This window comes from Neodiprion virginianus, chromosome 6 (assembly GCF_021901495.1).
Source record: "Neodiprion virginianus isolate iyNeoVirg1 chromosome 6, iyNeoVirg1.1, whole genome shotgun sequence".
Classification (NCBI taxonomy): domain Eukaryota; kingdom Metazoa; phylum Arthropoda; class Insecta; order Hymenoptera; family Diprionidae; genus Neodiprion; species Neodiprion virginianus.
Genome location: NC_060882.1, coordinates 28,823,678 through 29,112,035, shown reverse-complemented (window position 1 = coordinate 29,112,035; position 288,358 = coordinate 28,823,678). Strand labels below are relative to the sequence as shown.

At 41.2% G+C, this 288,358-nt stretch overlaps 11 protein-coding genes and 4 long non-coding RNA genes across 29 annotated transcripts in view; 7 read left to right on the top strand and 8 right to left on the bottom strand.

The window, feature by feature from the left end:
- Positions 1 to 74,554, top strand: part of LOC124308093 (uncharacterized) — a 181,355-nt gene extending 106,801 nt beyond the window's left edge. The window contains exon 3 of the long non-coding RNA XR_006908917.1: positions 74,246 to 74,554. This is a non-coding gene — a long non-coding RNA (uncharacterized LOC124308093). The remainder of the gene's footprint in view (positions 1 to 74,245) is intronic.
- LOC124308085 (leishmanolysin-like peptidase) overlaps positions 1 to 98,257 on the bottom strand; it is a 213,388-nt gene extending 115,131 nt beyond the window's left edge. For both annotated transcript variants that reach the window (XM_046770432.1, XM_046770433.1), the window contains exon 1: positions 98,034 to 98,257. In XM_046770432.1, coding sequence (XP_046626388.1) covers positions 98,034 to 98,201 — 168 coding nt within the window. In that variant the 5' untranslated portion in view covers positions 98,202 to 98,257. The remainder of the gene's footprint in view (positions 1 to 98,033) is intronic.
- Positions 98,258 to 100,067: 1,810 nt separating this feature from the next.
- Positions 100,068 to 102,332, bottom strand: LOC124308089 (ferrochelatase, mitochondrial). 2 transcript variants are annotated; one of them, XM_046770438.1, is made up of 8 exons: positions 102,161 to 102,332; positions 101,772 to 101,970; positions 101,484 to 101,705; positions 101,320 to 101,421; positions 101,066 to 101,231; positions 100,882 to 100,989; positions 100,649 to 100,813; positions 100,068 to 100,436 (listed from the first exon to the last, which is right to left on the bottom strand). In XM_046770438.1, the coding sequence occupies exons 1-8, from the start codon at positions 102,201 to 102,203 to the stop codon at positions 100,239 to 100,241; spliced, it is 1,203 nt and encodes a 400-aa protein (XP_046626394.1). In that variant the 5' UTR covers positions 102,204 to 102,332; the 3' UTR covers positions 100,068 to 100,238. The 2 variants fall into 2 exon arrangements, with proteins under 2 accessions (XP_046626394.1, XP_046626395.1); XM_046770439.1 differs by lacking the exon at positions 102,161 to 102,332 and having other exon boundaries at positions 101,484 to 101,724; positions 101,772 to 101,900.
- A 13-nt stretch (positions 102,333 to 102,345) lies between these two features.
- Positions 102,346 to 105,551, top strand: LOC124308090 (EEF1A lysine methyltransferase 2). 2 transcript variants are annotated; one of them, XM_046770442.1, is made up of 5 exons: positions 102,346 to 102,482; positions 103,159 to 103,224; positions 103,314 to 103,412; positions 103,488 to 103,906; positions 103,989 to 105,551. In XM_046770442.1, exons 2-5 carry the CDS (start codon positions 103,172 to 103,174, stop codon positions 104,081 to 104,083), a joined length of 666 nt encoding a protein of 221 aa, XP_046626398.1. In that variant the 5' UTR covers positions 102,346 to 102,482; positions 103,159 to 103,171; the 3' UTR covers positions 104,084 to 105,551. The 2 variants fall into 2 exon arrangements, with proteins under 2 accessions (XP_046626398.1, XP_046626397.1); XM_046770441.1 differs by lacking the exon at positions 102,346 to 102,482 and having other exon boundaries at positions 103,055 to 103,224.
- Positions 104,842 to 125,496, bottom strand: LOC124308091 (uncharacterized). Its single transcript, XM_046770443.1, has 5 exons — positions 125,404 to 125,496; positions 111,396 to 111,581; positions 107,502 to 107,651; positions 106,702 to 106,836; positions 104,842 to 106,159 (listed from the first exon to the last, which is right to left on the bottom strand). The coding sequence occupies exons 2-5, from the start codon at positions 111,538 to 111,540 to the stop codon at positions 106,080 to 106,082; spliced, it is 510 nt and encodes a 169-aa protein (XP_046626399.1). The 5' UTR covers positions 111,541 to 111,581; positions 125,404 to 125,496; the 3' UTR covers positions 104,842 to 106,079.
- Positions 114,999 to 120,656, bottom strand: LOC124308088 (uncharacterized). 2 transcript variants are annotated; one of them, XM_046770436.1, is made up of 6 exons: positions 120,432 to 120,656; positions 119,037 to 120,318; positions 118,066 to 118,195; positions 116,248 to 117,513; positions 115,793 to 115,939; positions 114,999 to 115,675 (listed from the first exon to the last, which is right to left on the bottom strand). In XM_046770436.1, the coding sequence occupies exons 3-6, from the start codon at positions 118,088 to 118,090 to the stop codon at positions 115,377 to 115,379; spliced, it is 1,737 nt and encodes a 578-aa protein (XP_046626392.1). In that variant the 5' UTR covers positions 118,091 to 118,195; positions 119,037 to 120,318; positions 120,432 to 120,656; the 3' UTR covers positions 114,999 to 115,376. The 2 variants fall into 2 exon arrangements, with proteins under 2 accessions (XP_046626392.1, XP_046626393.1); XM_046770437.1 differs by lacking the exons at positions 119,037 to 120,318; positions 120,432 to 120,656 and having other exon boundaries at positions 115,793 to 115,941; positions 116,338 to 116,344; positions 116,377 to 117,513; positions 118,066 to 118,339.
- Positions 118,879 to 128,559, top strand: LOC124308086 (prion-like-(Q/N-rich) domain-bearing protein 25). Of its 2 annotated transcripts, none has more exons than XM_046770435.1 (13): positions 118,879 to 119,020; positions 124,173 to 124,352; positions 124,412 to 124,552; positions 124,626 to 124,766; positions 124,848 to 125,012; positions 125,132 to 125,260; positions 125,424 to 125,546; positions 125,645 to 125,932; positions 126,545 to 126,661; positions 126,736 to 126,858; positions 127,000 to 127,170; positions 127,252 to 127,389; positions 128,373 to 128,559. In XM_046770435.1, exons 1-13 carry the CDS (start codon positions 119,017 to 119,019, stop codon positions 128,444 to 128,446), a joined length of 1,794 nt encoding a protein of 597 aa, XP_046626391.1. In that variant the 5' UTR covers positions 118,879 to 119,016; the 3' UTR covers positions 128,447 to 128,559. The 2 variants fall into 2 exon arrangements, with proteins under 2 accessions (XP_046626391.1, XP_046626390.1); XM_046770434.1 differs by lacking the exon at positions 118,879 to 119,020 and adding an exon at positions 122,573 to 122,840.
- Positions 128,560 to 136,202: 7,643 nt separating this feature from the next.
- Positions 136,203 to 137,840, bottom strand: LOC124306708 (uncharacterized). The gene is made up of 2 exons (XR_006908663.1): positions 137,178 to 137,840; positions 136,203 to 136,528 (listed from the first exon to the last, which is right to left on the bottom strand). It is a non-coding gene; the product is annotated as an uncharacterized LOC124306708 (long non-coding RNA).
- A 1,590-nt stretch (positions 137,841 to 139,430) lies between these two features.
- On the bottom strand, positions 139,431 to 140,571 carry LOC124306681 (high affinity copper uptake protein 1-like). Its single transcript, XM_046767561.1, has 4 exons — positions 140,451 to 140,571; positions 140,147 to 140,280; positions 139,994 to 140,056; positions 139,431 to 139,910 (listed from the first exon to the last, which is right to left on the bottom strand). Exons 1-4 carry the CDS (start codon positions 140,457 to 140,459, stop codon positions 139,712 to 139,714), a joined length of 405 nt encoding a protein of 134 aa, XP_046623517.1. The 5' UTR covers positions 140,460 to 140,571; the 3' UTR covers positions 139,431 to 139,711.
- A 415-nt stretch (positions 140,572 to 140,986) lies between these two features.
- On the top strand, positions 140,987 to 143,841 carry LOC124307998 (sodium- and chloride-dependent glycine transporter 2-like). The gene is made up of 11 exons (XM_046770251.1): positions 140,987 to 141,151; positions 141,221 to 141,332; positions 141,587 to 141,848; positions 141,911 to 142,043; positions 142,105 to 142,242; positions 142,323 to 142,554; positions 142,621 to 142,733; positions 142,842 to 142,970; positions 143,039 to 143,239; positions 143,302 to 143,445; positions 143,639 to 143,841. The coding sequence occupies exons 1-11, from the start codon at positions 140,987 to 140,989 to the stop codon at positions 143,804 to 143,806; spliced, it is 1,797 nt and encodes a 598-aa protein (XP_046626207.1). The 3' UTR covers positions 143,807 to 143,841.
- A 5,689-nt stretch (positions 143,842 to 149,530) lies between these two features.
- Positions 149,531 to 163,265, top strand: LOC124306931 (endoplasmic reticulum aminopeptidase 2-like). Of its 3 annotated transcripts, none has more exons than XM_046768101.1 (14): positions 149,531 to 150,172; positions 156,375 to 156,527; positions 156,739 to 156,824; positions 156,893 to 156,989; positions 157,144 to 157,226; positions 157,300 to 157,505; positions 157,590 to 157,770; positions 158,107 to 158,332; positions 158,425 to 158,987; positions 159,094 to 159,325; positions 159,406 to 159,811; positions 159,892 to 160,034; positions 160,119 to 160,471; positions 160,591 to 163,265. In XM_046768101.1, the coding sequence occupies exons 1-14, from the start codon at positions 150,046 to 150,048 to the stop codon at positions 160,744 to 160,746; spliced, it is 3,012 nt and encodes a 1,003-aa protein (XP_046624057.1). In that variant the 5' UTR covers positions 149,531 to 150,045; the 3' UTR covers positions 160,747 to 163,265. The 3 variants fall into 3 exon arrangements, with proteins under 3 accessions (XP_046624057.1, XP_046624056.1, XP_046624058.1); XM_046768100.1 differs by having other exon boundaries at positions 158,089 to 158,332; XM_046768102.1 differs by lacking the exon at positions 149,531 to 150,172 and adding an exon at positions 153,418 to 154,334 and having other exon boundaries at positions 158,089 to 158,332.
- Positions 163,266 to 164,820: 1,555 nt separating this feature from the next.
- On the top strand, positions 164,821 to 287,838 carry LOC124307929 (segmentation protein cap'n'collar). 8 transcript variants are annotated; one of them, XM_046770124.1, is made up of 13 exons: positions 164,821 to 165,189; positions 227,804 to 227,986; positions 233,161 to 233,248; positions 252,050 to 252,360; positions 252,468 to 252,674; positions 262,477 to 262,717; positions 262,981 to 263,208; positions 284,149 to 284,437; positions 284,540 to 284,688; positions 284,825 to 285,004; positions 285,155 to 285,253; positions 285,355 to 285,719; positions 285,889 to 287,838. In XM_046770124.1, the coding sequence occupies exons 1-13, from the start codon at positions 165,079 to 165,081 to the stop codon at positions 286,054 to 286,056; spliced, it is 2,619 nt and encodes an 872-aa protein (XP_046626080.1). In that variant the 5' UTR covers positions 164,821 to 165,078; the 3' UTR covers positions 286,057 to 287,838. The 8 variants fall into 8 exon arrangements, with proteins under 8 accessions (XP_046626080.1, XP_046626078.1, XP_046626077.1 ...); XM_046770122.1 differs by lacking the exon at positions 164,821 to 165,189 and adding an exon at positions 166,325 to 167,844 and having other exon boundaries at positions 263,008 to 263,208; XM_046770121.1 differs by lacking the exon at positions 164,821 to 165,189 and adding an exon at positions 166,325 to 167,844 and having other exon boundaries at positions 263,005 to 263,208.
- LOC124307931 (ATP-dependent RNA helicase vasa) lies at positions 263,638 to 267,733 on the bottom strand. Its single transcript, XM_046770128.1, has 4 exons — positions 267,595 to 267,733; positions 266,652 to 266,707; positions 264,407 to 266,224; positions 263,638 to 264,231 (listed from the first exon to the last, which is right to left on the bottom strand). The coding sequence occupies exons 2-4, from the start codon at positions 266,697 to 266,699 to the stop codon at positions 264,148 to 264,150; spliced, it is 1,950 nt and encodes a 649-aa protein (XP_046626084.1). The 5' UTR covers positions 266,700 to 266,707; positions 267,595 to 267,733; the 3' UTR covers positions 263,638 to 264,147.
- On the top strand, positions 266,434 to 268,597 carry LOC124307932 (uncharacterized). The gene is made up of 3 exons (XR_006908891.1): positions 266,434 to 267,597; positions 267,683 to 268,032; positions 268,276 to 268,597. It is a non-coding gene; the product is annotated as an uncharacterized LOC124307932 (long non-coding RNA).
- LOC124307933 (uncharacterized) lies at positions 268,609 to 271,324 on the bottom strand. Its single transcript, XR_006908892.1, has 3 exons — positions 271,197 to 271,324; positions 270,642 to 270,782; positions 268,609 to 270,545 (listed from the first exon to the last, which is right to left on the bottom strand). It is a non-coding gene; the product is annotated as an uncharacterized LOC124307933 (long non-coding RNA).
- Positions 287,839 to 288,358: the final 520 nt, after the last annotated feature.

The window sequence follows — 288,358 nt, the reverse complement described above, 5'->3', positions numbered from 1 at the left end:
GTATACGTAACTTTATCCCCATCGATCATTTTCGCTCCAGTGTCCTTCTCTACTTATTACGCGTAAACGATCACAGCACGACGACACGTGCATACAATTTTTATCCAATTTATGCATGCGCGTACGATAAAAAGCATAAACAAAACGGAACCCTGAAAAAGAGGTACAGAGTAATGTTATAGAATTACCGCCTCGCTAACCGCAAACAAATATTCTTCGCGCCATTAAGCCCGGCAGTGTCATTCCGTCTGGCGTGGGCGTGATATGCGACACAGGCGAGTATCGGAATGTTTACACGGTATATGCGATAAATAACGGCTGAACGATTTTCCTCGATCCACCGGCCGAATCGTCACCCGTGTACAGGAATTTGATCCCATCGTCATTCCCGTTCCCACTGGGAGATGAACAGCAACGATATTTCCAGTCACATTGCCCGATTCTCGTGCCGAAATCGCGTTCTCGATTATTTTATTCTTCTTCTCCCCATTCTTTTTATCACCGCAGCATGACGCGATTGAATCGTCTGATCGCACGACGAACAGTAGGTACGTTTTAATCGAGCTAATCAGCGCCACTGAGTTTATTTCTAATCGGTTGTAACGGATGACTCGAAGGACCGTCGACAAAAATGGGGATGAAACGACGGTGTAAATCGCAGCGGCCCCGCAAGTGTTGATTGGTTGAAAGAGGGTGAGTTTGAAATGACGACGCGCGCATGCAGAAACCGCAATACAGAAGCTGCGTGAAATGCCGCAAAGTTATTTGTGCAGAGCATGATTTCCTATACGTTCACTCCCCTTTCGGCCTGTCATAGAGCCCGGTATTCCAATATCCCGTCAATAGAAACGTTTGACGACGGTGTACCGTGTGCAAGCTCTTCTATCCAGAGTGAGGCTCCTGCAGTAGTTTATTTCCACCGTTGATCAAATATCCGCAGAGCACGGCATGCCCGTATTTCGAATGGGTCGGGTGGTTAGTTTTTATTTTATTTTCACCCATCACCGTCATTCCGCATTTTATATAAACACTTATAGTGTGTACCCACGTTCAACATCGTGCAACGATGAAAGCACACACCTCGTTATCAATCCCGTTCCGGTGAAATTTTATTTACGCAATCCTTAATACAGAGGCAAAGAGTACACGCGGTATAACTCCGTTGGTTCAACGGACGGATTGGAAAACAGGTAACGATCGTTAATGACGGAGATGAGGAATCGTACCGTCGAACGGCGAAGAGTGCCTCACGACAAATGATCCGCGTTCGTACTTCGAAACCGTGGAGTTGGCTAATCAAGAGCATCAACAGCGGTCAGTGGAAACTGCTAACGAGACTCGAGAGTAGACTTCGCAACTTGTACCGTCCAGTGCAGGACTCCTGGAAACTGTGACGCGTATAATAAGTTGATATTGCTGATTTCCTCGCGGCAGCACATTTCAGACCATATATGTGCAAGCAAGTTTAATGCAACTCGGTGCACATGAAGCGATACAAAGAAGTTACTATATCGTTATTAGCGAGAAAAACTCGCAGAGAGACGAATTACGAATATTTTTGGTTAATTTTTCAAAACACCAAAAATATTCCAATTTCATTCACTCTGTTGTTACATCGTCGTTGCGTTCTCCAGATTTAACTCGTGGTTCGTAACGGATCCATCGAACACGGGTTCGAAAGCAAGTATCCGTATATTGATTCGCACAACGTCAGCGAAGCGTCCTCGATCTCCGCCTCTTCGCTTCTATATCCTCTGCCTAACCTCAAATCCAACCCCTGTCGAATGCATAGAATTATGTAATACTCGTATGTACAATTTACCTGCATATATTTCATGTATATACATAGATAGACATACACAACATTCACGCCGGTTTGTTCGAGGATTCCCTGCGTGTGTCGTTCCGTACGTGTGGCCGCATGGATATGGAGAAGGCGGTATGCGCCAACTGTTAATATCCATAAATGCATATGCAGTGGATCATACACGTTTATACGGAAGTACAATGCAGCGTCCGATATTCTCCCCATTGCAGTCGCGGGTTCCGACCGCTGTGCAGCAGTGATCCTGAAGTGGTCTTCATCCATCCCCAAATTTCCGCATGGAAATTTTTACGCGATCTGCATTTTGACATTTGACCGGAGATGAAGAAGATCGCTCCGATCGAAACGCTAACGCGACGGTTTAAGCCCCGACTCGTGTTTTCTAAGATCGGTATAATTTTGATCTTCAGCTCCGGTCGGTCGAAACTTCGCTAATCGCCGGGTTTAACTTGGCTGAGAAGTTATTCCCGGTGACTCTGCAGTCGGTACGGAATCTCAAGTTTCCAGTCGCCGCCATTCTCTCCGTTCCGTGCAGCCGGTGGTTGGGAAACGATGCGACGGAACGCCGGCCAACAAACGGATTCAAAGCCACAGAAACTATTTTCCGATAATGACGACATTTGCCGACGACTACGGGGTCGCCCGACTTCGGATTGCTCGGGAAATTCCAGCGTTATACCGGCGGTGCATCAGTTTCTCAACTAACATTCGTTAGAGAAGGAGGCAAAAAGCCCTTTTTGCACGCTCCGACTAGGAAGGAGGAGATATCCAACCCCAGCCAGCCTCGTACTTCGTCTTTAGTTTAGAAAGGAGGAGGAACACCTTATCTTATGTGCAGTTATATACATATACATATATACCTGTATATACGTGCAGCGAAGTTGAACTGTTCGAGATAAAAACTTGAGCCTGAATCCAACGGGAAAAGTGTAAAGCCTCTCGGAGATAGTGATGGAGTGAGTGCAGCGAGGAGAAGGATAAAGATAGAGATAGAAGAGAAGAAATCGAGGAGAGGATCAAAAGTTGTAGTACCTGGAAGAAAAGTAAGAAAAAGGAGTAAAGATCGGCGGGGTGATGAACGTTGACTAGCAACGACATCTTGCCGGTCGAGAAGATTCGATACCTATAATAAATATCGAAAAGTTGGCTCGGAACTGGCCATCATTTTTTTACAACCGTTCGCGTCTCGTGCTCGCGGAATTGACGATTCGAGAAAAGAGAAAAAGCTTCGGGTACTGCAGAAACTTGTAGTTACCGGGTGGCCGCAAGGGTAGAAGCAGTATACTTCTTATCTCTTGCTTGGCAGCCTGGGAAAATGGGGTCGAGGTTAAAGGACGAACCGAGGAGGACGTCGGGAGACGAGACGAAACTGTACGCAGGTCTACACCGAGTATTAATCACCGTGATTTACCAAACCTACGAATCGTGGATCGGCAGGCTTGCGTACCGGTTCGGTCCGACCTGGAGGTAAGACCGAAAGCTCAGCTTCAACGATCTCGTCTTACCTGAAACACAAAGAAATAACAAGATACGTGAGATACGATTGATCGAGTATTTCGCTGCACCGTAGTTGCTGTTCACGAATCAGGATAAATTATTTCATTAACATCGTTTCAAAGGACGATAGGTATGCTGTGATGTGAGCTGTAACGCATTGCGAACGTTTGCTTATAACGAGGAGGAGATGGGTTTGAATTTGAGCTTCGATTCGGAGGGTGAATATCAAGCGGGATAAGAAATCCTCGGCAATTGACGAGCGAGTCGATTGAATGTACCATCATCACCGTCTCTGCGATACCCGGGGATCCTAACACTTGAACAGATTCAGAGAAAATGAAACGATGGAAGAACACTTCGTTGGATTTATATAGCTTCATGCGCTTGTTACAAGAACGATGCCTTCAAGGAATACGAATAATCAATAAAAGAAAAAAAAAAATTAGAGTAGAGAAGATTTTATTCGATGACAGTATACTGAAGCAAACATTTTACACGATGCGTGTATAAATTTATTACATACACGCGTGCTCGATTGTATTTCAATCTGATAAAAGGAATGAGATGAAGAGAAGCAAAAAACAAAAAAAAAAATGTAAAACATCCCCCATCGACGTTTGCTAAAACTGTGTGACGTGAACCAGCAGCTAATTATGGATAACCGAGTGTTGAAAAACGGCATTCCTCGACTATGACAAACATAATTCACCCCTGGTACAAGTCAAGCTCGTACGTATAGGGTATATTTCACCCATTCATCCCCCTTCTCTTGCAGTTTCATCCCTCAGCAGCAGCAGCAGTAGCAAGATGCGAATGGCGTGCCAAGAAAATTGTGTGAGAGAGCGAAGGGTGGCGGGAGAGAGGAGAATAAGGATGTGGTTCTTTCGCTTCGGCCAGCGAAGCGTGAAGAACCATTTTGTTTCGCGGGTTAGATTCGCCCCACGGCTTACAAGTGACCGATGGAAGGGAAACAGGCCAAACTTATTTACTCCGAACAGCTGTTTGCTCAGCTGTGTTGCAACTTCGATTTGCTCCACGAATACAATCTAAGTAAGGATAATCTGTAGACCTGTTCTACTTCGATCCGCGAAATGAGTTCAATATTTTACCGTTTCTGATTCTTAGTCCCAAGTGAGAAAAATCGACAACCCATTTCTGTTCTTTCCTATCTAAGTGTATTTCTGTTTTTGTGCATAATCCATCGTCCACCGAATCCGCAACGAGATGAGAGAAAAAAAAAAAAAAAAACCCAATAAACTGGAAACGATTCGCGGTTTTATTACCTCTTTCTGCAACACACGTATCGTGTATATATGATAGAGAAGGAGGCGGGGAGTTGGTAGATATGAACAATCAGTCACGTTGATTGTCAGGTTTCAGGTGTGTATTACTAGGCGATACGCATGTTATTCCCCTAAATTTTCACCCCCTTTCGCAGGAAATCCCGACGGGATTCTGATGGGACGTGTTTCGGTGTGCGGGATGAATACGGGTGGAGGTGAAGGCGGAGGGGGCGGGGGAGGGAAAAATTGCGTTCATCCAAGGGTGCAGCGAGGGTGTGTGAACACGGTCTTACCTTCGGCCGAATTAATCTCGCAGCTCATTCGCTCCCTTCTCTCTCTCTCTCTCTCTCTCTCTCTCTCGGTGTCTTTCTTAGCCTTTCTCTCTTTCACCCTCCCCGAGTAAGAAAAGGGAAATGAAAAGGGACGAGTGAAGCGAGTTTCGGCGCCGGCCGCACGGCGAGGATTACGGAGGAGATTTTGCGGGCGAATCTGATCGCCGGCGGATAGTCGAAGCGCGAGAAGAATTAACCGAGCAAAGAATGATTTACCGTCGGGACGTTGATTGTGTGCCGGAGCTATAGGTATAACTGCGGGCAAACGGAGCCGGAAGTTGTGGAAAACAAAAAGGGGTTCCCACGAACGATTTGAGGCGAGAAACTCCCGGGGATCGAGCTTAAGCCCGTAATTAACTGGACGGATTAATTAGCTCAGCGCATTACCCTGTCTGGCTACTCTACTGCACCGTTTTCAACGGCATCGGAAAATTCAATTATCCACATTTATTTATTTCTTCAGCTTTTGGACAGGAAGCCGATGGTCGGCGGGGGACAATTTGTTTTTTTCTATCGTCTTAGAATAAGAAACAACGACAACGACAACGGCATCCCTGTGAAATTTTATTTCCCTATTAGAGCTTATAAAAAGATGTTGCGTCAACGGATAAAACGGAACAATAATGTGCTGATGAGAAGGAGAGAGAAAAAAAATCTGATTAACCCTATTCGTATGAGAAGCGAAAAAATTACTAGCTGCACTGTTTATGCATTCATTAACGATATTGTACACGCGGATACGTACATGAATATGTAATTCGTATGAAATGATATCCCGGAGTGTTTTGTGCTCGGTAAATTAGTACCTGCATAGCATCGCAAACAGGCGCAGCTGCCGCTGCTAGATCGATTGTTTGACACCAACGACGATATTATTATACGAACAGTGTTGTCGTTGTTTTCCTTTTCCGCTCTGTTTACCCTTTGTGCGTTGGGCCAAAATTTCCGTGTTGCTTTGAATTGTTCGTTCGCCTACTTATATCGTTAAACGTGTACAATTATCGTTTTGACCAGCGAATAGTATTCAGCTATTCAACTTCCGGCAAAGTTTCAACTCGTATCTAACCAGCAATAAATTTCCTTCCAACAATTTCATTTCAAAAGTTGCCGAAAGTTTTACGCGACAGCTTTGTTCAGGTACGTAACAACTCGACGAATCCCACGCGTCAAATATCTGTGACCAATTTATCACTGTCTCTGTAAAAAGAAAGTATACAACGAGACTGGAATAACCGTATCGCTGAAATATATGAAATAATTTTCTGATTCAAGCCTGTGTTTCGATTGGCATATAACGCGGTTATAAGGATCTACGGATTTTTCGTGCGATTCAAATACAACGTCAAGATCAGCACGTCACGTTTTTTTACCCTCCCCCCCCCCACCCTCGACTTTCACTCCGCACTGTGTGATTAACCTTAAAAGTTTGTGCCTGCAACAGCGTTATTAATTATCCAGAAGAGAAAAATACGAGGCGTTGGGTATTTTTGAGGAATAAAAAAGTAAAAATAAAAAACCACCAACAGGCTGCAGGTAATTATTCTTACAACAATGAGGGGAAAAAGAGGAAAAAAGGAAGAAAGAAAGAAAAAAAAAAAAATAACTCCGCCGAACGTGAATAAATTTATTGCCGGATGTTGCCGGCTCGTGCAAGGGTCTACTCACGGGACCCTTCATCAAACGCGAACAGTTTCATTTTTCTGATATCTCACACAGCTACGTTATATCACATTATACACACGGTGCCCCATACGTCTCAACAGAACCGTGCAATGGGTATAATAATAATAATAATAAACGAATCGTTATTTCCTCCCGTAAGCGATAGACCTTCGTATTTGAATTCACATAAACGATCTATGCGTGATATAAAAAAGAAACCAACATAAGTTAGACACGAATGATTGTATTACCTATATTGATAATTTAAAAATTCTATCTGACTTTTCATTTTACTCCCCCCCTTTTGTTTTCTACACCATTTCACAGAGTAAGCCGTCCTTTTTTCGAATGAGAATTTCAAATCCACTTGAAGGAATAATAACGCATATATGTGTATAGCGTGTAACGACGGTTGAAAATAGGTGAAATTTGGCGAAAAGGAAACTGAAAGCCCCAAAATTAAAAAATATCGAACAAACATTTTCACACGACGCTGTCTCACTTTTTTTTTCCGTGTATTTCGCCGTATTTCGCGAATCGAAAAATATGTTCACCGATCTGTTTCACAGATTGGGTTTAAACCGGAAAACGATGCGGAGGTACCGCGATAGGGTTAGACTGCAGATATTATCAATTTCTACTGTATCGGCTACGCGCAATTACGATCGCGTTCGATTTATCGATCGACAGGCGGATACACCCGCGATCCAAATCCGAATCCCGTCCGACTACCTCCCGTCACGTAGAGCCTCGACGAAACCTTAATCCCGACTCACGCAGCCCGCGTCGCTTTAATCCTCGAACTAAACCGAACACGAGGATACACCTAACATGATACAGTGGCGTACACACGACCCACCCTTCCACCTGCATTATGCATTTGCATTCTGAACGATTCGGATTTTGCATACCAAGTCCAGCGCACAAGGTATACATATGAATATGATTTTCATAAGCCCTGAGGAAGACCTGCAGAGAATTATGGGTAATTTGTAAATCGAGTTGCCGAAATGATCTTTGAGTCGAGAACAAATAGAAAAAGAAAAAATTTGAAAGGTAATGCATGCCGCAAATGATAATACGTGATATCCCCTTAATTTATACGGGTATAGGACGTAATTTTTTCCTTCGCCAAAAGAGAGAAAAGAGAGAGGTGAAAAATAAGGATAATAAAGAGGGAGGAGAAAAAGGGTATGCGATGATTAATTCGAAGCCGCGCAACGCGGTTACGGCCTAACTTTTCGTCAGTATGAGCTTATTACACGTACGCGCAGCGAGAAAACCGCGACCGAAATGAAAAAAAAAAATCACGTTAAACAGAAAAAGGACCTTAATAAATCTCAAATTAGACCGTCGTCAAGCCGGCGAGCGTCAGACGGTGACGTGAATATCATTGTCAAAGGTGAGGAAAATGTAAAACCCACGCAAATAAGTCCGACGAATTTTCATCGTACGTGTGTAAAAGTGGAAAGGACGAGATATAGATATAGATGGATGTTTAACGAGAGAGAGAGAGAGAGAAAGGGAAAGGAAAGTACAAAAACGAACGCGCACCGAGGGATGAAACAAGATTTTAAAAATTCGTCGACGCTTAATTTTCCCCGCGTAGAAAATCCCCAAACTCGTCAACGACGTCCGCTCTGATCGTTCTAAATTTACAAAGGGGATTACAATTTTTTCTCGTCATAAACCGAGGTAAGACGGTGCGAAATTATTTTAGATAAAAACGAAAGTGAGAACGTAGTCTTCCCCATTTAAATCAAATTTCTGTTCTGAAACAGTTTAATATCAATCAATCTAAAACATTACACACGGCTGACAGACCGAAAAAAAAGATACATTTATTTACAATAAAATTACTGTTTAATCTTGACCCTGATTTTGAAAATGAGGAAAAAAAACACTTTCTTGTTATTTAAAAAGCAATTTCTCTACAGCACGAGTCTCGTCACAAATACCTGATACTTTACAGCTATCTATATTAAACACATACTCGAAGAGTCTCTCTTGAAGCATCTCGCGTTTAAAATTTTCTACTATTCACCGCAACACGCGATCCGGAAGACGACCATCTTTGAAATAAGAAAGAGAAACAATTCATACATATTTCAAGAATGCAAAAGTGAAATCGTAGAAAATGCGAGGATCAATCTTGAGATAGTCGCGAAAACGACGGTTTAGAAATTCCCCGGTGTGACTGCAGTGTCGGAGTTTGCACACTACGGACATTTGTTGAACCGTTAAAACTTTTGCGACGGTGAACCTGCATGTTCTATTCCGCATACTCTGTATAACCCGCCTCCTTTCCTCCTTTCGCGCTCCGTACGGATCTACTGGCCGGCGTTACCGGAACGTTATAACAGTTTGTGAATAGTTTAACCGTTGGTTGAATGTGAATGTGCCATGTAGCTGCGCAGCTATGTGAAAACAGCAGAGAGTGAACCGGAGCCCATTTTCAAGTTCACGACCGCGTTTCGTTTCGCTTTTTATTTTTCGATTCCTCCCCGACTTTTCGATCGCTTCGCTATTCTTCAAAAAAGAGAAAAAAAAAAAAAATGGAAAAAGAAGCTTGACTCGTGTCTTCAACGAGCTTTGATTTCCTCGCCTAGCACAAATTAGCGACACAATAAACTGATCGTCATCTCGTAACGAGGCGTAATTTACGTTGCGTATATTATTATAAACCGTTTACACGTGGACGAATATTTAACATAAGCCATTACTTACATAGTGGATGAATTTGAAAGGTCTTTACCCAGGTGCAAATCTTTCGACCGAATTGTGAAAGAAAAAAATCGAAAAATCATTGGGCAGCCTAAACTTAAAGATCTTCTGAGAGCTTGATTGGTAATTAGCAAATTTTTTCTCAATATTTCGTTACGTTAACGTGACTAACTTGAACTTGGTCGTTTGCAGACTTGTTCGTGGTTACAATTGTAGAACGTGACCAGGTACAGTAAAGTTCGCATTTACAGATTCATGGGAAAGAAAAACGATGTGCCCGTAAAAACGAACAATTTTCTAGCGTAAACATGCGAGTCTACAGCTGGGTGAAAAAGGGAAGTTGAGACTCAGCTGTAGGTAAAACATTGTAAAATCTTGAAGTGCGTAGAAACGCGCCGGTTTTCTCAACCCCCGTAGATTCTGCAACCACCTTTTCCTTCCCTCGTGAAACCCTAACGTTCAGCCTGGGTATATTTGCATATGCCCTAGGAGGTTGTTGGGTCCCTCGACTAGGTTTCATCGACAAACGGCTCGGAAAGCCGCAAGACACGTGAAGAGAGTGTGCAGGTATCGGTGTTATTAAAACTTTTGACAGCCGAGGAGTGCTTTTCTCTTTCCCTCCGAACTTGCGAAAACAAGGAGAATATCGGATGCGCGGTATAAAAGAAAAAAAAGAAAGATTCACTTCAGCCGAAGCCATGAGTTTCTTTTATAGAAAAGAAACCGAATTGGTGAATTCATGATTTTCCATTAAAACGTATGATTTACAATCGAACGATGTCAGGCATCCCTAAAAAAATTAAATTCAACAGCGTATTGTAACAAAGAGAGAGTGAAATATCACTGGAATCCTTAGGATATCGAATTTTTTCGATAGCACTTTTTTCGTCGTCGTCTGCGTCGTTTTCACAGACGATATGTGGGAGAATTGCGAAACAGACTAGGCAGACTCTATTTTACGTGCGACTTTGACGAGAGGATAAATGAAAAACATCGTTCAAAAAAAAAAAAGAAAAAAGGTAAGGATAACAGGGCAAAAATGGAAAGCCGAGTCGCTGCAGAAGACATCGAAGAAAATAACCTGGCGGCTTATTTTTTCTATTTTTATTTTATAGAGCAAAAACCGGAGGCGAAATTCTCTGTACTTGCCCATTAAGCTACCTGTACTTTACGACGTTGAGAGATTGGTGATCAATCTTTTCATTCATATATATATATATATATATATATACGGCTAGAGAAGGAGGGGCGCCATATTCAAAATAATTGCAGAACTTAATTATACGCATACCACCGATTTTTTCCTAGTTTTGTTTTTTGGTTTGCCCAGCTTAATTCTTGAAAATTCAGCTCGTTGCATGTGGGTACGTTATACGTTATTTATACACTGTGCCTGTCTCAATGCTGATTACTTGCTAGTTGATGCGAGATTCGGTTCACGGTGTTATGTATATTTCTATCAAATGGGAATTTCTGCCGACCCGACGGGATTTTACACAGATGATTAATGGCGCAAGACGCAATTCAGTTTTGATTGAGAAAACGGTTCGAGATCAAGATAGGAGACAACGATGTTCTTGACTTTTTGCAAACTTAACGCAAAGTGTCAGGTACCGTATCGTTATATACCGGCGTGAATAAATTGACGAGGAGATTTAAGAATGACCGATGAGCTTTTCCACATCGCCTCATGTAGCGCAAAAATTCCGGTCTATAATTAGCGACGCGACGTGAGCATGAGGCATAGCCCCATAATGTTGTGATACGAAAAAAATTGGAAGGTATTTCCGCAGAGCCGTTGTCGAGTCGCAATTCCCTTTTATACAGCTTCGTAGAATAAATTATCGAACCTGCGCCGCTGTACGCTACGATCATCGTGACGTTTGACGTATATTAAAAACGAAATTAATCGTACACGCGTGAAAATACGTTCGTTTCGAGGCGTTTAATATACGAACGTATATTCGGTCGTATCGTCGTCATTTTTCACCAGACGTCGATAAACATCGCGTAATATATTTGCAGATGACTGACTGCATGTCCGCGAATAACGGAACCGAAATTCAATACCCGCTGCTTGATATCACCGATCACCGTATTTCGCAGGAACAATTTCAGCCCAGAGCATGACGGAACAAAAGTTTCGCGCTTACCAATGTATTGATGAAAAATGAAAATTTAATAGACAAGAAAGAAAAAACCCTTCATCACGTGTATCTTCACTTACCAAAATGACTTGCTACGTTATTCGCGGCCGGGATTTCGTAAGTATTTGTATAAAATATCTCTCCTGATAATCAAGATGACTGTATGTATAGGTATATACGCTGCCAAACTTTTGAAAGACTTCCTTGATTTTCTCTTTAGCAAAAGCAACGAAATCGATGAAGCGATCAAAAAACGAAAGCAATATACGGAGGAAAGGGGAGAGAAAAAAGTAAAAGAAAAGAAAAGGAAAAAAAAAAAAAAACTACTCGCTCGGAGCCGCGGTTTTCGTGGTGGTGTATAATTTTCTTCGTATATAAAAGGCATGCACGCGATTTATAAATATTGCTAGTGCCACGAGGTATAGAGAGAGGGCTGGTTTACTTCCCGGGTTCAGTTGAGTTGGGTTAGGTTGACAAATTAACGCGTGATACGACGCTTTCGGAAAAGTGTTTCACGATAATAGCGAAGAGCTGGCAAAAAGCAAGGCAAAATCCCCACCGACTAGAGAATATCGCTGCCGGTGTACGAAATGTGTGTAAAATGAATTACGGCAACGCGCGTTAATAACTTTATTAAAACTCGCGTGCCGCTCGAGGAGTCGACCGGGTCTTGACAGTAAAACCAGAGAGGAAGTGATTCCGGGGGTGTTGCGGCACTCGCGCCTCGACTTCCAGGCTCGAATATTCAACCCGACATGCGAATTCTCCTCCTCGCCCAATGACGCAATTTCGCGTGACCGATTTTTCACCGTCTCTTCGCCGTCCCTTCGCATGATTTCATTCCCGGTAATGCGAACGTGTTTCGCGATGTGTAAAAGCGAGGGAATAAAAGGCATCCTCGAAACATGTGTATACAATGAGACGCAGAGTACAATACGTTACCGTCTACAAACATGAGAACATACCCTGCGCGATGTAATTTTATCACGATGAACGAAACGAATGAAAAAAGTTTACGGAACGTATAAACGTGACAGCTGTAGACAAGCGGGTAAAACTAAAGTTTGAACTCACCTGAATATCATCGCACTAATTTTCGGCAAAGATATTAAGAGAAAAAAAATCATCGCGAAATTTTATTTCGCTATGTGTTAAAATCGTCGCATTTATTGCTGTACAATAAACTTTACTGTTGTATATCTGGAAATACGTAGAATACCAGTGAAAATTACCACTACCAATAATAAACATAACAATCTTTGTTTATCACAATTACGTTTGCAAAAGTTAAGGAGGAAGGAAGAAATTAGGTAAATCGTTGAACGTCGTATACAAGTATGCAGATTTACATTGAATTAATAACCTGGCGTGAGAAGGGATTAATCGTGATTTATTCGTATATGATTATTCATGCCTTACTCAGAATTGTGAAGATAAAAAAAAAAAAAAAAAAATGAAAAGAAAGAAAAGGGCGCAGTTGAAACTGTTTTACTGGAGCTTCCCTTTATTTCCCGCGGTAACGCTGCGAAAGTTTTAAATTTATAAAAAAGCTATTTACAACGATAGCGTAACAAGTAATAAGAATAAGTGAAAAATATTTAGATAAAGAATAGTAATAAATGTTCGTGTATTACCGTTATCTTGATACAAAGTACGACGTATCTGCAACAACGACTTTTACGGTGTTAATGAAAGTGAAAAAAAACAAAACAAACAACACAAGCTGATCGTGCCTCGAGATTGCGTTTAATGTATTAAGAACGCGTCTTTCATTTATAATATACGTTCGCGCTACTGCGTGGAGTAAAAGTCGTACAAGGCAGGTAAGATAAGCTTCATTCATCCTGATTTATTATCATCGAATTATAATGAACGAGTAATTAAAACGGAGAAGTAAAAGGAACGCGAGAAAAGAAGCGCGTTAAAAGAAAAAAGGCGAGGAATAGGAGAACGATTCATCATTTTCCGAGAAAATTTAAAGCCCTCAAGGTGTGGGAGAAAGGCAGAGATGGAAGAGAAAGAGAGAGAAAAGTTTGGTGGGGGGGGGGGGGGCATCCAATCCACTTTCATCTTGAAATTTATTTAAACCAAGGCTTTGAGAATGGCGTAATCAAATAATCTGTGTCTGAAAGTCAGTTATTCTCAGTCAATATGATCTGAGAATTCGTTTATCCAATATACGTGAAAGTAGGTTAAGCTCGTTTCTTTTCCCGAAATACAAAAGCAATACCTACTCATTTTTATCAACTGCAGTTAAGAAAAAAAAAGTTGCGTGAAAGAAGAAAAAGAAATTAAAAATAAATCTCTCGGCTAAATAACACAGTGGCTAAGATAAAAATAGCTCTGGGGAATTCGGGGCTTTTCCTAAACTAGAACGGTGAGGAAAAAAAAAAAGAATCAATGAAAATACGAGAGGAAAAACATGTATAATGTATACAGGTATATACAATGTACTTTGTTTCAAGTTCCTTCTAATCGAACAAGAAGTTGGACAAATTTTGAATTGCTCTATCCTGAAAAAGAAGAAGAAAAGTACGTACATAATTAGCCGTTGATTCGCTTTGTGAGTATTTTTCATCCCGATTTAGACGATACACGATTTAATTTTTCGTTACTCTTCTCTACGAACAAGGTCGAGAGCCTTCTTATCGTAAGACGAGCGGCGCTAATTCCCCATGAATCGTTATGGTTTGTGTAAAATCGAAAACCGTATTTGTTGTATCGATTACGGGGTTGAGTGAAAACAGAACTCGGATTGAAATCCCCTCGTTTGCTCGCCTCCGTTTCTCCGTTTTTATTGTTATTTTCGTTGTTGTTGTCGTTGCTATTACCGTTTCATTCGACATTCTTGTTGTTATTAATGTAAAAGGCGTAGCCTAGCTTGTAACTCCTTCCCGTGTACCACCAGCTACGTTGGTCTCGAATTCATTCAACTGAAATACAATAGGATTTCGACGAAAGCTTTCACAGTCTTGCTTGCGGCGGGAGGAACGGCAAGAGGAGGGCTCAAGGCGCGGGACTACATAGTTTACTTGGATATATACATACATATATATATATAATATGTATATATTCGGGGGTGTTAGCATTTGAGATAGGTCTGACGTAGACGATACATAAGATCGTGGCGTGGATTTTCACGTCGTGTGTCCCGTGCAACGTACACAACGTTCAACGTAACAACAACAACAACAACAGCAACAACAACAACAACAACAACAACAACAACAACAACAGCCGTGATAAACAACCAGAGAAAGCGATTATACCGCACGCAGACGAGTAGAGTGCGTGCAGACGAATGATCAAACAAAGGATAGCCAGCTGAGGTTACATTACACTAATTCACTCCTGGAGGAAACCCGAGGGAATACATTCTACATATGTAGGTATCCATGCCGGCTTCAACGATTACGAAACTGTCACGGAAATTTCGGACATAGCTATAATATGGTATATTCCACGATACTCGGGGGATTCGCCGCTTGTACAAGGCCTCTCGTTACAACACCGCTCCTTGTATATCCGCGCTATTTTCTCGTCACCGTCGAATTTCAGTGTCTCAAGTTTTACACCGAAAGAAGCTTACCGTATAATTTGAGAATTTTGGCTTTTATCGAAAAATAAAATGTTGATCGATTGTACGAGAAGACAGTGAAGAAACATTTCGTTTCAACGATCAACCTGAAATTGAAAATCCACACGTGTTTTCATATTTCATTTTTCAACACATCAAGCGACGATATGACGATTTTGTTCTTTCTTACTTTACAATAAAGGTACAAGTCAAGAGTGAAAAGTTTGTCAAAAGCCACCAAGAATTTTCATATTGTACGTCGTGAAACCACCGTGAGGTGTATTATGGATATGTTACGAAGGCGCTGCGCGGACAGGGTAGATTTCACTACGCGGTGCTTCAATCTGGGGTGGGGGGGGAGGAGGAGAATTGACGGAGCATCAGGTGTCTGTCCCACAGTGCGCAATAAATCATAGAATCGCGAACAGGGATGACGATGCCTGGCCTTTTTCCAGAACGCGACGCGAACCTAGGGAGGAGATAGAACTCACAGTCGATACTCGATAACTGATCGGAGCTTTCACTGCCCTCGTTTTCCATCCACGATCTCGATCCTGCCCCCCCGCAGTGAAACGCTCTTCGCGCTCTTCGCTCCGACGAGCTGATCACTATAAACGAGATACAACGGACGGTGGTCAAATTTTAAAAGCATCGAGGGGCTGCAGCTGCGTCTATAACGAGCGGGCAGAGGGTAAAATTCTACGTACGTATCAGCGATGTGAAAGCTGATTCACGTCGGAACTACGGATATAAAAATCTTATACGACCGTAGAGTCAGGTGCCGATATTATTCAGCATCCCTTTTTTTTTATTTTTACTTTATTTTTAATGAACCGTTCAACATTTTTCATTTCAATTTTTATGCTCCTCCGAACCTGAGATGACGTTAATGGTCTGATTAAATATCCCGCAAATATTTTACAGAATAAAGATAGGTCGAAGTACTTGATTCTTGTTTCACCCGATGCCTGTATTCACGGGTATATTTACATGTGGAAGAAAAATCACATTGTAAACGTTTAATACGTGTATTATTATTATACCTTACGGAGGGATAACGGAATGAGAAGTAATTAACGAATAATAAAAGAAATCGTCGAATTAAATATGGATAAAACAATTGGTTACGTGAGAAAATTAAATCGAGAATACCTAATTCTATTCGAGACTTTGCAGGAATGCAAGAAAAATTGTAAATCTTCTCAACTTAGTGAAAGAATTTTATTTGATTTACAATCGAACTTGAAGTAGTACAAGTGGGAAGGAAGAAAAAAGAATATCTTGTCAAAAAATTCACACACACACTGCAGGAATAAAGTTAAGAATTAAGCGTGCTTAGCGATTACGGCTGACCATAGCAGGCGACTACTACTTGCGCTTGAACGACGCGATGGCAACCGAGTCTGACTAAACGTTGCGCTTACTACTTACGGTAGAAAGTAAGAATGACGAAAAATAATCGATTAATCGTCCGACTCGATTATTCTTCCTCACAATCGGTTTTTGTTTCATTACTAATTTGTTGTATCTGTCTGTTAAAAACAGCATATAATTAACGATGAATTCTAAAACGAGTTTCAGGTTTTCGGATGTTTTTCCAAAATTCGTCACGCATCACGTGAAAGTAACTAAAGTTTGACAAGAACATTTTACACAAACAACCGTTCACATTGATTATACTTGTGAATACTAAATTTTACGATTCCTGCAACATTAAACAGTTCGCTTGATTCAACAATTTTTTTCAACGCAATAAGCTCAAATAATAACATCATTCTAGCACCAACATCAAACCTCAAGTAACTTAACACGTAATAATAATAGCTTTCACGTCACAGCCATAGAACCGACACTCGCGACTTTTTGCTCGCAATAAGAAATGCAAGCGTTTATAATCGTCCCATCTACGAATATCCTTCTGCACAATGCAAACTCACGTATACCCGAAGGTGATTCCAACGCTTTGTTTCCTTCCGATCTACCAGCTGCAATTTCACAACCGTATTCCAGGGTAAATAGACACGTATTACACACGCGGAGTAATGCAAATTCGAGTAGTGTATACGTATACGTATACACGTACATAAACACCCGCACGCATCGCTGCTACGCGAGTTGCTGCATCGGGGAGCTTTTGACGTTATCTCTGTGCGCATTTGTAGGCTGCAGTTTGCTAATACAGGCAGACGTGTGTACGTACAGGTATGTTTATTAGATGCAAGAGGGTGAGTAACCAACCCTGAATTCCGAAAGTCCATTACATACGTGATACGTACACGCGTAGACTATCTACGTATCTACGTATCTACACACACAGAGGCATGCAGACTACACCTTCGGAGGTTCGCCTTCCACCGTTGCAAGCTTCTCCGCCCTTCTCGACTACATTGGCAGTCGTATTCTCCGGGGGCCCGGCGTCATGATAATTCGTTTCAATGAACCTACCTACCTACCCTGCACCTACTTCCACCTTCACCTCCAGCACCACCTATTCCGCCCTGCTCCCTCGGCGTAGCTTTATGCAAATGTATTCCCTGAATGAATCCCACTTAATTACAAAATTACACTTCCACGCAGTTTCACCCCCTTTCACATCTCTATTTCTCCCCCACTCGCCATCGGCTCTCTGAATTCAAGTGAAAATCGCACGTTTTTTTTTTTTTTTTTTTTTTCATTTCAATCCATAAAAGGAATATATATATATGTATGTATGTACACATATCGTTTGGTGTTTGTGAAAATAGAACAGAAAAGCTCCAAGAACCAAAGATAAAGAGGTTCAAGTACGAGAGTTACGACCGTATAATGACTTCAAATATTGTTAAAGAGTTGTTAATTTTTTTCTTCAATCTGATTTAATTTCGTATCACTTTTTGTTATCGCCTCTTCGAATTATCATGAATTATAAAGTGACGGAGGAAAATTTTCAACTCCTTTTAACGCACGCGCTGCGCGGCAGCTCGTTGCTCGGGTGCTTGTGTCAAGGTCGAGCAGAGCTGGCGTCTAATTCTAAAGTTGATTTTATCCTTGTTCCCTTATAAAAACACAAAAACTTTTTTTCACCACAGCTAATATACGTGTGTATATACGTACAGTGTACATATTACATTAAGTTCGTTGAAAAACTTCTGAATTATTCAGTTAACATGCGAGGAATATTGAAACAAATGTTTTAAAATCGGATCATCTAGCAGCACAATTCAGCGGAGCACTAATTTCAATCAAATATTAACACACAATAATCCCGCCATATTATATGTGTAACGTAAATCCTGCTGACACAGAATATTATCATTTAATGATAATTTATTCACACTTCAATCATCGCACGAAATAAACGGTTCGTTAAAAAATATCCACGCAGCTTAAGAATGGACGATGCGAATATATTGTACGAAATATACGTACCTACGTGTGTAGAAACAAATGGAGACCTGCAAAAGATCGATTGGAGTAAAAGGAAAGGGAGCAGCAATCCCTCGCGAGCAGGGTGCTAATTAAGTAAGCGCAATGAAAGAGAGAGAGAGAGAGAGAGAGAGAATTAGAGGAAGAGAGAGTAAGGGAGAGGCTTTAGGCTCGTTTGTTAAACGCAAAGGAATTATTGCGGTTCGACTACAAAGGGCCGAGGCTGCAAACCCGTGGAGAATCGTTGGCTTTCCGAGTATGTACAAGAAAGAGGAAAGATCTACAGTCACGCGCTCGGGAGATCTAAAATCCAAACTGTAATGCGCGAAAATGTTCGTAGAAATTAAATCGACGTTTGTTTAAGAATAAACATAATTTTATGTTGTTTTTATTGAAATTTTTTTATTTTTTTTGTTTTTGCAGTAAAAAAAAATATATTCAGGTATAGAGTTAGTATTTTGAATAAACGGACGTCGAATTTAAGGGAGGAATTAATATACGAACAATCAAAACCAGGAATAGCTTAAATTTCATGTTGAAGCTTGGCAAGTGACGGCTGCGTGGTCGATTTTATTGGTTGGTGGATTTGAGCGTAATTCATTTTTTTTTTTTTTTTTTTGTTACGTCAATGATAGGTAAAAGAGAAGAAAAAACAACTTTCAAACTTTCTGCACTCAACGATCTTAACGGATGTATTGTACGTGTAGGCGTGCGTTTTATCAAAAAGTTTCGAGAGTATGAGGTGTAAAAATGTTTTAATTCAATTGTCGAGTCAATTTGACCGATAGAAAAAGATAAAAAATGTGAAATCGACCAACTTTTTCAATTACAATTTTTATATTTCAAAGTAGCATTTATACACCCACGTACGTACGCATATGTACCTATACATACATGTACCTAATATGTACAATACATGTGTATCCAATCGATCAATTGTACGCAAAACAAATTTGCATCGTTTGAGAATAAAACAGTTTTCGTATGATTTTTTTCAAAGAAAAGAAAAGGAAAGTGAAATTTATCTTACGATATACAAGTGATTGAAAAATTTGTGAAAAATCTTCATTGAGAAGAAAAAAGAGAAAAGAACAGTATATTATGTGTATGTATGGATACTTCGGTTCATCTTTTAGATATAAATTAATTCAACTTCCTGCAGCCGATGGGAATATATATACATAGGTATATATAGGTGTGTATATATATATATATATACCCGTCTCCGTCCCAACAGCTGCAGGAAGTTGAATTAAAAAGGAATCTAAAGAATAAAATAAGTGGCGGCGGGAAGGGCGGGCGGGAGGGAGGGAGGAAGGGTGAAAAAGCACCCAGAGACCTGTGAAATTTCAAGCCATTGCGAATTACTTCCGTAGTGAAAAGTTCCGGTTTAAATAAAGCGAAATTTTTCCCTCCGATTCACGCCATCGGCTATACATACATACATACGTACATACATACATAGATACGCGAGTATATGTATATATATATATACATGCGCACACATATACCTTTATATACAGCGACCCAATTTTCCTTAACACAACCCACCTTTCGATAACTTTATCGGCCTGCAGATTGCTCTTGCCTGCCGCTTTTAGGCACATAGGCCAACGATTCTCACCTCAATGAGAGTCGGGCCTGTAGAAAATTCGCAATGCGAAAATGATAAGAGCTAGGAAAAAAAAAGGTTGTCTCTTTTTTATTCGTTTACTTTTTTTTTTTTTTTATTTTTTCTACCAACCTTCAAGTCTGCAAGAGCGATTGTATTTGCAAAGATAACCGCGCGAGCCTTCTGGTCCGTTTGTTTAACCCAAAATTTTAGAGGGAAAACAAGTTGGGGGAAAAAAAAAAAATTTCATTTCCCCCTTTATCTCTTTCGCATTACTTTCGCTTCGCGAAATTTCTCTCTCCATCCCTCCCTCTCTCCCTCTCTTTCCGTCAGTTCTTCGGAATACGCCAAATTCAATCTCGCCTACCCATCAACCGATAAAACGTTCAAACACACGCGTGGCTTGACTCACCGAGCGAAACTAAACGTCGCGAGTCACCCGAGGAAGCCTGATCAAAAATCTTCCCTCGCGTCAATATTCCGATGTCAATATTCGTCATTATACTACCATATTAGATCATCGTCACGGTTTCGATCACCGCGTAATTTCCAACTCCGTTCAATAAAAAACATCCGACAATGCAACGTCTTTTTTCCTAACTCTACTTGCCACCTCAAAACTAACAGCACGCAGCTACATTTTTCTACAAACTTGACAAGGCAAAGTTTACAATTATTGTAATCATGCATTTTTGAAGAGAGGTCGCTATTTCGCAACTTTAGGATTACTTCAATTTTGTTAAACTATCAATACGGATGCCGGTGACAAACTCGTATTTTTTAAATTCAACTTCTTCGAGTATTCCAGAGGTAGGAAATAGTAATTTTTGTTTCAACCTTTCGATACATCGAAATCACCAACTTCAGCCTCGTTAAAGTTGCGCGTAAGCATCTATCTTTGGTCTTCGGTACAATGCTTGATAACCGCGAGACGATGACATAACAGCTGTGCACGTACGATGATTGATGGAGGAGCCAAGATTATTCTACTAATTGTCACCCGCATGCGTGCATGCGTGCACGGAGATCCCAGCCGCGAGGCTGCAGCATCGATTCAGAGGCGGTTAATTCATATCTCTGCCCTCAACACGAGGCTCTGCTTAGAGTAATCTCGCCGCGCGTGCATTGTTCGGAGTACAGAGAATTACGACGACGCGACGCGAGCCGCAGTGCTGAACCAGCTCATCGACGACCCCTGGGAGATGAGAATCGTTACACGCACCGAGCGGTAGAGGAAATTGCCTCAAGTCGTAGGTACGATGTCATTCTGACGCATTAATCTATCGCGACACGATGCGGTCGTTGGTAATGGACATCGAAATCATCGAGAGACGCGAGATCAGGATCGTCCTGTCTCGAGGATTTACAGGCTCGTCACACGCCTGGGAAATCTGAAAAACCTGGATTTTTCAGGGCATTTTTAATATCAATGATTTTTTGATGTAACAAGTTTACTTTTTTTTTTTTGTCGAGAAAACAAATTGGCTTAATCCGACTTCTTTTATACATTGGAATTGACATACACCGAATATAGAGTTAATAAGTCGAACGATTTAGGTTTCAGTAACTTGCTAGAATTGGGAAAATGTCAGAAAAAAAACCAGATTTCAGATACTGGAAAATTTGAAAATTTCATGGAAATTGTTTTTTTCAAAAAAATGTCGGTCACCCTGACTTAACAATTTGAAAACCTATGAAAGTATATCAGACGTGTATCGCAAATTTGCCGACGATCCTGCGATTTCGAGGCACAAGGTGTATACTTCCAAGAGACCGAGACAAGAGAATAACGTGAGATATACGCGAAGAGATCTTACGCGTCATAAGAGGATCAGGCTTGACGGTGAAGTGCGAACGAGAGGAGAGAGTCGAGGGAATAGGGGACAAAGAACTGAGGGACTAGGAAAAAGAAGGAAAAAAAAAAGGTAACGCAATTCCGTTCGATCGGTCCCTGAGTGAGTCTGTCTGCCTATCTGTAAGAGTCTAAAACGACGGTACGCTACCGAAAGTTCTCTACAAATATTAGATTCCGATCAAAGAGCGAGAAGCTTCGCGCGGGCGACAACGAGGGTGGTTAAATTCAAGGGAGGTGAAACTTTATCGACTTGACACCTCCTGCGTTCCCCCAATTTCGTCCCCTACAATTCCGCCTGTATCGTAACTTTAAACGGAGTCAGATTAGAAACATGAGATGCGCGAGAACATTTGCAGGGGATCCTCGCGGGCGTCACGCGCGCGACAATTCCTCATCCAATTTGGAAAAAAGGTCGGGTCAGGTTATTTGCAATGAATGCGAGTAAAACCGATTACGGAGGTTCGCGACGTGTTTTTTCTCCCTTTTTTCACCTCCCCCTAATTTCAGTTTACACACGTAGGTGGAAGCGGAATTTCTTATTGGTTCGTCGATTCGGCTTTGAGGAACAAGCTAATTTTCAGTCTTTTCGCAAAAAGCTTCTCGCCCTTCGAGAGCGTGTATTCCAAAACGGATGACCGAAAGGATCGTACGCCTTGTACGCAAAGAAGGAATATCTCGTATGTATGAATCGAGGGGAGAGACTTTGAGAAATAAAAAATTGAGCATCGCTTCAACCTTCATCTCTGAGCCACTGAGCTTTAAAAAAGTAGCAGTAAAAAGAAAAGGGGAAAAGGATTATTTATCTCTGGCAAATGGAACGAGAAATTTGAAGTAGACTTTCCCTTGGTAAAAAAATAATCATCTCCGAGTATCAAATGCTTGCGTACACATTAGGGTGTTTCGGAAAAAAATAATTCACGAATTTTCCACCGTGTCACCACCTACAAAGTTCGTTTAGATTAAAGGATAGATTCTGTAAAAATATCAGCGTTCCACGTTACGTGGAAAATCGCGCTCGTTTGATTTTTCACTTTGTTCACAATTTTTCCAAGTTTGTAAAAAAACACGTTACAGCATTGCAATTATTATTTCTTTGCTGATATTTATGTTCGACCCAAAGATCACGATCCGTAACGCAACGATATATCAACCGGAAATTTTATTCACCTAAATTAAAAGTTGAAATTAAATTACAACTATTTCATGATATTGAATTAATAATGAAAAAGTCGTCAGACACATTTTTCAAACATCAACCGGATACTTGATATTACAAGTGCGAATCTACCTCGTGACGTAAATTGATATTACAATCGAAGCGGGCAATAGAAACAAATTTTTGTTCGCTATGCTTTATGAATTCAAAAAACGTGTAAAATGTGAAAAATCAATGGCGTTGCATAAGTGCAACACCTAGATGTGCATGTACCACGACATCCACTGCACGGCCCTTCCGTTAGAAAACTTTATACACCGGAGTTCTTTCGGCTTTGCGCAAAACGACGAGCGCTAATTGGTGCCGATTAGAGCGCAGTTCTCGTTGCAAGCTTCTGGCTGTCCGTCTGTCAACGAGTATGCGTTACGCATACGTGATACAGGCACGCGTGCGTGCATGTATGTACGTATATATGTATGCCTGTAACGTGGGTCTATGTATATGCACGCCCGCTCAACGTCCGAGGAAAATTGCACCGGGTGTGTTAAAAGGGTGCGGACGTGACCTTTAAGAGGAAGAATCGTGACGGGAAATATTATACCCATCCCCTATACCTATATATATATATATATATATAGGATACGTACGTGGGTTCGAATTATTAACGATGATATTTTTTTTTCTTATTTTTCCACTCCTTTTCTTCTATTTATATCAATCTCTTTCCCGGTTTCATACTTTTTTCACGTGTGACTTGCAAGTAAATATCTGTTCGATGGAATACGTTTTCGCTGAACATTTTCTTTTCTTTTCTATTTTTTTTTTTTTCTTTTTTTCTTACAATATATACTTTATATTCACCAACAGGGTTGCAAATTTTTTAATGAAAAAGTAATGCATCAACCGTTACTTTTTCAATTCATAATGGAAATAATTTCCATTACAACGTTAAATTATTTCCATTATGAATTGAAAAAGTAACGGTTAATGCGCGTTACTTTTTCATTAAAAAATTCGCAACCCTGTTCACCAATCATGCGAAATGATAAAATCGATAACGGCGACCGATATGTGGCATAAATTCGAAAACTGTGATTTCATAGTACGTTACAAATTACGTGTTGCGCGTAAACTCTTGAGGAATAACCGAGTCACGGAACTTGGATCGGATCGTAATTACGCTTTGTGAGAGGAACGACGCACATCGGCGATGTTGCAAAGGGTAAAAACAAGGCAGCTTCAAAGTATCAACTATTTTCTGACTTCCCATTCACCGCATTGAGGTAAGCATCGTCGTGCAGCTTGTACAACGTTTGTTCGAGATATGAAAGCGCAAAGTGTGTAAGGAAGGTGCCGTGCGGTACAACCGCAGTATGCACTTCACGTTTCACCATTTTCTATACTTTTACCACCTACGTTAATTAACTTTTTCAGCCACAGAAGCCACTACGGTGGCATCCTTTTTTCTATCTTTTCTTTCTTTATCGTGTCTTTTTTTTTTTTTTTTTTTAATATTCCATGCAAAGTCCTGCATGTTTTTTATCATTTTCAGATAACTGATTTGCGTTACCGAAAGGATTAATACTACATACGGCATGAATTTCACTACTCAATATAACGCGTCGTACTGTGTAAAATGTTTTATATATGTATATATATATATACATATATCATATAATTACACCATCGCAAACTGTTATGACGCAGCATGCCTGAAACGGACAGTTAAAACCCACCTTATAATATACAACAACGGAAACAGTGCTCGCGACCAGCGCGGAGAATAGTTAGGGGACATGAGAAAAAAAATATACGATGCGATAAACGTCAAGCTTTGGCCCTCTGACGTTTTTTCGCCACATTTCGCACGCGTTGCCGAGAGACAGCTAAGAGCGCGAAAAGTCGGATAAAATGGAGCAACGGAGTGGATTAAAAAAGTTTAAAAAAAAAAAAAATAAAATTAGTAAAATTGTACGATAAGAATAATAATAATATAATCTATAGAGGGTGAGTAGGTGAGAGTTCGTCGCTAGAAATTTACGGTAATATCTTTGAAGAAAATATGTATTAATACCGGAATAAAAAGGGTTGAAGAGGGGGACAGAAATTCGGTGTACGTGCGTTACAAATAGAGTGAAATGAAAAATATGGGAAACAGATGGACTGGGCGTAGCCATTTTTTTACGATCGAAAATATCCGTCCATAATGTACAAGAAGGTGTAGATGTGAAGGTATGCGAGACAGTAAGAGGAAGATGCTTCATTTCCTGAACGACGTTCACGCCGCGTGGGCGACGAGGATTTGCAGCAGTGAAGAGTAGGACCCGATCCAATTTGACGGAACAGTGAACGACCGAGGATGGCAACCTGCGGGTCGAGTGAAAGTGCCGCCCGCGCCGTCGTCGAGGAGGAGGAAGAGGAGGATACGGAAAAGCGAAGGGCGAAAAGAAGAAAGGGTAGGTATTACAGGGATGATCCTGAAGGACTGAAGGACGAGAAGAGAAATGAGGAAAGAAAGTGAGACGAGAGGCGCGATAAGACGAAGAAAGGACAGGGAGGGGGGGGGGGGGTGATGGAAGAAAGAACGAAAAAAAATAAGACAGACAAATCCCGAACGCAAGGGATAGGAGGAAGAGGGATAGAAAGAAAAAATTGGCCGGGTATAGAAATAAAAGATAAATTTAAAAAAAAAAACAAAAAAAAAAATAGAAATAAAAAAGGTGCAAGGTGTGCTCGGCGATCTATAATAGCAGCGGCAGCAGCAGCAGTTCAGAGGGTGGGAAATGGATCTTCCTTTATTTCACGGTTGCTGCAGAGAGAGAGAGAGAGAGAGAGAGAGAGAGTCAAGTCCATCCTGTCTGCCTGCATCGCCGCAGCACCTTCGGGGAGCTTTAAAAGCTTTCCGCTCACGTCAATCCTGGAGAAACCATCTCGGCGAGAAGAGACCGAGAGTGAAACAGCCTAAGCAAAAATAAAAAACTGGACAAGTGCGAGTAGGACTCGAGCCCTGAGGATTCCGTACAAACTTCATTGTTTTTATATATATACAAATGGCCGTATCTTACGATCGCGTTTACTTGGAAGCTTGAATTCTTTACAGCTCCAAGGGACCGTAGACTTTGATAATTAATATTAATTTCAACTCGATACATCTACCCGTTCCTGAGAAAAAGGGTCTTCACAAGCGGACAACAAAGTGAACCTGTAAGGGTTGATTTTTTTTTTTTTTCTTCTATCGATGTACGAAACCGTAAAAATGAATAGAGAGAGGGGAGAAAAAGCCCGAGTAAAGCTCGCGGTCGTCGATTAGAAAATTCGCGTTACTACCCGGGTATTGAGAGAGGGGTGAAAACCCTTTGAGAAACATGCGGGAATTTCATGTTCAACCTGCGACCCGCGATGCATAATCGACGAAGTGGAAATATGCCGGCGCTTTTCTCTCTCCTGCAATTCCACGCCATCGACAACCGACCCCGCATTGCACGTTCTGATCAACAGTAAAAGAAAGCCGAGCAGCGGAGGATATAAAAGTCAATTTTATTTTCAGTTTTACGGCCAAAAGCGCAAAAACTTCTTCCTGTCTCTTTCGGTTAGCTTATGTATAACCTTATTATATACATATATATATATATGCGTTATACCAACTTTCTTCGGGATCTGCACAGTTACATGAGTTTGAGAAGCGTGTCTGGGAGGCTGTTTAGGAATATTACACCTACGCTACAGCCTCGAGGGCCCTCGAAAATAACCTTAGCGAAAATTCCTGCCCTTTCGAATGGTCCATCAATTCCACCCCCAAAGCCGTCCTCCCCATCTATGGCGATATTATGATATAGCGCGCGAATCTGTCGGCGAATTAAAAATTAAGGGAATAAAATCCTCGTCTGCGTTCCTCCCTTGATTTTAGAATCTTTGAGACGGTTAGTTGTCCGACTGAAAGAAACGACGCGAAAGGATAGGGAAAAGAATAAATAAATAAATAAATAACCAACGAAGCGAAGCCCACGGCGTTCTGGATGAGAATTAATCCGATTAACGATCCTGAATGTATTTTTTACCGTCGAACAAAGGCGCCGAGTATTCTGTGAACGGAGAATTGTCCTTGCTGTTTTTGTACCTACAAGAACGGGAGAAAAGAAGCTATATACCGTCGTTTGCTTTAGTTTCAGGCTTACTTTTTTCATCGTCTCTTGCCTCTCTTGGCAGTTTCTTTTTGTCTCCAGCCTCTTTTTTTTTCTTCTTCTTCTTCTACTCGTTCTTCTTCTTGAAAATGCGAAAGAGTTTCGTCCTTATTTTTATTACCTCGAATACCTAACTCGTCCGACTGTGTAACCGTGGAAAGACGGCGAGGCTGAGAAAAAGAAAGAAACTGCAACGAACGGCGGTAATCCGCGTAGGAAATCTAAACTCCAATAGCATCCAGAGGTTTAACTGCGCCCTCAAGATAAAAGAAACGATACGTGTATACCTATCAGCTGCCTCTGTGTCCGTGCAAACGGCGATCCGAGAGAAGAACCGGAAGCGTGCACTCGGGTTTCCGTCCCGGTTTGCTGCAAGATAAAGGGACATCTAAGGACGAACGGAAATCCGAACTGAACCAAAGCTCTTGGGAGGGATAAAAGCATGAAAATAAGTCCAGAAGCTAGAAATCAAGTGTCTATAATATCAATTTCCGATATCAAAGTCGTACGGTTTTCTCCCTGCTGCATCGCAGCAAAGGGTATATAAATACAGTAATAATAATAAAGTGCAGACATTTGATTCCATTTATTTAGCGATATTTTAGAGAGGAATCGAACCTGTGCAGGAGAGGGGTCAAGAAGATCGATACTATTATTTTCGCAGGCAACGTTACGACTTGAAAATTTTCTAAAGATTCTTCATATTCGACTTTTCTTTTTTCTTAAACTTCACCGGAAGCCAAACACTACCTTTATAACTAAATTTAATGTCATAAACAGTATGTATACCGATAAAAAAAAATTGTTGCAACGGAATTAAGTACCTGCAGACTGTAAAATTATGTAGTGGAAACAAGATTTCAAACGGTATTGTGTACACCTGACTGTAATGTTACTGCAGAACGAATTAACGCGCGCTTCGAATAGCGCATCATGTAACAAGATAATAAAGTCGAAGATTGTTCGAGGGAAGCGAGGGCAGTAATCACCCGAGGGAATAATCGACTTTAATCCCCGCGTTACATACGGGACTTTATTTCCGAGTCAACTCTAGCCACATGATTGACTCGAAGAAACACGTGGCCTCACATTTCCCGCAAATGCGTTGAGAGGAAATAACATGCTGCTCTCCTCTTAATGAAACATTATAATTGAGTTGTGAATAAACAAATGAAAAGCAGAAGAAGAAGAAGAAGGAGGAAACAATTGCAGTTCGAAACAGTGGTTGGGATTTTCGAGGGTGGATTTTGCATGTCGCGGATTTGGCGTTCCTGCAATTCCGGTTCGCGTCGAGGGGCGAGAAAATCCCATCAGACACAGTCTGACGGGGAATGGAAGAAGCGATCTGCCGTTGGAGAAGATCGCGGCAAGGCAAAGCCGTAGGTGAGGTGAGGAGGTGGGGGGGTGCGAGAGGGTGCGGCAGCCGCAAGGGGCTCGGCGTAGAAGTGGGTAGTAAATGTTTAACGGACTACATAGGGGTTTCCCACTCAATCGGGACGATCAATCCCATGGGAACAGTATAGCGGCAATACCACCAGGCACCGCTACGAGTTCCGAGGAGAGGAGCGAGAATAGAACGTTTGCCTCGACGTTTGCCGATTGTCAGACCGAGTGCTCCCTCCCTCCCTCCTTTCCTCCAGCAAAACCGGAAGTGCAGATCTCTCTTATCTCGCGCGTAGGTGGGTATATCGAAATTGGAATTCAAGAGCCGGTCGTCGTTCGTCCGCAGGGAGGATTTCCAACGAGCCGGTTAAAACAAACGCGAGAAAATCTCGTTCGGTTCATGCCTTACATTTCTCATCGTTCTCTCTCTCTCTCTCTCTCTCTTTCTTTCCCTCTTTGCCTATTTATTTTTCTCGTACATGTATGTATAAATCGATCCGCGGTATAGCTGCCCGTTCCTCGTATTTCCCTGTACAATTCTTACCTTTATATCGGAGATGAAATTTTTCTACTAGCAGCAGCAGCAGCAGCAGCTTCTGGTATAAACCACGTGTATGATCCATCGTTCGGAATCGATCGATGTTATTTATATCCTTCACCGATATACGATGTACATGTATACAATTTTATACCTCTAAACGGAACCCAGAGAGAAACACACATCGGTCTTAAATCGCCTCGAGACAACGGGCAAGATTTATACCGCGGTGTCAAAACGGGTATCATCTGAAATGGATGTCCCAGCTGTACCTACTGCTAACATTCGGTAATTCGGGCTATGCGCATCGTTTTGTTATACGAAATTCTCAACCGTCCCACCACTTTCCTGTTTTATACAGACGTAGAAATGATTCTGCAAAAATTTTCTTGATAAATTAAATTACGTTTTTTTTTTTTTTCTTGATGATGAACTTTTTTCAAGGAAATAACTCGAAATAAAATACAATTTCTATTCGTGCATACCGATGCGTGTGTATAGTACAGTATTTCTCCCAGCAGCTTACCTATTCACACGCTTAATTTCAGCGCACGATACGTGTGACGTAACGCGATGACGAGCGAGTGCGTGTTTTAATATAATACATGAACATCCTACGTTCAGATTGACGTTGGAAGACAGAATTAGGCCAAGAGGTAAAGTGGATTGTGACGAGGATCGTGTATGAACGTCGAGGAATTCGGTAACGACACAACAGCGGCATCGCCCACGTGTGACAATATTAAGTAACGATTTCACTGGCGCAAAAAGTGTTGAACAAAACAAATGAATAAAAAAATAACAACATCGAGGATAACAAAATTCTCGCCTATGCGTATAATTTGAATAACTGGAAACCTGAACCGCCAATTATGAGCGACGGATCGAAAGCGTCTATTTATAAAGCACACGGTCACGTCGAGAGAAATACTGGAATGGGAGGGAAAAAAAAAAAAAAAATTAAAAAATAATAAAATCGAATGAAAAACAAGGACGAAGAATAGAAACGACAAAAAGTAATAAAAAAATCGTAATGAAAATAGTTTCACGTGTGTGCGTATAGGTACACACATGTGTACATATCGCATATCGTGATTGAAAAAAAAAGAGAAAGAAAATGGATAAAATCCAATTATTAAAATCGCGCATGGCGCAGGCTGTACGCGGCAATCGATTGGAATAAACCTTTTGACAATTTCGCGGCGAGAAGAAGAATTGAATTGGCTCTGTGCTGCAGGAGGTGCGTGCGCAAGTTTATACAGGTGTGTGCGCGCGTGTATAAAATATTATTTAAACAGTGGAAGGAAGTGAAAATTCGTGCCGATTAACAATTGCAGTGTTCGCACGAATAATTCGCAAATCGACGTATATTACCTATATACATAAAGATATGGCGAAGCACGAATTGGTCGGAATTTAATTCGTTCGAGTAACAACGAGTAAAAAAAAAAAAAGATAACGAAACATAAATGTTGTCTTTTTTTAAATCGATGTGACAACGTTGATAAAAATAAAAAAAAAAAAACCTCCACCTCCCTCACCTCCGAAAATCGTGTAACGAATATTCTGCCGACTCTTTGGTCCGGCGGTGAGAAATAAAGGCGAAAAATAAAGTAGGCGGGGAGAAACGCGAGGAAAAGTGACGTTAAACAATGCGCACGTGGGTCCGACGTACGTCCCTACCTGACAGAATTCGCATTTCCTGGGCCTGAAATTCGTGACCGAAATACAAGTGAGGAGGAATCCCCTTTCCGGCTACCTTTTTTCGTCCAGCACGGGTCATAAACAGAGATGCGCAATTTTTCCTCATCCCCTTTTTGCCTGCGTTGATAACTTTTTTCCCCCTTTCTTTATCGCTCGGTTTTGTCTGCAGCATGCTTATTTATTTGTTCAAAGTTCAAATTGGAAACCTCGTCTCATCTCTCCGCCGGTTTTTCAATCGCAGCCCTTTGACCACTGTACAGAAATTCTTAAAACTTCATTCGGTTATAATAAAGTACTGTATAATCTATACAAGCTTTCCTAAATTATCCAATATTTTTATCTCGAAGTACCGACGATGAGAAAAGATTGCTACGAATATTTTGGCAAAAACTAATCAATCGTTTCAAAAGCAGGAAAAAAAATGCAAAACATTTGTTCATTTTTATGTGTATATCTTGATCATAAAAAATATTATCGTCACAAAACTAAAACGGTAATTGATAAGCTACGGATATTTTAGTTCAAGAACGTACCCTTTACATGATAGACGTAATTCGAATCTGAAATAACGTTACGCGTGTTTTGTTCTACCCTTCGTCCGAAATCGTCAGCGTGTTAATTCGCAAAGCGAGAAATCAAGTGTCATTCGTATAACTCGACGACGTTTCGTACCGCGATTTATACAAACTAATGAAAAAATGTATAACAATACATGTATGCGTGTTACGTCATACCTTTATACATAACCGAATTTTGACACTGGGATCGAAAAACAAAATAAAAAAGGTATTGAATGTTATTATTTCGCTCTCTGTGTTTGTTTGTTGCTTGTTTTTTTTTTTTTTTTTTTTTTTTTTACACGTCGTTTTCAACATTCTCGTCGCGTGAAACAACGCTTAAAATTCCAGACAGGTGTGAAAGATGTGAGAGACGTATGTACGTGGAACAACAAAGTTTGTATATATGCCGTTATAATAAAAGGGTGAGCATGCATCTTTAGGGGAATGAATTTCATTTCACGCAGGTCGAGAGAGAGAGAGAGAGAGAGAGAGAGCTTCGCCACAACAGCTGGGACGAAAATAAATAATTCTATTAGATTTTGTAACGAGCTATCTTCTACATGCAATTCATTCATTTTCGATTCGCGTTGCGGATTAAACTCGTAAAAAATCGTTGGATAATTTGTTTTTTTTCAATTCACAGGAAAAAAAAAGAAAAACTAACGTTTGCGCTTTCATATTTTCGCAGTTGTTTATTTGTTTATCCCATCCGCGATCACTCGAATCAACATTAAACCAAGCGGCGTGCAAAACTCAAAGCCAACTGCAGTTGCATATTTCAACTTACATACACGCGTGTTACATACACATATACGCGCATGCATATAACGTAATGTAGCGGTTATACACGGCGTGGTAATAACCGGTAAATTTTCCAACCCAAGGGAACAAATTTGGCTCCAGGTTTCTCTCGCATCGCTGGGATTTGCAGCAGGATATTTTATCACTTGCATATACGTATATTCTGCATAAAACATACGTGGATACATAGGCATGTATAAGTATGTATATAAACGTATAAAAATATATACATATACATATATATAATTAAAAAAAAAAACTCTGAAAGTTCTGCATGTATAATAATAAATTCAGCGTCGACAAACAAGCTGCTTTTTAGGCAGATAGAACTACAGCAATAACGAAAGTCTCCAAAAAAAAAAACGAGGAGGTGGCTTGAAAAAAAAAGTGGTCAAAACTATGAAAAGGAGTTATTGCGTGTGCATATATACACGTGTACACAAATACATATCCGGAGGGTGTCTTACATTATTTTCACCATTATTACAAAAAAGAAAAATACATGGCGACGTACGCGAGAAAAGAAACTTGGCAATGCGTTAATGCCACCCCCCCGCGTCCGCTGTTAAATAAACAGAAGAATATTTTTGCAAAAGTTAAATCGTCCGCTAAATAAACCCCACCTGCACTCTTTCCCACTCAGCACGCGTTTGCATATCGACTATATAATCTCACTTAGAATAACATCGGTTTTACACAATTTACATCGGAGTACATACCTATATATGTATATACAACACACACATATATATATATACATGTACCAGCAGGTATATAATTAGAAAAAAAGTTGAAAAATCACGAACGCTGCTGTGTAAAAAAACCGTTCGCTCGTTTGGTGGAAAATATATATATATGTATATATATTATACATAAGCGAATTTTAGAATCTCGTTTGGGGAATAAAGTTCAACCCATGAATCAAAGCGGTGAACGTTTACTTTTAAACATTATTCGTTTTTATTTTTTTTCTCATCCCTCCCTTCATCGCGTACCCTTACTTTTGATTTATTTATTTATCTATTTATCTCTCTCTTTTTTTTCTCGCGTAACTTTTAAGCAACGATTTCGCAGCGCAGCGGGACGTTCGCAGATTTTTTTTTTTTCACTTTTTTTCCTCTTGATTCCCGGGCATTAATTACGCACGGGTTCATTCGTCTTCGTTAAAAATATCCGACAGTTATCCCCGTGTGTATACAACTGAAATGCGGAGCTCTGCGGACATTTGAAAAATTAAGAAAAATCACCCATTCGTTACATACGTTTTATATGAAAGAAATGAACACGCGCGGGTGCTGACGCTGTACGTCTGATTGTGAGATTGAAATTGAACACCGATAAAGAGGAGGAGAGAGAAAAAACGAACTTTCAACCTCTCCGTGCATTCGCCGACGACCCGCGAGCGTGAAATCCAATTTCTTCGGCTACGAAGCGGAGCAAAAGCTGTTCACCCAAAAAATAACGAAACGCGAAATAACTGAAACAATATTTCCGAACCCTTTTTTTCTAATTTTTCGTTCCTTTCACTCCTTTCCACTTTCTCTCTGTTCGTTTTTCTTTTCTATACTTCCTCAGCTCTCGCTGATATTTGACAACTGTGACGATTTAAGTATCTCCGCCTCGGACCGAAACAAGTAGCCACGATCAGTTGAAATTTATCCTACTTGTATATCACGTTGTGTCCGTCTTCGTAAATGTACGACACCTCTCTTCTAGGAGATGGGCTCTCTCACTGCGAAACCATCGTCAGAGCACCGCGTGTAAAATTGCTTTTCCTAATACGTGTCTTTTATTTTCCTTTTCTTCGTTAAGAATTCAAGTTCGATAACGAATAAAATAATTTAATAATCCGAAGATTCCGTTCAATTCGAGAATATAATTACCCGAATATACGCTTCAACCAACCTGTCGACGTCATTGATAACATCGATTGATCGGCTCTGCTGTTAATAAAAGCAAAGCTTCGATGAAACAAGTATAAATTAAAGTAGGTAGTACGTAATAGATACCTACTGTTCGAAAATGAATGAATGATGAAAAAGAGGGTACTTAAAAAGGAATAAAGAAAAGTTCGAGAAAGAATTTTAATGAAAGAGAGAGGATTGATATTTAAAATTTTAATCTTTTTTACCTGTTGATCGATAATTTATGTACTTTGTGAGCGAATGATCGAATGGATGAATTAATGAATATATAATTTCGTTTTTCGGCTATTGTTATAAATTTATATGAGAAAAATAAAAGGAATATTTCCAATTTTCCCATTCTGCGACAGAAAATCTTTTTCCATGCTATTTTCAAGATTCAAATCTATATTTACACTGGCAGCACGTCACGATTGCCACCGCATAGAAAATATTCTATCTAATTGCAGAGCAATTATCCCGGGTTATCGGTATTCCATTCTAGCAGCATTCGTGTAAAATTCAACTATCTCTTTGTCAATCTGCCATCCATACCTGCGAAGATATATAATTTTCAGCCGTTATTTCAATCCATTTACATCGTCGTCGAGTCACACTAATATTACAGGTTATATTCGAGGATTAGCCCGATTGACCCTTAATTGTTCCGACAAACCCGCAGCGACTGTTATATCGTTTGTACCTACATTCACCCTTTGCACGGAGGACAGCGGCCCATTATCCTTTACAACGGTGTGTAATTTGTTGCAAAACGTATGATTACGTGTAACAGGTATTACACAAATAGTGTAGAATTGCTTTTTCAAGTAGTTTCTGTCATGCATGCGTACGCACACGCACACATGTGTATTCCATGTAATTACACACGGCATTCGGCTACCGAATAACTGTTCATTTTTAGACGATAAAAATTCGGAAAGAAAATTCCTGTCGCGATTAATTGTTAAGTACAGCTACCAAACGATTACATCCCTGCCGTCCGTAAAAAGAGTTTAATTAATTTTTCAACGTTTTATAATTATTTTACCCGTAACGCGTCGCGAATTCGTGTCATTAGTGCGAAAAGAAGTCGTGGAAGAGTAACGAGACGTAATAAAGTAATTATACATAAAAATTTATACACCGGTCCGAAAAGTTTTTCATTCGGCATGCGAATCTCGTATTAGTAAGAGTTTCAATGTCGATCAACGAACAGTTACAGCCAACGTCGTTAGGTCGAACATTCATCTGAATAGAAAAAGATGTGCGAGTAAAAACGAAAGAAGTAGGAAAAAGAATTAAAAATATAGGAAAGTCAAAAGGTAGGGAAAGAAAAGAAAGAGTAGGAAAAACTATCGCGATCCACGCAACATCGAGTGCTCATTTTCAGGGGTAAAACTGGTGGTGAGAAATTGTTAAGCCATTGACTCGCCGAGTTTCAACCCCCCAAAGAGCAGCGGCAGCATCCTCAAGCCCTAAATCAGGGTATACAAAGAGAGTCGGAGCCATTTTATAACTCCGAATGAAAAGTTGCCTTCTTTACATACGGATATCTATATTTTTTTCACATCTACTTTCTTCAAAGTATATGACAAATCGATGAATAATATAACGAGCATCGTTTTTAATTTATTCATGCGCTTACCCGATCTGCCGTTAAATTCTTCGAACAACTAAACGGCATCGTTAGCATTTCCTACGCGAAATTACGTAGCCAATAACTATTTGAAATTGCTTACCCGGAAGTACCGATGAGATTTTTACCGCGGTATCCAAGGACCCGTAACAGCCTTTTTATTACACCACTTAGGCATGTAAGTTCAAACGGTCGACAAAGGACCTTAAATAACTTTTGAAAGAGTCGACTTATCATAAAATGACAAGAGACCTTTTTTTTGTAGCGCGTCCAATTCCCTACAAAAATACGTTCCGGTTCAATCAACAGACTAATGCGTTGGCGAGTTGTAAAATGGGAAATAGAAAATCGCGATGAGGCATCTCTAAATATTAATACCAAACGTTGAAACTTGGACAGCATTTTTTTTTCGTCATTGTAAAAAATATTTTCGACTTGAGTTTTGAAAAAAAAAAGTATTCGATTCTTTTTTAAAGTCTAATACACGGTAATAAATTTCACTTTGTTTTAGTACTTTTAACCGGCGAAAGAAAAACAGTGAACATATACATACATATATATTGTGGAAACACTTGAGGGAATTCGGGCAATTATGCAATCAAGCGATGAGATCACTCCGAAATTCGTCCAAGCTTCGTTAAGGCGAAAATCCAATTAGTAATCTCGAAAATTTGGATCGAGAACAGGATCAGCTGTCAAAGAACTCGAAGAAAAAAGCAAATAGAATATCGAGCGTTAATTAGCGTTATATAATTAGAAGCAAGGATCGTTTGTCGAGAGTAAAAAATTTATCGTTTCAGCAGGCACTGAAGAGAGATCGGGTAAAAAAGAAGGAACGAGAAAAAATATCAAACTGGTGACACAGGTGGGATTTTTGTTATTCGCAAGCGTAAAATTCTACCTAGGTTTTAATATTCTTCCCTTGTCTTGTCTCGTCGTTTTTCGACGCGACGCAGCAGTTCCTCTTGATTATCGTGCACACCCACACACAGACGAGTGTGCCGATATTTTTCGCTTCAATTTTTATCCGGCAGAAATTTTTTTAATATTCATGCGAGACCCGAGGCGCGTTGTTCGGAAAATGGTGACAAGGGACGAGGAAAGAAAGAAGAAAGTCCGAGGTCCGAAAGGACGAAAGAAAGAGAAAACAGAAGCAAAGTCGAGCGATACGTTTTGCACTTTTTATCAGACTGTCTCGAACGTAAGGGTCTTTTGAGACCGGGTTGGTTCAGGGGTGTCGGGTGTTCTCGAGAGCGTAACGCTGGAGGCAAAAAGCAAACGACGAGGACGACGACGACAACCCGAACGTAAAGAAGCGCGATACCGTGAACAAGAATAATTACACATCCATAGAGAAACGGGTGGCGGTTATAATTTCGCGGGAATAATAAAAAAGTAATTGCAAAAAAACGCGAAGGAAATAACACAAGTTTCGCAAAATTAATGTTGAAATCGATGTCGGGGTTTGTATTTTCGGTGCGACATGGCGGAATGTATAAATCGGGTTTTCGACGCGGACGATGAGGGGTACGAAGAGGATCTCGGATATTCGAGAGCGAGGGCGAAGTCGAGTGTTGGTTGCAAATTTCATTAACCTAATGAATATTCTTCGAGAAGATATAAATTTCTCTCCTCCCCCCTCTCTGGGCGCGGAAATCCTTCAAGAAAATCAGAAATAAGCCTCGTCCCTCGTCTCTCTTCGAGTGGATGTTCTTTCGGGGGACTCGTATACGTTTCATCGTCTCTCTTGTCCCGCCGCCTCTCCGGATCTCTTTTAACATAATTCAACCTCGATCCTGCAACCTCGGCACGAGCTAACTCACGCGATATATGTAGGTACATCACTAGTTTACGAAATATAGGCGAGAGGCGGACAAAATGGGCCCTAACCTGCAAAACGGGGCCCCTGTACAATAAAATGAGATATGAAAAGATGTCGATAACGCTTGAAATGTATTTCTAGGCCAAAGGCAAAAAATGGCGTCATCGAAATGGGTTCAACGTTATTCCTCCCTTAATGGGCCCATTTTGTCCGCCTCTCCCCTGTACAACAAACGTACGAAGGTTAAGAACCGAGACTCGCACCTATTCTCGTCACCGTAACAGAGAATTGAGAATTTCGTCTCACAATTAGAACGGATATTGCAATATCTGTGCGAAGCGAAATTTACTTTATCAGTGCTCGTTTAATCCAGCAGAAAGATGGAGACCTCGTAATCTTTGACCTGAAACACTGCACCGAAGTCGATTAACGAATGTTTAAATTTATTAGCCATGCGATCGGTCGACTTTCTACTAATACCTGAATAGTCCATAATCGATATAAGCGCGTATTCTTCACTAGGACTGCGACCCGAGCTTTTATGGTCAAATTTTCTTTACTTTTCTATTTATACCGTGCGAGAATCAAGACCGCGTGAGGATGCAAAGGCAAAGCTTTGCCGGTGAGAATGAAGAACGAGAAAGAGAGAGATACGGAGAGAGCGAGATAAGGGGGAAAATGAGAGCAGGGAATATCGGTCCGGAGCCCGCAGGCTCTTTCCACCTGATATATAGCTCTGGCCCCGTCCCGTAATTGCTATAACTCGGAAATCAGAGATAAGTGTGTTATAAGGATTTTCTCGGGTCATCCGCGTCCCTACCTTCCTGCGGAACAAGATCGTGGAACGTGTATAATAAGCCCGGGCGAGGTATCGGAGCGAGGAAAGGAACAAGGTTGATTTTCGTTACGTCTTAACCAGTAGAAACCAAGAAGAGATAATCGAGTTGACCGCGTTTCTGTTTCGTGAATTCGCACGATAGGGATCATAGATGGATAAGTTGCATATTCCGACACGTCTCTAAATCGGACAGATATGTCAAATTGCTTGAACAAATTTTCATGACAGTGAAAAGCGTAATGTTCGCAACGATAATATACACACACATATATATATATCCGATTTCATTCGGTAAATTTGACAAAGGTTGAACGTACGTCATCCTGATACAACTCAGATACCAAACCTGACCTGCGATTCCTAATTTTCAAGTAGGCAGGTAATTTTGGTACAGGACACGAGGCCGCACACGTCACTCCATTCCGTTTCCTGAAAAATTCCTCTCCATCGCGTAACGAAATCATCCGAGGGTTATTTCCGGGAAGAGGAAAGGAATTCACGGTATCGTTGGCCCGAGCGATCCGGGATTACATATCTCGTATATAATGGAATACTTCGTTAGATCTTGAAGAAGTTTGGAAGTAAGTATCCGACGCGGTGGAACGCGGAAGGCACTCCCGACGGATTCCCCTCGGGGTATGACGTACGCGTAGGTTCAGGGCATCGTCGTGACGCATGACGTGCGTAATATGTACGCGATATTAAGCTCCGCGAGTAATTAATCATCGGGTATCATCCAGCCACTCGACGTTCCGAGCTTTTCGCGGTTCGAGTCCTCGCCCGTCAACTTACGTTATAAGGGTTAACCGCTGATTTTCGTTTCACGCAATCTCTCTCTCTCTCTCTCTCTCTCTCTCTCTCGAATTCTAATCCATTGCACAGTGCTTTGTATGGAAGTTAACTGAACCGAGTAATTTTATATCCGAAAATTATTCCAACTTTTACAAGTTTCAGTTTATAGCTACGTGACAATCTAGTATTACTAGATCACTAGTTATTGTGTATCGCTACTTTATCGTTACCATTATTACTAATTATCGCTTCTACTGCATATTTCTAGCAATACAATATGTTTAGATGAAGTCCCGATTTTGCATGGGTATCAATACATCAATATCGTATCCCTTTCTCTATATTTTTGTTTTTACTTTACTCTCTCTTCTACTTTCTTTGTCACTAACCTTATGGCTCACTGCCCTGGTATAACAAAAATTGGTCTATTCTATTCTCTCCTTCTATCTCTTTGAACTTCTCCCAATTTTTCGTCGTCCGGTTGCAGATTTTGCGGACAAGGCAGGCGTAATACGTCTACGTACCGTACAATGTACATGTGCATATGCATTTACATTACAGGTACACTCAATGGCTCGCAGAGATATGGAAACGATTTCGCTAATTTCCTTGGAGACTCGAAGCCACGGTTGCAACAACAAGAATTACAGCCAACCATTTTGCGTCGCGATGATTACCGGCAATTGTTCTCTTTACGCATTTACGGTGTATGTTTTCACCTCCTTGCGCAAACTCCGCACGTGTTTATAATATTCTTGCACATACGCGCAAAAAAAAAAAAAAAAAAAATACGAAGAGACGCTCGCGAAACGTCGATCAGTACGTAAACGAACGAACCACACGCTCCCCAAAGGGATTTCCCGCTTGGTTGAAGTTTGAAATAAAACGTCGTTGCCAATGTATAACTAACCGTACTTTTAGCTTTTTATTTGAGAAAAGAAAATTCAGACACAAAACAATTTCTATTCTCGAAATAAAAATCTTTCACGATGTGTGTATTGAGATAACTGTGGATTTTTAGTATCGATAAAATCGATAATAGTGCATACATTCTATTGTAAATTGCAGTTTACCGTGATTAAAATTTCAAGAATTGTTTTAATACGGTTCCGGCCGAGATAATCGAGACTTAGAATTACAAAACTGCACTGCAACACCTTAATCGCGTGATGATAGAGCTCCACGGTTGACCACCATGCTGTACCGCATCTGAATAATATTTTAACCGATAAAAAATTGTGTCGCAATGTTACGAAAATAGAAAAAAAAATAAAAAAAAAATACGCGTCATCGCAGAAATATTAACTACGTACGACTGGGATCAAAAAAGGAAATGAATAAATTTCGTAACTTCACAAATTTTATAAACAATACCGGAGAGAGCTTAAACAAGGCCTCCGTGCAGCCGTGGAATTTAATTATCACGAACTCGATAAGGTGAGTTTCATTTTTCTGTTGTTAATTAAACAGTATAGTACATATTAAATGCACAAAGAGAAATTCTTTCGCGATTTCCTATATTCGAAGATAAATAAAGCTGTAGGTAGCTTAGTTTTCAATTATAGGTAAAGAGAAAAGGAAACAAGGTTTTAAATTAAAATTTTACAAGCATGTTTACTTACCAACTTCGATTATACAAGTTAAACATTTCGTTTTACTTTTTCGTTAACTCTGCAATCTCGGGAATTATATAATATATATATATAAATACACATATAATCATACTGAAAAGCTGCAGCTTTTTCCATCGGAAAGCATTGGAAGAGGAAAAGAAATAAATCAACAAAAATACTTGAAAAATAAAACTTTGAACGGAACAAAAATGGCATAAAGAAATACCATTGAATTGTTGAGAGCTACTTCGGAACGAGACCGCGAGTTTCAAAGGCTATACGTATTATACCTACATACATACCAACTTATAAGTAAAGCCGCACACATGGATGTACATTGTACGCAGTGCCGTTGGCGGTAGAGACGAAGAGAGGCACATACACAATAGAAGTTTATACGGCTTATAATTTTTATTGCTCTTCAGATAGAAACGAATCGTGCAGCTGCTGAAGCCGATGAAATGTGGTAACGTTAAATTTATGATATTAAGTTTGAGATTTTTGATGAGCGTTTCAGAGAAAATTTTTTTTTTTTGTCACATCCTAACACATACGCGTATATATATACAATATACATGTAGGTATATGGCAGTAATCGGGAAAAATTCTATACCTTCGTATAACAACGAGCGGCGAACGTTTCAGGTGGTTTTAGAAATGTTATTTTCGTTTATGGCGGATTCGTGGAATTGAATTATTATTCCAGAGTAAATTAATTTTTTTGTTCTTACATGTCGTACGTCGCTGAATCAGGTTGGAAAATTGATTTAAAATTTTTTTTCCTAATTCTATTCAAAACTTTCTTTCCAGCATTCTGTGAAGCTTCGCTTGTTACTCAATGATTCAGACTAATAAAAAATTGAAGATCAAAAGGAATTATTATTCTGCTCAAGTTCAGTGAAGGTATATCAGTATCAAAAGTCTAGAGAAATAATTTCTATGAAAAACGCACGAAGAGTGCGAAGAATTAGAGACTGTGAAAAATAAAAATATATTCTCCGATTTTTTTCTTTATTTTCTTAAGCCTGCAGTAAAGAAATTTATGCGATATTAAATTCAGGGTCAAATATTATTTATATCAAAAAAATTCAATAAATATTTACCACATACGGCTACGTGTTTATATCTGTAAAATACCGTAGAATTTATAAATTATCGGTGTTGCATAATTATACGCGTTGCAGTATTTCTATACATAGAATGCATGCAAAGTTAATTTCAGTTTATTTCTACACGTTTTGATATTGCATTGAAACAAACGTGTCAAGGCGATTGACGCGGAGTCGTACAGATTGCCGATAATAATCATTATTATACATGCGGTTCTATAACTTTGTATAACGTGCCTCCTACAACAGTTAATTACTCTAATCATTTCTGCATTTTGGTATAGACCGGTATGCAACGCGCAAAACAAAAAATAAAAACTGCATCAAACAACGAATATCATTCTAATTCACTCTCCGAGCTGCGGAAGATAATTCCGAAAAAATACGACAGATTGTACATATGTACGTACGTAATATACTATACGTACAACTGTATACGTACAAATATAAGACGAAGGCTGAAAAGTAATTAAGAAATATTTTCTTTGATGAAAAAAAAAAAAAAGCAAGAAACTCGAAAGAACTTCAATTTCGGCAAACTTAATACGCGCGACAAAGAGCGTGATTAAAAAAAAAAAAGATGTAATTTCCCAAACAAATACCGTGAAAATAGCCATTAGAAAGATCAAATAACAATTAATTTGGGGCTGAAAGCAAGAAGGAAGTGAAAAGAAAAAAGAAACAAGGTAACAAAAATTCAGGCATATTATAAATGAGGAGGTAGTTCCGCGTCGTAAAAGTAACTCGCGAGATATGAAGTGTAAACGTAGATGAATAGGTTCGAGAAGAGGAGAATAAGAAATGATGGTGAGGGAAAAAGAAGCAAGAAGAAATTCCGGATATTACACGAAGAAAGAGAGAAGCTGGAAATTTTTCACTATCAAACCGGCCATTTTCGCTAGCATTATTTATAATTCAATCTCACGTCGGTAATGCCTATATATATATATACGTACACATACGGATGATATTCGAGGCCAATCTTATTATCACACACCTACGCACTTTCACTTTTATAGTCGTTCCTTCGTGCCGTTAGATTTTATTACGATTATTTGGTTACTCGTTTTCCCTTATGTTGTTTGTTTTATTTTCTTATTTGCTATTTTTTTTTTTTTTCTTTTACTATCCAACGATATTCAATAATTACATGTAGACAAAAAGAAAAACAATTTTTTTACTCACTGTAAGGCGTTGAAACAGAAGAGATAAATAATTACAACGACAAACCTGTACAGTGTTACAGGTATGTAATTTCCTCTTTACATAATACATTGCGTTGCTTATTACATACTTAATAGCATCGTCGAGAGTGAAAAAGAGTGAAAAAAAAAAGAAGGCCAGCTCATTTATTACAAAATCGACGATAAAACGAGCGACTGTATCGCGCCTATATAGCCATAAAATTTCAACGAAAGATAAAGGCGTTAAAACTTTTTATTACGCGCGATTCGCGCCTTGTAAATACAATTTTCAGTAACGATAGAAAATCACGCGTTTGTTCTAATGGCTTAATGTTCGTTCCTCTCTCCTTCTCTATCTCTCTCTCTCTCCCCCTCTCTTGATGAATGAAAATTACAGCCGTAATTCTGCAGTTTGTATTGCAAGTTAAATTACGCAACGTGTAAGTTACCGGCATTCGCGGTTACACGATAATCCAGGAATTTCCGGAGCACATACCTGACCACGTACGTATGGTACATGCACCCATTTATGGAATAGACGAGATATTGCGCGGGGACAGCCCGTATGCTATAACTTGTATAAGTACCGATGAATCAATTCGGGAAGTGAATTGAGGAATGCCTCGACTAAAACTGACGAGCTTACGGAAATTATCCTGATAAATTGCCGTGTTCGAGTTAGTAACGTTGGTAACGTAACGATTCGTGCTGAGAAAAAACCTGATCGCGTTACTCCGCGATTTTTGAAATTTAGTAAGCCGTAATGAAACAAAAGATACTCATATTTTGAAATCTTTGTTCCGTTATTGTAGCGTTTTTAATTTCCATCCCGTGATAAATTCTTGTTATAAACCAATTGGCCTGAATGCAAATATTCCTTAGGACAATGCGAGAAATTTTTAATTTTTTTTTTTTTTTACAAATCTTAATCAAAGATGGAGAAACAAACGTTATACTCACTTCGAGATAGTATTATCCTGTAGTCAATTAGGAAAAATTCTTCACCAAAATATTACAACGAGTAGAATATTCGTTTCCTCCGAACCAAGTGATTAGCTGAACTTACCTGAAAAATAAGAATGAAAAAAAAGGATTTTTAATCTGATCGTGAGAATATACGTAAATATTTCAGTTGTCCGATTTTAACGAGAAAAATAATTTCGTACCATTAACGAATCACAGTGATAGCCAAAATCCCGATCGGTCTTCACAGTGCCAATGATTAGGTATTGGCTAACTTTTTCAACCTCTACGTAATTCGTAAAGAATAGTCCAGGGTGTAATAATTTGTAATTCTATGACAGTTCCTCATCGCAATAAGTACAGCAGCAACGTAAAGATCGTGCAGGTCGTATGAGAAATTCATAACAGTTGGCTACGTATGAAAACTTGCAAAACTTTGAAACCGAGTTTTACCTTTTGAATAACTCATGCGACGCCGATGATCGTCTACGTGAGTTCAATTCCATTGTTAAGCCACACGTATGCGTAAACATATATCAACTTTTCGCAATTGTTATACTTTCGACGGTATAATTATATCAATGATTGTTTTACAGAGACGTATGAGGAGACGTGTAGAACTCGCGTTGATAATCATCAGCAACGAAAAATTCACACGAAACCTGTTCTAGAGAAAGTATAATAAAACATCTCGCTCTTTCACGTTGCACGCTTGAACCTAATTTTTCTTTCGCAATTATCATTGCGCAGACGGTGCGTTATATTGTAAAAATTATCTACCGAATTGTAACGGTGAAAAGCTATGCGAAAATACACCATTCGTGAATTATTTTTTTTCTTATTATACATAATAAATACATACACAGTTATAATTCGAATATCGATGTGCATTTAATTATCGCAAATGAATTTGCAAGTCTGTGAATTAATTATACCGCCACGAACGCGAATAAATTATAATGCGTCTCGTTAGTCTTGATTTTCAACTATTGTTTTCACATCAGTATTATACAATAGTTCATTCCGCATGACGATCGCGTATTTTCACCAACGGCGATCGTTAATTTGTAATAAATAATTCTACAAACACAGAGGGCGTGTGAATGAATGCAAAGAAAACTAGTAACGAAATCACAGGAAAATAAAGATTACATAAACAATTGAAAAACACGGAGTGTTCCGCAAAAGCGATATGTATGTATGTACGCAAGAAAACAAGAAAACAGAGGCACCCTAAGGGAGGTAAAAATGCAAAGACGACAACGAAGGAAAGAAAAAAAGGAACTAAAATATTCAAGTCACGGACCTGCAGTGCCAAGAGATAGAAAAATAAGAAGAAGAAGAAGAAAAAACTGCACGACACCGTTTGAAGATGAGAATATTTTCTCGGCAATATATGTAGAAAGAAGAGGAGAAGAGAAGAAACAAAACGTGATGAAGAATGAAAGAGGAGGGAATTATAAAAGGGAAGAAGAGGAACAAAAAAGAAGACAGATAATAAACTAACATTAAACCTCCAGGAATTCGTTACCAGTTCAAATATTAACTCAGACGTGACAATGCATGAGGCCGTGTGCTTTTTGCACCTTCCTTTTTTTGGGGGGGATACTTTTCTGGCATTTGCGAGATTACTTAGCGAAAATATTTTCGCAAGCTTTTCACCTCTCGCTCTCGAGGGCTATCTGACTGGTCAGCCTCTCGTCCATTGTTGACCGAAGGAATCGTAAAAACGACCGTAGCCAAAAAAGCGAAAAATAAAACCCGAAGTCAAACCTCGGCTCATTGCCCGAACGAAAGTGTAATGTAAGATAAAAGCGAGAGTAAGAAATATTCGGGAGAATTAATTATCCCGTTTATAATTATTTTAAACCATCAAATTTTACCATAAATAAAATCGTAAGTATAACTAAATATTCGAGCGTTGATGAAATTTTCCTCAAGTTTTCAAAATTTATACATCTTTTGAATAATGCACGTTGTTCTTCAAATTTACGAACTCATATCCGCAGTGTACTGCAGTGCCTGGCCAATGCAGCACTGAAAAATGTCTCTTTCAAGATTATTTGACAACGCGCAGCAGCAGAAGCAGCAAAGAACAAACTTTCATTAGCTAGGTGTAAGGCACATGTATACGTATAGATATAAGTACATTATGTTAGATATACACGGATTATTAACGACTATCCCTCCCCTCCGTCCTTACTACCTTCCTTTCGCAAGTCAAATGACGTGACGAGGAAGCTTTTCTTAACGTATTTACGAAAAGCTTGCAACATCGCGTCTCCGAAAGACGAGTCAAAGTAAAAGCTGACAAGGCACTTTCCTCTATACCCTATTCATACGCTTCGTTGTACGTCAGAGCGTACGAAAAAAGCTCAATCATAAAATTCCGGTTCAATAAATTTGGCCGAAAAAAAAATTGCACGGGCAATTACAGCCTGCAACTTCACACAAAGTTCTGCAGGATTAAAAAAAAAAAAAAACGTGATATTAAATCAAATCGTACACAAGGAATAAGTAAGCGTCGAATAAATTTCACCGTATAACGGTGTGAAAAAAATTATGATTCAGGAAAGTGTTCCCATTTATTCTTTAATTCGCTCTGACCGATTGGCAAATATTCGTGCAGGTATAGCTCGGTTTTTTTGCGGAAGTTTTCACGCGTGCCGAGCAAATCTGGAGAATCCTAATCCCCAACCTAACTTGGATTAATGAACTTTTAACGCGCTGATAGAAATGGAGCGACGGCGATATAAGTATAGAGGATAGTTGACGGTGCCCAAGTTTTTCGCGAAATCCCGCAGCCTGGATTTGAGCTCCGGTAAAAATAAACGTTGCGGCGTTACACCGGGAGGGTGGAAACCCGGAGCGACTAGATAAGATCGCGGAATCATCGTCGACGTCGCAACGACCAGCCCTCGACTCGCCTTTGTCCAGTCCTGAGGGTCATCTGGAAACACGTGCCGGGCTTTGATATCGTCGAAACAATGGAATACAGAAGACAGTTTCGTTGGGGAAAAAATGAATCGAGAAAAAAAAACATGACACAGATTTTTAGTGTATCAATCCGAAAATTGAATTGGATTTTTATTTGTTGTATGAATTTTTCAAAAGTTCACGCGTATTCGGAAAAATCAACGAATTCGTTTCACATGCCGAATAAAAAATGTTCCCCAAAAATTTGTTTAACAATATTTTATTTGAACAATTTAACGATAGCTTTTGGGCATTATTATTATTAGAATTTAATTTTCATGTCGTCTTTGTTGCGGTTGATTTTATTCCGATTTTTATCTCATCACAAAGTGCTCAATATCGTCGACGAGACTCACTTTTGGTCGAGCATGTATACCCGGTACATCTTCAAGTAATCCCATTTCATTGGTTCGATCGGTTTCTTTTCCTCCATGCGAAAGTCGAATAGCGTGAAATGAGGATCGATTTGCAGTTCCAGGTCGCCAAAGTCGTTTGCGGGTAGATGCACGGAAATACATGGATAACGGGCATGCCGTCAAGCTGCGTCCTGATTGTTCTCAACACCCGACACCGAAGCCGCGCACCACCAGGGATACCAATCCAACCCGACCTCACCCCGTCTCTCGCCCAAAGCTGTGAGCTCGCAGGGTTTGCCACGTGGTGGAAAATCGGGGGTTGTAATTTAGCACACGTGCTACCGCGACGACGACATTAACGTCCTAAGCCCCGTCGAACGTCTGGCCTGTCGTCTGTTATACGTGGTGTTCGGCCTGCACGTACAAAACTAATCCAAGCTGATGCCTGATCGAAATTTGAATGGTACGATGCAGCGTGCCGACGTTCTCCGAAAGAAAATAATTCAAAGTATGTAGCAGTTGAGGTCTTGAGTCCTCCCACCCTCAACTTTTTCACTCAAAATATCATACCTCTGGCATGAAAGTATCCAGTCGATGACCGTGACACGATTAAAATTACTCGCCGAAGGAGTTAACGTTTGTCAATTTTACACAGAAAAACTTTGTCACACGGCTAATTCAATATATTAAAAGTTATAGTCCCGCTTTCGACAATTCGGATGCCAAACGAAAGTCATAAGCCTTGGGAAGTCTCAAGAGGGAAAAGTCGTGACCGTCATAAAGATTGAGTAATGGATCTCGGAGTAGGTTTATCCTTTTTTTTTTTGGTAGTAAAAAAACGTTACGAGTCTTCGTTGGAGTAAATAAATGACCCGCAACTAGACGTTCAATCATAGATCGAACGTCCGATTCTGAGTTTAAAATACCACCCGGTACACGGACGGATTGTTGCATTCCAAGGGTTAGTCGGCGGGTGGCAGATCAGGTGGCCAAGCCGTTACTCCGGTTAGGATAGGTGGGCAACGCTTTGGGTGCCCGGCATAAACGTTCCTCCGTTAATGACGTTGATTGTGAGTGATTGGCTTCAGTGCTCGTTAGCCGGTGGCGATACGAATTCCAGCAATGCGGCAGCTTGCTCTGCGCAACGTTTGCGGTTCCTCGACACGACGTTGCAATTGTGCCGCTGCATCGAACCCCAAAAGCCTTCGTCGAAGCCCTTGAAATCCGCCTCGTCAGGCCCTGCACGACCCTCGTGTACATGCGGGGTGGGACGTTCTTTTTCGAGAGACGGAATCGCCACTTTTTCACGGGAGTCCTGCGGCAGGACGTGAGGATTTGCCAAGTCTTGATCTCTTCCGTTTCACCCTCGCGACGTTCCAAGCCAGCCTCGTTAGCATCGGGTTTCAATTTGTAAGATGAATCGCTCAAGACGATCAACCCGAGCATCTGATGTCAAACTTTGATGCCACGTCACGATGTCGTCGTCCCGAATGAAACTCATCCGCGACTATAATTATCGATTTACAACCTTCCTCTGCTATCCATAAAGGCGAATATAACACCAACAATTACCGAACCGTACTATATAGATACCTACATGAGCATGAGACGAAATTAATTCTACATCAACACGATTTCTGGCTCCACAAATATATAACGCGCATGGATCTGGTCCCCTCGTTACATCGCAGAGCCAGTGTTGGACGCCTCGGTTATATTCGGCCGTGGTTTCTGGGGTTTCACACAACGGGACGAGGTGAGAAAATTCCAACAATTCGTTATCCGGACTTGCATGCCGCTGCACCGCAACACTATCTTATGTAAATACAACTGGCTGCGGTTACGACGACGTGGGCTAGGAGGAGCTGCAGAGTGGTTAGGGAATGGTGTCGCGGCATCCCTCCATATTTCCATTTGGTTTGATCCCCCAGTTGCTCCCTCGATTTCCTCATCCACTACCACTTGTTTTTCCATTTTTTTTTTCTCCTCCTCTTCGTCTTACATTCCCTCCGGCAGCAACGAGTCCTGCATTATAGTCGGTGTGTATTCTCGTATCGCGATCTATGTTAAACAACGCGGATGCACACCATATGCTCCCCGATGTGCAGGATCGTATTGGTGATACATTGCACTGGCTGCGCGGTGGCATATGCAATGCGAACAACAATTGCTTATCCCTGCATCTCGTAATGCGAACTTCACCCTCTAGCGTTGAGATACCCTCTGTCTTTTCTCCGGTAGGTATCATAACCATATTTTCTGTCCTAGGATACCCATTCGTATACCAAGGGTGGAGACATTTTTTCAACATAACTTCTACTTGTACGTATGAAAAGAGAAGTTTTTAGATATTTTTCTGTGCAGTGTCATATTTAAAATAAAAAAACCACAACGAAGAAGAATTCTTTTTCCAATCATAAATTTGCCGTTTCAAGGCTTTCAAAAATATAAGTACACGTGTCGGAAGAAACGTTCCGATTCACCGAATAACATCCTGAGAATCCATCAAGTTGATCAAGTTTTTTCAATATCTCCAATGTTTTTAATAAAAGTCTTGGACAGTACACCGTACACGTAACACATGCAGATATATACAGGTAGAATTCCGAATCGTGGGCACGAATTCATTTTCACCCAGAACAAGATAAAGGTTGGAACCCTCCCACTGTTTACAAAGGGAAATAGATACGAGCCGACGTTTTGCAAGCAAGTGAAAACCACCCCTATAGTGTAGATATACATTATCTACTCATGCTCAAGGTGGCGATTGCGTGTAGCAGCAGTTCAGAACAACGTGAGTGCCCATATCCAGTAGTTCATGCTGCAGTATACACGGACATAGAAACTTTGTCGATGTATAACGATGAAGGACCACGGTGGTTGTATAATGGTATGGGCTGAGGTCGCTTATCTTTATATTAACTACCCCTTGTTGTAAGTTAGTTGCTTCGGCGTGTTCGGGTAATGAAAATAACCGCAAGTCGTTGGTTCTCACCAGTCGGTGAAACGCAAAGAGCTACGAACCTGGCAGACGACTTGTGCACACGGTATATTACATACACACGCACACACGCTTAACGTATAAGATGCGACACCGACTCCCGAAGGAGAACTTCTCAGTCAATGGTATCGGGCGTTTCTCTCTCCCTCTCGGCAGGATTCTTTACACTGTTGCGCTGGACTTTGAGAGGTAATTTACAACCACACATCTGGTTCACAAATGTTTTCTGCTCCGCTAGACTTGACTGGATTCTTCAATTTTCCATCCGTTTTTTCCATGTCCAATCCGTCGAGTATCTAGCTGCATTTTGTCCCCCACCTCCGAATCCTACAAATTTATTATCCGTGTCCTGTATTTTCTCTACCTTTTCCCGCAACTTTAAGTTGATTGAAAAAAAAAAATGTACCTTACTTCAGAACGGACAACAGTGTTCACTCCGTGAATTGTTCTTAACAAACTTCAATCTGTACTCGTGTGAAAATCTATCAATGTGACCTTCACGTTGACAGCCAATCACATCGATCTACCACCACATAAGCTCGTCAAGTATATTTATTGTTATTTTAATCACAATAAAATCTTACTCAAACCTAAATGTCTACCTGTAGTCCTTTAATTAGTATTACAAGGAACTCACGTGATATCCGAAGCTGAAGCAACGCAAAGGTGAACGTGAATACGCACATAGGTATGCGTATTATATGTATATGAGAATAATTAATTTCACCCACCTCATTAAGCGAAATACACCGGAATATTTTTCATCCCCTAACTCCCGTGGCAGACAGGCAACCCTGACGCGAAGCTTTGAAGTCGGAGAGCTTTTGGGCTGATTGAAATTTCGTGAAACAATCAAAGTCGTTCTTTTGTAGGTAGATAAAAGGTCGGAAAATAAGCCCTCGAGGCGTTTTTTTTTTTTTATATATAAAACTGAACGGGGAGGGACAAAATCCTCAAATACTTTTTATTTACTCTTAACGAATAAATTGGTTTCATCGTTCAATAAGGTAATTAAATCAGTGATTCGTGATCAAGAAATTCTATACTTTGTCAAATAATTATAATGTATAATAAATGATATAGAGTAAAACAGTTTCTCCTTTATTTTTTGATTAATTTCACTAAATGAGTGAAAAAACTATGATAACGATAATAAATTTTCCTTTTAAATTGACCTATTTGAAAAATATAATACACAATATATTTCATAATTGCATCTCTCCCATGCATCGCGAAAATTGCGACAGCAATATTTCCGGCTGGCAAAAAATCGTATAAATTTAAATTTCAATTAAAAATTCCGTGGTGCGAGAAAAATCTTTGAAATCGCCAAAAGCATCCCGCTGTTGCAGTAATTCGCAAGCTGGCTGGAATCCAGATGATATGATTATTAAGAGAAGCTGCGAGCCGGGTGGCAAACGTTATATGCGCATCGCTCGACAGCGTGACAGCCAATATTTTTCAAACCATCGAACCATGTCTCCTCCTCTTCGTTATTTCATTTTTTTTTATTTTTATCTTCGACTTGTGTGATTCAGTAGCAGTCAGACAGCCTAATGGCATCATTTTTTATACAATCTGCGTGTACATTCACTCTCTCTGTCTCTCTCCCTCTCGCTCTATATCTTCCCCAAGTTTTTACGTCAAAGAAAAAGTTGTCACGAGTATAATGTCTCCATGATAAAAGAAAAACTGTATATATATATATATATATAATGTATAATACAGGTATAATATTCTCGTGTTCGCGGTATCGCGTATTCGAAGAACCGCACGCTTCTAACACGAACGAGTCAGTTTTGAGAAGACAAAGAGCTAATGTTGCCTGTTATTAGATAAAGAACAAATGCATGAAAGCGCGACGACACAGAAAGACAAGAGAATAAAAGGAAGAATAAAAAAAAAATACCTGGGAAGAAAAAAATTAGATTCGTTAAACGAAATACAAGACGAAGAGAGTAAAACTCGGGCGTACACCTTACACCCTACCATGTTATGGCTGCAGGGTGAAAAGAAAGTGTCTCAAAGTAAAAGAGAGAAAAACCAGCGAGGTAGAGAGGAGGGCGGGGGGGAGGGAGATCTGGTACTAAAAATGGGAAAGAAAGGAAAAAAGGATAAATGATAAAGAGAAAGACGTAGTGGGAAATAAAGATAAGGGTAACGGTAATGAGACCGAGCAGCGCGGCAAAAAAGAAATATATACGTATGCAAGTATACACGTATATATGTCTCAAAGAAAAAAGAATAGAAGAAGAAGAGCAAAGCTTCAAGATAAACTACAGAGAGAGAGAAAGAGTGGGAGAGAAATAAAGAAAGAGAAAGAGAAAGAGAAAAGTGAAAAAATAACCCTCGACGCCCACGCTTGTGGGATTATTAGCGAATATTTCAGTGTATGTCTGTGTGTGTGTACATGCATATAAATTAAACGTGTAGAAGGGACGATATAAAATATTTCGTGTAATTTCTGCCCGTTTAATTAACGCGACTGACGGCTACACGTCGTCGTTAAAAAGCAAAAAGTTCGCGGCTTGCAATTTGTTAGGAAAAACTTTCGGTCTGGTAATAAATAACATTTAAAAATCCTGTGAATAAAAATTCACATTTCGCCTAATTTTTTCTAAACAGTATACGTGAAATGAAATAATTTCACAAACTATCGTTACTTTATATGTATAATTAATATAAAGCCCTGGTAACTTTTTTTTTCCTGTAAAGCAAGACAATTAATATGAAAATGATCCGTTTGTAAGAAGATTATACATATAATAAAGGATCGGCCAACAACCGAGTAAAATTCATTCATACAGGGTCTGACGCCGGGCAGTTTGCATGAAAATTAAACGTACATCCACACCGCCGTGGTCTCGTTGACGAGCGATGATTTTACACACCGCATAAAGACCACAGAGAGTGAGCGAGGATGGAGTTGTGTACCTTGGTAACTAACAACGTTGAGAGGACGGATACACAACGTAGTTACTACATTTCTCGACCATTTAGGAACCGCAGTGGCGGATAGATACGGTAAAGCGGTGGTGGTGGTACAGCAGCCGTAGGTTTATGGTGTAAACAAGGGACACAGATGTGCATCAGCGTTAACACGCGTGTGCAAGCTCTGCAGGTACGTAGGGGTGGTATACGCACGTTACGAGGGACGCGGTTCAAATCGACGAATCAGAAACGCACCTGACATTTGGGCAACCAACCAACCAGCCAACCAACCAGCCAACCAACCAACCAACCAACCAACCAACCAACCAACCAGCCAACCAAACCAACGGTTGCTGCTGCTGTAAATATTGACGCACGTCGTAGCGCTAATTGAACCCTTGGCTCAATTACACGCTCTGGGGGTAAGTTTGTTCATGGAGTCGAATGGTTGCCTCCTCCACCTCCTCCTCCTCCTCGCATCTACGGGACGAGATGCGATACGAAGTTTTATAACCTCTACCCTGACAACACTGCAAACGTCATCGAAATTTCACGTCATTCAGGACTGAAATAAAACTGCGCATTGAAGTTTGCAATTCGAAATTTTCACTAACGATGCGAGAACATTTCCCAAACTACAACATAAGACGAGACTCGGTGCTTCTTAAGATACCGATTCACATTCGACGTGTAACGACAAATTATACACCGAAGGTTGTTTATTCACTGAAGAAATCCTCTGTACTTTGATAAATGCCAAGCCTTTGGAAGTCTTTGGACAGCTTTGGAAATTGACGTAAACCGTTAGTAATATGCGATATTGAGGTCTTTGATAATTTCTGAAAGTTGGCATTGACTTGTGCGCCTAAACTTAAAGCGAGTAACCCCTCGCTATTCAGTACTTGGTCGTAACGATTCTGAGACGATTAACTTTTTTGACAAATGGTTTACGCTTGTAATCCGGAATCAATCCAGAAAATGTCCAATCTTCGTAGACACAACATGACCCATGACCGTTGAAAAAATTAACCGTCTCAGAATCGTTGCGGCCGAGCATACATTACAATTACACGGTGTGTTTGAAACTGTACAGCGTAGAAATCGACGGAGAAAAGGAATTTATATAATAGAAGGAAATAAACTTAATTAAAAAAGCTTACTACCGAACCGCGCGAAATTTAAATGCATTGATTAAGTAAACAGCACCGTTGAGAACAAAATAGGTTACACGTATACTCCACTCGCACTGCGTGCCGTTTCAAAGAGAATAATAAAAACAACGACAACAATAATAACAATAGTGATGATAAATGGAAGAATACTGGTGTGAAAAAAAAAAAACTCGAGTCCGCGGTAAAATTCGAGAAGAAGAAAAAATCGAAATCGAGGTAAAAAGAGACGAATAATAAAATTTGCCAACCATCTCGAAGGGGTTGATGATCTGACCATACGTCGCTGGAATTTCCATTACGCGTCACCCCCGAATCTCGCGGTGGTCGTAATTTCACTCTATATGCAAATTGTACGCGAGAATTCTCGTGACGATCGTCGCGTAATCCTAACACTGTTCTCAATGGCAAGCGTGCCTGTTTCCGTTTATGCGATTGAGGGGTTTAAGCCTGTAGCGATAGAGGGATGATGCGCGTGGAAAGTATACGGATAATATCACAAGCCCGCGGTAAACACGCGAAATTAGCATATCGAGGATGGAGAATTTGAATATCTAATCACTGCCGAGCATCCCAAGGTTTAGCAAAATTGATTGGTACTGATCGACTGGAAAATTTTTTGTGTTTTTGTAAGAAATATCAATTCTCCATCAATCGGGGGTAGCAAATTTTTACATCGAAATTACGGTTGTTCGATTAAAGTGAAAAAATTTCTAAAAACATTGAAAGAAAGTTGGATTTTATTGGTATTTCTTCTCCACTCGAAATCACGGATCTTCATCTACCCGTGTAGCGATTCGCAGTGATCGAGCGAAAGATCGAACCTCGGATTCGGGTAATGGGATTGGTATAATTTCGTCAGCGCGCCTAATTAATCCCGAGTGAAATTAATAGCAAGAAAAGTCACCCACGCTTCGCTGAGAAATGGAAGGGGAGATAATTTTGCATCTGCGAGAATCTGCGAGAATTTGCGAGGAAAGCAGAGAAGACAAGAAAAAAGAGAAATAAAAAAACACTGCACACCCAGACTTTATACAGCGACGAAATTCGGGTCAGATGGTTGATTCCGGAAGCTTTCACGCAGCACTTGACGGCTTAGAAATAGATTAGGAATCTTTCAGTCATGCATGTTTGCTTATACATGCATGCCCCTTGAGCCCTGATCGCTGGAGAGGAACGTACAAAAAAAAAGGGATGCTTTATTCTAGAAGCGGATAATTGATAATTAATTTTAATTGCTACTCTCACCGCGCCTGCGCGTGGATAGGCATACTTCTGCCTATGTTCTACGGCGGCAAAGCCGAGATTTTTTATTCCCAGGGACCCCGTAACAGCAACCCTTGTCGTACACACAAGGCAGACATGCAAAACCCTAGGAGCGCGACGATATCAGATATACGTCTAATTAAAAACGGCTGACGAAGCGTCTTTGATGATTCAAATAGGCTTAATAACGTGAAGAAAAAAAAACAAAAAAACAAATAGAGAGTGAAAGGGCGAAGCGATAAATTATCCCTACAAATGAAAGTGCATATTTAATCATCGTCAAAAAAACGTTTTCAATAAGCTGCTATTTAGAGTAAAAAGCTATATATATAATTTCACTTGCATACGTACTTTCGAGTCCCTGATTTTACAAAAAAATAACATCGATTTTAAAAACGTCCATTTTCGCGTCCGGGATACTTCAGGTCGCCACACATTTAGAAAACGGCGGAAATATTTCGAAAAATTAGAGGCATCAGAATCCCAGGAACGCCCCATATACATACATATGTATATATATATATAAATATATATATATTTATTCCCTGAGGGATTCCCCTGCTCAAGAGAATTGCAGAATATTCCGTATATTAATCGTCTAGCCGTCTTGCGGTTAATTAAGACGCCTTTGTCAAACACGGCACGTCACGGCATCCATCCACCCTTCCTCGGCGATATACCTACACGCAGGACGCGGACGCAGGCATGTATGCGAAATGTATATACATATCACACGCATACTTGTGATTACACACAAATACGATGACGCCGCTCCATTTATCCTCCAAAGCCTCCAATTACACCCGTCGGTGATTCCTGTGCACATGCATAACCGTACTGCCTCGGATTTCCGAGTAAACTATTCGGCCTGAATGCACCCTGTAAGTTAAGGGTTGAGAATGCAAGTGATGCCAGACAGTTTGAACTAATTTTTTTAGAACAAAGGAATTCGGGCAATAGGAATAGGCAATGCTCCTTTGATTAGGATTATTCAATGATCAGGATCTTCTACAGGAATAGCACAAAAACATCTCGTTCAAGACTGATCAAAACTCGTCGTCATCGATGATTTATGCGTTCCGAAATAATATTAAAAAAAAAAAAAAAAAAAAAAAAAAACGTAGGATAGAAAGTATATGCATACAAATTATAGGTAAGAAAGAAATTTTAATTTTAATCGATCATTATTACATGACGCGTTGTTTGCAAAAATAGGGAAAGTGGAATTACACAGACTCGTACGCATCGAACCTTTGATTGGAAATACGATTCAATCAGAGTTTCGAATTTTCCGTGTACGAGTTCAGCGAGCACCAATTTTCGTTGCTGTTAGCAGCAAACCTATAGTTTACACCAGCATACATCTACATGTGTATGAGGCATTCCACCCCAAATCTACCTACGCTGGACCCTCACCACCGATATTTTTTTTTTCTCATCGCCAAGCATGGTGTAGAGTGTAGAAACAAAAAAAAACATCATTCACCGAGTTTTAGATTTTTGGACCACGCCTCTGACGATTACTGCTTTCAAAAACACGAAAACTCAATTTTCGAATGAATAGCCTCAATCGATTGGCTTTCACAAATTCTTTGTTAAGGAATCGAAAATTTTGAGATCAAGGTGGAGGTGGGCTTTGGTTTAGAAGCTACAGGTGAAACGAGTAATTAAAAAGTGAGTAAAAACAAACAGATAACATATAAATATAAATCTTACCCACTTCCCTCTAGGTCAAAAAATTTTCGATTGTTGTCAAAAAAAAAATCAACGAGAAAAATTTGAGAAAATTGGGTTTTCATGTTCTTAGGAGCAATAAATATCAAACCAATAATCCAAAAAATGTTAAACCCGGTGAAAGATGTTTTTTTTTTATACAGTCTAGACCATTCGTGGAAATAAAAAAAAAATCGCCAATGGTTCGAGGGTCAGTCGTACGTCGATTTGAGGCGGAATGTCTCATATATACCGTTACGCAGCAACAAACAATAGCAGCAGCAGCAGCAGCTGGTGCAGCATCGAGTGATTAGAGTGTGCAGTGAACTATACAAAGGATCAATGAATTCGATTACACGAACAGCGCTGCGGTGCAGCTTGTAATCGAGCTAATCGCACGATACCCAATGCGGAGAAAAACCAGGAACAATGGAAAAAAAAAGAAACAAATCCGTCGCGTATTAAGTTACTATCGTATAGCGGGACTACGACCGGCAATCTGCATTACTTTTCCACAAGTCAGCTGCTTGATTGTCAAAAGAGGGCGAATGACGACGATTGCTGATCAAACTACGACGTAACAAGAGTAAGAAGTATCGAATTTTTGGAAAATAAAATAACAGAAAAGCTGCATACCCGCGATAAAAAAATATACGTCATCGTCGTCATCGTCGTCATGATCACTCTTGAAATAATTAAACCACGAATTACAACGTACCGCATTGTTTTCCTCCGCAGAGCTTCTATTTTCTGAAAACGAAGGACGGACACAAAAAAAAAAAAAAAAGGGAAGGTGACGCAATTATCGGAAATTCAACGTCGCCTTACATCCCCCCAGGTTGTACAGGTATACCCGCTGATGGTTAAGGGTATCTGTGTCTGTCTCTCGATCTGTTTTTGGCTCAAGATCAATTACCCGACGATCGGACGTGAGATCCTTGCCACAAAAACAATATTGTTTAGCGAATAAGAGAACCCGACTACCCACGCTTATTGTTGATGCCGCCGCTGGTGTTTCTCCTGATGTTGTTGCTCTTACTGTAATACAGAGAGACGGTAAACTTTTCGTTAAAGACGTAGCTTGTTAACCCGTCAGTTGCCACCTGTGCGTGACTTGCCTACAGATATTAGAAACAGCACAAGTTTCAAAGTCAATCGGCTGACACGTGTATAATAATATGCTAAAGAAAAAAAAAAATAATGTGTTTTACTAATTACGGTGAAAGATTAATCGAAGAAAATACCAGGTGGAATTCTAGAGAGGACGCCGCTGTGTAAATCACGATCTACGTAATAATAAAGAAGAGAAGAAAAAGAGAGAAGAAAAAACAAAAAACATTACCAAGAAGCAAAAAGTGACGATCAAAATAAAAATAACGAGATTCAAGTAATAAAGCTGAGTTAACTCTTTCATCGACGTCAAATGGCCCAGAATTTGTAATTTAAGATGAGCGACGAGAGAAAGAACGAGACGAAAAGGCGAGACGATTAATTCTGATTACACGGTTCAATTTTAACACAAAACAGTCGCTATCCAGGCTCAATCTTTCGACTCATTTTTCTTCACTATCTCGTGTCAAACGGTTTGTTTTAATTCTAATTTTCAAGTCAGACTCGGGTTTAATTCAGCACATCTCTGTACAATTCGAAATTCCGATACGTTCGGAAGCTTCTAAATGATAAATTATTCTCTAACTCAGTGTCTGTCGAACGATGCTTATAATATATTCAATGCCTCGTTCGTAGAACGCGCTATAAAGGCAATACGATTGCAAATCAATCAAGCTATCAACGACGCGATCAAATTTTCACACGTATTGTAAATGCCCAAGGAAATTACACGTACATGTAATACCGAATAAGTCAAGAGCATAGGTATGGAGTACATTAAACCTATCATACCGTAACTACACGGTAATAGATATGTATAATTTATGGTGATCCTTAAAAAGGTAGTTTTAAAATTTCGACCGGTTCACCCCCAAAATCGATTTCGAATAATTCAAAAATAATTCCCAAATTTTTTCCGAGAAAATCGTAAAAAAAAAATCCGGATCGAAAGTCATTTTACTATGGATGAATGCTGAAACATTTTCATACGTCACTTTGTACGTCTGAAGATTCTTCAGATTTTTAAATAGTGTCGATCGGTAACGCGGTTTTGAAAAATTCTAGAAAATTGAAACCAAGTCGAAAAAATGTAAAAAAAAAAATCGGGTGCTTTTCAAAGTGTAAAAAAATCATACAAAGAGTCACGGGCCAAATCCGAGAGGTCAAGGGTCAGGCCCAGGTCGAAACGGCATGGACCGGCCCGTACAAATCTCGCAACAGAAATGTGAAAATGCGACGACGATTAGTCCAGCCTTCGTCAAGGAACTCATCCGAGAGTTTTGAATGAGAAGTAATCGCGTGGTATTCATCTTTGCAAAGCTCGCGTGTATCGTGTAACTACCTGTCTCAATGCTCCGCGACGGTGCAAAAGTAAACTGGGTCATGAACGTGCGAAAGTCGTTGTTCGTTGCATGGGAAACGTGGGTGCGGGATGAAGCACGGCGATCTTGAATATATGTAGTTAGTTTCCGCATCTCTACGAAATATAATCTCGTCCTCTCGACTCCTGGCGTTATACACGCGAGTATAACGTAAACGGGTATCGTACGTATTATACAACATACGCTTGCAGCTCGCCTGCAGGGAACTTGAGCATAATTAATTAACTCAATAACGATACTATGCTAGGCGTTTATATATACGGTATATGTAGATTGTATATAATATGTGTGTACATCACAATCCCACCGGGAATTTCTGCTTCTACTCTTGGAGAACCCGGAAGTACCGTTGCATGGGGTGTACCGATATACAGGCCTTGCCCAAAATCCCGGCAAAATCTATATGCAAATTGTAGGTATGTGTATATATTAGCCTGTGATGACGTAACTTATTGCGATTGCCTCATAGATCCGATATCTTTGATCAACGACGAGATTCTTGTATATAAGAAAGAAAATCGAGCGAAACGACGACGTAGAGAAATCTGCTGCACCGTTTTTCGATAAGAATGGTATAGTTTAATTTTTGAAAATTGAAAACCGTGAACAAAAGAACCTCTTCGAACGACTGTCCATCTCAATTCCATCGCGTTTCCCCTCCGTGCAGACTTTCGAAACCTTGATGTAAAGTAAAACGCGCAAAGAAGTGTGACATAAAATGACCCCGAAATAAGTCGTTCTCATACATTTACACCGGATTATTCGCGGCGCTCCATTACGCGGTGAATGCAAATGAGCTTTCCCTCTCTGCGGCAGCAGGATCACGATTCTCTTCCTACTAACGTGCCTACGAGCAGCCGGTTTCCCTCTCTATATTCAACTCCGTGAAAGATCGTCAAGTTGGCCGAAACGGAGCCGGAGACGAGGACGAGGATAAATATACGAGAAGAGGTTGAGGAGGAGGAGGAGGAGGAGGAAAGAGGTGTAAGAGAACATGGACGAAGAAGCGAAGGACGAGCTACGCGGAATTAATTAATACCCGACAGCACCGGGCCCGGTAATTGACTCGGGAGGTGTTCAGGATTTAATCCTGCAGTTGCAGGATGGCAGCTGAATACTCGGCTCGACGTCGCGCATGCATGTGTGCACCTTGAAGCAGGCAGCCACAGCGCTGCCAACATAAACGGAACAAACAAAGCCTGTTACTCTTATGAGGCGCCACCGCCTCGTCGTCGTCGCCAGGACGACTATAATATCCTGAAGCCTCGCGCTCTCGCAAATTTCCACACCGCGGTCTCTGGAGCTGGCAGGTCAGACGGTGTCGTTTACCAACCGAATTGAACTTCCCCCCCCTTCGCCAAAGTTTTGATTTACGCGCAATAGCTGTACAGAGAACCAAGAGCGTGGCAGAAGCATCGACCCCTGTAAGCAATTCTTCTCGTCTCGCGAACGAAATTAATATCGTCCGTTATCCGGCAGAAGCTTCGTCAACGATTCAATCGTCAACGTTTTTCAGGACTGATCTGATTCGTCGCGGAGAATAGCGTCTCGGAATAATCGCGGGCACGTGAAACGTTGGCATTTTTTAAATCAAGATTCCGAAAAAAAAAAATCATTCACTTTCATTTAGTGGGAAAATGTTTGAAGTAATTACTTTATTACTCAAAGAAGCGAGGTTGAAAGGAGTCGATTCAATGACTTTTCCGCGTAATTATTTCATACGGCGATCTCGTGTCGGAAAGATTACAAACCATGAATAATTTCTTATCCGCATAAAATATAATTTTGCAAGAGGAGAACGAAAATTTTATAAACTGTGAAAGTTTCATCACGATTTAGCAAGAGTGATGAGACATTTCGTCGAGTCAAATGCGAAGTATTTTACCGAATAAATTGAGACTAGGTGCATCATTTTTTTTTGAACAACGAAAGAATATAACGGCGAGTAACGAATTTATTGAATTTTTGTTACTTTCTCTAAAGTTAATAACAAGGAGAAAAATTATAGGTACGTGAAGCGTAAGCGCAATGAATTATGACGGACATATCGTGCAAAATGTAGTTCAGGTTTATACCAGAACCCATGTATATACACAATATATAATACGTATAACGGGAGCTGTACAACTTGTCTGGAAAAATATAGCTTCCAATATAACCGAGGGCGCATTACTTTATACGGTAGCATCTGCCTGCTTCGACAAAACGGATTAATAAGTTATTTATCGATCATAATTTCAATATTCTTTTTTTTTCTTCCCCCCTCCTTTCTTTCTTCTCCATTTTTCAACTCCTCATTTTTTCATCCCCGCGGCATAATGCCACGTATCGTACAGTGTAATTTGTTCGGATTAAAAACCCGTGATTGTTTCTTCGTTTTTTTATCGAGCTTCTCAAAGCGGCATAGATCTAGCAGATTACGAAATACATACACAAATTGTAGCGTGATACGAAAATGTTTCAGCTCGGTAAATTCAAACGCGTGAATCTGTACAGAGAGACACGCCGTCCGGTTATCCAAGTCGGATTAACCAAATTGGCTACCGTAATTTGAACACCCCGTTATACAAATCGTTAACATTAATGCCACACTAATTAACATTCGATTAATCGCTGCGGTACAGCCGGTACACACCGGTATATCGGTAATTGTCTACGCAAAGTAAATCCAAGCATCGGTGAGTCGATTTTTCCTAAACCTAAAATTACGAGAGGCAGTTTTCAAAATACGAATAAAAAGAACTGTTAAAAAATAGGGAAAAAAATTCATATTCTGGAATAGTCAGTAAGATTCATCTTCTTTTCGGTGAAAAATAAAAAACCATAAATGGGGTATTCCATGAGAAACATGTAAAAAAAAATAACCTTAATATTTGCATGTCATCGACTGTGATATTACGTAGTGTCGATATGTGGTTTATTACACAACAGTGCTGACTAAATGAATGCTAGTGTTTTGTTTCAATTCTTTATTCAATCTGAAAACATGATGAATCTCACTGAATATTCGAGATTGTGGATTTTTTTTTGGTTACTTATAACTTTGAAATAAAATTCAGTACAAAATATAGTGAATGAGCATAATTTGAAGTAATTTGAAACTTCCCGCTCAAACGGGGAGACTAGGGAAATGAAATAAAAATCTGCGAAAATTGAGGAATTTTTTTTGACCCACCATTTGAGACCGAATTTTTTTTTTTTTTTTTTACCCATACCAGGATCATTCTAATTCTATACCTGTACATATTACGCAAGTAGCGACGAAGAACTTGTTATTACTTTTTTCACAGATTAGATTGTCGCCGGGTTTGCGGTTTGCCACAATCGCCGTTCCGGTATGCTTTCAGCATATCGTGTACAACGCCACGGGGTGTTACAGCGGCGTTTAATCGATAACCTTTAGTATCGAAGGCCGGAAACAGGCCCCGGGACCGGAGGAAAACCCGCGAGCCGTAAACGTATTCGGCATCGTCCCTGTACGTTCCGAGGACCGCGAACCCTATACTCCTGCAGCTTCGCTCCCACACCGCGTGCTGTAATCTCGAATCTCACACGGACGTGCATCAGTTACGTTCCTCATTAATTATCAGATGCGATAAATCAGAAACCGCAGACAAGCGAAATCCCATCCGGAGCACGTGTAAACCAAATTTGGGAATTGCTCGTCGTAGGTACTCCATGACTAGGAACGCCGAGGAGCGTTCGAATGATCGAGTAACGAATCAGAGGGAGGGTCTGGAAATCGAACGATCCCTGCTCCTATGGAGTGTGTGTGTGTGTGTGTGTGTACAGAAGGAGAGCAGTCTAATGGACGACGCGTTCAAAATCTGGTCAAATTATGCAAGACAAACAAGGGTACATAGATCAAAAATTTAATGATGAAGTTGGTTGAACGGTTACGCTTACGGGCATCTTACGTTCTGCAGAGCCACCCTTACTTGCATCCAAAGTCAGCTCGCTTTTTATAACCCTGACAGTGAGATGTCCCTACTTCTCCGCACTCCGTCAAAACCTGCTCCGGTGACGCGGATTATCCAATCCTCCGAGTACCAACACCAGAAATTTCAACATCAAGATCAAAGACAGTGAAAGAGACTGCGCTACATAGGTAGGAAAGTCCTACTAGCACTTCGATGACTGTGAATTAATAAAGCCTGACTTCCCGGCACGAATTTGACCTACCTTTCCGATTTCGTGTGAGTCGAGTAATTCGCAAGATGAAACATGAGGAAACGTCGGATAGCTGAGACAGGTTAATTTAAACCGCGCACACACTGCTACAGCATGGGTCGTAGAATAAGAGAGTAAACACAGCAAACGACGACGACGACGACGACATCTCGGTATCTCCGGTCAGCCCTGCTCTCGTCCTACTCGAAGTTGATGTGCACAGGACAGACAATGGCTTGGGTGGCGTTACGAGGCTAAGCTTAAGTGCAGAATCGAGTCGCTTCATGCCCTCGACTGGATCTGTGCGGGATCACATCGCGAAATGTAGATACGTATACCCACGACTACTCGCCGGCGTTGTTCTACCAATGTAGATATAATTATCGTTGCAAGGCTGGTTCTGTCGCCAGAGGGATGGATGGATGGACACATTTTATCCGTACCTATACTAGGTACCTAAGGAATAGCGCGATAGTTCGACTAATGGATGCGGACAGTGTAGAAAATGAATGGGTATAAATCGTTGGTAACAGTAGTACCTGAACTCGACGTTGTAACGAATGGATGGATGGAATTATAAATGGTTTTATTCGCCGATAACGACTTGACGATCCTCTTTTCCGAATAGAAACTCTACTCTGATCGATGTAACGTAACCAGCAACTAGCAACATCGAAAGTCAAGAGTAGGTATAATGTTTCACGCGTTGTATGACTTTCATCGCGACGAATATCCATCCGCGTTAATTATACACAAATTTTATCGAGAGAAGAGATACTTTCGCAGAAATGACAGACAAGGATGAACAAATCGTGTCTAAAGATGTTTCAACACAATACCCAACACCGGGTTTAACATGAGTAGTAACCGTGAATGCTTGCCTGAGAGAGAAATTTCCGGTTGACTGGAAGTGAAATTTGATCGGAACAGTAGTACATTTCCTTATTCATCAGTACTAGTAGATATCCAACAAGATGACCTTCGTCAAACTTGAGTTCCGAGGACACGATGTAAAAGAAAATGAATGACCTCTGTCCCGAAGGAAACAAACGTACTGTACCTCCATAAGACAGCTGATCACGGCTGACGTGGAGAGTAAATTTGATCGTACCTCACCTGTTCCACGCCTTATTCGGATCAACTGCACAGCCTTGTTCCAACAAACCAAAAACCTAACGTACGATTTCGGAAACTAAAAAGATCCACACGCAACGATCGTCGATCGAAGCGTTTACCGCGATCAGACACCCTGTGAATGCAATTACCAGCCATTTTCTAACCAACGTTAGATGAGGAATTGACGCGTCTGCCGACCCGATTACAATATGAAAGGAGGAAGGTCAGGTGGTAGACCAAAGGAGCGGGAGAGAGCGATTGAGTTAATAGAAATTGAAAGCGGAATCGGAAGAAAGTTCGCAATTGAAATTGATCTTGAACGGAAGAATCTCGGAACAGGAGGAACTAGAGGGGACAAAGCACTTCGTACATGCCGGAGAGGAGACGACGGAACGCGATGCTATTATCGACTCTTGTCTTCCTCGAACACGGGCGTTGAATTCAAACGAGTAAATATTTGTGCACGTGAATACCTACATCCGACATTCTCACGCCACGTATCCGCAGAGACGGAATGATCGGTATAAAGGGGATATGAAAATTGGGACATGGAATTCGCCGATGAAAAAAGGGGGAAAGAGTGAATTATGCGGTGGTTCCTTACATGCGGGATGAACAATATCGGTCGATGAATAATAAAGACGAGAGGGGCGAGTCCTCCACTTATCTATACGAGCAATCTATAGCTGGTATATATAAGCGGCCTGGTTACCGTCGTGGGCGATACCGGAAGCAGCTGCTTCCATGTGTATCGGCGAATCCTCGTCCGCTTCGCACACTCTGCAGGCTTCTTCAATACGGCGGAAAACCCTTTAGGAAATAACCCAACACCGACCCCGCCCGAGGAAAGGAACTAGGGGTGATCAACCCTGCCTAGAAAGGGTCTGGTATCCGACTCTTCGAAAATGCGTGTATTTTTTCAAATAACCCGCCGTGGCCGGCAAATTTTGCCAAGTCGGAATGTAAATTCGATAATTCTCTTAACCTCGTGGAGAATTTATTGAATTCGAAGGATTCTTGATATCTTAGGTCATGTGCAAGAAAAACACAGATATCATCTCTTAACGACTCGACCCTTTTGAGAAACTGTAAGTTTACTTCAGAGTGTAAGTCTTTGTTACGAATACGTAGTCAAAAGAACAAATTGGTATAATCTTGAGAAGTGGAATAGTTACAAGAGATTACAGAGAATAACGCATCAACAACTTACGTCGAATCATGTTAAAAAATAAAAAAATATCCTACGTCGGAATCTGGAACAAATTGACTAAACAATAAGTTGGGAAATTTTCTTCTTCCTTCGTTATTTATCCTCGTTTACAAACACAAAAACAAAAGGAAAAAATTCCGGACTTACAAACTAGAGCGAAAAATGCTGCTGTTATGACATCCAAGTTTTTCTTTACACTGATTTAAGATTTCAAAAGTCGTTAAAATTCGATAATTGGAATCATTCGGTCATCCAATATTACGTTCAAAAAAACCGAGCGAGCATCGACAGAGGATGATTTTTCAATATTTATATTTATTTTCCCTGCACAAGTTACGGTTCTTGATCACGAATATCCTTGGAATAAAAATGGATAAATTTTCCCGTCGCTGTTTGGCCGGCGGGAATTTTTTAAATAAAAAGTAACAGATCCTCTCAGACTTTGGTAAGCAAAGGCCAGTCTATCGCATTATCTTTTCTGTTCCACCTTTCGTTTGTCCATGTTTCGCAATATTTCTTTTTTCCTTTTCCTCTCCGATCGTAATTTTTTTTTTTTTTTTTTTTTGCGGCCAAGGGCAGGGCCGCGACATTACAGGGCTTTACAACGAGAGTACCGCGAGCATATCACCGCTGGGAATAAAGAGGCAAGGCGCGACATTATCATAAAGCAACAGCATGCTATTTACATATTATTTGCCACATAACGGCGTCAAGTTCGCTATAAGGCAAGTCTTCGTGCGCAATGCTCCATTATTCACATACCTCTACCTGTGAACGAAATGGCTAACGGCTAATCATTTATAGTGGCTAATTATCGCAGGAAATTTCACCAGACAGCGGCAACGAATAGAGATAAAGGATGAAATCGGGAACCAACGATTTTTGTAAAGCGAACAAATTTTTACACCCCACTTACAGAGACACTTTCAACGCCAAAGCGAATTATGCCGGTAAGACGAAGGTTTCTAAAGACAAAGATTTACGTTGTGTATTATAATCACGAGGAAAATTGGAGAATAGATGAATTTTCCTAAGAAAGTAAGAGTACGCGGTCTTGCGCAAAATGCGCGAGACTAAACAAACCGGAATTCTAACCCACCTTAACTTTCCTCTGCTCTTGACTGCTTTGTCTACTCCCACGTAGTTTCGCCCTGTACTTTTGTCTGATTTTATTTTTACTTTACTGCACTTTGCTTTACTTTACTTTACTTCACTTTGCACAACTTTACCATCAGCTATGCCCGTGGACCGCGCCACAGGAGAGCTCAATCTTACCAAGAAACTTTTCCACCCGTTAGACGAAAATATTTTACACAAATAGATGCAGAGGCAACACTTACGAAAGAATTGTTACGTCTCCCATTCCTCGCGATTTTTGTATCTTCATCGTTGTTTGTTTCCAACTAAAGGTTCAAAGTCTCATATTATTATACGTACGAAAAGACGTGTGGCAAAAGATAGAATCGTACTGTTTCTTTTTCTTTTTTTTAATTTTTACTCAAGTTACAAGCCTGTCAACTTTCAGACACGTTTCCATCGAGATCAAACTTGAAAAGAATAGCTTTGAATAGTTACGTAAAATTTACGTACATAACAATCTGTCGGTATATCCTACACGCAAACTTTGAAGGTGGTAAAGAAACAAGAGAAGTTAGGACAAAGAAACAACGGACAAAACAAATTGCAGAATTACCCGATTGCAAAGAAAGACATCTGCAGTACAGCTGCGCAAAAGTTTTGTTTAATTTTATCGTAAGACTTAAAATACGTATAACTGAGTTATACTTGGAGCACAAAATTTATAATAGAGAATAGAAGCAGCAATAAGTTTCTCCCGGCAAACCTAATTATTCAATGATGAAGAATTATAAGCGGCTACCTGCATTGTTGTTTCGGTAATAGTAGTTATATATTATATATACATACAACTACAAGAAATTCCCGGGAAATAAGAGAGATCGTATTCAATAATCGTCCGAAGAATTTATTCCCAAAGTATTTCTAACTATCTGCAAATTCTGTTCTTTTTTTTTTTTTTTTTTTTTTTCAGAACAAATGCGAAAAAGTTTCCGTTGATAAAAAAAAAAAAATATACCAAAAATAAAATAAATTCAAAACTATCTACGGCTACGAATTAAATCCATCGAATCCAGCGCTGAATATTGAGAAGGAGGAAATGGAATTCGTCATCTTTACCAGGTCTGAAACCGAAAGACCTTTTTTTATTTCGAAAAATTATAGCTCGATCACGCTCCTGAATAAATAAAGTTTCCAAAATATGACGGCGTTATTTTACCTTCTACTGCTAAAGATTTTGATCATGTTTACCAGAATATCAAGCCACGCGGGATCCCTTCGAATTTTCAGAAAGGTCGCAATTTTTTCGCATACGTTAAAAGTTGAGTAGGAAGAAAAGAGAAGAGCAGAATTCCACTCACTGACAGGCCTGTAGAGGATGCATGTAATAGATACATACGTGTACAAAAGCGAAGACGGCAGACTATGAAGAGATATTGCTGCAGCAGGTAGGAAGGTAGGTGGGTTGAAGGTACTTGGTATTCTCACGAACCGCATGGCGAGAAAGTCTCCGACTCGTGGCTTATGGCTGCTAACGACACGGTCTTTGGCCCCATTCAACCGCGTGGCCGCTAATACTATTTCGCATGTTTCGTACACGGACGATACTCGATTATACGTGTGTTAACAATCCGGTTATGCACAATCGAAAGAAGCAGCAGCAGCGACGATCTGCAAATCTCCTCACAGAGGTTCGAAGCGATATGGTGTTTCATAGATGTCTGAACGGCGTAAAAAAAAAAACATTGCTCATTTCTACCGACGATTTTTGGATTAGCAGAAACGATAATGACATAGTGTTGAACCGGATCCTTTATGTATCCGTCGTTTGAAACAAAAACGAGGAGTAAACTGATCAAAATGGTATTTTTTGATTTTTACCAAGTACCAAAACCTTATGCCAAAAACTCACAATCAACGATCAAATATACTTTTGCCTCTGACGTTTCATCAAATCTTACGCGAGGAAGACTGAAATAATAAATAGGTATAATACCGACTAAATAATTACGATTTGAAATCCGTTATCCGAAACAACACTGCGCAACTGCAGTTAAAACTTTTGTAACTTCGTGAAAAAGCAATTACGTACAGTTTAATGAACCGATCGATGAGGAATCTTATACAATCCTAGATGATCGTGACGTTCCAAAGTATTTTCTTACCAGCCTCGTGAATCGACACAGATATTATGACACGTCATGTATGTACTTACCCACCTCTTGCGACACATCTCGATTCACAGTAGCAGAAAAAAAGTAACTCAAAGCATTCGCAAGGAGCGTTAGAAATCGTTGCCAAACGAATTCGAGATGAAAAACGAAAAAATCTCATCTCAAGGTTTAACCTTGAACCCTGCGTCTACTGCATCGGTAGCGGCAAAAAGTGCTTGCGCGTCACGTTGAATCTTGCTGCCCGATACCTTTCCCATCATTTTCCTTATTTTACTTCTTTACATCTATTTTCACCCAGTCGAAGCTTTGCCACGGCTTGAAAGCACTCGAAATATGAAGAGGGAAAGAAAAGTAAAGAAGAAAGAAAAGAAAAAGAAAACGATGAATAAAAAACAAACAAAAGTAAACTCCGGCCGGCTCCAAGAGGACATCATTCGAAGCGATGGTACCACTTTGAAAGTACCGAGAATATACAGGTAAATACTTGCGTACATAGATGCGCTATATATATTATGCTCTATCACCTTCTTGTATACCGGCCCGTATAACAACAACAACAATAACAACAACAATAATAATAATAATAATAATAATAATAATAATATGCTGTACAAGGTCTCAGCTAGGATGAACGAAGAGAGGTATGCACGATGTTGTATAGGATTATTTATAAATCTTTATAAAATGTACACGTTGAGGCTGCTGACGCGTATCCGTCTGTATGATTTATAAATTAAGATAATAATAACTGAAGCAGTTGAATTTGAACAAAGTACAAGTACAATTTTGCCAATTATATAGTATTTTACGACCGAATTCCACTGTCTGCAGGGACAATTCGACCAATATATATGTAATAGAAAATGAGGAAAAAGAACAGTGGCGCCCAAAGTGTATAGAGTTTAGGAAACAAAGAAGAAGAAGAAGAAGAAGAAGAAGAAGAAGAAGAGGATGAAGGAATCGATCGTCTTCGACACCAAGGGCACATCCACATGAAGGCCTAGCTTGTTAATCTTCTCGTTCAAGTTCTCTCTTCTTTTTTTTTCTGGGTGGGTATGTAATAACGCGATATCGCCTGCATATACGCCAAGACTGGTAGAACGAGAGAGTCACGAACTCCTTGGGTATACATATAGTAGCGTAGTACAGTATACCTTGCCTACCTTGAAGCGAATAACCGCGGGGTTGTAATCCGCTTCATCAGTTCGAAGTGCATAAGATTATGCTAAAACAGGGTAGCTAAGCTCCTCGTGCACTGAATAAACGATGTCCTGGATCCTATACGCGATATCGGTATGATACCTAGGATAGAAAGTACGTATGAGACTTACGTAGGTCTACGTATAGGATCGCTTCTTCTCCCTACATACCATATATACATACATATATATATAGCTGAATCATAACGCAGTTTACGATCTCCGATATGCGATATTCTCCTCCTCCCTGCCTCTTGATCCTCGGCTACCATTCGACCCTTTCTATATACCACCGTCCTAAGCTCCCGGAAAACGTGGGGTTGGAAAGTATGGGGTAATGGGGTATGTGGGTGTGTGTGTGTGCTTGCGAGTGAGCGCGTACCTACGCGAAGAGGGAATCAAGGGCGGGATACACCGACAGTGAAGCGGTGGAACGGTCAAGCTAATTAATTAAGGTCTTGGGTATAAAATCACACCACCGTCCCCTCGTGATCAGGGTTGCGCGGCGTTACATCCCTAACCCGAATAAAGAGAGGGAAAAAAAAAAATAAAAAATAAAAAAACTTTCGATAATATTCCAGGATGAAAAAAATAATATCAGTGAAATTACGCGGGTTGTTATCGTACGTCACATTTGTAAAGTAAAACTTGGAATTAGAGAAAAGTTCAGTTTTTTTAATATTATTCACCCATACTTTTAAACTCCTGTAGTTTTATATATATTAAGCTCGCAGCGTATGTAATAACTTATTCTATACCCATAACGATGACTTACGCGTGCGTCACGTATGTTACACAAAGCGCCATACGCGGTGTTTCTTTGCAGCAAGAGTAGAATCCTATAACATTGCTGCGAGGAGAAAGTAGTGTCTTTTGAATAGTTTATACAGCAGCAGCAGTAGCTGTAGCGTGTTGTACACCTTGTACTCATACATAACAGCAGTGAGAAGGTGTGAGCCAACCTGGACGCAGCTTCGAGGGTGAAAAAAAAACAGACTAATCAACAGTACGACCATTAAACTGCGAGAGTTGGTAGCGAGTGAGATGGATGGTAATTCAGGCGGATGAATTGACGCGGCATGGTTCGAGGAATAAATGATTGTCAGAGGAGCTTGCGCTGCCGCAGAGGTGTATAATCAAATGAGGCAACGAATGAGCGAGCGAACGAACGAACGAATGAATGATGAATGAACGAATGAACGAATGAATGTTGAATAAATAGGCGAATACCTACGCGGACGGCATGAGAAGTCAGGGACGAGGAGTAAATGGGTGTAAATCTGTACGCCTAACACATTACATCTCCGTATCGTTACGCTTCCGGAAACGCCTTTTCAGGCAAACATCCTTCTTGCATAAATCAAGAAAATAAACGACGACCACGACGATGAGAGTGGGTACATTTACCTTGCCGTAATACCTCTACATGCAAGCGGACACAAATATGCAACGTAACGTACATCGTTTTGCTCTGATACGAATTACCCAACTACCCGCTGATGTTTTTCACGCTCCTCTTTACTCGCCGAGGGTGAAATGTATCATCTCAATACAGCGATATGTTAAAAATAAACGTTTATCGTGATAATGATTATGTGAATATATGTATGATGCAGCGTTATGAATATTGGAAAATTAAAAGAACCAGTCACCTATCGCGATAACGTTACAGTCGACTCTCTCTCTCAATAGGGCCGGTCATGGGAGTGTAGGGGAGGATATTTCTAAGAATTAGCACACCCCCACCAACGAGCTTGACGTGTATTTATCGCGTTTATTTCCAACATTTCACTTTTGTTACCGGCCCGATTTCGAGAGTATTTGACAAAGTCGCTACTGAGCTATCTTGAGGGAATGCGGCCCTATCGAGAGAGTCGACTGTATACCGTGGTTGGTCAAAAAATAAATGACCATTTTCATTATCATATTTGCTGTAAACGAAAAACTTGTGTTTCAAAATTCGACGAATACTGCACACGTCTGCTCGTGATGAAAAAGCATAGGGAGGGCAAAAAAAAAAAAAAAATGAGGGTTGAAAAGCAAACGAAGAACTGGAATAACAGAGAGACACAAAAAACTAACATGCCGAATCCGAACCCGGTATCAGAATTGCTCCGTCGCTAGCAAATTTTTACTCGAATATGGGGTATTCCTATACTCCTGAAGCAAGCAAAAAATTGATGCGATTAGAAAACCGCATGCAACATGTGAGGGTACAATAAGGGGAAGGTGCGGGCAAAGCAGACGCGTAAGCGAACGTGAAAATACGGCTAGTTTTTCGAAAAGATTAGATCGTGGATGGACCAGGGGGCGAGAAGCTGAGTGGAATTGAATGGTTCCACGTCTGGGTAAAAATCCGAATTTATAGCCGAGCCGTGATCGCGGCGAATCGCCGCTGCCCCGAGAAATCCTTGGAATTTCAAGACGAATGGCCGCCTGCCCGCCACGAGTTTTCTGTCCCTTTGCCCTTTTCTTTCCACTTAGCCCTTGCGCCGTCTGACTTATTCGCCTCCTCTCATCCCCCGTGAAAATCGACGACGTTTCGTGCGAAGCGTGCTCGACGTTGTTATTATTACGTAACGATTATTTACATGTACGTACTTGTGAAAAATTATTCGACGACATGAAATCACGGAAGGTTGTTCATTTTTTTTTTTTTTTCCAGTGACAAATAGCTGTGATCGACTTTGCTTGCCCGTTGCTTAATTAATTTCATTTTTATTTCTTTCGCGGCTTGAACTAAATTCGAAGCAGAAAATAACTGGCCAAATACATTTTTTTTCAATAATTATAATGTACAAGAGGAATAAATGTTGAAAAGTTGATCAAAATCTCGTGAGAAAATCTGGAAACTGATGCGCCTGCACTTTGCCTTTGTCACAAGTTTATCAAGTCACGCATCACGCGTCGTACAAATTGTAGGAAAAAAAATTATCTGCGGAGAGAAACAAAAACCTTGATGATAAGGAAGCGTGAACAAATAAATCGAAAACCGATAGAACTAAATTCAGGATGTCTACTGCAATGAAGAATTTAGATTCCAAGACCATTCCAGGATTTTCTGGGACAATTAATTAAAGAATTCCAGGATCTTGATAATATACTAAATGAATTTCGAACTAATTTATAATCCGTCGTCTGCTTAGATTTGACTCATTCAAGGCATCGTATAACAAGTAAAATATGGCAATTTTCAAAAAACAAAAAAAAATGTATCGTGTCAACATTTCCAGGATAAATCGAAGTATTCCAGTAATTTTCCAAAACTTAAAGATCAACTTTTGTGCTCCAGGATAATTCCAGGATCTAAGGACATTTGAGGGAGCAGCCCGAGTCGACCTTATAAATTTTGTCACTATTCAAATTATGTCCAAGCAGCTTTTTGCATCGAGATTATAAATAAAAATTACCTCGACATTGTAACAATGTATGTAAAATACAAACAGAGAGAATACGATGCAAAATCCGCGGAAACCGCTATATGGAATAATGTGTAGACACACATTGTATTTATACGACACAGAGTTTCCCGACGTCAGATTGTGTGCTGAGGGAAAAGATTTTCATTACAGATAGTCTCACCGCGTACACCGAACACCATTTTCACCCTGTTTGCATTTCCGTTTTGCCTTTTTGGTTTTGCTTCAGCGTGTATTACGTGTGTAATATGTATACATATAGAGTGTATGGTGCTTGCGAAGAAACCATTCGCATTATTCACCTACATTTCATTACGCGACTGATCCCATGCAAAAACCGGAAGTCATAGCTGTGCGGATATTGTTTCAAAATTTTTTATCGAGATTTTATTTGAACTTTTAATACTTGTTATACCGTGAGTGGTAAATTTCTTCTTCAATTTTCCAAAGAGAAATTATGTCGATTAAGAATAGCAATCATATTATAGGAATAAATATGGCTCACCGCTAGCCGGTTTGAGAAATCAGACAAACTTTCGACATTGCGCGTCGTTCCCTTTTGTCGTATCTATGAAACACACGATGACTGAATTCGGATGATTCTTACCTGAAATCAGAAGAAAAAAGAACAAACTTTTAATCGTGAGAAATAAGAATATGCACGATGGATTCGATCAATAATTTATGGACTCGATGGAAAAGGAAGAAAAGAAAAAACAATTTCACGGATGTACAATTAAGTATGAAAAAATGTTCACAAATACATTCGCATTATCCAAATAATGAGAAGACTCTTTGCCAGACATAGTCAGAGTTGTGAAAATATTCGATTAAATCTGTTGGAGCTTGAACCATGAAATATTGAATCGGACGTATGAATTAAATTATTGGAAAAGAATCCGGGGGGAATGGGAAAATAACGATAATTGATTGGTTTACATACGTGATAGAAAATGATATGGTATTTTACGATATCGCGTTACAGAAATTTAATACGGTATAACACAGCGTAGGTGGAAACTGCGCGACGCGAAGCGTTAACAATTTCAACGATTGGTTCATCCATTTCGAACAACTATATCGTTACACTATACATTATTGGTTCCGCAACTGGTGCTGCAGCAGCGGGTGCAGCTATTAGGGTAATCGGTATTAAATATACCTGCCTGCTAATGAACGAGGGGTGAGAGAGTAACAGACGTGGGAATGTATTGCTACATATAGAAGGTGAAAACCGCAGCAGCGGTGAGCGCCACTTTTCATTACCAAAAGTTGTTTTTTCTTCCGTTGTTTTTCCAATTTTTCATTTTCTTTTTAACCTATTGTTGCTAGATGAAGAAAAAAATAAGATAGAAACCACCCTTATCAGTAGCATTATAAACCATCGAATTCGACGACAGGCATGTGACAGTTGAAACGGAAAACGAAAGAAATGTGTAAGTCATCGATAGTTTTTTACTTCCCACTGATCGATCTTATTTTCATGATCGAAATCAGACGAATTCATGTCAAATTTCATGACGGGGTTAATAAAACTAAGGGTTTTTGAAATTTATAATCCTAATAAAAAAACAAATAAAAACGATATGGAAACGAGAATAAAAGTGGCAGGAGGTAAAAAATCGTCAGAATCGATCGAACGAAACACCCTGAATTCACCGCAACGGCGCAGACTGAACAATCAAAATTCTACAGGGTCATTTCTACATGAGATATATATGCATATGTTCGGACATTTATCGATGTTCATTGGCGCAATTATCCCTTTCAAATTGAGAGGCACTCACTCGCACGTTATGCATTATGAGGCATATACACCGTTTGCTCGACAAACACACACACATAGGCAGGAGCGCCATAAATCGCAAGGTTTATTTTTTATTTGTTTATTTTTATCTGTCTTCGGAAAAGTTTGGAGAGAACAAAAAAAAAAGAAAAGTAATGAAAATATCGATCCTACAGTAATTTATTAGTTTCGAATGAGTTGTACGAGTTATAGGAATACGCAATTAAATCGTAATTTTCGTAGAACTGACTGGGTTTGAAGAACAAAGGAGGACAAAGTAAAAGTTTTTATATTCTGTACGTCATGCATATACGATGCTTATGATATTGCCGAGTCTGCGTATCAACTACGGCTTTGCGGTTGAACGAATGATGGCCTGAGTGCAATTTGATTTTTAAATTATTCATTCCGGGTGCTGGTAGCATTGACCCGTTACGTAAGATTATAAAAATCACGATTGTCTTTTTTTCTTTATTTGTTTTTTTGTTTTGTTTTCGAAAATACAACAACCTATCATGTCGAATCGCAGAAATATGTACGCGGTGACTTCAGCGAGCTATATAAGACCATCGAAAGAACGAAATCGTGTAAGAAACTGACGATAAATTTAACCATGGGCTAGACATTCAAGGCGAGGCTTAATCGACACGTTTAAGCATTCCAAAGACCGCGCAAAAGGCGTGTGATAAATTAATATAAGCATGAACTATGACCTTGCAAATACACGTTGTACATGTGCAAAACAATTATAGACACGGATAACGTGTACCTGATTCCTGCGTCAATGTAACGATATACAACAACACTGGCAAATAATGTAAAACTATGTCTTATTTCAATGGACAGCATGGATGAATAAATTTTGAATCGGAATGCTATCGACAACTGCTACTGTTCTACTACATGTTTTTATAAATTATGTATCCGATCACTGCTACGGATGTTCGTCGCCTAGATTTACGCATATACTAGACGAGATATCTGAAATTTTTTTATCAGAAACCGCAAGACCGTGATCGAGGGAAGAAATATTTTTCAATGCAGAATTCTGAAGCAACGATTCCAAATGAGATTCATGGACCGAACCGAAGGGCAACAGACAAAACTTCGTCGCGTCACCGCGCTTATTCGCTTCCCTCTCGTTCCAGCGAACTTTTATACAGTGTTTGAAAATTGGACGGTACGAGAACTCGTGCGTGACTGATTGTAAAAAAGGTCCAAGCCCCATTGCATGCTCCATTATCATCGCGGTACAATTATTAGAGGTATAGACATAGCATCGAGTTGTAACCGCAATATCACTTCTTGTACATTTGACTACACGCGAATAAATAAGTTTGTTGTTTGATTCATTTTTAATAGAGTATTCGGTACATACGCAATAAGCAAAAAGAAAAAAAAGAAATCGGAGCGAAAACAGGATGAAAAAAAAATTTTGCAGAAATAGTGCAACTGATCTTGAAAAAATGAAACAAGATCCCGTGTTAAGATTCTCCAAAATTTCAGCCAAGACAAGTGCAGATAGATATTCAGAACAAATGTTTCTCCGCAGTTTAACATCACGTTGAAGTTAGTGACGTTATTGCAACGGTTCATGCTTAGGAAAAACGGTAATTTCGCAATATCGGAATTGTTTGAAATTCAGTAGGCTTTGATTAAACAAAACATACTCGTATTTTTAAATCTTACTTCCTTTAAAGTCAATACAAAAGTAAGAATACAGTGATTTTTCCACGATGTTTCCTCACGATAACGTTACCAACTTCAATCTGGTAGTTTAACCCTCGCGATCTTTCGTGCAGCGCCTGGATGTTATTTTTCTTTTTAGTTTCTTCCTCCTATTTTTCTATTTTTGTCAAAAAAAAAAAAAAGAAAAAACAAAGCCCTAATTCGTTTCTCCGATAAAACCGCGGGTGTCAAGACGCGAGAGCGTCGCGTCTGGTTCTCGGACGCTTCTGTCAACGCCAGAAAAAAAAGCAGCAGCAGCAGCGACATCAGGGGTGGTTGTAACGGGGTCGAGACGGTTTCCCATCCCTCCCCCCCATCATCCGTCCATCGTCGCCGAGTGGAATTTCAAGTTTTTACGCGGAACTCGTCAAGTGCCAAGAAACCGCGACCCGAGGCCCGGTCGAGCGAAAGAGAGAGGGATCCCATCACCGCTCCTCTCCTCTCCTCTCCTCTCCTTTCCTCTCATCGTCAGGATATTGTCGTCAAGAAGAACCGCGCCTCTGTTGCACAAGCGACTTGCAGCTTGCGACAAGCCAGGAGCTCGGCGACCATCGATCATCGCTAAATGCGGTCTGCTTGCTCCCCTGCATCCTTCATTCCTCTCCCACACCACAATTTCTGCATCAGGGTTCACTCGTCCTTGTATTTTCTCTCTTCTCGGAGACTGACAAATTTCGGTAAAAAGAACGATAACGAACAAATGTCTCTCTGACAACGATTACAAAGATAAAAATTTTTTTACTTCGAATTGCTTGGTTCGAAAACACGTATATCATCCTGACCTAATTTCCGACAAAGAAGGATGACGGAAACAAACCGGTGCATCACTAATTGTCGGCGTAGTTTCGCCGAACCACGAATCGAGTGCCAAATGAGAGGAAGAAACGAGATCTAGAAAAAACCGAGAGATAAAAAGTAAACCAGTCGTTTCTTTGCACGTTACACACTGCACATGTCGGTGATATAAAAATCGGATGCTATAATGAATAATAATAATAAATTGACGAACGGTTGCGCGATAAAAATTCGACGATTATACGCGAACACCACCCGGCACACAATGCGATGATGGAGGGTTTGATTTCGCCGAGATAAATAAATAACGAGGATAGGTTATACCTGGTGCAAAGTATAATGATGATGACAGTAGGTCGTAACAGTGGAGGGTTATTAAAGTCATTCAGGAAAGTCGTAAAATAAGTTCCACGAAGTATATTATACACAGGATGTAACACACAGCCCCATATTTGAAAGCGTGCACACCCCTGCATAATGTGTATGTGTTTATGTATGTATGTATGTATGTATGTATGTACCTAGTTTGGTAAACCTAAGTGCAGACTTAAGCTGCCTGCGGTGGGAATAAACGGGAGAATAAATAAATAAATTAGGCACTTTTTGCCCGAAGAGAAAGACAGAAAGAGAGAAAGTGAGAGAGGGAGGAAGAGAGAGAGAGGGGGGGGGGAGGGGATACGTATACTTGATCTTACTACGTATTATACCATTACGTGGCGTTACGGCGATGTCGTCTTTTATAATGTTATACTTGTTTTTTTATGCATGCATGCATGCATTTTGCATTATATGTATCCATATAATACCGTGCTCCCAACGATAAGGTTCAGTCGCGTGCCTTGTGGGGGGTTGTAACTTACACCAGACGCGTTACAGTTGCAACGACATCGTACAATCTGATCGCATCGTGCCTTTTCAAGGATCTGCGAATAAGCTTTGCTTAAACTTGCAAACGTGCGGGATACTTTGTAATTTATTACACCCTCGACACGACTGTTCGATTTCAGTCTTTACCGTATCAAGTTAATGTGAAAATCGACAAAATTAAACGGAGGGATTTCAATCAGTCGGTACAAGGAAACAATGAGAAAAAAAACGAGAGAATGAATGCGAAAAAAAACGTATTTTGGATTTGTATTTTGGAAGATACTGGCCACTTCCTAAAATATATCTTGCACAAGCTCTTGAAGATGTTGCAAATGTACAGTCCAGTCAAAGAGCTGTAAGGTCAGAAATGTCATACAACGAAGAATCGAATGTACAACTAAAGTTCACTGACTTCAATTTAGTTGGGACAATATTTCCTTGAGATAGAAAATTATTTATGACTATGAAGAGATCCCAGGATCAAATCATTTCTACAGTGAAAAAATCGCGTCGTTCGAACGATTTTATCGAACTAAGGCTGATTTTGATCGTAAATGAATTCGTTAGAAGTCAATGAATTCATATTTTCTGTTCCGAGTTCTCAGTTGATCCGAAAATAACACAATTAATGAAATCATTATAAGAGGTGAACCAATTCCTCAATAAAAAATATTCCATCATCATCCAGAATCTGATTTTATAGATTTGTAAAGAATTCATTTACGAACAAAATAAGCCATTTTTCATTACAGTCGGTCAGACGACGCAATTTTTTCATTGTAGAAATAATTTGATGATACGATCTATAAAATACTCCATATTTGTGCTATTGTAGTTACAATTCACATTGTCTTCTTTTTTTCGGTGTCAAGGGACTATTGTTTCAACTAAATTTAACTCGGCTAACTTCAGTTGCACTTTCAAACTTTCCTCAAATCATATTTCTGTCTCTAAAGCCTTTTGGCCGGACTGTACCTTTGATACATCCTTAATTACGGTACTCTGAAGGCAGAAACAGTTTCAGCCCTTTCTACCCTTCTTCTTCTTCTTTGTAATTGGCCGAGTGAAGTTGTTACGTCGTTAGCGCAAGATTTTCTTTTCGAAATTTTACGAGGTAGAATTAACGGTTCAAACAAACGAAACTAAACTAAGCTAAACTAAGCTAAACTAGACTAAACTCTAAAGTTTCGCGGATAAGCCAACCAGCGGACCCTGAATAACACGTGGCTTGATTTTATCGGTGAGAAAGCGGGAACTGTTATCAAAATTGCCCTGCTGCTGAGGGAGAAGACTTGCACAAGTAATGAGATGAAAACTTTCCCGAATATTTATTGTTTAGGACCAACATTGTTCCAAGGACCTTTATTACCGCGAGAAATGGAAAGAAATAAAAAGCTGTTAAGGTAAGAAGAAGGTTAGAAGCTGAAAAAAAGCACGGCAAAGATACATACAATTTAAGACTTACGGTGTTTTATACGTGGGAACGTGCGGAGAAAACTCGTAACAACACCTTCGCTATTTACTGTACAAAAGTATGATTAATTACGCAAATTCATTACAAAGATACTCGCGGTATAATTGCGAAAGAATTCATAATAGCTCCGAGACTGCGAAATATGAAGAGGGATGCGAGGGTTTGTTAAAACGGAGTATAGAAATTTTCATTGGTAATATTTCTTTCACGACACGTATGCGATAGAGTAAAAATCTCCCTTTCGCAATATCCGCAAAATACAGCCAAAAATCCTACGAACACGTCGTAGGTGGTACAAGGGATTTATGAAACCTCGTACAATTACAACATTAAGCGATAAAGTTGAAGAGAAGAGAGTAGAAAAGAAAAAGAGATAAAAAAGACAATTTTTACCACGCGGAATGATAATCAGTCGGCGCTTTGTAATAATCCGGTTGCGGTCCACGCAGACAGCAACAGCTACCATTTTTGCCGTTCTAATCAGGGATTTACCTCAGCAGATAAACAAGCAGTCCGATATAATGATATAACCAGGGGCGTGATTCCGAGAATTTGAAAAGCTCCGAGATAACCTCTGCTTTGCACTAATTGGCATTAAAAGGTTTGAAATAAATGTACGTATACATATTCAGCTGAAACGTGATTTTTCCAGTATAATTCGACCTCTCCGAACGCCGAGCATGAAAAAATAAAAAATCACTACGGTTGCCCCATTTATATCCGGCGCGTGTGCTTTGAATAATGCTTCTAATCTCTTCGCTATAAAACGTTTGAAACATTTTGCCACCGTTTCGATCCTCCTCCTTAGATCCTTGATCGATTCTGTTCGAAATGATTTTTTCACAACTCGATATTATAATATAACACGATGTACTACAAGCATAAATAATCGGCCGATTACATGTCTCCTCGTAAAAAAAAACAAAAAATTCCATCCACCTCAAAAGCCTCGATGTAAGTATGGAACCTATGCAGTAGATTTTATACGTTAGGCGCGTTATCGATCAAAGAGAAATTGCCCACTTCCTCTTACGTTATGCGATGAAGGAGTAGCAAGAGTGGCGGGAGGAGGAGGAGGGGGAGGACGGCCGAGGAACCCCCATGAATAAAACACGTAGAAATGAATGGGTCGATGGCGAATGGTCACTTTCTATCGAGATTCCACTATGAGTACAAACGTTTCGCATACTCTCTCTCTCTCTCTCTCGCTCCCTATCTATCTCCCTCTTTCTTTTTCTTCCTTGTCTCCTTTTTTCTCCCCCACTTACATTTTTACCGCAATTGATCAGAACCCGACCTTATAATAAAAGTTATGGAAACGATCGCATACCATTTTCATCGCCATCGACCTTCCAATATTATTATACCTTGCATCCGTCTCTGCTATATGCAAAATTGACCACAAGTATGTAAGTAACAAAGATACGTATGTATATTGTATATTGTATATACATTAGAATCTATCAATTCGGTTTATGCATATAAGCCTTGACCGATTTTTGTTAATTTTTTTCATTTAGTTGCGTATCTGAATCTCTATCTCTATCTTTCTCTCTCTCTCTCTCTCTCGCTCTCTTTCACCAATTTTTAAGATAGCCTTAGAGAAACGAGCTGCAGGCGTCATATTATCACCTATATTATACATACGAAATGGGCGATATACATAATAATATACGAACCAACGGAGAGATTAACAAACACACGTAACGATAATTATTTTGCGTCATAATTATACGCCGGTATCGTAATTAATGTAACGAAAGAGAATTAGAAAATATTTAAACGAGTCTCGTTAAACTATTCGGTCTCTTTATTTCCGCAACACACGCCATATTTTTTTTGTTTGTTGTTTTTTTAACACCTAGCGCATGGAGACGCCTGAGTGCAGACGGTTTACAGCGCTAACAATATATTTACTCGGGTGTTTAGATTTAATTACGCAGGTTAAAATGAGTCGTTGAACCTTATTTCAGAGGCTCGTTCGCTCTCTCTCTTTCTTTCTTTCTTTCCTTCCTACTGGCTCGCTTGTTCCCAGACGTTTACACAATACATAAAATCACTTCGATACATCCATAAGCTGCAATGATTTTACTCAAGATGATGCAGGCAATGAAACACTGTAATTAGAAACCGAAGTTTACGATGTCGATTTCTCACTCAAAAGTGAAATATTTGACGATACCAAAATGACGAAGAAAAAAATTTTCGAATTGTCTTCAGAATAATAAATGAATAATCGCAGAGTGAAATTGAACGAATTTACTAGATTACATACGAAATATGTTCAAGCGATTTAAAAACGGAAAATCAAGTAACCATCAATAAGCTCGCTTCCACATAATTTCAGCATCTTGATCTTTTTCCTGTGCATCCAGGTCAAAATTTTCGTAGCTTGAGATGGAACTTGCCATTAGTAACGATCGCAATAATTAACTCTCGCATATTTTCGTAAGTCTAATCATTTATAAACGTTTTCCATTTCTTCTCCGATCACGCACGTTCTATTCTACCCGCTACAGCATTCAATTTACAATCTTTTCCGCGTTCCTTTCCTTTCTTCCTGTGCGTTTTCGCTGACGAATCGCGAGTCGAAACGCAAGCCAGTGAGTTTCCACAGTACCAACGTATAAATACATCGGTAAGCCCGATAAGTAGGGAAATAATCAAAATTCTCGTCACGCGCGGGCGAAAAGGCTCTCGTTCGGCCACCGCAACAACATGATAACGCACAAGAGGACACATCCTTATCCCTCTTTCTTTCTTTCCTTCTTTCTTCCCTCCCCGTCATATATGGGTATGTCCTCGTAACATAGTAGAAAACGGAAAACGTGCAATATGAACTGAGACCTTCTATAACGCGACCTTCTTTTATCCTACCGCCTCGTCCCATTCTTCCTCCGAATAATGGAAAAAAAGATAAAGGTAGAAAAATAAGAAGATGAAATTCGGACCCGACTCAAACGGGAATTACGCCTCGTTGGTGACGTGTTAATATCCGTTCTCCAGCTGCTTCGTTTTGCCCCACGTGACAATTCGACCGCCTCAATCAGGCACGCGACGCGTTTATATGCTATACATACATACATACATACATACATATATATATACATATAAATATACATATACATATGTATATATATACACAGATATCTGCCAGGTTGGTTACAGGTGCATATCGATAATCCGATTATACATATGCGAACCTTGACCGCCATTCTCGTGCCGTCGCGGAGGCAGAGGTTATAATACGTATATGTATACGTACACCGTTGCGGGCGTGATCAAACGGCCGGCCAAAAACGCGGTCGAATAACTTTCGAATGACATTTCCTTGCGGAAGTATTACACAAGGTGAAGCGACTGTCGCGACGAGTGTATGGGAGAAAAAACCGGATACCTGCTGCGTTCTTCACTTGTCACCGTACAGCGTTGAAATGATTCAGTCCGCAGGATGAAAAAAAGCGTTAGAAGCCAACAAGATTCGGCTATACGGTATAACTGGACAAAACATTTTTTGTTTTCTCACTCTACAAAGTTTTCTAAATTCGTTTACCCTGCAATCGCGAGCACAAAGCACTCTCGAAATCTACCAAAATTATACGTGTAATACGTAGGTAAATAAAATATATACGATTCATTCCATATCACTAATATTATATATACTGAAACTATAAATCGTCGTGTATCGATGTAGGGTCTTGAAATTTTTAGATTAGAAAAGTAGATTGCAGAATCACATTATTTTCATGATTCCGTGATCTATTTAGATTGGGCGGGGGCGAGGAAAAAAAAAAGCAAAAGCCTTCGATTCCGACGTGACAAAAATAGTGGGTGAAAAAATCTGAAAAAAAATGTCGAGATCCTTTCGGGTCGGTTGCAACGTCGTATTAAAAAATTATCAAAATCGAAGGGAGATGAGATACATGGGTTGAAAATTTGACGTGGAACGCCTCATACATATACTTATACACGTACAACGTATAAAGAGAAAGCAAGGCAACGAAGAAGTTTCAAAGTTTCAAAGTATCGTTAAGACGAAGATTTCGAGCAATGAAAGAACGATCAGAGAACTCCCATTATGCCCTGCTGAATTTTTTACTTCACTTTTGGCACGCAAGCTCAACGTTATAAGACAGCGAACCGAGTATACGTAACACGCATGTACATGTATAAATGTTTGTACGCGTAGGTGTGTCGGTACATCGGATACAGATGATATTATAGATTATATACTGCGGCATAAGTTGTTGGGGCAAGCTGATTAATTAACGGGAAAACATCATCAGAGGGTTCGTATTCATCTCGGGGCGGTCGACCTTCTTCTTCTCGTATCTCGAAGGCAGCGCCTTAGACATTTCCTTTTCCCCCCTCGTCCCCCATCCTCATCAACGTTTGCTTCGACGAAGGAACGCTAAGATGAGGCAAACCTCAAGGAATAACAAGGGTCGCCCCGCCCAGCTTCTCTTATCGCAAAGGACTTGGCTTGACGCGTGTCGAAATTATCTGATCACGACTCGACCTACGCGAAGGTTTTTTCGAAACTCTGCCAAGTTGGAAGACGAACCACCGTCTAACCTTGCCTTTCGTCATTTTCGTCGCGATAGTTCACCGTCATCGAGATCGTACGAAGACTCGGATTCGATTGGAATTCGTAGGAACGGGGAAATGAGAAATCGAGAAGCCTTGATCGAAATCAGAAACTGTCATGTTTCAGTTTTCAAACAAATCATCACGTCGTACGATGGAAAATATAAAGGGAGCTTCATTGCTCAGCTGTGTTTGAAATAACCATGAGCTAGTTTCCATTCGAGAAGTTCTTAGAGAGAGGAGCCGTCGTGGAGAAATCGACGGAGAGGAGCATGAATGGTTTAAAAACGCCGAACAAAGTCTCTTACAGTCGATTTTTCTACTTCGTACTTTCCTCTTTGATAAATCCTCCAACAAGGATGGACCGTGGGTATAAACCAGCCAGCGCTGGAAGCGCATCCATCGCTGGTAGTTCAAAGACCGTTTCTTCTTCCTCCAACATTTACGAGCTTCCCAACATATCCACTATAGGTCATAAGCCACGTTAACATTGCACCATTCCCATGATCCACTGCATCCGGAATTATTGACCGCGAAGATTTCATCGGCAAAAAGTCTTTCGTACCTACATCGTCCCATGATCTTTTCCAACTCTCGAGATCCGTGCTTCCTCTCCCGAACAGTCGCCTGTGACGTTTATAAAGAAACACGACGTTATCTGTCCTCCAGCGAGTACACGTATCATCGATTTTATCGACCAGAGAAAGTACGTAGGTAGGTAGGTACGTACACACAGAGACCGACTACACATCACGCGAGTGTATACCTTGTACAAGAACCAACGGAAAAGTTCATCCGGGTTAAGTTGGTCGGAGAAAATACTATTTGCACCGGTAGGCAAGTTTAAGTTCCTTCCGTTCGTTGCTGCGGAAGGATCTCGTGGCATTTCAGGGTATGCGCGGGTACAAGTTTTGAGGGTGAAGCGAAGTTCATCCATCCAGCTTAACACGGCTCAATTTCCCACCAAAATACCGCATAAACTCTACCACACATCGTTTCGTTTCTCGCATCTATGTTTCTTTTCAACTTCACGATCGTCTCGCAATTTCTCTCTCTTTGGTGGTAGGTGTTGGTTTCTCCTTGTCTTAACATCGGCTCGACGAGTCCATCGTCTTCATCCATCACGTTCTGGTTATAATCCGGCATGCTGTTGCTGGTTCGCCTTATTATTGCCCGGTGTTACAGATAGATTTATATATATGTATATATATGTATACAGGCAGGTAGTCTTGGGTTATAACTACACCGACTATTCCCCAGAGGCCGCTAAACTTGCCCATTCCCTTTCCCTCTTCACCTCTGTTCGCGAAACCTCAACGATATAACTGCCGCAGTTTCAATATGGATGGATACAATTGGAGAACGAGGTTCACGTCTCATCGTTTGTTCCTCGTCGTGACATTATGAGTATATTTTCTCAACGGTTTACCAACAACAATAACGTGCTGTTTCAGAGTGAAAGGATACTTTGTACAGTCTGCGAACGACGTTGATTAGGTACGCGAATGAAATACAAGAATAAATGACGGCAGAAGAAACGCGGTGCAATTTATTTAATCAGTTGATATGTAATCGATGATCTCAAGGACGGAGAAAATTAATGAATTGTGAAGAAGGTGATAGTAGCGAGAGTTGGATTTTTTGTTACATACAACGACATGATTTCATTTTTCACTTTCATATTCACTCGCCTCTGGTTGTAATTATCAACTATATCACCGCGGGCCGTTTTACCCTCTCCGTTGAATTGTAATTAATATAGTTGGAAGTAATTTCACTTTTTCCCGAGACATCGCGCGGGCTGGAGGTGGTCGTAGATATAATAATACCAGCGAACCCGTGGCTATCGTGCAAACAAATCTACATCTGCACGTGATATTGTACTTTTGCATAAATTCTTAGCAACACGCATTGAATCGCAATTTAGTGGCAAATTAAAACTTGTCATCCGAGTGATTTATAATTGAAATACCTGTGAGTTAGAGAAACGACTTACCAACGAGTGATAAATTTCGTGGCACAGTTTCTGTTACCGCGGGGACTTTTCGCGATCCGTTATGGAATTCTGGAATACCTCGTGGATAGGTTGCCGTTTTCTTTCTACGCTCTCGACGAAAACGACGGATAACTTTTCAACATTGTCACTTTCCTGTATTCAAAGAGAGGCAACGAAAGCGAATCAGCGAGAGTATAGCGTGAGATAATTGCGCACGACCGATTCCAGTGAAATAAAAATCTCGTCATTCTCTTCGCTTTAAAGCGAAGTGCGATATTCATGGACTGGCAAAATTGTACGCCTGAAATTACGTTACTGCGCGACCTGATTTAACCCGGAACGACGTTTACTGCCGGCAGGCTTTCATAATTGTCATAATTGAATTACCGTACTCGATTGAATTGAAACAGACCTTTTTACCGTCAACGAATATAAACAGGGTGGTCACAAATTTTTGTAAAAAAAATTCCATGTCATTTCGAGCTTTTTCAGGACCTGAAATCCAGTTTTCCCTGACATTTTGCCAGTTCTAGTAAGTTACTACTACCTAAATCGCTCAGCTTATTAACTCTATATTCGGTTAAAGTTCAATTCGAATCGGAGAAAAATATAATTTACAAAAAAAAAAAAATGTCGGTTTAAGCCAATTGCTTTTCTCGGCGATAAAAAGTAAGCTTGTCACCTCGAAAAGTCATTTCTAATTCCCACGACAGAAAACTGATATTTTCAGCTTTTTCCGCTTCCAAATTAAAAATCCCCTGACAATCCCAGGTTTTTCAGTTTTTCCAGATGTGTGGCCACCCTGCATAAGAAACAGTTCCAATATCTTTCAAGATCGCAGATCGATGTGCGGACTTTGGATCGTAAAGAGCATAATATAAGGTTGCACGAAAGCGCGCAGATCTCGGAAAGAGATCCAAGGTATAACGAGCCAAGTATTCGGACGGCTGATTGTTATCAGTCACCGATTAGACAGCCGGTAGGCGAGCATGTTGCGAGATTCCGCGAAAAGACGTTGAAGGATCGGCTGTCGGAAGAGTTTAAATTCAGCTTTTGATAAATGCAACCCTATAAGGTTGGATCGTGATTAAAGCGAAGGCTGCACATGCGCGACGTTAAAAATCATATCGGACCAATCCATAACGGAACACAATCATGTTTCACAAATTATCCCGCTCGGTGCACAAGTACAAGTAACAACTATGTGATAAATATTTTACACATGTTTAATTCTCATTCTTTTTCCGACTAGTTTCACCTCTTCTGAATCTTTTTTACAGAAAAATTTGGGGGTCGACACGAGTGGACGGAAAGAAAATGTGATTGAAATTAGTAACGTTACTGTAACGATGCATGTTCAGAAAGAAGTCTTACCTTCGCGTTATTACAAATGTCTGAAATTGGGTAAATTATGGTGAAATGCCAACTATTTGAAAGTTATTCTAAGATTACAAAATAATCAATATCTTACTGATGGTTTCGCGACGTTAACGTTACTTAAATCAATCTTGCGAAAGAAAGAGAATGTCGGTAATCCAACCGCTCCTGAACTGTGGACTTTTCTTCGACCGGCAGGTTTTCTCCTCAAATAGATGAAAGCCAATAAAAATCTGATCGATTACTTCGGTTCGATTGGTTTACTCCCTCGTTCGCGAAGCGTCGCGACGCCGATTCGAGGCGGTTGTGAATCCACTTGAAATTCCCCCCTTTCCTTATGTAACTTTTCCGCAAGCCCCTCAAGACTCTCTCTCTCTCTCTCTCTTCGCTCTTCCAGCATCTTTACCGCGAATATATCCCCCCCCCCCCCCCTCCCCCGCCCTTCTATCACCACCGAGAGATCACCGAAGGCTGAGATGTATGTATAGATACAAAGCTTCTATAGTTACCGAGGTGTACCTGCGTCTAGTAATTTTTTCCCTCTGTCTTCTCTCGCCCTCGTTCTTCCTCCTGATAACCCATTCCCGTAAGCAGATGCAGCCCTCATCGTTACACGAATAAAACTTTTATTTCCAAAGAAAAGAAAACAATCCGAAAGTATTTTTTCGTTAGTTTAATTGTTTTGGATGTGGATCATCGATGTCTTTCAAACGAGATGCAGATAATGCAGAGCGTTTTACGGCATATCCGGTCGGAAATTGTCGCGTAAAATTAAAAATTTTGCTCCGAAATTAATTCCCACACACAAATACGTTACATAATATACGGCCTGTACAATTATACATGTGCAAATAACTCGGCAATTCGTGAATGATGAAAACAGCCCGCAGGAACGGCAATTCGGTCATTTCAATTAGAGAGAAATGCCGAGCGTTGCCGACGAATTTGATTCCCAAGCGGGTCGGTCGGTCGGTGTTACATAATACATGTACAGAGCTATACAGAAAATACATGCATCAAGTCTGGCTCTTTTGTTTCGTCATATGATCGTTCCTTCATCATTCGTTGTAGGTATGGATACGAAAGCCACGCAGAGTAATACGTATATTGTAAAAAGCAGTAATTCCCTATTCAGTGCGTTCGGCGAGAGCCTTTGTCCCTTCCTGACCGTAGAGAAAAAATCAATCCCGTAGCAGTAGCAGCAGCAGCAGCTGTAATCGTTACTTCGTTGTTGCGTACAGTATATACATACATATACATATATACCGTGTCTATATATGGGTGAAATTTAGCGGCGGAAGCTTTATCGTAGGAAGGGAAACGAGGAGAAGGTGGTCGAAGGGTTACCTAATACGCAACAGTCGTACACATACACACATATACATATGTACAATATACGCACACATGCAAGGAAACAAACGGATTATACACCCACTTCGGGAGTGGATGAAAAAAGGTTTGGAGGATCGGTGAGAAAGCCAGAGGGGATTGAAAGAATAAGACTGCAAGACAGCAGCGTGTCTAATAACGCGACAGACGAGTGATAACATCGAGGAACAGAGAGCTCGGAATCGGATATCAAACAATCGTTCGTCGCGAATGATGAGAGTGAAGTTGAGATTGAATTAAAAAAAAAATGAAAGTAGATACAACACAAGCCTTAAAATAATTAGCTAATCTATAAACTTCTTTCGACAAGCTCTATTGGCTGCATCAGCGCCTCGACGCCGTAATAGATACGAATTGCAAAAAGCATCAAAGCCCCGCAGCGATAGCTCGAAATCAATATCGCGCATACATCGGAATTCGTAGAGGTAAATAATAATCGCTGAATCTATCCAGCTGTGTATAAAAATGTTCGCAATATTATAAAAAATATTCCCAAGCTGCATATAATAGTCTGCGCGAGGAGGTGGTAGAATTAAATTGAGAGAAACCGGTACAGGGAAGAATATAAACCTGCAAGTTCGGTTTGTTCGAGATCTGGCTGCAGCCTGCATGGCTTTTATCCTGCGACCGTTGCAATCTCGGTAGAGACATTTTAGCGATCTTGACAAATTCGGCACGGCAAACGAAAGATAAGAAACGTTGAACGCAAAACTGCCTTCTGTACCTGCTGCAAAAATCTTAATCTCCTTATCCGTAAGCTATAATACGCGGGCAATACATGATTTATTAATTCTTGACGGAAATCAAATTTTTTTTTAATTCGTCATAGATAAAATTTTTATGAGGAATCCGCACTGAAAAATCCAATTTTTGTTTGTTTGTTTTTTTTTGGCGAACCACTCCAATATACGGTGCATACCTACGCAAAGCAGTGAATACGGATCGTTCGAGAAACACGCGTAGGAGCGTAAAATAATGAAAGCTTCGATGAATTGAAAGCCCCCGATTCATCGGCCGACTCGCAATTGGACTGTTTAGTTCGTAGATAATAAAAGTGGGGGGAAAGGTTGAATTGCACGGGCGATAAAAAGAGGCGCCTTGCATGAAACTCGACACTCGACTGCACGTATGTGTATGTGTATACGTATACATATACTCATACGTTAACCGATTTCACCGCATACACGCGGTGCGGATGCTGTAATGAGAAGCGGCTTTAGGCTGGCCATGAGCCAGCCCTCGAACTCCCGTTCTCACGCTGCAGGTTCTAGGTTGACGGAAAAAAAAGTAATAATATGTCCAATTCGAATTTCGAGCTGCGATTCAAGGGCCCTCAATTAGCGTGTTACATGAAAATATAACGATTTTTTCTATCCACAACCGCTGCAATGGATCCAACATTAAAAATTTTGCAAGTTTGACCTTGGATACGTTATCAATTACCGAAACGCGGGTCGCGCCTATCTCCGCATTTTTTTCCTTGACTTTGACGTCGTATTTCACGTTTCATACATTCGCGACTTTTATTAGTTACTTCCCTATTTTCTGTACTTTCTTCAATATTTACCTACCTGACAACATTATAATTAGACACGTGTCATGCATATGTATGCAATACGACTTATACGTGTACTGGAATTCCTTATATTACACTGGCAGTGAAATGACCGAATCGATACGGTACGTGTAGCACAAGTATAATGTACATTTGCATCGTGTACGCGTGAGTTTCACGTGGATATGATGAATTCGTGATAATTGAAAGAGATGAAAAAGAAATTTGAGAGAAAAAAAAAACCGAGAAATTTGTAATTAACTTTGTGTCCATCGTCACGGTTGACGACCCCGAAAAAGGGTGGATTATAAACCTGCAAATATAGGAAAAATAAATTTGACATCAGACCAGCCACGTATATTGGTACAAAATCGAGCGGAAATTTGAAATTCGCGTTCATTTCGCAAATGGAAACAGATATCGGGGAAGGCCGAGCTCTTTTCTACGATATGTGTAAACACACGTGATCCGCGGCATCAACGCGATGCGTCGATCAAAGGGTGTGATATCACATTATTTAGTGCGCGGCGTATCTTTTTCGCTCTTCATTAAACGGTATAATTATTCGATATCAAGATGCGTCGACGTTATAAAATCCGGCGTTTGTTTCATTTTTTTTTTTTTTTTTTTTCCTTCAATGTGAAAAACTCGTTTCAGCCGCGCTAAACAAGTGATGTGGAAATTTGTTTTTTCTTCAAATCTGCTCGATAAATCTTTCATACATAAATATATGTGGATAAAAAGAAGAAAAGACTGTTTTTATTCCAACATATAAATATATTAATTATAAATAAACATTTTTACGTAAGAAATAATTGGAAAAAATAATTCAGAAAGAAAATAATAATGATCATACGACGGTGTCGCGAGCGAGTGTATCAACTCGAGACCTGCAGCTGGCTCAGCGGCGTCCTTAAACTTGACTAACATTCTCTGGGAATATGATATCGAGTCACTCCGTCAGGATGCAGAGCCCCGTAATTAGTTCCCTAATTATTATCCCCCCCTCGACACCCACGCACAGCAATTTCCGCACTACTCTAGAGTTCCTCGGGTCTCATAAAGTATCAAAACTACTCGTTCATTCGCCGCAAGTTGTAAATTAGCTCAATTGCGTCGACATTTGAAGTACAGTTTGAAAATATGACGTTTCGATTTTTTTTTTTTTTTTTTTTTTTTCTTTTTTATCCAGGGAAAATCGAGTCGGTGACTAGCTGCGGTGAAAAAAAGCTTCGCTAAACTTCTCTTCCTGCTTCTTTTCCTCCTTCGACAATCGCGTGTAGTGTATATGTATAGATACGTGGTAGACATACGGTGTATGGACTGTACACGGCACCCACCTATCCAATCCCATATCGAGTAGAGCATAAGTTCGAGGCAAGAGAAATCCTTGAAATTCCATTATCTGCTGCTGCGGAGAGCTGCAGAATTCTCCAAGGTAAAGAAGGACGAAGAGTGAATAGATGCGACGACTTTTGTTAGTGTTAATTTGATTTTCGCTTATTTTTTAATTGGTTTTCTCCCTAGCTCTAGCTTACGTCTTTTCTCTCATCTTACATCGCGTTTTTCATCGACATCTCTAATTCCGACGCTTGTATAGATTCTAAATGTATCGCATTGGAATGCTTGTAAATTAATTAACTCTCAAGTCTCTTATCTGTGGTGCATAGGCCGTAATCGTCGTAACGTTAATTATTTTTACTGTCTTCACGTTCTTCATAATCTACAATCTCTCACACTCTTGTATTTAAAAAATGTTGTAAAAAATTAAATAATCAATGAGCGGTTCAACCCAACTTTTATACATGCACGATACCTAATATACCCGAGTACAGTGCAGCCTAGCATATTTTGAGAGCAGGCCGTTTAGGAGGATTGATTCTCCCACTTGAAGCAGTAAACATAAAACATAAAACATCGCACAGGCAGAGCTTTTGATATTATATCCGCGACAACGCCGTTGCGGGTTTCAAGGGAATAAGGAACATAATAACGTCGTGAAAAATTTATTACCACTTGAACAAATCCCCGCGTAAGTTTCGCTATTTGTTCGGTTTCTTTTTTCTTTCTTTTGTTTACTTAACGTTCTTCCTTGCGTAGTATATTACGGAACTGTAACAGTTCCGACATATGTACAAATTAGGGTGTATCATTAAAAAAAATCGACCATTTATTTTGTTCAAAGTCACACGTCTTTAACAGTTGTTGGGATAAAAAATAAGACGCTTCTTATAACTTCAGCCCTTAATGTTAATATTTAGTGATTCCTGAACGCAATCTTCTATTTTCCATTTAATTAACACGCGACAATAATTTTAGTTATTTCCGAATTTTGTAGGGAATTTGATGCTCTAGAAGAAAAGGTCTCGTATCATTTTTTGATAACTCAATTCTTTCAAAAGTTATTCAAAGTCAAAGTTAAAATCATGTAAGAGTTCACTTTTTTCGTGACAAACAGAAAAAAATACTAGACTTATGAGCAAAAATTGTGGATTTCTTTCGCAAAGCATTTCAGCCGCTATAAAATTATGTCATTCAATTAATTTTCAACCTAATCACATTTACTTACATGTATAATATCAAATACATAACGCTAAAGTCTGAGCCGTTTTCTAATTGTTATAATCGAATCATCAAGTGCACGAACAACGAGAACGACGACGACGTTTCTCCCGACTTTAACTAACGCAATAAACCAACGAAATTTGAATCAAATTTAATGTTTAACTTTTAAATTACATTATACAACACAACTCGATTCGATACAATTTGATTTCCAATTATTCGTTAATCCGATGCGTATAACGTAATCCCCAAACAACACCACCTCAGTTGCAAAAAACCTTGCGCCAATTATATTAAAGTGCAATTGCGAATTAGAAAAGAACCAATATGAGACAATGCACGTACAAATAAGCACGAGCAACGATACCGTGACTTTTTATAAAAAATAAGAAATCAACACGAAAATTATATAATTAAGGACGAAAAAAAAAATTTGGAGTTAGTTGTATTTGGCGGGCATTTTTAGAAAAATAACCGAATCATTATTTATTCCTCGAGATATTTTTTTTGCACCTGAGTTAGCTTTTTTCTCGAAATGTCACTACTTTTCGTAAACATTGATTGAGAACTTCGACATGCGAGGAATTGGTTTAGAACAAAATCGTAATTATTCTAAGACGATTCCATCGCAGCATCCGGTTTGTTCAAGGCAGCTATAGATTGTAGGACCAAGTTTCTGCAAATCGAAGCGGAATATTCTACTATAAAGTGAATAAAACTACGATCTATTTGTGTTTAGCAATTGTATAACAATAACCACGAGACTCAGTATGATAAGCGAGAAATTTGGAATTCCTGTGGATAAGGACGGTGTCTAATTGAGACCGGTCGGATCAAAGTTCGCAACCCTTCGACCAGCTTCCGCAATTCCGTTCGCAATATTGTAACGACCGCAAAATTACATATTATATATGTAAACACGAAACGAACCGCGGAAATTTTCAGCACCGAGAGAAATAAATTTTAATGAGAAATATCGTATCGGCAAGGCGCAAGGTTCGAATATACGACAGAAAAGTGAGGAAAGATTCTCCATGCGAGACTGCATCTCCTATGCAGAATTGCAAAAGTGAAAGAGACTGAAATGCGTTGTTGAAGAGAATTGGACAGCCGAGAGATAGGAGGTAAAGATATATGAACACGTACGGTGTAAAGGTGTACACTATACATAGGTGTTGCATTATACACATGTATGTACGTACGTATGGAGAAAGGAGAGAAGCTATTGAGTAATAAATTTCAGTTTCATTGCCGACGAGAGAAATAAAAGAGAGAAAAAAGACAATTCCTTCGGAACCAAATCCTATAGAGATACTGCCGAGCTGTAAGGCGAATAGAAAAGGAGACAAGATAGCAACGCGTATACAGCAATATAAGTTCCCGTAACAACGGATCCGATTTCGTCGTATAATTTCCTTCTTATTGTTTTTTATCACGATTTTGCAATAAAATTAACACCATAAATATTTAATCGCTGGTGAGAAATTACGTAGGTATAGGTATTATGAAAACGATCGTGCATATACGAAACGTAATGTGTGTATAATAATGACGTTCTTAGTCACAGTTTCCTTACGAAAAGTGGAAAAACCGACAGCGAAACAGTTCAGGGGAGAAACTCAAGGTGAAATAACCGGTAGGTATAACCGATTGACTTTTATGTATAACTAGTATACGTAAATCGCAGCCTTGGGCGGATCTCCGATGCATCGCGTGAACTGCAGCAGGTTTTAAGATAAAGAGGCTTAAAAAGATCACGTTGCACAATTCTCGCTACGGGCGTTACGCGATCATTCAAGGTTTTTTCCTCTAGCAGCCGATTACAGTTTTCGGCTTCTTGTTTTCTCCTTTCCTTTTCCTTCTCGTTGCGAGAGAGTGAAATTCGTAACGTTAATACATACAACGATTGATTTCTAAGAACAATCGTTATTTCGCAACTGTAGGATCGTCGCAAATTGAGTAATCTATTTTTAAAAAGCAAAGTGTATTCATATCTTGGAGATTAAACTCCTTTAAAGTCGCTTCAAATTTACGAAACAATGATTTTAGGTTCAATCTGGTCTCTCTGTGACATCGTCGTAAATTCAATCGTTTTAAGCATCCCGCGAGAATTTCGTTAATTACATGTATCTGCCAAACGTATCAACATTCGCATAAATATCTGACTAGGAGAAAATTAATTACATGGCAATCGAGAAGAATTACTTCAATGGTTATAAACCTGCAGTGATTACATGGTTGTTGTTTACATGCAGTAATACCATTGGAAATAAATATTCGTTCAAACTTGTTGCTACAGATACGGATAATTTATCCGCAGTTAATAATTAATTCTTAAAAGTACTGAACAGTCGAGTGAGAACTTGCGAAGCCTAAACACAACGCGAGTCGTCTGACAAACTTTTTGAATGAATAAACTTCCTTATATCGCGAACACCCAAGTAATATATATTTCAATAACGGAGAAAACTCTTCGTTCTAAAGATTTCTGTTGCATGCATCACACATATGTATTGTATACGTATACGTGTATATAATACAGCATATTATATAATCATATAAAATATGTATAACGATCAATTTTGTACTTGTGATTCGTTTTCGAAAGAAATTAGAAACTTGATTACAACTTGGGCGGCGCTTTAGTCCCAACATGCAACACCCGTAACCTTGTACAGAGAGTGAAATGACCGAAAGTGATTGATTTTGATTAACTTTAATGTTTTCTTTTTTTTCTTTGTATATACACCTCGCATTCCGTACGTACGTACGTCGGAATTTCGTTCGATTTCGGAGAATAACCGTTGAAAACATACCTTGTAAACAAAATACGATACAACTTGTAAAGGTCGACGGAATGAGTTGGAGAGAGAAAAACGCCGGCGTTCGTTCCGGCGTCGAGAATCGAGTTCAATGCCAGGACTCCGATTTCACGCAATTTGGCAGGACGCAAAGAACGAGCGTTCTATTTGGCAAAAACAAATCGAGAGATTTACGTGTCGCGCGAACTGAAGGCGGTCATATTTATTTTCCCTTGCAAAAACGTACAAATATCGCTAACATAGGATATTTACAACAATGAGCAAAGCTGAAAACTGAAACCGGGAGTTTTAACTTTCCGACGAGCATCTAAATACACGTCCGAGTCACGTGACCGCGGAACGGTGACAGCTGACAGTTAGTTTGTACACAAACTGCGTGTGCCTTCTTTTTTTTCTCTCTCTCTCTTCTAACGGGACAATTTGAAAATCGCCGAGGCTTGTTTCGCGGAGAAAATAAAAAGACGTTATACATCGCGGAAGAAAACAAAGGACTAGTCGTCGTTTCGAGAAGTGCTCGAGGGAAAATGAGTCTAATCAATGGGAGGGCGAATGTTTTTCTGCGACGTCGGAATCTCCGGGCGAAAGACGCGAGGAAAATAAGTACGGGAAAAATATCTGATCGACAAAACTAAGCCCGCGGCCGAGGTTTGGAGGGTGGAAATCGAGTGACATGCTGCGGGTATTTCATGTTTGAGGTTAAAGCATCGCCGCTTCGCTCACCTCGTGCGCTTTCGGGTGTCGGTGGCTGCATTGACGGTGCTCGAACATCCCACTCACTGAGTCCACAACGAGCACTAGAAACACGACAAACAACGCGGCGCGGTGCATCTTAAGCCGCACTCTGGCCGTCATTACGCCTGATCCTCGCACTCGGGACGCATGACACATACTAACGCAGACCGACCGAGTCGCCCCCCGTCACACGGACGTCATAGCAGCCGAATGGAGCGTCGGGACGCTCGAATAAACCGATGCCGAAAACTCGCGCCGCTTCGCGGTTTCGCGGCCAACTTCACGGAACAGCAGAAATCGGTGGCGCCCTCTGTTACGAGATTGCATTTTGGAACTAAATTAAGGGACATTACAGACGGTAATGCAGGTCGATTATTCGTGGTAGATAATGCAAAGCAATTTCAACGTAGCAAAGTGCCGCTTCGTAATAGAAACTGAACAAATGATTTCTTGAATAAATGGGGGCAGCCTACAGTTGTGTCCAGGGCATGAATCGTTACTGCGAAATTTCATTCTTCGGCCTGATGCGGTGTAATCAACGTATTGTGGCCTTCGTTAAACATTTGTTATTATATTGACGATGGAGATCCTAACGTAATTTTTGCAAACCTTTTTGAGATTGTTTTTCTTAATGAAATAGTGCTAGAAATCCAATTCGATGAGCGATGAAAATCCATAGTTTGGCACACGTTACAGGGAAGAATGTTTCGTCAGTCCATCGAAGATTAACTACGTCGCCATGCTGTCTATAGAGCTTATAGGTATACGTGGAAAGGATGCCGCGACATTTGCATAGTTCCTTCTATAACGTTATCCTGGTTTCGACCACTGCATTGGTACTTCGCTCAGACTATATACACTGCTCTCGTGATGTCAAATACGGCAAAGTATCAGTCGCATACCGACATGAAAGATGCAAGCGGTGCCAACGAAGCGACCAATCAAATGCCGACGATTTCTCACGGAGGAAGGCTCCTGTTCTCAGTTTCTGACACACACACTCTCCGATGGGCTCGTTATTCCTTTTTTTTTCGACTTCACGTTTCGAAAAGTCGCATTCACACTAAATTAACCCTTTCGGCCCGATCGGTGACCATAGTCACCCAACGCCTGACGCTCGCTCTGAACGAGCGGTGACCATGGTAACCCAACATTTGACGCTCGTTATGTACGAACGGTGACCATGGTAACCCAACATTATGTTATAATTTTTTAAACATTTTTTTTACGAGCGACTGCACTCGCTCTGCGTAAGATAGCGTGGTATTATGCGTCTGACGGGCGCTTGCAGTTGTTCCGCAAGTACGAACGCTTGCCGCGACTGCTCGGTCAGCGGGGACGGCGCGACGTAGAATGCGTTCGCACCGAAAGGGTTAAACACCGTTTTGCAAATACTTCTATTACATACTTCTCGATATTTTAGTGTTTTTACTATGAAGACTGAAAATGACAATTATTTAAACATGGGAAGAAAATTTTTGTTTATCAATTGCCGCGGATCAAGTAATATTGACGATTCTAAATTCTAGGTCACGGCGAACATAAAACAGTTAGAATCACAGCATCTTCAACTCTTATCATAACTCTGATATCATTGAAATAAAAATAAATAATTTATGGAAAATATGTCGTTTTGTGTAAAGTTACCAAAAGTCATATTTTGAGCTGATGTGTTGTCTTTTTTTCTTTGAATATAGATTAAACATGTTACCTTTGAAATTGAATGGGCATCGAGCATACGATCATCAATCAAACAAACGTCATATGTATGTACCACGTTGACACGTCGGAATGAGAGAAAGATTTATTGATTTGACGGGGTGGCCTGAACTTCGGTGAATTTCGTCACCTGAAAGTATTCACCCAAATAAAAATGGTGGATAGCATTTTTTATTAGATAGAAATCAAAATCCATATCGATTATTATCTGTGAAAAAATACCACAAATTAGAATCGACAATTTTGATGCGGCTTGTAAATGAAAACATATATATATTATATATATAATTGAAAATGCGTGTATAAACTGAAGTTAAAAACTTCTACAGTTATTTTATTGTTACAAACTTAGCCTTGCTACTCAAGAAGCTGCAGCTTACTTCAAGAATTTATTCAGCGAATTGAATTTTTTGTGGCTTTAGATTGGGCATGTTCTTACTTCACATAATTCACATCACTCTAGAAATCCTCGGTTTAGACTTTGCACAGCTCTGCGAACCAGGATTTGCTATAACCGCATCTCGCATTTACGCAGTGGGGACACCGTGTCAGGAACTTGGGGTTTATCGGTTGATTAGACTTCAGGTGTGAGGCGACGATGTCTGTCAGAGCATCGATGAATATCGGATGATCGTTGGGCGCGGCTGCTCGGCGAATAGTCTCAATTCCGAGCTGAAATTAGTTCGAAATTAATGAATTAGCACTGAGGTATTCCCAACATTCAGACTCCATATCGAATACATCTCTGATCAGGGAACTCTTTTATGTTTGCCTTTGATTTAATTACACCAGCATACTGGCGGCTGATTAGAGGCAAATAAAAGTTTGGAAACAAACACAGCGAAATTAGGTCAATGCACAGTGGTTAGGGTGAGCTTTGTTACCTCCTTAGCCAAATCGTGACAGTACTCGATGTCCATTTCATGAAGTGTCTCTATGTGTTCATTGACAAAGGCGATTGGCACTAGGATGAAATGTTTTCTCCCTTGTTTAACGTAACCCTTCAAAGCGTCGTCGGTGAATGGTGCCAACCAGGGTAGAGGACCGACCTAAAATACAATGTCTGCACATTTCAGAGACTGCGGGAAATTTCATATAATAAAATTGAAGTCCTAACCTTTGATTGCCAAACCAAACTGTAGGGATTAGAGTGTTTCAACTCTTGCATAACCAGTTGAACAGTAGCCCCCACTTCCGAAGGGTACGCGTCTCCTCGGTTGACAGCCTGAAGAAATGCACATTAAAAATTATCATCTCGCGTGTTGCCTTCCGAAAAACAATATGCCTTTGAACCTACGAACTTTAAGAGGAAGTGAGTGAGCAGAGAAAAGTATGAGTACATCCTTCCTCACATCGCTTGGGAATTGTACCAACTGTTCCTTGACTCTTTCAGCAACGATTTTAATTAGAAGTGGATGCAAAGCCCATCTATCAATTATACTCCATTTCATGTTGCTGGGTACTTTCCTGAAGATGATATGCAATTAGGATTCTTGGCAACAAAATCATAGAACAGTCATAGGTACTGTACTTTCAGCAAACCGTCACCGCTCACCTATTTTTGTAATAATCGTAGATTGAATTGAAACTAGATCCGGAAGTGGCGCAGCTGTATTGTGGATACTGTGAAAATATGACAGTGCGCTCGATGCCATCCCTAGCAAAAATTTACATCGTTTTATTACGGGGTATTAAAATATTTTACTTAAAATTCCTTACTCTTCGATTTGTTTGAGAGTATCGTCGACCAGTGGATCGACGTATCGAAAGCCAACGTAATGCTTGTGCGGCGCAGTCTCGGGGGAGACTGTATCCAGCTGCTTGCACATAAGTTCTCCTTGGATGTTGGTCCATTTTAAAATAGGAGATCCACCGCCGATCTCATTGTACTTTTTCTGCACTTCGGGGGTGCGTCGTTTGGCAATCCACGGGCCAAGCTGACTGTAAAAATATATAACGACTGGTGGAATAATGTGACAAATGAGCGTTGAGCCTGAGGCAGCCTACCTTTGAACTGGCAACTGTATCATGTCTCTGTCGGTCATGATACGTAACAAATAGTCGTGAACTTGATCTGTAGTTTGTGGTCCACCCATGTTGAGCATCAGAATACCTGTCTTTGCCTTTGGAGTCGAGCTCTCTCTTGGCTGAGCTGCGACTGACATCAGACGAACCGCCGATACCGGTGCAGCGACACATTTTCTTCCTGTAAAAATCAAGTTACTGAATTATTGTATTGATATCGTGAAAAAATTAAGGAATGAGCGTTGCTTGAAAGAAAAAACTAATTAAATTTACCAAGTAGGAAGCAAAATCCAAAGTAAGATGGAAATATTCGATCCCAGTTTTGTTTTAGAATTAAATATAAATTATTGATACACATGCTGTATGCTTACCAAAATTAAGCATGCTTGAAAAGCTGGCTAATCCGGTGGTCATAACTTGAATAATAACTCGAGCAAAAATCTGTGTAACAATTTGGACTCCAAGCCGAATTGAAAAACGAAAAATCACTTCACAGTTGATTTATTGTTATTGTAGAACCGGGAATGACAAGTCAATTTTTTCAGACCGATTATGGCACCGGTTTGTTATGTGCAGATGCCGTCACACGACTAAGCGTAACGTGGCTCATTTATTGAGACCAATGGCGAAATAAATCGTCAGATCATCGACACACACAGAGAGGCATTATCTCGCTACCGAAAATATCAGCAAGTAGGTAAAAAGAGGTTATACAGCTTTCTACAAAAGTAGAACTTTTCACTCACACTCTGTCCTAATAATAACCTAACTCAAACTCATCGTGCCGAGAATCAGATTGGGTTAGGTTTTCTTACAATTAGCATTTCACACACGCAGTCACGAAGAAAATAAGGCGGGTTCCTTCGGCGGACGTGTTTCTTCCCGTTCTGCGCCGTCGATATGAAAGCCGTCTTGAGAATGTACGTTGCTATATGTGTGTCCTGCGTCCGTCATGTGTATGCCGTCGAGTGAAAAGTATAAATATAGTCGACGCCGTAGATTTCCAGCATAGATTGTCACACTTTAAAGTGAGCGCCGTTGCTCTCTGATGTGCGCTAAGGATCTCGAATGAGATTGGTTGGAAATTCAAGATGGCCGTCATACAGCAGATCACGTGATTAGTTCTTAGAGATAGTTGCGTGTGAAGCAGGAACCAGGAACACACCTTACACGAAACAAGTGCATCATTCACGCATGGCACATACACCCTAACCTAGTAATAACCTAACTCAGATCCATCGTGACGACACTCAGATTAGGTTAGGTTTTCTCACAAGCGGTGTACACATGTCTCAGTAAAGCCGCGTGACTTCGCGTAATTCAAAATACGTACCGCAATCAAAGTAATATACCCACCTATTCGATTTAGAAAGCTTCAGAATATGGCGGAAGACGAGCAGGAGCTGGATTCCTCAGAACTTGGAACGCAGGATTAGTGAGTTGTGCTTAATATTTGACGTTGGCAGCGTGAGAAACCGTTATTTTACAACTAGCCTGCATAACCCGTTAAAACCGTTTCCGCAGCTGGGACAAGACTTATTCCCTGGAAATAAACAATTTTAAGCACCACGGCGACGTTGGGGAAGTTTGGTTCGGAGAGGACAGTGCTCTGAGAATAGTCAGGTAACTCGGAGTTTGTGTTATTCGTTTCTTCTCTTCGATCGCTGCGTTATTTCTAAGCTTTGCAATTTTCTCCAGGTGGCTAAGTACCAAGCCTGAGCTAGTCGCGAGCACAGACAGGATAATCGACCTCGGCTGCGGCAACGGGATGATGCTGGTCGAGCTGCACGACGAGGGGTTCACCAACTTGACGGGAGTCGATTACTCGCAGAACGCAATTGACCTGGCTTCCCAAGTCCTGAGGGATAAAAGCTGTTCACACATAACGCTGCAGACCTTTGACATCCTGGAGAATGACATAGCGGATCTTGGATCGACCTTCAGAGTTGCTCACGATAAGGGAACTTATGACGCAGTTAGCTTGAATCCCGATAATCCAAAGGAGAAGAGGGAGAAGTATATAAAGAATGTCAAGGAAATGCTCGATCCTCAGGGTATTTTAATCATCACTTCGTGCAACTGGACCGAAGATGAGCTAATTAACCATTTCAAGATCTGTAAGCGTTACACGCGGTGCAAGAATCGCAACATAAAACTCGTAAACGTGTTTTCTAATGTTTCTACTTTTGATTGTTCCAGATTTCGAACTACTTCACAGCATTCCTACACCATCGTTCCGATTTGCTGGACAAACCGGAAACTTGATCAGTTCTTTAGTATTTAGAAAAAGGTGACCGAATTTATTGTAGAGAAAAATTGCTACGTTTTCATAACTGTTAATAAGGTCCTGGGAATAGAAAAGTATACAGTGAAATATTTACACCTCATAGATTATGTAATTTAAGAATTGTTCTTTTTCTATCCAACGCATGTTCTGATCTGACTTATCAACCACAAATCTGTTTTGTATAAACGAATCTATAAAGTTTTGTATAAAGGATCTATTTCTCACAGTGTTGTTGACAAGATTCTATCAGCAATTGAAAACCCATTGAAATTCTTATTTAAGGTATTATTTTTATTCAGCTTTTAATTGTGCGCAAAACATGAATCAATCTTAAAACGATATGTATAACAAATTAAGAAATCGTTATATAGTGCGTATTTGTCGTGATGCGTGGGATGTACGTATACATACTCTGTACTATAGTATAATTGTTACACATACAAACTTTACAAAATACGCTATCAACTTATGGGTATCGTACAGTAAGTATACATGCAATACGCCGGTATAATGTATTCATGTATATTTTAGGTTATAGGTATATTTTAGAATATTTGTAAAGTATAAGTAGGTCTTTGTATTAGACTAGTGCAGCCAATTTTTTTCATACAATACTCAATATATAAGGCATTCTTGGCGTATATGCGGCAGAATAGTCAGTTGCAATTACAGTATAATTATCTTGGTAAATATTCATTGCTCGCAATTATAATATAATCAAAGATTAGGCTTTAAAACCGCGTGATTATTTATATATTATAGGAACGCGTTTAAATTTCACATCATTAATGGAACGATTTAAATTTCAAACGGAAAGGCACGCTTGCATTTTTTCTTTTTTCTTTTTTTTATTATTCTCTACAGTCACGCATTAGTTTGTTCGTTTCTCTCTTCCTTACGTACAATTAGTTATTCTTTGAAGTATACTTGTTTTTGTCACTCTCTTGTACAATCTGCATTTGCTTAGAATCGTTAATTAGAATGGCTTGTCCGTCGAGGTAAACAACATCGTCCAAGATCATTTTGATTAGAAAATATAATTAAGAAGCCGGGGTAATTCACTGAAATTTTTAAAGAAAAGTTTCAAAGCGTTCCTATAAATTGAGCAGATTCATTATCGTAATTTGTTGTTGCATAATTTGATTGTATACCGAAGATTAACGCTAATCATACTCGCAGAAGTTTAGATCGAACGTACAGATAAATATACGTGTGTGATATTTAATATAGAAGCACATTGTATGTACGCATGTCTGTAAATCACAAAGGACAAATGATGATTAATCTTTCGATACTTATCTGTCGGACATTTGGTAAAGACCGCGTAAGTGTTACAATAACTGTCACCAAATTACGACACGAGTCATCAATCTCCATGCATTGGCGTTCATAGATCAACTTCAAGGTGTCTACGGAATAGGCACTATTACATACATGTATAGGATATATTCGCGAAATATATGCGATGAATAGAATATTTTCAAAAAATTTCAAGTCTGTGCCACGTTATTATATATATATATATATATATATATAATCATTGAATTATATCTACAATATAGGTATATGTATGTAAGGTAAATGATAGCCGAGTACAAAATGATGATTAAATACATACAGTTGTATAATAAATCGCCAAAACTCTGCCACCGTTAGTCAAAAATATCGAGCTGAATTACTTTTACGTTTCAATTGATAAATATTTTTTACCCATAACGAAATCAATGACGAGCGTTATTTGGTACTAGCACCTAATTCGAACTACCGCAAATATAAATAATCCCGGTATTATACGTGTTTGCTGAAATCGGTTCAGTATAAATTTTACATGTAAGGCACACTGATTGAGAGTAAATTCCTTATTGCGTGTTGCCAGTTATTTTTGACTGACCGTGGTTTAATGTCTCCGATATTTTTCACCCGTACGACGCAGTTTTCTTCAGGGCACACTCGTCGATAGAGAATCCGCGTAGACTCGCCGTTAATGACTCTGCTGCAGTTAATTACAGGAAAATGTATTTCCCCGAAAGAGTAACCGCAGCTAGGATCGTTGCGAGGGAAATTCGCAGGATCGGTGAACTACCTGCAATTTTCCATAAAAAATGGTGTCGGTAAATTTTGTCGAAAGATTGAAAGGAAATGGATGGAAGCAAAATTCGTTGGCGTCTCTTAATTCACAATAATTAAAGAAACAACGTTCAACTTCAAAAACAATAATACCGAAAACCTTGCGAGACTAATTTATCCCGGAAAAAGTCAGGAAATTATTATGGGCCATAGGTAAAAACGTACTTTTTTTTTATAAATCGTTTTCAAACTTTAGCTATGCTTCGTATATTCAGTTGAGCTAACATTCGGAAATGGAATTTCTTCAGTTTCTAATTATACGTGTGAAACGAAGCAATACTGTGTGTTTTTAGATAGAAATTTATACGTTCAAGGTGGACAACATCTGGAGCTTTCGGTCATAAGAGCTGCCTGACATTACTTAAGTTTGGTGAGAAAACGTCAGGGAATCCGGAATTATTTTCGTGGGAAAAGTGAGGGAACTTTATTCGAGCAAAATTATTACCACCTCCGGCAATAATTAATTGTACGACAAACAACGATCTAATTAATCTTTACCGCTGCACAAACGCTGGGCGTTTTCAACGTAGCCGAGCTTGCAGAGACAACGTTTTTCCGGCATCGTGCTGTTTCCTTGGGAGCAGTGAGCGCCCTTGATGCACTCCGAGTCCTCGTTGCACGGGGTTCTTGCCACTAGGAAAATAGTTTTTTATCCTTAAATTTCTCGATTTAGTTGGAGGAAAAAAACGGCTAATGAAACGTGTATTTTTTTCTATCCTGCCTACAATCAATAGGGACACGAATTAATTAGGCATAAGCACGCGAATAACTTTACTCGAGTTGTTATTATACACACCGAAAATGGTGTGTTATATATTACATGTGGGTGTAATAATACATTTATTCCCAGGAACAATTGGGGCGCGTGTTAGTGGCAAATTTATAACTCATTCGGCACGAGAGATTGTATAATCGTTTAATAATTATTGGCACTGCAATATATCGCCGTTTATGCGATTGCATTTCGCATATCCGCGGCCAGAGTTCTACAAATACATTATATAGGTGAAATCTTTTAATTCGCGTTGAAACTGTGAAGAATAGTTCAACTTTACGACGTTAAGTAGTAAACGTCAAAGTTTCAACTTATCTGTCAACAGTTCTAGAATCTAAATCCGAATTCACGAATCAAATTTTGCAAAAATCATTTAATACTTTGGTACGATTTATAGACCCGCGTGAATATCGCTGGTCGATAAACTCCAGCTGAAAATTCAATTTTTACAACACTGAGATTTTCAGGATTATTTCGGCCCGTTTTCACTGCAATTTTTATGCTTCAAGAGGGTAAATCTTACGCTTTAATACGTTGGTACAGGCGCCGTTGATCGGGGCTGAATAATCAGCGCAAAGACAGCGAGTGTGTCCATCCCGCTGATCCGAAAGGCAACTTGTGTTCTGGATCGCCGCACAATCGGACTCGAGCTTGCAGAGGCGTGATTTTCCAACTGAAAAACAAATGTCATTGATTTTGAATGTCACGCGTTTCGAGTGTCTAAGAAGCTGGAAATTGGAAAAGTTTAAGAAATCAACAAAAGTCTGCACATATGAATCCCTGAAACTCGAGTTTACAAATATTTGCACAGCTAGGAATTAGACAAACTTTTCAAACGGTTATTAAAAGAATTATTTATCATTATGCGTTTAAAAAATTTATCTCCCAGTTCACTGCAGAGTAGGCTTGACCCTGTTCCAATTTAGGTGCAATGTATGGGAACTTGGAAATAAAAGCTGACCCCATTTTATTGCTCATATCAGATCGATTAAATCTTGGAAAAAGTTTTCAACAAATGTCTGTGAGAAAGAATTAACGGAGGGGGGGGGGGGGGGGGGGGGTCGGTTGCAGCGCGATTGGCTAAGTCGTGTTTTTTTAACGCCAGGGAGACACGCTCGGTTTGAAACCCTCTTGACCCACATAAATAGTAGATTTGGTCGTGGAAGTATGGAATTACCTGATTCATGGCGAGTCTAGCCACGCTAGTTCGGCACAGCGCTTACCTTTCTTATTGTTATAATTATTATTCGAGACATAGTTTGACTTTGATAGACGGGGCGCATAGAGTCAGCCCCTCAAGTTCCTACAAAATTCATAAACGTGTGATTAGAGCGGGAAATGTTTTACTTCCGATGCGGGAAAAGCCCGCTTTTATTATTCCTAATGGCGAAATCATTATTCAAGTGCCACGTTTAAGAAACGCGTTCCCATTTTCTTTCAAGCTACGGTTAAATAATTCAGTCGCTATACCTGGAAGAAATCACACTCGTCGAATGAAAATCTGTATTCAATTTTCGATTTCTAGCAAACGGAAGTCTAATCGGACGCTCGCTTTCGCGGCATCAATTAATTATTACACAGTCGTCGGGCAATTAATTAGCGACTCTGAATCGCGACGGGCATAAAAATACCGGCCACCGCATAAACCGTGAGCCTAAAACAATTATATGTCCCAGTCTCGTTATGCTGTTTCATATTTGCAATTTCGTGAAACGGCTAGCGTGAGCTCAAATTATTATACACCAGACCTGCGTAATACGTCGGGAGAAAGGATAAGGTCGCATAAGGTACGAGTATGAGGTATAGTAAAACGCTCGTGTATTATACGATCCGACGATAATCACGATGGTGCCCTGAATTTCATTTTCATTTTTCGCTTTACTTACTTCAATTGAAACGTCTTCAAAGCTGCGGTTTCACCGCCGACGTCTGTGGGTCTACAATTTTCCATAACCTTTTCAGATTTCGCTCCAAACTCGAATTGGCACTATTGTACGATATTTTTCGCTGTAATAGTCGTCGAGAGCTTGAAAATAGATTTTTTCGCAGCGAAAAACGCCCGTGCTCAATGTCACTTAGAATTAATAATTCGACGAGGTTTTGCGAAGTTGTAAGTTTACGCCGACATTCCGGTGAAAATTAAACTCCGAGTTTCCAAAGTCAAACATCGCAGTGTAAATCAAAGATAATCTCAAAGTTCTGAAATTAAATTCTGGCAGAAATGCAAACCTTTCGATAAAACGCGTTTCTTGTATTTTTTTTTTTTTTTTTTTTTTTAACACAAAATTTACAATCACCGACCATTTTGCAGATGAATAATGAGAATCTCATCATTCTTGTTTAAATTAATGGATCGTACTTAGACGGAAAGGCTGTTCCGCAAAAAAACTAGAAGTTCAGGGGAAGATAAATTTCAGAATTGCAGGGAGGACTAGATCAAACTTTATTCGGTGTGGCTGACCGAACGCGACCTTTTCTACTTGCAGCTTGGCGATCGGCAAACGGCGCCGATCACGATTCGTGTCGATCTTTTCGAGTTCTTGGTTTCGCGTGTCAATTAGTAGTGAGCAGCCCGCATCGTCGACTTGGGAAATCATTAGCCTCAGCTTAGAGAAAGTTAAAGCGAAGAGGAACGAGTCGTTTATGCCTGCCTGTCACGCCAGCCAGGAGCTTAATAATTTATCGGGTCCCGAAATTCTCCAAGGCGAGCCCGATTATCATACATTCCAGGGTAACCTGCTCGCCGCAAACCTGCAGGTAACTATCTGCCTCGCGTCACTTCCTTTTCCACCTTTCTGCGTGCCTCCTGTGTAAGCAAACCGATTTGAAACTTAATTTAATTGTAGTTGATTTGCCTGCAAAAGGAATCGACGGAAAATAAATATTTCCATCTCTGTTAATTCCTTGCCTTTTCGAGTCATTTTCAAAGAATAGAATGGAAACGAAAACTTTGACACGATATAAAAATCGTCGCGCAGCTGCGGCCTGTGGTGTAATTTGTTTTTTTTTTTTCACTTTTACCTCGTCTCATCAAATTAATGTGAAATAAAAAATGTGATTGTAAAAACCTTAATGATATTAAATACGCCCATCTTGAAGTGAATAATTATATTTTCTGCCACCAGATATTATAAAGTCTCGGATACGATACGCCGTAAATCCCGATTGCGTTGAAAGCTCTGCCTGCACTGCAGCCATTCGGCTAAACTCAGTTTACAACCGCATGGAACAAACGTGATTCAAGTCCGTCCGGCCGAGTTGCAGATTACGTGATTACCAAATGGATGATAATTCGTTAATTAAGCACCTTGTTTATTTTAAAATGCAGGACACGGTTGTCTAGCATTTCACTATAATTATATAATATACAGAACACACCCTTGCATGTCTGTCAGGTAATTTTTCTTAGTGCAGAAAAATGTTGCTGCGTTATGCATATTGCCTTTACATTCTCAAGGGAATGAGACACGCTTTTTAGTAATAATATTCTCATTACTGTTGTTATTATTATTGTTGTTGTTGTTGTTGTTGTTGTTGTTGTTGTTATTGTTGTTGTTGTTATCATCATCACCATCGCATCACGCGAGATTTTTAAACCGGAAGGTCGCCCGCCGGGAATATAAGCTCACTCAGTGCGATGAGGTGAAAAAAAATAATTATGTCCCTGGTGTATTTATTTATTTACGTGCGTACGTGTATACATGTACTCGCCTAGGTATATGTTACCCCATCATTCTGCTAGACCTCAGCTGCTATGAACGTGCATTATACATTATCTTGTAACTATGTTTTACAGTAATTTCCGTTGTATAGAATTAGCAGGGAAATTTGAGAAAAATTCATGGGTAACAGTGTCACTGATCGATCAAGTCAATCGCCGGCGTTTGTCGTGAGGGAAATTAATGTCAGCTGCTGGTATATTAATATAATCGAGCGAATTGTGATCAATGGTGTTTCATCCCGACGTTCATTTACTTTGGAAAGTCGATCTTTTCTGCCAATCGTTTAGTAAAAATAAAAAAATGCGTTTTTGTTGAAATTTTCCGTCATTGGCATGCACGAAAATGGATCGAAAGTCAAGCTTGAAGCGATGTTTTGTATTATAATAGGAACAGGGAGCACAATTATCGTTCGTAGCTACCTGTCTTCGGTAAAAATTGTGATGCGGAGAACGTTCGGTTCTATAATTCGTACATGAGTGGCGTTTCTGTTGAAACGGTACAGTGATACTACGGTTATACCGGTCCGAATGTTTTGTTTCGTATATCCGCTAATCACCCGAGAAACCAGGATTATAGTTGCCGTGAGAAAGCATATCAGTGCAACGGAAGGTGGAATTGAAACCGCCAAAAACAAATCTCGAAAGAATAATAACTTCGACGATAACAGTTGAATGATAATGATGAAGGAATCTTACCTGGAGTAGGCTGTGGCGGTGGATTTTGGTTCTGGTTCTGAGGGTTGGTTTTGCCAAAGGTAGTGAGAGCACTGATGGTCGGCGTCATGATGAGGCCCAAAATTGGCAGGATAATAAAAATCTGGATCCCCGTTGTGTCCCTCATGGCGTGGGCTCGATATTTCGATAAATATACGCTCGACTCGCCTACCGGTTGAGAAACGGAATGAATAAGAATCCAGAAGAACGACACGGTCGTCAAAGGATTGAAAAAAATTACCCAAAGCAAATGAAGACACCACCACAAAAGGATGAGAGAGGAACCGCGCACACTTTTGGTTTATAAAAATTCCGAATTTGCGAAACTGCCGAGGATTGTGAATATGCGATCCGTTGACCGACGAAAAAATTGTATTCGTGCGAACTATCGAGCCTCCCTCGTTCCTCGCGGGTTGAACTCGGTAATTTCTCGACTGCGTGACGCCAAGAAGCCGTCCCACCTTATATGCCCTTTTCAGCCACCCCCTCCAGCTGCTCGCAAGTTTTACCCCACCATGCACCCGAATCGTAGCCCCGAAACATGGCCAAGGCACCTTTGCCTCCCCCCCACTTTCGATTACCGCAGGGAGGATTTTGTCGAAACGCTTTTGAGCCACCCGAGTATTCCACCCTTTTATCCCTAAGGAGAAAAGGCGAGCCAACGACCCGCGGGATCTGATTTCCGGCGGAAACTCCTGCCGATACAATTCTCTGCGTGAACCGGCTCGATTTCCTGGAGATTCTATTCTTCCTTCCTGCGAATAAGAACGTTGCGGGACGACGCGACGGGAAGAACGAGGATAATAGCAGGAGGGTCGACGAACGTTTTTATCGGAAATCGCGTTACGTTCCTATAATTCAATTTTACCTACCCGACCGAGGAAAAAGGGGTTGCGTACAGAGAAAAAGCTCCGAATCGACCGACGTTTGGAAAATCTGTGAAGCGTCGCCATCGGAATACGTCGGTCGTCCTTCGATCATTTGGAACAAACTGCAACTCCTGGAATACGGAACATTTTACGCGACGAATCACATCAAGAAAGAGAGAAAGAGGAGCTTCCATCGATTTCGAATTCTTATCGGTACGTACGATTAACGGTAAAGCTTTATTCGATGGCGGTTAGAGAAAGGTGAGCAAAGGATATCGATCGCTGTCTACATGTACAGAAAAGTACTATGCAGGTTTTTTTTTTTCTTGTTCCTTTTTTCGGTTCAACAGCATCAATCAAGTCGATATCGAGGGTTAAATAAAAAAAAATTTAAAAATAGTCGCCCCATAGCCGAATGAATTAGGCGTACGTCGTACACTTTGCGATATTCCGAGGCGTTAAGGATCGATCCTTGAGTATAATAACAACCGCTGTAACATCGAGTTCAACCTATTGAGATTCCGGATTCCCGATAACGATACAATGGGGGGCAATCGCGACGCCCCGTGAATCTCGACGTCACGCCAACGGCTACGTCACGACGGTGCGACGGAGTCCGGCATCACGAACCGTGTCGTCGAATATACGTGTTACTACACCAGGGCGTTTAGTCCTGTTCGTGCAAGGCGAAGGGGCGTGAGGGGACCGATCGTAGAGTCCGAACGATGACGTCAAGTCCGACGAGTTTACCAGAACGCGGCTTCGTGGCCAAAATCGATATCTTTTCATTACTTTTATTACGGTGTATTCGTACATCGAACGTTTGCAGAATTTGTGTGTTTTTAAGCTACGAAGATCTTTTACAAAGTACAAAAACTAGAATTACTGGAAATATAAACGGAAATTTATGCAGCGATGTTTCGTTTGAAATTGCTTCAAGGCGGTTGTAAGTCTGGTAGATTCGTGCGATTTTGATTAGCGAGGAAAAAAAAAAATCTGTTCCAGTGACTTTGTAGAAATGAGTATTACGATTGATTGAAATTAATCATCGTAGAGTGGAATCAAACGAACTTACTGGATTTTTCACAGCTTTGAATCGCTTTTTAAACGAAGCATCGATATGTCTATAAGCTGTTGTCTCAAATTCCAATATATTCTGTTTCTGTCTTTTTGAAGGGACCTTCGTAGCTTGCGAATATAACAATTTGACAAATACTCGAGCTACGTCGATTATCTTGTGATAAACTTGATAAAAAGTATCGATTTTCGTTCAACCGACCTCCTCAAGCTTGGAAGCATCGGGGAAGATACGAACTAAGTATCAAGTATCGGCGACAGGCTTCCCGGCGGTAAAACACCCGGAGGAAGGTCGTAAATCGTTTAACCTTTCGTGCCGAACCGATGTCTGTCTGCTGCTTCCCGCTCAGCCGCAATCTCCGCAATTTGTTTTAGCATAAGAGGGTTAATTCCGCACTTAACTCCTCCTCCTGTCCTCTAACCCTCGCCCATCCCCCGCAGATTCTAATTGCCGCGTCGTTCGACAGTGAACCGACCCTCTGGAATTACGGCAAAGACGTTGCGATCGAAAATGCCAGAGGTACCGGGGAGCACTGGAATCGTATATTTGAAACAGCGTAATGGCCCTTGTTTATATTCAGCTTGTAAACTGCATGCATTACAAAACTGCAGAATAATACGAACTTCACCCGGAAAACCTTCTTGGCTAGCAATAAAGCTGACCGAATGTATTTACTCGCAATTACTCACACGTTTTCCAGTATGAGAACGACAATCAAGCAAGAAGCAAAATATTCGACAACCGTAACGAGGGTATGTTCAGTGCAGTGCGTCGTCAAGAATGGGATTCGCATGTAATACCTGTCAAAACGTAGTAATTAAAAGTCAAACTATTGAGGATGTAATTAAAAAACTGAAACGACGTTCAACCTTCGTGAATCGAAGTTTGTTCGTCGGACAGGTTTTATTATAAATTTCAAACAGTCTATTGTACCAATTATTAGGTGGCAAAGCAGCGATAAGTATGTTGAAAATGTGTCGGAATGTGGATTAACCGCGGAAATAAGAAGATAAGAAGTGCCGATGGAATTTCCCCACATCTAAGAACGAAGCACCCGATGTATGTCATTGAAAATTTAACGATTTTGTGTACAAAATGTCGATGGTCCACATGCTCGTGATTAAAAAATCCCGCCAATGTTGCAAACTGATACGGTAAATCAGCAAGCTTTTTTCCACGCATGAAACACGTGATCGCCGATGTATAAGCGAGGAACAGTGTGTACGTGTAAGTCGAGGTATTTAATGTGTGGATTGACGGATAGATTGTGAGTTGATGTTGAGCTATACGGTACGAGTCGCATAATTACTCGGGTGACCTTTGCGAACTCTTTCTTTTGCGCCTCTGATATGCATAAATATTACGTCGAGATATATCTTCCTTTCTTAGTCAACAACAGCCCGATAATGCGGGCTAACATTGCAACGAGCTCGTAAAACATATATCTTTATATGCATATCTGTGTTATGCTCGCTTCTTGTTTATCAAACGTATAGATTGAAACGCCGAGGCGTAAAAAGAATTACTGTAACATTTCTGATTGTAAGACGAAGAGTTTACGCAACGACGAGGAAGGGTCAGGGACACCGAAAATTATCGACGCTCGAGAATCGAACGTTATTAAAAACGCGCTACGAATGAATTTCTTACGCTTTCGGTCAATATTTTATTACAGTTTAGATCGTACGCATCTTCGCTCGATATATTGTGCTTAACGTTATTATTTACTTTAAACTTAGGTACATGTCATACGTGTACACATAATAGATATAAATTAAATAACAGATAGTTGACAGAAACTTTCAGTGCAGTATTCAAGATATTCGTACATCGACTCGGTCGGATGGAAACAGAGCCTAAAATTATACGCTCGACAAAGCTGACTTACAATCGGTACGAAAAGTCCTTGACTGAGTTGAACTCGAACGACGTTGTGCATGATTATTTACGCCGAAATCGGCGCGATGCGTGTCGCTCACAAGGTTTATCCAGGATACTGTCCTCAGCCTTGGTTCCTCAGTATCTATAACCGTAGTCGTTGGCTTCCTCGGACGCAGGAAACTCCTTCGACACGTAGTCGTCGGTCACTTCGTTAAGTCTGAGATACCGTTCGTGCAACCGATCGATGTGAGCCGAGACGGCTTCCATCCGTTTGTAAAAGTCGTCTAATTCTGCTTCGAGGACGGGTTTCACCGGCCCAGAGGCCACGGAGACAAGGTCGTGGAGTGCGCTGGTCTCCTCGTCAATCGCTTTCCGCATTTCACCCATCAGCCTGGCTGACTTTTCCGGTGACGAATGCGACTCGTCTAGTCCCCCTGAAACATACCGAGGGTACACGAGACTTAAGATCGTCATGGAAACACCTCGACAGGCATGAACGGTTCGCTGTTCGTTCCTTCTCAGCAACAGTTACGAATGAATATCTGGCTCACCGTTTACCGGTGAAGTGGAAATGGAGCGTTTCACCACTGGGTAATCGGAAAATCTGTCGTAAGAGCCGTAATCGTCCCATACGTTCTGTTCCAGTCCCAAGAACTCGCGGAGCGATTTGATACTATCTTCATCGTTGTTGGATAATGCTGAAACATTGGTCAGGAAAGTGCTTATTGAAGCGTGGATTTTGGTCTTTGGTAAATGGCGTTCGAGATAATTGAGTGTTTGATGTTTACAGGACTATTCCAGGTTCGGTTAGAACAGCGTACAAGGTTCACTGAATCTCACCAAAGGACTCTGAAGTCAGTTTTAGTGGGATCAATTGCTTTTCGATTCAACGAAGTCAGAATCAACCCAGAGGTAAAAGGTGCGAATAAACGAGATAAACTTGGGTCCTTGAGTACACATCGACAAGTGTGTGGATCGGTACTGCAAAAAAATAAAATTGACTTACCGGTTTCCAAAAAGGATTGAATAACACCGGAGCGAAACCGATTGTCGCTGAAGTAGTTCTTAGCATCATCGTTCCGTATTTCCCACAGGTTTTGGAGATTATTAGCAGTTGGAAAGCCGACCTCAGGCAGATCACCTCCCCCGTCGGTTGTTTGAACAGTATTCTCGGATCTGGTTGGCTCATTCGGATTCTCATCGGTAGAATTTTCCTGGTCAGGTACAACGGGACCTGTCGCAACGGTGACTGGTGGTTTCGTAACAGAGAGAACAAAATCTTCGTCCCACGTGCCAAAGCAGGCTACCTCGATCAGATCCGATTCCTGATTTAGAGGCTCCGTAACTTCTTTTTTCGCTTCCATGGTTTCCGGTGTCACCCTTGGCTCCTCAATGGTCCCTTTTGCACTTTCGAACTCTTCCATCGAGTAATAATCGTTGTAGTCTTCGTAGGAGTCTTCGTACGCATAATCGTCGAAGCCGTCCTCTTCTAACACTGTATCTATTCCGTCGTCGTCATCGATTTCCTCGTACTTTTGTTTCGACCGGTCCGGATACAATTTCATCCAGTCGTCCATCGTTGGTAATCGAAATTCGTCGGGTTTTTCGGTGGGATTCTCAATCCCCGCATCAGCCGAGACGGCGGTGCTTCTGTCTTCTTCGGGAATCTGACCCACCACGCTCGGGTCTATTGGCGAAGCGATTTTGTCCCATATGGGTAAGGAATTAGGATCCTCTATTTCCGTTTTTCTAGCAATCGATTCGATTTTCTCGAGCAGCCGTTTGAAACTCTCCTCCTGGTCTAAATTCAGATTTCTCAGTTCTTCCTCAAGCAGTTTCGAGGAGTCGGACGTTTCGTCGACCCAATCGCCGGATGTCTTCACACCGGTTTCTTCGAAAATCTGTTCCTCTTTCCTCTCTTCGCTCGATTGAGAATTTTTCGCGTCCTGATTAGTTTCATCGGAAAAAGACGTGGTTGTAGGCTCAGGGCTTGGAATGAGAAAATCCGAGTCCTTCCTTGAAACTGATACATTTTCAATATTCTCCTCAGATATTTCCATCGCCCGGATTTCGGCGTCGGTTATCAAGTACTCGGTTCGAATCGCCTGCTGAAGTTCATAGGCCACAATCCCAACGAGCGCGATAGTGAGGAGGATGAAAGAGAACGTCAAGCATTTCGACACCCTCGACTCATAGCTTGAAACCGAGACGAATTGCTGATCCTTCGATTTCTTCTGCCATGCTAACCCGTCCTCAAGGACCAATAAGTTGTCTGCGCATCAATCAATCGAAAATAATTAATTAACCGCAAGAGAAATGAAGACCGATTAAACTTATCGCCAAGTCGATTGAATAAAAGAAAGCTCGTTAATTTCGAACTCTAGCAATCGTCTGTCAAACGCAAAATTGCAGATCTTATGGGCGTGTAGCCGCAAATAGAGTATCCAATATTCTTTGCCGGGAATGAGAAATGCATTCAGATATGTAAATTGAATGCAACGAGCCGGCGAATCGAGTATATTGTATATTCGTATCGGGTTGGATTTGTATGGTCGATACGGGCAGCTCAAAAAAAAAAATCCGCTAGCTATATTCCGGGTATACAGTTTCTGTATCACGGGTAAATCACGTTCAGTTTGTATGAAAATCCTTTACACTTATGATCAATGAGTAATTTCCATTTCACAGCGCAAAATGATCTCTCATGAAATGCATTGAAAAAAACAATTTTGACAGCTTTCTTCGACTTTAAACGAACCGGCAGGTAACGATCACGATTGAATCCCAAGCATGCGTGTGATTTTTTCGAACAGTGCAAACTCACCAGAACTTTTCTGACTCGGCTCCATGTTCTTCGTCGAATGATCACTTGTAAACTGTAGAGTATGGCTGGCTGAGCAAGCAAGGAAGGATTCTCAAGATGGGCGTCACCTCGACCCGACGGCGTTTCGTTACTAAAATACGGGTAAAGAGAGGAGACTGGAAATAAATTAAAACGAAGAAATCTCGAGCCGAGAAGCGGTTTGTAGTGTTTGATACCGCGATAGCGACACAAGGTTACGGGTCACCGCGTATCGTCCGGTTAAAAGAAGCTCGCGAATTGACAACTGTGATCGAAGTATGCGGCGCTTGCATCGATCAAGCCGCTTTTAAGCATCCGACTATCACTTTTGTTCTCGCGTTAGTTTCCTCGCCGATCGTTTTCCGCGAAATTCCCTCTGGATTATCTGTTTCGACAAGTTTTTTCCGCTATTCCGCCTATCTTCGAAGCTTGTTGACGTAAACAGTGACCAAATAAATGTCGGTTCCTCTTTATCGGTTCACAACATGCTTCGACGATTAAAGTGCATCTGGTTACTAAGTTTCTCTGATTATCATTCGGAGTTTTTTAAACTCGAATTATTTCCGACTCTCACACGAGAATTCAATCGGACTTGGTTGTTGCTTTTTTTCACGCAAAGGCAAAGGTCTGTGGTTAAAGTATGTTCGTCGAAAACAAGCTTTGCGATAGCTACTGCGTGCTTTCTTCGAAAAGTGCGTAAATGCGAACCCGCCGTTCACATTCCGCCTGCTTGTAGAATTTTCCAGTAAGAAGGATCCGTCTTCCGAGTCTGTGTATGGCGTTTGGTATTCGGAAAAACACTGCAGTCGGAGGAAATATAATATGCGTTACACCTCTCCCGACTTACGGGGCGTGGAAATATCACAAGAAAAGAGAAATTACACATCCACCGCTGTTTATCGCGGTTAATCAAGCCGATGGACGGATACGCGCATGGGTATGCCTATACTGACATTGCACAAACTTGCTGAACATTGCGTGAAACGGAATATCTGATATGCAGGGAAAATTGCGTCTAAACCACGTACGAACACTTTTTATTTTCTTTTATCAACGAGAGAACAAGATAATACAGAATATATGTATAACGCGTAAAATGGCTAATATATACGTTATTTGTCCAGTCAACTGAAACGTGTGAATGCTAATTCGACTTAAAAGTTATGCCAACATACAATATGCACTCTTGATATAATATTCCTTATGATTGTTATGATTATCATTATTATTATCGTTGTTTTTGTTATTATTATTATCATCATTAATACTAGAACTAGTTCATGTTTACGAAACAAGTACAACAACATTACAGTCAGACTGTTGAATACGGAGCTAGTTGGAAATTTTAAATGAAAAACAATTTAATAATAATTGTGTAATTAGCCTGGCGACCATTAAGCGGTAAACAAAATTCTTTTATCAGTGGTCAGAGCGACGTTATCGACCTTTTATTAGCTTTTTGCATGGACTCTAAGCCGCCGATATTCTTCCATAATTTTTCAGCTCAATTCGACATCTCGCTCTCCGATTCGTCTTTTCTATTATTTCATCCTTCCTTATCGCTAGTTACTAGAATTCGTAGCGTTTAATCCAAGGTTTCTTCCTTCTCGACTTTTGGCGGGTTGAATTCAAACGATGCAGAACCGGGCATGTCATCCGGATTCTTCGCGAAACGAGCATCATCGATCCCGTTTCCCATAGGGCCTAGAGAAAAGATAATAGAGCGGAAAATCCCATCGCTCATTTTACGAGTATCATCGTCTGATATGGAATTCTGAACTTCCGTCTGTCCACTTCCATTTTTCGTGGCAACTGGTCCGGTGATCTCGTCACGTACGATTGTTATTTTCAATTGAATCTGGGAGTTATCGTAATGTTTATCGAATCGATGGAAAAACGAAAACGGATCGGAACGGACAAATAATTGCGAATTGTCAAACGGCGTCTCTCCGTGAGACGCGTCTTCTTCCGGCTGCGTAATTGTATCGGTTTCCAAAACATTCTTCAACACGTCCGAGGTTGGCGCCCGCGCCGATTCGACCAGTGCCGACGTCTTGGCGTGATAATTTGACCATAGCAAATATCCCATTGTCATGATTATGAAGATCAGGGCAATGGCGAAGAAGTACTTGAGATATTTCAACAACTTCCTTTCGTACGCCACCAGCTCTTCGAACTCCAAGACTTTCTTCTTCGACGCCGACGCGTGTCGCTCCTCGGGTTCCATCAGCTTTCCTGCGCACCGACAGACTCAGATTGAGAAAATATTCCGGATGGGTGTGGAAAGTGAGAAACTGTCAGGAATAGAAGAGACTTGAAGAAAAATAGGCTGGCGGTATAGAACTCACCGTATTTGTTTTGACCCTTCTCCATATTGATCATCAATCGATGCGGAATGGATTTACAATCCACGCTTTTTTCCATGTTCACCATAATAGGCGACTACGGTGTTGAACCGTCAATTTTCACCGTATCGATATCGATTTTTAATTATATATTCAAATCGGATTTTCAGCTCCGATGATTTACGTTGAACTTTTCCACTGCGAAGCACAAGTACAACTGTTTCCACAGGCCTGTGTCTGCCTGGTTTAATACGATGCGACTGTTTCCGGTAGCGTGCGATAAAAATTATAATGACGTAAATGCGGTTCCATTTCACCGTCACATTCTTTCAACAAAAACCTTTGTTTCGTGCGGTTCGTGTTTACGGTTCGGTCACGAGCTTGTATCTTACAAATAGATACGCGATGATGGCTCGCGCAAAGGGAACATTTGACACCGACGTTGACCATCGTCAATCACGTCGTGAAACAAGTATTTCGGTAAAATCGAATGATCGAAATCTTCAGAGCTAGAATTCACGATCGATTTTGTTTTTCGCGAATTGAGAATATATTGATTAAATTCAACAACGAGGCGGCTGCTCGTTGTTAATTCAGCTGACGCGGTTTTCATTGAACACGAGTTTTGTCAAGGCATTGCGGTAACCGCGTGTTCGTTTCTCAAAACATAACAACGAGTATCGTTTTCTCAGACGTCGTAAGTCGTATCTACCAACGATATGCCAGACCGTAGATTACAGCTTTTGTATTAATCAAATTCCTTGTTCCCGCTGTTAAAAAATAACCACCGCTCGTTAAAAATATTTACAATCCTGGCGTATGGTGTGCTGAGAAAGTCGATAAATTTCACAACCTGGGGTACAGTCTTGGCCTTGTCAAGAACAGCTCTGCCGAGTGTGTAAAAATCAGAATGTATCACGAAGCTGCTCTATTTTTGGAATCATGGCCTTTTTTCGTGGTCACATCGGAATTGGACAGATTATAGCTGACGTTACGACCGTGACTGCTAATTCGCGAGGGTGGTTTCTCGCCTCTTGGGAATTCCAGGGATACGAGTGATAAAGACACGCTCAAGATTTTATCATTCTGCAGTCGTTTATCGCTGCTGTATGGATACGAATTCGCAGTATATTCACAGCAGTTGATACCACGATTTTTTGTTGTCATTCCAAAGTGTCTGCGATGCCGAGTAGCCGGAAAAAAGTTACAAATGTATTCGGAGATAAAACGGTTTATGCTCTTCCGAAAACCGTACAATTGTTGTTTTTCTCACCAATGATTCGGTTGTGTTGTAAGCCCATCCTAATAACTGCTCAACCTACATTAACCTCTACAAATAAAGGTTTTTCGCCACTTTGATCAAACGTATTTTAAATGCAAGGTCTGACAATATTTCATCTTATTGCGGTAACCAATTAATCCATTAGTTTGGTGAACTTTATATAAAGCTAGTAAACTAAACGAATCAATATAATTAAATCTATCAAAGGGCGTTTGGTTGCTTTATTCATATTACAAAAGAATATTATTTCACTAAATTCACTAATTCATCAATAGTGAAATTTTGACCGAAATAAATATGTTTTATTCGATTAAATTGATTTTCAATCTCAGAGTAATTATTCGATTTGTTATGGTTATTTGGACGAAAAATTAAACCCTCTCGAATTAAATTTGCGTCCAGAAACAGGTTTTGTCTATAAACCTAAAAGTTTTATCTCAGAACATGCCTATCTTAATACGATTTACTCAGTGTCAAAGGAATTCTACCGAGTGTGAAACTGAGGCGGATGTTAAAGTTTTTTTTCCCCAAAACGGTTGCGATTTTCAGTTGACCGGGTCACTGCATCTGCCAGCGAAACGAAATCTACATACATCGGTTAAAAGCTTCGCATTACATGTATTACAAACAAACAAGTAAGCTGTAATCTCATGAAACTCATGTAAACGCGATATAATCACATCCAAAGTACATTAAAAGTTTACAGAATTCTTATCGTTTTGAAAATCGAACGGCGTCGCCCAGGACTTCCGATCCTTCTCCTGGATTCCAATTGCAAGGACTCTGATCGACGGTCGTGCACAAACTCGCCATGAACGCTACGGACATTTTCGGGGATTAGATTATCCGAGACGACAAAAGCCACGGTAATATCAGCCCAGCTGTATCGGGGTTATTTGTATCTGATACCGGCGCAGGTGGCTGACCGCGTGTGCAATTCGTGTGATAATAAATCGGTTTGATATACGCTTATCTGCGGGCAGTAGAACATAAGAATTAGTTGATCACCCGAACCCATTCCAGCCGGTGAATCTGGAGCGCCTCGTGGCCCGATAATCTCAATATGTGGCTGCGTTCTCACGTCTCGGTGTTCCTCATCTTCTTTCTGGAGTCCTTGCTGCTGCTCAATGGTTTGTAAATTTCAATATCGTTGTACTCGCGATTTCCATTAACTAAGATCAGGAGAAGCGTGTGTGAAAAATCTTTCACCCTGACCTTATTTCGGCAGAAAATCTTTCGGCGAGTCTCTGATTCGCCAAGGGATTCGAATCGTGTAAAAATTCAATGCGCGATCGTTCTCGAGGTCTCAATTTTATTCAACAGCGCAAATTCGAGTTTGATAAAAATTCATGGCCATGGCGAATCCCCCCCGACGATCGTTTCCCCCATTACGCAATTTTTCCTTACGTTCCTTCACTCTCTTTCTCGCTCTTTACGTGCGATTCTCGTTCCTCGTTCCGTCTTTCACGATAAATCACAAGGCACCGGGTGGTGTATTAGTTATTAGATGATATTCATCAGTTTTCTGGTTTCCGACACGCAACCGGCTGTCTGTTTCGTGCAGTGCTCAATCCCTTCGTGACTCGGGCCTTTGGACTGAAACATTCGTCGCGACACGATGCTCCGTTTCATCGTTCGCACACCTCTGCTTTTCTAAACGTCCCTCAATCGCGTCCCCATACCTAATATCCATGCCCGTACACTTCTCCGGTCTCATGTTTCTGTCGCCTTTTTCCATTTCGTGTTTGCACGAACGCCTTCGACTCGCGTGCCACCCGATTCGCGTCGTTTCAACAATTCAATCAGAGTGTTGAAAATTCTGACAAATCCAGCTGTATCAAGTTTGGGGAATTTTTCATAATTTCTCCGAGAATATCTCGGTCCGCGTTTTATATCGATAAAAAAAAAAAAATTTCACGCAGGCAGTATTACAGGCTTGGTCATGGATGCGGTTTAAATTTTGATCACCAATCAAAACTGACCCACTATTAATCTCTTAATTAGATACGAAGCCAGAAATTGCTGATCATGACACAACTCCACCTGTCAATCGATGAGATTATTAACTTGTAATATAATGTTTCATGCCGATTACGAGAAACACCTGCACGTCTTTCATGTGTACGCCTCTATCTCGAAATAATTATACGCGGCTAACTGACACAACGATTACGGCAAAGGTGTCATTCTTATCGAGTTGATCCGACTTACTTACCTCGGTTCATAAACTGCTTCTCCGTTACCCTTGCTCGAAAATCGCCAAAGTACATCTGCCTGGAAACTTAATTCGTCGCTGTTCCCAAATTGGACATCTTGCAATTACATCGGTTACAAAAAGCAACAGAGTTCAGTCCGTCCTGCGATCGACTAATCAGAACAAAAACGTTCCCATTGTTGGGACACAGAGAATGATTCGAAATCGGCATGATTCGAAAGCTACTACACCATGCTCCGATTTCCAGGATCCGTGTCCAGCACGAGCTCGGATTCTGATCTTGAATCATCACTTCTGAGCAGAGTGTCTACGTGGGACTGTTCGTCGGACACTGACTGCACGATTTCTAACAGCTCCTGCGTCGACGGTTACTGTGAATGCGCGGGTGGCTACATGTACAACGCGAACATGACGTCCTGCATTCTGGGTAAGAACCCGATCAGTATCGCCTCGAACCGTTAACGAATCTTTGCCAATTTCCTCAAGTCGCGACAGCCTACGGCGACTCGTGTACCGAGATACTTCAGTGCAGCACCTATCTTCTGACCGGTGGAGTCTGCGAGGATTCGGTCTGCACGTGCGGTGACGGCTACCACTACATTCATGGAAGGTGTTACGCCTCTTCCGGTGAGCCACTTTCCCAATTGACCAACAATTCCCATCTATCATGCTCGGGTTCTATGCGTTGTTTCGTTCTAAGGACTGGGTGAGGCTTGCGAGGCCGACGTCAACTGCTACGTTAACGCCGACAACGAGGCAACATCCTGCGTCGACGGCGTCTGCGTTTGTAGCGACGGTTTCTACCAGCGGGAATATCGTACCTGTCGTCGCGGGGGTTACTGTGAGTTTTACTGACGAATTATTTACCGGGTTACCGACATCATCACCGAGTCCTAAAATCCTTTCTTTCGATCTCTCCCAGCCGAGGGTGACGAGTGCGCCGTGGATATCGACTGTCAGTTCGAGAACGGCGTCTGCAACAGCAGCTACGTTTGCACCTACGATACAACGGTCAATACGACGACAACCAGACTGGATGTCGAGGGTCGCGTCACCAGGAGTCTGGGCCGTGTCGACGAGAATGCCAGTAAGCATGGTTTCCGTACTTTGTTCGTAGTCCTTGAATTGACCTCGAGAACTCGTAACGAGCCTTCGAGACGAGTTCAACGGTTCGAGAAACGATAATTCTTCTTATCAATCCGGCAGCGGTTGGCACCGAATGCGTGTCAAACGACAATTGCTCAACCCTTGCAAACTCGAAATGCGGTGCGGCTGGTACCTGCATCTGCAACAGAGCCTACTTCGCTTCCAGCGACCTGAGCACCTGCGTACCAGGTCAGTACACCTATTATTAACGATCCCGACGTCTCGGCGTTCGCTTTTCCTGCTGCGCAAAATGTTGGCAGTTTACAATCGATGGAGGGAGAGTTTAAATCACGACGTTACAGTAACTTTACCAAACCTTATCGATGTTTTACCTTCTTTACGACGAGTCCAGAAATCGGCGAAGAGTGCAGCGACGACGATGACGTGACGATCACGAATTCTCTTTGCCGCAACGGTACCTGGAGTTGCGGTTACTCCACAGTGACTTCGCTAACTCAGAGGATATGCAGAAAAAGTGAGTTATTGTGTTATTTTTCGGTGCTTTGCCCGTTGTTCACGATAATCTGACCCTGCTCCGCGCTCTTGTTATAAATAACGAAAAAATTCTTGCAGCTACCAAAGTCTACAACTATTCTTGCCTGTGGGACGAACAGTGCTACATATTCGGTCCCGACGCTTCCTGCCAAAGTAAACGCTGTCTCTGTGACGAAGGCTCTCACTGGGTTGAGGAAGAGCTTTTTTGCTGGGTGAACAAGGGCATTGGCGAGTCTTGCCAGGCCGACGAAGACTGCTACGTTGAAGATCTCGACGTCGAGTTGTCCTGCTCGAACTCTGTATGCACTTGTCCCAACGGAACCAGTGCCAACTCGGACAACACGCTCTGCAAAAGTGACAACGCAGGTCAGTGGCTCTCTCTGATTACACGGGTTTGCAAAAAAATATTTCATGTCAGCCGCATGGGATCTTTTTGGTAAATATTATTTTATCGAGAGTGCCGAATCCAAAAATGACTTTTTTTGCAAAATAAAAGGTGTTTGCTTAAACAAGCATGAGAATAATGAAAAAAAAAATACACGATTTCATCACAATTAACTGAACAATATTTCAAAACAATTTCATTGTGAAATGTACTTAACATTCCGTGTTCATTGTTATTGCTTATGAAGCCTTTTCTTCTTCTCTTTGATATTTTTCCGAACACGTTTTCGGTTTCCATTTTCTGTTTCCCTGTTTGTATTCATTCTCGAGTTTCACTCTAATACAAACTAATTGAAAGTAAGAAGTCACTTTGGCATAGAATTTTTATAATCAAGAATAGGATATCAGATTTCGAGTTGAACGGGAGTTTCACTCTACATGAAACTACAAACACGAGTTCAAGAAAAAACCTGACGTGATGGTATTTTTTTGGTATTTTTCCCGGTTTCAGTGAGTAGAAATCTCTAAGAAACAGTATAAAAATTTTTTATCCTATTTCCATTTTCTTTTCCTATTTCACAATGTTTTCTTTAGAACTCGGCGATGTTTGCGAAGAGGACAGTGACTGCACGGCGGCCAACTCGGCTTGCGTCGATTTGGTTTGCACTTGTCCCGACTATTATTACGAGGTTGACGAAGCTTGTGCGACAGGTAAGAATCAGCTCTTTACTTTGCCCGATGACGAAGGTCGGAAGGTTTCACCATGAACGTATACTTTTTTCAAGGGATAAACGCGACCTGCTCTTCCGACAGCGATTGTTCCGTGGCAAACTCGACGTGCACCGATGACTTGGTCTGTGCTTGCGGTGACGACTTCGTGTCAGATGAGAGCACTTCTTGTTTACCAGGTGATAAAATTATTATACTCGGAGCAGTATTGCTAGCAAGAGAGAATTCTGTCCTTTCGTCGAGACACTGAGAATTCTACTTAAGCTTGTTTCTTGACCTGGGAAACAGAGTTCGACTTTTAACCGTTTATCTCGAATCAGTGGCAACCTACGGCGAATCTTGCGAATCGGACATCCAGTGTTCGACCACCCTGAGCAACACCTATTGCGCAGTCGTCACATCGACGACTGATGCCGTAGAGACAAACACAACGAGTTGCGACTGTGAATCCGACTACCATTACAGCTACGGAGCATGCTACCTCAAATCAGGTGAGTCGTACCCTCCTCAAAAGCGGTTCCGTAGAACTTGGTTCGAAAATCCCCACTGACTTTCTGTTCCATCTTCGACAGCGATTGGAGACAGTTGTTCAACCCTGGCTGACTGCTACGTGGAAACTGGATCGGAATACGTTGTCTGCCGTAGCGGAGTTTGCGCTTGTACCTGGGACGCTACCGCAAGTTCTACGACAGCTTGCGTTATAAGCACAAGTGAGTATTCGAAGAAGGTATGAATTTCCAGCGACGATGGTTGGCGTGCGTTTCTTTCGTCGTCGTGTTTGATACCAGTTTCTGCACGTGCACGTTAATTGCTACGTTCACTTTGTATCGCAAACGAAGAACGACAAGGATCGGCGGGAACCCAGCACACCGTGCAGGCGTATCAACGACGTGTCGCTACGTAGATTACAACTTTTGAATTCATTTCAATTAATCACCGGGTCCTGCATCGCTGCGCAGTCTAGCTCTGTGCAACAATCGCAATTACCTGAAACTTGGCTCACGCAATCTTTAACGCTGCATTCGTCTCCCAAGTCAGCTCGCTTGTAACTAATCCCGTTCCGCCGTCGTTCTTCAATCGACTATTTCAACCGACTGTCCGTGCCGAAGGGTTCCATTTAAAGAACTTCTCTTCGCTTGAAAGGAAATTTCCATCACATTTATCGACTCGGTGTTTTTCCACCCTCCGCTATGACCAAGATTGCCTCATAAGCCTACTTCGGGTCCTACGACCCCGGCAAAAATTCTGGACACCCGTTTTACTTCTAATTATTTATCGTCTGTAGCCCGGAAGTCCGATTGCCATCAGCGGTCGGCACACTTATTGCAATTCCTTCTTCATCTTGCTCGCTCTGCCAACCCCAGCGTAGAAAGTTGTACACCTACTTTTTAGCCACCCCTCGACTCTCTTCGAGTGGGAAATATTCGCAGGTCCAAGTCACGCCCCGAGCCCACGCGACTCCGTTGCCCCACGTGTATTGACCCCCCTACTTTTGGTTGAAAAAGAAATTAGATACAGCCAACAAACCGTCGGGAGAACGAGCGAAAAGCAGCTCTCGAAAAGAGGGAACACTCCAGACGGTCGATGACCGGGCAAAATGAAACGCATTGGGCAAAATTTAGTTAACGTACCTTCAGCCACACTCAGCACGATTATCGATCTTCATATTTTCATTAATTTCTCTTTTCCACAGGTGACGCGGCTTCCTTCTTCCTGTCCACCTGGCTGGGTCTGATTCTACTCAGCGTTAAAATTTGTCTAGTCTGATCAACGCTGACGACTGCTATCGTCTTAAATAAGAACACACATTCTGCGTGCTGGCAGCCGATGTTGAATATTTCATAACTGATTGTCGAATAATAATCACTTGCTATTTGTTACCGACGTTCAATTTTTCATATCGAATTTTTCGAAGTAGGTACTCAATCTCAGTCTCGGCGCAGTTATTATATACATAGATCGTAGCTATTACAATGCACTAACGTCGATGAAAGGAAATGAAATTTCCTAGTCGATTCACGATCGGCTTTCTGGGATCGCCTATTTATGAAATTCGCTACGATAGCATCACGCATATTCTTTATAGCCGCGTGGTCAATCTTGATCGAGAAGAAACTGAACTTCAGCCCGAAACCACGGCTCGCAATAACGTAGATTTAAGTCACCGTCTTAAAGCTCCACCCTGACTCGCCCACCTTTGATAAATCACTGGGAGAACCTCCCTCTAGCCCGGTCATGACGTCACGGCTCGATAGATGACGACGCAATTTCTAAATTGTTCACCGACACGAAGACTAACTTACCGCCGACTTACCTCGAGCTTCTCGATCGCTTCGTTCTATCATTTTCCCGTCCTTGCAATCATCCGCATCCCTCTACGATTATTTCCATCCCAACTCTATCAGAGGTAGGTACTCAGACTTAAAATATTCGAAATGACTTCGATTCGATTCGATAAAATAATTCGTAATAACAACGATAGCGTTGATGAGTTTCTTTGAAGTTGCGAATTTTTAATCGTTCGTGGCGATTGTAAATCCGGCAATTTCTGAGGTCTTGTAGCCGATGTTTCGACCGAGCGAACACGGGTCGAAAACTAGCCGTAGACACGCAAACGCAAACTCGATAGGTTCACCTTTGAGCCACCGCCACATCAAAAGCTCCGCTTCGAAAGCCAAGAAGGCTTTGTTAGATCGCGGGGATTTTTACCTACGCAGTTGATGTGGTCATCGATTACGCGGCTGCCAGGATCAGCGACGTCATGCCTGCCGTTTTTTAACCGAGTCTCTGGTGTTGATTGCTACCTGTGACACGGCTACGTCATTACTAATCCCTGCCTCCGTTGACCTCTGCCATGTTGTGAAACGGCGCGCTTAATAGAGCAGGGTTTATCTGTACTGCAATCCGAGGGGTGAAAAAGCTCGGCTACCAGCTTCGGATTTTCCAATTCGCGACTAATTTATGTATCTCCAGAAAAAAAAGGTGAGAAAAAAAAAACAAATAGAGAAGAAATAAAAGAACGAAACGTTTGGGCGAAGATTTGCCAGGTGTCAGGTGTCGGGGAAAAAAACAAATTATACACAATCAACGTCGGCCATCGACGATTAGAAGTATCTAATCGCTAGGCGCGCACGCGTGTCAATCCAATAAGCTCGTTATCTCTGCCGAATGGAATTAACGGCAATTACCTCGAATTCGCAGCAAGAATAATACATTTGAGGATTTTTCGAGACGTGAGTATAATTTAGTGCCGAAATAAAAAGGACCATGACATGAATTGTGCTGCACATACACAACTGCCTGTACGCACGCGAGTGATGGTAATCGAGTCGAATTTGTGTGTAAGAAAAAACATCCATTTGTCACAAAAAATTTTTCAACTCCCAGAGATCTACTGGTAAGCCAGGAAATTCGGGAAGTCGAACCGCGTGATGGGTTTGGGAATTTTCATGATTAATTCAAGCATTGCTTCTACGATCGAAATACTAGAAAAAACAAAAGTAAAATAATCAGTGGATCGAACAGCTCCCCACGGGTCAATCATCCGCTAAAGCGTTTTAATATTTAAGGGAAAAGCTCCCGGCATGTGATGGACAGAAAGGGTCAGGGCAAAGACGGGATAAGGCTCGTTAATTATTGGGCTGAACGGATAGAACAAATTGTCGAAAGAGGTCGGCAAATGGGGTTTGAAAATGGAGAAGCGGTATAAGGTATATTGGTCGAGATTAGCCGCGGCGGAGAAGCAAAAGGTCACACGCCAAGCAGATGGGCCGCCGATAGAAAGCCCACGAACCGCGACCTCTTTTCCTTCTTACATGTGCCCAACTTCATTCGGCCGAAGGAAGGAAAGACTCGGCACCGTCCACGTAGTCCTTGCTTGTTAAGGTTACCTATTCCAGGTATTCTATGTTCTTCCGAAAGATTTCCGGGTTCAAAGCTTCGCTGTCACAGCAGAGACGAAGGGCGGGAAAAAGTTACGCCGAAAGTTCGCCGCTTGCGGTCCGATTGTGTATAATTTTTCCACAATCGTTTGACGGAGTGGTTTTGGGCGATTCTTTTGATTACACCTGAGTCAGGACTGATGATTAGAACAAAAAATGACAACGAGGTCGGGAATCGGTTATCGTAGCTATCGGAAAGCTCCCCGACTAATTGTATATTGATGGAAAAATTATTCCGCCGAATCTCAGTTACAAAGCGAAAGGTCGAAGCATTCGACTGATCGACGTTCGTTTTTCATCAACCCTGTTCAGGCTATAGCGGAATTTCGTCGTTCGAATCGCCTTTGCAGCAGTTCGATCACCGCGATAAACGGATATCTAAATAACGACGGAGGTTAGAACCGTGGAAAAGGTTTGCAGGGTGAGCGAAGGGTGAAACTTGCTGCAGGTTCGCGCTAATGCGGAAATAATAAAATAAAACTGTAACGTCCTTGCCCGACGGGGAGAAGTCGGGGGCCGAGGGGGGGGGGGGAGGTGACCGCATAATTTTAACGACTCCCCCGGTATAATACTCGCGGCATTCGTCCGCCATGCAGTTTAACACCTTCACCCTCCCTGTACATTCGCACGCACACCTTTTCTGCGGCTGCAAAGGCATTAGGCGTACATAGAGCTGCATACACGCCTCGGAAGAACGTGTATTACTCGGAGAACACATACGGGGTATTCCGTGCCACTTCGACCTGGGTCTGACCCTTGACCTCTCGTATTGGGCCCGCGATTTTTTATACGATTTTTCTCACTTTGAAAGGTACTCCGTTTCTTTTTTTTCATATTTTTTCGACTTGATTTGAATTTTCTACAATATTGTCAAACGATTTTGTCGATCGACACAATTTTGTAAACTGAAAAAATTCTCATGCGTCCGGTTTGATATGTGAAAATGTTTCAGCAATCGTCCATAGTAAAATAATTCTCACTTTTAATTTTTCAATGTTTTCTGTTTTTTTTTTTTTTTTTCTGCGATGGTAAGCTTAACAATTTTGATATGTGATACGATTTTTCAAGAATTTTTCAAGATTTTTAAATTATGTCTATCAATGAAATCGTTTGAAAAAATTGTTGAAATTTGAAAAAAAAAACGGAGTGCCTTGCAAAGCGAGGACCATCGTACAAAAAATCGTGGGCCCAATAATCCGAGAGGTCAAGAGTCGGACCCAGATCAAGAAGTGGTATGGAATGCCCCATATCTGTAGACAGGTGAGTGCAGAGTCTTTCCAGGCTCGCGTGTCAAGTCGAGGGTTCTCCTGTGTGTTTTGTAATGTTTAGTAGTACGACTGAGGTCAAGGCCAGCCTCTGCAATTCCTTCGAACGAACGGCGAAAGAAAATGGGAGGATGGAAAAAAACTGTTTCAGAAAAAAAAAGTGAAAGAAAAGAGACCAGCTAGTTGGGTTCTGAACTATTCATGGGGCGTAACGAATCGAGTAACCTACAGTGTGGTCGATGTTGCAAAAATGTCTTCGGTTGGCCTAGATTTTTTACGTGAAAAAGGCACCCCTTGGCCCAGCGTGAAGATATCGCGATAACCGTACGCTGTAAATATTCCAAAGATAAGGATGTGAACTGTAAATAAAAAAAAATTCATGCCCGCGACCTCGGTATTTTGACGAGGGAACTGTCCCAAATTTCGAATCGATTTTTGGATGTAAATTTCAAAGTGTTTTACAGGTATTTCAGAGAGGTTCGTGTTTCTTCGATTCGGTATTCTGAAATTCTACGATGCCTCGATTTCAATTTTTAGTATGGATAATGTAAAGATCTGGCAGGAAAACTTTATCGCGAGACGGTCAGAAATCGAAAGTCAAGAACGTGCGGGAAAAAGAACAATTAGCTAAATGCGACCGCAGCGTGTAATTATTAATACACCGGCTACCTGCGTCATAATGATATTCATAAGTAGTGAAAAGTGCGAAGCTGGGTTGTTAAATCCGCCTTATTATACGAATTTAAAAATAAACGCGTATCCGTTTCGAATACCATATTCGCATTTAATGCCGGCTTATCTGTACCTCGCACCTCGCTATTTTTGTCTCGATCTCCAGCATTGGCCCATTCTTATCCAGGATTTTCCCCACCCGCGGTCGCAATTCACACTCGCATATCTAACACGTGTGAAATTAACACCCCGTCCGTATGTGGAATCGGTATATTTTCAGCAGAGTGTTATAAAGTTCGCAAAGCAATTTTTCACTTCCCTCGGGCCGAGAATACTCGTAAATTTATACCCAACGTCACGTAATTCCAAAAGAAGCAGAATGCTCGAATTCGAACAAATACGACAGAGTTTGATCAGGTACGATTCTGATAATTGCAGAGCTTTTTGAGGGCGGGGGGTGCAATGGATTTTTTAACGTTTCGAGGATCGGTTTCGGGCGTGCAGTTGCTGAACGTGAGAATGACGCGGCGTGTTCGGAACACGCATAACGTGATAGGATAATCAATACTCGAGGTGTTTTACACGTGATTTACTTAAAAACGAGGTCATTTTATAATTCGGTATTTTCTGTACAGTTCGTCGGTATTCGGCTGCCCATACCTGCTTAAGACGGTGCTGCGGTCTGCAGGCGCTAGAAAGAGGCCGAAGAATCTTTGCTACACGCGCAAAAATCGATGCTCAACTCTCCTACCGATAGCTGAGAACTGGTTGTAGATAGCACCGCACTGGGTAAGCACAATTCCGTGCGAATGATTCCGGCCGCAGCTTTGTAAAAATCTGCCTTACTAACCGCGGACGATTTCCGTGCAATCAGCAGAATATTTCCAAGAACTTCGGCGAAGCCTGAGCTTTCGGTACCGAACGTGTGAATCAGATCGGTTGAAGGGTTCCAGAAAAGATTTGAATTACTTCACAATTTCATCCTAGATTTTTTGTCGATCGGAATAATCGACAAATTTTTCACTCTATACGGAGATTCGAGTGAATTTATTTTATACCGTGTCACTGTTTTATTGCCGATGTAAATCAATGGTTGAAATTCTTTCGTATTAGGCAAGTGTAATTGTTTTTTTTTTTTTTTTTGTTTTCGACTTATCGCACGACAAGAAGGAACGTAGAAACGTGTCTTTCGCAGTATTCAACGAGTTACCCTTTTTGAATTCCTCTGACAATGATGATAAGTACTTGGGTCGCCAAGGTCAAGTGATCTTTTCTCATTTACGAGTAAGTCAGCGTTTTTTCTGCACCCTCCTTTTCATCTTCATTCTATTCAACCTCCGGTGCCTTGGCACAAAGGCGGTTATCTCTGTTCTCGACGAAGAAAGGCCCGTGATATGTAGTCTATTCGAGGGGATACCGTACACCCTGACTAATCATGGGCCGCTCGATAAGATTCATCTTCTCTCCCCCGGCAAAAATCGTTATTCACAAATGCCACCCTGGTTGAAAAAAATTGTACCGAGTGCGTTGATTCCCTTGTCAGTAAAGACTACAAGAACCCGCGGTGAGGGATGAAGAAAAATTCAATGAGCGTTTGTGGTTTCGGTTTAGCTTTTTTCATTTTTGTACTTTCGACCAAACCTCTCCACGTCGATTCCAGCATGCTGTAATTCAATGACACGTTACAGGGACAAGCATCGAGCGTGAACCGAATTGTCGAATGAAGCGTGGAGGAACTTTATTGCGAACCGGCGCAAAGAAGTGAGCAAAAGTTCCGAATTATTTCACCTGACCTAGACTCGGAAGGATGAAACTCGAGGCAATCTAGCCAGAGTGGTACTAAAGGTACAAAACGATACGGTGAGAACTAGTCCGAGGTGCGCTGAATTTACCGATGACAGTCAGAAGGCCATCGAATTATTGCCTGCCCTGTTGCTGGGAGTAAATGCAACCGATGTGCTCGTCGTTCTTTATCCAGTCGAGCTGTGCCTCGCATTCAAAGAGGCCAGGTCACAGGTTATTTACGGTTATTCAGTCAAGGAGACCTTCGAAAATTCGCGAGCTTATTTACTAGCCCTTCTCACGCTAGCAGTTACCAACCACGCAAACCACACTCCGATTTACTCGGTGAACAACCGCCAATGACGGCTGAGAGTGAAGCCCGAAATAGGGTTTGAAAGGTGCAAAGAACTGCAACTCACCTGATGCTTATTCGACCGTTTTCCGGACTTCCGGGGAACGGTACATCAGTTTAAGCCCGAGGTCGAGGTGGAGGTCAAATGAGGGCGGCTGTCAGGTGAGCCGCCCGAACTCGGCGACCAGAAATATTTATAATTCAAAGATAGAGGGGGGAGGATGTCGGGTAAATTTATACAGCTCGACCGAACGCGAATCCCTTGAGATCTCGGCCGTTTTCTCAGGGCCCACTTGCTAAAGTGGAAATTTGTAGTGAATTTCAAATTTGTATCCATACTGCGCACCCTGTTTCTGGTTATACCTAGCGAGTACTTTTATACCGCCGGTAAGAAGCTATAAGGACGAAAAAGGAATGTCGTTCACCGAAAATTACGGATATTTTCAGAAACGCCGTAGCAGCGTATAAAGTGCTTTTGAATCTTTGAACGCGATTTTCTCAAAATTATGTTTTCCAAGTCCGTGAGCAAGATTTGTCGGAAACGGCGGAACCGATCAGTCTCAATTTTTTACACAAGCTTTATAAATGTATTTTTCAGTCCTTGATCGAAGGTTTTTCTTCGCCGACAAATATTTACCATTGTGTAAAGAAATCATGGGGAAAATTGTTGTGGAGAATCGAATTGTTTTTTTGTGAAGCCGCTGTTTTGTTAAAAATTAATACATCGCTTATTCCTTCGATTAAAGACCAGATAATACCTTACATTAACTAAATCTTCTTTGTTTCTTCATTTCGGATGATCCAGACATATCTTGCTTACCGCAAAACGCCTTTTTTTAGAGGTGCTTTCGGAGATCATCTGCAACAGCTTTAAAAATCATTATTTTTACAAAAAAAAAATATCAGAATGAAGTATATAAACTTTGATACAAATCAACTGAAATGTCTCTTCGTAAAAAGTCCTTGAAAAATCGCTTGTCTTCTTTCTCCTGACTGGGTATAATCCCTTGAGGTTATAAACGTGTTGCGTTAAATTCCACAAATTAATTAGAACCAAGAGCGAGTGGTCAAAAAATAAACCCATGCCGTCGTGACGGCTGACTGACTTTGCGGTCTTTCAGTGCGTTTCTCCTGCTTGCGAAGTACATCTGCAAACGACAGCTCTGCAGGAAACAGGGCTCGATAGCATGCGTGAATCGAACGCAAATAGAACCCACGTGCGGTTTAACAAGGAGAACAACAGAGCGAAAGCAAAGCCGCAGTGTTTTAATGACCAAACGATGTGCTCCAAACGATCGAAACCCTCCGTCGTGTTCCATTCTCAATTGCTGGAAGGGTCGTCGTTAGGGGTTGATAACAACTCGTCCCCCACCGGCGAGTAATTGCACAATGCGATCTATGCAGTTCAAACTTCGGTGCAATTATCGTGCAAAAGATTTTTCGCAAATGTTCTCGCTTGATATTCAGGGCAGGAAAAACTTGTTTCCGGGCAAGGATCGAGGATAGGCACGTTCGTGATTATCTTATTTCACTTTATTCGAGCGTTAAACAATAGTCGAAAGATTCAAATCCATGAATATACGGCGTGGCTGGGATTTGGTCTTACATATTTTGTGCTTCAAGTGTTTCAAGTGTTTCAATTAACTCCCTTTCCGTATTATCGCGCATTTGTCCTCCGCGTAACTTTCGTCGCATCGAGTAATCCTAAGGCATGATCCATTTTTCGCGCCGAGTTCGTCGAGGGGATGAGAAGAGGATTAGATTTTCGATGAGTTATCACTGGTCGATGATTTTCGGTTCGGAAACTGCCCGCCTGCGTCAGAGATAGTCAAATCTCCTGTAACGGATGGAATGCAATGAATTACATAAAACAAAAAAGAAACATATACGTTGTAATTCGATAATTTAAAAAGACGCGTTGTTATCACATTCACATTATCATCGGCACCCGATAATGCGTACATGGTTTATGTATGTTGACACGAGTTTAAATGTTACAATTATGTAACATTTAGAACGCCCGATTTTCCAACGTACAAGCAATCATTTTTAACATCCGAGTATAATTTGCATCATCATGTCGTATTTCTTACCCACGCAAAGACGATAACAGCAATGACAATGATAATAATAATCACAATACAATAACGTTTTATCTCCTACAAGAACCCGCAAATTTCATCACACTTCGTATAATGTTGCAAATTTTTATTCATCCTTCACTATTTTATTTACATACATATAAGTCAGCAGATAAGAAAATACTCAATAATTGAAGTCCCAATTAGCGTCATCGTTAATTATCGCGTATTCGGTTCTAATTAGAAATGCCAAGTGTATGAAAAAAATTGAATAAATCGATAACAAAATGGGAATATAAAAAAAAACCTCCCCCGCTTGGAATTCAGACTGACAGGACTAGCCGACAAATTGCCCTTCCGAAAGCGTCGATCTAGCGTCGAAGCAAACATTTTTTTCATGCTTACGATTAAAGCCGGTATCGTGACTTCCGGGCGTTGAATAACCGTGAAACAAAACTCCATCCTTCTCCTCCTCGTTCACACGTTACTTCCTCCCGTCAGTGACAAGGCTCCACCTCCCCGGGTTCGTAGAAGGAAAAGTAGACGATACCCCAAATGAGAAAGGACCCTGCAAGTGCAAGCACGGTCGAGAAACTGAACCGGTCCCAACCGAGAATTATTTGACGAGATCTCCGATTAGGCCCTGCATTTCCGGCCTCGGTTCCGGCGAAGATTCCCTGAGTACTATTGGTCGACATATTCGCGCGGCGCGAAAATCCGTATTGTAAAATATGAAATTCGTTCGCATTGTCTTATATAATCCCCCTGAAAGACGCGCGGTTAATCACCCGAGTCGATTAGATTACAATTATCTTCCCGAAGCATCCATCACTATCTACTCATTGAAATAAAATTATGACAAATTGACATCTGTCTAGATTAGAGGGTATGAAAAATGGTACATGGCTTCCAGCTTTCGCGAGACGACTAATGCATCAGGCTAACTCGAGGATATTGCAAAAGCCGATGACGGATGAACGATGAAGCTGATTATTTTTCAAGTGAGAAATGCTTCGTCAAAAAGTTATGCTCAAGTGACCAAGCGGATACTTGGGTGCAACGAAGCGATCCCAAGTGAACGAGAGGTCGAGTTAAAGTGGAATTTCACAGCGGTTCTTTACTACTCGGATATCACGAGAGTCTTGAAAGTTGTATTCAAATGGCGATTGAGGTCGATGCATCGGGATGAGACTTGGCAACTTTTCTCACCAAACGCCAGAGCCCCATCCTCGGTTCTCGATATCCCATATCTTGGATACGTTCCAATTCTTCTCTGGCATCTCCACTCCGTGAGAATCATCCTGACTGGGTCAAGTTTGAATGAAAGAATATATTTCCTACTTTGCACGACGGAAACACGTGAATACGGACTAGTCTCCGGGTTGATTACACAGGTCTGCGACGTAATCCTCTTTAAAAAAAAAAAAAACAACAACAACAATATTACAGACACGAAGGTTTTAATGTGCCGAATCTACATCTGCTTTCCATCTTTTGCTGTCACGTATATATTACATGATATGATTTCTTTTTTCTTTTTTTTTGCGCTTCGTTTTTGCACTTACGCCACTGACAGAAAGAGATAGAAAGGTATCGCCTAACGTTGTTTTCATACCAATCCATTCCTCTGCGCAGTTCTCGTTGTGACTTCATGTAGCGCAATACGAAAATGAAGAAAACTACAAAATGACTAGAATTATACAGGTAGAGAACGCTGAAACATCACATCGAAAGTATACATGGTGCATATTTGTTATTACTAAATTTCGATTCGAGTTTGCCAAGTCTGTTACAATTACGCACGGTAATAAGGAGGAGAGAAAGAAAAGTTTTTTTTTTTTTTATACCTACAACACGCTGCACCGTGATGATCACGGACGATCAAGATCCACCGGTATTAATCAGGTACAGAAACGATGGATCATCGTATCGGACAAAAAAGATAGCGTCTGAAACTCGTCTTGCATTAAACTCACACCTACAAGCCCATGAACTTTAAATTATTTGCAATTATCTGTTATCAGTATCAATTGTCATTGGCACATTTTTCGAGGAATTAGAAAATTGTAGTTAATAGCGACAATGCAGTGAGAAGAGACCACGAGCGTGGATCTCGAGTTGTTTTTCATCGGTAAAGATTTAATACCGCGTTTTAATTACAAGTTTTTGTCTGTAATCCAGGTTTCTACATGATCAATCGTTTCTTCAGGCACTCTGTCACCGGTGGTGTATTCAATTAATTATACGTAATGACTAATAAATCACGACCTTCGTCCGGGATCAGGTAAACTTAAGTTGTACGATAAGAAAATTCAGTGAATCATTGATTCTGGAGCTATCGCTAGACGACTTCGTTAGATGATGGAATTGAAGAAGGTGGCTCAAGATGACTAGAAACAATGATCAAGACTCAACACACTTTTCATCTCAGAAGCAAAAGTAGATGCAGTGTATGAAATCGTAATTTATAATATCTAAATTTTTTATATTGAGATCTAGCTCTAATGGTCTTTGACGATTCATTGCTATTCATCGAATTCATTGTTCTGAAATACTTGCCCAATTTTCAGATTCTTTTTTTCTTTGGGCAAAATGAATAATCTTAAAAAATTACAGTCAATATGGGATGAAGTAAAGGAAAGACGTTTGGTTTATGATTCGAAATTTGATAATTTTATTGAATAACCGATCGCGAGGCGATAGACTTCCACGCCAGAGTTCTCGCGAGCAAGCGAAATCGGGCAAGACGAGCTCAATACAGATCTTAAACAGTGTTTCTTTTGATTAGTAAGTCTTCCCAATCGCGCGGCATTTGCTGGAAGTCTAAGGTCAATTCTGGAACTGCCAATCGGGTTATCCCCTTCATCTTTTGTCCATATCCACGTGTTCCATGTATCTTCAGCGGTATTTGTCGTAAAATAGGCGATTCAACAGCGGCCCTAATTGCAGCAATCGGTAATGTCACTGCTGGCCTTTCTCCATGCGAATAGCCAGTAACCAAAACCACCACCTACGGTGACGGCGATACAGAGCCAGACATTGTAAGTCATGAAAATCAGCATGAGGAAGTAACCCACGATGATTTGTATCATATGCAGGATCGTTTGGAAGAGATGGATTCCAGAGGACATCGATGGCCTGTCACATGGAACATTTCGTCATGAACAATGGATTCAGCTTTGGAAAATTTAGTGACACAAGTAGAGAAATCGGAGACTTACTGTTTGGGTGGACATTTCCCATTTCCCTGATGAAGCGCGGACGCGTTGACAAACAGGTAATCGCTGAGAATATAAGATGCAAGATGGTCAGTCGGACGGCTCAACATTCGGTTGCTCTTTGTTGTTTAGATAATAACTGAATCGAAAACCTACCGGTAATTCTTGAGACCCTCGTAGATGGCGGCCAAGAGGGTAATTCCAACCACCGAACCCACGATACCCTGCCAGTTCGACGTTACCCAGCCGTCGAAGAGGATGGTCTCCTCGACGCCGAAATGGAATGACATCTATAACGGTAACAAAAAAAGTAGGAATCACGATTTAATCGATGCGATTCGAATTCGACTTTACGGTGTAATTACATATTTATCCCAGCCAATAATGCATTGCTCTGTATACGATCTTTCGTTAGGAGAATGTCCACTTAATTGTAGCTTTATATTCATTTACGACTTACAGAGTGCATGGTGACGGTGCTGAATCCGTTTGGTGCAGGTATAGACGATTGAGAGAAAAGCCTGGCAGACGCGGGGCTGCCTCCTAGACTTTTGAAGACAGTATTTTTATCACGTTGATAAGATATGGTCGTTTATCTTAACGTGAAAGTCGAGGAGGTAACGTCGGTTTCTTGAGTACCACACACATTAATCGACCGCGATTATTGGTCAATCGTGTTTGCCTGTTTGCCTGTGAGGCTATCATACTTTGTGTACTCTGTTCCCCTCTGTAGACGATCCTACTTCCAATAATCCGCAAGCTTAGACTTGTACATTGTAGACAATCAACGTCCACGAACGATGCATTCCTTGTCTAACACTGAGTCGAATGCACCTAGATATGACCATGACCTGTTGTAAATTTCATGGAGATGAAAAAACTGGATTTACTCGCGTGTTGCTCAGCCATGTTCAGATGACAAAATACGCGATCGTCAGCAACTTCTGACGTGGTCTGGAGAGATACGGTTACCGCCAACTAACGTGCATCTGGATAATGGCATCGTCTTTGAAATCTATAGAAGATGAATCAAGACCGTCTGCCTCGCAGAGCTCATCAGATACCAACGTATTTGAAGAGGTTGAAGCTGAAGACTCGCGGCAATCTTTCGAGTCGAGAACCTCGGCTAGACTCGAAAAGCTCACGGGCACTAAAGAGAAGGTGTGAACTGAACGGCGTGACCATGAATAAAATAATGTTTACTCTACTGTCGTCACCTTACAAATTTAGAAAGTTACCGATGGTGTCTGGCAGTCGTACTACCATTGCTTGGTTGCACTCGTGATGGCCACTGACATTCGTTACTGGACCCCTGACTGGTACCAGAATGCACCCACTCAAGGTAAAATTAATGAAAGCCAATTCGATAATCGACATTCTGAGTCGTTATTTCCCCCCAGGATTACTAGCCATTCATTTTATTTTGGTAATGGTGTTTATACACCTGCCTATCAACTACATGGAAATGTTCGTGGCACAATACACGAAGGAGCCTCCGATTAACCTTTGGAAGATATGCCCAATCTTCCTCGGTAACGTACAGCTGACCGCTTGGTAGTGGTTTAGCCTGGCAAATAAATCCGCGCATTCCCCCAGGCTACTGCTACGCTCTCATCGCATATTCGATTCTACAATCGTGGTTGGACACGGTCTTCTGTGGCCGTAACTTACTCTACCTGATAGAAGCCGTCTTTGACCAAGCCCCCTGGCTCCGATGTGCCTCAGGACTGGGCGCGAAGTGCCTGGTCGTGACTAGCGAGACTAAGCTGTCCAAAGACTGCAAAGTTGACAAAAATACCACTCTGTTCTCGTGCCCGGACCGAGGGACCTTCGACTTCTCGGCTCAGCATTGGTTCAAGTTAGATTCGAATATCCCTTCATGTCCGTGATCACCGCGATCGATGCTCTTTCCATGCCTAGATCTCGCTACAAGGTGAATTCCAGCACCGGTCGTCCGCCTCTGGACACACAGTGGAAGCTCGTTCTGTGCTCCATTGCTCACTGGCTGATCGTGGCGTTGAGCGCCGCGCGAACCATCTACAAGTTCGGGACGGTAATGGATTGCTTCGCCCTTATCAATATCCGTAATCACTGAGGAATTATCGCAAACCTAGGCGATATACTGCATAGCCATTACCGTGCTGGTCTTCATGCTGCTCGAATTAATCTACATCCTGTACAAGGTGGACTTGACCGCTCTAATACGAATAGCATTCGGACCCACGCGTCTCGCGGACTTTGTGAACAAAGAGGTGAGTGTCTTTCCTGTAATGTCGAATATTGAGTGAGGTTCGTCGAACCCGATTACCTTACCACCGTTTTCTTGCTCTAGTTTTGGGCTGTTGCATACATCGGGACGATATGGCGTGCCCACGTGACGACGCCGCCTCTGACGATGAGCTTCGTAGCTCGAGTAGACTCGAAGTTCAGCATTGCTTGGTGCGCAATTATTGTCAGCTTCGCTACCTTCTGTCTCGTCTTGTTTAAAACCACCACCCGCGGAGCGCTGAGGCGTCTGATTGCCGACGCGTTGAACGTCGACCCTGATCTTCTAACGCTGAACAGTGAGTTTCCAATCTTGCGTTTTCCTCTCATCTGACACCTTCGCTAACCAATTTTACTCACGATAGGCGGAAGCAGTGGACTGGCCCTGATACCCCAGCACCTTGGCACATTGCCGATGCCACTTATGTGGACGTTTTATTGGTTCGCGATGCGATACGCCGTTCTTTGGCTCCAGTCCGTAAGTTGTTAACCATTTGGTCTGCGGAATCGACTCTGTAACGCGGTAATACCGTCTTTTCTACCCTTTTGTCTTTTTATTTTTTATTTTTTTCATTCATCTTTCCAGACGATGGTGGTTGAGGCTATTCTTGAGAACTTCTTCCTGAAGAACAACGTCAGGAAGGAATTTCGCATTTACTTTATCGGTCTGTACTGCGTCACGGCCTGCATCATCAACGTCGTCATCGTCATTGAGGTAGAAAAAAATTTCACCAATTTTACTGTAAGTATCGCAACGCGGCAACGTTCCGAAATTATTTTCAGCAATCCGCCTTGCCATCATTGAACCTCATCTACTCCAGCATCATCTTTACTGGTTTTACCTTCATGCCGTTGGTGGAATCGATTTTTATTCTACTCATTTACGGTCTCGGTGTCTTCATCGACGACGTTCACTTCATGTACGGATCCCCGCCATCGTTCTTCTGGCGTTTCTGTTGGAAACTTCTTCCCTTCATGTTGCTGGTAGGTGCAAAGAACGTAAGGACCTCGTTCTTTTATAATATGCAATTGACCCTGTTTCCCAGTCACTGTACGTGGCCTCTCTTGTCACGGAATTAAAAAATGGCGTTACATCACTCGGCACACCCTTCTTGCTGCTGAAAGCAGCTTTGATCGCAATAATTCCGATATTTGCAGTGAAGCAAATTATGTACGCTGTGTACACCGAGGTAAGGGTATTCGCCATTTTCCTTTTCTTTTTTCCTTTGTTAATTTCGAAGTCATTAACGCTTATTGACAAATACTTGAGACTACTGCAGCCTCACTTGGAAGCTGAAAGACGGTTCGATGCCTATCCTTCGAATCACGAATGGTAATCAGTTCTTTTTTCATCAAATGACGGATCAACAACGTCTCCCACAGAATCTGACGTACCTATTCAATCCCGTCTTTGACTGGGGTCCCCGTGACAAGGAGGTGCGCAAGGCGAGGAAGCAATTCAATCCAAAAACTGATATCCGTTCTCAGCCGGAACGCACCGTCAATTACGTGAAACCTCGAAGCTCGATACGTGCATTGAGCATAGAATAGAACCTTTTCATCATCGCAATTATCATCTTCCCCAGAAAAAGGTGAAAAAATTATCAGCCCACATGCCGCGAGTCCAATGTGTGACTGACTGAGCAATTCGTTTCAGAAGATTGCGTCATCTGGAAGCCGGATCAACGTTGAAAGTGGCGTCATTAATGTTACCCTCTCAGGGTCCTTCCGGTCCATCGTGAAAATTGGGTGCACGAAGGTGGAGTGGATGAACCCTAGGCGAGAAAACTCCCGTCGAGCCACGAGCGCGACCTAAGCCTTGGCGCCTGCGCCTTGAAGGGACTAACGACCCCAGGACAGCTGCACGCGAAAAACCATAGCGAGATCTCGATTCCCATCCCCGTTGCTCACCCTCGCGTCGCTCCAGCAAACCGAGGATCCAGATGCGCAACCTGTGGCTCGGGTTGGGCCGGGACGCCGCGAATTGCTGTCGGGTGTTCTGGGGGGCGATCCCCATTTGCCGGAAGTTGGCGGCACGCTCTGTGTTCTCGGTGAGCCAGGCTCAGTGCCACTCTCAGATTCGAACGGGTCGCATCGTCGGGTCGGTCGCTTCCACGCCAGCAAACCGGGTTACTCTGCATGAGACCAGACGAGGATTTAACACCATTAGTAAATCATCGTTCGATAGCGTTTCTCCTGGTGGTGATGAAGGTTCGTCGTCGTCGTTGTCCATTCGCCCGAGTCACTTTATGAGCGGCAGGATTTCGGACGACGCCCGACGTCCCGACGCTCTATTTTTCACCCGGATCCCACGAAGACGAAAATCACCACCGTTCTCGTGGGAAACAAAGTCGAAATCATCATCGAAACCGGAACTCTATCATCCACGCGGTGTGGACTAATCGGAACACCGTGCCTACTTCTTGCTGCACCAGCTCACGTTTTAGACGTAACAGGTGATAGCGTTCAAAGATATGAAGGAACAGCTTGAAAGCTCGTTGTTGTGGACAAATTTCGCAAAATTCCATACTCTCGGGTGCATAAATTTTGATACATTGTAGATTCTAAATACTGACAAGTTCGATAAAAAAGATATCAAGTTCGAAACCGTAGCCTTCGTATAGTGCAGTCTTTTTCTGAGTTGTGTAAACACAGGGTACTGAGTGAAAAATTGTCAAAGCAGGACAACGAATGAATTTCTGGCCTCGAAGTTTGTAGTTGCAAATTGGTGGGACAGAAGTTACGCTTCTGCCAATGTAACGGTGCCGCCAGTAACAAACACAGCAGCGTGACCCGGAGCAAAATAACTTGGGAAAGACATGAGTCCACCAGTTGAGGAAAAACAAAGCCCCGGGAAACAATGAATTACACGGAGCATCGCGAATCACCGCTAGTTGAGGTAATTATTTACATTGATGAACTGGCAGATACTTTCTCTCATGCAGATCTGGAGTTGAGGATAAGCGTAACTACGTTAAGCACGATTCCCGATGATCGGATTATTACCGGAGTAACTCGCTTTTTTACTACTGGTTCGGGGCTTAAAGCCACAACAATTTTTATCCATACTGCATTATCTTGATACCGAAATGTGTTCAGGATAATCTCTATGATAGTAAAATTGAAGATTCTTCGCGTGAGGATCAAGCCTCGGTATTTGAAGATGCATCAGATCCTTTCTCTCGCTCCTCATTTCCGTAATTTTTAAACAGCACGTTGTGCTTGGAAGCAGATATGTAAGTAAGAAATTCTAGCACCGATTTCGATCTTCGGATAATTCCAGCCTATTTGATTTGTTTGCGATCATTGAGATATTCGAATAGTTCAGGAGAGGGTCAAAAACAATAAGCGGTCTTGAAATCCAATTCGTAATTCCGAATTTCTCTACCTCACACGGTATTGAGAGATAATTGCATTCCCGGATCCACAACCTCGCTTTCGTCAGATTCCCGCGTGTAAAGGAGCGTGTTTGGTACGTTATGTGTGTACGCAATCGGATTTCAGTGACGGGCTACAAGTTTGTATAGTTTACGTTGATGGCTGTCCCCAAGTAGATAACATTTAACCCTAAAAGATGAACTTCTACTCGACGAACAAATTGCCGCGTAACCGACAATTATTTCATTCCCGTCGAGTACGAGTGTCAGAAATCCACTATAATCTTCGTTACCGAGATTGCGTCTTACTTTCAATCAGGCCTACGCGAGCGACGCTCGTCGTGTAATTTTATCTTCCCATTGACCCTCGACGCCCGTTTCTATACACAAATTCTGTACACATTACTTTATGTTTACTCAATATTGTTGCGATTGTGGAAATAACAGTGACGGAAAGATTGCCCTGCGACAATAATGAAAATTATCATGATATTCATACGTTATACGTGGATGTGTTGAATTGATTAAAGACGGTATCTCCTTACTGTGTAGTAAAAAAATATATGAAATCCATGAAATTACAACGAAAAACCTCGATCGTAATTGAATGTGAATATCTTTCTATAATTTCATTAAAAAAAACAACGTGAATTGTGTTACATGAATTTTCAGGTTCTCCACATTTTGACGAGGAAAGATTATTTTACTAAAATTCAAGTCAATAAATTCCATTCCTACATTGTCAACATCGATGTTCTCCGTAACGGTTTGTTTCAATAATATAATAATTGGAAGCTGAAGAACTCGACTGTAAAGTCTCAATTAATAACCGCCACGCAGAGTACATGTATAGGGCATTCCGCCTCCGTTCCTAAAATTGCATTTTAACGTTGCGACAACGCAGCCCATCCTCTTATTTCCAAACGCACACCGTTGTCGATACGTAACTGCGTTTCAACCTTCGATCGATTCCACCCTCAAATACACCGCCGTTTTTGTCCGCACGCACACCAGCTCGCATGTTACTGCCATATTTTACTGCGGAGAACCCAGCCTGAAGAGTTTATTGAAATGATCGTTCCCCTGCCCGTTGGACCTGAATATGGATCAGGGAGCATATATATCTGTACACCTACATTTATAGAATGTGGAAGTCCTTTCCACCGGCTGACAGAAGCTTCCGTATTAATCTTTCCGCTATTTAAGTCCTCTTGATTTTCACGATCAATTCCGAAGATCCGAAACAGAATAATTGAAAATTCAGCTTTACTGCCAAATGTTGCAGTGGCAGAACGCAATGAAATATCCGCTGGAACAGCTGAACTATATGCAAATCCATGAATCAACTTATTCCCCTAAAATGTTGCATTTTTTCTGCGAAAAAAAACTGCTTTTTAAAAGCTCTTTTATCTGTGAACGGGAACTTACGTCGCGTCTGATGAAAGTCATTTTATTCGATATGTAAGTGAAAACGGATTTTTTTTTTCTTGCCATTGTAAATATATATATATGTATCATCAAATAGGAATTTAGAAAAGCCTCATAGCGACGTAATTCGTACCTCGGTTGGAAATGCAGATTCTACAGCTATAAAAATATCATGTTACAAAGTTAATTTACGTCCACAGTTCGTTACGTAAACGACATTAATTGGTTCAACTTTGAAATTCGATTATGCCGCCTGAATAAAGCAAACTTACTGAGTAAACTTTTTGCGATTCAGTTTAAAAATGAATTATTTCGCAACTAAAACTTGCACGGCTGATAAAAATTTAAATATTGTAGGATTAATTGTCGTGTAGTATTCTGGCACGGTTACGACATTCGTTAACCCCCAAAATTCGTCCGGTTACTTCGACCGTCGTAATTCCTGCACGGCAACTGAACCCTACCGATATTTTCTGTCGTGCAGACGGCTAATTGTAATCGCGAGGTTCTTCGTGGAACTTGATATTAACTTGAGAAGCCTTCGATCAGCCGGAGCAGCCCGACTTTGGCTAACAGGATCACGACGCGATCAGTACGTCTACACGTGCCGGTAAGAAAATTGGCTCGTGCCTGTGACTGTAAAAGGGCGAAAAAAAATGATTAAAAAACGTCAGTGAAACGTGAGACTACGCCCAATAAAGCTGTACGCTAAAAAGTGAACGAGAAGGTTTTGCGCAAAGTGGGATGAAAATTTTTTAATCGTGTATCCCGATTTTTCTCTATCTTACGAATTCGGATTAAGTTGTTAATGAATCCGCCCGTTTGCATGTCAGACAATCATACAGCCGCACGAGTCGTATCGGTATCGTGACTGTATTTCTCTGTTGTTCCTTTTTTCTTCTTAATTTCCTGTTATTTTCTTTCCTGCGTTATTATCGACGAAACACAATGTTATAACCTCGCCGATAATTACGAGTCTGGCGTTCAAAAAGACGGCGTTAAATTAAACCGTGAGTTTCGATCGCCACTCTGCCAACCGCTCCCGATATAAACACCGAGGGTGGGAGAAATTATAAGATTCTCCGACGCGACTTCTGCCAGGTCATAGCACACACCTCCGTGCTTTCGTGTCTAGCCTAATACCCATCGGCCATAACACTGGCTAATTATACTCAGTCAATCCGAGTCGCTTTGTCGCGATCAACCAAATCCAACGAGCGCCGCGCGATTCTTTTCAAATTCCAACAAGCGGTCTATCACTCGTTTCTAATTTTATCTATCGCGTGTAGTATCTGTTAGAAAACCCTGGAGGACTTTCACCATCGAAAATATTCCTCACTGATGAGATTCGATCGAACAATAAAACGAAATATTGAGACCAAAAGATTTCACGGTGCGCGTGAAATCATTCCCTATTTGTTCGGAATTTATACAACGCCGTGTGGTTGAACTGAAGTTCGATTTATCGCTCATCACACGCAGGTAATTGAGCGTGAAAATAATTGCGGTAGTTCTGCACAATGAAAACATTTACAGAATGCCCGCGGAGTGAAAACGATGCACAGAAATGGATAGTTGAGATGGTTGAAAGCTCACAGCCACGGCCGCGTGCAGCCGGCGATCGTTATTAACCACTGCTGGTGCATTATTCGCGAGTGATAAAAAGAGATTACTCGGAACCAAGGTAATAACAGAACGAAAGTGGACAGGTATTAGTCGCCCGTAAATTGAAAGCTGTTACGTAATCCGTGCCAATTATTTCGAGGAACTGGAAAAGCTCACAATTTACGTACGATCGTAACTTTGCGAATGAGTTAAATCCCGGAACCAGGTATTATTTGCGAGCGAAGAATTACCAGACAATTTGGGTTTCCAATATTTTTACAAATACGACTCTGACGGCTTACGGCAGCGCGTGAGACTCCGTAATTTTCCCCGCCTCTGTAAAGCTGCGTAATTATATTCGACCCAGAGAAAAAAATTACGCCTGAAAGCCGAGCGTTGTATTTTTACAACCCTGATGCTCAGCTCCGAGAAAGTCAGGGGAAATTCAAACCTTGGCAAAGAATCGGCGGATATGACTTGAGAAAAAAATATCTTATGTTTTCTAGGTTGGATTTTTATCGTTGAACGCTAGTTAAAATCTTCGTATTAAGAAGAAATTCTTGGGATCGATATTGAGGGGAAAATTAGAATCGAAATTCGGTTTTTCAAGTTTTTACCCACGCCAATTATCGATCTTGGTTTCATCGAATCGTTTCTCTCGTTTCAGGCTCAGCTTTCGACGGACCCTGAAGTGGATAAGCAGCTGCGTCTGCAGTTCTGAACAAAGCACAGGATAATGGGGGTTCTGGAAACTCCAGCAACACAAAGTGACACTTTCAGGAAGAATCGCAAGGATCCAGTCGAAATTTTTAACCGAATGATGACCATTGTTAATTCCGCGTTGAGTTTCGTGGATGGATAATGATCCGGGCGGATTTTGCACTCGTAGAATGATCCAGTGATTGTTGAAAAGTGTTTCAGTCAGTGATTATCGGTGCACGAAAGAGTCACGGTACGGCGATTAGGCGTTTATTAGTAGAGGACGATTTTATACTCGAGCTTTTGGATGGAGAAGAGGAAGATAGAAAATTTGCTAAAATTTTTACTCTTTGATTATTTAATCTACGCTTCTTAGGCACTTCAAAATTTATACCTGCAACGGGACCAAGAACTTTATCAGCGCTTTGAAAGTAATATACATGTAATATACAATTCTACGATTCTTCAGCGAGCTTAACGATAATTATTACAGCAGTGGCAATCGCGTGAAAATATCAGGCCGTAATAAATAATAAGCAGATTCGCCAATTCGTTAATTGGGTAATCATCGAGCGGGTGAATTAATTCGCACTTTAAAATATTATAAACCGAAGTCATACCAACCCTGAACGAAACCGGACCGAAGTAATAACGTTAAAACGGCAATACGAGGAAGAAGAAATGCCGCATCCAGCCGCGTCGAGGCAGGATTCCGAGGCAATTCGCATGGACTCCCTCGGGAAAACTTCCGCTTCTAGACCTCCGGGCCAGAACGGAAATGCGAACACGGAAATACCGGGAAATTCAGGTAAGCTATGACAACGATTCCAATTTGTGAACTATCCCCGAGTCACTGACCTCGGTGAGAACCCTCGACTAAGAGATAATGATCTAGAATATTGAACTCGGAATCAGCAGCTGCATTGAGTAGTTCCAGGATTGAAACGAATATTCATTTTGTATAAATTCTTACGGGGAATTTTTGTTGATTTCTTTTGTAATATGTTTTAGTAGACTGAAAACTAAGCGAAACGTATTTTTTTTTTATCTGCCTTTAAACACTTTGAGGGGGTGGAACCACCCTCCAAAGTCAGCCATGTCAAGGGGTGATTTGGCAGTTTTCCTTTCTTTTCTTTTCAATTGAGAAAATTACTTTTTTCATTTTTCTTTATGTGAAAACTTTTCCGGTTGGATTGATTGAAAAATATTATATTCTTGTGAGTGAAACTGCCAAATCGCCCCTTGACATGGCTTACTTTGGAGGGTGGTTTCACCCCCTCAAAGTGTTTAATGGCATATAAAAAAAAATACGTTTCGCTTGGTTTTTAGTCTATTATAAAGTATTACAAAAGAAATCAAATCGGAGAGATTGGCCTGTGATACCTTTCTTTTCAGTAGCGAAACGACCTTCCAATTAAGACTAGAATTGAAAAACGTGTCTCGAGGAATTACATGAAGAAAGAAAAAGGTTTCCATACACAACGTAAGCTTACAGAGACGGCTTTCGATCGCGAATGCAAAAATGGCCGTACACACCAACGGTATAGAAAACCAACGTCGATCTCACCTCCCAGGCACAAAATATGTTTCGCCAAGTTTAGCTTATCGCCTTATAGCACTGCCTTTCTCGGCTCAACTGGTGTCAATATTTAAACCGTGATCGAAAATACACGCCCTCTGCAGCCTTTCAGAAATATTGGAAATGAATAAGTTATTCCTATACACGCGGTCGTGTAACTCCACAGCGAGAGTTTTATCCTCAAATCGCATATTAATCTGTCGGAACGACTCAGGTCTCCGATTATAAGTAACTTACATGAATACTTTAATCGCATTACTCTGCCGGAAGACACAGGCGCAAATGCGCTGCAAATTGCGCAACGTTCTTGCATCCGAGACTTGCGTAACTATAAAAAAATACACCGTCATGAGATCTGAGGAGAACGTACGCGACGATTAAAATATAGCGTGAATTGTCACAATAGTTACGCAAATTGAGCAAAAGTCTGTAAACCGAGGGCGACAGCCGTTTTTCTCATCGATGAATATTTATTTGTTTTTGGACACGCGGGTGAACCACAATTGTAATGAATTCTTGTTTCACCGGCGGCGCGGAAAGGTAAAAATAATTAAGTGCACGCAGTCGCTTCTGTCACCGTACAAACAATTGGCAGATGTACATACATGCCTGTAAGGCCACGCGTCGTTGAAACACCGCGTGCACATCAGTGGATTGCGCAATGAGCACGTAACGCAAGTCGAGTCGAGTATCAATTATAGTTATTTGTACTGTCATTAACTGGCCGCGTGCAGGTTCAGACGATAAACTGGAAAATAAGGATCATCCAAGATCACAACAACGCTAAATTGCAAAATTCTCCGAAGGAACGTTACGATCTTCAACTAAAATTTTCACTACGACATTGACTCTTGAAACCTGTTTTTTTTCTCCCTTTCTTTTGATGAAATATGCGAAAGTTGTAGCAGTAAATAAGAGAACCTTATATATTCACGGCTGGAGCCGATGCTCTAGACATTCGAATCCCATGATGCAGGATGGCTTTAGACTAGGCAGCTTTACGAGTTACGAAGCTTCGCAGGTGGAAGTATATACCCGTTAGGGCTGCCCGTTTATGTTAAGGTGAATAACGGAAAACTCTGACAAGTTTAATTTATGTATTTGTATGACCTCTTGACCCGCATTCACCTGTGAAACATTCTTCTCGGGATCGCGGTGAAAATCTTCGTGCGTTAAATTAAAACTGTACGATGTATGCGCGAGGAGAATCAGCATACGTATGACGACGACGACGACGATGATGATGATGATAACAACGCGCAGCTTCAGACGTGTCGTCGTGAACGGAGCTGCAGGTCCCTTTTCAACGCATCGTCCCTGTCGTTAAATTTCTTTTTCGAAACCTTCCGGCATGCGAATCTCTCATCCATTTTCGGGAGCATTGAAGTCATGCTAAAATGACTCTCGCTACCAATTTCAGAGGGTGTTTTAACCAATGACGAAAATGCCAAGTCCCTGAAGGGGCGACGCGCGGTCGCCCGACGAACGTGATTTTCACTTCGTGAAACTGCTTTATTGCCGTTGAAACGATGGAAAATGCGATTGTCAAGTATCGGTGGCTCGGCTTAACGGTAGCTGAGACCGAGCGGAGCCGAGGGGAGCGAAACACACTCGGTTAGACGCCGATCGATGCGCGATTCATGTTTCTCGTCGCGACGACCCCGACGCCACGCTATCAGGGGTGGCTGCAGATGATGCGATGCTTCGATGGTTAATAGCGGAAATATTCCCCACAAAGAACGACGCGAGACTTGGGAGAAGGAAAAGATGCGAGCATCGTTGGTTCGGTGCCAATTAGTCGCGTGAGAAAAACTACCCATCGATTCATGCCGATTTTGACGCGAACTTTCGAGTAAAGAGGACTGCTACCAGAATTCGATTATTGGCCAACTAAGCTTGCGTCAATTCCTCGATACCTCGAATTATCGATCCGAGGTTTCGAATCGGGATTCGATCTGCCGTGCCAACGACATTGGAAGATGAAGATTCTCTTCAGGCATTGACCGTGTTGTGGATATTTGAAAAAGTGGATCAAATCACACCGTTGACGAGCTTTAGCCGAGTCCTGAAAATCTGGAGCCATTTCTTCCTCGGGCAAAATAGTCGACGCATTTTCGCACATCGAATCGCGACGCGCCTGGGCGGTCGATTTCGATCAAGAATTCGTCGGTATAACCAGCACGACCCGACATCCGTGAGATTTCGGTTTCTACCGAGGATCAAAGCCGGTTACCAGGGAAAATCCACTTCCCAGAGAGGGTGGTTGGTCGGCGGTCGGTAAAACGGAGCGCTTTGCTCGTTCCATGGGAATCAAGTTCCGATTCGACGGGCGACCTTCGCCGGGGTTCGAGGAGATGGCAACACTACAACCCGTTGCGAAACGGGGGTGGTTTTTATCGGGGGACGCACCAGCCACCACCCCAAAAGCTCGAACCACCCCCGAGAGCCTCGACTGCAGGGTGAAATATAATCGACGTGCGTCGCCATTGTAGCTTCACCGCCGCAACGTCGCTAAATCGCATCGGTGGCGAGAACGCGAATATCAATGAAATGTCAAGGAGCGGCGGACCGTGCGTTGTTACTCTTAATCGCGGCGAAACCGTCCCGAAAACACACTCGTTAAAAAAACGCGCCGGGGCCGGTCAGTGTGCAGGATCGAAATTCGAGCTCGTTTCGCCACCGCTTTTCATAATCCTCAATAATTTCATGCCGCACCATACGAATGCCAAAGTGTCGTGTCCCGCTCGTCGTTGGATTCTGAGGAGGAATTAGTCGAGGTGAAAATAATCGGCTGTGACGAATCGAAAATTGCTCCCAAAACGACGGTTCCTCAAAGGATTCAACATCGTTCCATTATCTCTGACGGTGGGTAACACCGTTCAACGTCCAACTGGGAAAGATACGTCATGGATTTATGCAGTTTCGCGTAGCCGGATGGACGTCCGCACGTTTCTCGATAAATAAGCAAACTCGAGTCGAAAATAATAAGAAGCAAAAACCAGACGGCTTTACCCCGGAATGCCGCCCATCGCGCACCGCTGACCTACATGCAAGCTGCAAGTGCTGCAACATCGTGCACCAGATCCAGCAGCAACCAGTCTCGCAGTCTCCTCGACACGCCATCGGGGAAAGAAGAGTCGTGTCCTCCGCCGATCGGAAGAGCGGCAATCGTTGACCGACGCCGACCTTGGTTTGACCTTGGTGGAACCGGGACTAAGGCTCGCGCGAAAAGTGACCGAGCGTTGAATTGTGGCGGAACAGAGGGAGCCACTCATTAAGATATCCTACGCCTTGAGCGAGGGAAACGTCAAGGGGTTTGTTTACAAAAGACCACCACCCATTCGATTCGCCATGAGTGAACAGGACGTCGATGATGTTGCCTTCTTGACAGGTGAGAACTGAGAGATATTCCTCCGCGTTTCAACTCAAAATGGGTAAAACGCTTCGATAGATCCGTTTAAAATGAAAAATGACGAATGAAGAATGCTTTGAAAAACATAATTTAAACGGGTCGATACGAATGGTTACTTTGACAACTGTTAAAATGAAAAATGGACGATATGTATTTAAAATGGTTCACATAATGAAATCATTTTTTATACCTCATCTGCAATAGAGCACATGTCGATTATGTTTTTGTTTCTCTTTTTCTTTTCACTTTATGTATGCAGTATTTGCTTCAAAGAGCAACTGCTTCTCGAACGTGTCATCGTTCAGGCTTCTCCTTCTGGATCGCACGAACACAGAACCGTAGGAAAACAATAGTTCCGCTGGTGCAGGTGACGGCAAAGGCGTATCGTACGTGACACTGTTGGGTAAAATGCTTTCGAAAACGTAATTTAAATAGGTAAATGTAAATGGTTGCGTTTTAGAACATTTAAAATGTTGAATACAAAATGTCATTTACATTTTAAATACCTATTTTAATTTAAACCATTTCAAATATTACCCAGCAGTGGTCGACCCGCGTGTCAAGTCATTGAATTCAAGTTACGCGTACCTGTAATAATACGGTAGGTTTGAACTTGAGTTTAATTAGATCGAAGTCAGCGCGTGGAGACAGAGATCGCAGAATACAAAAGTATGACAGCCGTTCGTAATTATGTAATCGAAATTGACACGCTTCGCTCTTATTGCACCCGTCGTCCACTGTTCCTTATTCCATTACAACTCGACCTTCTTCTGCATAACTGCGCGATTCGTTTCTCCGTCCGATGCGACAGAGTTGAAATTTTTTTCGAAAAAGCTGATCAGCAGACATATTCGCTCGCAAGGGTGGCTCGCCTGGAGATGGTGCAACGAAAAAGAATACCATAAACTGGTGGCGTAAAAAGAAAGGGGCGATCGTTGGCCGAGTGACCGATTAATTCCGTACTCGACATGCCGTTTGTACGTTATAGATAAGGAGACGCGAAGAGCACGTGCAGACGATCAATATCACGTCTGGCGCATTGTATATAGACCTAGTTTTGACAATCCTATGTGTAAATGCAACATGCACCGTACAGCGTTCAATCCACCCGCGATGAGCGTCATTGACGCGAATATTTAGTGCGCGAAAAAATTATGCAGATGAGCTTTGCAAGGTGGAAATTTTTGAGACGCCAGACCTGCTCACCGATCATTATGTGCTAATGCCGCGAAATTAATCGATGCCGAAATTTCATTAGGGTAAAAACCACCGATTCACGTCCGTCGTTTGAAACAGAACGGACTTGCGTAAGTTGGATAATTATTACGCCATTTCCCGTCGTGAATATTTGATAACAACGACCAGGGCAGACCTTGCGCAGCCTGGCATTTTAACGCTCAACACATTCCTGTTACTCTCACTCTTCGTGTCGAATTAATTAATCGCTGGATCTATGATTCCGTGACTGATACGATCTTCGTGCTGACTACGGCGTCTTGGGTAAATCGTGCATATCTATCTAATTGCGGTTCGAACATAGAACCACTGCATTCTCCTAATACCAAGGCAGGTTAAATTTATCCGTTTTGCCGCAAGCCTCGCTTTACAGGCCAATTTCGAAGCGTCGAATATCAATCTCGCGTTACTGTTTCAGTGTCAATATTATACCTTGTCAAAGCTGAAGAAGACATTATCGCGCTCCTTCGCGTTGCTTCTATGCCTTAATTAAGTTCGAAAATTATTGTAAATAAATAGAAAACACCGATATATGCATATTTTCAGCACGAAAATTTGTCCACTATACCAATTCTTGTACGAAACAGTGCCAAAGCGTTTTGCAAATATCTCGTCCTTCGGCGCACGAATACTGGGATCGATATAGCGCGTAATATAATGAAACGGTGAAAGTAATGACAAGGAAAAGCTTTTAAATTGATTGACCGAAGGTACAGGCCTGAGTTGAATAGTCCACGCACTGGCACGTCGCTAATTTTTTTCATTCCTCTACTCTTTATACAGGGGACAGCAACACCGGGCTGCACAAACGGAGCATATATGAGCAAAATGGAGTTGCCGTGTGTTCGCAAAAGAGAGCATTGTGCATCGCGACTGTCGTCTTTGCAATCCTCTTCGCCGTATCTCTCATAATCGCTTTCGCCGGTCCGCAAAACGGTGAGAATTATGATTCGTTGCAGATTTCTGCTGTACAGATATTTTTACGTGAAACATCTGCAGGTGAAAATTATCGCACTGAATTATTTTAGTTCGAGGTATCGAATTCGCACTTGTTTTGAAAATGTCGTTTTGCACGTTTTATTCATTTACACAATGCCTAGCCAGATTTCTTGCATCTTGTTTTATCTCTACCTTTTCACCGCCATAGACTGTCCTTGTGCCGGAGAAAAACCAGCGAATCTTGAGGCTGAGGATGAGGGCGACGACGGCGGTCCCTTCGCTACCAATGGAGAGGTTATAACCCTTCTCTTTACGTTCTGATACAGGGATCGATAACACTCTAAAATCCCATTATCTTTCAGGTGTTCCCGTGGAACAACGTCAGGCTGCCGACATTTGCCCATCCAACGAGGTACAACATCACGATTCACCCAAATCTAACGACACTGGAAGTTAAGGGTGAATACATTTCTCAATCGTACCTCTATTTGCAAATAAAACGGCGCTCGGAAAGCTCTCGTCTTTCTGCGAAGAGTCCGGAAACTTTGTATGACTCAAACTAGTCGACTATCCACTGATAATTTTCACCAACGTTCGTGATTCCTGATTCCAGGCCAAGTCACCATCGAATTCTACGTCGACAAAGAGACCAATTTCATCGTCTTCCATAGTAAAAATTTGACAATAAATGAAAAGGTAAGGGAGAGCCCTGAAAATGCAGGTTTTTCAAACGAGACCGGACCTCGTTAATCTTCGTAATATTTCACAGATGATCCAGGACCGCAAGGGTCACCGCCTCAAGATTTCCCAACTATTAGAATACCCGAAACACCAACAGCTTTACTTAGAATTAGAGGAGAGTAAATTTCGCAAGAGAGGAAATTATACAGTGCACCTCAGGTTCACTTCCAAGCTCGGGAATGAGCTCGAAGGTTTCTATCTCAGCAGCTACGTTACGGCGGATGGGGATAAGAGGTGAAGCCAAATAGTAGCATGCGCGAAATGAATTGGCGAATTCCTAAATTTTACAATTCCATCTGACTTTTTCTTACTTCGCAGGCATTTAGCAACGACGCACTTCGAGCCGACTTACGCAAGATCTGCATTCCCCTGTTTTGACGAGCCTCAATTCAAGGCAAAGTTCAAAATGTCCATATTTCGGGACAGGTTTCACATAGCTCTGTGCAACATGCCCGTCGTCAATACCGAGGACGCCGGATTTTACATGGGAACCGGGCTGGTAAGTCCAATCAAGTGGTTTAACAAGTGACTTTCATCACTCGCGCTTCCAAGCTCACAACAATTTGCGGTGTGAAATTTTAAACGATCCTCGAAGTCTGAATGAAAAATACGTCTGCTTCAATCGTCTCCGTTTCGCTTATTCCGTCGAATTACAATGCCGTCTTAATAAGCTTTGCGTGGCTGTTCGTTTCATCGCTATCGCTACAACGCCTTCTCTAACTCCCATATTACAATTTATTCCGAATGACATCGTTCATTATAAATATCATCAAGAGCACCATGCGACACGACCGAGCACTGCACCCGGGTAATTTAGAACAACTCGTTCTCACAGCTCCGGGACGACTTCCAAGAGTCGGTCGAAATGTCGACGTACCTCGTCGCTTTCGTGGTCTGCGATTACAAACGGGTCACCGAGATGACCTCGAGAAACGTTTCCGTCAGCGTTTACGCACCGGAAGCGATGCTGCCGCAAGCCCAGTTCGCCGTTAAAACAGCAGCGAAAATAATGGACTATTTCGAGGGTTACTTCGGGATCCATTACCCGCTTCCTAAACAGGGTAAGACCTCGATGGAACTAAGCAACGATTTTATCGACTCGACTTATCCGCTCCGTTATTTGTTTATTTTTTCTCTCTCTTTTGCATTCCAGACCTGATAGCGATACCCGACTTCGCCGCAGGCGCGATGGAAAACTGGGGCCTGATAACCTACAGGGAAACTTCGATCCTCTACGACCCGGAAGAAACGTCGACCGCGGCTCACCAATGGGTCGCCATCGTCGTTGCCCACGAGTTGGCTCATCAGTGGTTCGGCAACTTGGTCACGATGAAGTGGTGGAACGATTTGTGGCTAAACGAGGGCGTCGCTAGCTTCCTCGAGCACAAGGGCGTCGACCACGTCGCTCCCGAATGGGGGATGATGAACCAATTCATCCTCGACAAGACCCAGTCCGCCCTTCACCTCGACGCCTTGGCCAGCAGCCACCCGATCAGCGTCCCGGTAAAAGATCCCTCGGAGATCGAGGCCATATTCGACACCATAAGCTACAACAAGGGGGCCGCGATTCTCTACATGCTGGAGGAGTTTCTCCTTGAGGAGGTCATGAAGAAGGGGCTCAACGACTACCTCAACACCCACAAATACGGGAACGCTGACACCAACGATTTGTGGGCCGTTTTCACCAAGCATGCAAATCACTCTTTCGATGTCAAGGTAGGTACATCGGTATTATCCCTGCGGATTAGAATCCCCCCCGTATGCAATTTCACGCTGGCAGATTCGCGGGAGCGAGACCTTTACCAAACCCTTTCTTCTTCAGAGCATAATGGACACCTGGACCCAGCAAATGGGCTTTCCGCTGATAACGATCAGTCGCGAGGGCAACACGATACTCGCTACTCAAAAACGACTGCTTCTATCACCTCGTGAGAACGACACCGATCTGTTGACGCCGAAATCGCCGTTCGACTACAAGTGGTACGTTCCGCTGAGCTATTACACGAACTTGCAGCCCCGAGTGACGACGAACGTTTGGATGAACCTGACAGACGGTAACTATAATCAAGCATTGCGATAAGACAGCAGGCGAACATCCAGACTCTTGAGCAACATTCTATTTTGCGGATTACAGTGTCCTTCGAAGTTCCTCCGGCGGTGGAATGGATCAAGGTTAACGTTAATCAGACAGGATTTTACCGGGTGAATTACTCCGAAGATATGTGGACCTCGATAATCACGACGCTTCACAACAACCACACCGTTTTCACACCCGCCGATCGGGCCAGCCTCATAGACGACGCTTTCACCCTCTGCAGGGCCGGGATTCTGAACGCGACTATCCCTCTGAAGCTCTCGCTCTACCTCTTGAACGAGCGCGACTTCGTCCCTTGGTCCACGGCCATCGAGCACTTGGAGTCCTGGTCCAAGATGATGAGCGAGACCGCTGGCTTCAAAAAGTACATCGCGTTCATGAAGACGTTGTTGGGACCCGTAACCGCGTACGTTGGTCTCAACGACACGGGATCCTATTCGACCAGGTCAGAGACTCAAGTCAGATACCGTGGTGAGAAAAAGAGAAGGATAACGTTACTCTTTTCTTCTTCGCAAACGTTTTCAGGCTGCTTCGGAGCAACGTTCTTGAGGCAGCGTTAATCGCGAACATCGAGGGTGTGGTTAAGCCGGCAAAACTGTTGTTCAAGAACTGGATGGAAAAGGGTACTCGGATACCGCCGAATCTTCGAGACCTCGTTTACGCCGCTGGTAAATTTTTTTCCCTACTGTTTCTTTGCGATTATGTACTTGACTTGGAACGCAAATCTCACTGTTCCGTTCTCAATCCATCAGGGATAAAATACGGCGGGGAAAAGGATTGGAACTACTGCTGGAACATGTACAAGAAAACGCAGATTCCGAGCGAAAAGGTCATCCTTTTGAAGGCGCTCGGTCAGTCTATGGATCCGTGGATCCTGCAACGTTTCTTGCTCGCATCCCTTGACAGGGAGGAAATCAGGCCGCAGGATGTCGAACCCGTAATTGCCGTCGTCGCCCATAATCCGGAGGGCCAATTCCTCGCGTGGCGACATCTCAAAGCTTACTGGCCCAGATTTCAGACCATGTTCGGCAACGGCACCTTCACTCTCAGCGGATTCATTACAGTTGTTACTTCAACGTTCTGCACCGAGTACGATCTCCAGGAGGTGAGTGATATTGGTTAAAAGTAAATCAGTGGACATTGAAAGAGACGGTTGGATGGAAAAGGTTTTCCAATTCCTTCCGATTCTCCTTTCGTTCTTATTTTTTCATTTGCAATCGTCAGGTTTCGGAGTATTTCAAAAAGGTTGAAGTGGGCAGCGGCCAGCGAGCCTTGGAACAGAGCTTGGAGACTATAAGATTGAATATTCACTGGGTGAAGGAAAACGCGGAGACCATCAATCAGTGGCTGCACAATTATTTGAAAATCGATAAAAGCTAGGCGAAGAATTATCGCGAGCGAAGGTAAATGTATAAATTATTTTAAAAGCCTTGAATAACGGCGGAAACATTCATTCACTATAAATTTTTGAAAGTAAGCAACGTGGATAAAGCTAGTCCAGAATTTTTCTATCCTCTACGGATACCGATGTGAGGGTCAATAGCGAATTTATATTTACGATGAAAATCAGAATAAATAAATATTAGATTGAAAACTAATTATGAAAGATGAAAAAAAAAAGAAAGAAAAACGTCCGGTCGTTGTGTTTAATGAGATGATGTAGTAGATTATTTCGAATATGTAGAGAATTCCCTGTTATACAACCTTACCTGCCTGAGGATAAAATTAAGAGTGTGTATAGAGAGAAAAAAGTGCTCTACACATATATTTCTCATCACTCGACTGTCAATTCCCAAACGGCGTGCTTATTTTGAATTATAAAAAAAAAGTTTTAAAAAAAATTAATGATAATTAAACGAATAAATAAAATCTTAAGTCAATCGATAAGTAAATTCATAGGGACCTGCGAAATCGCTAGTACTGCCTTAAAATGCACTTTGCATATCTGGAAACAAAAAATGTTTAATTATTAATCAGTTGATTGAATACTGAAATAAAATTACTTCCTATTTTGTCGTTCCTAACGAGGTAAGGCGACATCAAAGATAAATAAAAGTAATAATTAAAAACATCTTATTAATCGATCCGATCGAAATGTATAATAATAAATCGCATACTTAGCAATGAAAATTTAATATTAACGCGGTCAAAGTTGTACGATGTAGATGTGAATCCATCCAAATTAATAACGGTTGAGCAATGAGTATCTAATACGTCGATTAGGTCTAACGTCGACGAAAGTTAAAAGGCAAACATGGTTTTACGTTATTCTTATTGTAAGTGTAACTTTGCCGGACCTATTAGAATATCATTCAACGCACTTGCAGCGTTACGAATGAAAGGTTACACTGCTATCTGAAAATATTCCAATACCAGACGCTGAATCAGGGTCAAGTCCTTAGTATGTAATTGCAGACTATGAAGAGAGCTGAAGAGATGTACGTACACCCGTTGTATACCTACCTATGTACAATAACACATAACAATAATAATCCGTGGGTGTGAAAAGGTCTAAAACGAACTTTAGCTTTGGTAAAACTTAAGTAGCATATCAAACAAAATCTATATATAATATTATATTATATATACAGTTAGTGAATAAATTTACATTTAATGTCATACGTTGTGACACTATTTATGTATAGAAACGTTAGTCAACAACTGATTAATCATTCAGCGCCAAATGCATTAGACTTATAAATTAGATGTAAATGAAACTGTAACGTTAAAATCAAAAAAAAAAAAAAAAAATTGAAATCAAAGCTGAAGAAAAAAAAAAAATTGAAATAGGTTTCGTACGCCATGTGTTCATGTTGCTGAAATCAATCCGTACAGCCTAATTAAAAAGGCCTGATAGTTAATTTTACGAATTATTTGCTTTCTCTTAAAGAGAAAATATCATAATTATTTACTTTGACATATGATGAAAGTAATTGACCGACGAGAAACGATTCTCAGAATTTGTTTTCAGTAATTGTTGGCGTAAGAAAACTAAGAGATGTAGGATCTAATTTGAATTTCAATGCACACATAAAGTGATACGTGAAGAGTATCTCTGTACGGGTATACGCGTGTGCTTAATGTGACGGGATATTGTCGTTGACGTACTTACTTGTCCTTATTAAATAACGAGAAAAAAAGATCGAGTTTGAAATATTTGTAGTAAAAAAATTTGTCGTGTATCATCGTTGAATGTTCGTCAAGCAGAAAAATCTTTACTAATTGAAGGTAAGATTTACTCTGTGCTTAGAATTAATTGCTATAGTAATTAGTTATAAAATTGAAATGGCAGTAAGAAGCTTAAACTGTAAAACAGAACAAAAAGAACCGAGCACGAAGTCAGAACAAGAATTATGATCGATTCGTATGTGATGCAGCTCCAGAAAAAAAAAATTCCTGCTGGCAGCATGAATAATTTCTTCTTTCCCACTGTAAATAAATGAACACGTTTTTCATGATATTTCATTTCGATAGATTTTTATACACGGCTATATTTTTGACAAATTATTATCGTATTTACGCACAACTTATAGACCTATGCCCACTTCTGCTGTATAGGATGGGTTAACAACGTTGGAAATGCGATGTAAATAGCATATTTTTTCACAAAACAATCTTCTCTTGTACGACATATTATGGTAATGATTAGAAATTTTTTAATTTTTATTTTCTAGTTCATACGCGCCTGCGTTTTACTATAAAAACTTTATCCGAGCACTGTTATTACACACGAGATATATTCGGGGACATTTTTGTCGGAACATTTTGTTCGTATTTCTGTAAATTTGATAAATAAAAGAGTTCATGTTTGAAAAAAAAGGGAAACTACTGCACGCACGATTTTTGTAATCTGAAATTTTTCGCAATATACATACTTATGATCATTACACCTATGTATATATACTTACACGCACGTGATTATATATACCTATGTACAAAGACGTTACACGCTGACGGCGATGCAAAAAATTATTACACAAAATGAAGACTGCAGAGCCTGATGATGAAGAGATCAAAGATTAAATTGTTTATCAATCACGTGAAAACAAAACAGGTAAAATGTTGTCATCGCAACTGTATAAACAAAATGAAGTGGACAGTGTGCCGCACTCAATTTTCGCACCGTGACAAGAAACGCGACACATTGTACCCTATACGTGTAAATTGTATATTACTGTACTCTACTGTATACTGTTGTCATAGATATTTTGTTGTAACAAATTAAACGACGTATACACAATAAGACATATATGTATATATTATATGTTTAAAATATAAATGCTTCTTATTATTGAATCACCCTCCGTTCGTACACTCGAATTCGGTAAAAAATAGTTATATCACTCTGTCAATAAATTGCAATAATTCATCATTCACTGTGGTTAATTAAGCTCAATCAAAAGTCTTACGACGGCTCTATGTAAATAACGAGAAGCTTTCGTTCGGGATCCGGTGAACCGGAGGTCACAAATCTTTGCGTACAATCTGAATATTCTTGCCTTCTAATTCACCAGTGCTGTTGTTACAATTTAATCCTGACAGCGATCAAGTTACAACCAAACAACACGTTAACGAGTGCTTGCGTGATTAAATAGACAGTCATAAATTAATATCAAGCAATCTTTACCCATTGGAAAACGTTTGAAATTCAGCCCTCTATATTTGTTTTCCGATTCCATTAAATTTTCTATAGTTTATCGAAAATTATCCGCAACATTAGAGGAATCAAAAATCTGTTTGAAGCTCGAGCGCCGACTGCCTGCTAGCCGAGCTTTCATTACGGTACGTTGGGTTGTTTGTAATCAGGCGTTTTCACACAAGCACAACATTTGTGGTAAAACAAAGGCTGAAATTATGCTTTTTCTGATTGTTTTACGAGCGCTATTTCTAACTCGAACAGAATCGTACTCAACCACACGTTTTAAAGTTGGCTATTTAAAACTGTTGGAAAGCAACGTGTGAGATTTCGCTCAAGAGAAAAGTGAAGTTGAACAAAATTGGTGTCTAAACTGTTGTGTACGTTCCAATTCGTGTAAATAAAATGAAGAGAAGAAAGAAATGCAAAAATGAATTGCCGAATGGTATCCGAATTCATTACAACGAGTAGATAAGTAGCGAAGTACGAAGAGTCAGATAAACGAGGAAAAGAAATTCAACGATTATTCAACGGAGCGAACGGTTATATTCGCGATCAATATCTTATCCTAGGTTTGATACTCCGGTTGTTTATTCAGCCAATTGGATTTCGTCAAGGACGGAGAATTGGTTAAGGATATGCGCAGAAAACGAAGAGTCAAGTCAGTGCGCAGCCGGGCGGTTAAAACACGCGTTCGAAATACGCGCGGGAACGCGGGACTGATTCAAACTGAGTGAAATCAGAGGATGACGTCAGTAACGCGATGGTTAGGCTTGGTGGGAGAAGGGAGACGTATGCGGCTGCCATTCACTGTTCATATTTTATATTTTATCAGACGAAACACCCTGAGAAATTCCATCGATAAACAAACAACGATTAGAAAGACGTTTGAAAATTAGAATATCGGTGAAAAAGTACTGTGAAAACGTGACAGAGTGAAGTGGAAGTGCGATACGCGCAGTTGCGTTTCTGGTTAAAATACACACGACATACGTACGTAGGGAAAGCGATCTACAGCGGAGTGTTTCGAACAACATTTCGCCGCCGGTTATTACTTTATCACCGCCCGATCTGCCATGGCTGACATCGTGAGAGAATTGGAAGAATTCGTTAGTATTCAATCCGTCCCTCGAGTCGACAAATCACCTGCAGCAGCACCACGGAGCGGAAGAATGACGTCGCTTAAGGTAAGAGACGCGAATCAATTGCAATACCTGGCACCACGCTCGCGATATAAATTCGCGTACCTGCGTAATTCACGGTTTCGTTTGTAAAATTGGCAACGCTGGTTGCAACACATGATCGCGGGCAAAGTTCGCGATGACGGCAAACAGCTCGCTCTCTAATTATTTGAAATTGCTGCTCGATGGTTGGACGGAGACGAGCGGCGCGTATCGTATTATGTTAAAATCCCTAGGACCGACCAGCTCTTATTGAGCATCGTTAAGTGCAACAACTATACACGATCACGCGATAGGGTTGATAATTTTTATTCCTTCTTCATTCTCGCCTACGTTACATTCGCGCTGCAAGAAAATCCGCGTCGTTTTTCCTCTCTTCGCGCCGCCACGTTTAAAGCTCCTGCATTTCTGGCCACGCTGCACGACCTTCCCCCATAGACGTACAAATAGGCGAAGAGACCCCATCGAATATCTGAAACTCCGAAAGATCTCAAAGTACCGTGGATATCGTTGCTTCCGGAATTCCTGTAACAACTAACTAGAAGGGATACATAGGACGCAATAATCGAGCCATATCAACACTTTATCTGTACGAGATTGGGCCTGAAATCAGACTTCACACACTCGACACACGGACGTATCTATAATATAAACGTCGAGAAATATCGGCCCGTCGAAACAAACAACGATAAATTTTAATCGAGGACAATTGTTAACTTGTACACAGCTTTGGAAATATTAATGGGCATACACGCTCTGAGGATAATTGGTAGAATACCACATGTCATCGCATACCGCCCGCATCTCGTGACTTGACGTTTTCCCTGATAATGATGCTGTGATGACGAAGGTCGTCGCAAAGCTCATCGGACAACGAAACAGCGATTTGATCGGTAAGACGTACAGACAGAAGTGAAAATATCGAATAACAAACGAAAAGCGGTAACGACGCGTAATCCCCGATCGGCCGGTTCAATCGATATGAAAAGTAAAAAACTCCGAGCGAACGACTCGATCGGTCGATTTGGCGCCTCGGCGTCCGCCTAGCGGCGCGGAGCATCGTATATTCGGAGAGGGGGATATCCCCGGTTGGCACGTCCCTGGCCGCGCGCACATACAGCGTTGCCGTAACTCCGTCTGCTGAGTCACATATCGTCAGCGATACCTCCGCGAGCATAGGTGTGCGCGACGGTTCGTTTCTCTGTAAAATAAAAGGAAATCGACGCCAGTGACGAGAGGAGCGAGGAGGGCCGTTTAAAGGGGTGTCTCGACGTCCCTTTGCAATTTATACCCGAGCGTAACAACGGCATAGAGGTATTAAACAACGGGCCAGTGACAAATCGCGGCACGAGATGGTTTAGTGAAACGTACAACTGTGCGGTCGACGCAAGCCTCAACTTTGCAATCTTTAAAACACACGGCTCGTCGCGCGGCCGGCTCCGCTGCTGCCAGCCAGACCAGGCGAACCGACGAACGAACTGTCAGTTATCGGTCGAATATTTACTCACCTTGCTCCGTTTCGCCGGCCTCGAGTGATAAACGGTCCTGTTTTCGCCCGAGTTTCAGGATTTAGCGGGAAAGTACGCGACGACGTTCCTTTGTTTATGTCCTTTTAAACTGGGAAGAAAAGCCTGTCGGTTTGAATAGCTGTCATCAACGGTGTGTTGTGACTACCTTCACTTTCTTCTTCTTTGTATTTTTGATTTTCTTTCTTTCTTTATTTCCTTATTTCTTTCGCTCGAGTTCTCTTTTCGCCGACTTACGCTGTTTCAATTGATTCGAAATTACGCTAACCGCGGACGTCGAATGCGGGCGAGCTCTAATTCCTACTTTGACGTACCCCGTGTTTTGAGGTTATTTTTGGGCACAGATACCGAGTAACTGACCTATGACTAGCTGCTGGGAGCTGCTCCTCTCCGGCTTTATTTCCGATCTGACAGTCGAACCAGGAGGTCGTGCCTCCCGTTATAAACCGTCGATTATTATTTGCCATTGTGAGTGTGATAATACATTATTCTTAATACCGTGAGTGGTGACGATGTGCCGCCTTGTCCCTCGCTTCGTACTTAACAACGGAACACAGCCTGTGCGACTGCTCTGAGCGAGGACTGGAAATCCTTTTTTCATTCTCCTCGTCGGACTCTGTTTTACAAGGCGAAAGACTCCCCGAGGTGCTATACAGACTGGAACAAAATGCTGTGTTTGAAAAAATTTTACCGAGAGGAGCTGCTCCAGCTCGCTCTCCTCCTCTCGCTCCTCCGAGTCGATCCCAACTCGTACCTAGGCTTGGACATTCAGACGATCGGCGTCGGCTCTCTGGACCTTCACAACGGCTCGGGATGGCACACCGATGCTCAGACGATCGTCCATCGCCCCATGTTCGTACACCCAAAGAACCTGGACTCGGTGCTGCTCAACTACGAGAGAGACCTATTCGAAGACTTGAACTCCCTCGGTCGTTACAACAGGATAAACTCCCAGCAAAACGACATTCACGCCTATCTTCTCAACGTCGAGGAAACTGGAAGAGACATCGCGGTCGCCGGACCCAGCGTCCTATCTACCTCTAATGATCCCGCCAGGATTATCGCCGTCCCTGAACCTCCCAGCGTCGACAATAATCCCGCCAGTCCCGTCGGTGCTGCTGAACTTACCCAGGAGGTAAGCGACAGCTTTCTTTCCTCAACAATATTTCTTCCAGGTTTTCAGCCGATGTTTTCTTTGGCTCGATACTTGTACCGAGAGCGACGTTCGATTCGGTTCGTTTAGGTCCATTTCCTTCTCAAGAATAGCGATCGCGGCTGACAAAGGCTACGCTTGAACTTAGCCGCTTACTCAGATTCGATATTCTGTTGAATTTTTTTGGGCAAAGTTGTTTGTTTCTATTTGTCAATTTCACTCTTGTTTTTGTGAAGAACTTGGCTGATGATATTTAACAACTGTTTAATATTTCACTTGAACAACGAATCGTTTTTAGAAGGTACCGATAAACAGCCGATTGCTCTTTAGGGAAATTATACACTCTCACTGTAACTAACTGACTTTGGCTCCAAAGCGACGATGCCTGACTCAAACAATTTAAAACACTGTCACTTGAAAAACCACTGATGAAAATTCTGACTTCCTGGTAAATTATTTTTGTAGAAAAAAATGAATAAGAAGTCTTGACACAACTTAAAGAAGAAATGTCAATATCCTAGAGGCTCGATTCTCTTACTTCTTCTTTGAACATTGGCTTGAACTTCTTACTGTTTGGTTGGACCCTGTGTTTCTATTAATCACCCAACTTTTTACGTATTTTTATCAACCTATCGACCTTTCTTTCTTGCAGTCGTTACATAAGTTTATTTCTTTTCCTTGATCGACTATTTCAAGCGGCTAATTATTTACTGAAATCAAGAGAACCTGAGGCAGAAAAGTATAGACACTTTCTTTTATAAAATTCTTTTGTAAATAGTCTCATCGTAAACCTTGTTCTTAAGACATTAGGATAAATCTCAAAAATTTTCGTTTTCAAATATGTAGATTAATCACATCGTGAGACACTGAAGAAGTCAAAAAAGGTGTTGGAATTTTGCTTCTCACCTCTTGTTTTTCGAGTTCAGTAATTCGCATGCCTACATACCCACCTCTACCGATATCGCGATTTTCTCTCTCTCTCTCTCTCTCTCTCTCTTTCACTCTCGCTCTTTTGCAAGCGAGATAATAGCCTCAAACACAGAGCCTGCAGTGTCTGGATTTCGTGCACAATATATTTAAATGTCACGTTGAGGTGGAAAGTCATTGGCTGGTTGATTCTATCCTTATCGATTTAAATAACACCCACCGCTTAACAGATTGTAAACAAAGAATAGGTGATGAATATCTTGCGGTCCGACTCCTCTCCATATAAGCAACCTCTATCGCTGTATTGTTTCCAACGCGAATTATCTATCCATCAAACGATCCGGTTATCTTGTGTTATAGATAACGTGTCGAACGTAATTCGGTTCAAAAAACACTCCACCACCAAATTCACCTCGCTCGTTCACTTCACCTGAACGTGGACAAAACAATGCAAACTTTTTTAATTAAACATTAAATCATTGAACGAATAGATTTCGGTAGGGCTGCAGATAATCGCTAGTTAATTATCATTTATTTCTCATCAAATTCGATTCAAATAACAATGGAGCGAAAGTTTTAACTCACGAAATAAAAAAACAGTTTCTTCAGATCCGATAATATTCTTTGTTACATTCTCTGCGTGCGAAAAAAAAGAAAATCAATGATTTGGAAAATCTGTGAAAATGTTGGAAGGAGTTTGAAGAAAAACAAAAGGAGAAAGAAATTACAGAGCTTGAAAGAAACCTGCGGTACAATTTCCCTTCCAATTTGATTCGCGACGACGCGACGCGCGACGAGCCGTGTCAGAGAAAGGAGAAGAAAGGGAACGAAAAGGTCACACTTGCACCGACCCTTCAGGTTGAACAACCGTCCAACAGGTTACAACAGCGTTCATCGGCCTTTCACCCTGTCTGGGCCTTTTCCAGGGGCGCCGACGCCTCAGAGGGTGGCGAACCTACGGCAGCCTTGTTCGAGTCTGAAAACCCGCCGTTGGGGTGCGGTGAAAAAAATTTTCAAAGGCTGAGGAGCATTTCAATTCGTAAAGCGTCGTGGGGGTAAAATTATAGGAAGATGTAGAGGTAGAAGGGGTACAATGTCGAGTTCTTATCAGGGTCAAGTTTGTAACGTTACAATAGTAACAATGCGACATTAGAAAAACTCGTTATTTTTGCAATTTTAGGACGATCTGACATTTAGGAAACTGTTAATAAAGCAGGAACAAGATCAAATTTTCTTAATAACTTCAGCCCAGTGAGTTTTTGAGAGGTAGGAAAAATTTAATTCATAGAATTAAAACATGCAGAAAGTCGGTGTATGGATAGGTAAAAAATTAAGATCGGTATTCTTCTCGATAATATGGAATCTAATTTGATCTTTCTGTATGTCGAATTTCGATGTTTTCAATTTTCTACACTTATTCACCTATTCTAGTTTTAAAAATGAGGACGAGCTGAGTGTTCACGCGGTTGTTTATTCGAAAATTTGACTTTTTTTGCGGATGGGTAAAATGAATGATCTGTTTTTTTCTAATTCTCTCCTCAAAATCCAAACTTTCGACGCCGCGAAATCGTTGCTTATATCGTATACATTACGAAATCATTGTTTAAACGCGTTTCACATGCGATTCAATGATTACGGTGATGCTGCACTCGCCGTGCAATCGTGCGTCATGTTAAAATATGACGAAACAATGTTCGTTCCTTGCGGTCGAATTACACGCACGTCTTCTTGGGAATAAAAATTTCACATACGGTAATAAAAGAAATTTCCTTTGTGCCCCGCTCTGCTTCTATTCGCGCAAGTGACGACTTACAGCTAACATCACGTATGCGTGTATGTAAACGAGTGCAAATATTTGATATTTTCTTTTGCAACAGACTGTGTAAAACCGACCTGCACACGTAACCAAATGAGAAGAAAAGTAAAGTAAAAAAATATTATAAAAAATTTGAAAAATAAAAGAAAGAAAAACGTGACGCCGCCGGCAAATAGAAAATTATCTGTAAACAGTGTAAGCACACTTTGAGTTCAGATGCTGTAGACGATCTGCATCTGCGTCTACGTCATCAAGGTCTTTGGGTGAAAAATCTATGCTGCTTCTTTAACATCTCACCTTGTTACACCGCAATGTCAAGTAATTGTTTCTCTATCGCGCATATATATTCTATTAGAAATTGTAAAAATAACAAACTAGTTTTCTAACTCGGGTGAGCGGAGAAATACGTTGTGCATATGCAGTACGGGTATAATAATGCGAATTTTTTAGTATTTCTTTCTTTTTTCTCCCCCTCTCTCTCTCTTTCTCTCTTTATTTTGTTTTGTTTATAATTTACTCTCTTTGTTTTCGCGCCAAGTTTTTCAACCTAATCTGTTCAGCCAGCCTCTAGAGATCTTCTCCTCTTATTCGCCGTGTTCTTTGGACCGGTATCTTGCACCGCTGGTAGAAAGAAAAATTTTTCTCGAAAGTTCGCGGCCGATGACATCGTACACCGTTCGTTCTCGCAAAATAATCTCTCCTCCTCTTCGCCGTTTCTTCTGCGGCGGTATCGTGCAGGCGGAATTTATTTTTACAACCGCTGGTAACCTCACGGTACGAAGAGAGAAAGGGACGGAGAGAGACGAGGAGGAGGAGGAGGAGGAGGAGGAGGAGGAGGAGGAGGAGGAGGAGGAGGAGGAGGAGGAGGCGGAGGCGGAGGAGGAGGAGGAGGAGGAGGTAGACTATAGACGTAGGCAATCGCTAAACGAGAGTGCGTTACCTTCGCTCTTGTCCCCTGACGCGACCTTGCGAAAATATAACAAAGTCCGATTCGCGACGACGTATCTTTAATTCCCTGCTGCACCGGCATGCTTCTGTGCAGATCGCATTCTATTCCCTGCGGCGCGTTTCTTATCCAGCCTTCCCATTGCCCGTGCCAATTATAATCGCCGTTCTCTTCTTCTCCGCTCCACTGCGCGCAGTTTCTGAATTTTGGCAGAAACTAAATTACCCAGTGAAATATTGTACAGGTACTGATGCGATACAATGACGTTTATAAATAAATTTTCTATGATTATAAGAAAATTTGCTACAAATAATTATTTAATGTTAATACCGTTTGTTTTCGAGTTTCAATTGCAGGATTGATAATCGTGTTTCTTTACCTTGCTACATTTTGTCAGTCAAATCATTGAGGCCTCTGTAATATCGATTAATTTTACCACACGAACACGTCGCATTGTCGCAACAGACGTAAAGAAAAAGTAATAGACATGACTGTGTCCAAAAATAATAGCGACACGTCATGTGACTATAAAATTTTCTTACCGCGACTGCGAAACTCATTTTCATTTCTCGCCCGGAATCATCGTATTTTTTTTTTATCGGTTATGATTTGAAACTTGAATTACCAAGAACGTATAGTTTATAGTGACGGAAGAAATGAGAGGGAAAAGTATGACTGCGTAAATTCAACGAAATTCTGTTACTTTTATTCGTCGGTTACGCGATTTCGCTCGTTCATTCCTCGACATTTCTATCGTCTGTGCGATCGCAGGCTCCAATTTGAGAGAAAAAAAAAAAAAATTAAGCAAATAAAATTAACGATTACGCAAGACGAAATTTATTTCTAGTTACAAATCTGACGCGTAATATAAAAACGAGCTCTACATGAAAAGCTGTCTAATTGCGACACACCAAGGAAAATATAATCATCGTCATCATCATCGCACTTGGTAATATGTTTACGTTCCACGTGTTACAATAACGCCGCTTAGCAAGTTAAAAGAATTGGCGGACAGGCAGGCAGGCAGGTGTTGATTTTCCGACTTATTTTTACGAAATTGGCAAGCATCTTCCGCGGCACCTACACCAAACTTTCGCTTTTCGTCGCTGCAAACGTTTCAAAAAGTACGCGTGCATTATCTACCACACATACAGCAGCTGGCTGCAAACACGGATGAATTAGTTGTATTCGATCTGCATTCTTACGCGTCGTCTGCAAGAACACGTGTTTGTTTCTTCAACTGACATTGTAAGTGTCATTGTCCCTCGTGCAGAATGGCATATACATACGTATATACCTACAATGCACATACCGCATCTAAACACGCAAGATAATGCAATTCGCGATGAAAATCCTTACAGTTCGAATTAACTCACTCCTGTGCCAAATAATTACACGTATATCGTATATGTAACGTATCGCTGCGCGAATTCATGTCTTATCAAAATAATCATCAGGCGCGATAATGATGATGAAATAACGAGAACTTGCTGAAAATAAGAGGGTTTCTTTAATTTTTTTTTTTTTTTTTTTTTTTTTATCACTCTTTTTCGAGTTACTTTGGGAAACGATAGAGAAATTGATGAGACGTAACGATTATTTTCGAATCGCGTGACGTAAGTAAAAATTCACAAGCAACGACGCGTGTTACAATATGCACGCGTATGGTGCATACCGAGGCGAATCTCGCGCAATTCGCGCTTAAGGTAGAGAGGTATAACCGTATAAGTCAGACACAGGTATTTATGTAAGTTCTCGCGACTTTTACGGCTCGCTTCTGTGTCACTGGAAGTGATTATGCGCAGGTGTATAATAAATGTACGCGTGTATGAACAGAGACGAGAAGAATTGAAGCAGCGAAAACGAGCCATACTCGTCCGTATCTCGATCTAGGCTGTAACCAATTGCATTTCATCTACTCGATCCCTTTGCCAAATATAGACCGCAAGTGTCTCCTGAGCGATCGACTTTCGACCAAGTGTGAAAATACGACGGGTTTTACGCTTTTGGAATGATTGCAGGAATTAGCGCAACCTGCAGAGTTGAATATTCATTTGACGTGACGATCAATTCCTTGGTCTGTGTTTTTGTACGTTTTGCGCATTCCAACTGATACCTGTGATCGATTCGTTTCTTTTCCCCAATCCTTTGACTTTCGTTTGAATTTCATTTTTCTTTACATTTGTTCACCTCGCGTATCAAAGAGGTTCGAGTTAGTAACGTTCACTTTATCGGTGCATGTTTAGAAAAATCGTTACTTCGCAATCTTAGAATTGTCTGAAATTCATCTGTTTCGTTACGTTGACGTTACTAACTCCAGACTTGGACATTTTCTAAAATTGCCTCCGTATTGAAATTCTTTTGCACTATTCATACGCGATCACTTATCAACGACAATTAACAGTCGCAGGCGACTCGGGTCTTCGCGTTTGTCGAAAACAACTTTCATTTTTCTCATTTTCCGTCGTTATTATAAATCTGTTTACTTTAATACAAAAAAAAAAAAAAAAAAGAATAAGAAAAATACGTATAGATATATACGTTTGGTACGACACGGTCACGGACTTTTGATGAAATCACTCTGTATAGTGCATTCTAGCGATGCCCAATAACAACAAGCTGATAATAATCTATGTATCGATTGATCGATTCCAAAAAAATAATCGAACGCGACTTGATTGAAAATTTTGTAAGTAGTCTTAATAGCGGAAAAGTTTATTCATGATTTATGGTTTCATTCAAAATATTTTTCAGTTTCAGTTGAAAATATCCATTTATTTTTTATTTATTACATGAAATAGATACTCAGTGAGTAATACAATGATGATAATTTATACTCTAATCACGTAAATTGATATCGTATCGCGTCGTTCGTGAAAGTGAAAAAAAACCAAAAACCGATTGTGATGAAAAATAATCGATTATACTGCAACACTCGCTGAGGAAAAATCGTTGCCTACTGCAGTACATTATAAAAGATAATACGAAAAAGCAATCGGGAAAACTGGGCTCAGAATATGAGAAAAGAATTTTGATTCATTCAGAGTTCCGGATTGAAATATTTCAAATTTGTCGACATTTGACTTTACAAAATTAAGCAAACGACTCTGACATCGACACTCATCGCTGATTTTCTCTCCCTTGTTATAATCCCGCAATTATCATCGTCGAGCATTGCAGCTTGTTTCTTTCCGTTCTATGATGGAATAAAGCACAAAAAAAAAACACTCCAGTGCGGTACGATCACCTTCCTCTTCCTCCTCCCCCTCCTCCTTCTCGTCGCCTACGTATCTTATCTGGATCAGTAGGACAGCTATAGGCATCGAGGTGTCGCGCTGCAAACGTCCTTCGCGAACAAACTGCACCACACGTGCGCTGCATTCGGACGATGATTCAGAACTATATGTACACACAGGGTATATATGCCGTATTTTGCACTCGATGTTCCGGAGCGTCGTATCGTGGCGTTTTACGATTTCCGGCAAAAATGCAAAAGTTCCCAACCGGAAGAGAGAAAAACCAGTTGTTTGTCCCTTCGTTTCTCTCTCTCTTTCTTTGAAGAAACAATTTTTTATTCTTAAATGCGGAAAAGAGAAGCGGTATTGAATTTCATTGAGAGGGTGAGCGAATTGATTCCTGAATTGAGCCGGAAGCTGAAATGATCAAGTTTAGGATCCATGTCGAAAAAATGTATAAAGGAAAGAATTACGAAACGAATACCGAACAACTCTAGTTGACAATCACGTTGACAAAGTTCAGTCAGGTCAAAATAACGTCCCGTCAATAGGGAGTAATCTGAAAGCTAAAAACCAAACGAATTATTATTATTATTATTATTATTATTATTATTATTATTATTATTATTTGAACGGAAACAGCTCGGCTTACAATAAGCTCAACAACTTGAAACCAAAACCATTGTACTGCCTTTTTTCGAAGGAAATATGCCCAATTTCGATAAATCGTAGCTTTCCGCGTTTCTTTCTTGTATATAATATGGATTATTTAGCAAATTTATCGAAAAATCGATCTGATTGCAATCTTATATGTAAATAATGCTCATTTCAAGATTTATTCATTATTGACAATTCCCACATCCGTGTCAGGTAACTTGTGCAGAATTTATTCTCAAACCCTATGAGCTGTTATTGATTGAAATTAATTAAACAAACTATGCGAAAGGTGCCCGATAATGCAACCCGTCGACTATTTCGTTCGAAATTCACGGTTCTCAGTTTCTTTGTTTGCCGAGGAATTGTCGTTTTCCGATTAAACTTGTCAGAACTTGACTGGTTCGCATCCGTTTCTAGACTCTTTAATTTTTACACGTCTCGCCTTGACTGTACAAGCGACACGTGGTCAAACATACGATCGCGATCCATCTGTCAGAGAATGCAAATTAATTCTTACGATGCCGTTGCCTTCGTTGCGTTGCAGCCTCCGATGCACACTGACCTCGATAACCAAAATAATCGGACAAAGTGGAGCGTTGGATGCGATGGATAAAATTGGTGGAATAAAATGTGAACAACGCGTGTAAGAGAGGGAGGAAAAAACGACGCAAGTCGGTGAAAAGACTTCGCGGCGAGAAACAGATGCTTGGCCTCGATTTTCAAAATTAACGTCGCTGCAATGCATGGAAATGAATATTCTCAATTTCGAGGACCCTTAAATTTAGCCAAATACTCCAAGGATTAAGAAGGCGAAACCAAGGCTTTGCTCTCGGATTTATCGCTTCGCGTTAAATTATACGCGTTATTCCGTCTTGCAATCAGGGCCAGTTGTGGTCTCCACCTCCAACCTCGCACAATCGATTACACTTTCTAATTATAACTCTTGACCCTAGCAATTTTAAATACTCTAATTTTTTATAGCCCGTCACCGGGAGGACAAAATGCAAGTCGAAAATAGTTACCTAAAATCCGCAAATCGGCGTTTTATTCCTCGTGATAATCAAAGATCCGGAGAACACCGGTTAAGTGTCGGTCAGGGCTGATGCAAGGACGCTAAACAACGTCCATTCCGCACCAAAGACGACAAAGACACGTCGATCTGACGCTTCTCTCCTTAAAAGGCGCGCGAATTTCGAAGGACTGCGTCAGGCGTCTCATTTGCTGTAGAAGAGTTTCGTTTTTTTTCTTTAAACGGAGTTTCAACGACGGTTTACCACGTAAATTTTGTCGTTTTCCCGAAGGATATGTCCGTAGTAAAGGCCGAATTGTCGGAGAAATCTGCGGAAATCATTGCGTCATTGCTGCAGCTATGCCTAATTGTTACTATTACGTTAGAGAGCCGAAATTACCGTTCCATCCCGTAAAACTTTAGGCTTAAACGAAAAGATTTAATTTTTTTCTACGGCCTCGTGTGTATTAATGCTCGATTTTTTGCAAAATTACGAATCCCAATTATCCCTTATCCCTTAATTATCAATCTCCCAACAGGAGATACTTGAGAAATAAATTTTACTTTGATTACGTGATTTATCGTTATTTCTCAAGATTACTAAGAGATTCCTGTAACCCTAAAAGATTTCTCATGACTGCCAATGATTAACTCGACGATTGTTAATGCGGAATTTCATCATATGATTACAAAGTGATTTCGGAAATGTCGAAATGATCGCGAATGATATCGACACCTCGATCCCTTCGGTGAAACACACCCCTTGACATCTGCTGCCAGTGAACTGCGAACTATTGTTATTTATTGTTTCAGACGCGAATGAACGCGTTTTCAATACATGCTCGTGAAATCAGACCGCAAATTTTCTTCGAGAAATCCGAAGCGTTTTAAAACACGTTTTTCAAACCATATATTTTCTTACGGGTTGGGAAGCGCGAAAAAAAAACAAGATATTTTCGCTAATTTCTTTTTTTTTAATGTAATAAAAAATACTTGCGGGGACCAGGATAACTCACGATAACTTCATCCGAAATCAAGAAACCAAATATTTCCTGTTAGTAGGTGAATATAGCTACAGTGATTGAACAAAGGATTGTTAAAAAAATTTTAACTTGACTTTTTGGCAGAGTCGTATGCAAAAAAGTACAATTTTCGGTAAAATCTAGACCAAGTATTGCCTTGTAAAATAAATTGTGAGAAAAAAGGAATCTTTCGTTCAATCACTATAGCTATACTCACCTACTAACAGAAAATATTTGGTTTTATTTTAGTTTCAAACAAAGCTGTCTAAATAGAGGATACTTGTTTTTCCGAAACCTTTGTTCAAAATTTTTGAATGACAATTTTATAAAATAACGTTCAAACATTGTTCTTTTATATACTTGAATTATGAAAAGATTAATTCCATTTTTATATTTTTAAAAAATTATTAAAACGTGTAATCCCCCCTTAGTATAAGAAATTTCCTAAACTCCTGTTCAGGTGTTTGTTCGCGGCTTCTTCCTCCGAATTGTCAAGTTTCTAGCCGGGCAGGTTACGTAAAATAACGACGCAGAATATAACGGGGTCATCGAAGAAGCAGCGACGTCGCATCGCGCGTAACGGATTTATTTATTCAAAATTATGGTGATCCGTTTATCGTCGTTTCGGTAATCCGCTGACGAAAATTCAAGGTGTGTATACCTTGCGTGAAATTTGAAAACACCGCAAAAGCAGCAGCAGCAGCGGATCCTGACCCAGATCATATATTCGAGAAGTGAGCAGAAGATGGAAGAGGAGAGGAGAGAGGCGGCGCTAAGCGTCGAGCATTCGAAAGATCGACACTGACATTTGGCTTGTGCCAAAATTTCCTCAACAGCATGTGCAGCGGTAAATCTGAGATCCGAATTGCGAAAAATTTTTTGGCTTCTGCATCGTCCGATTATATCCTGTAGAAATTTTACCGCCAATTCTCCACGTGGCGTTAGAACGAATCGAAGAAACGAAAAGGCAGGAATTTTTTTCCGCACAGAATATTTGATTATTTTAAATAACGGCAGAGTCTTATGACTATTTGCGATTTGCGTAACGGTTTTAATTCCTCGCTAATTTTTTGTAATCCGTGGTTCTGACGCGTTGAATTATTTTCCTTGGGACGAAAAATCGCGACGGTTTTTTATCCCCGTGTGGAGAAGCCGAAGCAGGAGGAGGATAACGATGACGATGACGATGACGATGACGATGCCAGTCAGCCGATTAGGTCGACTAATCTCTCACGAAAGTATCGGTTCGGTATTGATCGATGAATCCATCCGTCCGTGACATATATCTGTCTCGCGATCAGAAAACGTGACCTGCTTGTAATTCGCTGTAGGAATTACAGCGTTAAACACCCGCCTGCATGACTCTCATGTAGCTGATCGAGGCAAAGTTAATTTAAATTTGAATAATTAACTCTTCGCTCAGACGATACGGAGATACGACGGGCCTGTAGAATACAATTTCATCGCTGCATTTAACGTATAATAATTTAGAGAGGTGTAAAAAAGTGACACTGATACATATTCCATTTTTATCTTCGTTATCAAAATTTAAATAAATAATTTAATCGCCACAGGGACGGTAGTAAAATATTATAAAAATATCACCGACAACGTGAAATACGAAGTTTACTAAACTGTGTATCTAGCGTGTAAATTGAAAACTTGCGTTTAAAAATCATCATCAATTCGTCAAAGTATTCATTTCTTCAATAAAAATATACAACACGATGTACAGTTTGTTCAAATGATTGAAACACGTCTGCAAACTCGGGAAAAAAGTTTCAGTATATATATATATTGAGTCGCCGTATTTAAATATCGACTCTCGCGATCGAGATCGAGATTTCTCTTTTTATTTATCAGTCGCGAGTTTGACGAACGATTTCGCAATATCGCTGCAGAGAGCCGGCTCTCTCGGAATTTTTAAAAACGTTATCCAACGAGCCCGTGTTTATAAAATACACAAACCCGTCGTCTGCCACCGACCTACTTATCCTCATCGCCGTCTGCGATTCCTTATTAAATTTACAAATTTCGAATCGTACCCCCAAAATTTTCGGCACAACTTTTCTCCCACGTATTGCAAATTTTTTTTTTTTTTTTCTACGTCTGTTTCCACCTTAATTTCTTTCTTCTTAATCTATAAATTACGTCTGAAATCTACAAAGAATATCATAAAATTACGCGAAACCGAATTAGTCGAGAATTTGATAGAATCGCTCTTAGACTAACAACTGTATGAGGAAAAAAAAAAGAAATAAAGAAAGGAAAATTGAAAACAACATTTGCTCGTTCAATGGGGAGTTTTTCCTCTCTTTCTCTCTCTACTCGGCATATATTTTTTTCAGACTATACCTCTCGCGATTTTTGTATCCTCGCTCCTGACACACTCCATTGTTCCTCCCTCTCTCCCTCTCTCTCTCTCTCTCTCTCACTCTCTCTCTTCCTTTCGCCCACGCGTCCATCTCCCTGCGTGGTTTCGAGGGACGGATAACCTCGGAAATTTGGCTGTGTCTCGTCGTCGGGATTCTGTGCGTAGGCAGACGTCGGTCGTTAAGTTAGGATAGGTTAGTTGCCCGACCATGACCTTCGTCTGTCCGTAGATACCGTGCGCATCTGTTTCGTCTAAACATTCGCCCGGATGGATAATCAATTTAGCAATTTCGTTGCCGAGCCGCCCTCGTGATTTCCTCCCTTCCTCCCTGCCTCACTCCGCACTCTCCAATCTGCTCGAATTGTATCCTTTTTGCATCGTCAGAACTCGTTATACGCACACGATGCAAGACTTGATACGCGTACAGCGGATGAAAAGAGATTGTAACGGATAGAAAAAAAGACTCTCCGATCGTAGAGGATGATAATTGATACCGGCTGCGAATTTATCTATTTATTTATTTATTTATTTATTTTTTTACTCCACATCTCTTCTCTTTCTCGACATCTTTTAGCATTTTTCTCTACATCATAATTTACGATTCTCGCATTCTTGGCCGCAGCGAAACCTGCAATTCTTCTATCAGCTGAGAAAATCTTTTTTAAATTCGTTATGATGTGTGCATGAGATTATACCTGTAAATCATCCGGCGGTGACGCACGTAATATGCCTCTACGGTGGGGGAGGAAAATGTTTTTATGACTCACCTTTGTAGATCTCTAATCGGAAATTTTATTCTATTTTTCATTCTCAATTTTAGCTTAATTTTTTTGTTTGTTTTTAAGTCTGTGTCTTTTAAACCGTCAAACGTTTATTGCATTCGTTTCCCCGTGACGAAACTATCGTTAATCTAACTTGCAGTATTTTTCCGAAATATTATTTACTGCTAGAGAAACAGACAAATTTAAAACAACGCAGAGCGAGACAGAGGATGATGGAAAACTACAATTCTGATATAAATCGCTATATCTCATATCCTGAAAATGAAATATCTGGAATATTTTATTGCGACAGGAGGATCGGTTTAAAAAAATAAATAAATAAAGCATTATTTCAATAGCGCGACGACTAATTTCGCACACTGTATTATTCTTGTTACTCGTTACGAAATCCTCTGTAAGAACGAAAAGAAGAAATCGCAAAAACCTTGAATTTACATGACGCGATGTACGAGAACCACGTAAGAAAAAAATAAAAAAAAAAAGAATAAAGAAACGAGAGGAAGAAGGAAGAAATTGGCTAGGTGGCCAACGGCCGGCTGGCTGACCGGTTGATTCGATAAGCTGATGATATCTATAATAGACTCGTTGTTGCAGCGCGAATAAGCGATCGACGAGACGAAGCGAGGAACTTTAACGTATAAACATGCAAAATGGTAGAAATAGTCAAATTGTTTTCTCGCTCTTCGCGTCTATTCCAATCGACCTTGAATGCTCTGCAGAAGTAAAAAAGCTCCTTCCCACCGCCTTCTCTCTCTTGATCTCTCCTTGCAGCGAGAAAATAAACTCCCAACACGCCTTGCGTCCACATATCCGCAGCTACGGTGCGTGAAATATATGTACAGTCCGCGCGATAAATGTTCTAAACACCGACAGGAATGCACTGCGCATAAGCTAGGGAATTATTTTCTAGGGAATTTTCTTACGAAATTCGTTACGCATATTTTTCACCGTCTATTTCTAACCACCGCATTCAGCAATCGAGTGCAGTTATTAATCCAGGCCTATTTGTGTACGTCCGTAATTATGTTACAGTGAATTACATAATTATATCGTTTGTAGAAATCGTTAAATAAACATGGCACAAATCTGCTTAACGACATCTCTTTTAACGTATTGGAACAGTTAAAACCGGTCACCGTTTAAACGTATTCCGTGACCCTTATCTTTCCGTAGGAGTGGGAATCCGGTGAAAATCTCGCTCACGATCTTCGAACCGAACCTTTTACAGGTTTCGAAATCTATTTTTTATCGGTGATTTACTTTATCAAACGCCCTCGAGCAACAATTTCAAACGCGTATACGTGTTTTCAGTAAAATTCACCGTTATATTCCTAAATGTTATGTGCATAATTATTCCTTTTATCTACCACTGGTCAATCAAAGTCCAGTAGTCGCCACTTTTTTCTTCGCTCGGAGAACGTGCACATAAATTTGTACACGGACACCATGATTGCCGATTACAGCATAATCGACCCGGTTATTAATAATCGTGACGTCTGTCCGCAGTCAGTTTTCATTTCTATACCGCGCGTACATATTATATATCGAAATTACCAAACTCTGCATCTTGGAGTCCGCGTATTACACGCACTACAGCATCGTCCGCGTTATGCCGCGATTATACTAGACAGGTACCCGAATTTGTTTGCCTGCAGCGTAATTACGTACACGAAAGTCAAGGACCTCCTAATGACGTTGCCCACGGTGATTATCTTGCTTGGCCCCGTTTATTATTGTAATTTTCATGGTTAGCGCAAATCGGAGAATCGTCGGATTCGTCATTTTATACCTTTTTTTTTTTTTTTTTTTTCTTTTAATTTTCTTGTTTTCCGAAGATTATCACACATGCCCATTGACGTGCATTAGTTTAAATACCGACGACGCCGCGCTTTCTTTGGGCATTGAGATTAACGATATGGATACGAGGCGCTCTCCGACGGATTGACGCCGTTGTCGATAATTATCGTGCCTCTCTAACACTACTGGAATCCTTCTTCCGTTCAAGGCGAGCGACTACCTTACGCGCGGACTGAATAAATTAGCGTTTACGCCGCGCGCGGTTCAACTTGAAGGAAGTAACGCGATTCGAGATGTTGTAAGAAGATTCGGCAAGCCGTGAAACCCGGCTATCACAGGACCCTGACTCCGTATTAAAGTCCCAATTTACCAAATCATCTCGCTCTGTGTTCTCCGCTACCGGCGTTGTTCGGAGTCTCGAGGTTTCTCACGCGCCAGAAAAATTTTTAAACCACAGGGATAAACGTGTACGCCGCCGTGACTTTGTTCGTTTGCCTCCGTACTTAACGCGTGACGTGGAAGCGTGCATCGGGAAATATAAGTGAATTTTGAATTCTGATGTCGCTGGACACTCTGTAACACAATTCCTGAAAAATGGACTGCTGATCTCCGAGGGTGGGGAATTCGTGATTGTCGATTGAAAATTTCAAGAGCACCGCAGGCTACCGATTATCGTTTGAATTTCTTGTACAACACGATATCTAAATCGCTTTTCTTTCAATTGTCACTTGTAACAAAGTTTCAAAGTAGCGCGGTCGACATCTCCTCTCGATTTAGGTGCCTACGAGCACTGCATGCACGCAGCTTGATCTTGACCGCGACGTTCCAAATATAGTTTCACGCATTCTCGCGCCGGCTAAACGATGCAGCCTGGAAGCGACCTTTTCTAGAAAACTTTTCCCGAAACACAGGGACGGTCCGATACTGCGGCAAGTATTCCTCATCTACTTTTTATCTACTAGGTGTCCGGCTAGTTGACCCTGGAGAATATCGGTTCATGGATCGTCCGTAGAGTCGATTGGGGGTCAAGGCCCGTAAATTGGACTACATTACTGTCGTTTCCTTTACAATGATCGAAGACGCACGGCGTTAGATCGAGTTATTTGTATAAAAAAAACGGCCGTACGGACCCGCATAAAAATTTCGGAATCGAAAGCAGGGGCTCTTCTATTGTGCGAATTGGAGTCCACCTGGCCTGCAAATAACGGCAACCGGCTCGGTTGTACATCGAGAGACCATTTGAAAAATAATCACGTCCCAGAGCGACGTCGCACGGACGCGTCGATAAACGATCCTGTACTCACTGTCGCCAAACAACTTGATTAAAGAGTAGAACGCGGGCGTTCCGATATATGGCGTAACTGTAAACTGGATCAAATGTACGCTGCCAAGCGTAGGCGACAAACTTTTCGGTATCAGAGTCGACTGACATTGCTCGTCCATTGCCAATTACCGCAACGTCGATGCGCCGTTGAATTTGACCCGACATTGTATCTCCGTGTGCAACCTAGTCGCGAATCAACGTCGACCAGACCGATCTATGCAGAGGCTTCGTAACCGAGTTACGGTCCACTGTGTACGCGGTAGGTTATACGTTGCTGGATAAATTTAGCGAGCTTGTTGTTGTCATGTTTTTCGTAGCGCTGCGGGCCGACTATCGTCTAATCTAGGAACCGAGCTCGCCGTTGAACACATCTAGATAAGATCCTGGCCGATTGTTAAGCAAGACCCATCTCGCAAGTGTCGCGTTCTTTCGTGCTTCGTAGGTGAACCGTGAATACGCGACATGCCGCGAGGCGGTGGGCAAAGGTACACCGACGTGCATACATACCTACGTCAGTTTCTGTCCACGTGGCGAATTCGCGGAGACACGTATGCCAAGAAAAGCGCTGACTCCGCTCTGACAGGGTCGCGTGAGAGACAACGAGAGAGTATAATTGCTACGCAGAGACAGTTTTGGCGGAGATTTGGCGAGGACGCAATTTCAAATTTATTCCAACTGAAAATTGTCGAAAACTTTTATTCCACTCCCTCGAATTTCGGAAATTGCTGATTAGCGAATAGCACCGGCTGCACGTCGGTTGTGGGTGGGTGATTTATTAGCGCCTGTCAGACAACAAGGCTCACATTTAACGTACCAATTGTTATCGTAGGTCAGTATATATTATTTCGTAGAGACGCGGTCGTCGGTATGTAAGATAAGAGAGAAATTATAACACCGTTGAACGCGGCAGGATTTGAAGGGGGATAAGATAACCGGGGTGACTTTCGTTTGAATTGATAAACGTTGAGCTGGTACGTTGCCAAGGAAAAAAAGAAACACGCTATTTTCAATTCGGTAAAACGTGCATCTATCCGGTCGTGTTCGCCGCGAAGAAAAACAAGTTTCACCAACTGCCGCGCTCTTCTCTATTGCATTATTGAATATTGCATTAACGTTGCTTCCTTACGCACGTTCGGTCTATATGTTAAAAGTATGCATAATCGCTTCTTCGACGACCCTTGAACGCCGCTGCTTACTCGCCAATGAATTCGCAATTGTAATGAGCTGTAGAGGACTGGGTACAGGGAAATAAATGCCTATGCCACATGGCTGTGGGTATAATAACGCGTGGCGGGGTAAAAATTGTTACAAGGTTGGACTGAATTGCCCGGTCGGTTGTGGGCAAGGAAAGCAACGCCGTGTGAGCGATCGCGTCTTGTCAAGTAGATAACTGAGATATGGCAGCTGGGAATATTGTCTCGTATACTACATATATGGATGAAGAAGATACGTGACGTGAGTCGCGGTGCCAAACGGTGTGATGTTCAAAAAACAGACGAACAAGAAGAAGGAGGAGAAGAAGAAGAAGAATAAGAAGAAGAAGAAGCAAAGAGGGCAAACCGATAAATATACACCGATTACACCGAAATCATTTCAATTTCAAATCAGCCAGCGAATAATGGGTGTAAAATATATTTATGTATGATCGCGCCGAATCGAAACACACTGATTTCTTCGAACGCCGAATTTCAAATCCGACAGCCGCGACGATCCGATAACGTGACTTTGTACCGTAATTAAGAAACCTGACGAAGGTCGAGCTGCTGGATATTACGAAGTTTCAGATTCGTGAAAATTACCATTTTCGAAAAGTTCTTCAACCGTGTAACGAAACAGTTTCTCACGAGGTGTGTCTTGAGGTCCGATAAAAACACATCCAAGCTAATATTATTTACCTTTCGAAAATCTGTTCTTCGTTCTCGCTTCGCAATTTTTTCTGGCAAATGCACGCAAGAGTCGTGTACCCATTTCTCACGTTAGTCAGGGTTAAAGTATTCATATTTAGAAACACGGTATCGCATCCTCGAGGAAAACCGGCGCCATCTTCTTTGTGGCGGAAAAAGTCTGTACCAGGAAAAAAAAAAATAAATAAAATCGCGGCGTTGATTTTTAAGCGGCGAATCGATTGACCCCAACGTCGACTTGTCACTCGACCACCTATCCGCGTCATTCTCGTGGAAAACAATGTTGCCGTCACCGAAGGAGCCGGCTTGGAATAATTTCCATAAATCAGCATTGTACGCAGACGTTAGCGGCTAACTCTGGATCGGTCAAGTCAACCGATTCGACCCGAAGACCGTCGACGGGAAATGCGGCCTAGAAACAGCGATGGAAAGACTTTTGTCGAAGACCGACGTCCGAGCGGCGTACCGGCGTTGTTATCGCAGTGTCGCGGTGTCGCTCTTCGAACGGTTTTCCGCAGGATTCTACGTCGCGTTACTCGTAGGATCTCCTCTCTCGACGAACGATCGTCGCGATTAGGCTAGACTCGATTTCGCCGATAGTGGTGGTGGAAGTGTCGGTGGAGAGGTGGTGTGATGGTGGAGACGGAGGTCGACGCAGTGCAGCTCACCTTTGTGCCAATGACTATCAGTGACGGCGGATAGATATCGGTTCATGCAAAACCATCCCGCGTCATCCGTCGTTCGGCGTCGATCGGCCGGGTTCCAAGATTGATTGAACACGTTAAACGGCCAATGGGACGCAAGAGGAACAAAATGATGATCTCGGTCTTCGTTCCTGACGATGTATGCGATATATGCCAAATATTAAGCCGTTCGCCAACGGTAAACCTACCTACCTTATTTCGTCTTCGTCATCTTTCAGAACTTGCGAATTATTCGCAGCTCTGTTTTGGTACTTTGTAATCCATGACTCGACTCTTTTCGTGACATCTTGTCACATGGGTTTGATAATCGCGACTTTACCTTACGAGGCTGAAGTTGGCAACGTTACTCCAACGACTCGTGTTTAGAAAAATCGTTACTTCGCAATCTTGGGATTGTCTAAAATTCAGCTAGTACATCGTAACGAAGAAGATATGTTTATATTTTGAAAAGCACTCGCCTCGGATAATCCTTCTAAAATTATACAAACGAATTATTCCGTGACGTTTCGTTACGTTTACGTCACCAACTTCGGCCTTGTTTCACCTTGTACGCTTCTTTCGAAAACGAAATCACCTGCACGTTTGGTTTGTTCAGCTGTTAGTGGAAAGTGCCCGTGTCGCTGGGAAAGGGAAAAAAAAGTCTATAGTGGAAAAGGAAAGCTCTGTACGGCCTTTCAATCTTTGTAGAACTAGAATAAGAATTGAATTCATTTTTCAACGTTAAAATTTGATTTTCAAGCGTGTAATAATTGATACGAAAAAGTCCAAGATCCAAGGATCAAACTGCAGGACGGTGTAAGTAAGGCCGTCCTCACAGCCGTGGATTTTACAGGTCTCTCGTTGTCAGAAATTTTGTAATATTGTCCAACGAACAAAATTCGTACAAAAAGCGTAGTTTCGATCTTTTCGTGCAATTTATATACGATCATTCAAAATTTCGTCACAAAATTACGTACAGCGAAATATCGTTATTTTTATATCGAGCTCGAAATCGACTAAACACCCATTTTTTCTTTCTGCTTCTGTTCCAGGTACGTATGTAACACGTTATCATTATAAGTTCGCCTCAATCGGTGCCAGTCTATAACGTAAGAGACGTCAGGCTCTCCCCTCCTCCTTCATCTCCGCGATGTATTCATCGGAATCGGGTATGTACGCTATTCACCTCCAGTCAGTAAAATTCCCTCAAATAATTCCCAGACCTCCAAGTCCGTGCGAATCCACGTCACAGCCGTAATACGAGTTCGTTACCTAAGCTCGCAATAAGACAGCCGTCGTTACTTGTTTGGTGCCGGCTGCTCTGCAGGCAAAACAATCCGTTACGCAGTTCCCCTTCGGTGATTAAATTTACCTAATTCACCGATCAAAATATCTCCCTTCCTCTTTCTCTGTTGTCGAGATGTTACGTTTCGAGCTAGACGAGAGAGCAGACGGATTAATTAAGAAAAATTAGCTTTGGAAAACTCATGAATATTGCGTCGATCGACGAAGAAGCATTTCTTTTTTTTTTTTTTATTTTGCTATCAAGCAATTCACGAGGTTGCTTTGGCAGTTTGTTTTTTTTTCTTTCCTTTTTCAATTGACAAAAATTACATTTATCGTTTCTCGTTGTGAAAAAACTTTTCCAGTTGGATTGGTAAGTAAGGCTGTGATGTTTCTGTAGGTGAAACTGCGTATTTGGACTCAAAATTAGTGTTTTTCATTCAGTGTTTAAAAACAAAAAAAAAGCATTCCGAAAGAAGAAAATGACAGTTTGTTCCATCTCGCCGTTTGAGAGAATGGTCAACAATTCGTCAACTTCGAGGGCTCAGAACTGTACGAATGCGCGGAAAGTATAACTTTCTATTGTCACAATCGGATTCCTTGACCTGAAAAATACTTAAACTACATTCTTTCCTCGAGATGCTGGACCGATCGTGTCTGTACATTAAATACCGTGGTAGATGAAACTTGACTTTTTCATTTTTGTAAAGCATACGTAGTATACATCTTTGTTGCCGGTTACATCATTCGATTATTACTTCACTATTATCCATTGTCTTTGAAGATATGACAGAAACGATACTTGTTAATTAAATAACTCGAGTTATCTGCCTTCTAGTTGAAACAAAAATTCTTGCTTCTTTGACGCAGTTTTCAAAGCTCGATGCAATGTGTGTGCGTTGCTTATCGTCGTTGTGTGAGATGGCGTTGCCTTACAATTTACAATGTCGCAACCCGGCTACTCAACTGCAGCCTTGGGGTTTATCAATTTTAGAAATAAATTAAAATTCAGTTATCAGTTCAACCGCTCGATGTTTGTAACGCGTTCAAAATAAATTGTGAAACTAATCCAGCGCCTAGCCTTTACGTATCGTATAATATATAGTTATAGCGTATAGCGCTGTCACGCTGCCTAGTCAGCCGTCGCTTTGTCTATTATTTACACAATTCCGTACTCACTGCGCAATTTCACGAGATTCAACGTCGTCTCGACATCCGTGCAAACTAAATTTCCCAATTTAGCATGCCTCTTTTCCTCGTTTCATCCCATTCTCTTCACCGAGTATAAATCATCCCTACTATCACCCGATATAACGTTTCATCCCCCCGCCTGTAATGAAAAACTACATTTATACTGGACATGGTTTGAGCCCTGAGGAGATGAAAATTTCCCTGTCATCACGCTTTCAGTGTTCTACGTACATATACAATATAATATATGCGTGCACGCAGTGCACCAAGTTTTAAATTTTCATCGGTTTCATTTTTGTATAATTTGATTACAACTATCGTTCTCTGATCCTTCGATTAAGAAAAAAACATCGGTACAAGTGTCCGTCTTACAGGTGTATCTAAACTTTACCCCGTAAATAAATGGCGACAATAATTATTTCGTTACGTATCGCATATTTGGTACGAGCAAGAGGAAAGTAGCGGATGAATCAGCGAAGGACGCGTGGGCGATTTAGCAGTTATAGTTATGGTATCTTCTCTCCTGCCTTTCTTTGCAGGGAATTTCGGATGATTGCTTTTCTCTGTCTCTGCGAGTAAACCGCGAAGGAGGCGAGAAAGGACTTTGTTCTCACGTTCTATTTTCAAATCGAGTGAAGATAATTTCCTACGTTCCTATTTACATGCGCCTATCTTATATTTATGTTTATATACATGCATATGTATAATTGTATATACGTATACGCGATAATGTAACGTATAGGTATAATAACAACACGCGACATGCACCACGATGCTTGCTTGACGCGTCTGCAGCAATGCGGCGATAAATTTGTCAATCTCTCATAAACAAATGTATTATAAATTTACGAACTTTAATTCGCTTGTCTCATCAGCAACCGAGACGGCTTTGTGCTTCACATGCACCGCATTGAAGTTAGCGACTTTGTCGTGATGATTCGTGACGAGGAAAAGCCGTTATTTAGCGGTTTTCGAATTGCCTGAAATTCGGTAAACCGTAATGAAACAAAAGACACTCGTATTTCGAAATCTTGGTTCTTTGAAAATCATTGTAAAATTAAGAAAATAATTATTATCTTCCCCCCAATGTTTCGTTGCGATAACGTTACTTGTAACTTCAACCTCGTGCTTATGCAACGTTATTATTTATATGTATGTAACGGACGCGTATGGCCGCGTATATAATACGCATTACATTCGATATACGTTCAAGTTACAGTAAATTCGTTGAGATTACGCTGTGCGCAAAGATGATGATAATATCTTGCCAAGCCTTTATGTATGTACCGTTCCTACCTGGTTTTTTTTCCTCATTTTTCTGTATAATATCGGATGTATTATACGACGGAATAATTCAACAGAGCTCGTAACGATTATACACGTTTACTTTATGACGTACGTTATGCCCATTAAGGAATGCTACATGCGGCGAAAATTCGTGTGTTGTTGTTGCTGCTACTGCTGTAATTATTTATTAAAATTTTTATACACGCAATATGTGCGGACGATTCGCGCTAAATCTTGATTCGTGATATGCAAAGATTTTTTTTTTTAATTTATACTCATCTATAGAGTACAATAAGTTACATCTTGTAACGGTATGATTATTATGTTTATTCGAATTTCTTTCTTATTTCAAAGCCGGAAGAAATTTAGAGAGAAAAGAGATAAAGAATCAAATCGTATAACAGGAATAAAAATATTTTTCAATCAATATCATTTTACACATCTTGATTTTAACGCGTTATGCGTTCATTTAATGTTTCCTTCCTGCATGGATTTATTGAGACTTAAATTCAGTACTTTTTCCGCAAAATAAAAGACTTCTTAATCATCCGATCGTTGAGTCAAGAAATTGGGTCGACTCGATTCCTAATGCCGAGTATCTTTCTTTCGATACATTGCTAAATGTGGTAGAATTCGAGGATAAAAACGAATATACCTCGGCGCTAAGAATTATTTCGAATCGTCTCGCCTGTCTCTGCAAAGTTTAACGTCGCGAATGCAATGACTGTAAAAATAGCCACATATAACGTATATAGATAGATATTCTGCAGCAGCAGCAATACACAGAGATTCTCAAATTACTTTTTTTTTCCTCATTTATTTCTTTAGTATTCGTTTTTTCTTTCGCGGAGCAACAAACCGCTGACCTTTCTCCATATATATATATATACATTTGTAAAATTGTAAAAAATAATATGCGCGCGGAAACGAGATACTCGAAAAAGTAAATCATCTTCGCAAATATAAACTATAACGCATCTGTAACAAAGAGAGTATGTATATGTATAATGTAATGCATGTATAGCAGTGCAGTCCGAAACCGCGAACGATACGATCATCCGGTATAAATAGGCAAAGGATAAAAATTTATTTCAACAACTATATCTATAATCCGAGCTCCCCGGTATGGACCGACCTTCCTTCCTCTACGCGCTATCATCCGTCGTCGGTCATACACAGAATATGACGTAATGTGGGACCGACCGCGGTTTCACGATGACCTACACGAGTCATTTATACACAAGTTGAAACAACAAACATGCAGCAATTAATTAATTGCAAGCGTGTAGCAACTTGCAAGCTATACGCGCATGTATCGTTTTTCGCAAAATTCTCTCGTCACTTTATTCGTCCGCTTACTAAGCTTGAGCATTTCAACAGATCGTTAATTCGTACGAATTCTTAATCGTCGGTCAGGTATGATTTTTATGTTCAAAGATGGATATACGCGGATGTGAATTTTCAACGCGAATATATACACACGTATGCACGTGTGTGTGAAAGATTTTACGCTTAAAGCACTGCGGCGAGCTACAGGGTCATTGACTCGATCGTTCGCGCGGGTTTCTTTACCGCGTTAATAAATATATACACATAGCAGACACGTTGGTATATCCATCGAACTGTGATGGTATCCAGCGATATAAGCAGCAGTTTTAAACCGATGACACTAATTCGAGAGCCTTCCTCCTACGGCCGCGCATCGATATCTTACCTAATTCGTTTCTTTATCTTTTATTTTATCTACTTATATATATATATATATATAATACTAAAATTCAATGAACAAAGTGAAAAACAAAAAGTAGACTGCTAGTTTTACGTCATTATCTTGTTTCTTCGAAAGCACGCGGCCATGCTAAAAAACAAACGAAATAGCCAATGCTAACGGTTTCTTTTTTTCTTCTTCTTTCTATCCAATTGACCCGATGTGTTTATCCATTTTTGTAGCTTCGCGATTAATCTCCGATATTTTGTACCGACCGAACGTCGTTCTGATGAAATATTTTCAACAATTTCTAAATCCCGGCTTACTCACTCGTCGAATAACCTTAATTTTCTCCGTCGGTAAAAACTACGATATATCCTTGATCGTTAAGGAAAATTGCCACAGTAGATAAAAAAAGCCTTCGACTTGTGAACGAGAGCGATCGAAGATAATGCAATTAGTCAGAGCATGAAAAGAGATGTAGAAACGAGCGGAAAGATCTTGGAGATAATTTCTTGATGGTTGGTTTTCTTTTTGAAATTCTCCTCCTCACCAAATGTCGGTAAAACAGAGGGTCTGCGTATTAACCTCACTTACTCAATCGGTAAAAAGCCTTTTTGTCTCGTCCCCGTTTGCACCGTCGGTAATAAAGAACGCAATCGAATCGCGCTACCTGCCCTTACCCAGCGGTAAAACTGCGCGAGGTTTTCGTTTCTTAATTGAAAGAGGAAAATTTACGAAAGAACGCCGGCAAACCTGGTTCACTTACGCAGATAGGCCGCACCTACGGGCGAATTAGTCCCTCCTTTGTGTCAGCCGTCATCATTAAAATACCTGCATCCACGTGCCTTTGGAACCACTGATTTGGATATTTCAATGTTTGCGGTTATCACGAAATATCCGCAATACGTAATTGAGTTTGCGAATCCTGTTCCAGAACTCGACTCGTAGCTGTAATTTTTAATTTTTTTTTTTTTTTTTAATTTTAATATTCATTATTTTTTTTCTCTCTCTCTCTCTCTCGCTCCAAAAATGTATATCATCGTCGTCTTAGCTGCTTTAAAACGTTCGCTATATTGACAAATTTCTCGAGCTATGTTTGACGATCCATTCGCAATGCTCTTAACCGTGCAAGCAACTACTTTCCGGCATATGTATATATTCATGAAAGTTTGCGCAGCACTGTACGTGGTTGTCACTTTTTTCATTTCATAGAGAACATACGGATATTGTCGAAAACGAAAACAATAAGGACAATTTTCAATGTTATAATATGCGATTCGTTAATTATCATCGCAAATGAATTCTTGGTTAATGCAATTTACCGACATTTTGAATAATTACAATTATACGTGTATATTTTATACAAATAGTTGGACACTAGACATCAATCAGGAATAAAAAATTGTAAAACTTTCAGACTCCTCAAAAAATTTCGACGTCAAAATTACGCCGAAACAAATTCTGTCCGCGAAATTCAATAACAAAATCTTAAAATCATTCGAAATATCACAGACTCGCGTGTTGATTTTTCATTTTCCGATTTCAATCTTCTCATAATATGTGGATACGTGGATACAATATATAATTAGATATTAATTTCTATAATATATATCGCCGGCAATTATAACGCAATTAACCCAAAACTTGTGCTATTTTCTACCAGACGTTGATTGTTTCCGTTTCATTTGACGTTTTTACGAATTCTCTTCTGCGAATACGATCTTCTCGTTAGCGGTTAAACCGTTAAGGTATCCTGTACGCCAACGCGTACTTCCGCAAACACAATACAGCTTATTACACACCGATATCAACGTGCCCTCTTAGATAGACGTACAATGTAGGCACGTGATGCGGTATATCCGTAATTAAGAAATTAAAATTTATACATCGATACTCGCGCCTTTGTGTGTCCGTGCGTTTGGCACACAAGGCTGCATATTAGATTTTTTACGTTATATTACGTTGTTTAGATTACGTAACCGCCGGTTACGTAAGAACCTTGAAGGTATAGCACAGTAAGTAACAAGTGACTCTTTGGGAGTCGCAGACCATGGTATACGGATTGGCCCTCTATTCACTGATCCAGAGTAATTTCATCTCACGCATCGGTTTGGCAGAAGAAAAACAAGAAGAAAATCGTCGCGAATAACAACGGTATACTGTGCGATAATTCGAAGCAGTAAAATGATCATTTAAAAAAACAAAACAAGTGGAACACATCAAGAATAAACCTAAACCGTCGAATTGAAAATGAGTAAAATTGGAATCGAGACGTGTGACGAACACATTACCTACTTACAAAAAGATACATACTTACAATTAGATATTTAAACAAGTTCACGTTTACGTACAGAATGTACAACGCGCGCATGTTTGACGAGTTTATAAATTTAGTTTATTGACTAATATACAAACTCGCGCGCTGCTCGCAGGGTGATTAATCACGGCGCCAAGCCATACATTGCACGATAGATGTTGTACATACCTGCGAGTATGTATATTGTATATACGTACGTACGCGTGTATAAGTTGACGCGGGAATATATGACCCCGAGGTTCAAGAACTAGACGGTAAAAACATCCTCTTATCTATGTTCCTACAGCTAATTGCCATGCTCCTCGCGTTCCTATGTACCGATCGTAATGGTATGTATATTTATATGGGGCATTCCGTGACATCGTGATCAAGATTTTACGTCGACGTCTCCGATTGACTTTATAATATTTTTTACGCGACGAAAAATGGTATAGCAATTTTTTTCAAAATTTTTCAACCCAGCGTATCCGAGGTATGGTTTAAAAACTTGAAATAAAAACCCCGCATTTTTGACATAAAAATGAACATATGTTCATTCCTACGTTTCGACAACACTTTCGGTATATATCTTATTGTAAATGGAAAATAGTTGGATTTCAAGGTTGTGTAATTCGTCTAGATTGCCTGGTACGATGATGTGAATTTTTTCTCAGATACCTAGTAGCACTAAAAATTTTTTTCAACATTACTACGATTACACCAAAAAAACACACTAAGAATGTGTCCAAAACACCTGCATTTTAAATGGTGAAATCCGACCCCTTTGGGGCACGGGTTAGAGTTGATGTAAAAACTTTAAAAAAATTGTAGAATTATTTTTGACTTATTTGGAACCGATTTGGTGGGCGTGCCGGTCGAAATTCAAAAACGACCATTTTAACACGATATTCGTACGACGAACGGATACCCAAGTTTCAAGTACGAAAATATCAGTGCGAACAATGCCGAGAAACGTAGATGAGGAGAACCGGATCGTCGGTTTCGAAAATTGTCAATCCTCCCCACTGTTGACATCGCTCTCTGTCTCTGTTTCCAGAGCCACGATGTCAAACCCTGGGCGATATCTTGCGAGTAAATTCATAACTAAACGAGGCGACGGCAACCAAGTAGATACACGCTCGTTATCTCGCCGCACGCGCTCGCGCACATTCTTCGTTAGTTGCTTTCAAAACTCCAAGTGCCAAGTTACAAAGCTCTTACGTTAGCCGTGTCCAAGTGTCGCGAAACTCCTGCTGTCCCCGTGATCCCTAACTTTCCTCGATGTGAATCAGGTCAAATGTAACCGGAAGGGAAAAAAACCACCGACCCCCAATCCCCTCCCCCCCGACCACCCCCCATCCCCCACCCCGCGCGTCCTTTGAACTTGAAAAAAAAAATAAAAAAAAAAAAGACACACGTTGAGTGAATTTAACGATTCGATAAGTGACGATATTATGTAATTTTTTTTTTTTTTTCATTTTTTTTTTTCACCACGCGAAGGTGAAATACATATTTTATGTGTACAAATATACACACACGCAGCACGTTATATATTGGATATAAAATAACATCCGGCACAGAAGCCTCTGCGGCAACTCCTTTACTTAGGTGAGTGAACAAAAAGTTATCGATGCGCGTATTGATAATCATTCGACAAGGCCAATTTCATGGATATTTACGAATTGTGTGTTTAATTGTTACAACTTCCAACTTTGCACGCTGTGTTGTCATTTTTATTTTTTACTTTTTTCATTCTTCTTTTTTAATCTTGTACTTTTCACTTTTACTCGAAACATTTCGAGAAGAACGAAGAGTACGGTGTGAAAAATTCATCGCAAATCGTAATAACTATCAGACTGCTTGTACGAGTGTAAATTATATCTACATATAATACCAAACGTAATCATCCGTACATGAATGCACGATAACGTAGATACTGTACACATACACATATCAAAGCTGCGCAATATTTGCCGTAAGATATGTAATTGTATATATATACGCATACAACCGCGGATGCATTTGTTATATTATATTATTAGGCATTGTTAAATAAATATATACGGATCCGTTTAATTTACAGTCGCCGAAGTTATATTCCGTGTCAAGAAATGTATGCATAGGTAAAAAATGGTAAAGAAAATCTATGCGAAAATTTTGTCTTAAAAATTTTCTCTATTTATTTGTTTATAAATCGCCGTAGGAAAATTTTGTCGATGCACGTAAATCGTAATCACGATACAAGGCGCCGGACGTAAAATTGCACGGCAGGTAACGCTGCCAATTTTTCGCGCCCATCTTCCGCATCATACTTTACGTGTGTGTAAAGTTGTCGGCGTTTGTGTTGTCCTGTGACGTCACACACACACGACCGTCGCTCTAACCGCGTATTATCTCTGTCTTTATTCACTGATACTGGACATCTTAAGTGGCATACATATATGTACGAATGTTGTACTCGTGCGTGCAAAACGCCCCTGCGTTGGAATCTCTGTAAACAACTTTATAGACTATAATCGGCGCAGGACTGCAATTATTTTACCGACTGGATATTGAAATGACATATGCTCGGTAAAGTTAATTGTTTACAATCGTAGGTATATAAATTACGTTCGTTCGTTTGGTCCACATACGCGGTTATCGGTATTGGCTTTGCGGAATAACAATTTTTATAACGCGTTGCGCAAGTTGCGATCGGAAATCAAGTACTTGTTGGATTGCATGTGAATGTAGCGATGAAATTGATGGATAATAATAATTTACCAGAATTTTTTCAACCCCGTTTTCAGTTTTCACAAACCTTTTTGCAACGTATGCACATACACGCGCTGAATTTAAAAATGTATAACCTAATATTTCAGGTAACTTTAAATTTGGCATTTGAGAACTTTCGCACATGGTCGTATTTACTAATTAGCAAATTGGTGCATTTGAGTCTGAGCAGCGCGGTTGACACCTGAGAAATTTACTTACCTTTTTTTTGGTGCCGATATCGCGGTTGTCGTCGTACAGAATTTGTGAGAAAGTGTATCGATTTGTCCTGTCTAATTTTTAATTTCTTTTATTTTATTTTTTTTTCGTGTTTTTTTCTAAGGACGTCACGATTTTTCCAAAATTCTCCTTCGCCCCTCCAATTTATCGATAAAATACGTGATATTTATCTAAGTCGGTCAACCGATACTCTCGTCGTTTCAACTGCTTAATAATTACATGGCCAGTGAAAATTCCAAAGACGAAAAGTGGGAAAAGATTTAATCATTGGTCGTTTGTTATTGGATGTAGATATTTATCTAGCTGAAACGATTTAGAAACGAAACGTGCTTTTTAAAGAAAATAATTCTTAACACGTATCTACGAAGATCGTAGCCCAAAATTATTTTTGTTACAGAATACTCCAACGTATTGTTTTCCAGTTAAAGGTTAACAGATTCATTCAATTCTTTTTCCAACTTTTTCCCATTCAAAATTCTGAAAGGTAATACTACGATAAGTTTACACCAAAACCCACTTGAAAAGATCATCTTCGAATTCATCATCATCGGGGATTTATTCGGAGAAACAAAAAAGGAAGAGAATCGAACAAAAAAAAAAAAACCCAAAACCAGTTTTCCAACGCCGGTGACGAGTTTCGCATAAATCACGCGAAACACTGTACAAAACTTCGTGCTCGTCACGTGAGAATATGAAATATTTCTCGGACTATAGCACCCATCTGTTATATCCTGCCGACTGCGATCGTCGACTGTGCAAATTACAGCCACGATCCGTTATCTGCGGCTATCCCATTTTTTATTTTTTTTTTTTTGTCCTTACCTCCGGCATACAATTAACTCCGATGCTTATGGTAAAAAAGATGTAAAATTATTTCAACATCAGGAGGCAGCGTTTCGATTCATCTTTTCTTTTATTTTCGTTTCTTTTTTATTTTACAATATTATACGAGCGAACGCTTGTGTGCGCAAAAGATATACAATACCAGAGATAATTCATATGTTCCAAGTTCAAGGCTTTTCAAACGCGTCAATATTTTTCTCCCGATTTATGAAAGGAACGTTCTTAAAGTACAGTGAAAAATACAGGAAAACCCAAGTGTTTTTTTGAATCATCGTTTGTTATGGGCGTTGAAGCGATCGAGCCTAAAGAAAATTCAATTCTACCGTTTTACGCGTTCGTCATGATCGTTGGGACACGTTATTTAATCGGAGATTGGTGATAAGATTGTAAAATTGACGGGCCCCAAATCGTTTTTCTCGAGATAATCGTTTCACTGCGTACACATACATATACATACATGTATGCAGTATGTGTGATATGTGTTTATACACAATACGTATATTCATAAATCTACACGGACTTTTAATTATTTTTAAATATTTAAGGAAGAAACAACGACAAAATATAAGATTTTTCTTTCCTCTCATATTTGTGTTTAATTACGAGCAAAGTTGAAATATTTCACCCGACACTCAAAATACAACTAAAAAACTTGACTTCAATTTTATCTCTGCGAATTTCCGCGAGCAATAATTTTGATCTTTCTCTTTTCTCACAGTATAATAACCCTCGGATATTATTGTTCGCAAAGAATGTGCAGGTATCCCGAACACCCGTGTTTGGAGAAAGAGGGGATTTTTTAAATTTATTTTATTTTTTTTCATACTTTGCAAAATAACAGGAACAGATTAAAAAAATTTTCTCAAGTATTTTCAATCGCTCTTTGCTTATATGCAGTAAACTGGTGCGGCCGCAGACCAAAGGACGTGTCCTTCCTTGGTTTTATGCATTATTCATACAATACACGTACGTTGTGTACGATATGTTATATTATTCTTGGTAGAAGTGACGATGACGAATCGTGGTTACGTATGTCGGCTTTGCGGGGAAAATTGCAGTGATTTCGAAACTGCGTTGGATTGGCGTTGCCCGTAAACGATCCTGTACAATTATTGTCCCGTGACAAATATCGTGCCGCCTTCCATTTTCTGAAAGCATTATACTTTTCTCTCAACCTATCGATGGACACTGTCGATAAACCACGACGACTCGACTACTTATAGTCCTACCGTGCCCACCTACGGCTAATTGATAAAACCTTTTATGGTAAACAGTCGAATATAATACATTTATAAATTGTCTTCGATTTTAACATATTGCACCGAGTTAACGAGAACAACTTGATCAACCGGTTTGGTATTAATACGGACAAATGTTTAAAAAATGTTGCGAGAAGATGTTTGAAATTTTTTATGTGTAAAACGGTAATTCTTATAATCGAGCTGATAGTCGTTATCCGATTTTGAACGTCGTTTTGACCAGTTTCTATAATTTAACCGCGTCTCGCGGGGTATTTCCTTAGATTTCTAGTACGGGCTGATTTTGTGAATCTCAGCTTGATAATGTTCGTTCGCAGACACGTGTGAGGTACACATTATACAGAAATTATGACAATCCGGCCATTGGGAAAAAGGTAAACACTTCGCACGTGTCCCGCGGCTAGCGATTATTTATGCGTTAGTATTAACAAGACGAATAAGGCAAAGTGAGAAAGTAAAAAAGAAATAGAAATAACCAAATTAATCGCAACTTTGAACAAACCTGTCCGACATGAGCGAAAAAGAGAAAAGATGACGATAATTGCCAGTGAACAAAAAAGACTCCGTTCTCTTATGTACGCAATTTGTATGCGAAAAGGCAGAATACGCGAATTGAAATGTCACTTATCGTGTATATTGTATACGCGTTATTAGGGTGTTTCAGAAAAAAATAATTTGCGATTTTCCACCATAGAACCCCCTGAAAAGTTTCAGGTACAAAGAAAGGTTCTAGCAAAATAACGAGCGTTTTACGTTATGTGGAAGATCACGCTCGGCTGATTTTTCACTTTGATACAGTTTTTTGATACGTATGAAGAATCGTGAATGAATTTTTATACTTTTTTTTATTGCTCACATCAATCATAACATCAATTGACGTTACTAAGAAAACCCACACTGGTAATATCAAGTCTCCATTTGACGTTTGAGAACTCTATCTGACGACTTTTTTTATTGTTAATTAAATCTCATTAAATAGTTGGAATTTAATGTGAAATTTTAATTCAGGTGGATAAGGTTTCCGGTTGACATATCGTTATGGATCGAGATCTTTGGATTGAATATGAATGACAGGAAAGTAATAATAGTTGAAGTGCTGCGACGTGTTTCTTCGCAACTTCAAAAAATTTTTTAAAAAAACGGTGAAAAATCAAACGAACGCGATCTTCCGCATAACGTGGAACGCTAATGTATTTACAGAATATTTCTTTTCGCGTAAACAAACTTTTCAGGGGGTGCCACGGTGGAAAATCGCAAATTATTTTTTTCCCGAACACCGTAACATCTTATAAATATTATACCCCCACCCCCCACTCACGGACAGTTCTCAAATTGTTCGTCCTCGTTCATCGCCCTGATACGATTATACGATGCAGTATAATTTTGTAAAGAAGTCCTGCCTCTGTCCTGCCTCCGACAAGCATAAGTTTGATAATTACGAGCGTGAAAGACGTTGGGCATGTGTGTGCACGGTTATATTGTACACCTAAAATTGTAAATAGCAAATGCCTGTGTACACTGTAGGCCACGCTACACTACACACCACATGACAGTCCGTCGTTCCATGCATGTTGACGAACAAACATCGTATGAATTCTCACTTGCGTAATTGCGATAATGATATAGAACTACGTGTCACCGCGTTTTTTATTTTTACATTTTATTTTTTAATTTTTCTTTTCCAAATCTCCTTTTAATTTATCTTCCTTGATTTTATTATTTTTTTTTCTATTTTTCATCTTCTTCTTCCACTCCACACCCAAATTTCGTTACGTTCGCGAACAAAAATTAATGTCCATGGTTCAGAGTTCTCGTTACAGGCTTATTAATTCACATCTCCAATATTTCAGGTGTCTCGACGCTCCGTTTTATGACGCCGTTGAAAATTTTTTTCTTTTACCTTCGACTCCCCCCTACCGTTATCTGATCGCGACGGATGTATATTTGCAAACCATAGATAAACGCCGAGTCTTCGTTCTAGTATTTCAATACAAAACAGTTCGTGCATTTTTTTTCTTTTTTTTTTCTATTTCATTTATCTTAATTCCCTCATTTTTCATCGCTCTAACGCAGCTGGCGAATTTCGAGAGTTGAAATAAAATTGTAGCTCTGAAAATTATAAGGAATCTCATTTTACAGAGATTTATTTTACGCGCATCTTATTATATAGATATACAGATAAATTTTGAATCCAAGGAGGAAAGCAATTGTAAAAATTTTCAATCGGTGAGACTGCTGAGAAAAAATTCTGCTAATGTTGAAGAACCTGTATGTACAGAATGTTTTTTTTTTTGTTTATTTTCAACCGTTGCGTAACTTCTTATTTCGTTTCGGATTGTCAAACAAAATAATCTCCTACTAGTATGTATGCGGTTATTACATAATCTGTAGTAATCACAAAATCTCCTAGGCATAAATAATTTCCTAGAGCTGTAATTTATCATTCGATTACTCGAATGAAAACCTTGATGATCGTCGACCAATGATCTTGAGGATCAATTGAATGTTGCGCATAAATTTGAGATATCACGTCCCTCTCGCTCTAATTAGTTCGTTCCCTTCGTGATTTGTTTGATGCGGTAAAATCTTGCTACATATCAGTTCGTTAGAGCGTAAATACGCGATGTAAGTTAACTTTACAGTGCACAGGGAACAACCTTGAAACTTACGAAATGAAAGCAATTAGGACCGTTATAACAGACAGCTGTAACGCACTGTACATTATTATACATACAATGCACTGTAAGAAACTAGTAAAGGTATTTGTGGAAAAAGAAAAAAAAAAAAAAAGAACGAAAGATGGATGGAAAAGATGGAAAAGAAGGAAAAGGAGCCTGTAAACTAAACTAAATTTTTTATCTCTGATCTTAAGCCCATTGCATTAGACATATGCGTATAACGACGCTCGCGCCTACGCATTGTTTCCGATTATTTGTTGGTTGTAAAACCGTTATATTTTCCACACTAGATAGTTTCGAAGTGGAAATTTTACTCCGCCTAGTACCTAATTATACCAGGGCCTTATATGTCGTAAAGTGGTTCGGTAATTGCCGAGTCTCTGTTGGATCGCATCGTTAGCTCAAGCGTACAGGAGAGGTTGTTTTTCTTCGGAGCGTAATCGACGGGCCGCATAAAACCGGCCGATTTCAAAATTCTGTAATGTAGCGGGAAAATATTCTCTTATCGGATTCCCATTTGGTTAGAACGGTGCAAAGCACCGGTGGCTTTAACTTGGGAACATCAACTTAAAAATTTCATTTCTAACGATAAGAAGGTTTTAAAACCATTACCTCTTTTACCCGTATTTTCTGTATTACAAACGTGTAATCGTAAAACGGCTACGTGCTATTTGTCAGGAATTCTTTAATGTTCTTGTTGTTTCTAGAATTTCTCATTCAATTCAAAGTCGCAGCTTTATTCAATGGGCCCGATATTTCACACCTTTCTAATAACCCTGCTTGTTCGGTGTATGAAGGACCAATTCTGGAAACGTTGTTCAAATCGCTTCGATCATACTTGTATGGATTTATATGCAACGTTATAGGTAAACGTAACGAGTAATTCTAAAATATCCTTTATAATTTTTACCCTTCTCGCGTATTATTCAAGTATATTTAAATATAATGATGTCAGAAGTAAAGTTGACGTTGTACGTATGTTATATGTATGACATTAAAATTTTGCCAACGGAAGATATGATGTCAACAAATTATTGAACACGTCGCAAATGCGGTTGCGGTTTTTCCGTTTTTCTCGTTACCCGCAACAGCATGCCGGAAGAAAGGTTCTACGGAAGATTGTGTGAGGTTACAATAAACGATCATGCTAACAATAAGATTACAGTAAGATTGAAAAAGTCGAGAACTTTTTACTTTGCGCGTAATTGCCACAAAAACAACTATTTTCATATCTTCGAATCGTTCTAAAAATCGAGTAAATTAAAAATGAAAAACGGCGCGTCCAATTCGAATAAACTTAACACCACCGTAAATTTTCACATCTTTTTCTTCATTCGGTACAGTCTGCATATTGTTTGTTGAGTAATATTGTAATATCTATACGCTTAGTCACGATAGCGGGAAAGGTGACGATGTGTTACGTATTTGCCTAACCGATTAGCATCGATTTCAGCCCGATATCGCCGATGCCTCGATGCATAGCTTCCGGCAGTATATCTCTAGACTTGTTGAAATCTTATACGTACCTATTGCAATAGCCTCCCTCAAAATCTAATTTTCAAACTGCAGAATGAATCCTACTCATATTCAAAAACGACGGTTTAACTTTATACACGTATGTATAATGCAAATACAACTGTATTATATATATATGTATAAAATAGTGTTCGACTTCCTTGATGAAAATTTATTATTTCCCGTACTATGATATCATATACAACAGGGCTCTGCTTCGTGCCGCTGCTGTTACGATGGTTGAAATAAATAAAGCGTTAGTACGTATCAGGACGTATCATTGCCCAAATCGCAAGTATTACGTCAACAAATCGTTTCAGCCTCCAACTCCCATCAACTATACTTTTGAACCAGTAATTTAATAAGTTATCTAATAATGACGAACATACGTACACGTATCTCTGTAGCTAAAATAAATACGTGTGCGTGTGTGTATACGTATATATGTACATTTCATGTATTATTTGCACCTGTCTTAGATCATCTATGTAGGTATATTTGTTACCTGATCGTTGCACAAGCGGATATGCGAAGAAAAAAAAAAAGATGTATAAAATATAATTTTTTACTGAAAATTATGATGTACAAGAAAAAACCTGCCGTCGGCCGGTTTTCAATGACTCATAAATATGTATATATTGATAAACACATATATAAATACTTTATTGGTATACATGTAGGTTGTAAAACTTGTAAAAAGTTAATTCTAGCCCACGATACACGTGTTTGTAACGAGAAGATTGATTACAAGCGTATAAGAAAGTACCATTCTTATCTGCGTCAATTTAATCTCGAGATAATCGTACGTGTATACTGTCTGCGCTTCTAGTCTAGGGTTAAAAACTTGATCGCGCTAAACTGTCGCCGCTTAAAGACGTAACCTAATTTTCTTGACACCTCTGTCACGCCACAGGCACAATTACCCAATTGTAAAATTAGCCGCCCAAGCCTTTTAATTAATTTGACGACTGCAGGATGGTTATAAAAAACAAAAAAAAATCACTTCCCAACATTGTTGTTTTTAAAAAAAAGTAGTGGAAAATTTGCCACCGTCTATGAGGCGAACATCAGTCGCCGCAACGGCTCTTTCATCGTGTCTCGCGATTCCATTCTTGCTGATTGTCGAGAAGCGGGAAATGCCTGCGGGCGGTAAGGTAGAGATTTACCATCGGTAAAACGAAACGACGTACAGCTGGTACAGTAACACCTGGCGCATCGAAATTTAATGGTTCTTATATTTTCTAGCTATCATTGTCGGTGGCGCCAGTGTGAAACTCCCAACGAGATCATTTACTTAAACTATATTTTGCTTATTATTTAATTTAATTCGTTTCGTACCGAATAAAATAATCCCCCCCACCCCCTCTCAATTGCCGAGTGTTTCAGTTGAAAAATTAAACTGTGATCATGGACCAAATCGTTGTTTTGTATTTTTTTTTTTTTTACATAATTAGTCGTTCACTTCATTAGTTTATCACTCCGAAGCTTTAATCAACTCTCATTTAATCATATATTGGTTAATTAATCTTTTTTGCGGACATGAGGACACGATGTTCTTTGTGGCAAAATAACGATGATTTATTTCGCTTGGAAAGTGTCCTAAACCTTGAGACGTTTATTATATAACGTACCGTGATTTTAAACACTTTATATACATGGTATCTACGTACAGATAAAAGTATTTTATGTGGTGTAGTACGATTCTTTTTATATAATATTACAGAGCAGAGATAACGTTGAACGAATGATGTTAGACTGTCGTATCTTACCCAAGTTTAGATTCAATCGCGTGATGCATATTCGTAACTCGTTTAAAAATAACCAAACGAAATTTATATTAAAAATAAGGATCAAAAGTACGTATATTTTTTTACATTATAATTATATTCTTCAAATATAGCTGGAAATGTTTCAAGCTCTGGAGTAAATTGGACTTTAAAACCGTTCAACGCGATTGATTCAACTCACAGTTTCCCATCCACCCCGTGGTTTCGAAATGAGAAAAGAAAGGAAAGCGAAAGAAACCGTCAAGAATTACCGTCCGTATCACATCTCCGAACTGTTCGGTTCGGATGTGAAAAAGAAAAATCGATGTTGAGAAGAGGAGATTAATCACGGTGGTAATGTTAAGTCGTGTGGCACAGTTTGACAAATCGTGGATCTCTCGACGCGTTTACCAGCAGCTGATAAGCCGCTCATAGATGACCCGTTCCTGATGCCCGATAGGTCGATAGCTGATAGTAGATAGTCAATAGCTGAGGTGTGGGCGAGAGAGATGAGAGAGGCAAAGAAAGAGAGAGAGAGAGAGAAAAAGAGAGACGGGATCGCAGCCTCCGGGACTGAAGGTGGTCCTGGCGTCGTCCTCCTGTCAAACTGTCATGTTCACGACAAGGACCACGGACCATCCATCCAGCATGGACAGCAGTCTGACTGACCAAAAGCCTCGCCTGCAGGATCAGGATCTCATTTTTCGCGAGCATCGCGTCTCGTTTTCGTCCCCGTTTGACTATTTCAAAGGATATATTCCGCAACTTCGTTACTCCTTTTACTGTCGTAGAATTTATGTTATTTTTTGGAGAATTTTTTGTGGTACCTGCCTTTACAATTAGTTAAGGGGTGATGTAATTGTCATTGTTTCCTTACACTTGCGAAATCTATAATGAATTCCAAATGCCCGCGGTCTTTGGTCTTAACTCAAGTCGTGCCGAGATATTCTGCAAATCGTATTTTACGCTTAACTATTCTACGCTTTTCCTGCGTAACGTTAAACTCTATTTACAGACATCGGGAAGTTATCGCAGATTTTGTCATCGCGATTGTGAAAAGTTCCGGAAATTGATGGATATCAGTGAATGTTCTCCAATTCATTATTGGAGAGAGTATATAAACTTCCACGTTACTTACACGGGGTTTCCCAGGCCCCGGCCAATTATGGAACCTTATTACCGTACGCAACATTACGTTACGACTTGAACCAAATTATGAGAGAATAATTTAAGAATTCAAAAATAGACTCCGATCTTATAAGTTTTAGCAAAAAACAATGGAGAATGTGGGAGAAATTCTTGGAGCAAAAAAGTAAGACAATACGCAATGCGTACACGGGGTCTCTGAGACCCCAAAGTTTTTTCAATCGTTGTTCATTTTACTCGCGCAAACAATCCTGATTCAAGCACGTTGGCTTTGAAATTGTACGTTAAAATCGGTTCTGGGGTCAACCGAGCCCCATGTAAAAGTGACGAGGGAAAAAAATAGTTTACTCGACGAACTCTATTCCCGGCTGTAAAACACGGGATGAAATTTCCGACCGAGTCCAGTCTAGGTATAATTCATTCCAACAATCTGTCAAATTCAAGGCACCTCCGCTTCTTACCGAACGCTCGCCCTTAAACCGAGGATAAAATTGACCGGGACGTGAAAACGAGGGAAAGAATGAGAGCCGCGAGACCGCCTTTGGAGTCGGAGAAATGGAGGAGAAAAGTCTCGTAGGATTATCATAAACACCTCGACCACCTCCGTCGCTCGCCTTTTAGAGATAGAACGGAGATTTGCTTGTCCTCTCTGAAAATAGCTCCAGGCAGCCAGGAGATGCCCCGTACAACCCGTGACTAATGGTTCGCGTTCGACTGTCTAGGATCTAGGATGTATCTGATACTCCGCTCATCCCGACGCGGGTAAAACGGGAGAAAGGTACGAAAGAAAGGCCGAAGAATGCCCGCAACTTTTCGCATCTAATAGTCGTTTGAACCTCGACGTCGCGCAAAGTGTCGTTATATTTGTTTATTTAACGTACCTACACCTCTTTACACTGCATCTTGGACCTATGATCAAAAGTTGTTTATAGTCGGTTGTACTTGTTGACGAATTCTGAACTTGTACAGTTTCACTCGTTCCTTCATTTTTCTTCATTTCCGATGTTCGGATGGCGTTTCTCTCCGCTTCTCGACCTTCTTCCCTCTCTCTTTTTCTCTTTCTCTCCTGACTCCTACGCGGATGTCTGTCACAGCCGACTGTAAGCAAGGTAGTTTGTAAGAATGCTTCAAAAGGATGCCGCATCTTCATTTGTCACCTTCAACGGTGCTGCGGGATCGACGTGATCACCTGCCCCCCCATGCTATGCCTTGTTGTGCCATGTTGTGCCACATGCATAGGTATGGATATACATTGGTATATTACTATTCTTACACTAGATAGGACGCGTTCTGTGCTTTATAGCCTATACGCAGCGCGGCCGTCTCTAAGACATGTTTCCAAGCAGGTGCTTTGACCATTCGTGTAATTTAACTACAGATCTCGAGTCTTCCAATTTACCTGCAGCTTTACAGTGTGACGCTTTGCGCTACGGTGCGTCGGGAATATTGGAAAATGTCCTCGTGACGTCGGGGCTCGGTTATCCCCGCCATTTTGACACCAGATAACTCAAGTTTTTTTTATAATAATGGAGAGAAATCGTAATTTTTGGTAAATAAAAAATAAGAAATAAAAAAATTGGTTTAGCTGTCGGCCTGGTTGCTTTAGTTTGATTTCTTTCCACCAGACGACTTTATTTTATTTACCTGAATTTTATTTTATCCCACCCCTCGTCTCTAACATGTCGTATTGCCACGGACTCTCCGCTGTTTTAATCTTATACTTTAATTTCATCGTTTTATCTTTGTTTCCTTTTTGATTTTATCTATTTCTAGCCATGTTTTCTGTCCGTTTTACCTGCTTATATGTTTCTGTTTTTTCTGTATCGCATATTAATTTCTGTCATTATGTATCATTACGTACTTGCCCAACATCGCTGTGGACATAACAAGCAACCTATCTATCCATCCCTCTTTTTCTTTCTTTCCGCACCTCATTTTTGTAACGGCTGCAGCCGCGTCCCTCTCGTTACAAATTTCTAAGCTCGAAGTTCTTCCGGTAAATATGAAAAAATGAAAGTTTCGAGCCTTTCTTCTCGCGGTCCTTCTGCCGCCACGGGAATCTAATGGCTCGAAGTCAAACCGGGCATATCTCGTTGATCGAATTGTCCCCAGAGAGATTCCAGGTGACGGTTCACGGCGAGTATGAATGTTTTCACAGGATTAAAAGGAGGATAAATATTATCCGGAGGCCGCCCTGTGCCCACAATATCCATAATACCGATGCTTCCTATCCGGGCGCCTATGACGACCGACCGTAAAAATATACCGCCGCGAATAACCCCATAGAAAATATTTTGACAAGCCAAGATTTATCGGATTGATCGATGCGATCTCCCAGGAGAGGATCTATCGCGCGTTCAGATGTCGGACTCGAAGCTCTGAGAACGAGCGACTAACTTTTCCAAGCACGATTATCCTCCACGCTAGAATATTCGTTCCGTTCGGAAATTCTCGACGATACGAGACCGTGAAAAAGAAAATGGCGACAGCCTGCACGCGGAGGAAGATGAAGAATTTTCGACCGAGGGGCCTTCGAGATTGGCTCGAATCTTGTAATTAGGCGAGGAACCCGATCGTCCCTCGGGATGAGGAAGGGGGGGGGAAAAAACCGGTATCCAACTCTTCTCCTTCTCACAACGGTCCGACGCCTCGTATAGTCACAATCCTGTTGCACACTCGTGTGCCTGTTTTTAGTCTAGCTTTTATTCTATGCCCGACGTCCGTGAACTTGAGATAGAACATTTTGTTAGAATTGTTTGGACACTCGCACAGTTAAGGGAGTACTCCGGTCGATTTCAACGTTCTCGCATATACCTATTTCCGAATATCGATATCCACGTATCTCAAAAGCGAAAAACGGTTCGACATCCCTTTTCTATGAGGAATTCTGAACAAAAACGCTGAAATAAAGAAATTGTACGAATTGTACAGCGAATTTACTATTCCGATTTCGCAGAATCCGTGCCATTTCTTTATTTCTGCGTTAAATGAAAATGTATTCGAGCGTTTTTGTTCAGAATTACGTGGAAAATGGGACTGTTAAGCCCTTTTTCTCGTTTCAGATACACGGATATCGATATTTGGCGGTATACACACGACAACGACTCAAGCCCCATTCCGTTTCTTCCTCTCGCAATTTTGTCAAATCTTTTTTCGATACCTCCGATACAATAATAATTCTTGATATTATTGAATTTTGCATAATCGAACGTCGAACTGACATTCCTCAAAATCCGTGGTACATTCACGAGCCGTTAACGCAGTTCCATCTCCGATCGGTCGATACGTATCGAGTGTTTCGACGTAATCTGTATCGCACCGCTATGTTCGCACCGCAAACGTAAAAAGGTCCATTTGCCTGCGGAAAGCGGATGTGCCTGGAAGCGCGTTACTTAGCCATGCGCCACGCACCGCGAACACGTCGCTGGTATCATAGAAATTCAATTTCCGGTTAAGCGTGTTAAATGCCAGAGCGGTGCTTGGCGGCTATAAGCTTTGGTTTCAGAAGCGGCGTTGCGGCAGCCTGAACGCCGCATGATCACTCACGCCGCGCCGGGACGCCAGACCGTCGCGGCGCCGAATACAACCCGCCATGCTGTGCGGCAGGCTGGCCAATCAGAAACCCGCTCCAATAAGCTTTGAGCGGTTCTACAGACCGCGGGTTTACGCTCTCGTAGCTTCTCGTCTCCCTTTCTCTTCGCACGTTCATCCATCTCCTCTTTGTTTCCTCTTTTCGATCGCGCTCTTCCTTCTTGGGACCGTCTCTGATCCTCTCTCTCTCTCTCTCTCTCTCTCTCTTTCTCTTGGCTAATTATCATATTAATATCCACCGAAACAAATCCCCCACTCTTCGTGCCTTCCATAGTTTAGTCCGCTCATACGTACCGTTTCGTCGTCTGTTACTTCGGAGAACATTTAACTTCACGCAACGGAAAACGCGGTGCGATACGAATGCGCGTTGTCATTGTTTAAGGTGCCGCACAAATTCTGAGCTGAGATTCTTCGTTGCGAATGCGGAAAAAAAGGGCTAGTGGAAATGATCGATTCTTTGTCCACGTCGTTTAGATTATCACAAGTCAACAACCGGTATGAGTAATGATTTTTAAACTAAAAACCTGACCTCCTTTGTATGTAAAGTTGAGCTTATCATCGACCGTTGAAATTTTTAATCTGTAAGAATGAGAAAGAGTTTTGCACTCACTTTTTATACGCCAAGGTGTGAATTGTACGCGTTTGAGGGTCGGAAACGCCTACTAGGAAAGATTACGAATCTTTGAATTATAACCACCCTGCATGGCGGTTTCGTCGCGCGTTCCGAATGAGTATATAAACACCACGTGCAGGTTATCCAGGGACTCGATCTTCTCAAGACGCGTGGAGAATCGAAACAACGGGCTTCAGCACGTCTCTTAAGCTGGAATAACCACTTCATCAAAATCGAAAATGACCTATATGGGTATTTAGTGCTCTTTAGTTGCTAATTTGTTCCCCAAATTTTGATTTTGTTGCTCCAGTGATTTCGCCGAAATTAAGGGCGATGTCAAGTTTAAAAAAAGTTGGCAAAGCCAGGCAAACGGATGACGGAATATTAACGAAAAAATTATGAGAATTGGTTGCTAATTAGTTGCTCAAACAATACACTCATTTCGAACTGAAAGAATCAACCCCTGCTCCGGAAACCACCCCCAAGTCGTCACGTACAAACAATACGCTTGAAATGTAATTGAATGTACTGTACATTTTGTTTTCAACTAATAAATCACTGAATCACGTGAATTTGTCGTATCACCGATTTTGTTGCTCAACCCCCAACACCCGAAACTCACCCCCATGCCAACGACGCTACACAGAAATGACAGAACGCGCGGATATAAAAATTTGTTAAAAATTGATTTCAGATCCGCGAATTAGTTGCTCTCGATGTACCGTATCACCGATTTTGTTGCTCAACCCCCAACACCCGAAACTCACCCCCATGCCAACGACGCTACACAGAAATGACAGAACGCGCGGATATAAAAATTCGTTAAAAATTGATTTCAGATCCGCGAATTAGTTGCTCTCGATGTACCGTATCACCGATTTTGTTGCTCAACCCCCAACACCCGAAACTCACCCCCATGCCAACGACGCTACACAGAAATGACAGAACGCGCGGATATAAAAATTTGTTAAAAATTGATTTCAGATCCGCGAATTAGTTGCTCTCGATGTACCGTATCACCGATTTTGTTGCTCAACCCCCAACACCCGAAACTCACCCCCATGCCAACGACGCTACACAGAAATGACAGAACGCGCGGATATAAAAATTCGTTAAAAATTGATTTCAGATCCGCGAATTAGTTGCTCTCGATGTACCGTATCACCGATTTTGTTGCTCAACCCCCAACACCCGAAACTCACCCCCATGCCAACGACGCTACACAGAAATGACAGAACGCGCGGATATAAAAATTCGTTAAAAATTGATTTCAGATCCGCGAATTAGTTGCTCTCGATGTACCGTATCACCGATTTTGTTGCTCAACCCCCAACACCCGAAACTCACCCCCATGCCAACGACGCTACACAGAAATGACAGAACGCGCGGATATAAAAATTTGTTGAAAATTGATTTCAGATCCGCGATTTAGTTGCTCTCGATGTACCGTATCACCGATTTTGTTGCTCAACCCCCAACACCCGAAACTCACCCCCATGCCAACGACGCTACACAGAAATGACAGAACGCGCGGATATAAAAATTTGTTGAAAATTGATTTCAGATCCGCGATTTAGTTGCTCTCGATGTACCGTATCACCGATTTTGTTGCTCAACCCCCAACACCCGAAACTCACCCCCATGCCAACGACGGTCATCTTGGACATAATTCCAAGTCATCAATATAAATTACAAATTCTGAGATTTTCAGAAATATGTGCGTTATTCCGTTATTGCATTAAAAAAAAAACATTACAGGGTTACCTGAGACTGCATTACAATACGTGACCCATTTTTACTCGGCCTTGAATGATATTTGGATTTTCTTGTGTTTCATGACATATACAGTTATATAAATCTCATCTTTATCCAAGTTTCAGTTTATATTAATTATTTATTGTTAAAAAATCTTTTGTTTTGAGTGGAAATGATGCAAGGATATGTATACCTGCAATAAGTGGTAATTAAATCACAGGAATACATCTTCTGGCATTCTTGTTGCGTAAAATGAGACTTTTTTCAGATATTTGTATACGACATATTATATCAATACCTCTTTGGGAAATTGATACGAGAGCGGAGGTAATAAGTTTAGAGGACACGGATTTCGGATTCTTGGTCTCCTTTAGAAAATGCATAAAAAAGGTATCTAATATGTTGAAACTGTTATGGGTAAAGTGTCGATCATGCGTTGCCCCCGTGTATGGGTGTTACCGTCCTCTAAAGGTGTAGAAAGACTACAAAATCCTCTACAAATGAACAAATGAGACTAGAGGTGAAATGAAATGCTGTTGAAATAATCGCGGAACAACCGACACATGTCATTAACATACCATAGACATAAACGCATGTCAAGCCACGAGGAATTACATTGGGAGAATAAAATAATATTGGGCGTTCTACAGGCACTCAAAACTATTTAACTCGACACATTATTACAGCACGAATAGTTGGATTGGAAAGACGAGTTGTAAAGTGGATAAGACTCGTGGGCGAGCTCATTCTCCGATCATGGCAATCTCATCAGCAGCGTTAACTTTGGACATTAGATATAGAGCCGAGCAACTTTGACACGTGAAACTCTAATTTTTATCAAGATAAGTTGACAAAGGGGTGATTTTAATGAATAAAGGGTGGAACGGCAGAATCCTAATAACAGCATATCAATAGAAAACGTGCGTTCCATCACTTTTCTGTACGTAGTTGGCATGGGGGTGAGTTTCGGGTGTTGGGGGTTGAGCAACAAAATCGGTGAAACGGTACATCGAGAGCAACTAATTCGCGGATCTGAAATCAATTTTTAACGAATTTTTATATCCGCGCGTTCTGTCATTTCTGTGTAGCGTCGTTGGCATGGGGGTGAGTTTCGGGTGTTGGGGGTTGAGCAACAAAATCGGTGATACGGTACATCGAGAGCAACTAATTCGCGGATCTGAAATCAATTTTTAACGAATTTTTATATCCGCGCGTTCTGTCATTTCTGTGTAGCGTCGTTGGCATGGGGGTGAGTTTCGGGTGTTGGGGGTTGAGCAACAAAATCGGTGATACGGTACATCGAGAGCAACTAATTCGCGGGTCTGAAATCAATTTTTAACGAATTTTTATATCCGCGCGTTCTGTCATTTCTGTGTAGCGTCGTTGGCATGGGGGTGAGTTTCGGGTGTTGGGGGTTGAGCAACAAAATCGGTGATACGGTACATCGAGAGCAACTAAATCGCGGATCTGAAATCAATTTTTAACGAATTTTTATATCCGCGCGTTCTGTCATTTCTGTGTAGCGTCGTTGGCATGGGGGTGAGTTTCGGGTGTTGGGGGTTGAGCAACAAAATCGGTGATACGGTACATCGAGAGCAACTAATTCGCGGATCTGAAATCAATTTTTAACGAATTTTTATATCCGCGCGTTCTGTCATTTCTGTGTAGCGTCGTTGGCATGGGGGTGAGTTTTGGGTGTTGGGGGTTGAGCAACAAAATCGGTGATACGACAAATTCACGTGATTCAGTGATTTATTAGTTGAAAACAAAATGTACAGTACATTCAATTACATTTCAAGCGTATTGTTTGTACGTGACGACTTGGGGGTGGTTTCCGGAGCAGGGGTTGATTCTTTCAGTTCGAAATGAGTGTATTGTTTGAGCAACTAATTAGCAACCAATTCTCATAATTTTTTCGTTAATATTCCGTCATCCGTTTGCCTGGCTTTGCCAACTTTTTTTATACTTGACATCGCCCTTAATTTCGGCGAAATCACTGGAGCAACAAAATCAAAATTTGGGGAACAAATTAGCAACTAAAGAGCACTAAATACCCATATAGGTCATTTTCGATTTTGATGAAGTGGTTATTCCAGCTTAAGAGACGTGGCTTCAGCGATCTGATACGCGGTACTGAAACCCGCTGTTATACAATACACACAGTATTACACGTTCGCGAGCTTTTGCCAAAAGGTCAGGCGATTTAGAAATACGTAGGTATGATCGCGACGTGTCTCCCACTCATCCAGCCAATCGCGCCTGCCTTGTAGAAAAAAAGTCATTGAATCTACTGAATGTTTAGTCAAGACCGGCGAAATAAACATTTATTTGCGTCAATTCAAGATTCGTTGGTCTAGCAAAATTTTTAGTCGATACATTCCGTTGGACCGCTAATTTAGTTGAATCAATGACTTTTTTCTCTCAGTGCAATATTGTGCCAAACTCAGACTTGTTTTAATTGTCCTAGAAAAATCGATAGGAAATGACGGGACAATGTGACGATGAATTATGGGTTTTTTTGTACTGTCCTGCGAAATAAATTGAATACAGTGAATTTGTCTTTTCTTCTTTTAACGCGGTGCAATAAATATCACTGCGCGATATTGCAGGAATGGGATAATTTTAATTTGATAGAAATAGTCAATTACCGTGTCCGAAATCACCTGCCGTTAGATCTTTAATAACCGCAGTTCAAATACAAGAACAAATCGTATACTGACTGCGGTATATTTCAGTCGGTATATAGAGGCAACCTAATACAGATATCATTCGGTGTGATTTTTCGTCCCGCAGCATTTAATATCCCCGTTATACATCAAATACAACAGTTTTTGTATTATTCCAATATTATTTCTTACGCGAACAGTTCTTGTTCGCTCTATAATATCTTACTCACGCAGTCAGAAAGGCTGGCGTAAAGAGTTTATAGGTATACAGAGGAAAAGAAGTATATTTCATCAACTTTATTGAGCCAACGAACAGATTTACAATCATTTTTTCTCGATTCACCCGTGAAATTTCCCATTTTCTGGACACTAAGGTACAGTTTAAATTCTTCCACCTTGGCAAAGCCAATGCAGGATCTATCTTACGGCGCACCTATTACTTGCCTTGTTTATCTAGGTACACAGTAGGTATCTACAGGTGTATGACCAAAAATAACCCGTCAAGCTCCTATAACTACGGTGATTAATCGGTGCGCGCGGCGATTCGATTCTCCCTGCAGTTGATCCGTTTCACATGTATTTACAATATTATATATATATATATATATTTATTGCATTATTCCGATGGGGAGAGATAAGACACGCGGACGAAAAGGATCCCGAGGAAGAGGAGGGGGGAGTTGGTGGGAGAGCATAAAAAAAGGGGGAAAACCCGATAGCGGAACGAGAGGTTAGAAGGCGAGCCGCGATTGGACCGAGCTGAGGTTGATTAATGATCTTTTCTCAGCAACCCTCGGCTCGCCGTTTCGTCGTCTCCTCCTCTCTCTCTCCTCCAGTCGTCGCTTCTTCTCCGACGATCCTTCCTCGCTCCCTTCGGAACCGCGTTGCATGCTTTCTTCCCCGTCTGCACGCAGCAGGGATACGTCTCTGGTCCGCCTTGCGTATATCCCCTATATTATACGTACCCATCCAGCTTCTTAAGAGAATGAAACTCCCGTGATTGGATCTTCCTTCCCGAAGTCGACCCTTCGTGGGCGCGAGTTGTTACCGATACACAATGGCCGCTGCGTCCTTTGATTGTGTCGACACACAATACGGAGATAACCGGCGGAGCTTTGGTCAATCCTAGTTAGCTGGCAACTCTTCCGAGCTTGCGCTGAAAACCTTTGGCTTCAGGCCCCAGGATGAGCCGCTTCGCGATACGAGTAGTCGATAGACGTGACTGAACATCGACGAAGTCAAATGATTTAGAATAGTATAATAGTCTGAACATGGGTCGAAAAGATTTCACGAATCAATTGGTAGACGGGTGAATTCGGGAAGGACGAACACCGCCAAGGGTATTCGTCACTCGAATGAAATTGGTGGGTGTAAGGTTTTTACTTTGAAATTTGGATTTTATACACTTCTGAAACATCGTCGAATCTTCTTCTTCGCGAATTTGATTCGCGTCAAGTGACAACTCTTTGCAACATTTCGATCCTCTCTTGGTATTGAAAATAAGCCGTGGGGAGAGGATAACGCTCCGGACGGATCTCGCCCGAGCGACCAACAATGGCTAATCATTGTTGCCCGAGACCAGCTCAACACGGTGGATGTTTTCGTAGACGAATTTCACAGAAATTTACATCGGCGGTGTCGGAGTCTGAGCCAACAATAGCAAAGCGTGTCTAGATCCCGAAATCCCGACGTCGTCGTCGACGGGAAAAAGGGCGTCTGGACGTCGCGTCACGTCACGTCTCGGCGTCTTCATGTGCCGGATGAAAATACGTGCCGTGCCAGAGCTCAGCGAATGGCGGTTAAGTAGGAAGTGTCAGCAGAATATACCCTAATCATCGTTGGACTGCTGATGAATAACGTTGAAATCGTAACAAATTGAGGATCGATTAAATAAACCAGCGATGGAAAATCGACCAGAATAGAATTACTTCGACTGGAACGGTGATTATTCGCGGACTCGCCGTCTGTGAAATCTTTCTACACACCTCCTCGTCTCTGATCCAGTTCGGTTTTAAGATTCGAAAGCTCCGAGTGCCCCGATTGAGAGGAACTGACGGACCGACGATCGCCCCGCTCAAACCTTTGAAAAGCAAAGAACCGAATAGCCAAAGAAAAGGGTCCCTGCAAGAACAGAAGAATGGACGTGGGCGTTACTCTTACGGCACCCTTGGGGCCCATTAGCGGTCCCTGACTAAGTCCTCCTCACCGCAAATGTCCAAGTCTCTTCTAAATACTTGAATACACCGAATACTAAATAATTTATGAACCCGTTTGGGACGCCGAGCTGCACGCCGGGACAGGTATTTTCAACATTTAAGAGAACCTGACGATGCGGTCGACGGTTCCTACAACAATCGTCGCCCTGCGAGTCGTCAACGGGTTTATGTTTCGGTATTCTGCAAATCGAACGAGCGCTTATTCAAAGAGTTGGTTCTTCGTCGCTCGTGATTTTTAATCTTTGTTGGAAGCGGTACGTCGTGCAAGTCGAACGGATGTAGATGAAATGGAAACGACTGTCGCAAGGTGCTGAACGATACGCTGGACGTTTCGGTAAAAGTTGAAGCAAGGGAAGGGAAAAAAGAAAATATTGTAAACAAATTTGAAGGGTCTTCTTCGATCGTACGCACCTTGCCACTGCACCCGCCTTTTAACTTGACTGGATCAAGCGACGATTATCCACGGCTCACAGCGACTGACATTCACCTAATTATACTTAAACGCATTCTTACACCGAGACGCGGTACCGTGACTCGAAAATTTCTCCCTTTTCGAGGCGTACGCGTACCCCTCGAACGTCGAGCCGAGGGTAACGAGTCACCGTGCATTTCCGACGAGACAGCCAGCCAATTGTTTGTTTGTTGTTCGGCCACGCCGCAAGGACTTTATGCCTGTTAACGGGTCGTAATTCCAATTTCTAAAGCCGTTACGCTCGTAAATTGTAAATAGGTATAGGTACCGAAAATTATTTACGGTATGGAGATGATGGTTGCTACATTGGTTGTAGACGAAAAAGAATGTTCACTAACTTTCTTTATTATAACCGAGGATGTATAGTAAAACCTTGCACAAATGTATAAACCGTTAACTCGTTCACAATTAAATCGCATTAATCTGTCGTCGAGAAAAAAAATAAATAAAAAACCTCCAACGATTATTTCAACAGTAGAGACCATTCGATTTGAATCTTTCGATCGATCGAATCTGTTTACGAGAACTCAAAAAATCTTCCCGGTCAAACCGTACGTATAAAGCATACGGCGCATTGATAGAAATTTTCGATGCTCTGTACACGGAGAGAAGAAGAATAGTAGATTTTACTGAAAAGTGCAGTAAAAAATACACGTCTCAAATATATATTTTTTCCATAAATGTGGTAGATTTTACTCTGCGCACAGTGATTTTCACTGTTTCCAGAGTGAATTCTGTATTTTACGAAGTACGTATATTTTCTGAAAAAAACCTGACGTGTCCCACTTTACCTGCAGTTTCGAGTAAAATCTGCTCTCTTATTCTCCCCGCGATATGCTCTTCGAGTATTATTCGTTGGTTGTTTTCCTCGGCGTGAATTCGAGGTACAATATACACGGTAAAGTACGCGTAGCATTTATTCTCCCCGAGTTTTAATTAGTGCGTCGCGCACGCAACCGCTCCATAATGGCGGCTGCGCCTCCTCGAGAACGACGACGTCGTCGAGCGCCGAGGGGAAGAGGAGAGGGATTTGATTAATGATCCCGCGGGATATACAGCGAGGGGAAAGAAAGCGTCTATCCTCATGGGGATCCCCGACTCTCCTACCCGCAAACAAGGGTGAAACCGAGGGCCTCACCTCCCCCATCCTCGTAACCCTGCACCTTCGAGGAATCAAGAGTTCTCTGTATGCGGCTCGTGGACGCAAGGCCGACCTCCTGGCTTCCTTTATCGTAAATTCTCGGTGCCCGCGAGGTATTCGACACTCGACCTACTTGACGCACTTTCCGTAAACCGGCAAATTTTGTCTCTCTTCGTAAATTTTACAATTAATAACTCGTTTGATCAGAGTCCACCTTGATCCCTCGCAGACTTGCAGCTCCTGCACCGTTTTCACCCTGTCTCTCTTGGATTCTCGGTAGTTCTTGGACTTAAGTATAGATTAGTGCACACACGCCCAGCTCGAGGATAGTTACAAACGAGGAACCCCTACGAGGCCGCGAGATGATCGGGTTTTCTCGGGTTTGTCGGGTGCTCGACGTCGGGAATCAGAGAGGAACCCCCGTGGTTGCGATACTCCGATAACCGTCTTATTACCTCCGCCTCTGAGTATCCGCGGGGCCTTCTTCCTCCTCTTCTTCTTCTTCTTCTTCTTCTTCTTCTTCTACTTCGACTTCTTCGCCGCATAGCCGCACACACAACCTGCGGTATAAATTCCATCGCGACCCTCCTTACCTACTTACAATCCCTAGGGAGGGATTAGTTATTCCAGTGGAATCTCAAGCCGGTCCCGTTTCCAAAGGGTTACGTCACAGAGAGATTCAAAATGTACCCTATTTTTTTTTTTCCTTTCATGTTTCATCTCAATTCCGTGCACGGATGAGAAGAAAAAATATAACATAGACACTTGCTGCTGGGAAGGGGGATAGAAAATCCAAACGAACAGCCTACGCCGCAGCTTTCGTTTATGATACGCTTATCAAAGCGTCGCATCATGTGTAGTAATGATTCCGAGGAAACAGGTAGCTGCTGTATAAACGATCAACTTGAGGCAAATGCTCTTGTAACCTACTCGGTGCACGCGGTAATAGATGCTAAACATTTTAAAAATAATCCGTAAATCCTCTTTAAAACGAAAGTGGGGTGACGATCGTTGACAAAAATTTTCCAGAAGCCATCGCATCTCCGAGTATTTTTAGAAGAAAACGTCAACGTTAAGGGATCATTCAAGTATTAGCTAAGGCTAAAACAGGGGTAAGCCATTCAGAGAAACGTTATCAAATGCTATCAAGCAAACAGTAGTGGACACAAGAAGCAAACGTTACCAATCGTTATCACTAGGATTGGGATGCAAAAATTTGGAAAAAACAAGCGATAGCTAATACTCGAAGAAGTATTTAAGACCCCCAAGAAGTCCCTGAAACACATCGTTATCAAATTACCTGTTTCAAGTGTCGCTCTTCTCGACCGATCGACGCCGTTCTCCACGTTTCCGATAAAACGTACAATTCTTGATCAGATTACTCCGACGTAAGGAGCCACCGCCTTGTTATCTGCGAACCTATCGCATGTTTGTTGCCCTTTGAAGAGAGGCATTGTCGCCTGACCATCGACTAGGTGCCTAGGTGCGGCATAAGTAATGGGCGAGTATTAAAGGGTGGCGTGGAAATCAGGGATAATGCCGAAAGACCCTAACGGTAGTCGGTCCATTAGAGCTCGACGTTCTTCCTCTCAACCCTCCGCATCCTCGAGTCAGCCGGACTCCGACTCTGAGGGATTTCGAAAATACAAGGAGTCGAACGACGTCCGAGGAGGACGAGCCGCGAACCAGCCAACCCTGTTGCCAAAGTATAGCTGGTAATCCCTGTTTGGGAAAAGAAAACCAAAGCCCAGACCTGCGGCTGTGTTCACTTCGTAACCAGATTACCAACCAATTTGTAAGGATTAGTACAGCCGCTGCGTCAGGCACGCCCATTTTTTGTCGTCCTGCTGGGGCGAAAATCGACCTAATAATAATTATTGTTAAAGTTTGTTAGATCGGTTGAAAATTATTACGTACTTAGACTTGGGTCATTCGTTCTATGCACCTGAGTTTGCTCAAAATCGATTTAAAAAAAAATATACAAAAAATTTCAAATACGGCATGTGTAATTGTTGTAAAGATCGATTGGCCATTTGTTTCAGTCGGATCGTTCACTTGCAGGCAAAAAACCACCCAACTCTGTTAATATTAATTGACTCTTGCAGCGATCCCCCCTAATTCTCTATCATTGTCGTAAATTAATCGGGGCTTTTGTAATAATAATACAACGCGACGTAGTTTCCGTTGCACTTTCTCATTCGGGAAATCTTTCTCTTAAACGTTGTTGATTCACCGGAGCGACAAAATACCGTGAGAATTATTATCCTCCCGATTTGCAAGCCAACCAGGAAACCCGCAAAGTTGATCTTCCACCGCTAATCGGCTTCTCATCTATCCGTTCGTAATTGCTTTCCAAATTTCTATTATATTATTTATTCAATCGCGATTGCGCATACGTGCACATTGTATGTACATGTATACATGTATACGAATACACATGTACCAGAAAGTGCGGAAAATTACCAATTATACAGCTTACAATTCCCCAAAAAACCGCAAAAAGATCCAATTAAATGCCAGCATATATCTGTCGGTGAAAAACTTTGCTTCACATCTTCGAATCACTTTTTAGTTAATTCGTTACTCTTTTTACGGATGATACGATTTACCATTAGCCGTTAGTGAGAAACATCTACAAGGTGTAACACTTTCAATGCTTCCCGCAATTGCGATTGATCATCGTCGCGTGTAAAAACTTGTACGCTCTGATTTTATGATCATCGCGCATTTTCATTATACGCACGATGCGATGCCGCATCGTTGTAATGGAAGATAAAAATCCTGGCATCTCTCCTTTCTTGTATCAAAAGATTTGCCTAACGTCATTCAAATAATCTACCGCAAATAATTAAGCCAGATTGAATCCCTTGAGCTGGATATCATGAAACGAGTCAGCAAGATTTATTCGACTAAAGTTAATAGTTTATGTTTAGCCGAAGAATGGGCCCCACTTTTTATTTGACTGTAGTTAAACTTTACGCTTTCGGCGGACAAGCGATTTGTTTTTCATTGTTTTTCGTTTCTTTAATATCTAGAGAATGGTTCCTCTGAAATAATTATAGTTTAACTACTTTTCCCGTTACGTTTTCAATTTTCCAAAGAAATTTTCACCTCTCAATCCGCCGAACAAATTTTTTTATGCCACGAACACTTCGACGCGTCACGTCACTCGTGAGTTGACGTAAAAGTGGAAAAAAAAAGAAAAGAAAAGGGAACAAGATGTTGATAGGAATGATTTTTTTGTAGAGAATTCTACAGAATTTTATTAAATGATAATTGGTCATTTCTAAATTTTGCATTGAAAAACGAGGCGGAGGTTTTATTTCTTCGAAGGAAATTCATCTTTCGCTTAACCAGCCCTGCGAAATATCGACCAGTCGTCCATTAATGAGCTGCTGCATTATTTCAACGAAATCGCGTCTTTCATACGCAACACGACGTTACAATATTCTCTACTACGGGTGGAATCCGCAATCTTCTCTGCTTCGTTATGGACGTCGCGAGACGATTCGTCGACCCAATTAAAGTAGAATGAAAATTTGTCCAACTTCCTTAGCGATCATCGATCCGGTCAGAGCTGCAACCGCTGATGCCGCCGAGGAACGAAAAGGCGGGCGTGGAAGATTGACACTTTTTATTATAAACCCGTTACAAAAACGGTGAGACGACCGAACGGAACGAAGTGGTAGCATGCAACTAGCGCATTAAGGATTACAAAATTAAAAACATCTATTTCTTATTTCTTCTCCACGGTTCAGCCATGACGATATCTCCGACTGAATTACGATCCTCGCGCGACACTTCGATCCCTTTGACGTCAAATTTATCCAATCGAATCGACGTTCCGATTTCTTTGCGGGATACGATCGTAATAAGTACTCGTGTCACATCGGCGGCTTTTTCATATTGTCAAAATCACGAGAATAACGTGCGGGTATTACAAAACTAGTTTACTTAAATTCACCAAACTACTTTACGTCCCAACGTTTTCTATCTTCCCACATCTGAGATTCCACATAAGTACCTACCTGTGGAAGAAACTCGATACCGAAGCATTTGGTGGTCTAAACGAAGAAGTTTGGTCTGACAAGAATCCTGCGTTGCAATTGTTCAACCCCTTTTCCGTTTGCTTCCTTATTGCAGCAATCTGCCCATCGGAAGTTTGGAAAAAAATTCTGTACCTAACTGGCTTGAAAGTTCGTGATTTTATACGTAAGTTGAGAAAGACCTTCTTCCATAGTTCGAGGGCGAAACCGGAAAGAGCATCAGACGAAAACGAAAGGAGACACAAAAACGCAAAGAACGCACCTCGTGGCTCATTATTTACTCTCATTTACTCTTATACCGCAGGTACGGTGTTCTCAAAACTGAGACGAAATCTCCTGGAATACTTCAGCGGTAACATTTCGATCCCGGTTTCTAATCACGGTTTCATCCTTCTCGCCGCCTCCGCAGTCATCAGAACCGTGAATATTCAAGTTTGGTCACGCGATGTGAGACGAGACGACCTTTGACCCTGAAAACAAGTGGATTATACCCCAATAAAGGAACGTCCACGAATGCCGCGAACATTCCGCGGCTTTCCGAGCTTTAAAAATATGATTCTTCTCATTCTTGTCTTTGGGATATTTCGTCCGAAACGCGTGCGGTCCTTCCGTATGTGCACCTGGCATTATACGCGTAATTGTCGACGAATGAATTGGCTCTATCGCAGTCCAGATGATCAGGGTGTACCGTTCGTTTCCTAAGCAAAACACTAATTCTTCTGCTCGGTGGCTGATGAGAGCAGCTGTATTGCGGAACGACGTTTGTTCCACGATTTCTCTGTGAGACCAATTTCTACCCAACGCTCGCCAACTCCGTACCGAGTGTAACAACTCGGATCCAATTTTCAGTCAAATAAAATCAGAATTGCTCCGGTTTTTAGGCATATCCCTATACCCTGTCATCCAGTTCCAATTAATTCTCGGCGAAACTTATTCCTGCTTTATGATTATACACTTCTTACTATACACTTTTATACAATTTTTCTTTCGTGTTATAGATATCTAGAATCGGTGGACTTCTTGTTTACCGTAGCCGTAGAAAAATCCAGATTAAACATTCTTGATTGTGTGTAACCCCGAAGTCAAGATTCGATGTTAGTAATTCTTTTTGTTAGCGAATCGAATGAAAAGACTTGCGATGAAAAAATCTTCCCGTCGCGATTCTCTTCTGAAATGTCAACGATTTTATTAATTTGACGTGATCTTTTTTCCAAAAAATAAGAAAAAAAGATTGCATCTAATAGAATTTCACTTAAACACACGCGTTTTAAATTTTTACAATACACCTTTTCGCAGATGCATTGGCGTGCAAATTAAAGCAGAAACCGCTATCCGGGATGAAAGAGAGAAAAAAGTAAGAATTGTTTGTCAAACAATTAGCCGATGGTTCGATAAATATTTTAAACCATCGCCGGGACGTGCGGCGAAGCAAAAAAGGACATCCATTATGATCCGTCTACTAGTATTTACTTTTCCAGACTTCAGCTGTAGGAGTAAGAGATCATTCGAATTACAAAATTTCCTGTTAATCGCACCTCGTGCGTTAAGAAGGCGTGTCTTCGTTTAAGTTTTTATTTATTGCTCGTGAATGATGTCCGATGCAAAAAAAAAAAACCATGTCTCAGATCTTGTACCACTGCAACTTCTGAGCGGCAATGTAATTTTCGGAATCCTTACAGTCCTTTCTTAAAATCCCACTTTTTCAACTATTACGATTTTTTGCGTTACAGTCGCAAAAATTTCTCATCAAGAATCGCTTGGAGGGTAGTGAATTCATCGAAATTCTAGAGGCAAACGGCAATAATATACCGCTTCGAATACCTCTTGTAAGATTTTACAAGTACTTCTTACTCCAGCCGATCTGCCTACCGAACCAAACATCTTCAGACCCATTGTTTTAACCCCAGTGATCGACTGGTATTATACGCTCATCGTCAGCTAACTCTGGCCCCTATAAAACTCTGAGAAACGTAGATGCGAGATAAATCGACTCCCATCATCGGCATGTAATTGCTGATCTACCGATACCTGTGTCAGGTATACGTACCTATGCCGTTCTGTCACTGCCCAATGACACACCTCCGAAAATGCATCTGCGATCGTAAAACGAGTCGGCAATACGAAGCCGTTCCCTTCCAATTTATTTTTGACGAAAATTTGGAATATATGTTAAAAAAAAAAAAAAAAAAGACAAAAAAAAAGAAAACCATAAAATATAACGATCGCCTCTTGCCTAACAACGGAACTCAGCCCTCCTGAGGCGTGGGTGGTGCACTCTCGCCGCCATGTTGAATCACCCAGCGGGACATCGTAACGCCGCGCCCACCCCGACCCGCTGGTTCCTGGCTCGTACAGCGACCCTCGTCCTCGACTTCGGTTTTCAGGAGTGCCGAGCCGGCTATCAACCTCCGGAAATAAATATTTGCATGGAAAACCATACCCATCGTTACCCATGCGTTTAGGATTTTTTTTTCCTTACCGTCTGCAGAGGACGAAGAACAAGGTTAAGTTCACTCCCGGGATGTCATCGATGATCTATCTTAAAATTATATTACCCCTAATTCATGCTTGAGAAGATGTCGACAGAAATTGTCTTTTTCCACGTCAAATTGAACACACGTATTTTTCGATGGATACGCATCGGATTTTGTGTCCGAAGAAGCGAACGTCCGTTTATCAGTTGTTGATTTGTTTTTGGTTCGACGATGTAAAAACAGTTCCAAGCCCGATGAGAATACCGTATAACTTGACGTCAAGGAGTCATTATCCAGTTGTGAAATACGTCATATTGATTTCATCTGGAGTTCTATAACCAGTAGGGATATCTGTAAAAAATATATCCATCGAATGACTTGTTGAGTAAACTCTCTTCGTTTCCCACAATTGAATCGACACCGGCAGGGCGGGGCACGATGAGTGAGAAGCTGCAAACTGTAATCGTCTATAACAGTGCGATGATCTAATAGTACTTTCGAAAACGGTTCTAAATTGGCGAGGAAAATCCAGAGATTGGATAACGGGCCGGACTATGACGAATCCACCAAATTGGCCGATTGTCAGTGGGGAACTATTACAGCTGCTGCATCGCTGTGAAGTCGGTTCATGCCGCTGTGTACCGTATTTACGGCTCGTCTTGATGCCACATTTTGTACGACAGACGCGCATTTAATTCCCGCGTGCTCCCGCAGCTCCTCGACCTATGATCGGAATTGTGACGAAGAGAATTCAAAGCTCTTCTTCTTCTTCATATACGCAACCAGCTGCAGCGGACCCTGAAATAACTGCCTGGTCACCCAGGCTGACGCTCTTTTTATTCTTTACACGGTTTCTTCACATTTCGGTGTACCTTCTACCGAAGTTTCTCTCCCTCAACTCGTCCGTTTACCGTATCCTTTTGCCACTCAAACATCCGATTTTTCTCCTCGCGCAGAAAGCGCTTTTGTATTTTGAGTTGTACGACCCTTTTGGGGTGAAGATATCAATCGAGTTTTTCATCTTCGTCTGTAACTAACTTACACCATTCTTCGGCGAAAGATATGTAAGAATTTGAAAAACGCTACTTTAATACGCATTCGTCGGTTACTTTTCAACAACACTAAGATAATCAATCGATACATCATCGAATGATCCTGACTCTCCGGGGCTTACTTTAGTTTCCTCGTCATCTCTAATCGATTGCTAATCCAGATGAAAAATTATTTTACAGGTATAAAAAATGAAACTTTGAATCAAATTTTTGTTTCAAAAATATTTCAATTCCGATGTCGAAGAGTCGACTGTTTCAGTAACAAAAAAATCTGTCTAAAAACTATAAACCACCTTCAAAATTTCCCCTTTTCATATACGTTACGGAGGCTTTTGTATCCGACGAGTTATAGATCCAATGAAAATCATTCCTATTCGCATTAGAAGTTGTAACATCTAAATTGCGATTCTACTCATAGGTATTATTACACCTTTATATTGAAACGTATAGAAAATACTGTTGCGTGATAAATTTCGAAGATTGCCCGACAACTCCCGTCAAGGATTATTAACACGGCTTCTTTTTGTTCTCTTTTTTTTTTTTTTAATGGTTTTTTTTTACCGCCATTGAGGATCCGTTTTACACCTACGTACAACATTCGGCGAAAACGACGTGGCGCCAGAAGCCGTGGCGCACGGCACGGCTAATAAAATGTAAGTGAGACGAGAAAATGTGCGTTGTCGTAGATTGCGCACGTGCACGCGTCAAGCTTTTCCTGATATATATACCTAAATGGATGTCGTGCAGGCGCCATATTTGCTGGTTCAGAAACCGTACGAGCATATACCATCTATATACAAATGCACACGCGACCACGCACAAAATGGCGGAGCCTTCACAGCGGTGATCAAGATATTCGCATCGCATGTCCCGAAGGTACAACCAGGAAAAGAAATCGCAATTCTAATCAGATTGTGCCGAATTAGTTTTTCCAATTAATCATGTTACAATCGTTGTATATGCGAATATACACGTAATTCAGAAATTAATTTACGAAAATTATTGCCAAGTACCAAAAAAAATTATTTATGAAACGGTATAAGATACGTTGAAATGAATTTTATTAACGACGCGGAACGGAGAATTTTCTTTTTTACCTATACGTGATACATATAGCTACTCGTGTATAATATGGTTTGGTTAATGCAAATTGCATAGCTCCTGCACAATTCAGCAGCAACTGCTTTGCCTTTTTTAACAAAGGTAATAAATGAGAGGCGGCTGCAGACCCTTGTACATTTCACGGGAATCAGACATTTCTACATCCAAATAGATCGTATCGTGGGATTTAGAAAGTGATGGGTTTAGCCGTCATGTATATACCTACAACGAAGTCTGCCCTGTATTTCAATTTCGACGCGGGAAAAACTTTGCACAAAAATTAACTAGCATATTATACTCGACGACTTCTTTCGTTACACGCTTGACATGTATCATATAATTGATCGCTAATTTTATTCTGATCTTTCAGGACATGGATCTTATCGAGGTTCTATGGAAGCAAGACGTGGACCTGGGTTTCAGCCTGGATGAATCCGTCACTTCTGTTACCGAAAAGTCAGCTTCATCCCCGGACGATCAGGACCCCGAAAACCCGGACGAAAATTTCGAAAAGCTGAAATCCCTCGAGGCCGCTAATGATACCGAAGTACAGGTGAGTCTGATTTTTCGTACTACACCTATGCAAAGTTAATTCGTTATCTTTAAAAATTGCATCGGTTGATCGAGTGCCAAGTTACAAAAATTTTCAGTGTCGCCAAAAACCTAGTTACGTTACAAAAGTTTTATCGGCAATAAAATTTATCGTTCAAGGAAAAGGTTTTAAAAAAAACTCTTTGCTAATTTAAGTTTAAGACACGGATTTTTCACAAGTGTTTACCTGGACGAACTGTCAATACTTTCGAACCGTAGTTTGTCCGAGGAATAATATGATGCAGTGGAAATCAAAGTATAAAAATAAAAAACAATTCCGTATCATCGATTGTCATGAATCAGTTGATCGTGACAAATGTCTGAAGAAGGAAAAGGATATGCTACTTGCCTATGCAAATTTTTTGGTATAGTACTTAATCCTACGAAGCTTAGTGAACGTACAAGTTACTTTACTTTTGTCTTTGCTCTCTCTCTTTTGATTTAAAAAAAAAAAAAAAACAGATATACCAGGATTTTCCCTTGAACAAACATCGTGAGAATCTTCAGTAGCCTGCTGTAGTTATTGAAACGTATACGTAACCGTCCATGCAACACAGATCTATGCATTCATGAATGTATATGTACTCCGTTAGAAACTTGAAACACATTTACGAAATCGATCGGAAAAATTGATCAAAGTAGAATCGAAAGCGGGACGACACTACGTGACCGAACGACCATTGCGCTGATCGCCTTTGCTGATGTTGTGTTGCTCCGCAGCACCGGCCGGACAAGAATAAATGTCCAATTGAAGAATCAGACTCCGGTCGGGCAACGTGCAGTTGTCAAAGCGATTGCTCTACCGTCCATTACGAATGAATGGACAACTGTCGGCATTTTTTTTATCAAAGCCGCTCGTCGACGGAATTCAGCATTACTCGATCCTTGGCTTATCGTAGGGTGGCAGAGTGGCAGCGTCGTAGCACCAGGGGTGCGGACCCTGAGGATGACGTTGCGTCGGCGGACTGGGCGGGTCGCCCATCATGCACGCAGCCTCGACTCCTCGCGTTTCTTTTCCACTCCGTTTTCTTTCCCCGTTGCTGCCTCTCTTTCTCTCGTTCGTATAGTATTCTCTTCTTCTTCTTATTCTTATTCGTCCTCCTCCTTCTCGCCGCAAGGCATTGTTCACCGAGTTCCACCTTTGTGCGAGCGCCGTTCGCCGCCGCTGAAGCCTCTTCACAGTCTTCTGGGTTCGGTTTACCATCGAGAACCGCGATCACAAGGAAACGAGGTACCAAATGGAGGAGAGACGTCCAGTCTACCGCGGGACTTGCGAACCAGATTAAGGCGGTGATCTCGAGTCGCGAATCTGACTGGAGCAGCTTAATTTTGTGGCCATCGAGATCTAAAAACGTCGTGAAATACTCAGACCACCGATCGATCCGGAAATCTAGCTTGGACCGAGGATCGATTACGTATGAAGTAAAGTCGAGCATCCGGAATATGGCGACCGCCATTTTCGGGACGGATCTGCACCCCCCGGGGGACCGTAACCGGAGTGCATGGGAGTGCATGGGAGACAAAGATGGGAGAGAAAAAGGGAGGTGAACCGTGAAGAACGAAGGAAAAATGGGGCCAAAAGGACGCCCACTCACGTTTTCAATTTCCAGGACCATTAATGCGTCTACGTTCCCTCCTACCGATGCCAGGCGGGGGTCGAAACTGGTCCATGCCTCTCGTCCATCATCTTCCCCCGAGAATTCTCACCCTAAAAACCGAACGGGCGCCACTGGTTGTTATGCTTGCGTTAGCGCACCGCGAGAAATCCCGCAAGTGATTTCAATACGTATTATTCTTGTGCATAAATATAAATTTGTACGTGATTTATAACGGATTCGCTGTCTCGATGGTTGAGGGGGGCGAACGGCGCCTGCCAATACGCCAAAGCTTGTTCACCTACTGTCGGATTGTTATCCCGTCGCAAATCGATGAATCGGAACTCGCAGGGTTTAGTTGTAGCTGCTGAGAGGTGGAGGAATGGAAGGAAACGGAGAAAGGCTAGAGAAGCGGGAGAGACCGAGTCTAATGGAGAAATTGAGGGAATGTAATTCTGTCATGCTGGAGTATCGCGATCATTTAGCATCGTAGTACCCACTTATGGAATATCCATCCTACAGCCTGAACCCCAACAAAATTCTACAGCGTCATACCACTCGGAATATTTAATCATCGTTATTATCCGCTCAACGTGTTGTTTCGTTTGCAGAAACATTTAGGATCTCGGACCAGTCTTTCTCAAAAACGCGACTCAATCCATCGTAACTATTCTCACAGCCAATTCCCACAGTCAACAGCTCGTCTCTATATCACGGTTTTTTTTAATTCCACCCAGCCTAGATACCTTGATACCAAAGAAAACGATTCGCGTGTCACTTTCGGCGCATGAAAGAAGTGAGGTCGAAGGTGGTTGGGTGGTCCTCTCGCCCTCAACTGATACGAAGTAACAGCGCGTAGCCTTCACCCTGTGGCCTATCGTATGACAAGCCTCGCTCGCGTACTCCTGACGTCGCCGCAAGGGGGTACAGGGGCACCGTAGAACCGTGACTGGCACCATTTTCCTGAGGTTTGAGAACGCACACACGCGGATCGTCGCGCATTGTGTACCCTCGATGACAGCGTCGGTGTGCGCGATGGGGATGAAGAACGTATGTCAGACGGTTTCAAAGAACGGGTGGCATTGATTTCGTATATTTATATACGGAGGTGGGCCGGGAGGTTGAGGTGGGTTAGCGTTCGTCGGTGAAACCGCGTCCTCGTCGACGTCGGCGTCCGAGTCCTCCTGACAGGCCGATAGTCAGCCTCGGCCCTTAATTGAGAGCTATGCCAGAAATGTCTGGACGTCTTGCTCGCCGACGACAGAGACCTCCATTGTCGAGTCTGTACCGCGGACCGAAATGAAATGATAATCACAATCGTAATGATGATAATTCAAAGCAAAGTAACAACAACTTCAGATCAAATCTGTAGCTTCCCTTCGAAACCCGAACGACGCAGCCTCGGTATATCTTGATCTCAATTTGGGACGTACGTATCTGCTCTGCGAGTCTTTGGCGATGAAGGATGCCTCAAACGTTTCACGATTGTACCTGCAAACTTCAAAAGTGACGGCCAAGGCGTGCTTTCGATGTGAGTCCAAACGTTTTTTCCAAACTTCGAACGGGGTGCTTCTCGGCGTGAGAGATATGAACACCATCGGCACAGTCATCTGTACCACTCGCAACTCGGTTACGGAATTTTCGTGTCGGCTTTTACCTCCGTAATGAATTTCGGGTGTAATTACAATATAACGAGAGTCCGTTCAAAGCTGGCTGAGAGTCCGAGAGAGCGGCGGAGTGCCAGAGTGGCGGAGTGTTGCAGCGGGGGAGTGAGAATATCCGAGGGTGGTTTCGTATTCAAAAACCCCTCCAGGTCTGCGCGCGGCACGCAACAATACATCACGGTCGGATGGATGGTATCGGAACCCGACTATGATTAATGGTCACGACACAATGCTGTTTTCATTAAACTCATTTCACTACAGCCGACGTATAGGCGTGTACGCGGCCGGCCGCAGCCATGGACTCGCGGGGTTCACGAAGGGGGGCGGAGGAGCGGCCCAGAAATAAAAGACGGATAACGCGGACCTTGACGGGAGGATATCGAGGACCCCGTCGTGTACACAATAATTAGTATACAAGGCTTGCGGGCATCTAAGCAAGCTGCCAACTTCGCCAGAATTCGAATTTGGAACGCCTATAGTTGGCCGCTGGTTCAAACTGATAGACAAAGAGACTTACCGACTCCTCGGGATGAGAAGCAAAAGCTACCGTCCGAACTATAAGCGGCTGAACACGCCAAACTGCTCGGTTAAATAGGACATCGCGGCACAATTTCGTTCCTAGAATGCTACAAAAGTATCATCTTTTCGTGATTCCTGAACGTTGCTGCGTTGTGTTGGTTGGAACGGAAACGCGTTCGGCTGCTAATCTCAGCCTAGTCAATGTTGAATTTTGCTTACTTCTTTATTTTTTATAAACATTTCACGGCCTGCCTCATATTGTGTACACTCCCAAGTGGATTGCAGCGTCTGTAAAGGCTGCATCAACCGACCAGTCCACCACCTCCCTCGTAATCTCCAACCGTGTAGAGCGATGAAGCTCTCTCGGGGTTTGTGTACGAGGTATTGTCGCTTCGACAGTCGCGCACTGAAGGCGAGAGTGTATTTTAATTGGTCGAAATGATTACCCAGCAATACGGGTGTTGTGTACGCCTGAAGGGCAGAACGGGCACACGTGGTATTAACGGACCTTACAGTCGAACAGTCAGTCAGTCCGGGATGTGTGCATTTAGCCTGCATTGTCGAATGGGATCCTAAACCGTGAGCTTTGAGAGCGACGACTGGCTAACAATACGTGCAATCATCTATACGCCGGGCACTGCAGTACCCGCCACCTTGGCTGGAAAACCTTGTCTCCAAAAAGGGACGATCACCGCCGGGGGTGTACGACCGTGATTCGTGAACCTTCTTTCCCGCAACAGACGTCCCTGTGACTCGTCATCGTCGTCCGCAGGTCGTCAGAACGGATTGTCTACCCGCGATGAGCCTCCACGTCAACGCGGCGTCACGTATGTCCGTCTACTTTGTGCCTTCGTTGTTCGCCAGCGCCAGTCCCGAGACCAACCTCCATTCCCAAAGATCGAAGACCAGCATCGACGTGACGCTCTAGTTCGATCGGAATATCGACCAGACCTGGAACCCAACGAATGCGTAGACACTGTCGTAATGGGTCGCAGTGAAAACCGTTGATCAATAAATTTTTTTGGAACCAAACCATCCCACCGAGCGATCCGACGTCCGCCATTGACTACACTCTGTCTTACGTCCCATACTCCATAACCTACCAGTCACAGAAGATGTTAATGTGTTCCCTGTAATCGGGGCTGGACTAACGCGGCTCGAATCCGGGTGCCCGAGGCAATTCGTTGGTTGACGTACCCCGACTTGTGGTCAGTCCGGAAAGTCGATTGGCCAGCGAAGTAATAAACGTTTCTAAAACGCGCGTGTATCTAGGAGCGTACGAATATCCATTTTAATCAGTACCGGCTCGCTTATGCTGATCGGCATTGCACACGATGAACTGTGAATTATGATTTTAGGAATCCATCGCCAAAGACGTCGAAAAAGCCCGCGCCGAGGAGGCAGATCCGTGGGCCGGTCTTCCGTACACCATAGACTTGGAAACCGGTGAGTTAAGCTTCGTTTCATTTTTTTTTCGTCTTTTTCTTTTCTATTCGTTTATTCGTTTTTCTTTGCATCACTGCCCGCCTAGGGAGCAAGATAAGTGCAGCCGCACGCTGCGCGGGATGCATGTAAAATTAAGGCAGTAATTTGTAGGTACAAAAGTTACGGAGAGCTGTTACAACCTGCTTCTTCTTCGCTGGCTTGGCAACTGTCCGCACCTGCGACCGCGCCCTGCACACCCATTACCATAAACACGATGAAACCTCGTTGTACCCGGAAAGAGGATTGTCCAGCCTGGCGGTTGCACCTTTTTTTTCTTCTTTCTCTTCTTTTTCCTCCTCCATTCTCGACGTGAACATATTCCTCGCAACCATCGCCATTTCCGGTCGCCAGTTCGAAATCGGTACTCTTCGCAGTCAGGATCTGTCCGCGAATCGTAGACCCTGCCTTCGATTAATTGCCAATTGCCCAATCATGTCCACGAGGATTATTCTACCCATGAGCCAAAGATCGATCTATAAAGTCATCGTGCGTCCGGTGGTTCGATTGAGCCACCTACTCCTGTTTCCACTCCTCCCCCACTCAGCGGTGTCGGTGAATATTATATCTATAAACCGTACGCGAGGTCAAGTCAGACGAACGTAGGTTGACCGTTTAATCGGCGATATAGTTAAATCTTTTTTATTCGGGTTTCTAATGACTGGCGTTGATGAGTAGCCGAACGCAGACATTGGTTAATGTTGAGAGCAAGAAGTAAATTAACTCGAGTTTGAGATTATAATCCGTACATTGGCGTGTTTCGGGAATTCTTTTTATATCTTTCGCGTTGTACAATATCGGTGTAACGAAGCCTGGAATATCACACGAATTAAAGTTTTCAAGCATGTAGTATCTATCGCTCGCTGACACAAAAAAAAAAAATTCAACACCCGCACCACCTCGCTTTCTAGAAAAATTCAACTGGTGAAGGAATAAGATGCAGTCAGTCATGGTACCCGTTGTCCAGAGAGAGTGTCGACATATCTAGATTCGAATGTCCGATACAGGCGGTTTGTTTGTTTCCGGGAATCAATCCGGGATTACCTGCGCAGAAGGTTCAACCAGTCAACGTAATTTCCGAATTATATTCAAAACGTAATTCCAAACGTATCTTCCACGGTACTTTCGACTATCTTTTCAATTAAATCATCATCCAATGTCAACAACACCTGCGGTGCAAATTAGGAAAACGAAGGGTGCAACACATGCGCAAAATAGACGATATTTCATTCGAACTATTCGCGGTATGATCAACATGCGTGGAAGATGATGATGATGAAGAAGAAGAAGAAGAAGAAGAAGAAGAAGAAGAAGAAGAAGAAGAAGAAGAAGAAGAAGAAGAAGAAGAACCCGGACCCTCCTGCGGAGTCTGGGCGCGCAGTTCCGGATGACGCTGGGAGTGGCTCGAGGAACGCCCTCTCCTCTCCTCTCTCGTCTCTCCTCTCCTCTCCCCGTTTCCCCTTCTCGCCGGGCTTTTTTCCCCCCACCCTTGATTTTCTCCTCTCCTCTCTCGGAGTCTCCTCCGCCCCCACCCCGCTGCCGCCGCAAAGGCTCTACACGCGGTCCCCTCGATCCCCACCCACTCCCCCTGCATTTAATTACTTTAGAGACCAGACAGGCTCGGCTTTTATACTTATAATACGCACCTTGTCTGTAACGATGCGCGTTCGTCTCACGATGTCGACTTAAACCCTCGACAAATGTACTCGGGATCTGGGATATTTTTATTATACTATTGTTGTACATACCATAAACTGTTCTTATTTCTTATTTATTTTTATTTTTTTTTGTTTACTTCATCTTTTTTTTCGCAATCAAGTCGTCTCTTTCAAACAATCCGCACTCTTGTTTTTCCTAATTTACTTTAAATCGAAAAATTTGCCGATTATCGACAAAATTTCATCGGTTCGTACCACGGAAGAAGGCTCCAAATTATTTGAATCTGTGATGAAATCGAGCCGACTTTTCAACTTTCACTAATAACTAACTGGAACTCCGTTCATTTCACGTATTGTTCAGTGATTCATTGAGATCTACGCGGATCTAGGCGAGCTAGAAGAGGAAGGAAAGAAAAAAGAGGCAAAAAAGAAAAAAAACAACACGACGCACACATTGATCTTAGAAGCAAAAACTTGCTCGATCGCACTGTGCTGGCATTGTACATCCTTTATAGGATAGTTAAATAATGGTACCTGTACACGAATAGGGCGGGAAGGGAGGTTGGCCACACCGTATCTAGCAACAGTTGTCGGTTGATTAGCTTTTTAATTATAGACCCCCACCACGTGACCTTATCTCGAGACGGTACGAATCACATGCATATATTATGTCCGATACGTCTAATATAAGGCGTTCCGTGTAAGAGCCCCGATTTATTGACCCTAACTCATTGGCAATCGACGTTACCGCCGATCGTCGCGATTGACGCGAAGATCTTGCAGTTTATACGGAATAATACGGAATACCTGCTTTCATAGAGTATGGGTGCATTTATAATTGGTCGAAGAGGCCTCGTACATTCGGTTATACGTATACTCATCCACACACGCGCAATCGCCGCAGCATCGCCCCCGCCGTATTAACAGATGTTTATATCAATATTTATGTGTGTGCGGCTTCGGCAGCTGCCTGTACGATACGGAATGAAAAAAAAAATTTTTAAAAAACGCTATCTATCGCTGTTACACCTTTCGGGCAAGACCATTGATCCATTAATCAACCGCCATGTTGAATAAATGCGCCTACGTATATGTATACCTGAACGTTATATATTGTAGACACGATGGGGAGAGAGCGAGAGAGAGAAAGAGATAGAGAGAGAGATCAATCGCCTATACGTAGACCGATTTGATCGGCGCGCACAGATTGCCGGGTAATGAGTCTTGGGCTTGCCGACCGGCCGGTCGGCCGATATGCGATGATGGTTGGATTGTAAAATTTGTTCATTTATTACAGGTATACCTATTTACATCCCCCCGCAACGCCATGCCGCAGAATTGTATCGGCTATCGATCGATCGGATCAACATTACGCGTTATACATTATTACACAAGTAATACCGAAGGAGCAAAATGCTGCTGTGTTAGATCGTATCGCGCTTGTGCAAGCTGATCCTGCGACTCGTATTGCCCCGCGATTGTCCGGTGCAACGGCAATCGAAACTCGACCGTTGCAATTTATAATTACAGCGTGGCTTGTTATACATACGTATAAACTGTCGAACGTTCAATTTTCGCATCGTAAGAACAAACGCTGTTTGCTCTGCGCTTGCCTCGAGGGAATTGGCAAATATTCTTTCCGTGATAGGATTATAGGCCTATCCTAATGCAGTGTGTATATCTAATTCCAGGGCAAGGCTGCGGGAAGGGGGGCAAAAGATACGGGCAATAAATCTCACGACGTGATCAATTGCATCGTATATTTATTACTCTCGGTATGGTTACAGCTTCTCAATAATAATTAAATAAAGTAGGAAACAAAGGAGACAATAACAAGGAAAAAAACCGTTGGTATATGTACGATGATTCCGCGGACCAGTCTTGTAACTTATAGATCGTATTTGGATGATTCTGTTTTATTGAGATTGAAATTCGCTGAGCACCACCTGCGTGGTTTTTAAAATTTTTTTTGTATCAAGATTGGATCAAGTGCGGATCGATGCGGTCTGCGATAACTCTCTGTCAATACGAACGGAACACATGGATGTATGAAGCGTAACTTTGTACGACAGTGATTATACGGTCACGTATTCACAGAATGATATTCGGGCAAAAAATTTATACTCTCGTCAGATATAAAACTCGCGTGCTTTTTTGTTTTTTCAACTGGATGCCAATTGATGATGAGACACGTCGAATGAATTGTAACGAGATTATAGATACACCGTTCAGATTCGAATTGATAGACACGAGTTTAATTTGCATCCACGACTGCTTTGTATGTATACGAACGTTAACGTATTATTCACCTTCGAAAATAGATTCGAAAAACTAATTATCACAACACTTCGTTTTGGAAAATCGATTATACCGTCGCATTCTTCCACAGCACCAATTTCTAAATTAATTTTCGTCCGAACGATTTGCGAACGGTCATTTTTTTCTCCCTCCTTTGATGTTCTTCTTCCCTCCGCGCCCAAGAACCTGCCGCCATTTTCCGTTTTCCAATTCCACGCTTGATCGCTCTATGGTTAACTTTTCGGGGTTTCGGTTAGTTTCCTGCCATTTCCGACTGTAAGCTCGATTTCCGAAACACCTGCACGTGCAGCTGTACGGTAGAATCGCGTTTTCTGGACGACGATTTCCACTCGAACGTACGAACAATTTCGTCTTTTAAAAATCGCATGAAACAGAAGAATAAAAACATAAAAATCCGGATCGAATTTCGATTCGAAAGTCTTTGACGACTGTATCGTGATATCTGTTTTCATGTCCGCTTGTACTTGTACAAAGTCGTGTAATTCGTACGACACCACGGGCTGCAGGATCGAAAAGGAAAAATAAACAGGCGGCATCTTCCGCGTCTTAGTTATAAACAATGATAAATATGGATATGCGCGCGAGGTGAACCCACGTATAAATTGCCGCGGTATATCCTGAGCCGACGTATAATACCCAACTACCTTAAATATCTTTATGCTATACGGATTACGTAAGTCCGTCGGATAGCTAGACCTTGTCGGTCGGATCTGACAATGGATTGCGGATCTCGCGGCGTTACTTACACAGAGAGTTGATGGATTATCGGTAAACAGCAGTGCCACGGTGTAAAATCTCAAATCTCAGCCACCCACGACGCCATCGTCTTCCGTCTGTCGGTCATCGGCTCGGAAGCCGTGATATTCGAAGCGAAGAGTCCGCTTTGTAAAGTTGCTCAAACGAAAGCTTCACAATTTGCGAGGAAAATGGCGAAGGAACTTTGTTCTCATTCAATCCCGGGGGCAAAACTTTCCTTTCGTAATTAACGAAAAAATGCGACCAATATCAATTCTCTTACTTCCATTCCCGAGAAAATTCAAACGGTCAAAATGGCGACAACCATTCGTGGTGTATCTTCTGAATTCGGATTAGATCGTAGAGCGAGGGGGACGAATTTATTCGATGGCTCGGTTTGACTGCGGGGAGAAACGATCCCATTGCCTGTACCTATTGTTATATACGTATATAACACGGGGCTCGGCGAGGGTGATATGGGAATAAATTATCATAGGCGTACGGTTCTTTAGTCTCCGCCTTCTCCGATGAAGGTGCGTGCATGGGGCATCGATAGACGGAATACCGCGCGTCGTCTATATCGCGTGTAATAGCTTCGGACAGACGTAGAGGACAATAACTAATCGTGCTTGGCTCGCCCCTCGAACCGGAAAGAGACACCGGCGGCAAAAAAGCGGAATGAAAAACGTTCGAGAGGAAACATTCGACGAAATAAGAGGAGCGAGACAGCCGCACGGTGCGCGCTTTGGAAACCAATTGAACTTCAACATCTGGCTTCTCGCTACTACATTCTGTGGAATGGAATAGGAATGGTGAACCAAAGAATTCGTGAGCATTGTAGGTACTTCGCAGTTCTTGGGTGATGCTAATCCCGTACGAAGCAGGACTTTTTTTTTTTAGCCTGTCGGAAAACCAAAGGAGAATAAACTCTGCCGAGGTACATAAACGCGGGTTTATTCCTCTTGAGCGTCTTAGACGACTACATCCTTTGCTAAAACTCCGCGTCACGGTCTTTGCGGCTTGTTGATATTGACTAGTCATGGATTATGTGTGCGATTGACTATTGGGCCGTACTTTGCCGGGGCTATCTGGTCTTCGCGAACGTGGATCGAACGTCTGTATCGAAATTTCAAATCCACCTTGTATCGTGTTCGTTACGGTCTTTGTGGCGAACTGAGGGACGCGATTTTTTTTTCTCTCCGTTACCGTCTTTCCTCTTCTTCATTTTGCCACAGAGGCGGCAGTTCGGACAGTTAATTCTCTGTTACACGATGAAAAGGAAATTGAAATATGGTCGGTGATAAATTGCACGTAATATAATCTCACCACGCACAATAATTAGAGGCTTCTGTTTCGTGTGCATAGTATCGCGTAATTTTGGTTTATTCATTTTTTGTTCGCGAAAAAAGTTTAGGAAAAAATGGTTCTTCGCCACAAGAAGAGACTTCGGTTGTAGTACGATCAACCTTTTTTCACCGTTCAAAGACTAAAAACCCAATAACTCGCTGAATGAATCCTTGTAATAAATAATAGCCGTAAATTTTGTGTCGGTGATCAATGATCAATACCGATTATTTCGGTCAAATACTTATGCAATTGAGTTTTTGCAGGCATCATGCGGATTCAAACTGAACCGCGATTTACCGCAGAGTTTTTTCTTTTCACTGTTTCTTTTTTTCGACGAGTATAGAACAGATTTTCAAATCTCAACTTCCAGTTCCAATGCCTGACCGCACGTATTTCTTAGCCGCTTATCCATTCTCTGCATTCTGTCGTGCGGTACCGAGTTTTTTAATTGAATCGCATTCTACTCCGGCACGTTTCTGTGGATTCTAATAGCCTTTGTACTTTTCGTTTATTGAATTGCGTAACGATTAAACGTAACAAAGTCAACATCCCGTTCACGTAATATGCGAAAATTAGAAGCAATTATTCTGTGATATTACGCTTATTGCGTGTGTAGAAAAGCAAGGAAGAGACGCGGCACAACGAAAATTATTAATATTAACGATGTTTTAATTACTATCTCTTCGCGTGCCTCGAGGCCCGGATGGGTTTTACTTTATTTTCAACTTTTGTCATAACCCTGGGCTATTCGTACGCCCGTGCGTGTAATCCGACGAAAGCGTCGGCGTATCTCCAACCCAAATTGTCAGTCCTTGGAAGAAGAATACCACCGGCGAACACAACGATACAATAGTCGAAAACTCGAGGGGGCAGCGATGGTATATATTCGGCCAACGCGTTGAAGAATATGTTGTCGGAAATTATAAACGACGCGCACGTGACAACCACGTAGCCGCCTGCAGGCCACGCCCATGAAATGTATTAAGGAAATTGCTTTTCATACCGCTAGAAATTTCACCCTCTGTCTATATCGCGCCATGGATTTACGCGAAACTGGATCAAATTTAAAAATTTATCCGGCTGGTTGTCTTTCTCGCGTGTCTCGTCGTCCGTGTAATACTTCTGGACTGACGATGAGAAATCCGGAGGCGGAACCTGGAAATTAAAAAAGCCGCGTGCGCATTTTGAGCTGTAAAGTTGTCCGGGCAGGAAGGAACCACGGCTCCAGACTTTCCCGGCACAGCCTCATTGCAATTCAGATCACTCTTCCGTCCCACGAGAGAATCAATATTTGGAGCTATCCGTGTTCCGCCATGTTAGAATCCCTCGGGGTTACGCTCGCCCGCTCGGGGGCAGCTGCTTGGCAAAGACCGTTCGGGGGTTGGTGCTCGGGAGCGTGACTTGCGACAACCACCCCTGCTACAGGAGTACGCACCATTACTCATATCATGGCTCAGCACGCGGTGTAAATTCAAGCCCAACCTCTGTGCGAGTCGAAGAAAGATGGGGCACGCACAAATGTATTCGACGATATTCCGGATTCCGGCGTCGTTAACAATAAGAGTTGATAGGTATCCAGACTGCAGGCTGCGCGGCCTGGAGTTCGTGCAAGCAGCGTGTTTAACCCGGGTTTAAATTAGTCGGATGTATATTGTAACGCTTCCTTAATTCCGCCCACTCGTTATCTCGTTACATGTTCTCGCTTCCCCGAGATCGACGTTACACAGACGCTCGGCGTCTAATTCGGTTTAATAGAAGGTAGATTTGGACGGAGGATAAAACGCACGTCGCTGCGTAATTAGAGTGCAACGTATACCGCGAGGGAGGAACGATAAGTTTATTGTTGCTTTGAGAAACCAGCCAAGGCGAGGAGCACGGGATGGCGTGGCAACCCCGTGGACAGCTGAGTCGTATCAAAGACATTTCAATTCCCCGAGGATTAAAACATTTACATAAAACCCATATTATGAAAGGGACGTAGGTACGTGCCGTACGCTCTTCTATAGTCCTAATAAATGATGATGTGTCAATGCGGGCAATGAAAAATTAAACTTTCGACTTGTCAAGCTTTTTCAACTTCTAGTGTTATAATGCTTTTTTACCTTTTGTAAATTCCACTTTTTACCTGGACAGGATCGACGGTGTAACGTTGGAAAGGATTTTGCAACTCATCTAGTCCCTCAAGGTTTCTTTTAACATGGTTTGGATATGATTCCACCTTTCCGAACCATCCCGCCAACTAGACGTATACCCTCCATCCCGTATAATACACGCTGGTTTCGTTCTACATAAAACCTAACGCTTTCGTATTGTTCAAGCACGAAAATTCTTTCCACATACACGATCGCGGAGATTGAAATTGTGTCGGCAAAATTGGCGATAGCTTCGGTAGTCCGGCATAGAAATCCCGATACAGATACACCCGAATGCTACCAGCTTCGTATTTGATCAACCAAAAATAATATTGTACGAGTAAATTTAGAAATACAAAACACCGAAGAATGCAAAGCCCAACGTTAAACAATGAGAATCAAGAGCTCCCACTCCTTCCGACCATGTTGATTTAGGATAGATATGTATCAGGCAGAGGGGTTGAGGTCAGCCTGTCACCTCAAGTGCCATTAGCCCTTTCAGACGCCCTGCCTTCTCCACCCAGCTCCAACCTGTCATTATTGCATCAGGCAATTTTTTGTCCGAAGACTTTCCCAAGAAATCCTTACAGCCGACGGGGTAAAAAGTAACGAACCAGCCAGGAGCTAAACAGCTTCCCTCCCGTTGGTTTACCGAGTTTAATTGACGGCCCGATGTTCCACTGACTCTGATTTTCGTACGGTTGGTATGCCGATGAATCGGTTGTGAACTCGGACGGTTGGACTTCACAACGGATCGCGCGGTGAGCATAACGCCAATTCTTGCCAAGGAATACCTTCGCGGAAACGTGAGAAGAATGGATGACATTTCATCGTCTCAACCTTCCTAAAATAATCCACTGTTTAAGGGGTTCTCCGTAAGAGGTTCCGAGAATACAGAGAAGCTGTAACAGATTCATTGTGCCTTGAACTCGGGAGTTTCTGAGTTCAAGTACTTGACCAAAGCATCCTATACAAACTATAGTATACAATGTTGGATGTGGGCAAAGAGAGAAGGAGAAGAATTCACGTGTACATAAGCGTTTTACAAACAGAGGTGAAAATTCACCTTGAAACTCCAACAGCCAACAGCGAATATCAAGGCTACAACCTTGTAGGTATAACTTTTCTTACGCCACAATCCGAGCTGATACTTTTATTGGTAATAGAATCGAAATAATCTAAATCACTTTTTGCGCCCCGCATTCGTTGAGTAAATCTTGCCTCCTCGTTCAACCGATCTCTAATTAACTGTTGTAACAATTATTGATCACTCGTTCCGCACGGTGGTGGAAAGAGAATTCAATGATTCGCAGTCGCTGGTGAAAAGTACGTATCCCGAGCGCTTCTTCATTCGACATGGAAAATCGTTGTCGGAATTGAAAACTCGAAGAAGCAAACTTAGCCAGCGCATTCCTTACACCATTTTGCACCACTATTCACGCCCAATAAGTTATCTGGTTTATCGGTAATTTCGTGCAGAAGGTCTTGCGGAGCTGTAACATCCACGTATTATCCTTTCTCGCTTCGCGCCGCTGCCGAAGGAAGCTTGTAGCACATGAACGGTGTACGAAGTGTGGCTATATAGGCTTGCAGGATTTATGAAAATGGGTTGATTCTTGCGCGAGGCAAGAGGTTACGCGTAAAGTATCGCAACAAGCGACAGTGAAACGAAACGAATATCTCGGATCTCTTTCACCAGTCGTATTTCGTTTCATCGCTGTATTTTTAGCAATCGCGAATCCAACAACGCCGTTGGACCAGTTTAAACCACTGCATACGAAGAGACCCAATTCCGCTCGGGATGACCCAGCTATGTGTATCAAAGGTGAACATTCCGACGGCCTCTAAAAATGCAAGCGCAACATCCCAAGAGTGTAAGTCATACTATGAGGTGGCAACAATGGTCATTGACGGGGCACAACAATCCAGAATGACTTGTGCCAGTAAGCCACTACTATCCTCGGGTCTTTGACCCGGTTTACAGAAATTTCCTAGACAGACCTACGTGTGGCGGAGGCACTCTGTCCGCCCGATCGTCCAACCGCTGTTGACGATATCATCCGATTTCCTAATTGACTAATCAGGCACCTTTTGGGATTCACGCACGTATAAGTCTAATCGCTTCGATCATTCGTCAGAGGTGAGAAACGATGTTATACATTCTCACATATTCTGTCTGTACGCGTTTTCGTAAAGTCATCGGAGAGAATTGTGATCAATTGGAAGTAATTTTCCGACTTTAGTTTATTCGTTGATCACCCACTTGTCAATTAATTTTTTGAGCGATAACGAGTTTTCAGACTTCTTCGTTCTAATTCAAATCTTACACTCTGATAGAAATGTCTCGTATAGTTTTACAGCTTACGTTATGGAGCAGTGTGTATTTACTATCGTGGTGACTGGACCATAACACACTCGACTTACAAATCTGCTGACTGTTTGTTTGGCAGGCAACGTGTGATATCATTATAGGTCTATTCACTTGTACATTACGTCCAGTCTCAACAATGACCGACACTTTTCTAACAGATATTACTCTCCTAATTATATTGGGTTGTTAGCAATTCGGTGTATAAACTTACAGTCGACTATTCTTACTGCAATTGTCGGTCTCGTTCGGTTATCGCATTTCTGTTGTGAGATACATCGCGTTATTCACTCACAGCCAGGAAATTGATGTCAATTCAAATTAAGTTTAATAATCGAGGAGGCGAAACTGAGAATCTTGAAATAACTCTGACCCTTTGTGTGAACATCGCATATTGAAATTATCGCGTCGTATATTAACGTTTTACCATGGCATCTGTGATCTAAATTCATATCAACGTCACAGCCAAAAAATTCCCTCCACTAGACATTCAAAGCCGTATTATCCCTTTGAGAAATCTATCATTGATTTTGTGTTATAGAACGTTTCAACAATGTATAGGAAAAGCACAACTTCATGCCCCCACTATTATTTACCAGCGCAGGGTGTCCTCTCTGTTCTTTAGCAACGGTACAACAATACCTAACATGGCTTTGTTATGTTAGTTATTGCCTAGGCACAGGCATAGAGTGATTTGCACTTATCAGTTAATAAATCAGTTCCCCACGTGATAGTATTATGGAAAGTATAGAACTTCGATACCGCGTACTCGTGAATTATTCATATGAATATCAAAGTGGACCACCAATATGAATAATTTCGGTTTACTTTAGCAAAAGTGAAGGAAAAAAACAACTTGTTGACGTTAACAAGTTACTGACTTTGGTACACTTGATTTATAAAAGAGTTTATTTCTCAGGTTTATGTGAAGCTAGTTTCAAATCTTTCCTCAAGCTACAACTTTTGATCAATTAAACCAAGTCGGCTATTCAATTTCAAGAATCATTAATGGGTTTGGATGTGAAATAATGTTTTCTACTTTGTCAGCCACCAAGAAGATTGTTTCCAAAATCGTATGAAGTTATATGTCCATCGTACCAGAGATGAGTAAAATCCTGAAGAAATAATCGTCGAAAGTGATTTTGGTAGAACAAGATAAACGTACAGTCTACCTTGAAACTATATGAATAGTCTTTAACTTTTTTCAGAAGTTGAGAACAACATTTTTTTTTTTATTTAGCAAAAAAAGTCTAAAGGCGTAAAATCAGGGGATTAAAATATTTTGGCCTCTACAGGTATACAAAATGTGATTAATATAAGGGAGTTGGGGAGGTTTTTTAGGGGGTCCCCAAAAATAAAGCGGTCTAGGAGAGCTGAAGAAGTGGGATAAAAAACCAGTGGGAATATCTTAGAGACCAGACAAAGGCTGAGTGATCGGAGAACAATAGATGTCGAGGCACTCTCTGAGGCTTGACGCAGCCTCCGTGACGCTGCGCAGCTCACCATCTCTCAGCCTCACCGTATAATTATTATCCTATCAATGAAACTCCTTCTCCAATCGATGCGACTCGTATGTTATTAGCAAAATTTTTAAACTCTGCTATATTATTGCAGAAAAATAATTCACATTTTGTACTGCGATGCGTCTTACGTCAAGGATAATAGAAATCCAGCTCCCAGACGAGAAGATCTAGCGTTAAATTTATTCTACAGAAATGATTATGTAGATAAAAGTCTAGAGTTGAGGGTGCGTGATGTCGGTGGTAACAGATAGTAGTAGGCTCTTAAGTTCTCCGCATAATATTCAGCATCATTTATATCCTTGTCAAACAGACTGCGCCACTCAGCGTTGCCGGGTCTTCGTCTCCCTCAGCTTTCTACTCGAGGTGTGATTACTGTTTTTGAGGTCTAGAAAATTTTTTGTGCACTGTTGGAGTCGACTAGTATTTTATGAAAAAAAAAAATTCACTAGGATGTTACACGCTGCGCCATGGCGATACCAGTTCACGCTACGCTGGGTTTTAGAATTTTAGAACCGCTCATAGCTAAGGAATCACAAGGTAAGGCAGAAAATGAAGTGTAAAAAGCTGTGCATTCTCGTTCTGGTCTAACAGGTATCCGTGTATAACATTATGCCAGCGTACATTACGTACATTGGAATACAATCTTATTGGTGGTAATTACCTAGCCAATCTGATGGAAGCTCGCGGCGTGGTGGGCAAAGTATCTTGAATCAAGCGTGCGAGTGAGAGTGACGACACAAGAATAAAGGGTATCAATAGAGGAGGCATTTGACAGGATTTAGATACCATCTAACAGCAGTGGTTTACAACCTTTATCTACGCCTGGGTCTCTGCCCCTCCGCTGGCTCTCTAAAAATTGCTAGTCACCTGGCCACTGTCTTTTTATGGGATTATATGCTGCATCCAATTTCAGAACTATTATGGCCCTTCAGATCAATACCAATTCAGTGGCTTGGCATAGGTCAGTGATTCTTTTTATTCTCGCTTATTCGTTTGTTGGTTTATTTCTCCGTCTGTTAGAATTGTGTTTATAACGCTCAATTTAGTTTCAATTTTTCAATAGTAAACATATTCCAATTGAAAGTAGAACTGTACGCATTCAATACTGGAAACTCTACTTCTTCAAAGAGTTTATAATTTCTGATATGGCCAATACTTGGATGTACATGCTTGAAATCACATTTTGATTGATAATTGGAACTCGAATATAGTACTTGAAAAAAGGAAGTAGTATCGAAGCCCTACGCTACCACCTAAAGTTGATTTTAATTCAGGACCATGTGACGCTTAACAAGTTTTTGACAAATATTCTCTGGAAATTGTTTCAACTAATCTGAATGAAGATGCAAAAAGAAGGATCTTATAGATCGGGGAGCCAGGGTATCGTCTACAAATGTCGAGGGTCTCTCGGAGGCCCAGGAAGTCCTCGACAAGGGTAGATTCAGCCCCTCAATGACTCGGAGGTTGGTAGGAAGCGATGCACCCCTGCCTGTCGCAGTGTGGCAACGTCGACCGATCAGGCCTTGGTACGCTCCCTGCTCAGCGGGGAGTCGGAGAATGGCATTATGGGTAGAGACCTTCCCCCTCTAGCTGGAAGTCCTCCGGCTCACATTGTCTGGCAGCCATATTGGAATAACAGCCAACCCTGACGTGATTGGTTGGTTCTTTAACAGCATAGCCACGGCCCTGGGACAATGCCTCCGCTGGCTCCAGTTAGGCAATGCTTTGCTTCGCGATAGTCTATCAGTCAACTCCATGCGATGGTCCAATCAAAATCATCTATGAATCGGGTCTAGTGACACATTTAATTATTTGACAGTTGCAGTTTGTCGTGCGACAGACATCAAGTTTCTTCGCTGAAATTATACTGTCACTAAATAAATCAACAGCGTAGAGAATATAAGAAATAGCAAGAAAATAACCATTTTCAATCAGTGCTAATAATCCAATACAGTGAAAATGTCTAGTGTCAGAATTGCTGAATTTGGTGTTATCAAGTTTTGAACATTTTTGATTCTACAGAAATGGCTATTTGAGTTGGTGGTTCTTGTTGGAATATCAAAACGTTGGTGGAACGTTCAAGGCGAATGTTAAAAAACTTTTGAGACTAGCTTGAATAAACAGTTTTTAGTTTTCAAGTGGGCAGGTGTATTTTGAAAATGGCTTTATTTTTCAATCTCTCATTGAAATATATTGACACCGTTGTGGACGTATATTGGCTCGAAGAATGTTTGTAGCGTTGTAGATGTTATTGGGAACAATATTAAAATCCATGCACCGATAAATTTTTCAAGTGACAAGAAAAGTTTGCATCTGAATAAAGTTGTGCTGTGATACGAACGGTGTTGAACCGTTTCTTGGATTATTCTATTTTCGGACTACTTCCACCCAGGTATGTAGGTGTAAAAATTTTGCATAACCAGATTGCTAATTGTAAAGATATATGAAAATTCATTACACAAATTTCGAGTCAGAAGAGACTAAATAAAATCGTCAATTGATTTCTTCGCTAGTAAAACGGATTTCAAATTGTACAAAATTTAGTGGTTTAGTCTAACGTAGGCGGTGGACACTGTGGGAAGTTCTCACCGTTAATCTCGTCTAATAAAACAGTTGACAGCTGTAAAAATAATTAATATTAATGATCGCAATTGCACTATTCAAACTGCTCGTGCTGCCAGGTGCGGAAACTCGTGCCTGTTGACAAGAACTGAACTTTTCACACTCGGCGGGGAACGAACAAACGAGCGAGTCGCAAAAGTGCAGAAAAGTAAGATGTCAAGCTCCGTTCTGAGCTCGTGAATAATTTTGGGCCTTCGTCGCTAACTCCGGTACAATCGTCATCGATATATTTGTCAACCGGTGGGACAATGCTGTCAAGATCGTGATCGGTACGTGAGCCGTCGATTCAGAGGGGCCCAAAGTTCTCCTCCATAGGACCCAATGAAACTACCGTAAAGCGCGCGTGTGTATTTTTACACATGCACTTCCCCCCCTCTGTCTGTGTGAAAAATAGATACATAAGAGTGTCAAACGCGTGTGCAAAGAATAACGTGAGCCCCTGCTCGAACTGGATGGTTCATTCGACCCGCGGAAGATTGGCCATTGGTTGGAAATTTTGCCAAGTAATGCCAGAAATATTATTAGAAAAACGCCATTAGTCGAACAATGGCGAGATATGAGAAATGATCTGTCAGAATCTCATGTCTAGGAAGTAGTTGCAGGCATAACTTCAAAGGTACCACCCTTACACATACCGTATACCCTAAAAATGAAAGAGATTTTTGCATCGGCGAATGAACCGTGAGCTTGCGCTTTTAGCCTCTGCAGGATATAAGTTGGTTTCCTTCTTCTTCTTCTTCTTCCACACAATCTACCTTCATCGGTATTTCCTAGTTTATCCCTCGCCGAAAATCCGAAAGATATTCGTATGATTAAATAAGTTTTTCCGACTATGCGTAGTCAGGAATGATCGACAATATTATCTCGACATCGCAAGTCGCTTCCCCGTTGAAAAAATAACACCCGAGAAGATCATGTCCATGGTAGATATAATGTTTTCTTGTGAAGATATTGAGAAGTTTTCGGATACTTTTAAAGAAAGAGAGAGAAAATTTGGTGATATCGAGTAACCAGAAAGAGGAGATAGAAACTCAGAGAGTAGCTGACGGTTTGTGGATGTGATGTGGGCGCTTGGAAGCGCAGGTTGTAAGGGTTGCTGTTTATCTGAAACGTGATTAATGGATTTAGTATAGGACAGTGGACACTGAATTATGACGTTTCAGGTGAAACACAGCGGCGACATTCCATTTTCGGGATCGTTTCGAAACGAGCAGAAGCATTGCCGTGCGTTTTTGTAACTCGTAGTTACACGTTTTTTTTTTTTCTTTTGTTATTTATTTATTTACTCTTTTTTTTCTCTTTGTGACAACGATTGAAAGAAAATCCGAACTTCTATTGCCCGCCGGGTATAGAAGAAACTTCACCTGAATGAACTATTTTGAATGATTGATTTTCACGGTGACGAAAGAAACTTTTTAATCAGCGGAAGAAGCGATTATTTTCACCCGTAAAAATCTTCGAACGTACTGTTAATTTTGCAGTGGAAAAAGTTTTGATACATACCTAATTCCATTCGATATAACAGGATTACTTCTTGTACCGCCTTGTACACAGTGTAGAACTTATTCGTGCCAGTTCCACTGTGACGGTAGGCTGCTTTTTCATACCAACTGATTATCATGACCAGTAGGTGCGATTTCTTTCCCGTATTAATCAAAGCCGCGTAAATGTCTGTCTGCAAGAGTTTCGGGGTGAAACACGAGTTAAAATGATCAGGTCGAATTGCAGAGCCTATCCTTGATATCCTTGAGCTGTCTTCACCAGCAACTTACGCCCCCCAGCAACGGGAGCAAATGGTATAACTGCCGAATGGTTAACCGTGTTCAGACTCTGCGGTTTAAGGGATGGTTCAATTTAGAGTACAAAGTGACGAAGGCGGTTGATGCCGGTCTGAAGTTCCCTCAAATTACGACAGCCATTGTGGTGCGGTCAGGGGTTGAATTCGGGCCAGACAATGGCGTCGCGGGTTCGACTTGTTAATCTAATAGCCGTCCCAGGCCGCCAGCAGCACACCTTCCGTGCTTTAGACAGTAGACGCATTCCTCCAGGATCCTTTAAGAGGCCTGAAGACCGGACTAAAAGTCAACCGCAGGTGCCTCTGCCCGATGGCTCCTGCGGGTTCCTAAACCGGAGGCGTTATTATTATATGAGATTATTATCTCAAATAACATTTCCCCTCGGCCAGCTTTCCTGCCATTCTTTCAATTCTTCAACCTAGTCGTACCCGAAAACGAAGAGAGAGGCGAAAAAGGATAACATTCCACTCCTTTCGAAAGAATCACTCGTCTTATGCTCTGATACCATTGAAAACGGACTGTTGCAGTCGTTCCTCCGCTTCTAATCGAAAAGTGTTCGATAATGTTTTTCCCAATTCCGGTCAAACAAACCCCGATTACTTCGGCGCTTGATCGGTGAACGGATAAATCAAACTTCGTTTGAAGACATCGTTGTTCGCATGAAATTTTCGGAGTGTGAAAGGTGTGCGGCGAAATTATTTTCTACTATTCAAAAGAGCGAACGAAGTAGGGTGGAGGTGGCAGGGCTTCCTCCAGAGATGCGATTGGTCGAGGGCGTGGCTCGGACGAGGGTTGCTACGGGGAGGTTAAGGGACTCGAGCGAGGGACCAGCAGGTGGATGGATCTCTCCTCGCACCCTTTACACTCCTCTCTCAATTAGTTACGTTTTTCTTTCACTCGCTCACTTCGCTCTCTTTCTCTCTTTTTCGTTTTCCCATCCTACATTCGGTCCTTCTCTCCTCTTCGAGCCTCTCCAGTCTCTCCCTCCCCCTGCGTTGTTGCTTCTTTCTTTTTCTCTCCCTCACTCTCTGCCTCTCTTTCTCTTCTTCCCTCGTCCTTTTCCTACACGTTTTCTCTCTCTCTCTCTCTCTCTCTTTCTATCCTTCCCTCAAAAAAATTTGACTCCGCCGACAGTCGGAGCCAGTATTAACGCGGACGGTTTTCAATGCGCTCGATTTTTCCCTGGGCGGGAAAATAAAATTCCGTACCGATCGTGATGATAAAATTTCAGTGAATACCGCATTAGTGCCGCTTTACATGAATACGCGAAAGAAGGGTTTCATCGAAACGTTTAATAACAATGACCTGCAGAAACGTCCCGGTACCGTATTACTTGAAGTGTTGTGGCAGTGTGTCGAAATGAAATATTTAGTTGGCAAAGAGATATCTTAAAATAGCTTATTGTGTAGGTGAAGAATGTGAAATGCTTTTGAAATAATAACGTACAGTTTGCCGGAACTGCAGACGCTTCGAATGCAGTATACTTTATTTCTTCTTACTCTCTCCGTCAACTTGATTGTATTCTGGTTTTGCGGGGCGAAAAAAAAAACTAAAAAAACTAAAAACATGACCAGCGTGCAACAGAGTTTGTCCCGAAAGGACGCACTGATTTCACAGTTCGTTATCGAGTTGATTTCTCGTTGTAACCGCATGCAGGATCCGCCCAATAAATAAAACAGTGAAACGATGTACCGCGATTCAATGGCAACGCCGATATACAGTGTCGAATATCGTTCGTCGCATCTGATATCTCTTGGATTATTCGATGATCTCCATTTTATCTATACAACCTGTACCCAAGAGCTCCGAAAGGTGAATAACAATTCACAATACGACCTCAGATTGTTGTTTTATTTTCGTTTTGTACTATTTTTCGATTTGTTCGCTTGTTTTCCTTCTCTGTTCGGTACACGTAGATAAACCTTGACCCGGGTCCCGAAGCGAAGGAATAATCCGCACGTATGCTTGCCTTATACCTACGATTAAAACGAAATTACCCGATCTCACCGTTAGCAAAAACAAATCCTTACGCCCGGTAGCCTGCAGCGGAAACGCGGTTAGTCACCCGATGCAAAAGAATTTTTAATTTTTTTTTTTTCTACGATGAAAATAAGGACAAGATAAATGCATGAGGACAGGGAAAGTATCGTCGTGTCTTGGCTGCATTGCGGAATTCGTTTAAAAAAATTGAACATACTATTATTTATATAAACCAACGATCGTCGAGATGAGAGAAGAGTAAAGAGAACGTTCTCTTCATTTCAGGTGAGTACATCCTAAAGTCGAGCGGACCGTCGAACAGCGGCGAAAGAGACGGCGCAGCGGAAACTACCGAGGAACCTCTACTTGGCAACCCGTTGAACCTGGATGAACAGAATCTCCTCGACGACGATTCTCTCGCGCTAAACGACACCTTGGGCCTCGAGAATGATTTCACATCCGCACTGCTGGGTGGAAGTCTCCTAGGCTCGACTGGCGTCGAAGACCTTCTAAGCAACGACTCTCTTGGTCTGCCCGACGGTTTCAGCCTCGAAGAAGCCCTGCAGCTTGTCGGCCTCGATGAAGTTCAACCTCAGGTATGATTTTTACCGCCACCCTTGTTGTTTCGTTAGCACCGATCCAGATAAGCGCCCTCCATGTTTCATCGCCTTGCGATAATCTATAGAATTTCTTATGCCCGCAGAAAAACAAGCCGGAAGTAAACGAGAAGAAAAAAAGTTCCGGCAGTAGCCAGGAGCAGAGCGCAGAGACTGGAGAAAGCGCCTCGCCGTCGCCCTCCGAAGCTGCCAGCGAAGACTCGGGAACAGCCGCCGACATGATTCATACCCCGCAGTTTCACCATCCCCATCATCCTCATCATCCGCACCATCCTCATCACCGCGGCTTCCAGGTGAGTCCCGTTATTCAACTTTACACGGGAAACTGGTTGTCGTAAAGTACATCCGCGAAATGGGGAAGAAAGAGAGGTAAACAAGGACGAAGATGCAGCGGAGGATATGCGATGATATATGATATATATATCTCACACAAAATAAACACGACAAATTAACTTGAAAACGATTTTAGGATCCGAAATCAAAATTTGGTTCAAAGCAAGACAGTCTTCAATAGTTTATTTCTCTTTTATGCTAAACGCGTGTTTCATGCTTGCATCAACTTTGAATGTGAAAAATTTACTCGTCTGTTACCATCTACCTGACGAAGAAAGGAAACGAGCTGTAATTGGATGATGAAGAAATACGAAGTTGAAGTTGCAGCAAAGTTAACATATCGAAACGTTGAAAGAAACATCATAAATTATATATATATATGTTTTGCAACTTCGGAATAACTCTAAAGGTAGCGAATTTGCAAATTATGAACTTTCATAATGCCGCATTACGTTTTGCTGAATTTCCGGCAATCTTAAAGTTGGGAAATAAGGTGAATTTTCCTAAAATTAAATGCATCGTTACATTAACGTTACGAGCTCAAACCTTATGAAAAATGTGAGGATTGCTTGATGTTCGAGAGTGTTTACGATCTGTAAACGGGCAGTTATAATTTACAACTTAGTACCTAAGTACGAGATCTCCGGTTGCAGGAGGAACTCGTAGCGGTGAACAAGACCGCAGACTATACCACACAACCTGCAATTGTACCTCGTAACTCGGGAATCGCATGTGCAAAAAAAAAAATACTAAAATCCTCCTAACCCGTTGAAAATGGCTTGCGAAAGAGAAGAGGTGGGGGGAAAAATTACGCCGACGGAACGAAACGATGCAGTTTTGAAGTAGCACGCGCTGAACAAATTGTGGTGATCTATTAACCTGCACGATAAATGCATCCAAAACTTGAAGACGTAGATCGGTATTGATCTAGATACGTAGATCGATAATTTGATCATTTTCAGCGAACTCTCTTCCACCAAGATATTCCAGTATCATTACAGCTCCGACCATTTGATACTTTTGTATTAATTGTAAACATTCATGCCTCGCGGCTTAGAGAAAGTACGTAATGCCTGCCTAGTTGTTGTTAATTGCCACGTGGTCAAAGGCATAAATGTCGAGATCTTCGATCGTCTGCATCGTAAAATTCATACTAATTATGAGGATAAGTATAATACCTACGGAGATCCGCTTGACCACGAGTACGTTGCAAACATAAGGAACTATGAGAGGCAAGTAAAACATACACTTTGAATATTGGATATACTCGTACATTACAAAATGAACCTAGGCGCATAATTTATCGTTATCATTTAAGAATATTAGCGACAATTTCTGCGTTGGAAACCTGCTGGTCTAACTTTAGACGTAGGTACCTGAAACTTACGCAACGATACAGATGTGGGAGTTGTTTTTTTTTTTTTTATTTTCTTATTTTCATTGTCAGCCAGAGATCGTTACTTTACAACGGCCACTTAACAATGCGGCTTATACATCGTGCGTGTGTACGGATTATGTCTGACTTACATACGCGTAGCAGGTACACACATACCTGCCTACCTAGGATACCTGTGCAATTATCATTGTCAGTCGTCGTGCGTATTATACCTCCAGATTTCGTGCAGCCACATGTTACCGAACAATTATTCGTCGTCGAAACCCTATTCTTATGCGCATTACCTACCGAATCCCTGACATTCGAGGACAGCTGAAAATTGTTCGGGCTAAATTCGTCCAAGAACTTTGAGGATCGCGTTTTATCCATCCTTTATACCAGTCGCACAATGATCACGACAAAGTTTTCTCGAGATTCTCTTCAGTCGCGGTATAATTAAATTTCAATCTCAAACTACCGAGTGAGGATTTGAAGATTCTTCGCCTACCTTGAATTCCACGATTATTGTATCATAATTTACAGAATAACTCTAGCGTCAGTTTGTCTGGATGGGCGATTAAATAGCCGACTGGTCGGCTGTTGCAGAACAGAAAAAAAGACGCGGACGGTCTACTCCTTCTATTTCTATGTCAGACGCTTCGCGTGTGGCAAGTCGTACAGTCTGCATGCACGCATGCATATACCGAGGCGAATACCTATCAGAAAAGTGTTCGATGCCTAGGCTCTTGGTCATCCGTGAACACGAAGCATCGAGAAAACGAGCTGCTTACCCGCAGAGCGACCGAGCTGTCGGGCTAGCCAATAGGAGACGTCCCCTTCCTTGGTGCTTCGGTGAAGATACTCGGTGAGTACAGGTATCCCTCTCTTGAGGTAACGATCGCCTCTCTCTGCCGAGCACATGTCCGATCTCCTAGTCTTGGCGCACGCGAGTCTTGGACGAAATATCGCGCGGTCCTGCAGAGCCGGAGGATACGGAGGCATCCTACCGTGGTTTTTGGTCTCTGAGAGTCGAGTTAGACGAGGGCGGTTGGGAAGTTTAAAGAAGAAGAAGAAGGTGGCTGGGCTGCAGAGTGCGGGACAAATCCAGAAATCACTCGGGCGGAAAATGGAAAGTGGTTAATTTTACGGAACGTTTGAGATTTTGACGAAATCTTGTCGTGTTCCGCGATGAATCCAACGCTGTCACATCTGTACTGACGGGAAACAAATCATCGATGCGAATAGTAATTGCCGGGTGAGAAAGGAATAATAATTATTGAGTAACTACTCGTTTAAACGATACAACGACGCAACCTTTACGACAATTATGTTTCGCTCCGGGGCTCCGAATAAGTGAAGAAAAACACACTACTGTTCTCATTGACTCTGGATCTCTGTAACTAATTTACGTTTTATTTTCGAATCGCGATAATTGCTCGCAAACTACGATTAATCCAGCGTAAGAGAAACCTCTGAAGCTCAAGGACGGAGGAATGAGAGCTAGATGAAAATCTTAACGTTCGAAAATCGAATGAATATTTTCATTTACAAAGGGGAGTTTGAAGTGATTGTTTAGTCGGCCGAGAAAACATTCGAGTGTCGGTAGAGTGTGATATGAAGGTGGATGGAGCGGTAAATTGGTGTCAGGTAACGGCTGGACAGATTAAGGAATGGACCACCGAGAATTCTGAAGTGTAAACAACAAGCAAGAGTAAAGAAATTTTTTTTAAATATTCACCTCTTCATTCCGTGTCCTGCATTGTGGCTGCAGGTGAAACGCGCGCGTATAAATTATATATGACCAAAGTGCAGCATCAATCGGCGACCACACCCGACTTGTACCAAAATTCTCCGAGCCCAGAATGTTGGAGGCTCATACTCGAGGAGGGACTTTTCCAGGTAAAAAGTTAAGAATCATTAATAGACGAGTTTCGGCCCAGACGCTGCGGCGTTTGATCCTTGATTTTTTATTTCGGCAAAACTCTGTTGTTGTTGTTGTTGTTGTTGTTGTTGTTCATTCGCGGCTCACGCACAGTCGGAGAGTTTGAAAATTCGTGTGGATAATTACTCGGCGCGTATTATAATGAAACGACCTCGACGGACATACGCCTAAGACTCGTTATTACGTCGACCGGTGAGACGGTAATTTGAGTTCTGCTAGTCGGAGTGGTGCTAAATTGATATATTCGAGGTGAGTACCGCCTCCACAATTTTGTGAAAACGCGTCGTAGACGGACGAGGTACGAACGTTCCTTCGATATCCGCGAAGCACCGAGAACATCACGACGCAGTTACGCAACTATAAAATCGCGGCAATCAGGAACCTCTGTAAGCGATGTCGTACGTACTGAAACGTGTCATTTTTGGAACCTGCTTCTCACGCGACTGGCATATTAACACTGACCTCACTGGCCTGCGTAATTACAACGTGTTTCTTTCCGTTTCTCGTCTCTTTTATTTATTACACTACATATATATCGTAAGAATAGTTGAAACGTTATACACGCGTCAAGTTCTCCGCGATAATGAATACGTGAAAAACAGTTCAAGTCGTACTTGAACAAATTCCTGCCTAAACTCAAACTTTGTTTTCAACGTCTCGCGTATTCCTCACCTTTGATAACAATCTTCCAGCGCTGTAAAAGTAATTTTGCCGTGGCAAACAATTCCAACGTTCGAAATCGCGGCTTACAATCTTATACATATTCACACTTGACGTTTTCTTCTATCGATCAAAATATCATCGTCGTGGACTGCAAAGTCCGCCGTATCACAAGCGGCAGGCAGAAGTCATGTTCAAAGTCGAGAAGGTGATCGTCAACGATTAAATGCCGCCACTGCTGCCGCTGCACCGGTAAAGGCTGCTCACAAGTACAAAGCAGCCCGCAAGCGCAGAGTGCCTGTTTGAACGTGATGTATAATTAAATGGGAGTTACAGAAATTATTTCACCATCAAGCAGCCGAGAGTATCGTAAACATGCCGAATGAATAGCTACGAGCAAGAGAGAAAAAGGGTCTGATCGTCGCCTGCCGTACACAAATGCGAAATTACGCTATACTTTCCACTTTCCGTGAAGGATTAATAAGTTTGAAAAAATTCTTTCATTCCGTATTCTGCCAACGGTAAATCCGTTTTAATCGACGATTAAACGGCATTGAAACTCCTCGCTGGAAGCTCACCAAGCGAGGGAAAAATTCATATACGGTTGTTCTCGTTTTTGAACCTTTTCAAGGTCATCGCAACGTGCGAAATTAAATTCCGTTCAGTACGTTGCGAAACGACAACACTACCTGTAGGAAGCTGCCGTCAAGCAAACGTCGTTAAAACGCCTTCAACATATAATGTATCTCGATGATCTCAGCAGTAAGAAAAAGAAAAATAATCAGACGCTATCCTTGATAGTGTGTAATGAATCGTAAAAAGATAATCATTATACACCTCGTGCGATCAAAACCGGTATCTGCAGATGTATTTTCATCTCGAAAACTTCACCGATATTATATTTTCCTCCGAGCTACAGTGAAAAACTGCGACTTCCCGACGTAGGTCTGTACGCTACCAAACCTTATACCCACTTATTCCGTTCCGTTCCGACCATGCAACAACTGTGGGGGGTCTTTTCTCCGTCAAAACTCTTAGCTCGAGAGGAAGACAGGCACGAATATACGAACCCAGAATTCTGAGTAGGTACTTAAGCCCTGTGCGTGGAAAAAGGACAGTCTGGTCGCGTAAAATCGCTCGTCAGACAAATTGGGGGATGGAAGTAAAACAGGACTTAACGGGTTTTACTTTTCTTCGGAAATTGGCTGAATAATTTTGAACTGTAATCTGAGATTTCATTACCTTTCGCGTATTTCTTAACTCCCTCATTGTCACAATCGTCTTCACGTCTCGCGCCCGAGTGAAATATCACAATCTGCAGTAATTCATTTAGCTCGGAATAAATTGCCTCCTATTTAAATCTGCAATTTGTGCAACTTTTTCTTTTACGTAACACCCTACTGTAGGTACGAAACGATGCAGTAATACGGAGAAACAGATCCCAGGCTTCTATTAAACGCTTAACGATATTACACAAGTTAAATCTGATGCACCGATCACCTGTGTCCATTTCCGTTGTTGTCCAACGTGACTCGAGAAGTTTCCCGAGCAGCATTTGCTTCTCGCCGAATTAATTTCACTCGGATCACTAAAATTTTACCAGTGTCTGATTTTGTCGGTGATGTGGTAAATCGAACGGTAAGTTTTTTCGTCTTCTTTCTCTTTGCTCGGTTGTGATTAATTAAAAAATTGTCAATTCGATTTGCTACTCAAGTAACGAGGAAGCGGCTACTTTTGAGTTTCGTTATTAAATAATTATGTTTTCTGGTAATAAATATGCGTATCGCTGCATCCAGGTATACGTGTAAGGTACCACGGCCGCGCGAACAGGCATCTAGACAGCAAACTTTTTGCGGATTATTACTCGCTGGGAGCAATTACTCACAGGCTGGCAATAAGTAAAACCGAACGAATGACAAATAGCCATAACGACACCTAGGCATACACCACTGGAGTATTATCTTTTTATTATTATTCTCCTCCTCCTCGAGTCTCGCAAGCCATCGCGATCCGCACCATTAACGAGCTTGCTTTTTGCCAAAATGCTAGCCAACAACTTTAGTGCGGTGAGGAACAATTATCGAGGAGGAGCAAGTAAAGGCGCTCGTTGCGACAGATGATGGGTGCACTTGTCGTTTTTCTCGATTTCAAGTAATTCACGCCTCTGTGTAAGTGTGACGCGTTCTTTGCGCGGTAAAACAATCGGCCGAGGTGCGAGGTTTCTGGGATGTGTACCTTTACGAGGTCTCGTGTACCTCACGGGACCAATTGTTGCTCCTGGGTTTCAACGATTGAAGGGTATAACGATACTGGCATTGGCTAATTGGAACTTGGTCAAGTTTTATGAAACTTTTCAGCGCCTCGATCGAGGGCGAATCCTCGAAACAGTATGGAACACGATCTTGAAAGTGAACGGGTCAAGGTTCTTTACCTAATAGATTATTATTACTAGAAAATGTAAAATAAACAAATCGGTGCTTTGTTGCTGTTATACAGTGTTTGACAAACAATGAATTCTTGATTACGTTTCGCATGGATGTATACGTGTACGTGTATGTATAGGTATAACTTTGCAGCGCTGCACCAAGCGTATGGACGTGTTATTCGATTGAAGATCGACTCTCGTCGCGTAATTAACTTCACTTCCCATCGGTAACATAGTCGAACTAAACGAACGATGATTAATCGGAGAAATTAATCTACGCCGTGGTGTTACGACGCGGCGAGGCAGTAATTAGCGTTGAGAAGCTGCGGTATTCCGCGCTCTATACTTGTACCTATACGTGCTCTGTACCTATTACTCGTGCCAACAAATAGTAAACCGCATACTCTCTTCTGCCCGCAGCTATTTGCTGTCTGTAGAAACTTAGACGGACTCTTTTCTCTCCTCTTTTCTCGGCCAAAATTTAAGAGAAAAAAGAATTATATATGGTTTTACATTCGATCGAGGACGTGATTGCTTCAATTTGTCCCTTGGTCCAATTCTGCCCGAAGAGAGGAAAACGGATTTAATAAAATAACGTAGAACTCTCTGAGTTGACGTTGACGAAGTGGGCAAAATACAGTGGATTCGGTCTAAAGTAAACTAATAAAGTATACCTTGGGAATTTGCCACTGCACAGTTCGGATTTCTCAATTTCACAACTACGAGGAATTCCAACCAGTTGTTGGATTTATGCAGTGTGAAATGTATAATGTTCGCATGTCCGAATGATCAAGGATGCCTCTGAGACGAATTCTACGAGTGGTCATTAAGGCCAACGTGTTCACCACCAAACATCTGACGACGCGGCACGGCACCTTTGCGGGCATGCAACAGCAACCGGACAGTCTCGTGTCATTAGGTATAAAGTAGCGTACTGTCTTGTTCCGAGCGAAATAAGAAAACGTCCAGCAACTGTGCAGTTATTCTCCTGGGAATCACTATTTTCGAAATACCTCCTCTTCAATTCCATGCCAGTTGCAGTCGTTTACAGTTTATTTCAAATTTCGCATCATGTGTGCTGTGCACGCTTTAATAAAAGTCTAGGACTTTTTCCATCGCGTCTATAATCGCAGACTTACATCTGGTGCAAACTCGCCTTAAAAACGACTCGAGAAATCTGACTAGGTACTAATTTATAGGCCCATTTTAAGTTTCCTAGATATAATAACATAGAATCGGGCGCAAATTTTTAGCCCTGGTTGTAACAGCGAAACCTCTATGTGCAACTATTGACAACCCTGAAAATCTACCTCAGTAAGTAATCCGTGTTTATCAGGACCGCGATCAAGTCTCGAGGTAAATCAATCGGCCACGATATTGTAAGGATGCTTAAGAACTCGCGAAGAAGTGATAACTCGTGTTAATTAACGCCATGATGCTTCAATGTTGAACAGGGTCAGAATATGGAAGACTTTTTTTAGAACAGAAGTATTAAATTAAAAACAAAGAAACGTAGAAGGAATGCGATGATGATGACCGACAATTTGGAAAATGGTTATGCCGAAAGACGACTTGATAGGAATACCTTCCATAGTAAAACGGGGATCCGAAAAGTGCCGAGTATTATGAAACACGGACGACACGTAAACTGATCCCATAATCTTTGTACTGTTTTCAAACTTCGTTATGGCATAACTATTTTAAAACAGGCTTAAATGCCTTGGAAACATAGACGGCTGACTGCTGCGCGACTTTGTCTCAGTATAAGACAGCAGAAAACAGCCCGTGAGATTCTACGTGAGAGATCATACGATTTTCGGTAATTGAACGCGGTCTTCCGAGTCGTATTTCGGTAAAAAAAGGTGACACGGTTTATTCCGTTTTTACTCATCTCCGGTGGCAATTAATCGTAGGAACACGGAAAGCCCGTAATTGGATGACGTGTTTTGTATCGGCAATACTAAAACATTGCAAAAAGCAAAGACGAGATAAAAATTGTGTGCGAGAAAAAAACTGTGACCAACCGCAATGCTAATATCTGCCTATTGCTGCACAGTTGCGGTCGAACTAAACAAATAAATCCTTCAAAATTGCGTGGTTGAAGATTTGCAAATTGTGTACGTCGTGTCTATTCGTTGAAATCAAAAGCAACGTGAAACAACAAAAAAAAAAACATGCAATAAATCTGTCGAAAACAGCAAAAATCTGTACTCAGAAAGGATCATCGCCCGTGCAATTCCATTACCATCGGTAAAGTCAACAAGAATTCTCTGCTACAGTAAATTTTCGTATTACATACCCATACAGCTGTTGTCATAACGAAACGACGAGACAAAGTACGTGTCCAACCGATTACAACGTTGTCAGTCGTTCATCTTGACCCAGGGTATGCAACCTGCTACCGGTCGTCCATCTTCTTTTTTGCGTCTCGTGGTAGATAGGAAGATTGCCGAGATGAACTCGGTACCTGTATATATACAATATACATACAGGCAGAGAAAGGGTACGCGGATAGAAATTATTATATGGCATGTATAGGAGCCGACGGTATGACTTGGTACCCATCAAGGACGTTACCGATCGACGGCGGCAGCGGCGGCGGCGGTTGACGTCGGTTTTATAACCAACCGGGGAATACCCGCTTCATGGTCAAGGTATAAATAAACGTTAGAGATAAGCAAGAGTAGAGAGAAAAAACAAACTGGTTTTTTTTACTCGACACTAAAAAGTAGCGTAGGAATCCGGCGTCTAAAGTGTTTCTGGACATTTTCAATGTGCGCGACTCTTCGAGTTTGCCTCCTTTGGTTCCCCGATCGAATAACTCGGCCGACATTTCCTGCGTATCTTTCGAAGTATTCCCGAAACTCCTGCATGCGTCCGAGGAACAGCGGGGTTCCAAGATACTCAGAGCTCCGGCGTTTCTGGATGTGACACGCGTCATGTGACCCGCACGCTGTACGCGACATCAATTCTACTGTACGACAGGTGACAGATGAATGTCTGAACCGAGACAAAAAATGTTTTTTTAAAAAAGGTATAAAACAATAAAGAAAAAGACAACAAGAAATGAGCGGATATGATTGCTTTGATGCCTCCACGACAACGACATGTGTCTCTGCACTCGTCTCTTTCACATCCCTCTCGTAGCTTCTTTTCTCTCCTTTCTCTCTCTCTCTTTCGAAGCTTTCCTCCACGCAGCGCCGAAGACATCCTACATAGTTTGAAATAACTTGGCGCGATACTCCGCCGAGTTTTTGGAATCTCCATCTAGACCGGTGAAATTTTGGTTAAGCACAATATAAACTTCCTTGTAATCAATAAACTGTTGCGTGATCGAAGGAAAAACTGTTTTGCTTTCAGGGCCGTATGCCCTTTGTGCGCGCAATGAGCATGGAACAGCGATGGCAGGATTTGGCTTCACTACTTTCGCTTCCGGGTGCTCCGGACCACTTCGCTCATCCGGGACACCCAGGATATCCAGGCCACGGTATATCACATAGCCACTACGAGGCACAGCGTAATGTATTGCTGCACAATGCAACTCTCGCCCCACCAGTCGGAGATCTCAACTCAACCGGACCTTATCCTCATCATAATGTTGGTGAGTATCGTCGATGTTGAATTTTGCAGCGTATCGCTACACAAAATCAGCATTCCGTTTTCCTGAAAATATTTTATTTAAATTCCGTCCCTCGTAACAAGTGAAGTATTCAACTATATCCACGATCAATGTTGTAATCAAAGTATACGATACTAACTCGGTTTTGCTAACGATAAGAAAAAATCAAAGAATAAATTTACGTTGCTATTTCGTTTGAATTTTTTTTTTCCCTTTTGTCTGAACTAAACTGCTCACTGATGCAGGGGGTCCGTCGAATCTTGGATCAGCAGTGGCGACTTCGATGAATTTGACCAACAGCAGTGAACCAATGGGTGGAGCGGACAATTCTGGTTCTTACAAGGCTGAGCCGAACGATATGATGTACTACCATGCGCCCTCCTCGGATTCCATTAACCAAACCACCGATGGATTTCTTTCGTCGCTCCTCAACGATGAGGACTTGCACCTCATGGACATGGCCATGAACGATGGTAAGTACCCTTGTGTTTCGCTACATGATACAAACAGCATTAAAAATCCTTCAAGTGGTGAGAAAAACCAGAATCTACGATGTTTTTGAACGAGATGAAATTGGGAATTTTGATTGCATGGATAAGATTCTTTCAGAAATAACTGTGTGAATAATAATCACTCGACGTGAATGAAATTCAAAGTGGCTGGATCGTAATGTGAAACTTGAATTTATCTTGTGTCAAAACTTGAAAGAAAACTTCATTCAACTCATCAATTGATTAACTACTTTTTGATACGTAGACAAATTTTTCACTTCATATAACTTATAATGCGATCTGGGAAAGGATATTTGAAATGAAAGTAATCATGAGACACGAATCATTAATTATAAAAGAAAATTTATTTTATTATCATAAAAAAAGGTATATAAAAATAATCCCACAAAAAAACAATATTTTTTGTCAACGCGAAGAGGTTATAATACACCGCGGAAAGAAATTTATTCAAATTGTTCATGTGTCGCCAGATTTTTACTGACTCTATTTAACTGAACACCAGATAACTCTCATTTTAAAATGAAATTTTGTAATGAGTCAATAGGTTATAATAAAACTAAGAGAATATTAATCGTTTGTGGTGACACGAGACCCTTGAATAAATTTTTTTTTTTCAGATGTATACAGCCCAAATCAAAAAAATGTGTTTATCAATCTTTAGCCGGTCAAATCCAGACTCGCTTACTAACGTAACATCTTAAAATACTATCTTTGTACGTTTAATGGTAAATTTAGTGCCTAGCACCCATCCACTTGTCACGTAAAGCTAAGTGTTTATAGCTTTACATTTAGTCTTTGCTCAAATCGCTTATACCTAATTAGACTTATTGGCTAGATCTAAATGTGGAATATATGTTACATTCCTGGTATCACTTGGTATGTATCACTTGGTATGTATCACTACCATGCTTCTTCAGCTTCGGCGGGAGCTGAAGCGTAAGCGCTCTCTGGGTATGAGTCCCCCTCTCCACCATCATTTTCAAACTGTAAAACAACAAAATTTCGAATCAGATCAAAGTACTTCATAAACTTCTTTAAACTTGAATACCGCAGCAGTTTATAAAAATAATTAATACGTTTTTAAATATTTGACGTTCATTATCCAGTTCTAGTCAAAACCCAGATTGCTGTATACATTCCTAAAATAATTTTTACTCACTCTGCGAACGTCTCTGCCACCAAACTTGCTGGATCTGCCTGGAGCATAGCTGCCCCCTCCACCACCAGATTCGAGCCACGCTGGAATTGATTGGTTAGCCTGCTTCAAAATCTTGACTAGATCAACTACGATCCCTGAATCTGTTTCTGAGTCAAAGAAACTCGTTGCACGGCCGCGATTGCCAACACGCCCAGTACGACCAATACGGTGAACGTACTCATCGATTTCCTTGGGCATGTCAAAGTTAATGACGTGGGCCACACCTTTGATATCAAGACCTCTGGCAGCAACGGCCGTTGCAACTAGAATCGGCATTTTTCCAGATTTAAAATCACGAAGTGCATCCTCTCTCTCCCGCTGTTCACGGTCACCATGAATAGAAGTCGTTGGATAATTGTTGTCTGATAGAAATGCAGCAATGAAATCTGCCGTACGTTTCATTTCCACAAATACTAGTGTACGTTGAATCTCGCCTTTATCTTTCTCGGCTTCCAAGGTTTCCCTCAATTTTTCTCGTTTCTTAAACTTGCTAACCTCGTGAAAGTTCTGCTCGACATCTTGGCAGGCTCCACCAATTATCCCGACAGCAAGGAACAAATAGTTATCCATGAATCGGCCAGCTAATTCTTGGATCGCGGCAGGGAATGTAGCAGAAAACATCAAAGTTTGTCGATCTTTTCCTTTTACCATAGATTCGTCATCCAGAATCTTTTCTATGTCTCCTATAAAACCCATGTCTAACATCCGGTCAGCTTCATCGAGAACAAAGAAGCGCACAGAATTGAACTTCACGCATCCGCGTTGGACAAAATCCATTAGTCGACCGGTTGTCGCAACCAATATGTGGCAGCCACGGAGCACTTGGCTTCTCTGGTGACTGGTTGCAGTCCCTCCATAAATATTGACACACCTCAGAATGGAATCTTTTGCAAACTTTCTCGCTTGATCGAAGATTTGCGTAGCAAGCTCACGTGTAGGCGCGACTATGACAGCTTGTGGTTCACAATGGAAGTTATCAACCACCAATTCTTTCGGCTCGTTCAATAGTGTGTTCACAATTGGTACCATAAATGCCGCAGTTTTTCCAGAACCAGTTTGAGCACAGGCCATTAAATCTCGATTTTGCATGACTATTGGTATCGCATACTTTTGAATAGGCGTAGGCTTTGTATATCCTGATTTCCTGATGTTCTCTAATAGAAGGCTTCTCAGGCCAGCTTCGTCGAAAGTGTTTATAGGTTGTGGTGCATTTTCACCACTAACGCTTACTTCAATCTTGTCGTACGCATCAAAATTTATCCCCATCTCTACGCCAGTACCAAAAATGTCTGCGTCTTCATTTGATGGTTCCGGCGGAATATAGACAACAGGTGCTGGTTTGTCTCCATTTTCTTCTCCGCCACTGCCCCCACCATTGTCGTCATCTCTCCTACCACCTCGACCTCCACCTCTCCCACCCCCTCTTCCTCTGCGAGATCCTCCATCCTCGCCATTAGCATCTTCATCTGCATCGGCATATCTACTTCCACCGCGACCACCTCTGTAACCACCTCTTCCTCTGCGGGATCCTCCATCGTCGCCGTTATTGTCATCATCCCCATCTCCGTATCTACTTCCACCATCACGGCCTCCTCTGTAAGCACCACCGCCTCTTCCACCCCCACGTCCTCTGCCTCCACCTCGACCACCACGTCTGTCCGAGTCCTCATGTTCCCCTCCATTGTCAAATCCATTGGTGCTTTCTCCTCCCCATTCACCGTTATTACTTCGTGGTTTGAAACCACGACCCTTGCCATAGCTGCGTCCCTCGTCAGTATACTAATTCAGAAAAATAAAAACTTGGGATTAGTTAAAATTTGGACAAAGTTGCACATATGGCTGCAGATAAGCATGAGAATGATATTGTAGGAACGGAATGAAAAGAAAAAAAAAAAAATTGCAGACTATTTTACTCAGGGTTTAGATTTCTTTCAAGCTCATCACACTCAATGCAAATGAGAAGGAAAAACAGAACAGCAGGAGGTGTACACACCCGATATACACAAGATATGCCAGACTCCCTTCCCAATACACATTGGTAGATTGCTTAACAAGCACTTTCCAACTGCGAATTCAACTTTATAAGATATCAAAAGAATATATGTTGTATCATCATTTAACTTGTTTTAAATTAATTTCATTTGACTTTTAAGACCTTTTGAAAATCAAGCCCAATCATTAATACAGATTCAGAGAATATTCTCACCTCTCCAGTACATACTGGCGTAGAGTCATTATCGTCCCACTCATCCATTATTGAGCCTAGCGAGGGAAGAAAAATTAATTACTTTTAAAATAAATTTTTGATGAAATTTCCAAGATTCACTATCAAGAGAAGTTAGCCAAATTCAAGCATGTTAATTAATAATCACAGTCCTATCGAAATCGTGATTTGATACACAGAAGATAATAGTGGTTTTTTCACAATCGGATTAACTTATTTTGGTGAATATTTCTAATGTGTACAAATGAAGTATAATTTTCTCTTTTACGGTAGCTTCATCATCTGTTTGACAAATTTTTCACTGACAATATATACCGATTATCGTTTGAAGTGTCGTGATGATACTCAGAGATTGACAAAGTATTTTTAGTTTCACTTGACCCAAGATTTCTAACAATTCAACAAATTCGTATTCTATGACGCGTACGTTTCGCTAAAGTATCAAGTGGACCACGTGGGGGGACAGCGAAAAAACATTCGTTTTCAAGAACCCGTCGTACTAGTTTTAAAAATCGCGAATTATAATGTGAGAGGTTGACACGCTCGATAGTTTCGTATGGGCTTGACTCGCAGTACAATCAGCTTGAATAATTTGATTCCATAATTATCTAGTAGACACGCGGAGGTTGAAAAAATAGCACGATCGCAAAGGGCAAAAAGTATCTTGCAAAATTTTACCACCTGAGGATGTAGAACTAAACCGAATTTGATGAAAATCAACCCGGTCAAGTCACGGTTATACGTGGTGATTTATAATAACCGATAGTAAATAAAAGGATCAATCGTAAGAAGTGTCGACTTTTCGAAAGACGAAAGGGTGAGGAATCGTGGAATTTTCGAGAAGGATGCCAACACGTGCTGGAAGAAATCATTCGATTCGGCACCGCACCTGGTCTATTTTAGCAAACAATGATGGCGTACTTACTAGGTGTGTATTTCGCGTAGATAGAATGTTTTCCGATAAGATTACAGCTAACAGGGTCGTCAACTGGCAAATAATATCTGCTTCACAGATAGATGCCTCCTCTTCCGAAAGCGTAGACGTAGTGTTGTGCCGGTCCTACAGCAAACAAAACTCGCAACGTCTCACGGGAGAAAAAGACGAGCTCAACGGACAAAGCGTCGAGCTAATCTGACTCGGCAACTTCAGGCTTAACCGGTTCCCGCCGCCGTGTATCGAACCCACCGAACCTTCCCAAACGCCGTATTGCGCATGCGTCAATCCAAACTGCGACTCATGCCGCAAGGGCGTCGCTAACGGAGGCGTTTCAGCACTGCGCAAATATTCTGTTCCATACTTCGGACCGTTGAATGAGAATAACGCCCAATCAACATCGAGAATTACTTCTGGATCTACCTAAAGGTACTTTCCGATTAAAAACAGTAATTCTCATCGTAACTACAACGGTTACTATCTTTTCGCACAAATTTTCTGAATCAAATCAATTCGAAGTAAACGTTGCAATATATCGCTATAGATATATCAATGACATCGGAGCTGGATCCTGCTGAAAGATCTGTGTTTTAGTAAATTGTTATCATTGCTGAAGCTTCCATCGTGCAGAGTTCATATCGGGATAACGAATTCACTATGGTGTTGTGATAGGTGTGGCAGCGCTGAAGCGTACGATAAATAGAGAGAGAAGAAAGATCAGAGACGAATTTCTCTTCCTGTAGGACGTACGTCGTTCCATAGAGACAGAGATGGCTCCCCGATCTTTTTTCTCTCTCTCTATTCTACATGAACGAATCAGATGGAAGACTTGGAACGCAAATCGGTTATTTCTTATCAAACCTCAAACCAGATCGGCTGACCCAATTAGTATCGTGCTCAACTGAAATTGAGCGTACGAGGCAGTCAACTCGTAAACGTAACTTATTTACAGTTCGTGTACTGTGAGCTGAACGTTTGTAGGGTGGGATATTTTTGAATTTCGTAAATTTTGTCAAATATTCATAACAGCTCAGATCTACGGATCAGTTGTCTTATAATTTATGCTTTATTTCTGTATAACATCACGCAAATTTTTCTAAAAACAAGAAAATTAAACCGTTAAAGATAAAATCGAGCATAATATATCATTCAATTTTTATCGATATATTTACATTCACACACGATTTAACATCTGTAATATAAGCGTAAAACAGTGAGCCCCAAAACTATTCCATTGGCATTTGAATTCAGGATTAAACAACGTAATGCAAAGAATGATATAACGTTTTTCCACAATTTCACATAGCGTCTGGAGGAAAAAATAGGCAGAGACGAGCGAACGATATCTGTTTACAATTATTTGAACAGCTTTACGCGAATTGGTCTATATTGTATGAATACGTATCACACGTAACATAGATTATGTACCCAGAATCATGTGTGGGTATCCTTAACTGAACTCGTAACGGGCCATTAATTTTGGAGAGGCAAGCGACGGCGGAGGCGGGGGAGGATCGGGGGGTGGGGGAGGGTCATATTAAGTAATTCATATTTTTATCTTTCATGAGAAGCACTGCACGGCAACAGTAGAAGTACTGTCGTACATACATAAAATGCTGACTCATTGCCAGTACTATTTTACAATGCGCTTCGCAGGCCGCAATGTCCTTGCAGTTCTATGTTTGTTGGGATGTTGCGCACATGCAAATAGTAACCACATCAAAGTCTCGGTAAGGCGAAGATTGTAGGTACTGTCGTTACTCGAAATCTGTACACGATAAGTATACGCCGCTTACGGTATTGTAAACAATGTGGGTGAATGCAGCGTCTTTGATTGAAAGAAAAAAAAATATGTCTCCTCATGTTCACTTTTCCTCTCGCGTATTTTTTATTCCCATATCGCCGAAGTTATTGGAGCTCTCGTTTCAAAGTGCCTACGCGATTATTTCAAGCGGCAATACATTGTCGCTATCTTTAACCACAGATATCCTCGTGACCTTTTCAGCTGAAGCTTACAGCACGTCAAGAGAACTGCGAGTACCAGCCTCACGTTGCATACAAAGTTGCTGATTATTGTATTATGATTATACTGCATGGGAAATCATTCGATATACATATATACTTAAACAAGGAGAAACTATAATATGTTGTTGTTGTTGTTACTATATAACGAGCACCAAGCACAGCGTTAGCCATTTGCATATTCTCATAACTGTGACAATAGCTGGCAGTCTGATGTTTTTGCGAGAATGAGAAGTAAGATATCGGTCAACGCCGTTATCAGAAAATACATATATTGTTTTTATAGGGCAGGCAATGGCTCTGTATTTTTCAATTAGTTATTTTAACACTATTCTATACTTGCGGTGATAGTTAATTTGTACCAGCATGAATTTATTAAAATATTGAGAGTTTGTTCCAAAGTTCAATAAATGGGGTCTCAGCCGGTTTATTAAGCTTCTGATTCGGTCATCGACATGTATGTATTATTACAACGCGTTATATTATTAGTATAATAATATCGTTTGAACAGCTGTCAACCATAAGTAGTGTCGTGCAACATTGCGTATCTTTTATAAATCGAATATGAATGTAATTGCGGCACCGATCGGTCTTCGAATCCTTCACGCATAGGTAGATCTATAGTTAAAATATTATTCCACTGCGCGGACTGTATTCACAAACTCTCATCGCCTGGAACGTTAAAATTATTCAGTATTTCGCACACACTCGCTACTTGCGGTTGGCCAAATGACAGAGCGCGAGTTGTTACTGCAGTCCCATCGTTGACTGGTGAAGTGGTGAACGCGGGCGGTGACTTCATTAACAGGATCGCTATGTTCGATGTAAAAAGTTGAAATTTGGTGTCGAAGTAACATCTTCGCATCCCCAGTTTAATCAGCGTATCATCGATCTCAACAATTGAGTAAATGGCCATCAATCTAATAATATCACAAAAAACGTATTTTACCGTTGCACTCTGTGCTTAAAATCATAAGCGTATTTTAACCCGGAAATTCTAATTACTTTATACTCACGTTTACAGGAGAATAACTTTTACAAACATGAGGCGAATGATGATAAAGTGCGCAATGAACCAACCAAAGTCGCGGCTTACTCGATAACGCTTCGTTATTTTTGGTGTTGCACACAAGGTTGATCGTGGGTGACACAGAATTCTATGCAAAATCGTTCAACCATCGATGAACTTAATTCCCACGTTTTAGCATTCACACTTTATTACCGCAATTGCGGTGTTTGTTAAAAACGTGTCGCAAAATCTCGTTCGTCTGGTCAACCAGTGTCCGTATGTATAATCTGGGTAGGATTATTGGCACCCACTTCTACAGTAAACTAAATTATCAAAAAATTCAACCAACTGCGTCGTAAAAAGTAACGACAGAATTTCAAACCCGTATAAGCAGGCCTTTTTATTGCCGGAAGTTGAAGAGAAGTGCGGTATGGTAATAATAACAACATGGAGGAACCAAAGAAGGAACGTTTTCTTTTCTCCTTATCTACCGTCCACTGCAGGGCATAGCGAAAATCATTCAGTGTTTGGGTTATGGGAAAACTACGGTTTATGTACTTACTTGGGATTTTTAAACAAAGCGTGTCCGTCCCATCAGCCACTTGAAAGTGAAACCGTGCTCTGCGTTTCTCGGTCTGCTTCCAGGCACCCATATAAATATACGTTCCTTCGGTTTCTGGCATTGCGATGTGCATGCGTACAGATTGGGATGCGAAGTGCCTCTTGAAGGGCAATTGGGAGGGTATACAAAAGTTGGCTCAGGCCATGCGGAATCTGTCCAAGGCTCCGCAGACCCTCCGAATATTTCCCTTTGTTAATTTACCATGAATCTAAACCTCCGTCGGCGTTTTTTTTTCGCCCTTCGCTTACTTTCAAGAAATAGAAACGACGCTCGTTATTGAATTGTAACGGAACACGATACCGCTCAACGATCGGCTCTGGCTAATTCTGTATCGTTCGCTTAATCGCGATAATCAGTGACCCTAATTTCTGCAATTGATATTGCGTAATCGTATCGAGATCTCCGGTTCCACCCGATCATTCACACGTAGGTATTATCGTGCAGAATTAACAATAAGTGTAATACGAATAGTTGCCTGCTTGCATGATCGATGACGTAGAATTACTCTGTGACAAAAATTTTAACGACTTATCAGCGAAACTCTTGGCCAATTAAACTTCGAAAGAGAGTCGATTGAAAACGTTGAATTACGTACACCAACATTGATCGCCTTTTTCAGACATCTCTCAGAAATATACATACAAATTCCGCGCAGTTTCGCCATCTATATATGCTATAAATTTATTTATACTTATATCGTACAGTTTTTCCGGATTATAATCTTCAACAAAATCTCGTCGAAAATAAATGTTTTTTTAATTTCCTTCAAGGACATTATTATACCAATAGCTTTTACGGCGTTTACCGTAGTCTTACAATCAGTTGGATCAACTTACCCCGTGATTCGTTACTCGGAACTTATAATCCACATCCGCCAAATATTGTAGGTACATAAATGCGTACACTCCACGTATACTCAAATAAAAATTTACGTATAATATCCTCTACGTATTAACGGCGCTGTAAAACCACCGTTGATGTTTCGAAAGATCTATTATTTTTCTCGTGATAAATTATGGGCACTGATTATTTCCTCGTAAACTTCATATTCTCTCTCTCTCTCTCTCTCATTTCATTAACTCGATGCGATAAGTTGCAAAAACTCGTCAACTGCAGTCTTATCGCTATGCACTTGGCGAATGCATCATGCATTGATCTTTTTTCACGACAGTTATACGTTTACAGTTTGCAGTCCCTGACTTTTCGACTAGCGGTGAAACAAGTTGCAAGTTTCCTCCCCTTAACCCCGTCACTTATATCTATTACCTGATAACAAGATTAGATGTTATCACAATCTGGATTCACTAATTAGTGACAGAATAGTACTACGCACATTTATATAAATATAAACAGTCGACAGTTTCGTTCAATATATTCGGCATTATCATTATATTTTTCCTTCTCTTTTATTTCCTGAAGATTTTGCCATAATTTCAGCTTAACCTTTTCTGGAGCAATGAAGATAAGCACCCGCAATAAAATCTCGCGATAACTTTTTTCATCATCACGACTTCTGGGAATACCTCAGACGTATGTATGTGTACATAATACACGGTACATTGACGCGGTTGCAAAAACTGGACCCTTGGGAGTTTTCGCCCCGTCATACACAAGCCGGAAAAAAATAATTAAAACAAGGAATACTCGTGCATTAACAGATATTCAAATGCTTGTCGGTGAATATATAATAAAATCGAGTGTTTACAAGAAAGATTATTAAGTGACTCGCGTATCGTGCGTCGGGCAGAATATCCTGACTGAATTTCGTTTAAATACAATACATTGTATATAAAATCGTATGTAACTGCTTCTGTAATTCCAGAGGTCAAAGCACATGCAGCGTGAACTCTAGAATTATGCATACGTTGGTACATATATATGTACATATGACTATTCCATTTTTCTTTATCGCCGCATAAATTAGATGCTATTTCTGCAGCGTATAAAACGTACATAGAAAAAAGGTGGATACAAAATAACGTATTTGTTAGAATCAACCGAGTCAGTTTATAGCGCTGTCGCTTGCAAGATAAGCTGAAAATGAGAACAGAATGATTGAACTTTGAAGAGCTATGATACCGAGTGATTATTCACCCACGCATTATATATACGTGTATAGTTCACATTACGTACATACGTAATGTACAATTCTAGATCAATCGTCTTCGGATTGTAAATTTACCTATTTATTTTGTGCCTAGAAAAAAATTCACCATCTTTGACGATTTTCCTAGCGTAATAAATGCCGTCGTTAATTGCTCAAGATATCGAGAACGATTAGGTGTTTACAGTACATAAATTACGCAGGCGCGTCTATACGTTTCCATCGACACAGAGTACGTTCGTATCAAACGTTTATAATCATATTAACCGGGGATGTGATCCGACTAATAAAAACATCGCGTCGTTCGTCGTCGTAACGAGTTAATCACGGATTGTAACAACGGATGATTGTAAAAACTGCAGATCATTTGTATAATACGCTTATATAACGATGGTGAAAGAATGCATTATCATGTCAAAACTCAAGTGTGAAAAACATTTGTATTGTTTAACCGTACTACGAAGAAACTAAGATATATGCCATCAAGACGAGAAAAGGAAATCCTAATATTATAAAATTTCTAAACGACATGCCAATAAATAACATCACGCGTAGAGACAGTGGCAAAGTATGATATTTACGGGTATATCCACGGTGAATTTAACCCGGTCAGACTTTTACTATCCCATAATAATATACACGTATGTGTATTATAATATACGAAAGTATGGGGCTGGATATGTCTACCGCCTTCAATGGAACCAACGGTAAGATATAACGTATGTATGTACGTATATGTATATGTATGCAGGCAACAGGTTAATCGTTGATCGCTGCTGTTTGTAGCCACACGCAATCAGTTGTACCTGATGAGCGCGTGGAAAAATATTTATACCGACTGTACTTTATCATTCATAAAATGTACAGTTGATACAGTTGTTTCGATTCAATCGTCGTTTGTCAATGCCAATTGACGATGGTGGGTGGGATAGATAAAGGAATGAATGGAAACCGAATGGGGTACGAGACAATTCCACCTGCGACGATTAGCGTTTTGCTGACGTATACAATGTACGTCGGCACGTAAAATTAATAAGCTTACTCCACGCTGATTCAATTTTTTAAGTCAAACATCTTTCTTGAGGGGGCAACAATTATGATGATTAGGGGTGGAGGGTTAGAAACGACGCAGCAACGATGCTGCTGAATTCTCGTAACGATGCCCTATGCTTGTCTATCCCTAATTTTTCGCAACGCTACCATATTTTTCATTTCAGATCATACCCGCATCCTTGCTATTACCAATTATTATTTCTTCTTGAATGCAAAAGAAAAATAGACACTAATAATTTATCTCTATAACTACAACTAATTAGCAGCAGGTTTCACTTCTCTCGGGCAATTTCTTTACTTCTCACTCAAGACCGGATATCATCGAGACAACTAATAAACAACATACATACGCGTATTAATACACGTATCGACGGATATACACTTGGATCGGTATTTTCATTCGAATCACGCGAGCTTCGTGGTTGGGTATATTCAGGGCGTCGGTGGGACGTAAGTACGATTAATACACGTAAGTGTCTAGCTTCGTATTTACATCGTAAGACCCATAGAGACACAAGCTACTCGGGTTACACACGTTGCGTCACGCGTCGTACGACACAAGAATTTGTCTACGAACGGGGTTTTTTTTTCCCTTCTTTCTTTCTCTCTCTCCTTCTCTTCCTCCTACTCCACGTCTAATAACTAACAAACGTCAGCAGATTTTCAGTGACGATCACGAAATTTCGCCGGCGGTGGTTGAGGGGGAAAAAATAAAATAAAAAAGAAAAGAAGAAAAAAATAATAGTAAGTATAAACGACGAAAATAGCGCGTGAGAACAGGACACCGCAGCAACGTGGACGGGAATCGGTGAAGTGGGGGGAGGGAAATTAACTACGTGCAATTATTGTAACTCGATTCTCGTCTCGATCGTACGATTCTCATTCAGCGAATAGGCTAATTGTTATCGCCGAGGCGTTATTTCATTTTACCTGCTTATGCATATTATTATACAGTTGAACGCAGTTTTCGGCAAGCCTACGAAGACGTGCAAATATCATACGTACTTGCATATTATCATATATTATAATATATTATTTGAGACGGGTAAACGCGGCCGAAGGGTCATTTAAGCTACGCTGCTGGCTGCCCGGCGATGAGACTGACTCAGAAATCTGGTTTCTTTCGTTGAGTTGAGTCGAGTTGAGCGTACGAGTCGCGTGGTTTTTTTTGGCGTCACGTGACATGATCCGTTCACAAAGAGCTTGCGTGTCACACGTTGCTGGAGTATAGATACATACGCAATACGTCATAGTTACCGCCTGCATACACAAGTTGCACGTACATCACGTTGTAGCAAAAAGCTCGCCAACTTCCTCGAATCGCCTCGCCTCACTTCGGGTTTCACCGTCAGCTTCAGCTTCAGCTTCAATGTATATGTACCTTATTACACATATCGTTTTGCAAAGCGTATCGTCGTAACCTTAGAATAGGAGTAGATGAAACAAGAGAGCAGAAAGACACGATGTGAAATTATTCCAAAGGAACCAAAGGAGCCGATTATTTTTCACGCATCCAGCAACAGCGACTTCTTTCAGCGAGATTTTATTTCGTTTTTTCTCCCTCGTCAAGGTTACTTTTTCACATTCCTAATACAGTGGTGTATAATGAGCACCCTGATTCTAGTCACGTGAGTCACGTAGGTGATAAATAATCCGACAGTTTTGATCTTTTGTCGTTTCAACGTGACTCTCTGACTCTGGTTGTATGTATCATATATGCCATCGATATCGACAAATAAACATCTTGACGTATGTTACACGGATACCTCAACGTGGCGATCCGTAATATGCCGTATATCAATGTGTAAACGTCGTTCACGTGCTCGCGTAGCACCTACACGCGCGCACGTAAAACCACGTTTTATTTTTCACATGGTGAAAATTGCGCAGCAGTGTGCCTGCCGTATGTGAATATTATGGAAAAGCGGCAAAGATTATCGTCCGTAAACGTGTAATCTGCGATTGTTCGTCAGCCGTCGAAACGTGCCTCGGCATTGAACGGAACTCATTATTTTAGCGGTATCTTCGTCAAGGGAAAACGACGCAAGCGCGCTTTGCGTGTCTTTATACGTACACGTGTACAGTACGTTGCTCGAGAAAAGAATTAATTGCAACGAATTTCTGATTAGCCGATGATTCCGGTTCCCGGTAATCCGTCACTGCAGCGTTGTGCAGCCAAAGACGCGGAGTAAGCGAAAACCATCTTGAATATCGAGTTCCGACCGCGTGTTATCTGCCGCAGTGAAACACCGAACCTCCGACCAAGTTCTTCTCTTTCAGTTCCCTTTATACCTACCGTCAGACCGTCATCTCAGTTTCTCGCCTTATCTATCTTCGTACAATTCCGCTCTGTTATACACGTATACTATGTTTCTTTTTATAATCGACCGTACCCCCTTTCGTTCTATGCAAAACGTATCAATTTTTGCAACGAGATTTCTTCCCACCGCTAGGTGAACTGCATAATACTACATTAATTTGATTCAATTTTCAGACCAGACATTATCGTTATTTTTCTCCGGTCCTCCCAACCTTACCCGACCACTCCGTCTTGACGTCTTCGTACAGATTTATATTCAAATATTTGTTTATCGCCATCGTATACGCAAATGAGGTTACCCGTTGTTTGCGATCACTTATGACCATATTGTAAATGCACGCACAACATCTGACTATATGTACGTAAGTAAGCAAGACAAGTGCCGTGTACGATACTTGTCGAGAAGCTACGAATCCTGCGCAGCTTGTACCATCTTTGTCCGTGAGTCGAAATCGAAAGTATACCTACTTCTGTCATTTTAGATTTTCCTGCTTAAAAATCCATCATTTATCGAGAAATCGTGAGAATTTTTTACACCGTACAGAAATTCGAAAGGCAACTATTTTTTTTATATCGGTTGAAACCTAACAATTCTGAACATGGACTGCACCGTTTGTTGTATGGATTTTTAACCGATTGAGAATCGATTATTGTCGCATATTCACGCGGATTGAAAACTGTTTTAATTAGACGACGTACGTGTAAGGCAGAAATTCTTTAATAGGCACAGATTAATCCTTAGGCGTATCACAGATCACTCTGCGCTGCAAAGTCCTCTCTCGATGTATGACTCAGCTGATATTATATACGAGATATATTCATGTACCTACGTGATTCGCCGCACGTGTATGCACAATTTTGACGTATAATCAGAAATCGCTCCGGCGAAAATGTAACGGTGACGCAAAACATTTTGCACGCGATTCTCTAGTCAAATAATCAAATGATATTTATCAAAATTATAATTAATTCACTTATTACTGTCGGGTGAAATATTACTTCTTATCTCAAATCTAGACAGTACCGCAGGTTTCTGTAACGGCATTGAATTTAAATTTCTCTATTTTCATGCAAAATTTTTTTCAGTTACATAATACGACATCAATACGTGCGTGAAACGATTTTACTCACTGTTAAATATTACAAGTATCGCGGTATTGTGCGACTAAAAATTCACATTGAAGCAACTGAAAAATATCATCGTAATAATAATTAAATACGTACAAATCCCGGGACCTGTACTATTTTTTCAATAATCACATCATGGAGTATAAAAAGATTCTTTTTTTGCAAAATAACGTGTAGTTATGTGTGCGGATTTATCATATGTTGCTGTGAATGAAACCGGGAGAAAAAGAAGCAACGCGAATATCTACTCATTGTCGGCTTGATACCGAAGTGATCCGGATGTGAAGAAGATAACAGCCCTTGAAAATGATTAAGACGAATAACAAAAGTATACATATAAGTGACGCTATCAGAGACTTACTATATACATTACACGTATCGTAGACCTCGGCACTTTGAGAGACCGCAAGGCTGCATAAGGTTGGAATCGAATTAAATACCGTCCTTTATACTTTTGCCGCTGACGAAATTTTAATAACGATTGATCTCGGTCAGATTTCCTTTCCTCAATGTCGTCTCATGTTTTTATAAAACCCGACGATTTATTTTAATTTATCATTTTCCTGTGTAAAATAAATAATATTCTTAATTAAATCATACTTCTGCCTCCTCCGGATGAATTTCTGTGGACTGAGCGTACTATGTGAAAAATATTCATAAAAATATGTATTGTGTTCCAAGGTAAACGACTTAACGATTGCGTGGAAGAAAAAAAGAAGAAAAATTCAAGTGAAATGAAATTATTCTGCATGCCGATGATGATTGCTAAAAAGCGTAAAAGACCCTTATCAGTGTCACGTTGCTACATGTGACGATAAGATAAAACCATACGTCTCGAGTGTAAACAGTTTAATACCCAGTGACGGGCTGCTACTGCTTCTCCTATTCTCAGCCTGAATAATATTATATATACACATTTATGTGTATAGAGATGCGTACGTGGTACGTGATGCACGACGCATGTTTCGTAGTAAAATATTAAATGAAATTGATATAGACATGTGTATTGTATATTTTGTACACGGTAAATTAATCATTCCGTATCATAGGAATGGTCGCATAAAGGGATAACAATCACGTCGGTATCATGATCAGAATCAGCATGGAAAATTTTACATTATATGCGCGACCAGCTAATGTCTAGGAACATGTATTGTGAAAAAAGCATAGAAATTTCCCAATTATTGTATAAATTTTGTAAGAAAACCTGTAGCTAATTGCAACGGAAATAACTCTTCTTTTTTTCACCAACCTCCGTATAGTACGGTTGACAAGCGAATTATATGGACATATTTCGATAAAACGGAGGATTTGATGATCGATATTCGTGTTAAATTTCCAGGTACATTGCTTCGAGGAAGAATTAATGCCTGTTCTGAAATACCGAAAATTGGAAATCCGTAGATATGTATAACTTGTTTTCGACCGGTCCGTATTATATTACAATTTCCTCGTTGTGACTAATATCAGTGAACGAATAAACCTGAAATACTGAAATAAAAAATAAAAACTAGAGAGATAGCCTTCTGTGCTCTTGAGCGCTAATTTTCGTTCAGCCGTTCGTGTTCTTCCTACCCAGATACGAGTGCTCTGGTGTATTTTTATACAGACAAGGCACGATAGTCAACCGGTACGTTTTTCTGTTAATAATAATACCAATGTATGTATACACTTTGAAACAAACCTAGTCGTAAAGAGGTGCGAGTGTAGAAACAGAGAAGAAGAAAAGTATAAAATATCACTGTACGATGTTTCTTATATGCATGAGAAATGTTTGAAACGAATGAAATCGAGATTGAGTAGCGCGAAATAAGGCATGCGAAATAAAACACGCCGGATGGAACAACATTTTATCAATCGGGAATTCTGACGATTGCAGCCTGAGGAAAGAAGGGACGTGGAAAAAAAGAAAATAGTCCAAGACCGAAGTGAACCGCATCGAATGACGTTTCCGAGACACCGTCATGTCAGTTCTCCCCGAACGCGGCCGGCGTCTTGATCTTCGGTTACGTAAGGATTTATATCTCTCGCCTGCTGATTCTCTGATCAAATAGATCGAGCTACGTGTTCCCCTATCGGAAACATTCGCAACTCGCACGTCGCGTATATACACGTATACACATAGGTGCGATCGTGTTCGAATTATGGGGCGATATTGCCGCGAAATTATACTTGGCGACGCATGTTGGAAGAAAAAAAAAAAAAAAGAAAAGATCGTAAAGTCGCGCGCGCGTCGAAAGCATGCATACGGTAGGTAATTTTATAACACCGCACCCGCAGATATTCCGACCGGTTGATGTATCGTTGAAAAAAGAATCTCCGTAAAAGTTTCGCGCTGCGGCCCGCCGCAAGAAAGAACGATTAAATTACTCGGTTAAAGTCTGGCTCGTGGGTGCGGCGGCGAAGTGACGCGGAGCCGTATATTAATCGTCTTATCGGTAAGGCACGACGTATGTACGTATGTACGTGTATTATACGGCAAGTGCATTTTTTTTCCTCACTTGGCACGTACGCGGGGACAAGAGAGGCGTCGCTGTGTTATACTATACGCGAACGTTATCGGCGCGCGACCGCGGCAGAATCACTCCGGGGAGAGAAGAAAATCGTGTGTGCGTCTAACTGGCCGAGGACTCGCGGAGTGCCTCGAATTCGTTTCATTAGAGCTCGCGACGTTACGGGGGCAAGTCACGAATAACTCGAGACCGACCGCTCTTCGCGATTACGCGATTACGCGATTAACGCACTCGCTCGCGCCGCGGACGGGTCTCACATGCGTATTCTTGGATTCTTCTTAAAATAATATTATTCGCAATTATTGCCAAGTGCACGGGTACGCTACGGGAGGCGGCGAGTAGGACGAGGTAATCCAGGATCATTTTCACAGCTTTTGTACCAGTGCTCACGTGTATAACGATTGTGGAAAAATTCGCTTTGCCTGCGATTTCGTGTGTTGACATCGGAGAGATTATTGCGAGAAATTATGATATGAGGAACGAACGATAATAATTTAACGAAACAGACTCTGGGAACAAACAACATCGTCGCTTCCGAAACCTCGACGGCGACTCAACAACACTGCGCCAGTCGAGAGGTGGAGTTACGTTGATATGCGAAGTCACGTCACACGAGGAGACGACCGACTCGCTGTTTATATTGGAGACACCGAGAATAATCGTTGCTGGATATTTTATAAAGGAACGTCATAAATACAACAGCGGTTATATCGACTGTTGGGAAATATGTATCGGTACACACACTACAGCATTTACTACACGGCGAAGATACTCGAGATTTAGTACCTGGACGGCGGAGGAAACTTGAAACTTGGAAGAGGAAAAAAATTTTTAAAAACACCCAAACCGTTGCTCTATTTCGAACGCTGCAGGGAGAATATTTCTGTTGCGGCTGTTGTTCGCCACTCCAGTTTCTCGCCTATCTACGCTGCCTCATTTTTACCTACCACGTATCTCTCTCTCTCTCTCTCTCTCTCTATCTATCTCTCACTCCCTAACTTTTCGAATCTCAGTCATACCGAGTCGGTTGTATATTAATCTGCATTGTTGCAGGTGCTAGTGTGTGTAATATATCGAGTCACCCATATTGGGCGATTAATATCATCGATCATTATTGATCGTGGACACTAAAAATTATTATACGCGTATAAACTACTTGACACGGGTGTGTCTTTTAAGAACTTGTGACAATTATTTAGAGGATTACGACGTTAAAATTCGTCAATATAAATAATATCGGAAGGCTGTCGCTTCTCAGGAAGCGTGAATGGCGACCATGGGAGTCATTGTTTACTCACCGAGTAGGTATATTAGGTACTTTAAAACTAACGTACTACGTTCTAAAATCGTTATCCCATCCATCCCCCGGGCTATTAATTTACAGCGCCCGTCGTTCCTTCAAACATTTTTTCCGCCATCGGCATACTTTTATATATATATATATATATATATGTATACATTTATTATACGTCATAGATGCATCACCGATTTTTTCAAGCCTACTTACAGTATACAATATCACTGCATAGTTTAGCCGGGTAGAAAATCTCCTCCTTTCGTTAAATCGTAGTGAAAAAAAATTCACCCGGAGGATGTACGTTCGTTGCCTCCGCGCACATGCTCTAGGTATATAATGCATGCTAATTAGGTCGAAAGTAAACGAAGAAACGCTCGGCGACACAAGCACCGTCGTAGTACGTACACGCGTAGACACAATCCATGTATTCAGACGTGTATCGTTTTGTAAATTTTTGAAAGTCACGCACGATGACTTGCAATGCCCTCGAGGAGTTATTTTTGTAAAGCCGGAAACGGTGTAACGCGTTTACGTGGCATGAGCCAGAGCGGGTAAGACAGAGTCTCCGAATCATCAAAATCACACGGTCGTAGTCATTGTAAAAATCATTTCACGCGCATATCTGCAATACGTGTCCCTTGAAAGTATATCTGTGACCGTAAGTTTTCGAGTCAATGGTCGGTCGGCACGTGAAGAAATATTCAACGATGATAAAACTACGTGAGACACTGTGACAGACTTGTCGCTGTTGACGATGAGGGGGGGGGGATGGGGGCGAAAAAATAAAAAATTTGATTGAAAGTATGTAGTGCTATAAAACTTTATTACTCGTCGGAAGAAGAATAATTTTAGCCCCTGCGTCACGTTATACTTATATACCTTATATACCTTATATGCATACCTATGTTCCATCACTCGTGCTGTATGCCTATACAAAATAGCGTATGCCTATAATGTATGTATGCGAGCATGTTTATATCTATACTTCCACACGAGAGCAAAGAACGTCGCTGTAATAAATATATTTCGCCTTAGGCATATACGTGTATATGTATGTACATATATACATATATGAGCTGTCGAGGCGTCGGCTCATTCACTCAGGCCTCGAAAGTTGTTTTCTGTCATATGTTTAGTGAATGTTTCTTTCAGCGGCGTGTTTTCATTTATTCATTATTTAATTGTTTACGTATTCAAAAATGAAATTTTAAATAACGCTGCGATTGTTGTCAGCGTCTTTCATTCCCCGAAAAAAACAACAACAAAAAAAACTAACGAAACAAATACGTACAACCTGTATGGAATTTTTTATTTCACCAGCGATCGGACGGAAGGCGATGCGATATGTATCATTCCAGTGGAATTTCGTTATCTCTTAAAACATCCACGCACTTTCAATTCTCGATACACGTGTCGCATGTGTGTATGTATGTAGGTATGCACATACGAACATGACTATATACAGAGATTGCTCACTATTGCTAAACAATGAAAGATGTGTTGTAATCTGGCGGCCGCTATTTTTTTTTCTCTGCTATTACAAAATTTACGGTTGACTCAATGACTGATCTGTTCGACTGGAATGCAACGCGTGTAGAAATGGAGTTTTTTTTTTTTATTTAATTAACGTCTCGTCATTCTCATACGATGTAGGATTCATTCACTTGGTTTGCGGTAACCGTTTCGGTAACCGGTATTTATGTTTACCAAAGTACTTTGTAATGTTATAAAAATACTGTTAGCGGCGGTTGCATTAGCTTTCAATATTATCGCGTATTAAATATTTTTCATATCACTATCGCGGCGATCTTTCGAACGCGTAATTTGTCCACGCTGAGTAAATATAGCAAGTTTCTGAAATTCAACCTGAATCAGCAAAATTTTATCGAAAGTTCGCGAAATTTTTTTTTTTTTATCTCCGTTATATCAAATAAGTGAGTAATCGCGCTAATTAATTTTGACAACAATATACATATATATATATGTATATATGTGTGCCTAAATATATCGCCTGCATTAAAATCAGGAGGAATTTCATCGCCCAAATTTTCATCCATTTGGTGGTCCGTATCTGTAATCTTGTTTAAAATCTCATAGCGATATAAATATTTTCAACTGTATGTATTTAGATTGTACCATCTTTGCCACATAAAGATTGACATAGATACGTATAATTAGTATTACATTGGGCAAATGCCTTTTGTTCCATTACAGCTACTCCATTTAAATCGCTCGAACTAGTTTTATACAATCATTTCAGTAAAGGTGCCTGAAAGATTTATCTCTGCCATTGATGAAGAATTTTAAATTCTGTTAAAATATTGGAGAACGTTGCAGGACAAATATCTTGCATTGCGTTGTAAGAAAATTTCACTTTCTTTGGGTTCAACAATTCTTAACCGTCTCCTCCCACTTTTCGCTGTACAACTCTGCACTGCGGAACTAGTGATTTAATTTTTCTTTCGTATTTTTTCCAGGCATGTACACAATGCGAATGTTGGACCACAACAGCAACAACGCCTCGGGACCAACTGGAGCCGCCGCATTGCCTGGAGTGCAGTCAGCTGGAGGTGCAGCGACAGGTACTCCTGGTGTGACAACCCTTGGTGGAGTCACCGACGAAAGGATGGATGCCTCTAGCGACAGCGCAGTCAGCAGCATGGGAAGCGAACGCGTTCCCTCGCTTTCTGACGGAGAGTGGATGGAGACTGGTTCAAACTCTAGCCACACTCAAGCAGACTCTCATTACTCGATGGATTATGCCAGGTGGATAATACTCTTCTTTCCAATTCTGACACTTCTTCTTTTTACCAGTCTGTCAATCGGACGAATATTTTATCCAGATGTTTGACGTAATATACATTGCAGCAAATACCGCATGCCGTATGACTACAGCTATTCCGCGGCTGGAAGAAACGGCACGTCTCCGAGATGTCAATCTGAACGTGCAATGCCACCTGTAGCTCAGAAAAAACACCAGATGTTTGCCAAGAGATACTTCCAGGAACAAGGCACTGGTATGTATTTTTAATTACCAAATCATTGCTTGAGAATTGGCATAGGCTTTATTGTAACATGCTCAAAGACGTTTCAGCATGACCTTGGAGTTTATTCCACTCTTAATTTAATGTAATTTTATCATTCACATAACAGGCTCATCCTTAGGAGCCACTGCTCACCCAACAACCCCAATTAAATATGAATACAACGATAGCCAAAGCGTGGGTGCTGGAGCACCTGGAAACGCTTACTCTGGCCCCATCGAGGGCGCAGCAGGTCCTCAATCCGAAATGAAGTACAGTTGCAGCCTCGACTCTTCTCGTCACCATTCTGGTAAGTCTCAACAGTCAAGTAGCAGTTATACTTTTTTTTCAACACCAAGTACAACAACATTGCTTGAAAGAGAACTGGAATAAAAAATTTTGTGAATGATCAACTTTCAACAGAATAAAAAGCTCTAATCATTCGCTAATTGTTTTGCAGGCAGGTCAGCTATCGAACATGTCCAGCACAACCATACGTACCACATGCCAGCTGAAAGTTCTGGTTCAATGCATCGCTGCTTGTCACGCGATAAGAAAGGTAGAGTAACAGTTTAGAAATCTACTGATAATATTTTTACTCGCAAGCTGAGTTAAGCATGAATTTTCAAGTATCAATTGTTGAAAAAAAAATACTTTTAGCTCGCAAGTCTGAAGGAGAAGAACACTTGACCCGTGATGAGAAACGTGCAAGGGCATTGAACGTACCGATCCCTGTTAACGACATTATCAATCTACCAATGGATGAATTCAACGAACGTCTTAGCAAATATGATCTTAGTGAGGCACAGTTATCTTTGATACGCGATATCAGAAGACGTGGAAAGAACAAAGTCGCCGCACAGAATTGCCGCAAACGAAAACTTGACCAAATTGTCAGTCTGGCAGACCAAGTCAAAGAGATGCGTGACCGGAAAATGCGATTGATTCGAGAACGTGATTTTATGCTCCTAGAAAGGCAGCGTGTCAAGGACAAGTTCAGCCAACTGTATCGTCACGTTTTTCAGGTGAATTGAACGTTTTATTACTGATTATCGACCTACGCGGGGAAAATCTGAATCCGATTTGCAATGCAACTTTGCTTTGTACTAAAATAAAGTGAATTCATTCGGACAGTATGTGAATTCCTGTTTATGGTCCCAAAACTAACGATAGTTTTTTTTTTTTATCTTCCAGTCCCTTAGGGACCCAGATGGCAATCAGTATCATCCTTACGAGTACAGCCTTCAACAGTCAGCGGATGGAAACGTTCTTTTGGTGCCCAGAAATCAAACAAATAACCATCATCCTCACAATTCGGCTATAGAACCGAAAAGCAAACCAGATCCAGAACACAAAGAGTGAATTTTCTAGAGACTATAAGCGAATTTAAAGATACAAGATGTTCTTACCAAGTGATTGAACACAATGAAAACAGAAACTTGACTGTGTAATTGTTAAAATCTGTGGCCACTGAAAATATTGATACATGCAGGTATATACATACCTATCGATATATACGTGTTTTATCAAATTCAGCAGATGATAGAGATTGTGAAATGAAGTACGCCACCTCACACTGTTTATCACGTTGCGAATACCCTTACAAACAACGAATTAAATTGGTAGAATGATTTTAATCAATATCTTCTGTAAATACTGCCGCAAGAATGGTATCCAGATAAAACTGTCGAGTCGAAAGAATCAGACGTACAAATTAGCCTGCGATTTCTTCTTTATGTCTTAGTTTATGAAAACAAGCGCTCATATTATAGAATTTTTTCCCTTTCAAATTCATCTTTTCGACTAGTTCGGAAAGGTGTTGTAAAGTATTTGATATCGACAGATCATTAATTCAAAAATTCACAAAAAGTAAAATATAATTGCAAAAAACTTGAAGTAACCTGGATAAGTCAAATTTATTGATCAATGACCCGGGAAATTATTTTATCAAGGTTCTATTGATTCCCAAATGGTCTTGTTTGTATGCTTGATAAAGAGATGTGATTTTCTTTTCTCCAATGAAAGAACGACACTAACGAGATTGTCTTTAGAAGTTTAGATTATGAGAATACTTTAATTGTATATTAAATACAAGAAAGCTTATAGTTTTATGCGAATAAAATGATCTACGAATAGTATACATATTCGAAACTACAGTATGTTCTTCGGATAGATGGAAAAATGTAATTGACTTCAGTAAACTCACCGCGAGTTTAAAAGTAACGAAAATAAATTAAAATTATGCCCATTACTTTATGAAACGTAATGTGTGTAATTTTGTTCAAGTACAAGACTTGAAATATTCGTATAATAATTATTTAAAGTTGCATCGAATGCATATTAATGCATTTATATGCAGTTATTATAAATATAAGAAATTATGGTTGTTTGATAAAAGGCAAATGCTTGAGGTGTTGCCTGGATAATGAAAGATGTAAAACAAATAACAATAATATTAATAATAATATTAATAACAATAATATAATAATACTTGTTTTTCTCTAAATATAAACATCAACACAGGCAATTATTTTGCTTTAATTGGCACGCGAGACTGACGTCCGTTCACAAAGTACTAATATAATATAATGTATGATAAGAAGAAAAAAAATCGATTATGTGAATATATTAGCTCAGATATATTGCTACAATACATAAGTATGTACCGATTATATTGATAAACGTAATAAAAAGCATATTTTTATAATATAACACATAAAAAACATTCAGGTATTTCACATTTGCCTTTTTATGTATATATTGATGTAGTTAGTATAATTTTATATATATATGAAATAAAATAAATATATGTTAAATGAAAAATAATAATAATAATAATAATAATAATAAAACATTGCGGTTTTACCAATAATTATTAATTATTAACTGTTTGCTAAGGTTTACATAATAATGATATACGTACGACTGGGTGTAGGATGGCTGCGTACCATATGTGGTAGGAAGAGGTTTGAATTGTAAACTTAATTGGCAACAGATGGGGTATAATTTAGATACTATATCTCGTAGTACAAAACGGTTTGCTCGAGTTTGGTTTGAACTGATCTTTTCATACCTCTACCCACCGCCGAGTTTCTATATTGTGTAATAAAGCTGGAATAATAAACCTCTGGGGAAATAAAATTATATCGCGATGGTTTGTATGTGCGTGATATTTTAGAACCCCTCCACTTTAGTCTAATCGATCGTTCGATGAGCTGAAAGTTATTTTGTACTCACCTTTAGATGACACAGCTGGATAAATAACTGAATAGACGAACAAAAATTCGTTAAAAGAAAAAACAACATAGAATAAGATCAAAAAGATTAATTAAACGCCTGTTCATCATATGAAAGATGCCACGACGTAAACGTGTGAGCTGTTCTAAGCGTGCTGTAGATATAGATATAGGATGAATAAGTTATGTAAATTAAAATGTCACAGCTAAATTAATTATGATAATTAATTAAACAATAACCCTTTAATACCATTTAATTATAAAACTGCAAAACTATAAACTAAGATGCTATATTTGCAGTTGTCAGCGTTACGTACATAGGTATACATTATTATATTACTCTCTCTCTCTTTGTAGATCCAGTGTTTTGTACTCAAACTTTGCAAATTTTGCTTATTGCGAAGTCTATAACTTGAGTAGTAAAATGG

Coding starts and splice junctions, on each gene's coding strand:
- LOC124307998 (XM_046770251.1), top strand. CDS start 140,987: ATGGCATCGTCTTTGAAATCTATAGAAGATGAATCAAGACCGTCTGCC. Junction 141,333..141,586: donor CCAGAATGCACCCACTCAAG/GTAAAATTAATG, acceptor GCATTCCCCCAG/GCTACTGCTACGCTCTCATC. Junction 143,446..143,638: donor TGTACGCTGTGTACACCGAG/GTAAGGGTATTC, acceptor CGTCTCCCACAG/AATCTGACGTACCTATTCAA.
- LOC124308088 (XM_046770436.1), bottom strand. CDS start 118,090: ATGGAGCCGAGTCAGAAAAGTTCTG. Junction 115,940..116,247: donor TCAATCCTTTTTGGAAACCG/GTAAGTCAATTT, acceptor CCAATGTTTCAG/CATTATCCAACAACGATGAA. Junction 115,676..115,792: donor TTCCACTTCACCGGTAAACG/GTGAGCCAGATA, acceptor GGTATGTTTCAG/GGGGACTAGACGAGTCGCAT.
- LOC124306931 (XM_046768100.1), top strand. CDS start 150,046: ATGCCGCATCCAGCCGCGTCGAGGCAGGATTCCGAGGCAATTCGCATG. Junction 156,528..156,738: donor TTTCGCCGGTCCGCAAAACG/GTGAGAATTATG, acceptor TCACCGCCATAG/ACTGTCCTTGTGCCGGAGAA. Junction 159,812..159,891: donor ACGGGATCCTATTCGACCAG/GTCAGAGACTCA, acceptor AAACGTTTTCAG/GCTGCTTCGGAGCAACGTTC.
- LOC124307929 (XM_046770120.1), top strand. CDS start 167,377: ATGCTGTGTTTGAAAAAATTTTACCGAGAGGAGCTGCTCCAGCTCGCT. Junction 284,689..284,824: donor CTTCCAGGAACAAGGCACTG/GTATGTATTTTT, acceptor TTCACATAACAG/GCTCATCCTTAGGAGCCACT. Junction 285,720..285,888: donor TGTATCGTCACGTTTTTCAG/GTGAATTGAACG, acceptor TTTATCTTCCAG/TCCCTTAGGGACCCAGATGG.
- LOC124306681 (XM_046767561.1), bottom strand. Junction 140,057..140,146: donor GAGGGTCTCAAGAATTACCG/GTAGGTTTTCGA, acceptor TTATATTCTCAG/CGATTACCTGTTTGTCAACG. Junction 139,911..139,993: donor GGGAAATGTCCACCCAAACA/GTAAGTCTCCGA, acceptor TCCATGTGACAG/GCCATCGATGTCCTCTGGAA.
- LOC124308091 (XM_046770443.1), bottom strand. CDS start 111,540: ATGAGGGACACAACGGGGATCCAGATTTTTATTATCCTGCCAATTTTG. Junction 106,837..107,501: donor CTGTACCAACGTATTAAAGC/GTAAGATTTACC, acceptor CTATTTTCCTAG/TGGCAAGAACCCCGTGCAAC. Junction 106,160..106,701: donor CGCCCAGCGTTTGTGCAGCG/GTAAAGATTAAT, acceptor GGAAAATTGCAG/GTAGTTCACCGATCCTGCGA.
- LOC124308086 (XM_046770434.1), top strand. CDS start 122,774: ATGTGGCTGCGTTCTCACGTCTCGGTGTTCCTCATCTTCTTTCTGGAG. Junction 124,353..124,411: donor CATGACGTCCTGCATTCTGG/GTAAGAACCCGA, acceptor AATTTCCTCAAG/TCGCGACAGCCTACGGCGAC. Junction 126,662..126,735: donor TGACGAAGCTTGTGCGACAG/GTAAGAATCAGC, acceptor ACTTTTTTCAAG/GGATAAACGCGACCTGCTCT.
- LOC124307931 (XM_046770128.1), bottom strand. CDS start 266,699: ATGGATGAGTGGGACGATAATGACTCTACGCCAGTATGTACTGGAGAG. Junction 266,225..266,651: donor CGCCAGTATGTACTGGAGAG/GTGAGAATATTC, acceptor TTTCTGAATTAG/TATACTGACGAGGGACGCAG. Junction 264,232..264,406: donor GTGGCAGAGACGTTCGCAGA/GTGAGTAAAAAT, acceptor GTTGTTTTACAG/TTTGAAAATGATGGTGGAGA.
- LOC124308090 (XM_046770442.1), top strand. CDS start 103,172: ATGGCGGAAGACGAGCAGGAGCTGGATTCCTCAGAACTTGGAACGCAG. Junction 103,413..103,487: donor AGTGCTCTGAGAATAGTCAG/GTAACTCGGAGT, acceptor AATTTTCTCCAG/GTGGCTAAGTACCAAGCCTG. Junction 103,907..103,988: donor AATTAACCATTTCAAGATCT/GTAAGCGTTACA, acceptor TGATTGTTCCAG/ATTTCGAACTACTTCACAGC.
- LOC124308089 (XM_046770438.1), bottom strand. CDS start 102,203: ATGACCACCGGATTAGCCAGCTTTTCAAGCATGCTTAATTTTG. Junction 100,990..101,065: donor CTCACTCACTTCCTCTTAAA/GTTCGTAGGTTC, acceptor GCATTTCTTCAG/GCTGTCAACCGAGGAGACGC. Junction 100,814..100,881: donor GTTTGGTTTGGCAATCAAAG/GTTAGGACTTCA, acceptor ATTGTATTTTAG/GTCGGTCCTCTACCCTGGTT.